This window comes from Pelobates fuscus, chromosome 2 (genome assembly GCF_036172605.1).
Source record: "Pelobates fuscus isolate aPelFus1 chromosome 2, aPelFus1.pri, whole genome shotgun sequence".
Taxonomy (NCBI): domain Eukaryota; kingdom Metazoa; phylum Chordata; class Amphibia; order Anura; family Pelobatidae; genus Pelobates; species Pelobates fuscus.
This window is the reverse complement of record NC_086318.1, coordinates 157,114,385-157,402,742: the sequence shown is the minus strand read 5'-3', so window position 1 is coordinate 157,402,742 and position 288,358 is coordinate 157,114,385. Positions and strand designations below refer to the sequence as shown.

The 288,358-nt window shown below is 41.9% G+C and overlaps 2 protein-coding genes across 6 annotated transcripts; one reads left to right on the top strand and one right to left on the bottom strand.

Moving 5' to 3' along the window:
- Positions 1 to 63,237: 63,237 nt before the first annotated feature.
- CLCN2 (chloride voltage-gated channel 2) lies at positions 63,238 to 193,005 on the top strand. Of its 3 annotated transcripts, XM_063442894.1 has the most exons (24): positions 63,238 to 63,496; positions 130,705 to 130,861; positions 138,369 to 138,500; positions 139,800 to 139,928; positions 143,823 to 143,956; positions 145,025 to 145,102; positions 146,919 to 146,997; positions 157,070 to 157,195; positions 157,285 to 157,369; positions 158,215 to 158,316; positions 160,543 to 160,627; positions 160,717 to 160,872; positions 162,877 to 162,946; positions 166,370 to 166,480; positions 166,566 to 166,779; positions 169,474 to 169,607; positions 186,653 to 186,798; positions 186,920 to 187,025; positions 187,232 to 187,302; positions 187,570 to 187,632; positions 188,218 to 188,259; positions 190,493 to 190,597; positions 191,425 to 191,511; positions 191,930 to 193,005. In XM_063442894.1, the coding sequence occupies exons 1-24, from the start codon at positions 63,446 to 63,448 to the stop codon at positions 192,116 to 192,118; spliced, it is 2,652 nt and encodes an 883-aa protein (XP_063298964.1). In that variant the 5' UTR covers positions 63,238 to 63,445; the 3' UTR covers positions 192,119 to 193,005. The 3 variants fall into 3 exon arrangements, with proteins under 3 accessions (XP_063298964.1, XP_063298965.1, XP_063298966.1); XM_063442895.1 differs by lacking the exon at positions 187,570 to 187,632; XM_063442896.1 differs by lacking the exons at positions 138,369 to 138,500; positions 139,800 to 139,928.
- Positions 193,006 to 230,514: 37,509 nt separating this feature from the next.
- On the bottom strand, positions 230,515 to 286,169 carry FAM131A (family with sequence similarity 131 member A). 3 transcript variants are annotated; one of them, XM_063442891.1, is made up of 6 exons: positions 285,738 to 286,169; positions 252,363 to 252,487; positions 243,194 to 243,287; positions 241,760 to 241,942; positions 238,611 to 238,739; positions 230,515 to 231,727 (listed from the first exon to the last, which is right to left on the bottom strand). In XM_063442891.1, exons 1-6 carry the CDS (start codon positions 285,901 to 285,903, stop codon positions 231,324 to 231,326), a joined length of 1,101 nt encoding a protein of 366 aa, XP_063298961.1. In that variant the 5' UTR covers positions 285,904 to 286,169; the 3' UTR covers positions 230,515 to 231,323. The 3 variants fall into 3 exon arrangements, with proteins under 3 accessions (XP_063298961.1, XP_063298962.1, XP_063298963.1); XM_063442892.1 differs by lacking the exon at positions 252,363 to 252,487 and having other exon boundaries at positions 285,784 to 286,169; XM_063442893.1 differs by lacking the exon at positions 252,363 to 252,487 and having other exon boundaries at positions 285,738 to 285,876.
- Positions 286,170 to 288,358: the final 2,189 nt, after the last annotated feature.

The following is a 288,358-nucleotide window of genomic DNA, read 5'->3' as shown; positions in this document are numbered from 1 at the left end:
TGCCCCGATTGCTTGAACGATCATTGTTCTTGAGAAGCATCAGTTACATAGAGGATCATGTACAACCCAATACCAGGCAAGATTAATAATACTATTATTATTATTATTGGCATGTTTACAGTGCAAACATATCCCGCAGCACTTTAACTATTATAATTGTGGGGATTGAACAACAAATGAGACAAACTTTTACAAATTTTGATAGGAACAATAGGTTGATGATGACCCTACTTGAACAAGCATACAATCTAGAGGATCATATTTAAAACAAAACCGTTAAATAAAAGCAACAACTTGGTATCAGCATATATATAGACTGTTAGAAAGTTTAATCATAGATTTAGAGTTTAAGAAGTAAAGCCGTGCACGGTCATACAACTTGTATTACTTCCAAGAAATAAGGAGGTAATCCTTGTGTGAAATTCATGGCTGGATTTACATCTTCTGCATACCTAGACTCAGGATTTCTGTGTCCACCCTCCCCGTGGCCTGTATTTTTAAAAACACCCTTAAGCCAAATTCTAAAGCGGATTGGAACAAATAACACGCAGTAATGTCTAAATGCTTTTATAGAATCGAAACCTAGATTAATCTAAGTCACTCCTAAACACATGCTTGCATCTGCAAATAGTAAACTCAAGCTGGATTAATATACAGTCAGGGAGATGTCAATGGCCTTTAGCATTTTCACATCCATACAAATGGTAGATAAATTGCTGGAGATTAGAAAAAATGGGATAGTATTCTAGTAATGACAAAAGTAGAAGAAGGAGATAACTATGTAATGCTATTCCCACTATTCATGCCAAGAGAAAAGGGCACTGCCCTCAGAGCATGGCATTTGGTTTTGAAATCCAATCAAGGTTAGAGAAAACAATCTAAATTCAAATTAAGCAATACATAAACATACCGGTGTTGGCAGAGAAAAATCACACATAAACTGGAAATAAGCAATACATATTTGTTGGTTCACTTACTTGTTTCTATGATTTTTGTGTTGCTACAAAGGGACAAACTGCCCATCAGGCGAACTGAGGAAAATACCCAGTGGACTGCAATGGTCAAAGACTGAGCACAGACTGGGGAAATCAGAGGATATCCCGACTAGCCCATTATCGTTTATTTCTATGTCTGGTGTCACTAGAGGTAGAGTGCAGATGGGCATCACTGCTGTTTCTGTTATTGTGTAACATTGCTGTAGCGAAGCAATTACAGGTTTTTATCTTGGCCCTCTAGGTTATCAATTCACAAATGAAGATCTGGACTGTGAGAAACTAAGTAGAAAAATGCCTTAAAGAAAACGCCTGGACCTAAAGGGGAAAACCCAATGCATCTAACTTTCTTATCCTTCACATTTCCTCACTATTTGTTTCCCTCTCTTGCAGCCATACACCCTTTGTTTCTTGCTCAAAACAGCTTGAATCATAGTTTGGGCTTTGTGTTCTTCCATGGCTGATGGAGCCCACAACTCAAAGACTTGCTGAAAGTAACTGTGTGATAGGTCTTGTATGTGCAGTAGCTGCCAGGTTGGTACGTAGATTATTGTTAGCTAGGAATAAACCTTCCCCAGTGGTATTATACCTCTGTAAATTAAATAAATAATTATGAAAGATTACATGCTTGAAAGTATTTAAGTACACACATCTCAAGGCATTTACACAGATGTGTTGAAGTGTGTGAAAGTGTCAGGAAACCTACCTTTGTGGTACTTGAACCTGATTGAGTTCCTGTTTCGACCAGACTTATCCTTTGACAATTCTAGATTTCCTGTGTTTGTGTATCAGGCCTGGATTGTATGATTACCCTTTCCATGTATAAGCCTCGGCTTGTTCATCGACCTGTTCCAGGCCATAATTTGGTTTGAAGGTTTGAAGTCTTAAATGGAGAGGGTAGACCCCACAGGTAAGAATATATGGGGTTTTGCTATTTTGGATTTTTTTTGCACTATATGTTTCTTGGGTTTTTAGGTTAAGAGATAAACCTTGTGGACTATATCTGTACAATAATGATATATGAGATATTGTGAAGTGCAGTACTAATTGTGGTGTTTTTTTATTTTTATTATACACTAAAGAATATTTTTGGGCGTTTGACTATCTTGCGTGGGATGCGCTTTGCACATTATTTACTGTTGGGAATTTTTGGTAACTGATTTAAATGAGTCTAAATTGAACATTTGCTGACATAAGTGGTAAATTCTAAACGACACAAACTGGTTTGAAAAAAAACATATTTTCATATTTTGAAAACCTAGTTGCAAATCCACATAGACAAGTTTCTGATGCCAAAAGGGTCCTCAATAACTCCAACAATACAAAGATTATTTATAGCCACATACATATTTTTTAATATTGTTGCTCAATAAGAGACAATCATTTGTGTCGATGTATGAGCTGCTGACAAGCATGAATGTTTTGAGTGTGTGCATGAATGATGTTGGTCAATTGAAGCTTAAAACTGACTATTTAAACCCCATCAGGCTCTTTTTTTGTCCTGGTCTGGTTTTACTCAATAACCCTTTTTTTCGTTATCACTGTTATCACCTTGTCTGCTTGTGCTTAGAAATATTCCAAAACCTCCTTTTTTAACTACTTTCATATTCATTATTTCAAACTAAATTTTCTTCATGTTCATTAATATATTCATGCCTTTCTTCTGATTGACATTGATCTATGGTTCAAGTTCTTCATGTTAGCGTCATTACAAAATGATCTACTGAAAATAAAAATGAGACAAACACATATATAATAAGCAGCCACAAGAGTTATAGATGGTGTAGGAAATAATGGGTCACATGTAACAAAGATATTTTATGTTACATAGATCTTTAAATATTAAAAAGCTGACTGGTTAATTATTGAAAAATAAAGAAATATAATTTCCCACATATATATACAGGGAGTGCAGAATTATTAGGCAAGTTGTATTTTTGAGGATTCATTTTATTATTGAACAACAACCATGTTCTCAATGAACCCCAAAAACTCATTAATACCAAAGCTGAATATTTTTGAAGTAGTTTTTAGTTTGTTTTTAGTTTTAGCTATTTTAGGGGGATATCTGTGTGTGCAGGTGACTATTACTGTGCATAATTATTAGGCAACTTAACAAAAAACAAATATATACCCATTTCAATTATTTATTTTTACCAGTGAAACCAATATAACATCTCAACATTCACAAATATACATTTCTTTTTTTTCTTTTTTTTTATTCTTTATTTTTATTGTGCATGAATAACAACCGCTTGTCAGGAGTGCCACAACAGCAACATCCAGCATTATGTACATACAGATTTGGTAACCGTTATATGGCATTTAGATGGAACATACACATTTTTATATTAATAAAGCAGGCTAGTCATACGTAGGTTCTCCGCATTAATTATAATGAGTTACGGTACATCTTCGCTTCGTAAAGGTAGATTATGTTGAACATTTCTATTGCATATCCTCGCTTATAGGAAGAAATAATAAAAGAAATAAAAAGATAAGGCCCATTAGTTGAGACATGTACAGATGTATGCCGCTTACGGTCTAATACACCGATATAATTCAGAGCATGTTATAAAAAATAATAGATAATAGAAAACTAAAATAAAAAATAAAAAATATACGCTTAGCTAAGGGAAACTAAAACTTAGGCTTAGCATACAAGGTGTATAGGCATATAAGCCAGTAAGTTTCCGTTTGTCCACATAACAATCACGCTTGTAAAATATAAAAACAGCACATGTAAAGTGAGTAATACAGGCTACGTCTAGCTGTTGTCTTTTACAGTAAGTTACGCTTACTCAGTTCAAGCTGTTAAACATTGCTAGTGTGTCTTAAGGATCAATGTAAAGATCCGCTGGGTAATGTGGACGTGTAAACATTGCTATGACATATTAAGTTAAATAAGGATTAACAGTAGTTTCCCCGTAGCTAGTGAACATAATTAGGAGCGCGTTAAGCAGCATGGGAAACAGCTATAGTATTTAAACATCCAGCTATGCGTATTGGTGTACAAATATTAAAATAAAGTAGAAGAAAAAAGAAAGAGAAGAGACAAAAGAAAGGGAAAAAACAGAGAACGAGAGTTGTCAAGTAATACTGTTTCAGTCCACTTTGCTCAGCCAATACCGGCTTTGGCAGCTTGACTGTTGGGCCAGGGATAGTAGCCGGTCGTAGTATGAACTGAAGTTGCTGCTACCCTGCCGTAGACATGGTGGTCGCCAGGCTTGGATCGTATGTCGGACTTCCAACCCAGCAGTGGGGGTGCGTGGCGTCTAGATGTCGAGTCTCCTCTCTTGCCCCGGATCTTTGTGAGAGCTGGTGCCCTCCTGCCACGAGCCTGGGGTCCATACTGGTCCAGGGTCGTCCCTTTCGGGATGGTGCGGTGAGTCTCAGTCGTCCATCTGTGTCATTGTGTTGCCGCTCTCCGCCTGTGTGGCTGGCACCTTTGGGTATAGCACCCAGTTGCTCTCTCCCCGGGAAGGCGTACCTTTTGGGATTCATAGGCATGGAGCTTAGTTTTGCCCTGAGAAGGAGGGTCCTGCTGTTGGGGGAGTTTGTGTTGGGTCTTAGGGCGACACTTCAGGTGGTCACGCTCAAGTGTGGGCTGAGGTGGGTATGCGTCCCCAGCTTGTGTGGCCTCGCGGCCTGCCTTACCGGCGTTCGATGTCAGCGCGGCCGCCTGGAAGATCAGATATGGGTGCCCGTAATGGCGTCGGCGGGTGGTTGGCCTAATCCATGAGGCCACAAGTTGTGCTGCTCGCTGGTAGGTCTCCCTTCTCTCCAACAATATCTTGCAAAAATTCAGGCAGAGCTGGTCCAGTGCTTTCAGAGAATGGGATGGGTTATGGCAGACCTTTCCCAGTTTCCCTTGTCCTCGCTGGGCGGCCATTTTGGCTAGGCCTCAGTTGTCTCGTGGGGTTGCGAGTCGTGTGTTCGGTACGGCCCGTTCACTGTTGTAGGGTGCTTGGTCCAGTCGCTTTAATGATTATGCCGGGATGTCCCTCACCGGCCAGGGGGGGGAGATCGGGGTCCTGGGGATTGCTGCGTTATCCGCTGAGTCGCGGGCGGGGAGGTCGGCCGCCTCTCCCGTGCCTGCACCCTTTGGTAGGCCGCAATCCTATCTCCGCTTCAGGTCGCCTCTCCGAGGCCGGCGATCTGGCCACCTGAGCCTTGAGGGTCTCGCTGCTACTCAGCTACGTGGTTTGCGAAGTTCGGTGGGGTAATTTTAATGTATCGTCGTGTATTTGTCGGTTTCCGCACGGAGCTCCGGTTTGGTGCGACCAGTCTGTTCGGCGTTCAGGCACCGCCCCCTCACAAATATACATTTCTGACATTCCAAAACAAAACAAAAACAAATCAGTGACCAATATAGCCACCTTTCTTTGCAAGGACACTCAAAAGCCTGCCATCCATGGATTCTGTCAGTGTTTTGATCTGTTCACCATCAACATTGCGTACAGAAGCAACCACAGCCTCCCAGACACTGTTCAGAGAGGTGTACTGTTTTCCCTCCTTGTAAATCTCACATTTGATGATGGACCACAGGTTCTCAATGGGGTTCAGATCAGGTGAACAAGGAGGCCATGTCATTAGATTTTCTTCTTTTATACCCTTTCTTGCCAGCCACGCTGTGGAGTACTTGGACGCGTGTGATGGAGCATTGTCCTGCATGAAAATCATGTTTTTCTTGAAGGATGCAGACTTCTTCCTGTACCACTGCTTGAAGAAGGTGTCTTCCAGAAACTGGCAGTAGGACTGGGAGTTGAGCTTGACTCCATCCTCAACCCGAAAAGGCCCCACAAGCTCATCTTTGATGATACCAGCCCAAACCAGTACTCCACCTCCACCTTGCTGGTGTCTGAGTCGGACTGGAGCTCTCTGCCCTTTACCAATCCAGCCACGGGCCCATCCATCTGGCCCATCAAGACTCACTCTCATTTCATCAGTCCATAAAACCTTAGAAAAATCAGTCTTGAGATATTTCTTGGCCCAGTCTTGACGTTACAGCTTGTGTGTCTTGTTCAGTGGTGGTCGTCTTTCAGCCTTTCTTACCTTGGCCATGTCTCTGAGTATTGCACACCTTGTGCTTTTGGGCACTCCAGTGATGTTGCAGCTCTGAAATATGGCCAAACTGGTGGCAAGTGGCATCTTGGCAGCTGCACGCTTGACTTTTCTCAGTTCATGGGCAGTTATTTTGCACCTTGGTTTTTCCACACGCTTCTTGCGACCCTGTTGACTATTTTGAATGAAACGCTTGATTGTTCGATGATCACGCTTCAGAAGCTTTGCAATTTTAAGAGTGCTGCATCCCTCTGTAAGATATCTCACTATTTTTGACTTTTCTGAGCCTGTCAAGTCCTTATTTTGACCCATTTTGCCAAAGGAAAGGAAGTTACCTAATAATTATGCACACCTGATATAGGGTGTTGATGTCATTAGACCACACCCCTTCTCATTACAGAGATGCACATCACCTAATATGCTTAATTGGTAGTAGGCTTTCGAGCCTATACAGCTTGGAGTAAGACAACATGCATAAAGAGGATGATGTGGTCAAAATACTCATTTGCCTAATAATTCTGCACTCCCTGTATATATATATATATATATATAAAACTGAAAATTTCTTCATACTACCGTAATTTTCTCTTCCTGGCTATTATTCATGGCAGCATATACACATGGGTTAGCTCCTCCCCTTACAGCCAATAGGACAGGATTTAAACAAATTCTTATAAAGGAGGATCCAGAGATGAGTCCCTCAGTCAGTTCCTAAGCTGCCATGAATAATAGCCAGGAAAATAAAATTACGGTAAGTATGAAGAAATTTTCAGTTTTCCAGGCTAATCATGGCAGCATATACACATGGGACTACCCATGCTCACAGGGAGGGAAACAAGAGACATAATGGATGCAAAAAGATTTAATGAAGATAAATACAAATATACAAATATACAAATTACGAGTGTCGAGAGGAGTGAACCGAATTAAGGACTTGATGACCAAAATGAGAGTCCACTGTAGCTTTAACATCCAGCTTGTAATGTTGGATGAAAGTGTTCACTGAAGACCAGGTGCCTGCTTACAAATATCATCTGGAGACGCATTTGCCACAGAAGCCCAAGATGCTGCGATAGCTCGAGTAGAGTGAGCTCTGATACCAGTAGGAACCGTCAGGGATAAGTACTTATAAGAACTTGAGATGGCCGATACCACCCATTGTCTCAACGTAGAGGTAGAGGCAGCTTCACCCCGCCTGTGGCCAATAGGCAATACAAAATGTCTGGACGATCTCTGGAAGGGGCTGGTCTTCTCCAGATAGAGAGACAATGCTCGAACCACATCCAAAGTGTGCCAAATTTCTTCTTCAGGAGAAGAGGGATTCGGATAGAAGGAGGGCAGCACAATCTCCTGGTTCAAGTGGAACATGGATACCACTTTAGGTAGAAATTCCGGGACTGGTCTGAGGACCAACCGATCCTGAAGTACCCTTGTATATGGGGTCTCGCAGGATAATGCCTGGAGTTCCCACATCCTTCGTGCAGAAGTAACAGCCACCAAAAGGAGTACTTTTCGAGTAAGTACCATCAATGAAGCCTGGTCAAGTGGTTCAAAGGGTGACCTAGTCATGGCCTTCAAGACCAGAAGTAGGTCCCATGCCGGCAAAAATAACTTAAGAGGAGACCGGATCTTCATCGCTGCTTTCAGGAAACGTATAACCAATGGTTCTAGAGCCCATCGGGTACCTGACAAAGCGGATAGAGCTGATACATGGACCTTTAGAGTGTTATAACTAAAGCCCTTATCAAGGCCAGCCTGAAAGAAACAGAGCACTGACGATAAGGCCAGGGGTTTAATCATCACCTGATGTTCTTGTGCCCAACACACAAAGGCATGCCAAATCCTATAATATGTGGAGGAAGTGGATATCTTACGTGATCTCAGGAGAGTTCTGATAACCGCGTCAGGCATGCCAGCATTCATCAGAGCTTCCCGCTCAATCTCCACGCCCTCAACTTGAGCAGTGGACCTTGGGATAGTAGATCTGCCTGGACTGGCAGTTCCCTCGGGGGTTCCCGACTCATCCGTCTCGCCATAGGGAACCAGGGCCGACGGAGCCAGAATGGGAGGATAGCGATGACCTCTACCTTCTCCTTCTGAATCTTCTTCAGAGTTGGGTATATGAGACGTATAGGAGGGAACACATAGGCCAGAGTGAACCTCCAAGGTTGGGATAGAGCATCCTGACCCCTGGCTCTGTGATCGACCAGTCTTGAGAAGAATGCTTCGACCTGTGTGTTCTGGGCAGTTGCCATGAGGTCTATCTGTAGAGTTCCCCAGATTAAAGACAGCTCCTGAAATACTTCGGGGCTTAGATGCCACTTGCTCTTGTCTATTGTCACACGACTCAGGTAATCCGCCATGGTATTCTGAACCCCTGGGAGGGGTATTGCAGAAATACCCTGAATATTCTTTTGACACCAAGACATGATGGATTGTAGTTCCCTCATCAACAGATAGCTGCGAATTCCGCCTTGATGAGAGATACAGGCTACTGCCGCCTGGTTGTCAGACTGGACTCGTACCCACCTGTTCTCCAAGATCCCCTTGAAGTGTATGAGAGCCCTGTGGATGGCATGTAATTCCAAAACATTTCCCATAAGGACCGACTCCTGTCTGGTCCATTGACCTTGAGTCATCTGGTCCTGACAGTGGGTACCCCAGCCATGAGCGCTGGAATCTGTTGTCAATAGGACCCAATTGGGTTCTAACAAAGGATATCCTCTTTCCAAATTCTCCTTTCTTAACCACCAGGCCAGGTGCATCTTTACCAACGGAGAGATCTTCAAGGGTTGATTCCAATCCATAACCCACCAGTCGAACTGGTTCAGGAATGACCTCTGAGGAACTCTGAGGTGCCACTGGGCCCACCTGACTAGTCCTATAGAAGAAGTCAGACTGCCCAGAAGTTGCGAGTATTTCCTTGCTGTCATCATACGAAGGTGTAAAATCTTGTGGATGAAGCATAAAATCCTCCGTATCCTTTCTTGTGAAAGGGAGATGGAGTTCTGGAGAGTGTCGAAATTATCCCCCAGAAATGTAATCCTCTGGGATGGAATGAGGCTGCTCTTCTGTAGATTCACCAACCAGCCGAATCGATCCAGTTCCTATAGCACAAAATTCCTTTGTAGTGCTGCCATCTGGACGTTTGGTGCTACCAATATCAGGTCGTCTAGATAATGAAACAGAGAGATTCCCTGAATCCTCAATCTTTCTATAAGAACAACCAATACATTTGAAAAGGTCCTGGGTGCTGTGCTTAGGCCAAATGGAAGTGCTCTCCTATTGCAAATCGGAGAAAACAATGATGTTCCTTGGCTATTGGGACGTGATAGTAAGCGTCCTTTAGATCTATAGATATGAGTCAATCTGCCTTTTGGATAGCTGGGGAGATGGATCTTATGGACTCCATCTTGAAGGATCTGACCAGTAGTCTCCTGTTGATTCTCCGCAGGTCTAAAATAGGTCTCCACTTGTCCTTGTCTTTTTGGACTAAGAACAGAGGTGAATAGTGACCCTGGAATCGTTCCTTTTCTGGAACTGAAACAATGACCCTTTGGGACCTGAGGTTCTGAACATAGTCTCGCAGAGCCCTGCTTCTGCCCTTGTCCTTGGGCAGACCTGTGGGTATGAAGCAGTCGCCCCTGGGTCTTCTGAGGAATTCTAACCTGTAACCTCCTTGAATTATTGCTTTGACCCAGGAATCTTGTGCCTTGAAGAGGGAAAGTCGAGCACCCACCTCCAACAGATAGTCAGAAGTTCTTGCCTCCAGTACGAAAGGAAGAATTTCTACCACGGGAAGAACGTGAAGCATATGATTGGCCTCCACGCCAATTATTATTCCGGCTGAATTCTCTACCTGGTCGGTAGCTACGTGTATCCCGAAAATACTGATCCCTAGGAGGTTGCTTCTCTGACCAAGAGGAGCCTGGTCTCCTTGTTCTTTTATCTTGGGGTAAAAAGACTTTACGCCCTTCAGTTGCTTTTTTAATGGAATCCTCTAGGCAGTGATGGCGAAACTATGGCACGCGTGCCACAGGTGGCACGCCCGGCCCTCTCTGTGGGCACGTGGCCATAGGTTCACCATCAATGCAGAGTAGGCATCTGCCTGCCCTCCGTGTCAGGAGGCAGGGGGAGGGATCTGTGATGCAGCTTCCCTGTCCTCCCGCGCGATGCTGTGTGGAGCATTGCCGAGCGTTACCATGGCAACGCTCCACACAGCATCGCACGGGACGACAGGGGAGCTGATTCAGAGATCCGTCCCCCTGCAGTGCTTACCACCACCGGACCACCAGGGATGGCTGTGCCGCCCCCCTACTTCATTAAAGGTAAGAAGGAGGGAGGGGGTACTGACACACAGCACCCCTACCCCCCAGCAGTAACCCTACCCCCAAGCACCCCTATCCCCCCAGCAGTACCCCTACCCCCCAGCACCCCTATCCCCCCAGCAGTACCCCTACCCCCCCAGAAGTACCCCTACCCCCCCCAGCAGTACCCCTTCCCCCCTGCCAGCACCCCTATCCCCCCAGCAGTACCCCTACCCCCCAGCAGTACCTCTACTACCCCCAGCAGTACCCCAACCCCCAGCAGTACCCCTTCCCCCCAGCAGCACCCCTTCCCCCCAGCAGTACCCCTACCCCCCACAACAGTACCCCTACCCCCCAGCAGTACTCCTACCCCCAGCAGTACCCCTACCCCCCACAGAACCCCTACCCCCCCACACACAGTACCCCTACCTCCCCACACACAGTAACCCTACCCCCCACAGCAGTACCCCTACCCCCCAGCAGTACCCCTACCCCCCCACAGCACCCCTACCCCCCACAGTACCTTTACCCCCCCACAGCACCCTTACCCCCGCCCAGCACCCCTACCCCCCACACAGCACCCCTCTCACACACACATTACCCCTCATACACACACACATACAGTACCCCTCTCACACACACACACACACACACAGCACCCCCCCCCCCCCCACACACACACAGCACCCCCCACACACACTGGTGATATCCAGGGCTGCTTGTGCAACACATTCAGTAGCTATCCTAAGATCACAGATAGCATCTCTGAGGTCTGTTCTCTTCATTCCTCTCTCCACATCCGTATCCAGGTCTCTCACCCAACTTTTCATGGCTCTGGATACTGCCGTAAGACAAACAGCTGGATGGCATCCTGTTCCACCCGACGAATATATCTTGGAAAGATCAGAATCCAACTTCTTATCCATTGGTTCCCGCAAAGAAGCTGAACTATCCAATGGTAGACTTGTTCTCCTGGCTACCCTAGAGATGGTAGCATCAACCTTTGGAGGGGTCGTCCATTTCTTGGAAGTTTTCTCCTCCAAAGGGTAAAGCCTGGATAGCCTACCTTGAAACGGAACCCTCTTATCAGGTTTTTCCCATTCTGCTGTAACCAATTCCTTAATGGCTCTGTGAAGAGGGAAGGAAAGCTTCTGCTTCCTAAGATCTGCAAAGTGCTTATCAGAATTTTCAGGTTTAGGCACTTCTTCCGGTAATTCAGGGGTCTTTCTTACCTTCAAGATAAGTTTATCTACCGTCTTGGCGTCTAGATATTCCGAAAGGAACTCTTCCTCATTTTCACTAGAAAAAACCTGGTCTAGAATCTGAAATTCTTCAGCAGGATCCTGGTAGTTCGAGGCTGATGATTCTGAGGAAACCTGTCTCTGTCTAGGCCTTTTCATGGACCGCTTACTTGCCTCCATGGCCTCTGAGATGCCCTGGGCCACCTCCTGTCTGATCCAAGCCCGGATATCTGGTGACTGAGTGGGCGTTAAGGATGATGGAGCGGCCAGATGTTTGCCTTCCATCGCCTTTCCATCACATCCTGCACAGGGGTCTGACTTCTGTCTCCTCTTACGTGGGGGAGATGAAACAGATTGTTCTCCATTACTAAAAGTGATACAAGGAACCGTTTTAGCAGATGGAGAATAAACTACTATAGAAAAGTAATAAATAAAATAAATGGACCCCTACTCACCTGGATTCATCCGAACAGGGTAAGGGGTTCCTACTAGGAGAGCTCATAACGGGCTACTACAATAGAAATATAAAATAATTCTCTCAGATAAAATCCCAAGGGTAAATATATATAAAATACACAAACCTGTGGCAAAAGGATAGAAACTCCTGGCACCAATTTCCAGAGTCCTAACGTGTTTCTTTCCAAGGTAAAACAACTTTAAACTGCACAAGTTTAGTTGACAATACCAACCTCCTTCGAGATCCAGGTCTCTTTAAATAGTACCTGCTGAATACTAACCTTATTCCTGGCGTTTTCAGCCATTTACCTGCAGTTTTCAGTTTTGCCCATAGTAAAGATGGCCGCAGCGACCTCGCAACCTTACCCACACTGCATTTTGGCGCCAAAAAACAATCTGAGCGCATTGCGCATACGCGAGCGTCCTCTCCGCGATCTGGGCAATCTAAGCTGGGAGGATGGAGGATGAAGTGAAGGACACCCTGACCCAAGCCAGGACGTCTCCAATAGGTCTCAGGTACCCCAGGACAGGTCCTGTTATGACTGTAAAATGGTATAGGAGACCTAGAAAGTAGTTCAAAGTATACAGAGTACTAATCTCTAAAGGGAGCTAAGGAGCTTCCTTCCTAAAGGCTGTAAGGACAGGAAAAAGACTGAGGGTCTCATCTCTGGATCCTCCTTTATAGGAATGTGTTTAAATCCTGTCCTATTGGCTGTAAGGGGAGGAGCTAACCCATGTGTATATGATGCCATGATTAGCCTGGATATGTATATATATATATATATATATATATATATGTATATATATATATATATACATATATATAAACCATATAGCATCTTTCCCTCTGTCATCTTGGTAGCATGTATTAATCTATAGATAAAGGTATATTACTGTAGCGGAACGCTGGTCTCTCACAGACTATTTCCGCTGGTAGTCCAGGTGTGGCTCAGGAACAAGTAGTAACCCCAGGATAAACATCCACAGTAACAGAATAATCCAACAGCATAGCAAGCACAATCAGCAGTAAAATCCAATAGTATCCCATCACCTTTCCCAATAACTGGACGACACACAGTATCAGGAGCAGAACTGAACTTTTATTCCACAACCCCTGCTTTTATGCCTCTCTCCCACTGCAAGGGAGACACCCACAATACTTAGTACAGTCACCAATAAGATACATGTTACCTCCCACACATCTCCTCCCATCTGCCTGTGATAGAATTATCTCAACACAAAAGACTAACTTAATTATCACAGGCAGAAAATATACAGTTTTTACACACATGCTGTAACTTTAAAAATATACATTTTCAGAATCAGCATACTTGAAATATAAACATACTCAAAAATTAGATCAATCGGTTCAGGGGTTAAAAAGTTAGGTGGAGGTCCCTTTAGGACCACAGAAGCATCGCTTTCCAAGAGAGCAGCCCCCTCCAAAAACTCATGGCAAACTCCTTTAAAGGGGCGAGTTTGCTACAATTACATTCATGCCATAGTCGTGCGCACAGGGTGTGCCGGGTGTGCCTGGGCACACCCTAATCCCCGTGGCCCGTGCTGTGTGACTGGGCCGGATCAAAGCTCTCCCTCACAGGCCCACAGGCAGGCTAGAGTTTACTCACACTAGAACCACTAGGGATCAGGGATGGCAGCAAGGATGCCCCCTCCCAGGCAAAAGGTAAGAAGGGAGGGGGGCTATTTTTCTTATCTGTCCCCCTACCCCACACACAATCCCTCAAAACAAATTCACACACACACACAGCACCTGTACACACACAGCACCTTTACACACACAGCACCCTTACATACACACACACAGCACCCTTACATACAGCACCCACACAGCACCCTCACACACAGCACACTACCAGCACCCGCACAGAGCACCCTCACACACACAGCACACTAACAGCACCCTCACACACAGCACACTACCAGCATCCTCACACACACACAGCACCCTCACACACACAGCACCCTTACACACATCACCCACGCACACACACACAGCACCCTCACATACACACACACAGCACCCTTACACTAACAGCATCCTCACACACCGCACACTAACAGCACCCTCACACAGCACACTTCACTCTTACACAGCATTCTTAAACACACAGCACCCTCACACAGCACACAGCACACTTCCAGCACCATCACACACACAGCACCCTCACACACACACAGCACCCTCACACACACACGCACAGCACACTAACAGCACCCTCATACACAGCGTGTATGTATGTGTGTGTGTTTGTATTTCTGTGTGGATATATATATATATATATATATATATACATATATATATATGTATTAAGGCCGTTTGGCCTGTATTTGTGGGAGGGGCTTAAATTAATTCACTCCCCTATAAAAGGGACACCCCTTACCTGACTCATATCGCTTGAGGTCAGCATCAGAATGATTTCCACTTCCGGGTCATCCAGACGCCATTTTACCTGATTACTCCATGAGGTTTTCTAAGCTGAGCTGTGTCAGGAATCCAGCCACAGGCTTTTCCGGCCTACCACCTTCTTTCTTCAATCCATCGCTGTGGATGGTGTCCAAGTGACTCACAAACCGTAAGTCGACCTACCCGTTACACCAGGCATCAGTCCCACGGCACCATGCACGGGTCAGGTCCTCACTTTACGTCTGCATTTTGTCTACGTCTGTTCTAAAACCATTGCATGTTCATGCATATCATTCGTTTAAACCCCCTACCGGTCTTTGGGTGTACTACAGGCTTCTTAGACATTATTGCATTTCATGTACAAACCAACGAACCACTGCATTTTCGCCTACACACTGACCCCTACCGGTCATTCGGTGTACTACAGGCTTCTCAGACATTATTGCATTTCATGTACAAACCAACGAACCACCGCATTTTTCACCTATACACTGACCCCTATCGGTCATTCGGTGTACTACAGGCTTCTCAGACATTATTGCATTTCATGTACAAACCAACGAACCACCGCATTTTTCACCTACATACTGACCCCTATCGGTGATTCGGTGTACTACAGGCTTCTTAGACGTTTTTTGCATTTTCATGTACAAATCAACAAACCACTGCATTTTCATCTACACACTGACCCCTACTGGTCTTTTGGTGTACTACAGGCGTCTTAGACATTATCGCATTTCATTTACAAATCAACGAACCACTGCATTTGCGCCTACACACCGACCCCTACCGGTCATTCGGTGTACTACAGGCTTCTCAGACATTATTGCATTTCATGTACAAACCAACAAACCACTGCATTTGCGCCTACACACTGACCCCTACCGGTCATTCGGTGTACTACAGGCTTCTCAGACATTATTGCATTTCATGTACAAACCAACGAACCACGGCATTTTCGCCTACATGCTGACTCCTACCGGTCAATTGGTATACTACAGGCTTCTCAGACTTTATTTAACTTCATAAGAAAACAAACTAACTACAGCATTTTCGCTTTTATACTGACTCCTATCTGTCAAACGGTAGGATTAACCCCTTAAGGACACATGACGTGTGACATGTCATGATTCCCTTTTATTCCAGAAGTTTGGTCCTTAAGGGGTTAAAGGGTATTTTTACCATACAATCAGCATTTCTGACCCCTACTGGTCAAAAGCACAACTGTCTTCACATGTCATGTACAAATTACCAGCCAATTAATATTTACACATCACGGCACTTTACTTTTCACATATACTGTACGTATTAAGATAAGCTTGGTCTATGCCATATTTCCTTATGCCATACGGTTTTATCCATTCAGGTTATAGTTACTACTAAAAAACCTATATGGATTGTCAGGTTCAATACCATACTACCAGGTACATACACCTGCTCATGTAGTTATCCATATCTTACCTTCCCTGGAATAGTAATAGTGTACTGGCAATTAGGGTTCTAGGGCCCAATAGGTATTACCCCCTTTTTTCTCTGCATTATGCTTCGGTTAGTGGTCCCACGAGGCCAACACCCCTCCTCACACTCGGAGGCATACACCCCTCGGGCCACTCGTAAGCTAGCCGCCTCGCATTGTATCATAGAGAGGGCCTCACCTGTCACTCCCTTCCTATTTTCTGGTTACTGTCACCGAGAGGCCAACATCCTGCCACAGCGTTCGGTGGCCACACAAAATCCCCTCGCGCCAAGCATAGATAGAGCCTCTCAAGCCACTTGGCAACTAGCAGGGCCTCACCAGACACCAAAAAACACCAAGCCTAATCGTTTCGCCTTATGGCTTAGCTAGCAAGCCAGTACAAGACCCCTGGGTACAAATTATAATTGCGATCTTTATTGTTATTTAAGTATTTCTCAAAAAGATGAAGAATCACCTCTTCCTAGCACCCCGGCTAGAATTGATACACCTTCAAGCAGAGGCGACGTTGCTAGTCCAGCAGCAATCAGATCCTGGACGATCCCACACATTACCACCGACCTAAGGAGGTGACAAATCCCCTACCCTGCCACAGCAAGGAAAGCAGAGTTATTCAAACTCCTCCATACATCAACGGATAACACGGAGGCAGGGGAAGGCCCAGCTACACCAACTCAGGTGACACCCAGGCCATGCTAGCCTCACTCAAACTCATGAGCCAAAAAAAAAGGAAATTTATGACCGACTAGCAATCTCGAGTCGGTCACCACAGCCCTCACAAGGCTTGGCCTCACGCTACTGTACAACCAGCATCAACCGAAACTCGGTTAACTGGTACAATCAATTCTTATGACACACAAGACGTTAACCCTGCACGTATGATCCCAGCACATTGGGGAAGCAAGGCATATATATGTATGATGATGTATCTGTGATGGTCAGATCCAGGGATTCCAGGTAAATCAGGAACTGACCATCCCTTGGTTGGGTTGGCATTTGGAATATGTAGAGATGTTTATTTGTGCAGGTACCCATACAGAAGGGATTTTGTCCCATTGCATATAGACTGTTGCATATATGTTCAAATGGTTCAGGGCACATGACAAACCATGTGTCCCAATACAACTTACAAATAACGTACTCACCATCTGCACACACCAATGCATTTTCAACACTCCTGACTCATCACCCTTCCAGACTTGTAGTAGATTTACTAAAGCTCTGGAGCTTCAAAGGGCTCCCATACAGGTATCATAAATACACCTTCAAGGAATATAGCATGCCCTCACTTACAGTCAGCACAACAGAACCATTGGCTGTAAACACACTCATAGCCAAGATTTGCAGAGGGGTCTTCCAATCTCCACCATTTACAGCATGACACCAAACACAAACACATTGGTATTGTCACAAGGAAATCTTCCCTTAAGCAAAGACTAACCATAGACTTATTGGCACCACACACCTCCGCTACCCCAAGTCTCAACTCCCTCATACCCTCCGAGGAGTTTCCTTACTATACAACACCATTGATCTACCTTTACAGCTATCACTCAAGCATGGCTTGAAGCTTGGTTAAGTAAGACCAATATCATCAACGCAGTAAACAGCTACCATACACATATGTATTGTACACATATATGTATTAAGGCCGTTTGGCCTGTATTTGTGGGAGGGGCTTAAATTAATTCACTCCCCTATATAAGGGACACCCCTTACCTGACTCATATCGCTTGAGGTCAGCATCAGAATGACCCTCCCACCCACTCCTCATTTTAACACTTTCTCTTTTCTTTCCATTTACTTTACTTTCTTACTCCTTGGTGGGCCCTCTTTATTTACAGGCCTACCGTATCGTCGGTCTCGGCACACCACAACCGACTTGCTCCCTTTATACTATCCTACGCTTATGCTGGAACCTTACTCCATATACGGCTATTTGCCCCTTACACAAATATATATATATATTGATACACACATATACACGCGGTGTGTGTGTTTGTGCTTTAGGTTGCACACCCTTATGCAATTGGCTGTGCATGCCTTTGATTCATGCAAGTATCAGTAATTTCATGGGTTCAAATTATCACAGAAGTTCATTCAAATTATAGCTGCTACCAGTCTCACTGTAATATTATTATTCACAATGCCACTGCATACGTCGTAATAAATCAAGTAAGTAGCCACTATAAGACAGTTTGTCAGCAGGTATGTATTCATGTTCAAATGGTTTGCCCATGTATTCTCTTGAATGGTTCAGGGCATGAGCAGCGAAAACATTTCACAAACAAAATCTGACATGAGTAGAAACAGATTCGCAATATACAAGAAATTGTACAAAATGACTTAATTCCAATATCCGTCACGTGAGAGATGCTTTATGCTGCCTCAAAACATTTATAGCAGCAATATGAGGATGGAAAAATATGGTTTACAGCCCTTTACAAGAAATTAAGCAGTAATATTCATATAATTATTAAACCAGAGAGGAAGGTCCCTTTGTAATTTTCAACTTTGATAAATATGATAAGGAAATGCTGGGGCCATAACATTTTCATCCCTTCCAACTTTCATATTGCAAATTAAAAAGTGGAAAAACAAGCTTTCTTATCTGTCTCTTCTTCTCTGCAAAGTGTTTTGTTGGGACCATAATTAAAAAAAATAAAAATCTTTTTTCTCCTAAAACAGTTTGATCACTTTTGAACTAAAATAGAATCTTTCTGAAAGACCTTTTTGACTGTGTTTTAATAACAACATTTTATACATTAGACAAGTTTGTCTTGTGTAATACATGTTCTTAGGTAAAAACTGACTTGTGACAAAATATGTCAATGAACAAAGCTTTCACTGTTACATTCTGACATTCTCCATCAGTGTCTGTGATGACACTTTATGGGAATAGGCAATATTCAATACAGCATACAATAAATTAGGCATGTGTATAGGGGAAAGTTATCGGTTCGCGTTTGGCATTCCAAAATTCAAAATAAAATGATGGAGGGGGACCTATTGTCCTCTCCCCCTGGCCCTCACCCCTGAGTGGTGGGTGGGGGCCCTAAATTATAATAAAGGGGGACCTAATGTCCTCCTCCCTGGCCCCCACCCCTTAGCGGTGGGTGGGGGCCCTAAATACCAATTAGGGGGGGAACCTAATGTCCTCCCCCCTGGCCCCCATTAGTATTAGTAAATTTGTCTGAAAGACCATTTAGTAGATAGCTCCCTAATACTGTTGGCCATTGGCCATAGAGGGCCCAAAGCAAGTGAGCAGGGCCGGATCTCCATGGGCAGACATGAGAGATCAAAGGATCTCCCCTGTCGACCTGGGCACATGGGCAACACGGTGGGGCCTCTATGCTTGTGGGGCCCCAGCGTTCCCATGCGGAAAGACGGCCCTGCTCTTGCCTATTTAACCCTAGGTTTTCCATTGTTCAAAGCTTGATTATTGAATCTCGATACCAGTTGAGCTTGTTTAAACTTGTTCTTTTTCAGCCTCAGCTCCTGGCCCTGTTAAATAACTTGTTCACGAAACTGCACCTTGTATCCTGCCTGCTGTATCCTGAAGGCCTTGCTTCTTATATCCTGCTTATAGTAAACCAACTACGCTTAAACTTAAAGGGATCACTCCAGGAAACATACGTTTCTTCGTCCAAGGCTACAAACAGCTGATGTTCTCTGCCTGCCAGTAGCTCCACATTCACGAAATGAAGTGAGAAAGCCAGCACTTAAGACCTCCTCGCATCATAACAACTTTATTCAGATTAAGTTGTTATGCTGTTTGGGGTCCTTAAAAGGCAGGCAGCTAAACAAGTTGAGCTTACATTTTGCTAATAAGCTCAATATACCTGTGGTTAGTTTCTTTTCTTTCAATTCTGTGTAGTTTTTCTGCAGGGCTGTAAAATGTTTTGCTGTTTTCAGCAGTGTAACCCCGCCTCTTTAGCCATCCCTCCTCTCACATTTCAACATCTTCCTGATTCCCAGTCTCTGAAAGAAACGTACATTTACAGCCAATGAAAATAGAGTCATGTCTTATCTAGTGCAAGGAATGCTCACAGCACAGACAGCACTGCAGCTAGTGCCCATGTGTGCTCCTCTCAATCCTTCCGTGTAGTGCAAGTAATATGTTCTCCTCCATCCCCTCTCAGCCATCCTCCCTACCCACTGTTTTCACTTTCCCTGCCAATCCCTGTCAGTCAACCTCCCTACCGACTGTTAACCTTTTCCTTGTCAGCCATCCTCCGTACTGACTGTGTTCCCCTTCCCAGACAATCCCTGTCAGCCAACCTCCAAACCCACTGTTAACCCCTTCCCTGTCAGTCAACCGCCCTACCCATAGTTAACCATTTCCCTGCCAGTCCCAGTCAGCCAATCTGCCTACCCGCTGTTAACCCCTTTCTCTTCAGGCTCTCTTAATCAACCTCAAATAGATAGAGAGAGAGAGATAACACAAAGCTCTATAGATATTTATGAGTTTGTCTGTCTCCTTATACTTATAATAAACTTATGACACTATATGATACCTAATGTGGTAAGGAAATGTATGTGTGTGTGTATGTGTCACATTCAACAACCACGTCCACAAAGCCCTGGAGGTCCGTCTGCAATGGTTATAGTGCTTGTGGCTGCTGCAACCCAGTCTACATACTCTGAACCTCGATTCACAGTGAGGAAACTCAGAGTGATTACTCCAGCATTCCAAGATGGTAGGCGCTGCATGAGAAGACTGGTCTGCAGGTCAGAGGATGAAGGAGGTGTGGCTGAGGGGCTGAGCCAGGACAATGATGCATCCAAGATGGGTCCCACAATCAGTCACATTGACCTCAGGTAACCCCTCCTACAGGTGAGACCAGGTTATGTGATTGAGCCACTCCTTTATAAGCAGAGCACACCTTTCAGTCAGTGATTGGTTGTTTTGTTGCCTGCCTCAGAACTCCTAGAGTTTGGTTCCCTGTGTTTGCTAACTTTGGCTGCTCTCTGGATTTTGCTGATTGCCACTCACCCTGACCTCTGGACTGTCTGACTCTGATTTCTGCCTCACCCTTCTTCAGATACTTTGCCTTGGATTTTCCTGTTATTTTATTAAAGCCCCCGTGCCATCACTGTGGATCGTGCTTGTAAGGGAGAGCTGTTACTGCACCTGAGTTCCAGGACTGAACATGACCCCAGTGGTTTGTTACAGTACGATGTGTTATGTAACCCCTTCCCTATCAACCAATCTCTCTATCCGGTGTTTGTAGCGGTACTTACCCTCTCCAGGGGCCGGCCGGGGTCCTCTGTTCTCGCCGCACGCGGTCCTGCTTTTGCACGAGCCGCGCGCGGCTCATCCGATGGCGATACCAGAAAGGTGGGCAGTGACCGCGAGAAGCCGAGGAGCCGAAATATGAAACGGTCTTCCATTGGCCCCTGTCATGCCACATTCCCCATACACTCACGTTTTGGGGCGTGGATATGACAGGGGCCAATCAAATTGAATACTAGGGTATTTATACTCACCTTTTCCCTTAGTACCTTGCCCTATCGTGGTTTCTGGTTCAGTTCCCTTTAGTGCTTGTATCGTTCAGTTGTGTTTTTTTGGTGCTAAACCTTGGCTTTGTTCCCGACTCTGTTTTCTCTTTATCCTTGCTTGTCTTGTTCGCCGGTTTGCTCTCCTGTGTACCAGTCCTTGGCTTGTTCTAGTTTACGCTGTCTCTCTGTCCCCTTGACCTCGGCTCGTTCTGGACTCTGTCTTTTCTTGTCCTCGTCTAGTCCGGCCATTCTAAGGTCTGGTAAGACGTATCTTGTTTTCTTGCCTCTAGACTATCTGGACTATTCTTGCGTGTTGGGGTATATTACTGTGACAGTGTTAACCCCTTCCCTAACACTCAGCCTACCTCCCTACCCACTGTTAACCCTTTCCCTGCCAGCCAATCTCCCTACCCACGGTTAACCTTGTCCTTTCCAGGGCTTGTTAATTAACCTCCCTAGATAGATGTAGAGATAGAGATATATAGATATAGATAGATAACACAACGTTCTATAGAGATTCATGAGTTTGTTTGTCTCTTTATATTTATTTATAATGTGTGTGTTTGATACGGTATGTAAGTTCTAGTGTCCAAATGCTGAGGATATTGGGCATGTGTTTGAGCAGAGTGAAGCTCCTGCATGCCCAGTAAGGCGTGTCATGACTGATTCTCTTAGACTGAAAATTACTGGAGCATGGCCATTAGTGGACAGACATTTTGGGTGTGGGAGTTTAAACTCTTATAATAGGAAGCATTTTTTTCCCCTTTTATTTTTCCTCTCCCCCCAAGCACTTGAGATAAAATTGAATCCCTCCATTGACTCTTCTACTCCAAGGCTTCATGGTTCATTCTTCGGAATTGCCACTGGGGTGATGACAATTGAGTTTTGTGTGGTCTCTTACCCGTGCTTGTTGGGAAGCATAGATTTTTTTGTTTGTTTTTTTTTGCTTTCTCTCTTTCTCTCTCCCTATGCCTCAGTATTGAGATAGAATCAAATCCCTCCATTGAACCTTCTCTCAATTTTTGGAATTGTCACCGGGGTGGTGACAATTGTCTCTTTGTTTTCTCTTACCCAAGCTTATGGGAACGCTTAGGATAGAGATGTTGAAACTTTTCAAGTACCAGATACCAGAGAATATCTCTGAGATAGGTATTTTTACCTATGATTGTTTGCTTAATGTATTTAATGTTTTTTGTCTAAATCTAAATTTCTCTAGATGTTGGATTATTTGAGGGGAGGTGGGAAGGGTGTTGAATCCAAGATAATGGTTAAGTTTGCTTTTTTAAATGCAGGGCCAGTGCAAGGATTTTTGCCGCTCTAGGCAAAAGTATAATTTGCCGCCCCATGTGACATCACAATGCCCCACCCATATGATCTGCTATATGAACTAACGCCAGTGCTGCACACAATGTGTGTTTACATTAAAAAGCCTACAGAGACAGGCTATAGACACCAGAAAAACTACATTAAGCTGCAGTGGTTCTGGGGACTATAGTGTCCCTTTAATGTAAGGTAAATTAGAGATTAGTGCCTCAAATAATACACTAGATTGCCTACTTACAACCAGATGAGGATGATGATGGGCTCTGGCTGCGGTCTGGCTCCACTGGCCTGGCGTAGAACAGGCTCTCTGGTGGCTATTTGTAACTGTGGTCACGAAGTCAATGTTCTGGGGGAACATGAAGCAGCTCCATTTTTGGGGGCCACTTGCACAGCTCAAGGTCTGGGCCCCCAGGGCCTGACGGGGGTGTTTGCCAATAAGGCCCACCCAGAAGTCCACCTACATGTTCCACCCATGAGTTTGCTCACAGTTGTTACGTGTTAGTGTAGAGGATCTAAAGTGTGTGCTTATGGAATGTAGTGTATAGGGATACCAGTTTGTGTAGGTGATGCAGTGTGTGTAGTGGATGCAGTGTGTTTTTGTGTAAGTGATAGAAAGTAGTGTGTATTTGTGTGTAAGGGATGTATTGTGTGTTTCTGGTTGTGTTTAAGGGATGCATTGTGTGAATCTGTGTTTGTATGTGTAAGGGATGCAAGGTGTGTTTCTGTATATCTAAGAAATGCAGTGTGTGTGTCTGTAATGGGTGCATTGAGTGTGTGTGTGTAAGAGATGCATTGTGTGTTTGTGTGTGTGTGTGTGTGTATGTAAGGGATGTATCGTGTGTTTCTGTGTATGTGTGCAAGGGATGCATTGTCTTTGTGTGTAAGGGTTGCATTGTGTGTGTGTGATGGATGCATTGTATGTTTCTCTGTGTGTAAGGGAAGCATGGTGTGTAGGGATGCATTGTGTGTTTCTGTGTATGTATAGGGCAGCATTGTGTGTGTAGTGTGAAAGAGAGAGTTTGTGGGGTAGGATAGGGGCTGAGTCCTACCAGCCCCTTTGTGCTTCTCTTTCCCCCCTTCCTCAGCTTCTCTCCCCTCCTGTCCCTTAGAGCTCTCCCCTCCTGTCCCTTGGTACTCTCCCCTGCCCCACTGTCTCTTAGTGACCTCCCCACCCCCTTTCCCGTAGTGCTCTCCCCTCCTGCCCCTTAGTACTCTCCCCTCCCGATCCTTAGAGCTCTTCCCTCTTGTCTCCTAGTGCTCTCTCCTATCACCCCCTCTTAGAACTCTCCCCTGCCGCAGGCCTGTCCTTTCGAGCTCTCCCTTGCGTCCCATAGAGCTCTCCCCTGCTCCTTAGTGGTCTCTCCTGTCCCTTAGTAGTCTCTTCTCCTCCTTAGTGTACTCTCCCCTTTGCCCACCCCCCACTAGTGGTCTCTCCTCACCCTCCCCTCTATAGTGGTATATCTCTTCACCTCCCCCCCTCCCTTGGTGCAAACTCTCTCCTCACCCTCTCCCTCCTCCCATAGTGGAAACTCTCTCCTCACCATCCCCTCCCATGGTGGAAACTCTCTCCTCACCCTCCCCCTCCATGGCGGTATCTCTCCTCATCCCCCCTTCCTCAGTGGTCTCTAACCCCCCGTTCTCCTCATCGCCCCTCCCCTACCCTGTGTAGCGTGGCTGAGCTCCGGTCTACGGTACAGGAGCTTCTGTTTCTTGTAGCATTTGCTTTCAGTCCGGCCGGGTACAGGAGATGCGGTGCGCTTCCTTCCTGCCGATTCCTCTTTTCTTGCGCCCGGGCCGGTGCGCCCTCATGGATGCGCTAGCCTGGGCAGTGCTGCATCCACCTGAGGAACTCTATAGAGCATTCAGGCAGCTGCAGCATGAGGGGGGGCGGCGCTCCTGGCGTTGCCCCTTCCTAAGGGGCGCCTTAAGCGACTGCCTAAGTCGCCTATAGGAAGCGCCGGTCATGTTTAAATGCACAGGGATTAAATTCCCCAAAGGAGATTTATTCTCCTCCAATTACTAAAAAAAACAGAGAATAGACACATGTGCTATACAAGAAACTAATTGAAAGAGTTTAGACAATTTCTTTAATAACTTCCCCATGATTATCACATCCTCAATACCTGACAGGAGAAAATGTGATGTTGTATTTCTCTTCTCAGGGAATATTGGTTTGTGTATAAAACATTCTGAACATGATATGGAAGAGAGATTTTTAATAGTGATATGTACGATAAATAATATTCCTTGTACATTGGTCAATACATATTCGCCAAATGATGCACCGATTAAATTCATATCCAGATTTTGGGAAAGATTGAATGAGATAAAACAGAGACACACTATCTGGATGGGTGACTTTAACTGTGTAATTGAACCAAAGATCCATAGACAGACATTGCTAAACAGACAGATAGATAAGAATGGAAATAGATAAGCTTCAAAATGTTGTTCCCATGTCCAAGGGAACTCACTCTATGATACCTGTCGTGTATTCCATACAAATAAGTGTGATTACACGTTTCTCAAAATCATATTCTGCTTATTCGAGAATCGACTATACTTTGACAGACCTAAATACCATTTAAAGAGTTAAAAATTGAGATCTGTAAGATCACATAGTCAGACCATAATATAGTCATTATGGAACTAAAGGATAATTTTACATAAAAAAAAATGACCAGAATGGAAATTTAAGGTGTTCCTATTGGAATCCTTCCAAAACAGAGAATTCTTAAAAAGTGAATTAACGTAAACCTTTATCTCCAAGAAAATAGTCCTAATGACTTCTCCCCGGCTACAATCTGGGCAGCCTTTAAGTGTGTGATCCAGGGCTGTTTTATAAAATTAGCCTCTCAAAACAAAGAACATAGAGAAAAAAAATATCTCTGGCCTCTTTATTAAATTAGAAAAATTAACACATAGTAATAAAATTAATCCTTCAAAAAATATCTCAAACCATATTGGCGACCTAAAAAAAGTATTAACGAAAGAACAATCATTGAAACCTCTAAGATCTTGGAAAGATTAAAGTCTATCCAATATTATAAGAGTAATAAAGCGGACCAGATGTTAACTAATGTGTATGTAGTGTTTGTGTAATGTCGAATTATGTGCAATTTTTGCATACTAGAAATTAAATGGATATAAGGAAATACAACAAATTAAATACAAAAAATTGGCAGAACAGCACGTTTTATATTAAGCATGTAAAAATGTTATTATTGATCTGTATGCAAAAAAAGTGGAAAAAAAATAGTTTTTTTTATGTTTTTCTATTTAAATTTGTAACAAAAATTTTGTTTAAAAAAATCATTAATGGGGGGGCGGAGCCAACAGAGCAACTGAGAGGACGCATTTCTCGGAGCTCTGTCTCTGACCTTCACAAAAACGGAGATATATGGTGGAAATCGGGCCCAAAACCTCCCCACAAACAACCCAAGCACGGGCTGAAAGACCATGGGCAGGAAATCCAAGAAGGCAAAAGCCGAAAAAAGTCCCCACGGGAGGGACATTGGCGAGATGCTTCTGCTCTCGCAACAGGCCGCATGGCCCAAAATGGCACAGCAAGATGACCTCTCCTCCTACTCTTCGGAGGATTTCGCCACCGACATCCTGGAAGGAGCATCCTACAGGCACCCACCGAACAGCAGACAGGTACCCCCAAAATCTGAGGACCCGGTCACAGCCGACCAACTCAAGGCAATGCTGGCGGAACTCCGCAAAGATTTGGCGGCAGACATGGCCTACTATAGAAAGGCCATTGAAGGCGCCACGACAAAAATCGCACAGTTAGAGGCCAGCTCAAGCACCCACGACACAAGGCTTCATGCAATCGAACAGAAAGTTACAGACCTGGTCAAATGGCAAACCGCTACCAATGACAGGCTTGATACCATAGAGGACCAAAGAAGACGCTACAACTTAAAGCTGAGGGGGATACCGGAGTCAGTAGGCCTGGATGACTTACCCCATTACATCAGGCGCCTCCTCGAAGTCCTGCTCCCACCAAAGACCGAAGACCGAAACCATGAAAATTGATGGCATGTTCAGGTTGCCGAAATCACCACGAGCACCGACAGTGGCGACGGCGGACCTCATACTGAGGTTCCAAACACTAGCTGACAAGAACTCGCTCATGACCGCACTGCGGGGAAAAAAACCCTACTGTTTGAAGGGGCATCACTGACAGCATTCCCAGATCTGACCAGGAACACGATAGCCTAGCGAAAAGCCCTACAACCCCTTCTACACCAGAGAAATCCCATACAGATGGGGCACCCCTCGTGCCTTATCATTCACTTTCAAGGGGTCTACATATAAGGCGCAAGTCAAACAGGAGCTTGAAACTCACCTGCAAGCAACAGGCATCCTTCAAGTGGCACCGGCGACCGGACAGAGCATAGCCCAACTGAACCCAGATAACATATGGGACTTTACCCCACGGTACTCCTCTAGAACCTCCCCAGGCGGATCGCCCACCTGAGGTACCACCGACAAGCCAACTTAAAGCTCTCTCCCCTGTTTCCCATTCCACCATCCACGCAGACGGAACGTCCCATGAAGCCAGAGACTCAATCTCAGCAGAACCGCCAACACCTTTTTAATATTTTCTTTAATAATTTCTTTTGTGTTTTCTAACATGCTCACATAATGACGCACTGCTTTTCCTAACGAGACCCACTTAGTGTAACCAACACTGCCACCACTATATAACCCGCAACACGGGCAGGGCAGACACATAGAGAGCAGCACCATGCTCACATCACCCTCACACTACAAAGTTTTTTTTTTCTCTAGAATTAACCTTATATTATAAAAATGTGCATAGATATGAAAGCCATAGCTGTTGTAAATGTCTGATAACATCGTGAACACGAGCTGTTGTGGCCAAGTTTGCATCATTGTTGCCTATGTGCACGCAAAAATAAAGAATTAAAAAAAAAAATCATTAATAGAAGACATTGTGTCATGACTGATTCTCTTAGAGTGTGAATTACTGGAGCATGGCCATTGGTGGACAGCCTGGCTAAAATACAGGAAGCAGGGAGAAAGCAAAGGGGGAAATGCTATGCAATCGCACGAGAAGCAGAAAATCAGATCAAAGTAAATATTAAAACTCATTTTTACACTATTTAGGGAAAAAGCATTTAGTGACAGTAGGTTTACTGTTGGAGGAAAAAAATACCTTTTTTTTTTAAAATCTATACAGTTCCTTTTAAGCCCTCTGTATTGTTACGTATACTACTGGACTGATCACCTGGCTCTGAAAGCTGTTGCTTTAATGTAGTTCTCCAGGCTTGCTCTGAGTAAGACGGACACCAGTAATTTCTCAGATATGTCGGACTCCATCTACTGTAAGTTCATCAGACCTGAGCCATTTTATTAAACATGCTCTGATTCTCCTCTGTTATATTTTATTTATTATATTGTTCCTTGATTGAAACATTGCTGCCCAACAACTCTGAAATATCTAATTTGAAGTCTAAAGATTCATCTCTTCTATTAGTGCACTACTGGACTGAACTAAGAGTTTGTTTACCGAGTAACTGTTTTAAATGAAATGCTTTCTTCTGGTTCATAGTAGTGGGAGTTATAATCCACTAAGTAATTCTGCTTATATTTACAGCAATTACGGCATCCTGTTCACGTTGGTTATAGTGGACATTTCTTAAAAATGGCAAGGGTTTATTTGTTTCAATTAATTCTAGTGATTCTAAAGTAAAATCCTTTAAGCGGTTTAACCCCAACGACGGTAGCTCTGCCTCTGAACTTCATTTCTGCATCTGAAGCTTCAAACAGCTGATGCTCTCTGCATATCAGTAGCTCCCCATTCACAAAATGGAATGAGAAAGCAGACGTGAGCCTCTTTGTACCATAACAACTTAATTCAACTGAAATTGTTATGCTGCTTAGCGTGTCCCTTTAAATCCTCTGTACTGTTACTACTGTACTGCCAATGCTCATTCCTGAACCCTCTGTGCAGTTGCTGTTACTTTAAGATGCTTCTCCGGGCTTCCAATTTTGCGATCAGTATGATGGACACCTCATTTGCTAAATGCTCATTTGTTTAAATTAATTCAATTGCTTCTAAAGTAAAAACCTTTTATTTATCCTAAAAGTTATTGTGTCCTTACTTTACTGAAAACTACAAAACAACAATCACCTTAAAAAAAAAGTGTTAGGTGAAGGCAAGATGGTAGCTCTGAGGAGCCATAACGTCAAGTAAGTATGCAACTACAATATCAATAACAATGCCAATTTAGTCTTAACTAACAAAAAAATGTTCACTAAGGAATTCTTGAAGAAGTGATTCTAATAACAAAAGAATTCGACCTATAATTAGGGAATATATATTCTGTTTCCCTCCAGGTGAACATAAAACAATAGATTAGGACCTAACTTAGCAGCAGTAAAGATGGCAACGAGACACAGCTATGCTGTTAAAGTCACCTAAAACAGTACAATGCTATATCAGGTAAAATGTGTTGCAAACTAGTAAAACTTGCATAATACATGAATGGGTGAAAATCATTTAATTCATGTAAACTACATACATTGTTAGCTTTTTGTTGTGGTAACTCTAGCTATAGCAGTTGCAGTTGGAGCCTTTGGCTGTTGTCTCTCAAGATGAAGCTCGAAGAAGAGTCAAAGTCATGATATCAGCTAATAAATGAATACATAGCCATAATCTATGAGATGTCACATGTTTACTGCTCAATGAACAAAAAAAGGTTTTGCTATGGTGATTCCCCTTTAAATATGCTTATTTTAGTCTTGTGATAACACAATATGCAATTTGCAAAGCCAACAGAGTCTAAATTCATCCTGTAAATTTGAGACATCAGGAAGTGCCCTGCATTTGAGGCTGGATTTTAGAGCACATTGAGAAGGGAAAAAACAAAACATTGATATTTGTCAATTCTAATCTGCAACCAGGATGTCAGAGATAAAATTAATAATTTAGAAATGTATGCTCAGAATCTGTGTTGTTGAGGTAATCCTGTGCTATATCAAAATGTAATATCCAAATCGAAACTAAATTTTTTCAGTTTACATTAGTCATGATCAAAAGTCTCTGAAATTTAATGATTCTGCAAAAATACAGCCATGGGAAAAACAAAGTACCCTCTCTTTCATAGCTGTGGTTTTACGTATCAGGACATAATAACAATCTGTTTCTTAGCAGGTCTTAAAATTAGGTAAATACAACCTCAGATGAACAACAACACGTGACATATTACATAACATATGTCATGATTTATGTAACAAAAATAAAGCCAACAGAGAGAAGCCATGTGTGAAAAACTAAGTAAACCATTACTGCTTCCATTGGAATTAAGAGACTAAATAGCAGAAAGGTGCTACTAATCAAATTCCCCTGATTAATTGATCAGCAGCCAGTGTGTCCACCCCTATAAAAGCCTAAGTTTGCTGTTATGGAGCATTCAGGTGTCTGTTAACACATTGCCAAGGAGGTAAGACATCCAAAATCATCTTAGAGAAGCAACTGTAGCTGCCCAACAAACTGGGAAGAGTTATAAGGCAATTTCCAAATAATTTAAAGTTCATCATTCTCCAGTAAAAAAAAAAAAGAAAGATTATTCAAAAGAGGTAACATTTCAAGACAGTTGCCAATCTTCCCAGGAGTCGACATCCCAGCACTTCACCCCAAGGTCAGATCGTGCAATGTGCAGAGAAATTGCAAAACCCCCAAGAGTTACATCTTAGGCTCTACAGGCCTCAGGAGCTTGTTAAATGTTAAAGTTCATGACAGTACAATAAGAAAAAGACTGAAAACATATGGTTTATTTGGAAGGGTTGCCAGGTGAAAGCCTCTTCTCTCTAAAAAGAAAATGGCAGGGGGCGTGGCCTGATGTCAGATGGAGTAGGTCGCAAGTCTCCAAGACTCTGCACTCCCGGCCCGAAAAGTACCTAAACACAAGCCTAACAACCGGCGAAAATGGGGAAAAACAAGCGCCCATCTGCCCTAGCACCTTCAATGGCAGCATCTCCGCGCATACACACCGGTCCGATAGATGATTTTATCACACTCCCGGAGGGTCTGCGAGACACGTGCCTCACCTCCAATATGGCACCGACCTTTCCTGAGACCGAGAACAACGCGGAATCCATGCCCGGCTCCGCTACAGACGGCGCTCTGTAACAGATCTCGGTAGAACTCATAAGGATATCAGTTAACATGCTGACCAGAAGATAATAGTATCGGAACTCAAAACGGCAATCAGGGAGGAGGTTGCCGCGGTCAGAGCAGACCTGCACAAACTGGAAGTCAGAGTGGAGGAAAGGAGGCAGAAGCACAGCACACCGCTCAGCACCTGCAGACAGCGGATAAAGCTACAAAGCGACAAGGAGACATCCTCTAAGAACTAAGAAGGCAGGTAGAGGACCCTGATAATCGCGGTAGGCGGAATAATATTAGAATTCGCGGCCTACCAGAAGTTGAAGGGGAAAACCTCCAAACCACTCTGACGACCCTATTCTGGCAAATACTAGGTGATAGAGCACCAGAGGACATAGCCCTGGAAAGGGCCCACCGGGCGTTTAGGCCACCACGCAGTGACAGCTCTCCTAGAGATGTGATCTGCTGCCTGCTATAGTTTAATCTAAAAGAGCAGATCATGCGCGCAGCCCGTCCATTGCCACACATTGCATACATGGGAGCGCAGGTCACCCTATACCAAGTAGGCACTTGTTCTGGCGATTTATTCACTTTGATCTCGTGAGTGCAATATTGTATAAGCGCATTATCTCTCACTTTGCTGTATCACACTATGTTTCTTTTTCTGTTCCTGTTCTAGATTATGCACAGCCGTATCTCATTCCTTTTGTGTCTATATATATGTTGTAAAAGGTCGGGAACTGGGCCACGACCTTGAGAGGCTGTTTTAACTACATGAGATAAGTATAAGTATATTCAGATACTACTGTTACTTATTTGGAGGTATCATATACATATATACTGTTTGTATTTTTCTGCATTTTTACCCAGTTTTAGTACAGGGATATCCCCTGTGAGATGGCCACCAATGTTAATTTTCTATCAAACTTACATCAAAATAGGAAAAAAAAGTTTGAAGCATTATTCCAGGAGTGGGAAAAACCCCAGCCCTTTAAAGGGCTAGACGAGTATTTTAGAAAAAAGGAAAAATTATTGAGTATGGAAACAAAAAAATGGTGGGAGGTCGCCTTTTTAGATAATTATTTAAAGGAAGGTCTAATACCACGCGGCCTTAGACTAGACAAGACACCTGCCTTTGGGTTGGATGATCCCCTATTTTTACAAGAGTGGGATGAGATTCTTACTAACTGCTCATTCCAACTTATCCAATTAATCATTAAACATTCCAGAGAATCCCAACAAAAATTGGAAAATGAATTAATTCTCCTTGAAACCAATCCCTCTATAGACCCCGAAAGCAGAGAATATAAAGAAAGGAGGAGTCTTTACAAAACAATGTAAAAAGGTTGGATGAACGTATAACAGATACTAAGAATAAAAAATATATGAGGGATAAGGAGGACAAGAAATCTGGCATGTTTTCCACTTTAAATCGATTATCTCGGAAACAAACACGTTCTACCTTAAATAGAGGTATTAGACCCAGAGTCCCCTATAATAGGGGAAGGTCCAGAACACCAACAGGAGCACACATTGGCTCTAAAGACCCCAACCCCCTACACCAGGGAATCACTAATAGAAGGTTTAGAACACCCCCTAGGGAAAAATCCTCACGACAACTCTCTGGGAGAACATCTCCTGAAAGAAATGATGTTGTCAAACCTCGCACACAGAATACTAGAAATTACACTAACCATTGGGGTAATCATTCACAGCCCAATGAAAGGGAACAAAATTTTCAGGGACGTTTAAAAGGTCCCAAAGAAAAAACCATTATGAATTACTTCCAACCCAGGGCAAATACTTGGGAACATCCCAACAGGTTCTCCGCTCTCCAACTAGAGACTCCTTCAAAAAGGGTACGAACGGAGGACTAAGCGAGATCTCCCATAAACCCCGTAACCTCAGGGAAAAAGACAGGGAAAAAGAAAAGGGTATTTTTAATTTGACGGATATACCACTGTCCGAGGAGGAAATTAATTTACTTTCGAAGGGAATGAAATTTGCTCCCAATCAGGCTGCTAATGATTTTAATTTATACATTGACCTCAAGAAATACATACGTTCTTTGGCGGTCAAAAGACATTTTTTGTTAAATCCTTCCCATCCAGGCACCGAAGTGGGTACAAACGATAGGAGTACCATCCACCATAAATTTAAACCTAAATCACACTTCTTCCCAGTTCCCAGTAAAGGACCCTACTTGGAGACATTCGAACATATGGTTGAAAAGGAGTTTCATACCCTTACAACCAAACATAAACCACGTGACTATAACCTCACACATAGGGAAAATAGTGTTCTAAAAAACCTAATGGAAAGAGATGACATTGTCATAAAAGAGGCCGATAAAGGGGGGGGGGGTTGTTCTTATGACTACTGCCTACTATTTGGAGGAAGCCTCCAATATTCTGGGAGATAAAGAAACATATGTTATTCTCAATAGTGATCCCACCTTACTTTTCAACCAAAAGCTAAAAAAATTTCTAGAGGAAGCCAGGAATAATGACATCATATCACAAAAGAATTTTGATTTTCTGTTTAAAAAAAATCCAGTTATTCCTATTTTTTATTTTCTTCCCAAGACACACAAAAGATTACCTAACCCCCCAGGACGCCCAATAATCAGCGGTGTGAACTCACTCACGGCAAATCTGTCAGCTTTTGCGGACTCTTTCTTGCAAAAATATGCTCAAGGAGCATTGTCCTATATTAAGGACACCAAATCTTTTTTGCAAGAATTGGAGTCCATTGAGTGGCATGCTGAGTACAGTTGGGCTACGCTGGACGTGACCTCTCTCTACACGGTGATCAATCATGAACTGGGAGTGGAGGCATTAAATCATTTCATGACACAGGACACCAATTTAGCAGCTAATCTCCAGCAATTTCTTTTGAGTGCGGTTAATTTTATTTTAAAGCACAATTATTTTTATTTTAATGGTGAATTCTACTTACAAACCACGGGGACCGCCATGGGCACCAGGTTCGCCCCCAGTTATGCCAACACCTACATGAGACGTTGGGAAGATCTATACGTGTGGTCTGGTCATGACTGGAGGGAGAACCTGGTGCTCTGGCAGCGGTATATAGATGACGTTATTATTATTTGGCGAGGTTCCTCTTCTTTATTTCAGGAATTTGGTAATTTTCTTAATTCCAATACTTATAACCTGGTACTGTCCCCTGTCTGGAATAAAGATGAGATCCATTTTTTGGACCTCACCTTGTTCCTTGATAATGGAGAGATTAAAACCAAGTGCTTTTTCAAACCCACTGACGGGAACGGGTTTGTTCATCGGCGTAGCTGCCATCATAAACCCTGGCTTAGGGGCATTGCAAAAAGCCAATTCACACGCTTAAGGCACAACTGCTCCGATAGCCAGGATTTCAACATCCAATCTACACACGTCAAAAATAAATTAATAGAGAAAGGCTACAAAAAGAACACTCTAGAGAGAGACATCCGGTTAGCTAAACAGGTTAATAGAAATAAGCTACTGGGGGACAAACCTCAGATTGATATGCCTAAGGATGAGAGAAAATTTTATTTAGCTTTTTTAACTCAATTCAATACTGATCATAATAAAATTAAAAGATGTCTACAACAACATTGGCCGATCTTGTTACAGGACCCAGTGTTGGGGACTAATTTACTACAATTACCCACAGTCATTTATAAAAAGAATAGGAATTTTAAAAACATGTTAGCTCCCAGCTATGCCCTCAAATTAAGAAATCAAAAGGCCTCTGAGACATCAGGATCCTTTAGGGGATGTAACACGTGTAAGGCTTGCACCACCAGCCTTGTATCCAGAACAAACCTTTTCTGCAGTTACAGTACGGGAGAAGAGTTTAACATCAAAAGTAATATTGGTTGCCACACGGACTTTGTCGTTTATTTACTGCAGTGTCCGTGTGGCAAGCAGTATGTAGGCCGTACAAAGAGGGTTCTCAAGATAAGGTTCATGGAACATCTCAACAATATTAAAAAGAAGCTTGAGACTTACTCTGTACCTACCCACTGTAATGCTTGTCCCCATTTTTCTTTTTCCAACTTCAAGTGTGTGGGAATTGAGAGAGTATTACCTTACTGGAGGGGAGGAGATAGACTTAAGAAACTATCACAACGTGAAACCTTCTGGATACATAAACTACAGACTCTTCACCCTAAGGGACTAAATCATGACATAGATCTCATATGTTTCCTGGATTAAACTTAGTTTTTACCCTTGGGTCATCCCACGGCGGTGCCTTGATGGGAAGGATTTTCTTCCTCCCCTTTTTTTCCCCCTTTCCCCCCCCCCTTTTCTTTTTCTTTTTGTCTTCAATTTTCTTATTTTCCTTTATATAAGGGCTAAGAAATTTGTATCTCGTGAGATAAACTCACACTATCACAATTTAAGGAACAGGTTCACTGAAGTTATCTAATAGAAGGATATTACTAGATTTTTAGGATATACCATTGGGAGCACTTTGGACTATGGAGACTATGATTCAAACCTCTCCAATACACTAAATATATAGATGTATAGTAATAAATATATTTACACAATATGGGTTGACACCTAAAATGTATTTGATGATATTGTTTATATTAAGGTGTTTCCACAGATATATATACCTTTTAAATATATTTTTTTAAATATTTTTCTGATTAGCGAAATATGAATTATGAACAGCACTTATTAAATTGCCAGTCGTCTATTAACACGACATCACTAAATACTATTATCATTTTTTCTTACATGTTATTGATAATGAAACCGTAAGATGATTCACTTGGTGGACTAATTTAGTCTTATATTAATATTATATCAGAGAGTTTCATAATATTGACAATATAAACGGAATCAGATTATTTTTCTAATATATTTTATTGATAAAAGATAAACTGAGATTTTCTAGCATTGAATTGTAATGGGAGGGTATTAGATTGATACCAATCCGATTTGTAAGTTTTGTATCCTTTAAACCTAACCATTTTTGATTGTAATCACCCTTTGTCAAAAGGAGTTCGCCTGTCATAAACATGCTTTACTTTTTACTAATATCAGGATTGCTATATCCTGGGCGACCTCTAGATGGCAACATGTCTAACTGCTTTTTATTTATGAGTTGGAACGCACAGGGCAATGGAACGCGGAAGTACAAATGGATTGTCACTTCCGGTTTCCGGTTTCATCGGTTGGCGCCAGAATTGCTCGTCGGAACACCTTCTCCACACCAGAACTAATCTGATGGATATTCCACATCTGAACTGGGTCATCAATCAAGGGTAACTCCCACTGGATCCACCAATGAACTGAAGGCTTAGGCCTATTTATAGAGACTTATTGGGGGGGATAATGTTGTATGCATTTTTTGTACTGATTGATTTTATTGAATTGTATTTTGGTCCCTGAGGAAGTTCCTTTGCATAGGAACGAAACGCGTAGGACCTCTTTTTTGCTTTTATTTCATCTAAATACGGCTATAATTTTATAGCCTTTTTATTACAATAAATCTGCATATTTATCATACCTACCTCTATTGAAGTCTCATTCCATCTTTGGTCCGCTTGGAGTTCCAGTGGAGAGTGGAGACGTACAGCCACCCAAATCAATTCGGGCAGGCACTTGTTCTGGCGATTTATTCACTTTGATCTCGTGAGTGCAATATTGTATAAGCGCATTATCTCTCACTTTGCTGTATCACACTATGTTTCTTTTTCTGTTCCTGTTCTAGATTATGCACAGCCGTATCTCATTCCTTTTTGTGTCTATATATATGTTGTAAAAGGTCGGGAACTGGGCCACGACCTTGAGAGGCTGTTTTAACTACATGAGATAAGTATAAGTATATTCAGATACTACTGTTACTTATTTGGAGGTATCATATACATATATACTGTTTGTATTTTTCCACCCTATACCAAGACCTATCAATCCTTATGCTGAAAGCACGGGAAGCCTTGCGCCTGATAACGCAACTATTGAGGACCAGAGGAATACCTTATAAATAGGGCTTCCCCTTCAGCCTGCAAGCACAAAAAGACAACACGTGGCACACCATCAGATGGCCAGCTGATGCACGAGGATTTCTCAGAGCAATGCAACTCCCGGCCACAGCAGTGTCTAACTGGATCCTAGAGGCGCCACCCGAAAGAAGCGGTCCTCCTCCAAGCTCTTCCCTGTACAGTCAACCCCAGAGAACTGAGCCTTGATTCCCCAGATGCCATGGAGGACTGGCCGGTTCAGTGGAGTGATACCTAGGGAACAACAATGACTAATCCGGGGGCGGAGCCAAGCAACCAAGCAGCCCAGACGTGCCAGGCAAGAGCTCCCACGCCTGGAAACAAAAAACGGGTCGTCTTACCCAGCCATTGAGACCCACTAGCTGCAGACCACGACAATCGTGACCGGGAGGGGCTACCGCACAAACCGGTGCCTCTCTCGAACTCTGACTCAGCCTAACGGATACGCCGAGGCTTGCGGCCTACCAGAAGCTGAGCCACGGAGAGACGGCCGCTCTCCGGGCACAACAACGGTGACTGGGACCCCGACAAATCACCCCCCTCCTCCCCCCGAGGACTGGTGGGGGATATCCCGGTCCACCTACCCAGACTGAGACGACCAAGCTACAAAATACCCTGGAGTATACACATGGGCGTAGGAAGCGGGGGGGCGGGGGGGACAGATCCCCCCCAGGAAATAATGTGGGGGGGACAGGTATGGTGAAATCCCCCCCAGGTTAGGACTAGGAGGAGAGGAGTCCGAGGAGTCTAGGAGACGGTCGGAGTGCTGACACCGCTGGTAAAATTTCGGTGCATTCGGATTCGGCTTCCGAATGCACCAGTCAGTGTACCTGTTACACGAACAGGCGGAACAGCGTGATCGGCACTCCGGGGTCTCCTTCCGGTTTCAGTGTGGCACGGGCGGAATGTGCTGCGACTGCAGGAGGACGCACAGCACATGTCTGGACTCCAGTGGCAGCCTGTCAGGGAGGAACCTCCAACTTCAAGCAAAGCTGCTGGCTGGTGTGTGCACTGCTGGGACCACAGAGACACAGCCTGGGTAAGTAATGTTTATAATGTTGCTGTGTTAATTAAATAATGTGTAAATATTAGCAATACTTGTGTTAATTAATAATGTGTAAATATTAGCAATAATTGTGTTAATTAAATGTGTAAATATTAGCAATAATTGTGTTAATTAAATAATGTGTAAATATTAGCAATAATTGTGTTAAATAATGTGTAAATATTAGCAATAATTGTGTTAAATAATGTGTAAATAATAGCAATAATTGTGTTAAATAATGTGTAAATATTAGCAATAATTGTGTCAATTAATAATGTGTAAATACTAGCAATAATTGTGTTAATTAATCATATGTAAATATTAGCAATAATTGTGTTAATTAATAATGTGTAAATATTAGCAATAATTGTGTCAATTAATAATGTGTAAATACTAGCAATAATTGTGTTAATTAATCATATGTAAATATTAGCAATAATTGCGTTAATTAAATAATGTGTAAATATTAGCAATAATTGTATTAATTAATAATATGTAAATAATAGCAATAATATACTGTTTTATGTAGCATTAGCAATATTATACTGTTTTATGTAGCATGGTAATTCCTGTTGCTTCTCAAGACTGGTGGCCCCTATTCTAACAATATACAAAAAAAATTATATTATATAGCATTTTTCTCCCCTGTGACTGTAAAACACAATGCAGTTTAGCCCATATTTTGTTTTTTTTAGTAATGCTATACCGGTTAATTTTTACTGATGCCATGTGGGTTTATTTTTACTGCTGCTATATGTCGGTTTATTTTTACTACTGCTATATCGGTTAATTTTTACTGATGCCATGTGGGTTTATTTTTACTGCTGCTATATGTCGGTTTATTTTTACTACTGCTATACCGGTTAATTTTTACTACTGCTATAGCGGTTAATTTTTACTGATGCCGTGTGGGTTTATTTTTACTGCTGCTATACTAGTTTATTTTTACTGCTGCTATACCAGTTTATTTTTACTGCTGCTATACCGGTTAATTTTTACTACTGCTATACCGGTTAATTTTTACTGATGCCATGTGGGTTTATTGTTACTGCTGCTATATGTCGGTTAATTTTTACTACTGCTATACCAGTTTATTTTTACTGCTGCTATACCGGTTAATTTTTACTGATACCATGTGGGTTTATTTTTACTGCTGCTATATGTCGGTTTATTTTTACTACTGCTATACCGGTTAATTTTTACTACTGCTATACCGGTTAATTTTTACTACTGCTATACCAGTTTATTTTTACTGCTGCTATACCGGTTAATTTTTACTGATGCCATGTGGGTTTATTTTTACTGCTGCTATATGTCGGTTTATTTTTACTACTGCTATACCAGTTTATTTTTACTGCTGCTATACCGGTTAATTTTTACTGATGCCATGTGGGTTTATTTTTACTGCTGCTATATGTCGGTTTATTTTTACTACTGCTATACCGGTTTATTTTTACTACTGCTATACCGGTTTATTTTTACTACTGCTATACCGGTTAATTTTTACTGATGCCATGTGGGTTTATTTTTACTGCTGCTATACCAGTTTATTTTTACTGCTGCTATACCGGTTAATTTTTACTGATGCCATGTGGGTTTATTTTTACTGCTGCTATATGTCGGTTTATTTTTACTACTGCTATACCAGTTTATTTTTACTGCTGCTATACCGGTTAATTTTTACTGATGCCATGTGGGTTAAACTCCTAGTTTACGGAATGAGAATATACCCGGCGAGTAAAAATGCTATCCCCCCCAGATTTTTTGGGGTTCCTACGCCCATGAGTATACAGCAGATAAGCGGAGACCACGAGGCCCGATCAAAATGGCCGACAGTGGCGCTACCCACTCAGACCGACAAACTCCCAGCGACTGGGCAGCAGACTTCAACGCCAGGTTCGAGGCTGTTTGCAACCGTTTCTGGACACGCCTGGAGCAGAAACATAGACCCACACCACCAACACTGGTCCATGCTGGGCCCAGCATACACAGGGAACGACAGCTTGGCAGAGGGGAGGACTCCACAAAGCGCAAGAACAGAGTGCGGCAAACAGAGACCCAAACAGGCGCACTTCCCCACACAGGCACACACGGTATCGGAACCACAAGGGGTGAATCTTACCCAAGCCACCTGTGCCAGCGGAAACACCTGTGGAGGCCCAAGTCTGCAGCTTGATGCAATCACAGGCGGAGACACCAGCCACAGACACGACAGCGGGGAGACCGAAGAAACAGGGGGACACCCACGCCGACAAGGATTGGCACCTGCCATCCTGACCCTACGGGAAAAACCCTAGGACTCTTGAGACTCTTAACCCGTGGGAACAGAGCACTACTGTCCACAAGCCTCCATGTGAAAAGGAGCTCTGCAGACACACAGATAACTCACCCCAGTAAAGCAGTGAGAGCGGGTGGACGGCGGAGGAGACAGGCGGCAGCGAGATATGGAAAGCACGGCGACCCCGACTATCCTGCCTACCCCATGAGTGGCAGGCCTGTGCAAGCCGACACAAGGAGTCAGAGGGACAAGCCTGGAGACTCAGGCTCCCTCGCTGACGGCCACGGGAATAGGTTGAGTCAGCTATATGTGAAGGGACGCTTGTTATATAAATGCCGGTACCCGCAGTTTCTTTCCCCTCATAATATTGCTCTTCAGTTGCCATGTATATGTGTATAATTTCAATATACTATGTGTAGCCTTGTTTTATCTAGCACGTCCACAACCCTCTGACCAGCCTAACCGGTTGCATGTTAATTTAGACTCACAAATGTGCTACCATAAAGGCACTGAAGTGCTCTCTATTGTGCTCAAACTATACCATACCCTTCAGACAAACAATAGGTCAGCTACCTAGCCTGCTTTCATAAACGCTCACACTTGCATACTTACTGACACACTAGGTGCGACCATACTTTGCTATACAAATTGCGCAGTCTCACCTAAGATCCTGAAGTTATGTTCACGCTTAACGCCTCAGCACTCTCCGACACAGCCTGTATTACCCTGTTACTTTAAAAAAAAAAATTTCTCTTAAGTATGACCACTGCTGTCGGGATGCTGCAGGCACGTTTGATCTCATACAGATTGTTATTTTCTAGACATGTCTGCCTAGCTAAGTATGCTTTTAACACAAAATTTTCTATACCACTGTTTAACCTATCCATGTTTAAGCAGAAATGTACGCTGTTGTGGCATATGAATATGCTTGTACTCACCTGCACAACAAAAATAAAGAATAAAAAAAAAAAAAGACTAATCCCACCAGCCGTGAGGACAGGGGTATGTACTGCTTGGGGTACCCTTAAGTGTCTCAGCAATACCATGATTTAGTTTGATATATTGGAGGGAAAGTGGGGGGTGGATCAACAAGAGGGGAGAGGGGGAAGAAGAGGGTGGAGGAAAGAGGAAGGAAACAAAAACAGAAAAAAAGAAGGGGGGGAACACACAAAAAAAAAAGGAGTAGGGAATGTGTAAGAGATTCATCCATGCTCAAGACAGCATATGTTCGTTTGAGGGGGGAGAGACTGCAGGGGGTCTCTGCCTGGTGAATGCTCACCCACAAGTTCATGGACATCCTGGACTCTTTTGGGAGAGGAACGGGCGCATAGGCAGGGGACTACACAAGCAGTACGAGACTCTGGGATTCCACCATCCGCATACTAATGAAAATTGGCGCACTAGACCCAGGAACAAGGGTCCTGGGTTCAATCAGCCCCTACTGCTCTCATAGTTATGTAGCAATATTATTTGAAATATGAAACAGTTTTATACTGCTTTCTGCTCTCACGAAATGTATGTTGAAATGTTCATCTGATTTATGAAACTGTTCTAATCTGGCTTGTGCTGCTTACACTGAGCCTCTGGGAAACATGATGTCTTGGGCAGTGGAAGCTGGTGAGAATCGAGCATGGGAGGGCGGGTTAGGGGTGAGACTAGGCTTAATACGCCTTCAGAAACATAGTAGGTCTATGAAGCCACCTAATGACCGAGAGGGGGAAAAAAGGGGATGTGGGGAGGAAGGGCGAAAAAGAAGGGGGATAGGACAAGAAGAAAAGGATAGGGGGGCCCGGGAGGGGGGCCCTGACCGAAAACACGGCTGCCGAAGACTTGGTTGGCAAGATAAACAGGTCAAACATCAGGAGGGGGAGCTGGGGAGGGGAGGGGACGAGGGAGGGAACTCAGCGGCAGCTGCACTGAACCTGCTGGCCTGGGGGGAGGAAAAGAACGATCACGTTTAGCACACACCCTTCTGTCTAGGGACGTGACCATCCATAGGACTGCAATAGACATTACCCATTTATATTACCAACTACACTGAAACAGAATTGAGAAGATAGGGCCGGAAACTAACGAGAGCCACTACACATTAATCACTTCTCTATAACTGACCACTAAAGCGGTGGGGACCACTGCTGTTATCCACACTCCCACGGAGGCAGAGTCTATTGTAAATAAGGTTGGAGCCCAGGGTGGGACAAACAGTATAGATTACTCCCATTCCTTAGGGTAGACCAGAGGTCGTAGCCTCACGTTGTACTATAGTGCACAGTTTTGTGCTGCATCCCTACGGTGGTGGTTTGTGTTTTTTTTTTTTCCTCTCCCCCACTGCCCCTCCGTTTGCTCGCCGGTTTCCACCCCCCAGACACCCTTCCGTCCCTCGTCCCACTGCTGCCCTTGTGGTGGTCGAACAACTGCGCGGTTGAGGGTACAGACACCAATGTACCCCTGAAAGGGTTAAAAATTAAATACACGACTAGTGTAAATGGGCAGCTTATTCTTGAAATAGTCTAGTTAAACGTCAGCTTAAAAATGAACCTGTTGCCGACCATCAATGAGAATCTTTTTGACCTCGCTACCAGAAATACATGTTGTTGGTTGCTGAATAAGCAATATCGTGTTTAGCTGATGTGATCTTGTCATGTTACTTTTGCTGTAACTTCTGTCTATAAATATGTTTGCCTGAGCCTTAATACATTGGTAGTAGCCCAAATTGAAACACGTTGTCTGTGTATCACTTAAAGGCTCTCCCCGAACGTTCGAGCAAAAGTGAGGTGCATGGAATGCTTTGCCCAGCAGTAGAGATGTCGCGAACGTAAAATTTTCCGTTCGCAATTGGCGAACGCGAATTTCCGCAAATGTTCGCGAACGGGCGAACCGCCATAGACTTCAATAGGCAGGCGAATTTTAAAACCCACAGGGACTCTTTCTGGCCACAATAGTGATGGAAAAGTTGTTTCAAGGGGACTAACACCTGGACTGTGGCATGCCGGAGGGGGATCCATGGTAAAACTGACATGGAAAATTACATAGTTGATGCAGAGTCTGGTTTTAATCCATAAAGGGCATAAATCACCTAACATTCCTAAATTGTTTGGAATAACGTGCTTTAAAACATCAGGTATGATGTTGTATCGATCAGGTAGTGTAAGGGTTACGCCCGCTTCACAGTGACAGACCAAACTCCCCGTTTAACCCACCGCAAACAACCGCAAACAGTCCATTTGCACAGCCGCAAATTCCCCATTTGCACAAGGTTGGATACCAAACTAGCCATGTCCCGTTCCTTGTCCTCACTGATGTCATTGAAGGTCTCTTCATCCACCAAGCCACGTACAACACCAAGGGTCCCCGAAAGGTGACAACAAGCCCCCTGGGACGCCTGCTGTGTTTGGTCTTCCTCCTCCTCCTCAAAGCCACATTCCTCCTCTGACTCCTCTTCCTCACAATCCTCTTCCAGCGTTGCCGCAGGTCCAGAAAGCGATGCTGATAAGGCTGTTTCTGGTGGTGATGGTGACCACAACTCTTCCTCTTCACGCTCATCTACGGCCTGATCCAGCACTCTTCGCAGGGCATGCTCCAGGAAAAAAACAAATGGTATGATGTCGCTGATGGTGCCTTCGGTGCGACTGACTAGGTTTGTCACCTCCTCAAAAGGATGCATGAGCCTACAGGCATTGCGCATGAGTGTCCAGTAACGTGGCAAAAAAATTCCCAGGTCCGCAGAGGCTGTCCTAGCACCCCGGTCATACAAATAGTCGTTAACGGCTTTTTCTTGTTGGAGTAGGCGGTCAAAAACTAGGAGTGTTGAATTCCAACGTGTCGGCCGTGTAGGAACACCTGAAATGGCCACACACCTTCTTGGCCTGCTTCAGGACGTCCTGTAAGCCTGGGTACAAAGCGTTGTACGATCAGATTACACACATGTGCCATGCACGGCACATGTGTCAACTTGCCCAAATTCAATGCCGCCAACAAATTTCTTCCGTTGTCACAAACCACTTTGCCGATCTCCAGTTGGTGCGGAGTCAGCCACTGATCCACCTGTGCGTTCAGGGCGGACAGGAGTGCTGGTCTGGTGTGACTCTCTGCTTTCAGGCAAGTCAACCCCAAGACGGCGTGACACTGCCATATCCGGGATGTGGAATAGTACCTGGGGAGCTGGGAGGGTGCAGTTGATGTGGAGCAAGACGCAGCAGCAGAAGAGGACTCAGCAGAGGAGGTTATGGAAGAGGATGGAGTAGGAGGAGTAGAGGAGGTGGCAGCAAGCCTGCCTGCAAGTCGTGGCGGTGTCACCAGCTCCTCTGCAGAGCCACACATTCCATGCTTGGCAGCCGTCAGCAGGTTTACCCAATGCGCAGTGTAGGTGATATACCTGCCCTGACCATGCTTTGCAGACCAGGTATCAGTGGTCAGATGGACCCTTGCCCCAACACTGTGTGCCAGACATGCCATTACTTCCTTTTGCACAATCGAGTACAGGTTGGGGATTGCCTTTTGTGCAAAGAAATTTCGGCCGGGTACCTTCCACTGCGGTGTCCCAATAGCTACAAATTTTTGGAACGCCTCAGACTCCACCAGCTTGTATGGTAAAAGCTGGCGGGCTAAGAGTTCAGACAAGCCAGCTGTCAGATGCCTGGCAAGGGGGTGACTTTGTGACATTGGCTTCTTACGCTCAAACATGTCCTTGACAGACACCAGACTGTGGGCAGATGAGCAGGAACTGCTCAAGGCGAGAGACGGAGTGGCGGATGGTTGAGAGGGGGCAAGGAGGACAGCAGTGGTTGATGTGTCTGAAGATGCTGGACCAGGAGGAGGATGGCGGCTTTGAGTTTGTGTGCTGCTTGTACTCATGTGTTGATCCCATAGGTGTTTGTGATGTGCGATCATGTGCCTTCACAAAGCAGTTGTACCTAGGTGGGTGTTGGACTTCCCACGACTCAGTTTCTTTTGGCATAGGTTGCAAATGGCATTGCTGTTGTCAGAGGCAGACACACAAAAAAATGCCACACTGCTGAGCTCTGCAATGACAGCATTCTTCTCTTCTAGCGGGCACCCACGTGACATCCCCGGACGCATCGTCATCATCAACCGCTTCACTTGTATCTGACAACTCAGCAAAGGAAGCAGCAGCGGGTACAACATCATCATCATCACACCGTACGTCCATGTGTGTAATGCTGCCCGACTGAGACATATCCCTGTTATCTACATCCTCTGGCAATAATGGTTGCGCATCACTCATTTCTTCCAACTGATGTGTAAATAACTCCTCTGACAGATCAAGTGAAGCGGCTGTGGTGCTAGTGTTGGTGGTGGCGGCAGGCGGGCGAGTGGTAACTTCAGAGGTGCCTGAAGCTAAGCTGGAGGAGGATGGTGCGTCAAGGTTCCGAGCGGAAGCTGTAGAAGATTGGGTGTCCTGTGTTAGCCAGTCAACTATGTCCTCAGAACTTTTCGAGTTCAGGGTACGTGGCCTCTGAACACTGGGCATTATTCTAGGGCCAAAGGGAATCACAGCACCACGACCACGACGGCCCCTGTGGGGTGGCCTGCCTCTGCCTGTCATTTTTTTTTGATTAGTGGTACTATGCGTGCAAGCTACTGTGACAACAGATATGAGTGGCACTGTGCACTGGCAGAAGTTGGCAGAGCAGACACTGTAGGCCTGACACACACGCTTGCAGACAACTAACTGCTATTCAATCTATTACAGTCAAAAATTTTTTTTTTAAATGTACACTACTGTTACACTAGATATGAGTTGCACTGGTGTGACACTGTGCCCTGGCAGGCCCTGAAACTCACACACGTGTGAAGGAAACTGACTGCTATTATTTCACTGTCAAATTTCTATTTTTTTTTTTTTAATGTACACTACTGTTACACCAGATATGAGTTGCACTGGTGTGACACTGTGCCCTGGCAGGCCCTGAAACGCACACGTGTGAAGGAAACTGACTGCTATTATTTCACAGTCAAATTTACAATTTTTTTTTAATGTACACTACTGTTACACCAGATATGAGTTGCACTGGTGTGACACTGTGCCCTGGCAGGCCCTGAAACGCACACGCATGAAGGAAACTGACTGCTATTATTTCACAGTCAAAAAAGTGTTGTTGTTTTTAAATGAACACTACTGTTACACCAGATATGAGTTTCACTGGTGTGACACTGTGCCCTGGCAGGCCCTGAAACGCACACATGTGAAGGAAACTGACTGCTATTATTTCACAGTCAAATTTCTAGTTTTTTTTTAATGTACACTACTGTTACACCAGATATGAGTTGCACTGGTGTGACACTGTGCCCTGGCAGGCCCTGAAACGCAAACACATAAAGGAAACTGACTGCTATTATTTCACAGTCAAAAAAGTGTTGTTGTTTTTAAATGTACACTACTGTTACACCAGATATGAGTTGCACTGGTGTGACACTGTGCCCTGGCAGGCCCTGAAACGCACACGTGTGAAGGAAACTGACTGCTATTATTTCACAGTCAAATTTCTAGTTTTTTTTTTTTTTTAATGTACACTACTTTTACACCAGATATGAGTTGCACTGGTGTGACACTGTGCCCTGGCAGGCCCTGAAACGCACACGTGTGAAGGAAACTGACTGCTATTATTTCACAGTCAAATTTCTAGTTTTTTTTTTAAATGTACACTACTGTTACACCAGATATGACTTGCACTGGTGTGACACTGTGCCCTGGCAGGCCCTGAAACGCACACGCGTGAAGGAAACTGACTGCTATTATTTCACAGTCAAAAAAGTGTTGTTGTTTTTAAATGTACACTACTGTTACACCAGATATGAGTTGCACTGGTGTGACACTGTGCCCTGGCAGGACCTGAAACGCACACGTGTGAAGGAAACTGACTGCTATTATTTCACAGTCAAATTTCTATTTTTTTTAATGTACACTACTGTTACACCAGATATGAGTTGCACTGGTGTGACACTGTGCCCTGGCAGGCCCTGAAACGCACACGCGTGAAGGAAACTGACTGCTATTATTTCACAGTCAAAAAAGTGTTGTTGTTTTTAAATGTACACTACTGTTACACCAGATATGAGTTGCACTGGTGTGACACTGGGCAAGTGGGCACAGTATACGCTGTGAGCCTGACACACACACTGGCAGGCAGGCAACTGCAATTAGATTACACAGGGAAAAAAAAAAAGCAGACTGATGTTCTAGCCCTAAAAAGGGCTTTTTGGGGTGCTGTCCTTACAGCAGAGATCAGATGACTCCTTCAGGACTGTAGTGGACACTGAATACACTAGCCTAGCTATCGATTTCCCTATTAAATCAGCAGCAGCTACACTGTCCCTCCTTTCACTAAAAATGCAGCTTCCGAATGAATCTAAAATGGATGCTTGCCTTGCATGTGCGGTTAGGAGGCTGGTCCACCCGGATCAGAGCGTCTTTGTTCCAGGGCGGGAAGCAAAAGATAATACTATCCGCGTGCTGAATGCAATAGACGTAGCAAGCTCCCAGCGACAGCCACTGCTACTTCTCTCCGCCGATGCAGGAGATGGGTTTGGGTAATACATTCCTGTGAGGAGTACAGGCATTATACACCTGTCTGAGTGCAAGGGTCCATGTCAACAGGGCACTGATGGACCTGGTCAGCATCACCAATTGCACTAGACAGGAGTGCCCCCTTTCCCCACTCCTGTTCATCCTATCACTGAAGCTGCTCATGGAGGCAATTCGCCAGAATCCGAACATATCAGGCCTGCGCACCCAAACATCAGAGCATAAAGTTGCTGCTTATGCAGATGACATGATGTTTCTGGTGTCCAAACCACACATAACACTACCAAATATACTCAAAGAACTGGAGCTCTATGGACAAATGTCACTGGAGGGACGGGAGGCGGACGGACTAAAGCAGAACTTCCCCTTCCGTTGGTGCCCAACAGACATTAAGTATCTCAGAATCATGATACCACGGGACCTTACCCTTCTGTATTCACTGAATTTCACTCCACTGTTGCAGTCCCTGAGAAAGGAGCTAAAAAAATGGTCCGCCCAACACATATCATGCTGCGATCGCTGCAATGCAGTAAAGATGACCTTGCTACCAAAAGCATTGTACCTATTCCAGACTGTCCCCATTATGTTCCCAACGGCTGACCTCGGCGATCGTGTATTTCATATGCAAAGGACACAAACCCAGAGTAGCACTGCAACACCTGATACTATGGGGGGCTATGGGGGGGTGTGGGGCTACCTAGTCTGCTCAAATACTATCAAGCGGCACATCTGGTGAGAATTGTCGAATGTCACGGACATACTAAAATATTGGCACACATGGAAATTGAAAATTCACAAAATGAGATCCCAGGAGAAGTATGGTTGGACAGACTGGAAGCAACACCATCGACCCGCCAACACCCTCTCTCACTAACCACACCAAAGGGGCCACTATATCTGCTCACTTTGAACCCGGCCTTCCCTGAGGGATTAGATAGCAGACTCTACAGCTTCTTACACAACAAGCATCCAATCCTAATCACAGAGGTGGCTAACGCAGGACAGCTAAAAAACCTGCCGGAACTGGTGGGAGACAAAACATTATCGTTCCTAGAAAACCTTAGATACCACCAACTACGGCATTTTGTTCAATCGATAAATCCAAAGCAGAATCTCCGCAGAACCCCAACACAGTTGGAGGATCTATGCTTATGCAGGAAGTCCATCGCCAGGGGAATCTCTACGTTATACCAACTGCTACTTTTAGCAACAAGCCCACATCCACCCCCATACATTTCTAAATAGGAAGAACTGTGAGCAGGGCCGGCGCTTCCTATAAGGCGTACTAGGCAGCCGCCTAGGGCGCCATATAAGAGCGCTCAGGCGGCTGCCGCACTGCCTCACCTCCCCTTCCCTGTAGCGTGGCCGAGCTCCTCTCCGGTCCGCGACCCGGCAGGACTGACAGGAAGTGCACACTGAGTGCACTGAGTGTGCACTTCCTGTCAGTCCGGCCGGGTCGCGGACCGGAGAGGAGCTCGGCCACGCTACAGGGAAGGGGAGGTGAGGAGAAGATTACAGGGAGGGAGGGGGAGAGGAGAAGATTACAGGGAGGGAGAAGATTACAGGGAGGGGGGGGGAGAAGATTACAGGGGGGAGTGGAGAAGATTACAGGGAGGGAGGGGGAGTGGAGAAGATTGGAGAGAGGGGGGAGAAGAAGAGAAGATTACAGGGAGGGAGGGGGTAAGAAAAAGTGAAGATTACAGGGGGGGAGAAGAAGAGAAGATTACCAGGATTGGGGGAGAAGAGAAGATTATGGGGGGGGGGAAGAGAATATTACGGGGGGGAGAAGGAGAGATTACAGGGAGGGAAGGGGGGAGAAGAAGAGAAAATTACAGGGCGGAGGGGAGAAAATTACAGGGAGGGGGGAGAAGAAGAGAAGATTACAGGGAGGGAGGGGGAGAAGAAGAGTGGGGGGAGAAGAAGAGATTACAGAGATGGGGGGAGAAGAAGAGGAGAACACAGGGAGGGGGGAAAAAGTGGAGAACACAGGGAGGGAGGAATAAGAGGAGAACACAGAGAGGGGGTGAAGAAGAGGAGAACACGGGGGGAGAAGAGGAGAACACGGGGGAGAAGAAGAGGAGAACACGGGGGAGATGAGAACACAGGGGGGGTTGAGGAGAACATGGGAGGGAGAGATCACTAAAGGAGGGAGGGGGTGGTGGAGAGACCACTAGGGGAGGGGGGTGAGGAGAGACCACTAATGGAAAGTCAGGGAGAAAAGGAGACCACTAAGGGAGGTGACCCTGAGTGGTGGGTGGGGGCCCTAAATTAGAAAAAGGGGGGGCCTATTGTCCTCCTCCTGGCCCCCACCCCTGAGCGGCGGGTGGGGGCCCTAAGTTAGAATAAGGGGGGAGACCTATTGTCCTCCCCCCGGCCCCCACCCCTGAGCGGTGGGTGGGGGCCCTAAATAGCAATAAGGGGGGACCTATTGTCCTCCCCCTGGCCCCCACCCCTGAGTGGTGGGCGGTGGCCCTAAATTCGAATAGGGGGGGACCTACCTATTGTCCTAACCCCGCCGCTCAGGGGTGGGGGCCCTAAGTTAGAATAAGGGTGGGACCTATTGTCCTCCCCCCCGGTCTCCACCCCTGAGCGGCGGGTGGGGGCCCTAAATATCAATAAGGGGAGGACCTACTGTCCTCCCCCCTGGCCCCCACCACTAAGTGGTGGGTGGGGGCCCAAAATTAAAATAAGGGGGGTGACCTATTGTCCTCCCCCCTGAGCGATGGGTGAGGGCCCTAAATTAAAATAAGGGGGGGGACATATTGTCCTCCCCTGGCCCCCCCGAGCGGTGGGTGGGGGCCCTAAATAGCAATAAGAGTGGGGACCTATTGTCCTCCCCCCGGCCCCCATCCCTGAGCGGTGGGTGTGGGCCCTAAATATCAATAAGGGGGGACCTTTTGTCCTCCCCCCTGGCCCCCACCCCTGAGTGGTTGGTGGGGGCCCTAAATGAAAATATACCCCCCCCAAGGATGACCAAGGGTCCCCATACCCCTAGTCACCCCCCTCCCCAAAAAATAGCCCCTACCTACCCCCTTCACCCTAAATATAATGAGATGGTTCCCCCCCTTATTCTAACTTAGGGCCCCCACCCGCCACTCAGGGGTAGGGGCCAGGGGTGAGGACAATAGGTTCTCCCCCCTTATTGATATTTAGGGCACCCACCCACTGCTCAGGGGTGGGGGCCAGGCGGGAGGACAATAGGTACCCCCCCTTATTCTAATTTAGGGCCCCCACCCACCGCTCAGGGGGCCGGGGGGAGGACAATAGGTCTCCCCCATTAGTTTTTTGTTTAATAGACATGCCCCTACTCGCGGTATAGCAAGTAGGGGCATAATTTACTAATACGAAGTAATCTTTACTTAGTATTAGTAAATTTGTCTGAAAGACCAATTTAGGTCTTTCAGCCTTTTAGTAGATAGCTCCCTAATACCGTTTGAATTAGGGAGTTATCTGCTTATTCATTCCTGTCATTCCATTGACAGGCTAAGTAACTTACATTTTAAATGAATGTATGTTACTTGATTGTTGTAAGTGTTGCAAATGCTTACAGCTGAATCCTGGCTATGTTTGTATACTTTTTATTTAAACTTGTTTACAGTGTAACATTCTTCATTCTTCCACTGGGTAGGTATGTTAGTACTTGGGCAATACTGTGTTTCGGAACTTCGACACTTCGGAAATTCGGAACTTCGGCTATTCGGCCCTTCGACAATTCGGCAATTCAGCTATTCGGACATTCGGATGTATCCGAATGTCCGAATTGCCCGAAATTCGTCCGAATTACCATTCGGAACAAAACAAAGTACACAAGTCTACTCTCTGTAGACTTCTCTGTGCTCGAAGAGCCTCTCTATATTATTTTGGGTATCTGACTCCTTAATACTTTTATTAAGATTGTATTTTGTGAAAATCTTTCAAATAAAGATTGTTAAAAAAAAATGGCTTAGGTTTGCAAAGTTGCATCTGAACAAACTAGAGGACTTCTGTAACAATTTCCTTTGGACAGATGAGACCAAACTGGAGATGTATGGACATGATGCACAGCGCCTTGTTTGGCAAAAACCAGACATTGCATATCAGCACAAACACCTCATAACAACTGTCAAGCATACTGGTGGAGGGGTGATGATTTGGGTTTGTTTTGTAGCCACAGGATGCGGAAACCTTGCAGTCATTGATTCGACCATGAACTCCTCTGTACCAAAGTATTCTAGAGTCAAATGTGAGGCCATTTGTCAACAGCTAAAGCTTGGCCAAAATTGGGTCATGCAACAGGAGCTACAACAGAATGGCTGAAAAAGAAAAGAAGCAAGGTGTTACAATGGCCCAGTCAAAGTCCAAATCTCAACCCGATGGAAATGCTGTATTGTAGTTACACATAACAAACAGTAGGGACTACGTTTTCTTTTTAAATATTTTTGATTGAAAGAAGGTTTTCAAATTTTTACATAACAAAAAAGAAACATATTCAATTATACAAAGTAACACAATATAAAACTTAGGTAAAAAAAAAAAAGTAGAGGGGGCAGGTTATCCATCCTACATAAGACATTACGCTCAAGTTTTGAGAACATATGTTAACATTGTTTTCTTTAGTACTACTACTATATATATTTTGTGTGTTTATCTGTGTGCCTGTATGAGTGTCAATGTGTGTATATGTAAGTGTGTATCTTTGTGCCTGTGCATCAGTGTGTGTATCTGTGAATATGAATGTGTGCTTGTATATCTGCATGTGTGTCTGTGTGTGCATCTGTGCATCTATGTATTTGTATATGTGTCAACGTGCCTGTGTACCTGTGTCTTCTCTTGCATGTCTGTGCGTCTGTGTATCTGTCTGTGTGTGTTTGTGCAACTGTATGTGTGTGACTCTTAATTTGTACATGTGCGTACATTTCAGCATTCAAACGCCGACACTACATACAAATGTACTCCTGCATTTAAACATTAACACTACCTACAGACATATCCCTACATTCTAAGGTAAACACTACACACAAGTAAACCATTGCTTTCAAATGGCAACAGTACATAAAAACACACAACACAACAGACAAATACACCTTTACATGCACACACATATACTCTTTTCAAAACCATTCTTATATTCAAACAATAAAACACTGCTCAGTGCTAAATACAACCCTGCAACGATGTGCAAATGGAAGATCCCCAGCTGGCAAAGCATTGCGGTAGTTGTATGACAGATGGGGATCTACCTTTTGGCCATGCTTGCATAAAGGAGGTCCAAAGAATTCTATAATCAGAAAAAATTACTGTAAGTAAATGGTGTTGATTTTGGTCAGTGTTGCATTATCAAGTAATGCCTTAGAGCAGGGCTTCCAAAACTTTTATGGGCCAAGACCCACTTTTGGAAATGGTAATTTTTCACTTGCTTTTAATGCATATTTAAAAAATGAATACCATGGCAATCAGTATTAGAGGCATACAATTGGAACGTCATGACAATGTTTTAGATGCATAAACTTGGCACATTATTACAATAAGTTTTAGATGCATAAACTTGGCACATCAATACAAGAAGTTTTAGATGCATAAAGTTGACACACCATTGCAATCCGTTTAAGATGCATCAAATTGGCACATTGTGGAAATCGGTTTTAGATGCACAAAATTGGTACACCAGGGCAATCAGCTTTATATGCATACAATTGGCACACTATAGCAATCAGCTTTAGGCATTCAATTGGCACACCAGGGCAATCAGCTTTAGATGCATACAATTGGCACACCATGGCACTCAGCTTTAGGGGTATACAATTGGCACACCATGGCACTCAGCTTTAGATACATAACATTGGCATATCATGGCAGTTTTAGAGGCATACATTTGGTTTATCGTGGTATATTTAGAGGAATAATTTTGGTATATCATGGCAGTTTTAAAGGCAGAAACATGGCGGCATATGGCAGTTTTAGAGGCATAATTTGGCATATCATGGCAGTTTTAGAGGCATAACTCTGTGATATCATGGTAGAGGAAAAGAAAAAAATGGGATGACGAGCCAAATATTTCAGGGAACACTATTTTTAATGGGGGGTAATCCCTAGCGGCAAACACTGAAACTGAATAATGAAGTGTATCCCAGAAGAGAATTAGTCAATAACTATGAATTAGTATTCAGGTAGTATAGCTAGTTAACCTGATATATATTCGCAAGAAAACATAATAAAAAAAATCGAGATCAAAAACAATAAAGTTTTATTTGTTATAGGTTCAATAATATCAATTGATGCAATTTTTTTGTCAAAGTGGTGATGGTGAGCAAATATAACTAGAGTTGCTCTAAGAGATATGTGAGATACCAGTGTCTCACATATCTCTATTGGTCCATATTACAATATACAATGATGGCACTATGCAAAGAGTTTATAGAAAGAAGATCAAATATATGCAAACATGCTAGTGAATACATGCATATTTATATAGAATTATAAGAGTCCTGAAAGATATACGTTGACTAGTCCAAAGATTTAATAAACTCTATTATAAATAATCTTTAGCAAAAATATTACAATTATTCATATGGTAACTTTCTATTAATTCAATATGCAAAGGATTACAACATGTTTAGAATTATCACCAAAAAGGTTTTTTTAAGCTAGGGTTCTTACCATAATCGCCAGTCTCCTCCCCAATGGGCAGAGACTGAAAGGAATTAATGACATCAGCAAACAGGATTGAAGTCTACACCAATCAGGCTTCAACGTACCCTTTTTAAACCCAACATTCCTTGCAGCAGGTTCCCCTCTGATGAGCCAGCTTGGGCGAAACGCGTACGTTGGGGGCGTTAGGCTGCATCCTTTACTCACATATGATCTACCAAGATACTTAGAGATTCATGTTATCATAGGATGCTGCTGTTGAAGCTAGACCGCGTTTATTTTTAACCACTTGTTTGTTGTCACAGTTTGTATTTCTACAGTTTTTTGATTATGTTTCACTTTTAAATGAGATTGCTCTAACCTTATTGCTAACGTAGGCAAGATATGAGTGAGAGGGGGATTTAGATTAAGTGCCCCTGAAGCACACGGGGTGATTTTGCAGCATATATGAGTTAGTCAGGGCTTATTGGTTTAAAGAATTAGATTTACACGTTACAATCATGTTATTTAAAGCTCCTGAGAGTTACAATGATAAAGCTTTCCCCCTTCATAATCCATTCTTTCGGATTTGATCACCATTGGGTTAATGATCATATGTAAAACTGAATTCAATAGCTTTACAACCTGTTAGCACACTAAGAGAGATATTCTGTTTAGTTCGCAAACCTCACAACCTTTACTTTAGCTGGGCAAACTTGTTATGAAGAAATCTATTCCATGAACTGCAATGCACGCAATGCCTACGAAAAAGGATTCCATAGTGGTTAAAAATTCTTGAAAGGCTTCGGTAGATGTTTAGCCTCCCGTTAGCATCTCCAGTCATCAATAAACCAGGAAATAGAAGCTGCAGATATCATAGCTACATAGCTGAAAAGAGACATGCGTCCATCAAGTTTAGCCTTTCTCATTTCTGCTGTTTTGCTGATGTTCAAAAAGAAGGCAAAAACCCTGTTTGAAACGCTTCCAGTTTTGCAACAAACTAGGAAGAAATTCCTTCTTGACCCCAGAATGGCAGTCAGACCTCTCCTTGGATCAAGAAGCTATTACCCCACTAAATTAAAATTATATCCCTGAATATTATGTTTTTGCAAGTATTTATCCAATTGCTGTTTAACCCCTTAAAGATCAAACTTCTGGAATAAAAGGGAATCATGACATGTCAGACATGTCATGTGTCCTTAAGGGGTTAAACATCTGCAGAGACTCTGAGAAAAACACCTCTTCAGGAAGAGAATTCCACATCCTTATTGTTCTTAATGTGAAAAAAAAACAAAAAAAAACCCTTTCCTTTGCCTTAGATTAAATCTCCTTTCTTCCAGTCTAAATGTGTGACCTATTTATGAATAGATTTCCAGATAATGGTTTGTGTTAGTACTTTTTCTAGTGCCATAATATCCTTCTTTAGAACAGGTATCATCATGGCAGACACAACATTTTTTAATTTCTAATAGACATGTATCATTAGTCCTTAACTTGTCAATAGAACTGCCCCAACTGATCCCGTGGGCTAATCTGCACTGATAATGACACATAAGCTGTGGTGCATAAAAAAAAACCTCAATAGGCAGCCAGTGTCTGAAATATAGATGGAATGTTCTATGGTGAAACTATACCTAGATGACATGCCACCTGCCGAGAAATTATGTCTTAGGTGAAATATTTAAGCTCAAGTTTTGTAGTGGATGCTGTGAGAATGACTCATTTTGTTTTTCAAGTAATACAATGGAAAATAATGCAAACAGGTAGGCATAGAAACAAGCTGAGATCTAAGATTCTTGCAAAATCGATAAAAAAAAAAGAACAAAAACAATATATATATATATAAAAAAAAACTTTAGTTAACATAGAGAGGAGAATAAGAAAGTCCAGACAAGTTTCTTCTTTGGTCCCTCTTAGGAAATCACTGTGTAAGACCCTACAGTAGCACTCCCTCTGTCCTTTTACAGTCCGAAAAAAGAGTGATATAAATAAATGTTGAAAAAACATTAACCTAACGTAACATTATTAAATTATATAAAATAAATAGTCTACTTTGTATTGTAAACTCACAAGCACGCTTTACCACAAAACATTAAAGCTTGCAAAGCAAACAGTAATAGATAATAATAAATGTGTAAAAATTAGAAGGAGCTATATATGGCTTCACTTCCAAGTATGAAATTAGCTCAAATAAAGTGTCAAAATGGAGGATAAAAAGGAAGGTGCTGGGGGCATGGTTTGGCTCTTGAGGAAGATGACTGTGGTTTATGTCTTGGAGACGGATTTTCCAGCAGACAGGGCACCCAAGCTTACGAATCATATCTACACATAGGGATATTATAGTAATAACCCAAAGGGAATGTCCAGGGGTACAGCCATTTTAATCCATAGAAACTTACCCTGTGTTAATGGGTCCACTATGATGGACTGGGAGGCTGGTATGTGTTTGTGATACATTTGCAAATGTCTATGCCCCTAATAGAAGAGAAGGCCAATTTCATTGGTCTGCACTGTGGGTACTATCACGATTTACCTTCGCTCCCTCGCTGCTCCGACGGATCTTTGCCTATGTAGCCCAAAATTCTTTGCACCGTCCATTTAAAAAAAAAAAAAAAAAAGAGAGAATCGGGGCACATCCGGATCATGCATTTCTCAGCAATCGTGCTGCCGTAGAGACCAACATTTATACAAAATACAGGTTAAGGATCAGCGCAGACACAATACAGTTGTGAACAATGTCAGACACACACACAGTCAGACATGCAGACACACAGACATAGTTAAACACACACACAGTCAGACACACACGTACACCTATCCCAAACTTCTCTTTTCTTCTTTACACAGTAAGCAGCAAAATACATCCTCTGCCCCAACCCTCTACTTACCCCACTTATGCAGTCCTACCTCCATGCCATAGCTTGCAATTTCATGTGTGGATGCGCAGTGTGGAAGCCAGAGGGTGGTGATAAAAAGAAATGCCATATCTCCACCCCGTCACCCACATAGATCTGCCAACAAGCCCTCTGCAGCTCCATAGTAATACTGTGAGAAAGTGATATCTATACCCCACGAGGGAGCTGTGCAGGCTACAATTTGAGCTAAAGGACCATAATACTGCCTGGCAATGTAATCTGATGGGAGAGGATAAATCTATCTCCGCAGCTAGACCACTAAGCACTACAGGGCCCCATACTGACCCGAGCTGAACTGCCTGAGTCCACCCAGATGGCGGCCCTGTGGGCACTTAGTCGACAGCATTCACAATTGGGTTTGACTTTTCTGTAGGATGGCACGAAAGGACTCTTGGAACCATAGGCACTAAAGCAAGTTGTTGGGATTATGGTGTTTAACATGTCTGTTTAAGTTAATTTATGGGAACTCTCATTTGTCATAGGTACCACACATGAGCAGAAAGCAACACTTTCTACCATAGTAATTTAGGCAAATAATCCTACATAAAGGTGCGCGCAACAGGTGTTTGTAGCCACACCTTATTAAGGGCCAGGGCCAGATTAAGAGCCGAGTGGGCCTGGTGCTGACAATTATGATGGGCTAATTACAAAATCTTATTGACCAAAAACACTGAAACAGTCCTACCTCCCAATCGTCATGTATCTGATGGAGATGGTGCTGGAGGGAAACTCATAGGATGCAGCTATGAGAAACCACATACCCTATGCTAATCTCTCACTTTAATCTTTCAAGTAAATCAATACCCTCTAACTGCAGTGTCCAGTGAAGCAGGAAGTCTTTGGATGGGGTAAAAGGGTGTGCCACTGATGTGAATCATGTGACCAGAAATGCTGAAAGGGGTGAACATACCCAAAAGGGGGCATGTCTGTGTCCCCGTGTCTCCAAGTCCCTTAGTGTCTGTGTCCCCATGTCTCCCAGTGTCCTTTTTCACTAGGACACTAGGGGACATTCAGAGACATCGGGACACTGGGAGACACGGGGACACTGAGATACTTGGGAACACTGGGAGACCTTGGGACACTGAGACACTTGGGGACACTGGGTGGCTTTGAGACACGAGGGGACACTGGGAGACATATGTCACTGTGATACAAAGGGGACACTGTGATATATAGGGGACACTGGAGACTTGATAAAGACCTGGGTACAGGTCAAAATGTTGCGGTGTCCAATAAACCTGCTTAAATCTATCACAGTGAGTGCCTGAGATATATTTTTCTTTTATACTAGGGGACATTGAGACATGGGGGCACTGGGAGACTAGGGGACACTGAGACAATACGGACACTGAGAGACACCAGGGACACTGGGAGACATTGGGCACTGAGACACTGTGATACATAGGGGACACTGAAGACTTGATAAAGACCTGAATATAGGTTGAAACATTGCGGTGTCCAGTGGCGTACATACCGGGGTCGCGGCTGCGACCGGGCCCAGACCACCAGGGGGCCCGGTCGCCCCACGACCTGGTATGTACGCCAGTGTGGCCAGCCTCTTCTCTTGGGGGGCCCAGGAGCTGGCCACCTCAGGGCCCCTCAAGGCTGGCCCTGGTGTCACCGGGCTGGCGGGTGCGCGAGTGAGCACTCTCCTCTGCCCAGCTCCCTCGCACACCGCACTTATGCCGGAATATGACATAATTTTCTAGCTCCGGCATCAGTAAGCGGCATGCGGGCAGAGAGCGCTCAGGAAAGAGTGCTCCCTCGCGCGCCCACCAGCTAGCCAGCACGGTGACCAGCCGCCCAGCAGCACCACTGAACCCCAGGGAATCCCATTCGCTCTCCCAAAGGTAAGAAGGCTGGGGGATTAAATTTTAAAGAAACGTGTGTGTGTGTGTGTTAGTGTGTGTGTGTGTGTGTGTGTGTTAGTTTTTGTGTCAGTGTGTGTGTTACTGTGTGAGTGTCAGTGAGTGTGTTAGTTTTTGTGTGTCTGCTAGTGAGTGTCAGTGTGTGTGTCAGTGTGTGTGTGTGTGTGTGTGTTAGTGAGTGTGTGTCAGTGAGAGTGTATGTTTTGTAAGTGAGTGTGTATGTGTGTCTGTCTGTCAGTGAGTGTGTCAGTGAGAGTGTATATGTATGTCTGTCTGTCAGTGAGTGTGTATGTATGTATGTCGCTGAGTGTGTCTCTGTCAGTAAATGTGTGTGTCTATTAGCTAGTGTGTATGCGTCTGTTCGTGAGAGTGTGTGTGTGTTTAAAACCCCTTCAGCACTTACCTTTCTCCAGCGCCGGACTTCCTTGGCATTGGGGATCCCCCTGCCCCAATCTGCCTCTCAGCTCCGAATGCGCTGCAAGAGCCGCTCGCGCATTCAAACCACCCATAGGAAAGCATTACTTAATGCTTTCCTCTGGACGTCCAGCATCTTCTCACTGTGATTTTCACAGTGAGAATCGCGGAAGTGCCTCTAGCGGCTGTCAGTGAGACATTTTGCTATGTTTTCAGCTGCAGGGTTAAAACTAGAGGGACCTGGCACCCAGACCACTTCATTGAGCTGTTGTGATCTGGGTGTCTGTAGTGGTCCTTTAAGTGTGTGTGTATCTGCATGCAGGGCCGGTGCTTGGATTTTTAGGTACATAGGCGAAGATGCATTTTTCCACCCCCCCCAAAAAAACATCTTCACCTATGTGCCTCTTAACCAGCCCCTCTCCCCTCCCCGACCATTAGTGGTCTCCTCCCTTCCCTGTCCCTTAGTGTTCTTCTCCCCTCCCCCCTCTTTTCCCTGTCTCTTGGTGTTTCTCTCCCATTCCCTCCCTGTCGCTTGGTGCACCCTACACCCCTTTAGTGGTCACTCTCCCCTTCCTGGTGTGCCTCCTACCTCTACTGTTGCATTGCCGAGCGGAGCAGATCCCCTAAAGGAGCTTCAGTTTTCTGTACCCGGAAAGACTGACAGGGAGTGCTCTCTCTGTGAGCACCTCCTGTCAGTCTGGCCAGGTACAGGAAACAGAAGCTTCTGTACCGCGCTCCGCTCCGCTACACTCTGTACACACTGACAGTCACACACTCAATGACCAACACACAGACGTCACTGACAGACACAGACTCATTGATCTGACACACACTCATTCATTGACACTGACAGACCCACACTGATTGACACTCATTGACAGACACACTGATAGTCACACACAGACTCAATGACAAACATACTCTCACTGATTTGACAGACACACACTCATACACTGACAGACATACTCATCATACACTGACAGAAACACTCATACACTCACATGCACACACACTAATACGATAACTCACACACACACTGTCACTCACAGACACACACGCTGTCACTCACAGACACACACACTGTCACTCACAGACACACACACTGTCACTCACAGACACACACACTGTCACTCACAGACACACACTCTGTCACTCACAGACACACACGCTGTCACTCACAGACACACACGCTGTCACTCACAGACGCAAACACTCTGTCACTCACAGACACACACACTGTCACTCACAGACACACACACTGTCACTCACAGACACACACTCTGTCACTCACAGATGCACACACTCTGTCACTCACAGACACACACGCTGTCACTCACAGACACACACGCTGTCACTCACAGACACACACGCTGTCACTCACAGACACACACGCTGTCACTCACAGACACACACGCTGTCACTCACAGACACACACGCTGTCACTCACAGACGCACACTCTGTCACTCACAGACGCACACACACGGTCACTCACAGACACACACTCTGTCACTCACAGACACACACTCTGTCACTCACAGATGCACACACTCTGTCACTCACAGACACACACACACTGTCACTCACAGATGCACACTCTGTCACTCACAGACGCACACACTGTCACTCACAGACATAGACACTCATACACAGACACATCACATACATTCACTAAGGATTTTAGAAATACACATTTTCCACCCAACCTTCCTTACCTGGAGAGCTGGTGTGGATGATGAATCATTCCCTGGGGGCTGGGGTCCAGTGGGGCTGCTGGGCGGCGTGCGGCAGTGCTGTGATCAGGCGCGGCGAGGGAGCTCTAATCTCACCGCTCTGCTCCCTCGCGCGCTGTCTACTGATGCCGCGGGAGCCGGAATATAACGTCATATTCCGGGTGCCGCGGTATCAGCAGACATCAGGCGCGAGTGAGCAGAGCGGTGAGATTAGAGCTCCCTCGCCGCGCCTGATCACAGCACTGCCGCGCCGGGGTCCAGATAGTGGCCGGCAGTAGGGAGAGCTTCCCTCCTGCCGGTCACTGAAATATTGCGCCCCCAGAGCCCATGCGCCCTAAGGCGGCCGCCTGTGCCGCCTTATGGACGCGCCGGCCCTGTTTGCATGTACTGGCGTACATACCCGTGACCTGGTGCCCGCCATCATGTGTTCCGACCGCGGGGGGGGGGGGTAGGGGGGGGAGGAGATGCCCACGGATCAATTTTCGGACCTGGGCGCCATGGTTCGTGTGTACGCCACTGGCGGTGTCCAATAAACCTGCTTAGATCTATCACAGTGAGAGCCTGAGATTATTTATTTTATACTAGGGGACACTGACACTGGGAGACATGAGAAAACTGGGAGACATTGGAACACTAAGACACTAGGAGAATAGGGGACTTTGGGAGACTAGGAAACGCTGTAACTTCCTATCCCTGCCTATCTTCACACACAGCGCCACCTATCCCGGTGCCAGTATTGCATCTAATCTCAGTTTATACTGAGACTGACATTTGTTATGCCGGTATTACTGCAATACCGGCACCGGCTAGGCAGCCTCAAATATCTGAGAAATACATCAGAGAAATACCTGGCAACCCTAAAAGTAGTGTGTAAAAAAAAAAAATCAATGGGCCTTTTCCATGGGCTTGGGCCTGGAGCTCCATCAGCCCCTGTGTTAATCCGGCTCTGCTCAGGGCTGAACTGTGCTCAAAGTCCACATTTAAAGAGGCACTCCAGATCACTAGAGTACTTCTGCTTGCTGGAGTGCTTTATGTTAGAAGAGTGTGTTCTCTTTTTTCATTTTACAAAAGTGCAGATTTCAATAGATATTGACACTTTTACAAATTAACCTGGTTACACCCTGCTGCCTGTCAGTCAGACAGCAAGTCTTGTTACTTCCTGTTTGTTTAGCTCAGTGGAGCTAAACTTAAGAGACAGGCAACTGAGCATTGTACCCACTGCAAAGACTCATTGAGCTGCCTTGGGAACTCTGTTATTGGTTAGCTACAGAAAGTCCGAGTGGGGCTCCAAGGGGAGGTTAAGTAAAATGCATAATTAAATGCAAGCTTGTTTCAGAGGGTATATCACCTAAACAGTGAATTTTGTTTTATTTGGGCAGTGCCAGTGGGAAGTCCTTTTAGGTTCTTACCAGCAAGTTAGTGTCTAATTTTGTTAATTCATGTTTTAATCTAATGGAAGACAAACAAAAAATAATATTTATAAAAAGATGACTTCTACACCATGTTCCTGCTTCAGTAAACATATGGTATTTTCTGCCCATTTTGTATTTTTTTTTTTTGAATTAAAAAAAACAACCTTTCATTTTAATTAATAAAATAATAATAAAGAATGTGTGTTATGCACTATGAGGAATAGGCTGCCATCTGAGTATTGCTCTATATTGATCTAATCCCTGTGAGTAGTACTTACTGTACCTGATCACCTACCTACAGACAGAGCAGGGCCGGATACTGCAGGCAAGCATTCTAGACGTCATCCTACCTACACCCAGAGCCAGCACTGACTGACCGAGCCTGGCCGGCTCCTATACAGTGTGTGGCCCGGGGACTAGAAAGTGACTGTAACTACACCGAGGCGAGGACTGCTGAGTGAGAGCGGCCAGGCGGGGAGAGGAGTGACCCGGGCGGAGAGAGGGAGGGAGCAGGCTGAATGTGAGGAAGAGGGCGGAGAGCTCAGATACAGACGTGGGACAGAGAGAGAGAGCGGCTCTGAATGAGAAGGAGCTGGGACGGACACCTTGGAGGTGTGAGGCGGAGTGCAGGGGGAGAGCTGGACAGACAGCCACCAACATAGAGCCCAGCACCCCCATACAGGAACCATGCCCACCAACGGGATGGAGAGGAGAGCCCTCAAATATGAGCAGACCCTGGTGAGTGAGACAAACACTGCACATATACTGTACATATACTACATGTATGGTCCCAGACACTGCAACGATACTGTACACATACTACATGTATGGTCCCAGACACTGCACATATACTGTACACATACTACATGTATGGTCCCAGACACTGCAACGATACTGTACACATACTACATGTATGGTCCCAGACACTGCACATATACTGTACACATACTACATGTATGGTCCCAGACACTGCACATATACTGTACACATACTACATGTATGGTCCCAGACACTGCACATATACTGTACACATACTACATGTATGGTCACAGACACTGCACATATACTGTACATATACTTCATGTATGGTCCCAGACACTGCACATTTACTGTACATATACTGCATGTATGGTCCCAGACACTGCACATATACTGTACATATACTACATGTATGGTCCCAGACACTGCACATATACTGTACACATACTACATGTATGGTCCCAGACACTGCACATATACTGTACACATACTACATGTATGGTCCCAGACACTGCACATATACTGTACACATACTACATGTATGGTCCCAGACACTGCACATATACTGTACATATACTTCATGTATGGTCCCAGACACTGCACATATACTGTACACATACTACATGTATGGTCACAGACACTGCACATATACTGTACATATACTGCATGTATGGTCCTAAACACTGCATATATACTGTACATATACTGCATGTATGGTCCCAGACACTGCACATTTACTGTACATATACTGCATGTATGGTCCCAGACACTGCACATATACTGTACATATACTGCATGTATGGTCCCAGACACTGCACATATACTGTACACATACTACATGTATGGTCCCAGACACTGCACATATACTGTACACATACTACATGTATGGTCCCAAACACTGTACATATACTAAATGTATGGTCCCAAACACTGCATATATACTGCATGTATGGTCCCAAACACTGCACATATACTGTACACGTACTACATGTATGGTCCAAAACACTGCACATATACTGTACACGTACTACATGTATGGTCCCAAACACTGTACATATACTAAATGTATGGTCCCAAACACTGCATATATACTGTACATATTCTGCATGTATGGTCCCAAACACTGCATATATACTGCATGTATGGTCCCAAACACTGCACATATACTGTACACGTACTACATGTATGGTCCCAAACACTGCACATATACTGTACACGTACTACATGTATGGTCCCAAACACTGCACATATACTGCATGTATGGTCCCAAACTCGTCACATAAACTGCATGTATGGTCCCAAACACGTCATATAAACTGTACACATACTGCATGTATAGTCCCAGACACTGCACATATACTGTACAGATACTGCATGTATGGTCCCAAACACTGCATATATACTGTACATATACTGCATGTATGGCCCCAAACACTGCACATAAACTGCATGTATGGTCCCAAACACTGTATGTATAGTGCATGTATGGTCCCAAACACGTCATATATACTGTACACATACTGCATGTATAGTCCCAAACACTGCATATATACTGTACATATACTGCATGTATGGCCCCAAACACTGCACATAAACTGCATGTATGGTCCCAAACACTGTATGTATACTGTATGTATGGTCCCAAAGACTGCATATATACTGTACATATACTGCATGTATGGTCCCAAACACTGCACATATACTGTACATATACTGAATGTATGGTCCCAAACACTGCACATATGCGGCATGTATGGTCCCAAACACTGCACATATGCGGCATGTATGGTCCCAAACACTGCACATATACGGCATGTATGGTCCCAAACACTGCACATATAAGGCATGTATGGTCCCAAACACTGCACATATATTGCATATAGGCTAACACTGTAAATATATTGCAAGTATGGTCTCTAACACCACACATATACTACATGCAGGCTTACACTGACATATACTGCATGTATGGTCCCAAACACTGTATGTATGTTCCCAAAGACTGCATATATACTGTACATATACTGCATGTATGGTCCCAAACACTGCATATATATTGCACATATACTGCATGAATGGACCACAAACGCTGCATATATACTGTACATATACTGCATGTATGGTCCCAAACACTGCACATATACTGCATGTATGGTCCCAAACACTGCACATATACTGCATGTATGGTCCCAAACACTGCACATATAAGGCATGTATGGTCCCAAACACTGCACATATATTGCATATAGGCTAACACTGTAAGTATATTGCAAGTATGGTCTCTAACACCACACATATACTACATGCAGGCTTACACTGACATATACTGAATGTATGGTCTTAGACTGTACATGCACTGTATGTGTTGTCCAAAACACTGCACATACACTGCAAATACTGTCCAAAATGCTGCCATACAATGCCTCAAACACTTCAGTGCATGTACCGTCTCCAACACTGAACCTATGCATCCTTCACTGTCCCACACACTGCACCTATACTCCAATGATAGCCGCAAACGCTTGCGCTTTACTTGCATGCATACACAACACTGCTCCACGCTATACTATATATACTGGGCTCAAATTTCCACTCGCTGCTAACAATTCGTTAGTAAAAAATAATTTCTGGTTGGTATGCCAATGACCCTCCAGGCTTCTAAATTTCAACCTGGTTATTAGCATAGGATTGACAATATTAATCCCTGAGATATATATAGATGTGTGTGTATATATATATATATACACACACACACACACACACACCTGTTGAAGTTTCTGCTAGATTATATTTTTTGTGACTCTGGGAGTAGGACAAGGACTTTGCACTGCCACAGCTACAAGCAAGATAACTGTACAACATTTCTTGGATAACATTTGTAGACATACACCATAAATACACCTTTTATATATATATATATATATATATATATATGGGAATATAATTATGTGCAAATATATTATCAGAAAAGTAACATCTTGTCAGTTTTTGTAATTATGGATAAGTTTGTACTTAGCGTTAGGAATGTAGGTTTTCTCATATTGTTGAAAATCCTAAACTATGTAGAAATGTAAACACACTAATTTTCACGTACATACGCATATATAAACCGTTGTGCACTGGTATTATCATTTCAGTAATAGTCTATTCAACCCATGCCATTGCAGTCTCTAATAAATAACATGTACACCGTGTTGGTTGTGTAGAAATGAAATGCATTGCCAGGGTTCAATAAACATGAACTTTCATTTCGCATTTTCATGTTAACATAAAAGTCACGTTTTAGAAGGTTTGTAGATCAGTGGGCAGGAAATCCAATTTGGTACCTTCAAATTATGTACTCATACTATATTTAATCAGGCATCATTTAGTTAGTTGGCATATGCTTGTTTCATTCATTGTTTTTACTTCTGAATAAACGGGGGGAACGTTAGGGAGAGGGGATGCTAGTGAATGCTTCATTTAGGATAGTGGATAAAACCCTTGGGTTGAGAATGCTCTCTACATTACCTACACAATACATGGCTATGATCATAAAAGAGATGAGTCAGAGCAGTGGATTGTGGGGAAAAATAATGGATTATGTTTGTCTTTGTTGGAAAAAGAACGGAATTTTTTTTTTATAATCAGAAATATCCAGAATTTAGTATGCTGTTGTGTAAGGGAATGGAGTGAACATTTGGTTCAGTGTCACACATTTTACTGAGGGGTGAGTATGCAGTACATTTAAAAAGTTCATGTATTGACAGCAGTGTCCACATTATGCAACATTAGTGCAAGTTCAATATAAAAAAAACAGAAACAAAAAATACAACCTTGTGACAAAACATTGCCATGTTCAATTTCTCCACTTCTGAAAACCCTCTGCCCAACCCCCCTTTGTATCCAGTACCCAAATATTCTAGCTATCCAAGAGTCGAATAAATCTGCAAAGGGTTGAAACTAGTCACAAGCAAAAGTAATCTATACATTATATCTTCTTGTAACTACCCATTGTAAATACCAATTGGTAAATTTAAACGTTTTCTGGAGTTTTCTTTTCACTCCTTCCCCAATTAAATAATATCTGGTGACTAATTCTTAGAATAGGTTTGGTTTTTGTTTTGTATTGGCCTTTTATTTTGTGTGCTAATGATGTAAACTGATCCATGCGGTATGGGTGGTAGTATAAAGGAATACTGCCATCAAAATATTTGTAATATCTTAATATACTCTTTGTTATACCGTCTCATTATTTCTTTTTATATATTTCGAAGTAATTTCTTTTGAAATGTTTGAATAAATCACTTGCCTACCTTTCCTACTCCTGCTGTCAGGTAGCCAGCCATCTTCATAGACAGAGTGTCAGTTCTCTAATCCAATGCTCACTATTTTTTGCAACTGGTTGTCGCTTTTCAAAATGTGTTTTTTCTGCCTTCAGCATTTTCTTGCAGATGGTTTTGAAAAGAAACAAGACAGCTCCAAAATACTGAGCACTCGGTCAGGTAATTTTCAATCTGACCAAAGATACAAAAAGATGCATCCCCACATTTATGGTTGTTATCAGAGTCTACCTGAACCTCTAAACACGTACCCTTCATAGGATAAATATGGGATGGGAGGCAGCACCGTAACATGGCTGTGCAATGCTAAAGCAAATACAAATACACCAAATGTTGTGCTTCGCTCAAACCTCCACTACTCTTGGGCGGCAGCTATGGCTACAATATACATAACCCAAATGCACAGAACATTTAAAGCTCCCAGGGCAGTGTGATCGCCTTAGTACATAGCGTATCTGGCGATAACTATCCAGAAAAGATTTAAATAATGGGACCAGTCATTGTCTCCTAAGTGAGAAAGAAATGTATTTGTAAAACTGAATTTTTTTTTTTGGAAGAATAAGTGTAGCATTGTCAGGATAGGAAATTTTGTTTTCTGAGAATAAAGAATTCAGAATACAGACAATCAAACTGATGAAGTGCTACTAGTAGACGCTCTAAGACAAATTATATGGAAGTAAATTAAGTAGCAAAACTCTCACTCATGTGACTGCTCTCCAATAAAACACTCATATGTACAATGTGAAGATAATCTGAGGTGTGCTTGTGAATAATGCTTATCAGCTTTTCAAATGTGTAACCGTCTCAGGATAATGCCATATAAAAAAGAAACATATAAAAAAATAATAGTTTAGGTTGTAACAAATAAATCCAACAAATACATGAAAAAGTGCCAAGCAAAATGTGACAATGTTCTATTTCTGAAGATATCTCATGAATATATGACCGCTCAATTGCAATAAAGGTATGAAGGTAATATAGGACAAGCTCAGTCTTAAATGTATTGTGGTAGGATTGGTACCTTACTAGAGCAAGAACCATGACTTGGCTCAAGATATATCGTATAATCACAGAGGTTTATATATCGGTATAGACCACCCCCTCCTTCAGATTTGCTGAGACCGGACCTCCCCATGACTGGGATATTCACAGACTTGTGACCCAGGAATGAATCGACCAAGTGTAGTAGATGGTAGGATTACAATAACATTTATTGTAACATAAAAGTTAAAACAAACAAAAGAAAAGTAATAAAAAAGCAGTGGGATGAACGGCTTGTAGTTTATAGCTTGGCCTCGTGGCTAATTCATATCAACTTTGCCTCTTACTAAGTGTTTCTTCCAGTCAAGATGAATAACTACATCACTTGGTCCTAAATTAATTAATTCATTAGGACCAAGAAACATAGTAATTAATTTCGACTGGAAAAAATCTCTGTCATTATATGATAAATCTGGAACCAAGTCAGAACTCTTTGCTCTAGTAAGTTACTATTCCTACCACAGTACATGGAAGACCAGACTTGTCCTATATTACCTTCTTGCCATTATTGCAATTGAGTGTTATTTGTTGGATTTATTTGTTACAATATTAACTATTATTGTTTTATATATATATATATATATATATATATATATATATATATATATATATATAATTTTTTTTTTTTTTTTTTTTTTTTTTTTTTTAAACCATCATCCTGAGATGATTACAGATTGAAAAGCTGATAAGCATTATTCTCAAGACGTGTAGACAATTTCCCACACCGGAAAGTTCTTGTGTATTTTAGGATGTGTATGAGTATTATGCTTCACTGCATTAAAGGAAGACTATAGTGTTAGGAATACAAGGCTGTTTTATTTAGTTTTAGGAATACAAGGCTGTTTTATTTAGTTTTTTTTCCCCATATGATACAAAATGTTTGTGATGTGCAGGGTGTACAGTGACGATATGTTTTTTGGGATATGTACAGGTAAATATTTGAAATGGGTTAGCTCCCAACAGAGATCCTGGTAAGTGGTGGACGGGGGACTAGTTTTAGGTTCTAGGGATAAATCACTGAATTCTGATTTAGTAGGTTTGGAAAACCATCGCTCTGCCATATCAACTTATGAGGTCAAGGACATGTGAAAGGAACTTTTTGGACAAGAAATATGTTGTCTGTTAATGCTGTAAGTTTCACAATATTATTATGAATTCTGGTCAATGTAATGCCATGTCTTTATACAGGATCCTAATTAGCAAAGCGAGTGCTAAGTTGTGTAGCGGTAGGGATAAAAAAGCAGCCCTGGAGTGCCACCTGCCCAGTCATCAGCAGTCCAGAGTCCAAACCATTGGTTGTAAAATTGTGATTTCTAATCAAGTTGAAAAAATGAACATCAAAGAATTTGTATTTGAAGACTGTGGTATTGTGAGGCCAGGACACAAGGTCAAATGCCTTCTGTAGTAGAGGCTGAGAAGCATGGTTTGTAAAGCTGCACCCATATATATTGTGTCAATACAAATTTAATAATGGATTTATTTCTGCCACAGACAAAGCCAAGCTATTGTGGGTCAAAATTATTTGTAGTTTGACAATTATCTCTGTTACTTTGTCATTATTCATCAGTGTGATAGATCTATTAAAACTTCCAGGTCTTTAGCCTGTTTGGGGATCAACATGGTTAAATCATTGATTAAAGTGATTAGCAAAACGTTATCAAAATAGATATCAGGGGAGTGACCAGATGACCCTCCTTAGGTTTATAGAAATCTGGATTGAACCCGTTGGGCCTGGGAACCTTACCCGATTTGGAAGATAAGATGAACCCCTTTGCCTTGTGTTCTGAAATAGTGTCATACACGGTCTCACGTTGTTCATGTGTGAGTCAATGTATATCAGCTCCCCTCAAAAGATCAATCCCCACCTGCTGAAGCATACAGATGTGAGAGATCTTCTCGGAACATAATATGGGTTTAACCCCTTCAGGACCGGCCTGTTTTTGCGATGTTTGTACGTTAAGGACCAGAGCAGTTTTAACACTTTTGTGGTGTTTGTGTTTAGCTGTAATTTTCCGCTCTCTCATTTACGGTTCCCATACAAGTTATATATTGTTTTTTTCACGACAAGAAGGGCTTTCTTTACATACCAGTATTTATATTATGTCATATATTGTATTTAAAAAAAATAATGAAATATGGTGAAAAAAAAAAAAAAAAAACATGTTTTTGGACTTTTACTTGAAAAATCTTTTACTTATCTACAAAAGCTAATGAAAAAAACTGCTAAATAGATTCAAAATTTTGTCCCGAGTTTAAAAACACCCAGTGTTTACATGCTTTATTGCTTTTTTTTGCAAGTTATAGGCCTATAAATACAAGTAGGAAATTGCTGTTTCAATATATATATATTTTAAATGTATCAATAGTGACATTGTTACACCGTTATCTGTCATAAATCCCCGAAACACACCTAACATGTACATATTTTTTAAAGTAGACAACCCAGGGTATTTAAAATGGGGTATGTCCAGTCTTTTTTAGTAGCCACCTAGTCACAAACACTGGCCAAAGTTAGCATTTATATTTGTTTGTGTGTTAAAAATGCAAAAACCGCTAACTTTGGCCGGTGTTTGTGACTAAGTGGCTACTAAAAAAGGCTGAACATACCCCATTTGCAATACCTTGGGTTGTCTTCTTTTGTAAATGGTATGCCATCATGGGGCTAATTCTCATTCCTTGGCTACCATACGCTGTCAAAGGCAACCTAACCAATCTGACAAATTTCAATAAAAAAAAAAAAGTAAAATCAAGCCTTATATTTGACCCTGTAACTTTCACAAACACTATAAAACCTCTACATGTGGGGTACTGTTATACTCAGGAGACTTCGCTGAACACAAATATTAGTGTATCAGAACAGTAAAATATATCACAGCAATAATATCCTCAGTGAAAGAGCTGTTTGTGTGTGAAAAATGCAAAAAACTTCACTTTCACTGACAATATCATCGCTGTGATATGTTTTACTGTTTTGAAACACTAATATTTGTGTTCAGCGAAGTCTCCCGAGTAAAACAGTACCCCCATGTACAGGATTTAGGGTGTCATAGAAAGTTACAGGGTTAAGCACAGTGCTAGCAAATTAAATTATCTGGACTTTTGGCCTGGGTTGGCAGGCAGGTCCCTCAAATTGCAATCATTAAAATTACTTAATTAGGTAAAAATATTACATAAATATGCACGTAGAATTTTAATATATATACATATTTATATATTTGACGTCTACATGTATATTTATGAAATTATTAATGTAATTTTGTATGTGGACATATGTATATTTTGTATTATTTTTATTTATTTATTTATACATAGATATATATATCATTACATTCTAAGTGTATTTTGATATAAATATATATATATCAATATCAAAATACTGTTAGAATAAAATTGAATATATATATATAATTTTTTTTTAATTATTAAAAATTATTTTTATTTTTTGTTATTTATTTTTATTAACATATTATTTGTATTTTATAATAATATATATATACCATATATATAGTTATTATATATATTGTATATATTCGTGTGTAATTTAAATATAAGTGTATTTTTATATTAATATACGTATATATAAATATAAAAATACACTTAGTGTGACATTATATATATGATATATATACATATATTATATATATAGATATAATACATGTATATATATCATATATATATACACATATTATTATTTTTTTTACACTGATTGTTTTTTTTTTCACTTTATTTTTTTATTTTACACTTGCAGGGAGACTGCCTGTCAGCACAGACAGTCCCCCTGCAGGCAGATACAAAGACCCCTATTGCGGTCATGTGATCGAGTGATCACATGGCCGTGGGGTCCTGATCTGCCGAGGGGGGACTGCCCGGGCAGACAGGCAGTCCCCCTGGACCGGGAGGAGAGCTGATCGCCGCCGTGGGACCGACGGCGATCAGGTAAGTAGCCCAAAACCGTTATGACGGTTCAGGACCGTCAGCGGTCCAAACGCACGTTTTGCCGCTGACGGTCCTGAACCGTCAGCGGTCCTGAAGGGGTTAAGTTTGTTTAAGTTTATCAATGTAGTATCCTTTAACACTTTGTTTGGCTATATGCTTCAATATCTTTCTGGATCTGTTCCACTTCCTGGAAAAATGTATCTTCATGAATTCCAATTGGGATTTGCCCCATTCTAAGCTAGTGTCTGAGTAGTTTGTCTTGTTATTTGACGAGAAGTCAATATATCTTACATGGTGGTGTGTGAGAGAGTTGTTCAAATGATCATACAAGGCAATAATCTCTATTTTGTTTTTGACACATAAAAAATATATTTTTAAACACGATGTTAAACTTTTGCCAGAAAGGGAGAGGGTCACATATATTGTGGGTTCTCATCAGTATAGTTTGCCCACGCTGTTTCTAACATTGCTGTGACTGGTTCTCTGTTATAGAGATAAGCAAGATATGTATGTTGCACACTTTCATGGAAAGGGCGTTTGTGTATGTTTGGCGTTGTTAAAGTTAATGCCCCTAACCTCAGATGTGGATGCGGAAACAATGCAAAGAGACCTGTTCAGAGCATCACCCTTAATGATGATAGTGATAGCTGATAGAACATACAATGATTTCTATTAAAGTTGCAAAAAATACACAATTAAAGGGACACTATAGTCACCTGAACAACTTTAGCTCAATGAAGTAGTTTTGATGTATAGAACATGCCCCTGCAACCTCACTGCTCAATCCTCTGCCATTTAGGAGTTAAATCCCTTTGTTTATGAACCATAGTCACACCTCCCTGCATGTGACTTGCACAGCCTTCCATAAACACTTCCTGTAAAGAGAGCCCTATTTAGGCTTTCTGTATTGCAAGTTCTGTTTATTTAAGATTTTCTTATCCCCTGCTATGTTAATAGCTTGCTAGACCCTGCAAGAGCCTCCTGTATGTGATTAAAGTTCAATTGAGAGATTGAGATACAATTATTTAAGGTAAATTGCATCTGTTTGAAAGTGAAACCAGTTTTATTTTTCATGCAGGCTCTGTCATTCATAGCCAGGGGAGGTGTGGCTAGGGCTGCATAAACAGAAACAAAGTGATTTAACTCCTAAATGACAGTGAATTGAGCAGTGAAATTGCAGGGGAATGATCTATACACTAAAACTGCTTTATTTAGCTAAAGTAATTTAGGTGACTATAGTGTTCCTTTAACCCCTTAAGGACCAAGCTTCAGGAATAAAAGGGAATCATGACATGTCACACATGTCATGTGTCCTTAAGGGGTTAACTAAATTGGGGACATAAATATTCACATTAAGTAAGATATGAGGACATGGAAACTATGTATCTGCCCTCGAGGTCAAGTACCTGGGAATGAATTGCGGTACACTAGTAGTATCAGACATAACTGAACCTATGCCTTTTGTTGTGAAACGTGTGTTAGGATAATGTAATTCTTTCTCCAGCAGTGCTTCAGCAGATGAGAGTATTACGTAGGAGGGCTAGTATTACGTAGGAGGCTAGATTTACATATTTAGTGCTGAAACTTGTGTGTCACTTTTAGATTTTGCATTTCGTTTGAAAGCTCTCTTTTTCCTGGTAAATTGTACTGGAAAGTTTTGAAAACATGAGAATCTTGGACGGAACGCACAGTTCATGTTGTTTTTTTATAGGCCTTAATTATCCCTCTTCACCTGTGTAATTCAGTGGATGAAAGATAACTTGTCCTGGCCTTTCTTTAGATGTTTGAGGCTGAGCCTGTGTGCCCTCTGAATCAGAATTGGGCAGTCACAATCATACAAAGCGCTTCAAGCAACCACAAATGTAATAATGGCTTTAAGTTCTGCAGTTTGATTCTGGGAGACAAGTATAAGTTTTTGTTTTTTCTTTAGATTGTGTTTCAACCTGTTGCTGTGAAGGCAGGTGTCTACATAATGGCCTTTGTTTTTTACCACTTTTTTTATTAATGTCCGTGATTTTGGTTAAAGCGCCATCAATGAGAGCTTTAATATCGGTAGATTTGGCATAACATTTCCACCATAATCATGCTGAGAGTTTGGCTGCAATATTGGGGATTTGGTCCAGTTGTGTCATAGGTAAGGAAGGAGTGTATAACTCGGAATCTATGTGTATGGGGCTAGATTGTCCTCTGATTTAAGTCTTTGCTTGGTTTAGATATTATTATTTTTTAAAATTTTTATTAACCTTGGGATTTGGTTTGTTCAAGTTCACTTAGTGTTAATATATGTATTTATTTTATATGGGGAGTATGAAGATTGTTTACTGACAAAAACAAGAACAGAACATTGATAGCAGGGTATAGCGGAGTATATCTGACATGTGATTAGCATTCAGTCATTGAAAGGAAAGGAGGCCACATGTGCGAATTAGGCCATCCCTAAGTGCGGCGTTAACTTGCCAAATAATTAAGGCCATAAATTACAGGTGGTCAGTGTAGGAGATTCTCCTGTCTTTTATATTGTATGTTCTAAAAGCCTTTATACAATCTACATTCTATGAAGAATGTCCCATTCCAATGTCAATGAAGTGCTGCTGTTAGTAGTGAAGTCCCTAAAGATTACTTACAGGGTTCAGAAGCAAAAGAATGTGCAAAGTTGAGAGCTTATAACTTATTAACTGTGCAGTTTACAAAGGCTCTTGTCACGCTATAGGGCTCCCTTCTGGATAGAACTTTCTCCTATATATGCCAGTTGTCATTGCAGTTTTAGAAATGCACACATTGCAGTTTTGTGTTGAACTTGTCAGGCACTTTGCTATGTGCCGGCCCTGAGATGGGGCAGATCTATTGTTCTGTGGCTAGTTTTTTTAAATGCTGCAATACGAAGGGAGTGTACCTTTCTATGTTTTGTTTTCCCATTTTAAATCTCTGCAGCACAACAGTTCCCCTGTGAATACAGCCGATGCAGTGGAAGTACCAATTGACTTGGTGACCACCATAATCCGTAGGGCCATCATGGTGCCATGACTCTTTTCAGTCTGTCTAGTACAGGTATAGGCAACCTTTGGCACTCCAGATGTTGTGGACTACATCCCCCATAATGCTCTTACAACCATAATGCTGACAAAGCATGATGGGAGGTGTAGTCCAAAACATCTGGAGTGCCGAAGCTTGCCTATGCCTGGGAAAACAAAATACTGTTTACATCGTCCAGATAACTGCACTTACTGATATCCCCATTATATTGTTATGTATGTCTGCCTTATTTTTCCCAATCTCCTTTACAAAATGCAGACCCAAAGATGAAATTTTTCAAGTGGCTCTGTCACCCCCTCCCAAAAAACACGATGATCTCATAAATAGAAAATCTTTATGCCAAAATACCAGAGTATTGCAGTATGCAATGATACCTTTGTTTATTGGACTAACATAATATTTAAAAGACTTTGTCTTTTAAATATTATGTTAGTCCAATAAAAAAGGTATCATTGCATACTGCATACTCTGGTATTTTGGCATCTTGTCTACGGGACTAATATGGCTAATCCAATCTACACTAAAATCTTTAGGAAATGCTTGCAGACTATGTGGGAATCTCACTGAAATATAAGTGGTATCAGGGCCAGATTAAGAGCTCATTGGGCCTGGTACTGACAATTATGATGGCCTAATTTAAAATCTTATCGACAGAAAACACTAAAACAGTCATACCTCCCAATCGTCATGTATCTGGTGGAGATGCATGTCTCGCATTCTGCCTATGCCAATGTCTCGCATTCATCTTTCAAGTAAATCCATACCCCCTAACAGCAGTATCTGGTGAAGCAGGATTTCGGTGGGCAGGGTAAAAGTGTGTTCCACCGACACAAATCACGTAACCAAACATGCCCCCAAAAATCTGCCCGAAGAATTAGGTCAACCTGGAGTGAATACATTAGATACAAAGGTGTATAAATATAAAGATATATAGATATACAGGTGAGCGTGCCACTATCACAAATATGTGGGTTACAATTACCACTTGGTCAGCAGAGATGACATGTAAAAAGACACATAAACATTCATAGTGATGTATTTAGGGAGCATGTAGTTGACTGCCATGGAGAGCATTGTGACGGCTGCCCTGGGCTGCATGGAGGCAGCAGGCTGGGGCAGCGAGTGAGGGAGCAGTGATCTTTCTGCAGCTCCTCTCTCCTCCCTCGCGCAGTGTGTTGATGCTGGGAGCCGGAATATGACGCCATTCTGGCCCCGGGATCACTGCAGACAGTGCGAGGGAGCAGAGAGGAACTGCAGAAAGATCACTGCTCCCTCGCACACAGGAATAGCAGCCCCACTGGACCCCAGGAAAAGTCCACTAAGCTCTCCCAAAGGTAGGGAAGCTGGGTGGATTAGAATTAAATATATAAATTTGTGAGGGTTAGAAAAGTGTATATGTATGTGTGTGTATGTCTGTGTCTCTGTCAGAGAGTGTAACAGACCGATTGTAATAGTTTTATTTAAAAACTAAAGGGCAGGCATTAGGATGCTAGAGTAGGACCTGCCGAATATGGGGTACATTGACGTTGTGGCAGGCTTATCCAATATATGATCATATAATGTAACTAAACCCCCACTACTTTTTGCCTAGGTGAGGTGTTTTTAAATAAACCTATTACAATCTGTGAGATTTTAAATCATTGTTTAGTGAAAAAGTGAGTGCGCTGGATTCTGTATGTTGTATATATTGGCCCCAGCAGCACCCTATAATGTATGCATGTTCAGGTGAGTGCAGACCTCTTGTTTTTTTTTTATTTATATATATATATAAACACAATTTGAAATAGGAGGTAGATTCCAATAATTCAGTAACACTCCTGGCAGAATTGACAAACTTTTTAATTAGGTTATGTATGATACATATTATTTGCTTTTTAATATTTTCATGTTTTTAATGTATTACTATAAATATACTCTTTATGTTCCTTATTTGCTGTGTATTTTTCCCCCGTGAAGGGATTATGGACATATAGTTTAGTACTCATGAGTGTTTTCATTCACAAAAAGTTAGGAATTGATCTATTTGTACAGACTCTTGCAAACTGCAGCTTCTATTACCTAGGAGCATAGGTAGAATTGAGTATCTGTATTAAAGACCAATAAGGAGGTATGTAAACTTCTCTATCTATGGGACTGTACCCATAGCCTTGTTGCAGCATAACAACTACAAATAGCCATATTGCTCTTGGTGCTGTTTTAAGTATATTTCCTGGCAACTTCGTTATGACTTGGAATGCAGACCTGAATCCAGACCTGCACTGGCTAATGCGTCGGTCCATGCTCCATGCCACCAGATATGTCCAGGAGCTACCGAAGCAACTTGATATATTATGGCTAGCTTCTTCAGTGATCTTGCTCAACCATGAACCAAATATTGCATTAAGTGCTCTTTTCACCTTGTACCCAAACCCTAGACAAGACTAAGTGCATGGAGAAGACAATACTGGTTTATTTAACACACAGTATATTTATTCAGTACACGGTGTTACATGAAGACATGACAAAACCAGTGAGAGGACCTTGTGTTAACCAATCGGAGTGCTGGGCAAATACCCACCTGTGGTGCCAGTGTCTCTGGGCTAAGCTGAGCAAATGGCTAAGGGAAAGGGAGCACATCATGTATATACAAGGAATGGGGGGGAAACAATATAAAGGGGAGCTTTATGTACAGGAGAACAGTTCCCTCAAACCATATACATCACTGGATAGGGTATACCCTGAGCTACCTTTGGTGTAAAGCACAAACATTGCGGTCATCAGAGGTCAGAGCGGCAAGCTCCAGAGCATTTGCGTCACAACTTTACTGGCGAGGTTTGGTGCTTCGCGGCTGGGTAGTGCTATCCTCAGAACCATGGTAAAGCTCTGGGGTATTATTTACCATATGTACCAGGAGGCTCTGCAGGGGAAGCATGCACTTGAGGTAGGCCACACTGACTAGAGTTACCCAATCAGAGAACCATGAGATGGAGAATTTTTTAAACTGTAAAACAAGCACACAATTGACTATTTCAGTCTTGCCACATCAAATACAGTAATCCTTTGCAAACTGCACCAGTTCCACACACTGTTAATGCTCTGTTGTCCAACTTGGGTTGTGCTCCACAGAGTTAACCCTTAAAGTCCCAATATCCACTTGGTGGTTTTTCACTGTGTCCTTGGTGATTAACCTGTTAGCGACCCATGCCCAGAGGTTTGTACTGAGATGATCTGGATGGTTTAACCGGGAGAGTGATTTCTGTCACAAGAGGTCCATAGTTTTTGGGTAAAAGGCTAGCCTGCAATGTTCTGCTACAGTAACTTTGTTAATAAGCATAGATTCCTTGACTTTCTTACTGAAACAGGTGACCCCCCTCAAATAGGTAACTTGAAATGTCATTCTGTATGTTCGTTCTTGCTTCTGTTACATTAACATAACTGCTAATGGTCTCAGATCTGTCAGAACACAAGGATTATGTTCTCAATCAGACCTGCATTAGTAAAGTAAACTCAGGGGTATCAGCCTATGCTCAGAGCACCTCAGAAGCACTGTGTGCCTAGTTTGCCCTGAGTGGGGCAAGCACGACAGTTTGACAACTTTAATAATGTCTGCCTGCTGCCAGTCTACTCCTCCGAGGAACTTCCATTCACTAAGCTAAGCCCTGCTAAGCTTTCAGGTGAGATCAGCCTGATATGTAACAAGCTAAGGTTCTCTCTTCAGTGGCACAATTTAACTGAAACCTGTATGAGTATGGAGCTGGGACTCACCGAAAGGGTAGGTAATTTGAGCTGTTGTCCTTTCTGTTGTTTTTGACTAATTCGCAAATGTCTAGGTTCTCCCTAAATCAGAGAGGTAATCCAGACATGAACCTGCTCAGTGTACATAGGGTGAATTGGCTATACCTCACTGTTGAGGTTTAGTGAATGCCAAAACTATTGTCTGTGATTGTTGTATCCCTTGTGCAGTGGGATCCTGCCAGCATTATGGATGTGTACTATTCTTGTGGATGCGATCAGTCAGATTTGGTTCTCTCTGTAATGGCACAAGCTATGGCAAGCTATTTAAGCTAGTGTTCATTTTCATTGTTCTCATAAACAATTGTTTACTTTTTACCCTGGGAGGACGCCAGGGCACTTCTGGTTTTACTATAGCTGGTTGTAGTGGTTATGGTGCTTGGAGTGTTACTTCTAGTAAATAACTGCCCACATACAAGGATCTCCTTCACTCCTTAATCAAGACTAGAAGTGGTTCAGATAAACAAAAACAAAAAACAAAAAATGTCAGTCTAAAATAAGAAATTAATAAGCAACTCCAGAAGAAAGCATGAAGCGTGATGTATTTTGTTCTGTGGGAGGCTAGTATTGTGTTGGTGTTGGTGGTTTTTTTTTTGTATTTTTGAGAGGGGACACACACACCTTCCAGTTGTAATATGCTCAGTTGGGCCCCCCCCTCAGTTATAGTAAAATCTATTTCACTTACCTGTTAATCCATGCCGGGCAACAATTGTAAGGAGAAGATTTTCACATCTGTTGTCAGCATGCAGTGCATTTTTTTGTTGGTTTTTTTTTCTGCATAGAATTGACCTGTAGGCTGCCAGTGTTACATGTACTGGGGGACAACGAGCCCCTAGCACACAATTACACATATCTCAGTTTGTGCAGTGTTTCAAGCTGAAACTCTGCCCGTACTGACTATTCATACTGATATTGACTCATACTGCTGGTTAGAGTAACCCTTTCATTTAATAATGAAAACATTTTTTTTAAACTTTTAGAATTAAATAGGTTTTCAGCAACACCGAATCTCGCAGGCTGCTCATTTTTTATTATAGGTGAACTGATAAACATTTGACCAGTTACATTAGCAAAACTGTCACATAATTTAGCTAAGTATTTGGAAAAGATATAACAGCTTACATTATTCACTGATCATGAATTGACAATAGATTTGCAAATGTTACATCAAAATAAGGAGGGGGCTGGATAATTGTAGCCGAAATTGCAATTCCCTAGTAAATGATCCTGTATGTTTTTCATTTAAATAGCACTGTGCTGCAAGCATTTTTTGAATATTTACTATAGAAAATGTTGAATGTTCCTGTTTCTGGCTTAAATAATTCTCCCTTATTATACAAGCATTTGTCGACCCCTGCAGAATCCTGTGCCAGTAAGAATATCCAATTCAGTACTAACGTAACACAGACCGAATCTGTGTGATCTTCACTGGTGACTGTAGCAGAATGACAATGTGTTTTTGTACTGTTTGTTATTCTGACAGTTTGGCAATTTTGGGGAGATTCAAACTACATCTCCCAAATTACATTTCCTGTTTTTCTGATGCACATGAGTGATTTGATATGGAATCTGTTTAAATATGACTGGTTTTGAATAATCTTTTTTTTTTTTTCTCAATGCTTCCATAAAGCATTTGTTACCTTTTTAATATCAAGAGAGCATTTGTGTGAGCCATAGTCTAAATTAGTAGTAGTCTCATAGTCTCATAGTCTAAATCATAGAAAAATTGTCTGTGTCCTTTTGTGAACACCTGGTGTAAGCTTTGCTGGAAAGATGTACAGTTGGAAAAGAGAGAATGCCAGAAAAGTTTTAATGTTCCCAGCTGGAAATTTAGGAACAATATATTACAGAGCAATATTACATAGTGTCTTTTTTTTTTCTTTTTTTATTCCATGCTTTTTATCACTATAAACAACTTCCCCAATCTCAAACCAGGTCTTATTCCCTAAGTACATTATATACAGGTATCAGAGAGCACCTAGAGTGCCACTCACAAATATCAGGTGCAGGCCGATTACTCGCCCATCTCCCGGATCTTACTATTAAAAGTTTACACTCAGCTTGGTCTTCTATTTCAAAATTGTTACCTGCATCCACATATCATGAGATGCTTTTTAAGATTTATCATCAGGGTTACTTCTCACTAGATAAACAACACTGTTTTAAATATGAGATCCTTATCTGAGTGTCTAAAATGTGAACAAGGGGACCTATACCGCTGTTTCTATTCCTGTGTGATTCTGGAGGGCTATCCAAACGTTTTTAACTCAATATTTCAATGCTACATATCCCTTATCCCCAGAACTGGCCAAATTGAGTACCATCCCTAACTTGCCACCTTGTAACTGATAATTCTATCTTATTTTATCAGCTGTAGCCAGGAAAATTATTTTACAAAATTGGATCTGTTCAGATCCCCCACAAAGAAAGTTGCCATCTTAAAAGCCAAATTATATTTTAATAGAACTTATATTGTGTCTTACCTGTTCCCGAAGCTGATCAGGGCACTTTGAAGAGGCCATACCATTTGAATCCTCTGCAATTCCCGGAGATCTGGGTGAGTTCACACGTCGGTCAAGTAGGTGGCTGATTGCTGGTACCGTGTGGCGCTGAGCCCCTACAAGATGCAGCAAAGCCCTGTTCCCCCCTCCCCCTTTTGGACTGGTGGGGGTTATCCCAGTCTCCACTCGCTCACACAGAACACAAGCAAGAACCTCTGTTGCTCCTGCTGAACAAGCCTGGATCGCGACTTACGTACTCAAAATGGCGTCTCACTCAATTTCTGAAGGCACGCACCTAGGCACTGCCCGAGCAGCATGACTGTGATTTAGTTGAGATGTCCTTATGGCAACTAGCTGACATATTTAACCGCTTCTGGGAAACCCTGGAAGCATTGCAAGCAGCTATGTTGCAACAACCTCAGCTGAGCGCCTAGAGAGGCGAGATGCTGAGGGAGAGTGGACTCCCTCAAGTGCAAGATTCCTCTGCTATGAGCCTGCCTGGACCGAGGGCTATGGGAGTTAAACCCCACCACATTACCCACACGGACAGGAGTCAAACAGTTCTAGCGGCAGAGCAACATCTTGGCCTTCTGTTTCCCCCTTGCAAGGGAAGGACTTGGACTCTTAGAGACCCCAAGTCTGGATTGCTGATGCTGGCCTTCTTACCGGCCTGGGGCTTGAGGGACGCCCCATCTGTGCTCCCTCTTTTATAATCTTGTACCCTCTCTGTTTAATATCCTGAGTATGCCCAATGAAGGCATAGGTTAAGGAAGCATTGCCAATCCAGGCTGCATCTCAGTGCATGAACTGAGACTTTCACAAAACCAGTGGACTCCACCATGTTAACCATAGCTTAACAAGCCTGATTTACTATATTATTTGTCGTTTCTTTTGCAATAATTGCTTGGTTGGGTAATGGCTATCTCATGCATGATTTTATATGTTTGAATACGTGTAAGCCTACATCGCACCCATCTTACCATTGTTTATGATGCACTCAGCACATATAATATGTGTTTCTCACTCTTGAGTATGGGCTAGGGCATGTCAAACTCGCGGCCCATGGGCCGCATGCGGCCCACAATAAACATCTTTGCGGCCCGGCGAGCTGCGAGTACATGCTTAGTGTTAAAGCAGAGTAGGCACCTGCTTTCTCCACATTGCAGGTGCCTACTCTGCTAAAATTTACCCGGCCAGAGAGGAAGCAGGACGCTGGCGGTGCATGTGGTGCGCGCTGTCTGTAGTGATGCCGGGCGCTGTAATATGACGTCATATTCCGGCACCTGGCATCACTAAACTGCGCACAAGAGCAGTGAGGAGCAGGAAGGAGATCTCCAGATAGAAGTTTCCCACTGGACCCCAGGGATAAATACAATGATGTGAGTGTATGCAAGAATGTGTCAATGTGTATGTGTGTGTGTCTGTCAGTGAGTGTGTCTGTTTGTGTGTTTGTCAGTGTGTGTGTCTGTCAATGTGGATGTGTCTGTCAGTGTGTGTGCGTGTGTCGGTCAGTGTTGCAATGGCCGCGGCTGGACAGTGGAGTACCTGGAGGTGCACGGAGGCATGCCACGCCACATTCCGATGTGACGTCGACGTGCTCCACCTTCACAGGGTTTCAAGAAGTAGTGGGAGGTTCCGCTTTGGCATAGGGTGCGGACGGCGCCATTTGGGATATACCAGAGGCCTGACTCTGGAGTCGCATATTGGCAGTGGCAATGTGAGTGGAGTCTGCTCCACTAGAGCTAGAGGGGGGTTCTGGGATTTAATAGAGGGGGTGCTGTAGTTTAGTAGAGGGGGATGCTGTTTTTTTTTTATACTGTACTTTTCAAAATAGACCTACATTTCTATGAAAATGTAAGTTTTGTCTATTTTTGCAGCTCACATAAACCTAAACCTTGTTTATTTGGCCTGTGCTAGACTTTGAGTTTGACATGCTTGGGCTAGTGGGAAACGTACCACCTTGGGGAGTGCTCCCGAAATTCCCGGCACTCAAAGGTATCTTTCACACCTTGCGTGAACAATATGTGAACAATTTATTGTAGAATATAGAATACAATAAAAAAAAAAAAGACTAAAAGATAAATCAAAAATAGATAACAGATGGGGAACTACTATATATTCAGTAAGAATATACAAACTAAAACGGTATTATCATTCTATTGGAAACAGAATAAACGAGGAAGAGAGAGTCATTCTCTTTTCAGATTTTTTTCAAATTAGAGGTTCGTGGGTTTATTAAATCATACAATTCATCCACAGTCTGACCTTCCATTATGAATTAACAAGTTTTGTCCTTTTTGCTTTTCTGTATAAGGAATACCATTAAGTTTTTCTTCTGTTATAGTAATGTCACAATCCTGATGGATATATGATCTTCTCATGTTAATTTAAGTTTTGAACAGCCGTTATAAGACTCCTTGATTTAATAACACCTTTTTTGTCTCATCATTACAGCATTTACGGTATTTCCAGAATGATTTATACTTCGTTATTTAAAATATCACTATGGATTATTATGCTGTTTGATTTGTTATCTCTAACTAACTGAATTGATCTGTTTTGTATGGGATGCATATATCTGATCCCTGTAATATGGTCTAATAATTGTAGTTTTATTGTGTTTTTTTAGTAAAGTATTCAAGTTGAGGCTCACATTGATTTAATATCTGCATATATAAACAATCTCTCATGTATAAGGATATCTATTAATTATTGAATAACAATAAAATTAATGTATGTGATATCAATTATACACTGAAAGACCGTATCCGTTTCATGCACCCTTTTATCATGCATTAAGAATATGAAATGTATGTCACTGTATGTGTTTTTTACACCATTCTCATGTTTTTATTTATTGTATATTATAATTTTGATATATATTGTAAGAGTAAAACATTTTGGATTGTTCAACATAGGGCTAATAGCCCTTTGCACCAGAGACTGGGAGGTTTACAAGCCAAGCAAGTTGAAGGGATGCCATCCTCTGATGTAGTGATCAGCCGATCACGAAACGCGTAAGGAAGGCATCCAACACAAGCACTGAGAGACAGCCAGTTGGAATGCATTCTGAGCCACAGTGGAACGCACGTATGAAGTGGCCTAACATCTCGCAGAGATCCAGGCTTCTTCCGATCCAGCCGGCAGGAGGGGGTTACAAAAATCTTCTGGTCTGCAATATATCGACCAAATGTATGCCACACATTTGGAAGCTCCTGAGAGTGAGAGTGCAAGTTTGATTTTATTTTACTTTTAATGACAGTGTTTATCTTCAATAAATTTTAATAGATAGCACCCTGTCTCTGTCATACCGTACTGTATGGAGTTAACTTAGTGTCAAAATTGAGACATATATTGCAACATTTTGATACATGTATCGGTTTTTCCATAAAGAGAGGGATTGGACCGATACTGTATCACTCTTTTCAGCTATACCAGATTTACCTTCTACTTATACCATAGAAGGTAACTAGTTTGTACTGTAAGCTGACACATCTATTATAACCAACCACACATTTTACTTTGATTTTTGTTTTTTGTTTTGTTTTTTCCATTTATGTCCTATTAACTATATCCATATGGTTGAGTTTGGTGAGGACATATCGTTTTGGATCATACTACAGTACGAGATTTAGCGTCCATACTCTTTATTAAATTAGAGCTTAGTCTTATCCACTCCCAGCTCTGTCATTTTCACTACATATATTCTATCTCCACTGTATTCCTGTTTTAACTATTGATCTTTATCATAGTCACTCATATTTGCACTTGTATGAAACTCACCTACATGTGAGTGACTCTACTTTTTTTTTTATATATATATATTAGGATGGTGGCATGTTACAGGTTGTAGATTTGTCCAACGTACAGCTTAATTACAGTAGGAATTAAACACGTTAACTAACAGAGGCTGATCTGACAAATAGAAAAACTTAAAAAAAAAAAATTAGTTTAAAATAAAATAATAGAGGAAGAATAAAAGCTTTTCACTGCATCATGAATAGATATTTAACAGCTTAAATGCATTAGTAGGTAGCCACTGGAGTATTAACATATGGATTGGCCAAGGTACATGAGTAAATAAAGTTGAGTGAGATAACAAATAAACAAAAACATTAGGCAAACTGGTAGGTTAATACTTTAAAATATAGGCTTACATGAGCCCCAAATCACGCAATTCCCAATGCTGTAAATCTGCTTGTCTGTAATGGCCAGAGTGACACAAACCCAGTCCCATATATGCTCACACTAAATGCAGTGGCTGAAGACAGCATGCTGTCTCGGCCACAGAACGTAACGCGAGCAGGCACATATTTCTCACTGAGCTGTCCATGCTTGATGCGCAAATTTGTATCCCTGAAAAGTCTGCCAGGGCCAACCCTTCTGGAAAGCAAGCAATGTCAGAGAGGGCATCTTTCCAAGAACCGCTGTGTAGGCAAGCAGCCACTGGATGTTGCCATCATCTGGACCTTGGACATGCCACACATTAAGAAAAGGTCTGGTTTGTAGCCTAGTTCAGTGATGTGTCAGAGGAGCGCTGAGGTATCTGTGCCCCATATCACTTCGATTGGAATGGTTACTGGGTAGGAGACGTGACAGCCATTGTGTGTATGGTCAGCTTCAGAAAATAATAAGCACTGTCTTTCTTTGCTTCTTCGTGGTTTACAAAAGGAGGGATCAGTGCTTCTTGCAAGGCTTTTCAAAAGTGGTAAATTGGCCACATTCTCAACATTGACAGGCTTGTAGGCCTCAGCTGAAAAGGGCCTGAAAGACCTGCAGGTACTTCAAGATTATTCTGTCTAATCAGAGGCTAGAGTAGTAGCAAGTATAGAGCAATAAATAACACCAAAACTCTAGATAATAGCTTAATTTTGCCTTCATGTTGAGAAGCTCAACCAGCCTTCGACTTGCTCAGTTGGCTGCAAAGCCTCGCCCTCCGTGAGTGGCCATTCTTAAATATTAGTTCTTGCTATAAACTACATTTCAACATACTACAGTATTAGTCTTTTTCTCTATTACTTTTCTATTGCATGTGGCCACGGAGAATTGGATGATCAACGCAAAGATCAAGATTATACTGTAAAGATTATTGGATAGAAAGTGCATATTGGGGCAATTGCCTGTTAGAGCATTTTATTATGGGCAACCTGTTGCTTGTATTGGTTATTTTGTTTTTGTTCTTAGAGGGGCCCTGTATTTTCATTGTTTCTCACTGGGTTACTCTACTGCAGATGTTTTGCGTAGATCGTCGTTATGCAACATACAGAGTAGCTTCCAATATTGTAACAGTAGCCTGCAGTTTAATGTAGGGCAAGCAAATACATTAACCATTTTGGTGTTTTCATGACTGTGAATAAAATGTATAGTGCATCTAGGGGGTAGTGAGTCCTCTAGATGTGTAGATAGAGCATTGTGCTGCTGGGCAGGAAACTGTACCACTTGAGTGTTCAGGTGGAAAGTCAGGATTTCCTTATATCCATGCAAAAGCACAATTCCCTGAATTCTAGTTTGGGGTCTACTGATACTGGAGAAACACAACCATGGTTGGTACACAGTGGGGGTAATGGATATAAAACCAAAAACATTCTGGGGCAAAGTTCTAATTGCAGGAACATTCCATTGGATGCCTTGGTGACTTTTCTACTGTTGGAACTTTGGCCCAGAGTTATTCATTATATAGAATCCCCATTATGTCTTTACACTGATGCTTATTGGCTATACATGGATGTGTACCGTGCAGTTGTGTACTGATATTTACACAGTGCATATGCTGTCTCTAAAAAAGATGTTCTTCCCACAGTGAAGTATTTATTATTCAGACCCAGATTACATACATCCACGAATACAATGCTACATTGATGATCACACTGCTTTCATATGTAGTGTACACTTTGATATTGAAATATTTCACTTGTGGTGAATTTCTATTTAGAAGTTTGGGAACTACATTTTCAAAAGTTAAGAAACAATGCAATATTAAGTTAGATTTGATGTTGCATGTATTATGGTTACCTCCAATATATTCTCTCTGCCCACACTGTGTGTGTGGTTGGTTTTTGTTTGATGACCTTAAAGGGACACTATAGTCACCTGAACAACTTTAGCTTAATTAAGCAGTTTTGGTGTATAGAATATGCCCCTGCAGCCTCACTGCTCGATCCTCTGCCATTTAGGAGTTAAATCCCTTTGTTTATGAACCCTAGTCACACCTCCCTGCATGTGACTTGCACAGCCTTCCATAAACACTTCCTGTAAAGAGAGCCCTATTTAGGCTTTCTTTAAGTTCTGTTTAATTGAGATTTTCTTATCCCCTGCTATGTTAATAGCTTGCTAGACCCTGCAAGAGCCTCCTGTATGTGATTAAAGTTCAATTGAGAGATTGAGATACAATTATTTAAGGTAAATTACATCTGTTTGAAAGTGAAACCAGTTTTTTTTTTCATGCAGGCTCTGTCAATCATAGCCAGGGGAGGTGTGGCTAGGGCTGAATGATCAGAAACAACGTGATTTAACTCCTAAATGACAGTGAATTGAGCAGTGAAATTGCAGGGGAATGATCTATACACTAAAACTGCTTTATTTAGCTAAAGTCATTTAGGTGACTATAGTGTTCCTTTAACTGTGTCGTGCTACTGATATGCCTATTTTACCTGCCATACACGAACATTTTGCATTTCCAGTTTGTTAGGTTTAGTTGCCAGCATGCTTTATTTCAATGAAATGAAGAGATTTATTTCACATGTGGATAGAATTAATCTCATTCATTCTCTGCTATGTAGAGCCTGCTACCCACCAAATTAATATTCACTATCCCTTCTTCACTTTTATACCAAATTTCAACAGATGTGACTTTCAGTGTAACTAAGGAATCACTTGTAAACCTGCCAATGTCAGCAATTCAAGGCACATCAAGTGAAATTGTTTGCATGGACTTCAAAACCAAGTGAGAACACGTTCTAATCTAAGCCCACTGACCCCATGTTGATATATACTCCATAAATAATGAGCAGCTGATGGCACTTTGAAAAATAGAATACTCATAATCCCACATTAGAGAAATTGCACATTAGAGAAAGTGATATAGCTATTAGAGATGTCGCGAACATAAAATTTTCCTTTCGCGAATGGGGAACGCGAGTTTCCGCAAATGTTCGCGAACCGGGCGAACCGCCATAGACTTCAATAGGCAGGTGAATTTTAAAACCCACAGGGACTCTTTCTGGCCACAATAGTGATGGAAAAGTTGTTTCAAGGGGACTAACACCTGGACTGTGCCATGCCGGAAGGGGATCCATGGCAAAACTCGCATGGCAAATTACATAGTTGATGCAGAGTCTGGTTTTAATCCATAAAGGGCATTAATTACCTAACATTCCTAAATTGTTTGGAATCAGGTATGATGTCGTATCGATCAGGTAGTGTAAGGGTGACGCCCGCTTCACAGTGACAGACCAAACTCCCCGTTTAACGCACCGCAAACAACCGCAAACAGTCCATTTGCACAACCGCAAACTCCCCATTTGCACAAGGTTGGATACCAAGCTAGCCATGTCCAATTCCTTGTCCTCACTGATGTCATTGAAGGTCTCTTCCTCCACCCAGCCACGTACAACACCAAGGGTCCCCGAAAGGTTCAGGGTACGTGGCCTCTGAACACTGGGCATTATTCTAGGGCCAAAGGGAATCACAGCACCACGACCACGACGGCCCCTGCGGGGTGGCCTGCCTCTGCCTGGCATTTATTTTTTCGATTAGTGGTACTATGCGTGCAAGCTACTGTGACAACAGATATGAGTGGCACTGTGCACTGGCAGAAGTTGGCAGAGTAGACGCTGTAGGCCTGACACACACGCTTTCAGACAACTAATTGCTATTCAATCTATTACAGTCAAACATTTTTTTTTTAAATGTACACTACTGTTACACCAGATATGAGTTGCACTGGTGTGACACTGTGCCCTGGCAGCAGGGGCGGACTGACCGGTTGGGCACTTCGGACATGGTCCGAGGGCCCGGCCGGGAGGGGGGCCCGCCGCCAGGGCCGCCATCAGGGGGCCCGGCGGCAGGGCCGGATTGCCCCACCGCGGCCGCGGCATCCGTGCATGTAGGTGCCACCGGGTGGCCGGTCCGGTGGCACACTGAAGGGGCCAGCCGCGGTACATGCTGGAGCTGCCGGGCGGCAGCCTCGCCGTTTCGGCGGCACTCCTGTCCTGTCAGCAATGCTGAGGACGGAAGGAGGGAGGAGCATGTCTCCCTCTCATGCTCCTTTGCGGTTCCCACAATTCCTAGCACAGGATGTGGGAACCACAAAGGAGCATGAGAGAGAGACATGCTCCTCCCTCCTTCCGTCCTCAGCGTTAGTGACAGCCTGACAGGAGTGCCGCCGGACCGGCGCGGCTGCCACCTGGCCCGGCGGCTCCAGCATGTACCGCGGCCGGCCCCTTCTGTCTTCTGTTAGTAAATGGGAGGGGGGGAAATAAAACAGAGGGGGAATAGATAGATGCAGGGGTAGAGGGAAGAAACAGTGGGAAAATAGAGAGACAGGGGGAGGGGAGGGGAGGGGAAGGAAAGAGACAGAGGGGGGAGAGAGTGACACAGGGAAAGGAGGGAGATAGAGACAGGTGGGAAGAGTGAGACACAGGGGGAGGAAGAGAGGGAATAGAGAGATGGTGGAGGGGGGAGAAAGAGACAGAGGGGACGAGAGATGTGGGGTAGAGAGAGACACAGGGAAAGGGGGGAGAAAGAGACAGAGGGGATGAGAGATGTGGGGTAGAGAGAGACACAGGGAAAGGGGGAGAAAGAGACAGAGGGGACGAGAGATGTGGGGTAGAGAGAGACACAGGGAAAGGGGGGAGAAAGAGACAGAGGGGACGAGAGATGTGGGGTAGAGAGAGACACAGGGAAAGGGGGGAGAAAGAGACAGAGGGGACGAGAGATGTGGGGTAGAGAGCGACACAGGGAAAGGGGGGAGAAAGAGACAGAGGGGACGAGAGATGTGGGGTAGAGAGAGACACAGGGAAAGGGGGGAGAAAGAGACAGAGGGGACGAGAGATCTGGGGTAGAGAGAGACACAGGGAAAGGGGGGAGAAAGAGACAGAAGTGATGAGAGATGTGGGGTAGAGAGAGACACAGGGAAAGGGGGGAGAAAGAGACAGAGGGGATGAGAGATGTGGGGTAGAGAGAGACACAGGGAAAGGGGGGAGAAAGAGACAGGGGACGAGTGATGTGGGGTAGAGAGAGACACAGGGAAAGGGGGGAGAAAGAGACAGTGGACGAGAGATGTGGGGTAGAGAGAGAGACACAGGGAAAGGGGGGGAGAAAGAGACAGAGGGGACGAGAGATGTGGGGTAGAGAGAGACACAGGGAAAGGGGGGAGAAAGAGACAGAGGGGACAAGAGATGTGGGGTAGAGAGAGACACAGGGAAAAGGGGGAGAAAGAGACAGAGGGGACGAGAGACACAGGGAGAAAGGAGAGAGACACACAATGGGAGGGGGAGAAAGAGGCAGAGGGGGAAGAGAGACTGGGAAGGAGAGGGGAGACATGAACACAGATGAGCAATGAGGGGGAGAAATAAACATACAGAGGGACTGGGGGAGACAAAAAGGCACACAGATGGGCTGTATATATCATTGGTGGATCCCCCCCAGTCGATCTCTCTTCCCGGTCTGCAAGCACTGTGCGGGCAGCCGGCAGGGGAGGGAAGAAGAGAGGACACGGGAGCTTAGCCTGGGTCCTTCTCACGCGAGCACAGAGCGTTGCCACAGTTCCCACGGCAACGCTCCGGTTCTCGCAAGAGTGAACTCTAGCCCTGGATTCCTGGTGGTCGCAGTAGTGAGAGTGAACTCTAGCCCCATACACACACTGCCCCCACACACACACACCATACACATTCACTCACTGTCCCCATACACACCATACACATTTACACACATTGCCTCACACACACATACACAGACCCCCATACACAGCCCCCCATACTAACATTGCCACACACACCCTACACATTCACACACTACACCCCCCACACACACACACTGAACCTTTCACACACACTGCACCCCTCACACATTGCACCACTGCTCCTATACCCTACTACAGCCCCATATCCCAGCAGACCCCAGGTAAGTTTTCAAACTGTTCTTAAACGGTTTGACTACTTACTCTGGAAGGGGGTCCCGGCCCTCCTGGCACCATAACCACTACACAGAGCAGCAGTGGTTATTGTGCATGGATTATTTCTTTAAATAATCTACAAGTGCCCCTGTAGCCAGCCAGCCAGCCCACAGGCCGGCCAGCCATCCCACAGGCCAACCAGGCCACCAGTTAGCCAGCCCACAGGCCAGCAGCCAGCCACAGGCCAGTAGCAAGCCCACAGACCTACAGCAAGCCACAGGCTTACAGCCAGCAAGCCCACAGCCTGCCAGCCGCAGCCAGCAAGCCACAGCCTGCCGGCAGTAGCCATCAAGCCCACAGCCTGCCGGCAGTAGCCATCAAGCCCACAGCCTGCCGGCAGTAGCCATCAAGCCCACAGCCTGCCGGCAGTAGCCAGCAAGCCCACAGCCTGCCAGGAAGCCACAGCCTGCCAGCCACAGCCAGCAAGCCCACAGCCTTCCAGCAACAGTAATTAATTAAGGTAAGAGGAGCCAACTTGGCCTAGGTATCAGCAAGCTATGTTGTGTTGCTATATTGTAAATAGGAACCAGAGTGTTGGAGAGACCCCCCTCCAGGCCCCCATTAGACTCCATTGTAGTCTCTAATGGGGCCTGGAGTAGATTATTTCTAACACTCTCTAAAGGACACTGAGATAGCCTCTGATAGAAAGACCTCCCCTCCATGGCCAATTAGCCCTCAATTGTAGTCTCTACTGGGGCCTGGAGGCGACTGTTTCCAGCAGAGGCTATCTAATGGAAGCTGAGATGATCTCTGCTAGAAATACCCCCTTCCAAGCCTATTAGACTCCATTGTAGTCTCTAATGGGGCCTGGAGGGGATTCTTTCTAACGCACTCTCTAAAGGACACTGAGAGAGCCTCTGCTAGAAAGACCGCCCTCCATGGCCCATTAGCCCTCAATTGTAGTCTCTACTGGGGCCTCGAGGGGATTATTGCACTTTTGTTCCTAGTGTCTAAAGATTGTGTAGGGTTGTGGCTGGAGGCGGGACAAGGGTGGGGCTTGCTGCGGAGCATGGGTGGGGCCTGTAAGGGGGCCCTTGATTTATTTTGCCCGTGGGCCCTGAGGGTTCTCAGTCCGCCCCTGCCTGGCAGGCCCTGAAACGCACACGTGTGAAGGAAACTGATTGCTATTATTTCACAGTCAAATTTCTAGTTTTTTTTTTTTTTTATGTACACTACTGTTACACCAGATATGAGTTGCACTGGTGTGACACTGTGCCCTGGCAGGCCCTGAAATGCACACGTGTGAAGGAAACTGACTGCTATTATATTACAGTCAAAAAAGTTTTTGTTTTTTTTAAAATGCAAGCTATTGTGACACCCCAGATATGAGTGGTGGCACTGGGCAAGTGGGCACAGTATACGCTGTGAGCCTGACACACACGCTGGCAGGCAGGCAACTGCAATTAGATAACACAGGAAAAAAAAAAAAAGCAGACTGATGTTCTAGCCCTAAAAAGGGCTTTTGGGGGTGCTGTCCTTACAGCAGAGATCAGATGAGTCCTTCAGGACTGTAGTGGACACTGAATACACTAGCCTAGCTATCGATTTCCCTATTAAATCAACAGCAGCTACACTGTCCCTCCTCTCACTAAGAATGCAGCTTCCGGGGGGCGGGGCCTAGCTGTCATGGAGGAAAGACGCACTTCGTGTGAGCTCCCTCAATATCTCACTTTAAGCAGCTATAAACAAGCGAATTTCACCCCAGAAGGGGATGACCCAGCAATGTTCCTCCTACCTGACCGACCCGACATGCTTAATAGCGGTCAGCAACTCGACAGAGTCTTACTTACCTCTGCGTGGCAAGTGTGGCCTGGTGCTCACCGGGCGGGAGAGGCATCCGATCTCCCGATCCTGGGATGCCCAGGAACAGCTACTTCCCGGCAGGAGCTCCGTTACCCCCCTCCCCTCGGACCGGTGGGGGTTATCCCGGTCCACCACTGAGAGGCTGTCTGGAGCTAATGGACGCACAGAGCACAGCCGCCCAGGCTGACACACTCATCTGCGACTCTCCCAATATGGCGGCAGCCGCGTGTCCTCCTGGTACCAGCAAAGCATGGCAGGATATTGAGTCTAAGCTGGACAGACTCTTTAATCAATTTTGGAAGCAAATAACAAGCAGGAAGCCCCAACAAGCTCCACCACAGGCCCAACAAGCTCCACCACAGCTAAGCGAAGCAGTCCCCATTAAAATGCACCAACGCAAAAGGCGTTGAAGACGGGACCGGAGGCACAAACAGAAATGCAGAGCCTGCCCCACGTCAAGCACTCGCCTCCACCTTAAGCCACCACAATCCCGCACCGGACGTGAAGCACCACCGGGACAGATCCGACCACCCGACAAAACAAGCTTCCACCACCTCAAGCCGCGAACCCGGCACTCAGCCAGAGACTTGCCTTTGTTGTTCCAGGTATCAGGGACTCCCAGGGTCTGCACCTGGCACCCAGAAGGGATCGGATGAGCACAAGCAGTAAACAGCAGCCTGCCAAGCATGTCCCACTATAGCCGATCCTCCACACCATGCCTTTGATCACATGAACTGCTCTCTGCACATTAACTAATCGTAAAGTAGCAAGCGTTTAAACATGTCATTATTTCACCTCCTAAAGAGTTTATTGTCGTAGTTCCTTACATGCCTTTACCTTAACCGTTCATGTATTATGTTATTCACTAGTCTCATCTCATGGGGTGACTCACACTTGATTTATAACTAGTGGTGGAGCTGCTGTTATAAATACACAGTTGATAACGTGCAAGCTACACCCTAAACATGACAGCCATCTTTCACAACAATGTACTGCTATATACTCATACCCTCAGTGCAACTAGCCATGATATACGCACGTTCAGCCTAGCATGCTCAAATATAACACACTTCTGTCTAAAAAAAAAAAAAATGCAGCTTCCGAATGAATCTAAAATGGATGCTGTCCAGGAGGAGGGAGGGTCTGCTGCTGATTGGCTGGAATGTGTCTGCTGACTGTGAGGTACAGGGTCAAAGTTTACTCAATGATGACGAATAGGGGGCGGACCGAACTTCCCATATGTTCACCATCCGTGGCGAACGCGAACAAGCTATGTTTGCCGGGAACTATTCGTCAGCGAACTGTTCGGGACATCTCTAATAGCTATCTCTCTTCATCAAGGTGATTTAGAGGTCCTCTTTAACCTGCTAATCTTTCTTGTAAATAAGGAAGCACATTTATGGCCAAGTAGCCAAACTGGAAAAAATATCCAAGTCCGCTATCCTTCCAGTTTAGCTACGTATTCCTTAAATTTGAAGTTCACTTTGAATTCCTAATAATTGTCACTTTAGTGAATATCCGTTTTTGTATATTCGCATTACCCTGTATTATGTTTCTCTTGTTTCCTTGTGTTGTTTTTGCAATGGAGTTTGGTGCTCATTGACTGTTTCTAGTATCTTGCTACAGTTTTATAATTTTACACCTTGTATTATCTTCTCCAGACTGTGAGCTTCCAAATATTAACTTTTCTTATGCCAGTCTAATCCATAGTTTGTGCTTTCTAGACTATTAGAAAGGCGCTGAAGAAAATTATCTAACCATCCAAGCATAAAGTGGTTGTATAATTTAGTCTACCTAATGTAAAATATCTTGTGAACATTCTAAATTCTTGTTCACCCAGCATGTTCTGTATCATATTGTCCATAGCTTTAGCAATTTGAGGTTGTTGGTATTCTCGCCTGCACCTGAAGTAAATTGTCACCAACCGCAAACTTGATAAAGGTATCCTTAGCCAGCAGCATATTCTAAACTGACAAACTAAGATAGTACATCTCAAACCAAACAAGTTAGTGTTTGCTACAAACAATTTTACAGAGACTAAGAAAAGGGATTCTTTAATTGAAAATCATTTAAAAAAGAAAAATTAAGTAAGAAATGCACTTACAGACCAAACCTATAGTTTTCTCTTTAGCTTACAGATACATGTTTTTTTTTAATTTTCTGAATTTTCTGATCTATTTTAACTGAGGTATCTAGACACCAAGATCATCAAACCACAGAAATTCACATAATCTATTCAGAAAAGGAAAATAATTGTGTGTGTAGTTCCTAGAGGTCGGAGGTGTCCACAACGTCATCATTTTGTATTTTTAAAGGTATCAAAAGATGCTGGCTGGTTCCGTGTACAAACCCAATGGATTAAGTAATTCTCAAGCTGTTTGAGTTGATCCTTTTACGTTATAATCTGAGGGGTTTCCTCCCCCAACTGTGTCTGACTCAAGAATTGGCATTGGGCCAATTTTGGACAAGGCACTTATTGTGAGAGGGCACGTGGTGTTATGAGTGGGAAAAGAAGAAGGGGGGTGGGGTGCGTCTTTTCAGATGTTTGTTATTTTTGTCTTCGAAGCTGGAACAGCTTGTCAGCCTCTACCATTCCTTTAACACTGATTTTTGTTGCTTAATTCATACACTATTCATCAGCATCTATTTCTGTCTTCACCCTCTCACTCGTTTACTCATTGTATTTTTATCGCCCATGTAATATCAATGACATTTTAGATTATATTGATGTAGAACTAAATCCAAAACAACGTTCCAGACCACACTCCAAGGAATCCCAACAAAGTCACAGAAACCAACCATATATGGAAAATGTATTATAGTGAAAACATATATAGTGATATAACAGACCATGTTACTTATCAATCATAGTTGTAAAAGACAAGTCTATACAAAAGAACAAACAGGATAAAGTGGGAGATCAGGAAAAAAAAAACAACACTGTGGATTTTTGTTCTCCCCCCTACACCATCCTTTTATATTGTTTGTTTTGCATTGTTCATTTTGTTACTTAAAGGGAAACTATATTTACCAAAACAACTTTACTTTAATGAAGCAGTTTTGGTGTAACTACTTAGTTCTCTGCCATTTATGAGTCAAATTGCTTTGCTTATGCTGCCCTAGTCACACCATCCTGCATGTGACTTACACAGCCTTCCTAAACACTTCCTGAAAAGAGACATCTAATGTTTACATTTCCTTTATTGTAAATTATGTTGAATTTCCTATCTCCTGCTCGGTAATATATTGCTAGACCTTGCAGGAGCCTCCTGTGTGATTTAACCCCTTAAGGACACATGACATGTGTGACATGCCATGATTTCCTTTTATTCCAGAAGTTTGGTCCTTAAGGGGTTAAGTACAATTTAAAGAGCAGGGGATAAAAACTTCTGAAGTAAATCTGAGTGAAAATTATTTTTTCTTATTTTTTACATTTTTGTTATGCAGGCTGTGTGAGTCACATCTAGGAAGGTGTGGTGAGGACTGAATGGTAACTGAAGGACTGAACCGTAACACAAGTAATTTAACTCCTAAATGGCAGATGATTGAGCAGTGAGACTGCAGGGGCTTGATCTATACACTAAAATTGCTTCATTAATGTGTTTTAGTAACTATGGTGTCCCTTTAATAAAATCACACTGTAAACTTATTTATGTGATTTGCAGTCTTTTGTTGTGTGTGTTTCTGCTTGTTTAATTATAGTGTCCCCTGGCAATATCAGTGCTTGTTTTGATTTGCGTGTGTGTCTTTGTCACAACACATTCGCTGGCCTGACTGTCTGGGATCTGACTTGGCAGTGTGTGGCCTGATCTGGTAGAGTGTGCCCTGTTCTGGCAGTGCCTACTCATTGTCAAATGAGGAGGAATATTCAGTCCATGTCTGTGTTGTCTGTAGTAATGCTGCTTAAAGGACCACTCTAGGCACCCAGACCACTTCAGCTTAATGAAGTGGTCTGGGTGCCAGGTCCTTCTAGGGTTAACCCATTTTTTCATAAACATAGCAGTTTCAGTGAAACTGCTATGTTTGTGAATGGGTTAAGCCTTCCCCCTATGTCCTCTAGTGGCTGTCTCATTGACAGCCGCTAGAGGCGCTTGCGTGATTCTCACTGTGATTTTCACAGTGAGAGCACGCAAGCGTCCATAGGAAAGCATTATGAATGCTTTCCTATGTGACCGGCTGAATGCGCGCGCAGCTCTTGCCGCGCGTGCGCATTCAGCCGACGGGGAGGAGAAGAGGAGGATCGGAGGAGAAGAGCTCTCCACCCACCGCTGGAAAAAGGTAAGTTTTTACCCCTTTCCCCTTTCCAGAGCCGGGCGAGAGTGGGTCCCTGAGGGTGGGGGCACCCTCAGGGCACTCTAGTGCCAGGAAAACGAGTATGTTTTCCTGGCACTAGAGTGGTCCTTTAAGGTCTCAGTTGTGAGATGAGCACATGCCAACTATTAATATGAGCAGGGGCGTACCTAGAGTTTTTGGCACCCGGGGCAGATCCTAAATTTGCCCCCCGCTCCCAACTTTAAAATGTAAAAAAAAAAAAAAAAAAAACGCAAAATATTCTTATGCATTTAACACTGAGCAATGTTTGTGTATTTTAAACAATATTTAGCACTGAGCAGTGTTTGTGTGTTTAAATTTAAGCATGTTATGGTATGGGGTATGTGTGAGTGATTCTAGGCGTGTGTTTTATGTAGTGTTGACATTTATGTGTAGTGTGTGTAGTGGTGTGTTTATATACAATGGTGGTGTTTTAATACAGAGAGTGTTTGTTTGTAGTGTTGCTGTTTGAATGCAGGAGTGTATTTTTGTGTAGTATTGGCAAGATGCTGAAATGTATGCACATATACACACACACACTGACACATTCAGATACATAGACACACATATGCACACTGACATACAGATGCACAGACATATATGCACACTGACAGATACAGAGACACACAGCTACACAGAAACACAGCTAAACAAACTGACACACAGGTACACACATACAGGCACACACAGATACAGACACGCACACTTGCAGCTACACATACACATACAGAGGAGAGTGTGTGTGTGTGTTTTTTCTTCCTATGGGAGTCAGACATAGTGCTGCAAAGTAAACATTGCAGTTTCTCTGTAACTGCAATACATTGCAGCACTAAGTGCAATAGGGACACTGCACCTAGACCACTTCAATGAGCTGATGTGGTCTGGGTACCTATAGTGTCACTTTAACTAAACTCATTTTATTTTGGTCGTGTTGATTAAAATCTACTGGAGATTTCGTGAACTAAAACAATTCAGATTACTAAAATACGACTAAAACGGCTTTTTAGTCAAAAGACTATGACTATGACAAAAGACTAATTTTTTACACCAAAACTAACACTGGTTGTGAGTGCACACAGACAGGCATAATTTTTCTAGAGAATTGATAGTGGGCGGGCTTAAGTCACGTGTGCTGGGGGTGCCACTAATCCCAAGCACAAAAGTGTAAATATCTCTGGATGTGCAGATTTTCAAGCAGACACACTGCACATACAAACTCCTTTCTCCAGGACCATTTCTAGAAGTAGAAGGGTTCATGATGGTTGGAGTAATCCTTAAAGAAAATAGAGGGTCACTTTTTAATGCAATGTTTGTTTTAACCCCTTAAGGACACATGACATGTGTGACATGTCATGATCCACTTTTATTCCAGAAGTTTGGTCCTTAAGGGGTTAAAGCTCTATTTTAGGAAGAAACACAATGGGATTTCTTTGTCTTGCTTATTTGAAATATTTATGTCTCACTTAGAGCAGAAAATAAATTACTCAAAATATGCCTTACTTACATAGTTCATTATCTGCTAATTTTAAAATAAACCTCCCTGTTGCTGCAATGGAATCATGAAAAAGATTAACTATATTTACAATAATATCAAGCTTAAATGGAAACATTAATTATTTTTGTCAATGGTCCTATAGGGTCAGGAACGCAAACATGTATTCCTGATCCTATAGTGTTAAAACCACCATTTAGGGTGTTTGCCCCCTATGTCCCCTTAGAAGGGATTAAAACATCTCATTTGTCCAGCGCTACGCGGGTCTGCCAGCACTGGCCCCGCCCATGATCCACCACCAATAGGGAAAGCATTGAATTGACGGAAATTGGCAAGGTAGCGGGATGGGGCGGGGCCAAATTTTTGGCATCAGCAGCTCCTCATACAATTGCATTGAATCAGTGCATCTCTATGAGGAAAATGTAGTGTCTCCATGCAGAGCATGGGCTAATGCATCATCAGTAGAATCTGTTCAACCCTTGGGGCGCAGGTTCAAATCCCGGCAGGGTTGACCCAGCCCTTCATCCTTCCGAGGTAGATAAAATGAGTACCATTAAATTGGGTAATAGTAACAACCCCTGGATGTTGGGCTAAGGTAAGATTCCCAGGACATACCGTATATACTCGAGTATAAGCCGAGTTTTTCAGCACATTTTTTGTACTGAAAAACCCCAACTCGGCTTATACTCGAGTCAATAGTCTGTATTATGGCAATTTGCATTGCCATAATACAGACTGGGGCTGTCAGAGAGTTTACTTACCTCTCCTGCAGCTCCTGTCAGCTCCCTCCTCCTCCGCGCGGTCTGTGCAGCTCCCTCTGTCAGCTCCCACTGTAAGTCTCGTGAGAGCCGCGGCTCTCGCGAGACTTACACTGGGAGCTGACCGAGGTGCTGAACGGACCGGCGCAGAGGAGGAGGGAGCTGACAGGAGCTGCAAGAGAGGTAAGTAAACTCTCTGACAGCCCCCTCTTCCCCCCCCACTGAACTACCAATGCCACTAGAGAGAAGACACAACATCCAGTGGAAGAAAATAAATAAATAAATAAATAAGATCCTACACTGGAGTTGGTAGAGGTTGCAGGGTATACGGGCATAACCCATGGGGTGTAATATAGAAAAGAGAAAGGCTGAAAAAAGGGATTACAGACGGGTCCTCCCAATCATCAGTCTCAATACCCCTAAATAAAGTTGTTCATAGTAATGGCTAGGAATTGCCAGTGTAGAACATACATGAAAAATATGAAAAATAATAAATTTTTATTAGTCCCTTCTAGGGAAGATAAACACGACAAAATTTAAAATTAGAAGTGTATATACAGTGAACAAATGTGAAAGAGTAGGAACCCTCTATTAGGGGAACACCACTGTTTCCCCTAAGATACATATCAATAGCTATTTTTAGCGTCTGAAACATTGTTGCAATTATTTTTGACAACAAGGTATATTGTGAGGCCAGCTTTTGATAGAGGATTCCTACTCTTTCACATTTGTTCACTGTATATACACTTCTAATTTTAAATTTTGTCGTGTTTATCTTCCCTAGAAGGGACTAATAAAAATTTATTATTTTTCATATTTTTCATGTATGTTCTACACTGGCAATTCCTAGCCATTACTATGAACAACTTTATTTAGGGGTATTGAGACTGATGATTGGGAGGACCCGTCTGTAATCCCTTTTTTCAGCCTTTCTCTTTTCTACCAATGCCACTAGACCACCAGGGAAGGAGCCCCCCTCCCTGCTATGTATAAAGCAGGGAGGGGGGGCGAAAAAAAATAAAATTAATAAATATTACTAATACAAAATACATATTAAAATAATAAAAAAAAAATTAAATAAAATAAAATAATAAAAATCATAAAAAAATATTAAAATAATAAAAAAAAATTGCCCACACACACTGCATTCATACACATACTCATACACTCATATACACACACTGCACTCATATACACACACTGCACTCATATACACACACTGCATTCATACACACACACACTGCATTCATACACACACACACTGCATTCATACACACACACACTGCATTCATACACACACACTGCACTAATACACACACACTGCACTAATACACACACACTGCACTCACATACACTGCATTCATTCACACACTGCATTCATACACACACTGCACTCATATACACACACTGCATTCATACACACACTGCATTCAGACACTCTGCATTCATACACACACTGCATTCATACACACACTGCATTCACATACACACACACTGCATTCATACATACACACACATCACTCATACACACACGCTGCATTCATACACACACGCTGCATTCATGCACACACGCTGCACTCATACACACACGCTGCACTCATACACACGCTGCACTCATACACACACGCTGCATTCATACACACACTGTAAATAAATATTCAATTAATATAATTTTTTTAGGATCTAATTTTATTTAGAAATTTACCAGTAGCTGCTGCATTTCCCACCCTAGTCTTATACTCGAGTCAATAAGTTTTCCCAGTTTTTTGGGGTAAAATTAGGGGCCTCGGCTTATATTCGGGTCGGCTTATACTCGAGTATATACGGTACTTTAAAACCCAGAGTAATCTGAATGTACCTTTCCTGGTTAAATACTTTGCTGTTGTTGTTGTTGTTATTATTATTATACTCACCAGAACAAATACAATAAGCTGTAGTTGTTCTGGTGACTACATTGTTCCTTTAAATGTGTGCCCTCCCTAACTGTGTTCTTAGTGTGGAGAACATTTATTCACATACTGTGAGTGCCAGCATTCAGTGTAAATGTAAGCATGAACACTTGGCTTTAGAGAAAGGCAGCTACAGTATATTTAGTGTGATTTAATATTTTGGATTTATTGGGAAAGGGTCAAATATGAGATGATTTCTAAGCTAGACATAACAAAAATGAAATTCTTTTTTTTTTGTAAATTTTTATTTTTGTTGTGCTTTAGAGGAACAAATAGTCTTACAATGCCCCAACAGCAGTAGTAAGATAATCAGCATACAAAGTTTAACAGTAAAGGGCAATTGATATTACAGTACATGTTTCAATAATCATTTTTAACTAAACAATGTCATAAGAGAAACACTGCACTTGTTATGATGATATGGAACATGCTAGGCACTCAGGAAGTATAGTTACATGGCGGATAATGAGTTGGTATCTAGCTATAGCTAAGGAATCCTCAAATCCACCTGGAGTAGAAAGTTAGTGATTAATGTTTAACTACGCAAAGGTTAACTGTATTAGCTTATAGCAACAGGCTGATAGCTACCTTAGGACCCACACATGTCGCCATGTACATGGCAACTGCGGTTGAGGGGACTTCAAAAGAAAATGTCGAAACAAACGTATTTACAGTGTAGTAGGTGTAGTAGATATTCTGTCTCAGGACGTGGGTGCTGAGGTGTCCACCAACATACGGTATTTTGTCAGGGAATATCGGGCGGACTATGGCGTCTCACTTAGGGGGGGCCGACTTATCAGGGTACTGAGCAGCTGGTGAGCATGCTGGTACTCTAGTCAGTACAATGCAGTATTACTGTACCTTGGTAAATAAACAGTGGGTTAATAGCTGAGGTGTTAAGATGGGTCACTGGATATTTTACATCTTATGAAATAGCAAATAAGACAGGAGAGTTAGTATATGTAAATAACTGAAAGTCAAATTCCGCTCATGTGGGTTAAATAATACTTAGCAACAGTGGCATTATTTTCTTTAGGAGTCAGTCCGGGCACAACCCTCTGTTATATGCATGGACACAGTTCACGGACTGCCGTTGTAACGGAACTCCCCGTACTCCGACCGAGTACCTTCCATTGATGGACGCTTCCTATCTTGCGCCGAGGACCACAAGCACCGCACTGGACACCGCAACCACCGCAGACTCCACAACCGCCGTAGCTTAACTGGAGTCTCGCCGTCTTCCTTCTACCCTGGATCAGCTTCTGCCCTCCAGGACCATGTGGTGAAGACCTCTCCTCCAGGAGAGCGTATCAGGAACAAGCTCTAAAAAGAGCTAAGTGATTAAAGCTCAGGGGAGTATGCAGAGCATAGCAATCCCTTGTAGCAGATTCCCCCAATAAGAGACGGCACTCCAAATTGAGGGTGAAGTAGAACTGACTGTACTGGCACATACAGCCTCTTTTATTCACATTCTACAAACATAGTACTGCCCACAGGGTTTTTCAGAAGAACCAATAGAAACATTAAAACACGTACAATAAAGTAAACCACTCCCAGCAGAAATCCTCCCCTCTGCCTGTGATACAATTATCTCAACACAATAGACTAACTTAATTATCACAGGCAGGAAAATACAGTATTATAAAACATATCACAGGGACCCCAAAACATGCAATAACCCCATTAATATATCCTCGGAACCGGGGAATCTGGGTGAACCACATATCCAAAATTCACCCAGATCCGTTCAGTAGTTTGGAAGATACGGTTTAATGCAGATTCCGCAGAACATATACCGGCTGTATGAAAAATAATTACTGTTAAATGTGTCCCCTGTTCTGTAGTTTAAAACTACTGAACGATATCTTTGTGCACCAAATACCGGCGAGATGGCACTGTGTAGAAAAGTCAAACAGTGACTGTGAGTTAAAATGGCCGCCATCCATTGTTCTCACCATGTGCTTCATCCATTGTTCTCACCATGTGCCTCTGATACATGAAATGGTGGCCACCCAGTAACTCCACAGTTTGTCTGGTAGTCTATCCAGCCGAACCAACAGATGAAACACATGGGGAACAGTGCAACAAACGAAGGGAATTATAAAAAATATGGACAATAGTCATATCTGTGCACAATCTCCAGTTTTGTCACCGGGTACAAATAGTGTTTTTCAAATGCCATATATCCCAGGGCCATAGTCAGAAGGTAGGAGGCGGGCAAGCAGCCCCCTCCCAGAACACGTGGCGAGGTCTGTTCCGCCACAGCCGTGTTAGCTAATTGCCTCGCTTGGCAGTGTGGTAGCATGTGCTTGGAGGTTCTGGAGGGTGAGCCAGGAGTGAGGAGAGGCCTCTCCCAGCCCCAGTCCTTGTGTAGGGTCTGCATCTGCATGCCACAGACTCGGGAACATGTTGAGGCCGGGTCTTTCCCTTCGTGGGCGCCAGGGAAGGTCCTGGTGTTCTAGCGCTGGTGTTCCGGCGATGTGGTCGATGCTTCAGAGGTAACCTCATTGCGACCCTTCGGTACGTGTAGCTTCCCTCCACATTCCGCTCCAGCTGGTCCCAAAAGTGTTGGAAAATCAGGTCCAGTCATGAGGGTGATGACTGTGTGAGTGCAGGCATCAATGGTTGGAATGTGTCCGGCACGCTGCTGGGCCCGGCATGTTCGGAGCTCGAGCTGTAGTAGGCAGTTGAAGTCGATGGTGTTGCGTGTCTCAAATTGGTGGGGTCCGGGATAACCCCCACCAGTCCATAGGGGGAGGAACGGTGGCTCAAGCTTTGCCTTGCAGTGTGTTGAGGCAGCGGGAGAGAGCGGCCACCTCCACCGCGCCCACCATGTTTGTAGGCCTCGTGTCTGAGCAGTTGGAAGCGGTGCGAAAATTCACTTGTGTGGTATCATCGTGTAGGTCTTGGTGACCCAGATCGCCTAGCAGCCAAACTAAACTGGGCACAGCCTTTGCTCAGCGTAAATCAGCACTATGTTTGTTAAGATGCGAAAACTGCAGTAAAATGCGTCTGCTCTGCTCTGCAGTCAGGCCCCGCCCCCAACAATAATTTGAGCTTATAATGCAATCCTGTTACCTCTCCAAGGCAATGGCTGTGGATACAGTGAAATATATATGTGAGCTTTAAATTAGTAGAATATAGTAATATCTTCAAAGAACACTGCAGTGTGATCAGACTGTACTACAATCTCCCTTGCTTTGTTCTAGGGGACTGATACCTGTAAGACGTAATTTTGCTTTAACCCCTTCACTACCTGCAATGTGTATACACTGGCTTGGTTTCTGTTTGCATTGCATCAAACGTGTCCTTCAGCGATTATCTGACTATTTATTTTTGAACCTATGGTCATTTTTGTTATTTTGTCATTCATAAGTAGTGATCCTAAATCAAATTATTCAATATCTTTAATCCTCCAACATTTCTGGGGGGGAAGATTAGCAATACATCAAGTGACATCACCTTTTTATTATTGCCTTTATAGATTATGGTAATAAACACATTCTGCTAAAAAAATAACATTATAGTTCCTAAAACTACAGCACGTATACAAACAAGTGCTGCATCTAGTAGACCACTCTATAAAAAAAAAAAAAAAAGCATGCTACTACACCAATCTGGAACTTTAAATTCTGGTCTTATCCCATAAACCTTTTGCAGATGTTTATGGAATAAGTAATATGCTCTACACTGCAGTGTCACTCATCACATATGATCTCATGCATCTAATAGGAAGAATAGGGGAAACAAAGTTAACCCATGCTTAATGCATTGAAGTGCCTAGACATAATGTAAGCTTGGGGATCTGCAGCTATGAGATGATTATATTTTTGGTGAACTAATGGTAGTATGATTTGGTTATACTAGTTCTAAGAATCAGCTTTTGCAAGTGAGAGCTATGCCTCACCACTGGTATGTCTTGTTAATTTCTGTGCTACCAACCAGCCACTCAAGAATGGGATGGAATTCTTTGTCTAGACTGTATGCAGTGTTCATGCTTTTAATAAACTCGCTAAGGGTTATTGAGCAATGTGAGAATTGTCAGGAATTTAAAGTGAATTCCAGATTTAAGGCCAAAGAAGCCAAACTAGAAGCCTAGCTGACATAGCTGAAATTCACTTTGAATATCACACAGTTAGCACTTTATTGAATAATTCTAACTTTGTCACACTTTTTGGGAATGTCTCTCTAGTGTCCCTAGGAGCTGGTGTCCAGAAACGAAAGGGGGGAAGTGGTAGGAAGGGTCCCAAAATCAGGGACATCCTGATGGATCCATGATCTACCAATCAGTCATCTATACTTCTGATCTATAAGATATAAACATAAGACCAATGATATGTTTGTCCATGTAACTCCATGAAATTAGATGAAAATTATCCGTTCTCCATCCATTGTGGGTGCACACAGACACATTTATTATCATGCCCAAATAAACAGGTCTGGGTTTGATCTCTTTAAGATCCCACAGAATTCTAAACCATTAACATTTGGGAAGAAAATGTTATCTCATGAATAAAATAGGAAATTCAAAATGTTAAATCTAAACCCTATCTAAAAGGGTGTAGTTTATTTATATTCTTGTTCTCACTTGGAAACCAGCGTCTTTGAATATTAAAGAGATATTGTGGAGGAGTGCTGCAGATTTTCGTGGCAGAGAACTCACTGTGTGCACCTGTTTCAGCAAAGAAACTGATTATATTCCGGGATGTGAGTGTGATGGCTGCCACAGAGTGGTGTAATTGCTTTTTCTGGAGTAGGAAGAGATCAATGGTAATAAATAATAATTATTATTGGCATTTATATAGTGCCAACATATTCTGCAGTGCTTTACAATATTATAAAGGAGAGGGGTGATTTAACAATAAATGAGAATGGCAACATGTTACAGGAACAATAGGTTTATGAGGATCCTGCTCGAAAGCTTACAATCTAGAGAAGGTGGGGTATAAAAGCACAATAAGAAGGATAGCGTGGGGGATAGCAGCCAAGCAACAGCAAGGGAAAGTAGCAGAGTTAGAAGGTGAGAATGGAGTGTGGCCCTTTGAGAGAGGGAAAGAGAGTTTTATAAAGTTAGTTACTATGGGGGAACATATTCTGAAGAGGTGGGTTTTGAGGGACTTCTTAAATGATTGAAGACTAAGGGAGAGTCTGATTGGGGTAGGAAGGCTGTTCCAAAGGAGAGGTGCCACCCGCAAGAAAGTTGGAATTAATGGGATGAGCAGTGGATGGAGACTGGGAAGGGGCATACCAACGAATTGGTGAATAAATGTAGGGCGGGGGTAGAGTTATTTAGATCTTTATAGGCAAGGGTTAGTATTTTGAATTTTATTCTATATCCAATGCAAGGATTGCCAGAGCGGCAAGGTTGATAAAGTTTGTTAAATATTCTATGCTGAGGACCACTGGAACTACAGCTGTCCTGTTCTACCACCCTGTTCACCAAGCCACGTTGTGTAGGAACTGTGGTATTTTGCTGCTTTTGCATACTACTGGAAGACAAGTGTCTGACTTATATAGTCGTGAGGACAGTAAGAATCAGTAGTGGGCAAACAACAGATATATGACTATCTATTCTGACTGTTAAAGAATCTCAGACCAGTTGTGACTGCTTTTCTACTGCATTAGTATTCCACCATCTAACTGCGAACCATGTTTTGCTCTGTTTTTTTTTTCCTTTTTCAAAAACTTTTTTCATCGTAGTATTTCTCTATGTTGAAAATTCTCTTAGTTCATGTGTTCAAAACATTCTACTTTACAATTCACAGACTCAGACATGGCATTTCTCATTGGCACAAAATGGCTACAGTGGTTTATCCACTGACAATCCTTTATAAAATGGGAGACAATTGCCAGAACATGTGATGGGCATGCCTAATTCATCCATAATAAGGTCTGGTACATGCTTAATCCCTATTCAAACACTTAATTTAGAGGAATGCAAATATCTATTCCTGACACTATAATGTTAAACTAACTATTTTGGTCCTGTGTCCACCTTAGATTGCATAGGAAAGCCTCCATAGCTCCATTAATCTTGATGGAATTAGCCAATCCAAAGCCTTTCCCATAGGAAAGCATTGGGAGGCTATTTGGAATGCAGGGCAAAATGCTGCTCTGGTTTCTATAATGTCCCTTTCACTCAGCTTCACCTTTATGTAGCCCCAAAATATGCCTGTTTACTTAGAGCCTTGGAAAAAAAAAAAAAAAGAACCCTCACTCTTAATTTACTGATAGTTCTTTAAAGATACTTAAAATTGTTAAATACTTAACATTGTAAACATGTCCAGTTTTGTATTGATTTTTCTATTTGCCTCACACAACCGCTTATATTACAAGTGAAAATGTTTGTGTTACCTTGTGGGTTTTTTTGTGTGTTAATATTCCTTTTCTTATTGCATCAAATTATTTCAAGCAAAATGTAAATAAAATAACACAAGCTCACATATAATAGACATTTTAATTTTATATACACAAGGAAATTTTACGAGCTCTTCAGATCTTTGTTTTTCTTCTGCATTGTGCATGCTAAACATGTGATCAATTCTACATTAATAGGACATGGAGTTGTTAGAGATGTTTTGCTGCTATCAACTAAGGTTAATGCTACAAACCCAGAGTTCTTTTGGCTCACACAGCTGTCCGTTCCTTTGCTGCGGCCAGCTACTGTTTTTATTTCATGTTAGTTTTCTCTGTTGTGTGTAAAGGAAGAGGTTGGGTTCTCCCACAAACCTTCTGTTTAATCTTGTTCTTCACTCCAACGCCCCTATATCGAATAAGGTTAACACTCCCTAAGTAATGAAGTGGTTAAATAATCAGTGTTCTATTTTGGAATATTGTCCAATGCCAGCCCTTATCGCAGTGTCTGTAATTCTTAATAATCTGCAGTATTTGAGCATTTTCCTTACTTACGGAAGATTTATTTAAGCTAAAATAGAACTAAAAAGGCTTTATTTCTGTTTTTAAGGTTACAATCAGTCTTATAGTTGAATTTTGGTTGGTTGTAAAAAAAAATGATAAAACAGTTTAAAACAAACAATAAAAACCTACAACCTTAAGGTCTGTGTCTTTCCATTGATTTTGAAAGGGTGGGGAAGGTACCAGGCTCAGTTTTACACTGACACCTTTGAAGAACAATATCTTATTGTCAAATCATGTGCTTATCACTTTTGTATGTGCATAGAGTGACCTCACTAATAATGCAGTATGACACTTTGCGACCAGCCCTATTTTTGACTTGGGCTGTGACCGTTCTCTCTATGTTTGACAACCTAGAAACCAGCCCAAGATATAGCCCTTTGCGTGATATGGAGAAGCAGAAAGTCCTGCAATGATTAAAAAAAATGTGTGCACATTTAAGGGAACATTTTACGTAGATAAATGTCTATATTGTATGGAGTATGCATGAATACTAGGAGAAATACACAGAACTTTGTTTACTTGTGTGTTCTTACAATGTTATGCTTATTTTTATTTATATGTACTTTGTATCAACATCTGTATCTGGTATGGTGTACGAATGTTGGCTTAATTTGCTTTATCAAAAAATTTTCATTTTATGTTAATTTGCTTTATGTATATATGCCTTAGGGTTGCGTGTATTATAAGTGTTTTGTACGCTTGAGGAAATAAACTGTAAATATATGTTCCCAGTTACACTTCTCTCTTATCCTTTCCATTTGCTTGCTTTGACTCTTGCAATGGCATTTTACATTTTTTATTTTTCATTGTGGTCACCAGGAGAACTTGGAGCATATTACTATTACAAATTTTAAGTCATAATGTTAAACTGTGTAATTTATGAAACAAAACCATTTATATTGTATTTTAGAAGACACAGAAGACTTTGTTTCATATCATACATGTATATTGAATTTATTATGTAGTATGAAAAAAATATATAACAATGTTGCCTATAATACTTTTATAAATGGCAAGTCTTGTGGGGTGTTCCTAGCATGCAGTAGTTAGTAACTACAAAAAGTGGTGCAAGGAAGAACAACCGGTGAACTGGCTTCAGGGTCATGTGTGCCCAAGGATCATTTATGTAGGTGTAACATGAGTGCCCATGATGACCCCTGTCCAGCACCAAAGCACCTGGGGATGTGAGCATCAGAACTGGACCATAGAGCAATGGAAGAAGGTTGCCTGTTCTGTTGAATCATGTTTTTTATTTTAGAACAGGTGGATTGCTGGGTGCATGTGCATAGTTTACATGTGAAAAAGATGGCAGTTGGATGCACTATGGGAAGAAGGCAGGCTGGCAGAGGCCGTGTTATGTTCTGGGCAATGTTATGCTGGAAAACCTTGAGTCCTGGCATTCATGTGGATGTTGAAACATACAACCTACCTAGAGATTGTTGTAGACAACATGCACCCCTTCATATCAGTGTTTTTCCTAATGTCAGTGGCCTCTTTCAGCGTCATAATGCACCCTGCTAGCTGCAAAAAAATATTTAGGAATGGTTTGAGGAACATGGCATTGTGTCCAAGGTGTTACCAAATTCCAAGTTCCAAATTACACAGATCTCAATTCAATTCTGGAAAAACAAATCAAATTCATGGGGGCCCCACTTTGAAACTTGCAGGACTTGTGATGGATCTGCTGCTAATGTTTTGGTGCCAGATATAACAGGACACATTCAGAGGTCTTGTGGAGTCCATACCTCGATACATCAGAGCAGTTGTGGCAGCACAAGGGGGACCTACAAGATATTACTCAGAGGCAGGTGGCTTTAATGTTGTGGCTGATCAGTATGTGTGTATATTACATACTATATGAACAACACATGATATATTACATTGTGTCATCATTTATTTAACAATAATAAAGCCAAAACGGAGAAGCCAAGCGTGAAAAACTAAGTGCACCTTTACTACTTCCATAGGAATTAAGGAGGTAAGTAGCAGACAGGTGCTGCTAATCAAATGCCCTTGATTGGTTGATCATCAGCAAGTGTGACTCCCTCTATAAAAGCTGAAGTTTTAGCAGTTTGCTGTTCTGGAGCATTCAGGTGTGTGTTAACACAATGCTAAGAATGAAAGATATCTAAAATGATCTTAGAGAAGCAATTGTAGCTGCCCATCAGACTGGTAAGGGCTACTAGGCATTTTCCAAACAATTTAAAGTCCATCATTTTACAGTGAGAAAGATTAGTAAAAAGTGGAAAACATTCAAGACAGTTCCAATCTTCCCAGGAGTGGATGTTCTAGTAAATTCTACGCCGTGTAGTGCTCAGAGAAATTGCAAAAAACAACCCAAGAGTTATATCTCAGATTCTGCAGGACTCGGTTAGCATGTTAAATGTAAAAGTTCATGACAGTACAATGAGAAAAAGGCTGAACAAGTATGGGTTGTTTGGAAGGTTTGCCAGGAGAAAGCCTCTTCTCTCTAAAAAGAACATGGCCACATGGCTTAGGTTTGCAAAGTTGCATATGAACAAACCACAAGACTTCTGGAACAATGTCCTTTGGACAGAAAAGACCAGCGTGGAGATGTTTGGCCATAATGCACATTGTCACATTTGGTGAAAACCAAAAACCAGGACAGAGCAAAAACACCTCATATCAACTGTTAAGCACCGTGGTGGAGGGGTGATGATTTGGATTTGTTTTTTTCAGCAACAGGACCTGGGAACCTTGCAGCCATTAAATCAACCATGAATTCCCCTGTATACCAAAGTATTATAGAGTCAAATGTGAGGCCACCTGTCCAACAGCTAAAGATTGGCCAAATTGTGTCATGCAACAGGATAAAGAAAGGAATCAAGGTATTGTAATGGCCCAGTCATGGTCCAGACCTCAACCCGATCGAAATGCAGTGGAGGGACCTTAAGAGAGCTGTGCATCAGCAAACCAACAAACCTCAATGAAGAGAAGAAACCTTGGAAAGAAGGGTGGGCTAAAATTCCTACACAATGATGTAAGAGACTGATAAAGTCATACATAAAACAATTGCTTCAAGTTATTGCTGCTAAAGGTGGTTCTACAAGATATTGAATCATAAGATGTACTTAGTTTTTCACACAGTTGTGGCTTTATTTTTGTTAAATCATGACAGTGTGTAATATGTCATGTGTAGTTACCTAATTTAAGACTTGCTAAGGAACAGATGATTGCTATTGCGTCCTGATATGTAAAACCATAGAATTCAAAAAGGGTGTACCTTGTTTTTCCTATGACTGTATATATGTATAAATAAATCCCACATGTTTAGAGTATTGCTAGATATTTATTTTTCAACTAGCAATACTCTAAACAATATGTGATTTGCTTATACTTAATAAAAGGTAGATGGATGCAGGAAACTTCTCATAGATCACCGTGACACACATGCCAATTTTACCCCCACTCCACAATCACTTTTTGAGTCATGTATTGCATACTCTACTGGCTCTTAAAGGTTAATAAATGAATTGCTTGGAAGGGATTACAATTTTACACACATCAAAATATGCTGAGATAGTATGGCTGAACATGTTAAAGTATGTATGTGTTTTCTTTTTGGTTGCAGATTGGTTTATTGCATAGTGATTGTTGTATATTCGTGCTTCAAAGATAAACTCGTATCTGCTTGCGGTATACACAGCAACAGCACATTCTAACAAATTCACAATAAGTTTGCAAAAACGTGTGAGGCTTGACACCATAAAGGGTACTTTAATGAGCAAAAATGTATGTACATGATTCAGAGTGCACACTTTTATGGTTTGGAGAGCACACAGCATAAGGCATATCTCTGTGGAATAAGGCTTATCAGGACAGGAAAAACCAAAAGCGAGAAGATTTTTTGTTAAGGAAGATTGCCACAAGAGGGAGCACTTGCACTGCTGACACAAATTATGATTTAGCTGATTTGTATGGCCTTAAACTAACACAGATATGTTATGCAAGTCCTGTTTTATCATTATTTTCCATTGATTTCCAATAATAATAAGCGGCTGCATTTAGTGTGCTGGATATTGACTGTCATTGTAATGGCAAAGAGAAATTTAATTTGAAAGAAATTTATAAAATTACATTATATGATCATATATTGCATAAGACTGCCACAATGTCAATGTACCCCATCTCTGGCAGGTCCTACTCTAGCAGCCTAATGTCTGCTCTTATGAGATTAACCCATTTACTTGGGGAAACAATTCCATCTGGGGCCCTCTGCAGTACAAGGCTAAATAGGGCCCTGGGATGAGGCACCTGTGACAGGGAGGGGTGCACAACCAAGGAGTTGCCTAGACTCCCAAATATATAAATGAAACCAAGAGGGCTGCACTCGAACATGCTTACATTATAGAGTGCTGCTTGGGCCAATATCTACAACATACAAAATACACAATCCAGCTGTTTTTGCTCAATAAAGCAATAGTTCGAATTTATCATTAAGACTCCAGAGTGCTCACTACTGGGATTATATACAGTTTGGTTGGAGACCGGGAGCATCGAGTGCTGGGACATGGGAGTTATATATATATATATATATATATATAAAAAAGTAGTTATGGTAGGCTGCACTCACGGGTTCTTTAAGACGTAGCTTTTATTTTTAGTATTTAAGAGCAAATCAACGTTTCAGTCCCTCTTGTGGATTATCCTGATGAATTATCCTGATGAAAGTCCACAAGAGGGACTGAAACGTTGATTTGCTCTTAAATACTAAAAATAAAAGCTACGTCTTGAAGAACCTGTGAGTGCAGCCTACCATAACTACTTTTTGGATATTGGAGCCTCGGCGATGCACCCGGTCATACAATGAGTGCAAGGTATAGTTGTTTATATATATACTGAACAAACTTATAAATGCAACACTTTTGTTTTTGCCCCCATTTTTCATGAGCTGAACTCAAAGACCTAAGACTTTTTTCTATGTACACAAAATGCATATTTCTCTCAAATATTGTCCACAAATCTGTCTAAATCTGTGTTAGTGAGCACTTTCTCTTTACTGAGATATCCATCCACCTCACAGGTGTGGCATATCAAGATGCTGATTAGACACCATGATTGTTGCACAGGTGTGCCCAGTGGCGTACACACACTCCATGGGGCCCCGGTGTGAAACTGATCCGTGGGCTCCCCCCTACCGTGAACCTCTCCCCCCTGACTGTGGGCCCCTCCCCCCGACACATACATACAGACACAAACACATACACACACCCCCAACAGACACATACATACATACATACATACACACATGCAGACACATACATACAGAGACACACACGCAGACACATACATGCAGAGACACAGACACACACACACATACACACATACAGAGACACAAATACATACACACATACAGAGACACAAATACATACAGATACACACATACAGAAACAGACACACACACAGAGACACAGACACACAATCATACACACATACAGAGACAGACACAAACATACACACACAGACATACAGATACACACACACACACACACACACACAGAGACAAAGACACAGACATACATACATACACACACAGAGACACAGACATACATATGGATACACACACACACAGAGACACAAACATACATACAGATACACACACACATACAGACACACATACAAAGACACAGATAGACATACATACATACAGAGACACAGACATACATGCACACATACACAGACATACATACACACATACAGAGACACAGACATACATACACACATACAGAGACACAGACATACATACATACAGAGAAACAAATACACAGAATGTTTCCTACTATGTGTGGGTCCAGTGGTGGCTCAGCCTGATGGGAGTCAGAGTTCCCACTCTGACTCCCTTCTCCTTTCGGTTTCCTCCCGCGCGGGCTCTGAGTATGCTGGGAGGAGTGACGTGCGGTCACTTCCTCCCAGCGTGTGATGATCTCATCACAGGGGGCCCGGTTGAGCACTTAAAGCGCTCAGCGCAGACCGGGCCCCCTTACAATCCATGTCCATCGGGTGGCCCTGACAGCATGGGCCACCCGATGGACCCCTTAACATGCGGCCCCAGCGGTTTGCCGCACGGGCCGGGGCCGCAAAGCGTGGCAGCTGCTACCCTGTCGCGGGGGGCAGCTGCGACCCCTGCGACCACGGTACGTACGCCACTGGGTGTGCCTTAGGCTGGCCACAATAAAAGGCCACTCTAAAATGTGCAGGTTTACTGTATTGAAAGCTGGGGGGGTTGCTAATTGTCATGCTGCAACATGAGGTGATGGTCGTGGATGAATGGCACAACAATAAGCCTCAGGATCTCTTCACGGTATCTCTGTGCATTCAAAATGCCATCAATAAAATGCACATGTGTTCGTTGTCCATAATGTACGCCTGCCTATACCATAACCCCACCGCCATCATGGGTTACTCGATCCACAACGTTTACATCAGCAAACCGCTCACCCACACAACGCCATACATGCTGTCTGCCATCTGCCATGTACAGTGAAAACCGGGATTCATTCATGAAGAGAACACCTCTCCAAAGTGCCAGACACCATTAAATGTGAGCATTTGCCCACTGAAGTCGGTTACCATGATGAACTGCAGTCAGGTTGAGACCCCGATGAGGACGATGAGCATGCAGATGAGCTTCCTTGTGACGGTTTCTGACAGCTTGTGCAGAAATTCTTTGGTTAGGCAAACTAATTGTTGCAGCAGCTGTCCGGGTGGCTGGTTTAGATGACCTTGGAGGTGAAGATGCTGGATCCTGGTCCTGGGCTGGTGTGGTTACATGTGGTCTGCGGTTGTGAGGCCGGTTGGATGTACTTCCAAATTCTCTGAAACGCCTTTGGGGACTGCTTATGGTAGAGAAATGAACATTCAATTCACGGGCAACAGCTCTGGTGGACATTCCTGCAGTCAGCATGCCAATTGCATGCTCCCTCAAAACTTGCGACATCTGTGGCATTGTGCTGTGTGATAAAACTGCACATTTTAGAGTGGCCTTTTATTGTGGCCAGCTTAAAGGAAAACTCCAGTGCCAGGAAAACGATACGTTTTCCTGGCACTGGAGGGTCCCTCTCCCTCCCACCCACCAATCCCCAGTTACTGAAGGGGTGAAAACCCCTTCAGTCACTTACCCGAGGCAGCGGCGATGTCCCTCGCCGCTGTCTCCTCCTCCGCGCCGCTCCTCCTACTGGCTCCGTCGGCCGGCGGGCGAGACTGATCCCGCCCACCGGCCGAGGAGACCTAATGCGCATGCGCGGCAATTCCGCGCATGCGCATTAGGTCTCCCCATAGGAAAGCATTGAAAACTATTTTCAATGCTTTCCTATGGGGATTTGAGCGACGCTGGAGGTCCTCACACAGTGTGAGGACGTCCAGCGACGCTCTAGCACAGGTTGTATGTATGTGTGTGTGTGTGTGTGTGTGTGTATGTATGTATATATCTGTGTGTGTATATATATATGTATATATATATGTATGTATATATACACACACATACATACCATGTTCCAAATTATTATGCAAATTATATTTCTCATTTACCTAAATAATTGATGTAAATAACAGTCAGCATAATTCTCATGTTATCAACTATTAAGAGTACAATTCAAATTTTATTTAACAAACTTCCTAATGATAACAGTATTTTTTTTTTTTAAACATAAAAACTTACAATGCACTGTTCCAAATTATTACGCACAGTAAGTTTCGAAACTTTTTATAGGTTGTAAAGAACTGAACATTTTCATTTTTTGTGTTTGCAGCATATTTACTGAAATCAAAAGCTATTTCAATCAAACTTATCACAACATTTTAACTTTTTAAACATTTTAACAGGTCACATTACATTTTAACATAGGACCCCTTATTTGATAGCAGCTTCACAAGTCTTGCATTCGTTGAACTTGAGGTCTTGGACAGTTTCTGCTTGAATTTGTTTGCAAGATGTCAGAATAGCCTCCCAGAGCTGCTGTTTGGATGTAACTGCCTCCCACCATCTTAGATCTTTTGCTTGAGGATTCTCCAAAGGTTCTCAATAGGATTGAGGTCAGGGGAGGATGGAGGCCACACCATGACTTTCTCTCCTTTTATCCCCATAGCAGCCCTTGATGCAGAGGTATTCTTTGCAGCATGAGATGGAGCATTGTCATGCATGAAGATGATTTTATTATGGAAAGCATAGTTCTTCCTACTGTACCAGGGAAGAAAGTGGTCAGTCAGAAACTCCATATACTTTGCAGAGGTCATCTTTACACCTTTGGGGACCCTAAAGGGGCCGACCAGCTCTCTTCCCATGATTCCGTCCCAAAACATGACTCCACCACCGCCTTGCTGACGTCGCAGCCTTGTTGGAACAGGGTGGCCGTCCACCAACCATCCACTACTCCATCCATCTGGACCATCCAGGGTTGCACGGCACTCATGATTGAACAGGACTGTCTGAAAATTAGTCTTCATGTATTTTTCTGCCCAATGCAGCCATTTCTGCTTGTGAGCATTGGTTAGTGGCAGCCGAATAGAAGGTTTATGCACAGTTGCAAGACTCTGGAGGACTCTACACCTTAATGCCAGTGGGACTCCAGAGGCACCAGCAGCTTCAAATATCTGTTTGCTGCTATGTAATGGTATTTTAGCAGTTGCTCTCTTGATCCGATGCATGGATCTGGCAGAAATCTTCCTCAATGTGCATTTATCTGCATGAACCTGTCTGTGCTCTGAATCAGCCACAAATCTCTTAATAGTGCGATGATCACGCTTACGTTTTCGTGAAATATCTAATGTTTTCATACCTCGTCCAAGGCATTGAACTATTTCACTCTTTTCGGCAGCAGAGAGATCCTTTTTCTTCCCCTTATTGCATGAAAATGGTGCTCTGCTTAATAGTGTGGAACACCCTCCTTTAGTAGTTTTTCCTTAAATTGGGCTCACCTGGCAATCTAATTATCACAGGTGTCCGAGATTGTTTTCAGTGATCAAAAGAGCCCTGAAACACAATGCCATCCATGAGTTAAACTGAAAAACAAAATATTTAATCTTTGTGACACTTAAATAGAATTTGCATAATCATTTGGAACAGGGTGTTATATATATATATATATATATATATATATATATATATTTTATTTATTAGAAACATTCACAACAAAGTTTATTTACCGATCTCCGTATTATAGCGAAATAAAATCTACTTGGGCAGTAATAGCTAATCTGCAAAAATTATTTGACTTGGCTGTTTTAGGATAAGAAATACCCTTCAAATTGTCATGCTTTAACAGCACTATATGCGTTGAAGCTGACCCCTTTAATTGTATGTGCATTTGTTACTTTTTCAGCACTAATTTTCACTTGTATAAATCCATTTGTAAAAAAGTTTAACAATTTTCTCACTCTGTTTTTTCATACTAGACGCTTCTCAGCTGCCAGTATGCCATTTCTTTTTCAGATTTGGTTTGCAGAGTGAATACATTATTCTGTATAAGAATCACTGCTTTAGAAGTATCACTCAATACATTACAGATGTGAATGAATGAAAAAAATATATAGCCCTGTACACAAATTCTGCCTCTTCATGCCAGCAACTTTTACATCAATATCAAGTAGAATGCCATATTTTCCTTGTCTTGACAGAGATATCCGCACTGATTGTCATAATATAGTATCTTTCACCACCTTTGTGCTGCCCTGGGTTAATGCACAATAGTTGTGGAAAGGCAAAAATACAATCAAGTTTAACACACTGAAGGGTTATCCAATTTAAAGTAAAATTTCTAATAACATGGATGTGTAATAGTATGTGTAATACAGAATGCAGGTACAGACACTCCTCACTTACCGACCGGGTTCCGTTCTTACGACCCGGTCGTAAAACAAATTGGTCGGTACGTGAAGATGCAGAGCATGCGCACCACTGCAGGTCTATGTTCAGGGAAATTTCCCCGAACATAGACAAGCGCAGCAGAACAGGGAATCACTCAAATCTATTTTTGGGGAACGTTCCCAGAAAACATAGATTAAAGGGATTCCCTGCTCTGATTCACTTGCCTATGTTTGGGGAAATTTACCCGAACGTAGACTGTAACGGATCACCTGGCACCCCGACTGGGTACCTCCGTTAATGGATGCTCCTAGTGCTTCCTGAGGACTCCAAGCACTCTGGCAGACACCACAATCACCGAATCCGAGAAACCTTTTAAATTCTCCCAAGCATATGAATGCTGTAGACCATTGAATAGGAACCATACGAATAGGCTTGTACTCCTAGCAGTCAACTGGAACAGCATGCAATAAATCCTTCCCCCCAATAATGAGACGACACATCACTTTGAGGGTAAAACAGGAACTCTGGACTGTCTCATCCAGCCTGGCTTTTATTACAATAATACACATACAGGCCACACCCAGGGGAGGCATAAAATAACCAATCACATACATGGTTCAGCCCACACATCCCCTCCCCTCAGATAACATTAAACCCAATTATCCGGTACACTTTTTCAGCCAAGTTCTGGATGTACCCCAAAACCCGGGGGTACACCTTTAAATCCAGCATCGCTGGATAGCCCGGGGGACAACATATCCAAAATTCAAGTAATTCGGATGAATGGTTCGGGAGATATGGGGTTTCAAAGATTTGACCGACCGCATGGGTAAAGTATCCGAAAACAGTTCCATGCATTTTGGCCCTGCGGTCGGTCACAAACAAGGGAATGAAAACAGACGAATTGCCTGTGTTATAGAGCCTGGAGAGGGTTTGAATGAATTCCCTTGTTTGTGGGGTTCTTTCTACCGAACGGCGGGTCATTCGGTAGTTTCCATACGAATTTCTGGAAGTATGGAGGTCTCAGCGGTGTTTGCCTAGTCAAGTGTCCGATTTTAGTTCCAGACACTCGACGGCAAAACACCGCTGTTCGGTAGTTTAAGATGGCCGCCGCCACGTGTTTGTTTCCCGAATGGCGGCCACCCAGAGGACACAGAACACATTACCTGGATTGCCAATTACCCGTTTGCAACATTGTTGCAAACTGTAATTGGAGGCACACTTATTCCTGGGTGGTCTGGTTGTTCGGTAGTTTCACTCAATATAATAAATGGAGTGATTCTACCGAACAATCAGAAGAATGCTGCATACATATCCCAGGTTAAACTTAATACACATATAATATTACAGGCAGTACACTAGAATATGTATCACAGTCTTAAAGGGACAGTAGTCCCAAAAGTCCCAATATGTCCATAGATGCTGTTAAAAGGGCCAGTAGCAGCAATATACAGTACAATATGCCCCAAATAACCCAGGGGCCATAGTCAGTAGGTAGGAGGCTAGCAAACAGGCTTCTCCAGGGCCCAGTGGCGAGGTTGGTTTCGCCACATTTCTCCCCTTTTCCAAACAGACTAACAGGGTACCTGACCTCTTGCCGGTCAGTGCCCTTGTTAGTCCAGCAGCCCACCCACAAAACAGAAACAGCAGTACAGTCCACCCACAATGAATGGTTACTACACCTGAGTAATGGAAAAACTTGTCCAGGTCCAGGTGCCTCACCCCGGCTGTGTGGGGGACTGGTAGGCTGTTTTGGTGGGTTGCTGAGTGGGCAGAGACCAGCGGTACTCTGCCCTGGTGCCAGCACTACTACAGGAGTAGTCTGGTTGGAGCCTGGTTGCTGGAGACCGACTGTCTCCCCTTTAGCTGCGCAGCTCTGCTGCTGGAGACCGACTGTCTCCCCTTGAGTTACACCGCTCTGCTGCTGGAGACCGACTGTCTCCCCTTGAGTTACACAGCTCTGCTGCTGGAGACCGACTGTCTCCCCTTTAGTTACACAGCTCTGCTGCTGGAGACAGACTGTCTCCCTTTTGGCTAAACAGCCCTGTTGTGGGGGGGCAGGACCGACCGTCCCTACCCCCTGTGCTGGAAGTGCAGAGACCACGGTCCCATCTGCACAGGTGTGGGGCTTACAGTCTCCCCCTGGTACATTAAGCTGCTGCTGGGGAGAGGTGGTAACCAGCTCCTCTCCCATTAGAACACTCTGCCCATTGATGATCCGCCGCTGGGGAGAGGTGGTAACAATCTCCTCTCCCATTAGAACACTCTGCCCATTGATGATCTGCCGCTGGGGAGAGGAGGTAACAATCTCCTCTCCCATGCCTACTTTCAGTCTTTGTGGAGGGAGACCGACTGTCTCTCCTCCCAATTCAGTGTCCTGCTGCTGGGGAACGGAGACTGGGCTCTCTATTCCCAAAAAATCACGCTGCTGCTGGGGGGTAGGACCAACTACCTCTGCCCCCTGTAACTCAGCCTGCCGCTGGGGAGGGAGGACGCTGCTCTCCTCTCCCTGCACTTCACACTGCCTTCCCGGCATATCACTCTGCTGCTGGGGGGTAGGACCAACTACCTCTGTCCCCTGTAACTCAGCCTGCCGCTGGGGAATGGAGACTGGGCTCCCAATTCCCTGCAATTCACACTGCCGCTGGGGAATGGAGACTGGGCTCCCAATTCCCAACAAATCACACTGCCGCTGGGGAGGGAGGACGGCCCCTTCAGCTCCCTGTAACTTGGGCGCAGAGACCACGGTCCCATCTGCGCTGGTGAGGGGTTTACTGTCTCCCCTTGGTGGGTTAGGTTGTCGGTGGGGAGAGGGGGTAACAAACTCCTCTCCCTTACACACCTTCAACCGCTGGGGAGAGGGGATAACAGGCTCCTCTCCCTGCACCGTAGACTGCCGCTGGGGAGCAAGAACGGCACTTTCAGCTCCCTGTAACGCACACTGCCGCTGGGGATCTGGGCCGACTGCACAGCATCCCTGTAGGGCCGGTAGAGAGACCGCAGTCCCATCTCCACCTGCCATCTGTGGGTCTTCCCAGGACCAATCCGTGAGGCCCCTCAACATTTGTGAGTAAGGGCCACCTGCTTCCCCACCTGGCAACTCTGGCTGCTGCTGGGGATCTGGGCCGGCTGCCCAGCATCCCGGTGGAGAGACCTTGGTCCCATCTCTACCTGCCTGTTGTGGTTCCTCACAGGACCAGTCTATGAGGACCCCCACTTCGGGTTCCTCCCGCCGCCTCAGGGAAAGACGGCTAACCTCCTCGGATGCAGCCTCTACTCGGCTGCTGTAACGCTCCTGCTGCTGAGCATACTTCCTCTCTTTCGCCAACCGGAATTCTCGGTCCAGCCTTGTGTTTCGCTCAGCCATGACCTGGTTCCAGATCACCCGGCGTGTCTCCATGGGTATATCATCCCCATACTCGGCCACTCGCTGCCTCACCTCGGCCAGCCAATCATCTCCAGAGCCAGAACCTTCCATACTTGTCTGCTCCCAGGGGCGCTGCACGACTGCTAGCGTTGCCCTCAATTTGTAAATCCAAACAGTGTCTCTGAGCTGCTTTACCTCACACTAGGACACCATCCCACCGCTGCCACCAATGTAACGGATCACCTGGCACCCCGACTGGGTACCTCCGTTAATGGATGCTCCTAGTGCTTCCTGAGGACTCCAAGCACTCTGGCAGACACCACAATCACCGAATCCGAGAAACCTTTTCAATTCTCCCAAGCATATGAATGCTGTAGACCATTGAATAGGAACCATACGAATAGGCTTGTACTCCTAGCAGTCAACTGGAACAGCATGCAATAAATCCTTCCCCCCCAATAATGAGACGACACATCACTTTGAGGGTAAAACAGGAACTCTGGACTGTCTCATCCAGCCTGGCTTTTATTACAATAATACACATACAGGCCACACCCAGGGGAGGCATAAAATAACCAATCACATACATGGTTCAGCCCACACATCCCCTCCCCTCAGATAACATTAAACCCAATTATCCGGTACACTTTTTCAGCCAAGTTCTGGATGTACCCCAAATCCCGGGGGTACACCTTTAAATCCAGCATCGCTGGATAGCCCTTATTCAGGGGGACAACATATCCAAAATTCAAGTAATTCGGATGAATGGTTCGGGAGATATGGGGTTTCAAAGATTTGACCGACCGCATGGGTAAAGTATCCGAAAACAGTTCCATGCATTTTGGCCCTGCAGTCGGTCACAAACAAGGGAATGAAAACAGACGAATTGCCTGTGTTATAGAGCCTGGAGAGGGTTTGAATTAATTCCCTTGTTTGTGGGGTTCTTTCTACCGAACGGCGGGTCATTCGGTAGTTTCCATACGAATTTCTGGAAGTATGGAGGTCTCAGCGGTGTTTGCCTAGTCAAGTGTCCGATTTTAGTTCCAGACACTCGACGGCAAAACACCGCTGTTCGGTAGTTAAGGATGGCCGCCGCCACGTGTTTGTTTCCCGAATGGCGGCCACCCAGAGGACACAGAACACATTACCTGGATTGCCAATTACCCGTTTGCAACATTGTTGCAAACTGTAATTGGAGGCACACTTATTCCTGGGTGGTCTGGTTGTTCGGTAGTTTCACTCAATATAATAAATGGAGTGATTCTACCGAACAATCAGAAGAATGCTGCATACATATCCCAGGTTAAACTTAATACACATATAATATTACAGGCAGTACACTAGAATATGTATCACAGTCTTAAAGGGACAGTAGTCCCAAAAGTCCCAATATGTCCATAGATGCTGTTAAAAGGGCCAGTAGCAGCAATATACAGTACAATATGCCCCAAATAACCCAGGGGCCATAGTCAGTAGGTAGGAGGCTAGCAAACAGGCTTCTCCAGGGCCCAGTGGCGAGGTTGGTTTCGCCACATAGACATACGCACCAGAGCAGGGAATCCCTCTAATCTATGTTCGGGGAAAATTCCCCGAACATATACCAGCTCTCTAACGTGGGGATACCTTGAATCCCCATGCTAGAGAGCTGGTCGTAAGTCCGAGCCGCCAATGAGCACAAGATTGGGTCAGAGCATCTCCAAAACGATAAGTCTTGTATGGTGTTCCCAGTATGTAGTGTTTAGTACCTACCAACAGTGGTGCAAGAAAGCAAAGACAACTGGAAACCGGCTTCAGGATCATGGCCTCAAAATGGTGAAGTATGTTGGGATGCCTTGATATCCAAATTCCCTAAATCTCAATCCAATTGGGCATCTGTGGGATTTGCTGGAATAACAAATTCCATCTATGGAGGCTCCATCCCGCAGCCTGCAGGAGATAAAATCTGCTGCCAATGTTCCCGATACCACAAGCCATGCTCAGAGGTCTTCTGGAGTCCATGCCTCGATGCATCAGAGCTGTTTTGGCAGCACGAGGGGAACGTACATGATATTAGGCAGGTGGTTTTAATGGCTGATCAGTGCACATGCAGTATTAATACTCACCATGTGTCTTCCTGGCTATCTTCATCTTTCAGTCTATAGCCGCTGTCTCCCAGAAGCTCAGCTCACACTGCTCTATGGCTGATTTTGTAGTGAGAGGCAGAGGTCAGTTCAGGAGCACACTGTGTGAAAAGGTGGGCAGGGAAAACTGTAGAACAGGGTGAAAATTACCTCACGACGGAGTCGAAAGCAAAAATGAACATGCGAAGGTCGGTTCATGCTGTGAATTGTCATTTCCCTGCATTGCACACTATGATATCTCTATTAAAATTGCAGGAACGTCATGTAAAGTTAGACCTCTAAAGACAACTATAGACATGTGTATGTAAACATTGTAAATAAATAGAGAAAAATTTAGGGAATGTAGTTATGGACACTGGGGTGCGTGTAGAGCCACAGCCTCAGGCCACCCTGTGTTAGCAGCAGCTATAAGCCTTACAATTCGGAAGCAGGAGCCAGGAAACGGTTTGGTGTATCAGTTAAACACGGCTCAGCATTCAGCAGAGTTAATTCTTTCCTTTACTCCTAGGTTACAGATGTGACTCAGTCACTTGCATTGTCTCTGTCGCCCACCTACATACCCATATTGCATAAGTTTCATTATCTTTCTAATTCCCCTTCGTGTTGTGTGCGTCACACCAGAGAAAGGTACAGAACAAGGGGTTTATTACTAAACAATGAGTTGTAGGGAGGTGGCAATTATTTTCCAAAATGTTAGTTTTCTAAACTTTGTTGGGTTAACATAAAAAATAAGCAGTTAATGACAAAAAGGCTGAGCTAAAAAAAATTGCAGATTTGGAGATATAACCTACTTTGCCTAAAAGTTTCAGTTCCTACATTTTCCAGTCTAGCGGTTTTATTGCTTACGATTTTGATTTAAATGTTATAAGTTAAGTTTCAAATCAATACAACTGATTGTTTAGTGAATAAGCCCCTCAAAGTCCTCAAAGCTAGATAATATTTTTTTGTAAGTACAGTACCTACTTCTTCCTCTCTTTCCCATACATAGTTACTTCTTAGAATAATTAAAATCAGCTCTTCTACGAAGTTGGGTAATACAGCTTGATTGACCGTCCCACTGGGGGAGCAGGAGCTCTTGTAAGCATTAGAAGGGCCTCTCTTAACACCTTCCAACTCCCCATTCCACACTTCCTAACTTAGCAATATGTTTTCCTCACAACATACTATGTTTGTATTTGCTTATACAGTATATCTCCAGTACCCTCTCTGAGAAGCAACATTGTATGTTAAAATTAGTGATATTGCAATACTGTTTAGGGATTGATATATCTTTTTACAGCTATATATTTGCAGATATCAGGCATGATTTATTTGAGTTCCTAGGTGCTTTGTTTTTAACCAGTTTTTTTCAAATCAAGTGTATTATTATTTTCTTGTTCAAGACGTTGTCTTGGGGTGGCCTGAAGGGGATCAGCCTGTTTGGATACGGGGTGGTCGTACCTTCATTCTCTATTCTATTCTGTGCTTTATGCAGGGTTATGCCCTTTTGCCACCCCTTTAACCCTTTCTCTTCTGTACTCCCTATTAGGTTGTTTACCTAGGAAGTACTTTTTTCTATATGTTAAAATTATGTTGCTCCTGTAGTTTTTGAACTCCCATTAATCTTTGTTTGCAAGTTGTGATTTTTTGTTTGGGTACAGTTCATTGGAGTTGTAGTCGGAGATCTGGTATTTGGATAAGAAAAGACTGCATAGATAATTATGGCAAATCAATAAATTCAAATGCAAGTCACCTAAGACCTAGAGAGCATAGAGAAGCATTGGGAGTGGGATCTGTTACATGGATGGTCATTGCGTGCTCTACCACTTACACGCATCATAGAGAAGCATTTACTCTATTAAAAGAACACTATAGTCACCTAAATTACTTTAGCTAAATAAAGCAGTTTTAGTGTATAGATCATTCCCCTGCAATTTCACTGCTCAATTCACTGTCATTTAGGAGTTAAATCACTTTGTTTCTGTTTATGCAGCCCTAGCCACACATCCTCTGGCTATGATTGACAGAGCCTGCATGAAAAAAAAAATGGTTTCACTTTCAAACAGATGTAATTTACCTTAAATAATTGTATCTCAATCTTTAAATTGAACTTTAATCACATACAGGAGGCTCTTGCAGGGTCTAGCAAGCTATTAACATAGCAGGGGATAAGAAAATCTTAATAAGGCTCTCTTTACAGGAAGTGTTTATGGAAGGCTGTGCAAGTCACATGCAGGGAGGTGTGACTAGGGATTTAACTCATAAATGGCAGAGGATTGAGCAGTGAGGCTGCAGGGGCATGTTCTATAAACCAAAACTGCTTCATTAAGCTAAAGTTGTTGTATAGGTGACTATAGTGTCCCTTTAATGAGAAGCATTCACAACCTTTGGTATTATCAGGCTGTGTATAGTGACAATAAATGTTAGAACTTTTTGAAGATCTTAATGAGTAAACAAGTCTATGTGCCATTAGAGGTAGTTACATAGTTACATAGCTGAAAAGAGACTTGCCTCCACTAATTTCAGCCTTCCTCAGATATGATTTTGCTGTTGATCCAAAAGAAGGCAAAAAACCCAGTCTGAAGCGCTTCCAATTTTGCAACAAACTAGGTAGGTTTATGGCCAAATGTAAACATTGCCAGACTGCAGGCAAAATAGTGGATTTTTTTTTTAAACAAATGTAACATATTAAATTGTTTCCTATCTGAATATTTGATATGAAATTAAAGCTTTGTTTCTCCTGAACAAAATTATATATAATAAGTGTGGCGTAGTTAATATGAAAGAGGTAAATTATGGTTGAACAGATTTATAGCGCAAATTCCAGGTTTTGTTTTGATCAGAACTTGTACAATTGCCTCCATCCTTAAGGGGTTAAGACTTGCCATTGGGGGGCGGGGCCGGACCGCCGAGCTGGCAGGTCGCATGCGAGACCAGCTCCTGCAACCTAAAACCAGAAACCGCTATATTTACACAAATTTTGGCTCAAAACCTGCCGGCAACGGTGGTCCTCGCCAGGCAGAGAGCCTTGGATCCAGGGTGAGGCTGGCCCAACAGGCTACAGTTCCCTGGAGGAGGAATCCTACCCGCCTTTCTCAAGGACTACTCCGGAGGCGAGCGGGGCGGACGGGCGCTGCCCTGCCGCTTACCGTTCGGGGCTGAGAGTCGGACCCGCGGGGATACCGGCCCCGTTCCCCCCCCCCCCCTCTGGACCGGGGGGGGGGTGATCCCGGTCTACACCCTCGAGACCCGATCGTCGACAAGTGCAACAGACGAAGCAGCAGGACCGCTAAGATCCACGCTCCAGGCAGTGTCACCAAAATGGCGGAGGCCATGCGGGATGGTGTTGAGACCGGAACCCTCACACGCTGCTTATCCATAGCAGCAGTATGCAGAGCGGACTGCACACATCGCAGGTACAGTCCCATAACGCAACCATCCACCTGCAAGCTCCCTTGAACCCTAGAAAACCAACCACCTTAACTGAGACAGGACCCTCAGACACCCCCCACAAGGTCCCGGTATACCCTCATTCCTCCAGACAGGGAAACAAATCGCCCCACAGGGACTTCTGTGCCCCGCAACCACCGCTGCACTACGGGGCTTACCTGACACGTGGAGAAGCTAAAATTAATCATCCACACCCCTGTTGTCGGAGAGATCCTCACAGGCGGATGGGGCACAGCGGAGGACTTGACAAGCATTCAGCAACCAGCAACAGACCGGGCACCCTGACACCAAACATCAACAGCTGCAGGGGACATCTCTCATTCATCTAAAGAGGGACTTTTTACGACTGACACTATCTTGCCTCCAACCATCTTTCCTACTGGAACTCTGTACCATCACCACATGAGATCCGCTGCCTGGGGATATCCTCCATCAATATGCTCGCCTATGGACCACACTGTACACATGAGCACACAGCTTGTTAACCTAACCAGCCGTTTTCTAGATGACTGTCATTTATTGGACTCATAAAGTATGGTTGATTACTGTTTCACTAACTTGACAAACACACTTAATTTCTCTTATCAATGCAACTTAACTAGCGACAGACACAATGCTTGACACGTGACCTACCTGTCTACTCACTGTAGGATTTGACTGGTTGGACAGCCTGCTATTGCTCGGAATACTTATACCACACTCGAACACGATAAAGCGCGACTAAACCTAGGGCCCGAGGCTAAAGCGACGACATTCAATACACCTACTAACCCTACGCTACTGTTGACAAACGACAGAAGAATCCCTTATGACGAACCAGCATGTACCCAGCTTGATTTAGTTACTCTCACTATATGTAAACGTGTGCATGCCTTCTAAATGCTACATAGCAGCTTACTCGCTACCACTTTGTTTAAAATATGTTTTAATAAATGATTTAAGCATCTATAGGACCTTAGCGTCTGTCTACACGGTGAAATAAGCTCTCGGTTTTGCTTCTTATAAATATATCTAGTATAAATGTCAATTTATACAAGATAAGCAGCTGTACACTTAAATATAAAAATGTGCTGAAGCAGCGAAATGAAGCCAGCGATAACTCATGATGATCAATACCCTATGTAATCTGTTTCATTATGTTTTATGCCTGTTCTTGCACTCGTTATTGTGACGGTGCGGGACGACTTGATCACTTATGCACAATAAAAATAAAGAATTAAAAAAAAAAAAAAAAGACTTGCCAATTGAGCGGTATGTGAGGTATAGGGGGACGTGTACAATATCCACCTTGGTTGTTTAACAGGCCTCATACCTTGTTATGGGGCCTCTCTAATGGCTTGGCAGCAAATGTGATTCCAGTCGCTGCTCACTGTTTAGTATATATCCTCCCACCTTCTGCATGACAGGTCATATTGACCCCCTCAGCTTGAAAAAGACCTTCTTTGGTCGAAACGTTGCTGCTGGACATTTTGGTCCAATACATTTGTCTATTTAAAGCCTTGGAGTGCCTCGACCTTTCTTCTTTGACTACAAACTATATTGACCCCCTTAGGCTTATTTTTTTCTGTTTTTTATTCCTTTTTTACCATAGTGGCTGGATAGCAGCCGCTGGCCAGCTGCCACATAATTTACCTTTTTGCCACTGATTTTTTTTTTTTTTTTTTTTTTTAAAACTGCCCGTTGACTGCTAGTGTTACAAGTGAATAGTTTGGTTTTTAATAACTGGGTCCAGATGTTACAAATCCAGACTATGTCAAGCGTACAGTCCGGATTTGAAACTTGAAAGCTGGACCAAAATCACGCTCGTTTGGAGCCTGCTCTGCAAAATCCAGACTTTGGTAAATAGCATGAACAATGTCTGTTTTTGCAGTCTGAATAGCCCTGCACAGTATTCAGTACAGGGCCATTCGCATTTTAGAGAATGACCAGTAACTATCTGTTCCTTTAAGTTTACTTATTTTTTATTTTTTTTTTCGGAATCAAACAAATTAGCAAAACTATATTTTGAACAAATCTAAGAGTGCATCAAAATCATCATATGCAAATGTTTCCTTAAAAACCTTGCTGAAATATATATATATATATATATATATATATATATAAATGTTTTTATTTTTTTTATTTTTCCTCTCTAGGTTATTTGTTGGTATTTTATTGTAGGGTTTTTTTTTTTTTTCTCTTTATGGTTATATGACTGTATGCTCTGTGTGTCCTCTTCCAGATGTATGGTCGGTATACACAGGACCTTGGATTGTTTCCTTAAAAACCTTGCTGAAATATATATATATATATATATATATATATATATATATATATAAAAATGTTTTTATTTTTTTTTATTTTTCCTCTCTAGGTTATTTGTTGGTATTTTATTGTAGGGTTTTTTTTTTTTCTCTCTTTATGGTTATATGACTGTATGCTCTGTGTGTCCTCTTCCAGATGTATGGTCGGTATACACAGGACCTTGGATTGTTTGCTAAAGAAGAGGCAGCCCGAATACGTCAACAGAAAGAGCTTGGCAAACCAACTGGAGAAGACAAACCACGAGGAGCAGAGCTGAGAGAATATGATGAAAGTCGCTGTGCCAAGTGCAGAAGTATGTAGGAAAGTCAGCCAAAATCTTTATGTTGATCATAGAGATTGGTTATCTTGATTCAACAAAGGGTGTCTGGAAAGTTGAAAATGGGTAGTTTAAGGGAGGTACATTAGTGTACGGGATCTTCATCAGAATATTTTGAGGGCAGTTTGAATTTTGTGTTAAGTACAGGAGAAGATTATATGTGTAAGCCTACACGAGTTTCTAGAAAATAGAGGGATGTTTTGCATAAGCATTTGATGTTTGTAGGCATTAAATATAGAGTTAGTATATGAACAGAGGGTAGTGGAACTGATTGTGTCTTCTAGAGTTGTATAGACAGTAGAGAAGGTCTAAAGGTATAGGTTATACTCTAAAATATGGTTTATCACATTAAATTTTTCTATTTACCAAAATATACAGAGTCTTGGGATACTGGGTTTTTATTTGGTGCATTGGGTTTGGAATTGCTAGCCATTTTTGTTTTGGACATTCATTTTACATTTCAGCATAGCTTGAATTTTAGTTTGATGTTTGCAGCAATATGTTATGTTTTCTTTTCTGAAGTAATTACCGATTATTGGTAAGTTCAGATCACGTTTATACCCACATCTTGTCTGCCCAATATTTTCACTTTTAGAAATAATGTGTGCTATGTATTGCATATTTAAGTGTATCCATATGCAGTATATGATGTTTCAAACTAGGGTCTGATTGCAGTGTATGCTATTTGCCCCAATAGTTATGATTAGATTGCAGAGTGTCCATTTTGTGTCATTGTCTTAGGTGTTGCATTGAAATTGATGGTTAGGGATGAACAGAGCTTTGATAATATTAGGGACAGATATTACTTAGTTTGATAACTAGTGATGACAATAGAGATGGTGCAAAGGTTCTGTGTTTAAATAGGATATATTATTGGTACGTTTATGAGATACTTCTATGCATGGCTAAATCTGGCTGGGTTTTGTACCTTTATTATCTTACAAACTTATACTATTTTAGTTATATGTTTTACTATGCCCAGTACTCTGCATTCTAAGTCTGCTCTACATATTCTTGCATCATCAGTCGATTGGGCCACATTCACTTGTGCTTTCTTTTTCTGTGCATGTTATGGCTTTATGTTAAGTCACACCAATGTATTCCTGCTTTTGGGTCTGTTGCATGTGTTCCCAACTTATTACCGTATTTTTCTGTAAATAAGACGCCCCCATGTATAAGACGACCCCTATTTTTTGAGCCCAAAATTAGGAAATAAATATTTTTATTTTTTTTAAATTCTTTATTTTTGGCAGTGCAGCAGTAAGCACATCATTTGGTAATCGCATGGTGAAAATACATCAGCATCAGATAATATACAGTAATGGTTTGTACAAAGTATTGAAGTATTCTGCACTGTTATTTTATGGGTAAAGTAGTATAAAGCAAACATTATGAACACGTTAGTAACATATCTCGGTTAGCGCGGCAGTTAGATACATTCCTTCTATTTGTCGGGTCCACTGAGACTATAGCTGCATACAGCGCTTTAACTGTTGCAGCGATAACTCAACTTAGTTAATAAAAAGGTAAAGAAAAAACATCAAGGTAGTAACGGGCATATATAAGTATCATACGTTTTGGATAAAAATATGTGTTAGTGTGAACAGACTAGGTGTCCGACCGTGGCATCCTATATGAGTGTGTAGTCAGGGTAGGGTTAAAATTGTGTGTCCTCACATAGGGGGTCTACCCCCGCGTCGCTGTTTGGAGCTTATGCTTGCCCGAAAGGGCTCATCTGAGTATCGGCGGGGGGGGGGGGGGGGAGGAAGGGCATCATTAAGGTCAGCCTCAGGGAAGTGTCGGGAACGAGCCGTAAACACAAACATCAAAAACTAAAACTATAGTCTAAATGATTGTGGGAGTCCGAAACAACGGATAGTGTGGTTTTCACTGAAGGTGGGTCAGTGGGTCAGGATACAGTCTCAAATGACTCAGGTCGGTAGACTGGCCGGTGCTTGTCTCGGAGTTTCCCTCGGGGTGAACACTTTTATGGTAGCCGGGTTGATTTTGGACAGACCTGATCTTTGTGCGGGTGCGGCCTGGATTATACCCGTGGAAGTTAGAAGTGCAGCCAGTTCTTGGTAGCTCTGTGCTTTGTGCGAGATCCCATTGTAAGTAAACAATATCGCTCTCGGGTTCCCCCATCGGTAGGGCAGTTCTCTTGCGCGGAGGTGGAGCAGTAACGGCTGCATTGTTTTCCGCCAGGTAAGCGTGTTTTTGGTAATGTCCTGGAAGAACGACAGGTTGTTGCCCTCAAACGAGAAGGGAGTCTTTCCCCTCAGTGCAGACAGGAGTGCTGCTTTGTCCGACATACCGTGAAAACGCAGGATGAGGTCTGCTGTAGCGGTTGCTGGAGCTCGGGTCGGCTTCGGCAGTCGGAACATTCCGTCAAGCCTCAGGGACTTTGCCTGTTTCGGCGGGAGCAGAGCACCCAAGAGTCGCCTGATGTAGTGGGGTAGCTCAGTGAGGCTGATTGAGTCGGGTACTCCCCTTACTTTTAGGTTGTGTCGCCTCCTTTGGTCCTCCATGACATCCAAGCGGTCTGCTGTAACCTGTTGCTGTTTCGCCAGGTCAGCCATCTGCTTTTCCACCTTTGTCAATCTGGAGTCCTGGTCGCTCGCATTAGTCTCCAGCTGGGTGATTTTTGTCTTTGCCCCTTCTATGGCCGCTTTATAGCAGGCCATGTCGGCAGAAAGGTCCTTTCGCAGCTCAGCCAGCATCTCCTTAAGTTGGCTCACTGTGACCGGGTCTCCGGGTGTTTTGGACCCCGTGTTGCGGCTTGGCATCGGCCCGAAGGACGCTGCCTCCATGAGGTCCGTGTCAAAGTCGCCTGATGAGTACGATGCAATATCCTCCTCCAGCGCCATCTTGGACCATGCGGCCTGTTGTGTGTTCCGCATCATTTCGCCAATATCCCGTCCGGGAGGGCTTTTGTCGGCCTTTGTCTTTTTGGACTTTCTGCCCATGTTCCACCTTGCTTCCGTGGTCAGGTTTACGGGTATTTTACCGGTAATTTTCCCCGTTTAGAGTCAGTGTAAGTTATTTGGAGTCGGAGCTCACAGAGATGCGTCCGCTCCGTTGCGCTGCTGGCTCCGCCCCCGGAAATATTTTTAACATCAAATAGAACAACTTTGATATTTTAGAGGTGACTTCTGAGGAGAACACACTTCTGATTCTCATGCCTCCCCTGTGCTACGGTACTCTGACGTTAAAGGAGCACTATAGTGCCAGGAAAACAAACGTGTTTTCCTGGCACTATAGGGTCATTAGGTCCCCCCCACACTCAGGGCCCTCCTCCTGCTGGGCTGAAGGGGATGAAACCCCTTCAGCCACTTACCTTTCTCCAGTGCCGTACTCACTCGGCACTGGTGACCTCTCCTCCGCCTGCCAACGTCAGATCTGAATGCGCATGCGCGGCAAGAGCCCCGTACGCATTCAAACTGCCCATAGAAAACCATTACTCAATGTTTTCCTATGGACGTCCAGCGTCTTCTCACTGTGATTTTCACAGTGAGAATTGCGGAAGCGCCTCTAGCGGCTGTCAGTGAGACAGCCACTAGAGGCTGGATTAAAGGACCACTATAGTGCCAGGAAAACAAACTCGTTTTCCTGGCACTATAGTGTTAATAGGTCCTCCCCGCCCTCATGGCCCCCCTCCTGCCGGGCTCTAGGGGGAGGAGGGGGTTAAATCACTTACCTTTCTCCAGTGCCTCCTCCTTCGGACGTCATCAGGTGAATGCGCATGCGCGGCAAGTGCCGCGCGTGCATTCAGTCAGTCCATAGGAAAATATTCTCAATGCTTTCCTATGGACGCTGGCGTCTTCTCACTGTGAAAATCACAGTGAGAAGCGCAGAAGCACCTCTAGCGGCTGTCAATGAGACATCCACCAGAGGCTGGATTAACCCATATGTAAACATAGCAGTTTCTCTGAAACTGCTATGTTTACAGCAGGCAGGGTTAACTCTAGATGGACCTGGCACCCAGACCACTTCATTAAGGTGAAGTGGTCTGGGTGCCTATAGTGGTCTTTTAACCATCAGTGAAACATGTCTCGCTGAAACTGCTATGTTTTCAGCTGCAGGGTTAAAACTATAGGGACATGGCACCCAGACCACTTAATTGAGCTGAAGTGGTCTGGGTGCCTATAGTGGTCCTTTAATGGCTCCATAGTGCATGGTGGGAGACTACAGCTCCCTCAATACAGCAGGTGATGTGAGGGCATTAGTATTCCATCTGCTCCCTGATCTCCATTTCCTCCCCCTGAATATAAATCAGATAGCAAGACCTACCTGAGGTGGAGCATACCTTAATGTGGCTGCTCCTTTTATGGTGTGGCATGTCTCTGCAGCTCCGTTGGGGGTAAGTGCTGATATGTGCTGCAGCTCCCATGCATATAGGGACCTCTTCCTCCTTGCCACAGCATTCAGAAGTGGATTAGTGGGAAGGAGGCCAGGTATGTGTGTGGGCCGTGGCACACTGAAACGCGGCAAGCGCCACCTTGGCTTTGGCCCCGCGCACAAATGTCTGTTTGATTTTAACCCCTGCAGTGACATTCCGTTCATAAAATATAGTCTTATACACAGAAAAATACGGTACTTTGTATGAGTAGCATGTGTTCTTTGTTTTAATCTGTAGACAGGGCATAAGCCAAACAAATACATTCCTTGTTTATTGAAAGTGTTCTTAGATTCCTGAAACATTACAATGATATCCTTGAAGAATACTCTATTTTCATAACTTTGTACCTCTTTTCTGTTTATTGGTGAAATATTTAGATATAGATATTTATGGCTATTGATTTTACCGTCTGCTGCGTATCATCTGATTTTATTTTTTATATTGCCTTGTAGTTCATCTGCAATCATCACCAGTTGTTACTTTGTCATTCTCCAATATGTATTTTCAAGGGTCATTTACTTATATGCTGTTTGCACAAACGCTGTATTGCATTTTCAATGATCTTTGCACGTCTTCTATTTATTTAACAAAGTTCGTTGTTGTTACCTTTTATTAGTTTGTTGTGTGCAATATCAGTGCCTCTTATGTCCTCGGTCTCCCGTGTGCTTTCAATGGCTTGTGCTTTGTCAACTGCTGAGAACTGGATGTGAAAAATTTGCTCTGCGTATAGTGTATACTCATTGACTCTTGTTATTTGCAGCCATAAACTGGTGTCCTCCCTGGCTTTTCGTCTCCAGGTCTGTTGTGTGCACATTTGTTTGCCAGTCCTTCTACCATTTCGGGGTGCATTCTTGACATTAACTTTTTAATCTACTTGCCCATCATGGCCATTGCTTTAAATAATTGCTTGCCATGTTTTTCAGTCTGTTGATACACATGCAGTGGCTCTCGCTCAGTCTGACGTACTTGCAGTGGCTCTTTCTTTCTCAGTCATGCAATGTACGTACAGTGGCTTTAACACAGTCTGTATATGTATGTACAGTGGCTTGCACTCTTTTTTAGGTGATGTTCGTACAGTTGCTTTCACAAGGTCTTTTGTTGTACGTACAGCGGTTCTTTTTTATCAGTCTTTTATTTTCATACAGTGGCTTTTGTTCAGTCAGATGTACTTGCAGTGACTCTTGCTTAGTCTGATGCACTTGCAGTGTCTCTTGCTTTCTCAATCTGTCGACATCTTTTCTCTGATAATGATTTTTGCTCAGCCTGCTGATGTACACTGGTATGTACTCTCTCTTTCTTAGTCTCTTGATACAGTGAGGGAAAAGTAGTTGATCACCTGCCGATTTTGGCCATTTGCCCACTGACAAAGAAATGATCAGTCTATAATTTTAATGGTAGGTGTATTATAACAGTGAGAGACAGAATAACAAAAAAAAAAAAATCCAGAAAAACGCAAGACAAAAAAGTTATGAATTGATTTGCATGTCAATGAGTGAAATAAGTATTTGATTCTCTATCAATCAGCAAGATTTCTGGCTCCCAGATGTCTTTTATAAAGGTAACGAGCTGAGATTAGGAGCACTCTCTTAAAGGAAGTGCTCCTAATCTCAGCTTGTTAACTGTATAAAAGACACCTGTCCACAGAAGCAATCAATTAATCAGATTCCAAACTCTCCACCTTGGCAAAGACCAAAGAGCTGTCCAAGGATGTCAGGGACAAGATTGTATACCTACACAAGGCTGGATTAGGCTACAAGACCATTGCCAAGCAGCTTGGTGAGAAGGTGACAACAGTTGGTGTGATTATTCGCAAATGGAAGAAACACAAAATAACTGTCCGTCTCCCTCGGCCTGGTGCTGCATGCAAGATATCACCTTTTGAAGTTTCAATGATCATTAGCCCATAACTAAATGGGAGGATCTTGTTAATGATCTCAAAGCAGCTGTGACCATAGTCACCAAGAAAACAATTGGTAACACACTACGCCGTGAAGGACTGAAATCCTGCAGCGCCCGCAAGGTCCCCCTGCCCAAGAAAGCACATGTACAGGCCCATCTGAAGTTTGCCAATGAACAAATGAATGATTCAGAGGAGAACTGGGTGAAAGTGTTGTGGTTAGATGAGACCAAAATCAAGCTCTTTGGCATCAACTCAACTCGCCGTGTTTGGAGGAGGAGGAATGCTGCCCTCATGAACACCATCCCCACCATCAAACATGGAGGTGGAAACATTATGCTTTGGGAGTGTTTTTCTGCAAAGGGGACAGGGCAACTGCACCGTATCAAAGGGTTGATGGACTGGGCCATGTACTGTCAAATCTTGGGTGAGAACCTAATTCCCTCATCCAGGGCATTGAAAATGGATGGGTATTCCAGCATGACAATGACCCAAAACACACATCCAATGCAACAAAGGAGTGGCTCTAGAAGAAGCACTTTAAGGTCCTGGAGTGGCCTAGCCAGTCTCCAGACCTTAATCCCATAGAAAATCTGTGGAGGGAGCTGAAATTTCGAGTTGCTAAACATCAGCCTCTAAACCTTAATGACTTGGAGAGGATCTGCAAAGAGGAGTGGGACAAAATCCCTCCTGAGATGTGTGCAAACCTGGTGGCCAATTATAAGATATGTCTGACCTCTGTGATTGCCAAGAAGAGTTTTGCCATCAAGTACTAAGTCAAAGGGGTCAAATACTTATTTCAGTGATTGACATGCAAATCAATTTTTAACTTTTTTGACATGCATTTTTCTTTTTTCTTTTTTTTTTGTTAATCTGTCTCTCACTGTTAAAATACACCTACCATTAAAATTATAGACTGATCATTTCTTTGTCAGTGGGCAAACGTTCAAAATCACCAGGGGATGAAATACTTTATTCCCTCACTGTATGTAAACAGTTGTTATTACTCAGTCTGTGATGTGTATGTAGTGGCTCTCCCTTTCTAAGCTTGATGTATCTACAATGACTCTCCTTTTCTCAATCTGTTGATGTATTTACAGTGGCTCTTGCATTCTCAACCTGATGTAATGGCAGTGGCTCACGCTTTCTCAGTCTTTGTGCACTCTCAGTGACTTTTGCTTTTTCAGTCTGCTGCGTGCACTCTCAGCGGCTTGTGCTGTCTCGTGTGGGTGAGGACTGGATATTCCTCATTCTTCTGGGCTTGCTGATGGCACTGGTGAGCTGGGCCATGGACTACGCAATTGCTGTATGCTTACAAGGTGAGATTCAATTATCCCAAATTAGGATATGGGAATAAGTTGGATTTGAGACAGTACATCATGAGCATGTTAAATATGTAAAAAGTTCTTCACACAGTAATAAACACATTGGGTCGTGGTCTCTCATACATACATATATACAAAATTAAACACATTTAGCTTAAAAACCCATCAGCCACTCACACTCTCATACTGAGCAAGCCATACTTTCTCACATTTGTGTATTCCTAACCCTATAGTGTTAAAAATACTATTTAGATGCCTCGCCCCTCCTTGCTCCTCTTAAATAGGATACATTTTCCAGCGCCACACGGGTCTTTCGACGTTGGCTCCACTCCAGATCTGCCTTCTTGGCTGAGATCACTAGAATTGATGATTACAGCCAATCCAATGCTTCCCATTGGCTGATTGGCTGAGATCGTCTGTTCTGATAATCTCAGCCAAGGGGGTAGAGCCAAACGTTGTGCAGGCCAATCCGAATCTCCTCATAGAGATGCATTGAATCAATGCATCTCTATGGAGAACGCTCCATGCAGAGGGTGGAAACGCTGAACATCAATGCTGCACTGATCCAGGAAGCGCCTTTAGTGGCCGTCTGAGTAAGTGCTGCTGAGGTGTCCCTAGGCAGAAATGCAAACACTGCCTTTTCACTGTCTCTGAAAAGGCAGTGTTTACATTGAAATGCCTGCAAGGAAATACTATACTCACAAAAACAACTACATTAAACTGTAGTTGTTCTCGTGACTATAGTGTCCCTTTCAATGCATCTAGTTAGCTGCACATGCATAATTAGCCTCTCTCTCCCACCATCCTACCTAAGCACCCATCTACCTAGCCACCTAGTCGATCTGTCTCCCACACACAAACACATACAGCAAGACATTTATTGACTCATACATGCACAGGTAACAAAATAATTTACAAATTTAAGTACATGTCCGAGTCGTTTTCATACATACAAACACACGTGCAACTGAATAATTTCTCCATCTCCTCCTCTTCTCATGTTTGTCACTAGTAGGGATGATTAAGTGATTATTCTACAGAGAGAGTTATCCAAAGGAATTGGAATTCTACATGTGCAGGCCCAATAAGCAGGGCACTGCAGGAATGGTTGACAAAATGTACAATTTCTTCTTCCTGTTTCTGCCTACACTCACCAGTTTAATATCGATTTAAAAAAAAAAATCCTCTTGTTTTTCTTTATCAATTTCTATTTCACCACTTCTCTTTTCCACACCCTCCATTTTATCTCACAAATGCTGACTGTAGTTTGTACTGGTTCTCTTTCGTACACAGCTCACAAGTGGATGTATGGAGGTCTGGAAAGTAATGTTTTTCTTCAGTATTTGGCCTGGGTCACGTATCCTGTCGTCCTAATAACTTTCTCTGCTGGGTTCACACAGATTCTTGCCCCACAGGCTGTCGGTATGTGTTTTAGTTTGTTTATGGCATCATCTTGTAGTAGTTTTTAAACTTGAAATGTAATGGGAAAAGGTGTTATCTTAACACATGTAATTCTGTGTGAAAGGGATGTTGCAATTTCCCTGTTTGGGGACATTTACACAAGCAGAGAATTCATCACTGCTGATGCCAAGATGTTGTACATCGGTTTTGGTATATCCCCAGCAGTCATTTCTTACACTTACTGGGCCATATATCTGTCTATATATGTCACAGGCATAAATCTCACTTCCCCCACGCACTTTCTTGACTGGGTTCTAAAACACCAAAAAACAAAAAGCTAGACATTATTGAAAGAGTGCACTCACAGTACTTTGTTATCATAGTTAAAGATCTACTTGTATTCCAGCAGTTAAATGCAAAAATACAGCATCAGTGTTTCAGTCTTATATCTGGACATTTCTCAAAACCTTGCCCGGAAGAAAATAAATAAATAGAGAGAGAGAGAGAGAGAGAGTCATTCTCAATAGCTTGTTTTTGAAATATTATGTTAGTCCAATAAAAAAGGTATCATTGCATATTGCAATACTCTGGTATTTCGGCATTTTGTCTACTGGACTAATACAGCTAACCCAATCTACACTATATATATATATATATATATATATATATATACACTAGGCAGACTAAATGTTTCTTGCAACTGCTTACTTGGGGGGTCCATGTTACACAGGGCAGATATTACTTTCTACTCTCCATGTCTAAATAATATTGAAAAATAGAATAAAATATACAATTTAATAGACTTTTAATTAACCTAAATATTGTGGACTGTGACTGGTACACTTTAACTCGGTTTGCTGCAACATGTAACATCTATTTATATTTAGGCCTTACTAACTCTTTAAAGATAAAAAAAAAAAGGAGTGAGTTTGTTGCCAGGCCCACATTAGGAACTACAAGTCTGTTAATAATTTCTAAGCCAATTGGGCAATGTTGTTTTTTTACAGCCCCGCTAGCTATATATGTAAAAGTAGAGTGGAACACGAGGCATAACTGTAAAATGTTACACAATGAACGCTCCTCCCTATAGCTTTAGGCAGGATAACTATTAAAATAATAATATTAAAATATTCTACCCCAATCCTTAGAAGCCCAATATGGAAGGTAGTTTCAGGGAAATCTCAGGAAATGTCTCAAACCATGCACACAAATAATATGTGTATATGCAACCATTTTAATAACTGAAATGTAAACTATTTTTATTGTGAAATATAGCATAGATTATAATAATAAGATTAATAACAAAGTATTTAACCAGCAAAGGTACATTCAGATTACTCTGGGTTTTAAAGTACATCCTGGGGTTGTTACTTAGCCCAATTTAATGGTACTCATTTTATCTACCTCGGAAGGATGAAGGGCTGAGTCAACCCTGCCGGGATTTGAACCTGCAACCCAAGGTTTAAATAGATTCTACTGATGATGCCTTAGCCCACTGAGCTATTTCACTAAAAAACTCAACAGAAATTGTTTATCTAAGTATGTACAAAACAAAAGGGCTAGTGTTGAGTATAATTTTCCATTAGTAGGTTTCATAAGAATAGTAGAGATTGAAATAAGTGGAAAAAAATCCAGAAATGTGTGTGGGATTTGGCATTCTATAGATTTCAAAGATGGGCAGATACAATGGATGCTTTGTTAAAGAAAAACAGAGACACTGTTAATGTGGATGGCAAATATAAAAATGATGGCTGGATCTGAAAACCAAGAAATGCAAATGTCAGACATTGTTTATATTACTCTGAACTCCATGCACAAATATAGTGTTGTCAGAAAAAGCAATAAAATCCACTCAAAGGTGGATTCTGGCAGGATAACCAGAAAAGCTAAAGAAGGAGACCCAAATTTGGATCCTGAATAGAAAACATCTCCATCCAAGATGACCAGATTTTCAAAAAGATCTTTGTAGTTTCTTTTATAGGAGCCATTGGCTTTTCCTTCCTAATTGGGTACTATATTTTAACATCTATGTGAGCCTGGGTAGGTGGGACTGCCTTCCAACATCTAGCAATACACATTCTCAAGACTGTACACACCCTGAAAATACGCTTTTGCATTGAAGGAGAAAGAGAGCCCTGTGTATAATTCGGGTTTAGAAGTGCAACCCATGGATTTTGGAAGAGAGTAACCTTAAATCACTGAGAGAGCCCCCTAAAAAGATTGCAAATATGTGCCCTCCTCCCTGCATTGATTACTTCAAGCAGAACCTGGTCCAGATGTAATTTTGGACGAATCTTGAAAGTTAGTTGTATCAATGGTCCAAAACTTTAAAACCCTTTTCCTGGAACAAAGTGGAAACGATGCTATGTATCATGTGGTCAAAACGTCAGTCCAGTCTTCCCCTATCAGATCCTCCCTCAAATCATCCTCCCATTTGGTTGGTCAAAGTATGAGACTGAGATGAAATGTGAGTATAAGAGAGATATCAGTCCTATCTTTAATACTTAAGTAGGCATGTGTTTTCATAGTAGGTTGTCTTCCCTCAGGTTATGTGCTTAAAAAGGAACATTATGATGATTCACCAGGTGTACCCTAGAAACCACTGCGTCCCTTTGAAGGGAATGCCAAATCTCTGTGATCCCTTTCTGGATCCACCAGGTAAAGGCCAATTGGGTACATCCTTCAGGAAGTGCAAAATTATAAAATAAGGTAGTAAGTCAACTGTACTACCTTCAGAGGAGAGGTCACAAGCGATACTGTTGCTTTTTTTTTTTTTAGAGCTTTGGAGAATGCTGAAGAGCTGGGATAGAATTAACAGGCTCTTTAGTTTTGGTGACTGGTGGTTAGGAAAACCTACAAATTTGTGTTAGTCCTTGCACAAAACAGGTTTTTGGGCCGATGAATGTCCTGTATCCCATAGGCAAGATCATGGTGTTAAAGAGTTGAGGATAGGTCTTGCTCCCAGGAAAAACAGATTGATGAATGGTAAAAGGAAATTAAACATAATATTTTTTTCAGTACCATTTAGAGTTTTAAAATAAATTAACTGAGTTTGTGTTGGCATTCTTTCAAGCAGACTGACTGTTTCAAGCAAACATTGGGGATATTATATTGCCATGTATTAACAGTTAATACATGCATGTTCTCGGGCTAACTTAAACTTGTATTAAACAAACAAACAAACAAAAAAGAAATGTTGCCTACCCCTGGTCTGTACCATCCTAATAATCTATTGCTTAAAGGGATGCTATAAGCACCAAAACAACAAGCAGTTTGAATGTATAGACCATGCCCCTGCAGTCTCACTGCTCAAATATCTGCCATTTAGGAGTTAAATCACCTTTGTTTCTGTTTATGCAGCTCTAGCCACACTTCCTCTGGCTGTGACCTACACTTTTATTTTCAATCAGATGTTCACTTCCTAGAGGTTTTTATCTCATCCTTGGTAAATTGAACTTAATCACACATAGGAGGAACCTTCAGGGTCTTGAAGGTCTATTAACAGAGCCAAATATAATAAATTCTAGGTTAAACAGACTGTGCAATACAAGAACCTGAAATATATAGGTTCATTTTCAGGAAGTGCTTAGGAAAGCTGTACAAGGCACATGCAGGGAGGTGTCACTACGGCTGTTGTTTTGGTGCCAAAAGAGTCCCTTTATTCGATAGATTGTTAGAACATAGAGCATCATTGGTCCTCAATTGGTTAATATAAAACAATGCCATCTTGGGTGTTCTTGAGACATTCAGATTTCACACACCCCTTTCTGGCATTATACTCGTATATCACATTGTCCACCAAGGTGCATCATATATGTATGTATCTATATTTCAGTTTTGTTTAGTGTCCTATATTGTGTTCACTCCCTCTTTATCTATGTATTTCATTATAGTTTTCCCTCTGATCTTTCCAAGGTTCTGGTATACCAGAGATGAAAACTATCCTTCGTGGGGTGGTCTTAAAAGAATATCTCACTCTCAAAACATTCATTGCCAAAGTCATTGGGCTGACGTGTGCCCTTGGCAGTGGGATGCCATTAGGCAAGGAGGTAAAAGGTTATTTCACCATGGTATCAATATAGTACAGTTAGTAATTTCATTAGACTTTTATTTTCTGCACATTGTATCACCCACCAGTGTCTTGTATGTACATGTATCAGTCACTAACACTGTATCCATCACATTCACCATACCTTGGAATAATATTTTTTTTTTTGAGACAGTAATCCAAATTTGAGTTTATAGATCTACATCACAGAGTGTAAATATATATTTAAGTAAAATATGAATATCACTTCCAATGAAAGGTGAAAAAAAAAAAAGAAAAATACAAAATTACAAACCCATTTGTCAACAACTATGCAACATCTACCTTACCACAGATGTTTTTTTTTTTTTGTTTGTTTTTTTTTATAACTTGCTTTCTGCCTTGTGCAACCCAATCATGTAGAACAAAGTTTCCACTAACCATTTTTACCATGTCCACCAATGACCGCTATGGGAATGACTAAACTTGACAAAATACCTTGTTTGTTTATTTAATTATTGAATTTAATTTTGGGATTTACTATAAAGACTTTTGCCTTGTCCATACTTTGTTTTATGATATTTTTTGATTGAGTTAAAATTTAAATTAAATTGAATTTTTCGATTTAATTTGTATGGATCAGTTTTTTCAATTATGACAATCTGGTAGAAAAACCTTTCAAAGTATTTATCTACAGAAGTCACCATAAATGTTTACTGCCATTTTAGTAGATACATCATTTGAAATGTTTTTCTAACAGATTGCCATCATTTGAAAAACCTATCCAAAAATATTAAATCGAGGCCATTGTTGATATGACTATTTCATGAAGATTTTATTTTTCTGAAATATTCAAAAGTGCTATTGCTATGACATGATTCCTTTATGAAATAATCCCTGCAGTGTTTGTTTATTAATGTGAAATGCATATTCTATGTAGATTATACTGAGTTGTATAGATGTTATGCAGTAGTTATGTAGTTATGTTGATCATTTTAAGACTAGCAAGTCTTATTTTATTTTATTTTTTTAATAGATGATGTTTTTTATTTATTTATTTCTATATTTTTATTTCATGTTTTCATGGCAGGGCCCATTTGTTCACATTGCCAGTTTGTGTGCTGCTCTTCTAAGCAAGATCATGTCTCTGTTTGGAGGAATATATGAGGTAAGTGCATTGAGAATCTAGAACGTAAGCTCATTGAGCAACAATTACATGTCTGTTAGTCCACCCATTGTACAGCACTATCCAATCTGATGGTGCTATATACATAATATAAAAATAATAATATTTGCACGGCCCTCACTGGTAATGTAGACATCTCTGTTATATGCAGCTTTCCAACAATCTCGCTTTGGGGATCCTGCCCAGCTTTAGTTCCCTGGAAACTGTCCCAGGCCGCAAGGCGCAAGTGCATAATTAGGTGTTCTGGTGCTGTGCAGCATGCGCTAGGACCATGTAGGGAGTGCTCCTGAAGGCTGTGGGCTGCCCAAGTAGCCTCTCAGTGGGTGGGCCTGTCCATTATGGACATCTCAAGTGGTGTCGGCTGCTTCCGGTTGCTCAGGGCTGTGCCCACCATGTCCTGATTTTCCTGTTGGATGGTATGCATGAATGCCTTTAATAGTCTCTCCTTCCTGCCTTGGAAATGCAATGGTTCATAATGAATATGGCCTGCTAAAGTCGTTATGGTGCCAGACTCTAGCCACCCCCACCAGTAGGACATCAAACCATTTGAGTATGGTTTACCACTTAACGTGGCTCCTCCTCTATTACCCTGGCTTTTGCCTATTACCAGGATACTATGCCAGGGGACGCCTGTTTGAGTGTCTTAGTGTCTTTTTCTATCTCTCTTTCACCCTAACTCATGCTCTCTGTCTTGTCCTTGGTGCAGTTCTGACTTGTTTAAATTACCAAAATGCTGGAGAGGTAGTGCTTCCCATTGATGATTCTGTTTGGAGTACTGAGATGCTGTCTATCTATCATAGTGTTGGATTATATTACATAGCAAATTCAAAGACTGATTTCTTCTTAATTGGACATTGTTAATGTCACATGAGTCGTACCCCAACACACAGGAAAGAGGAAACCCACCAAAGGTGGATCCAAAAGGCGCATTACCGAGCATTAGAATGGCTGGACTTAACGTATTAATACAACAAGAAACAGAGTCAAGATAAATCAAGGACAGGAAAAACGAGTCAAATACAAAGCCGGGGTCAGGATACCAGAAATCACGAGTCAAATACGAAGCCGGGGTCAGGATACCAGAAATCAGAAGTCAAATACAAAGCCAAGGTCAAACACAGGAAATCACAAGGGAATCACCAGAAGCACTAAACAAGGAACCAAACCGAAACCACGATAGGGCAAAGAATGGAGGCAAAAACAAGCCTTAAATAGGCTCAAAAGAGTTCACATTAGGTTCACATTAGTCCACGTCATCTCTACAAGCCCAAACATTGGGTCGCCTAGATGATGAGGTAATGATGTCATGGCTATTTCTTTTATTTTTAGGGGTTGCAGTTCGTCCCGCGAACCAGCAGAGGGAGCCGTTCACGGAACAGAAGGTAAGTATAATATTCGGGCCACATGGAGCATTCGGGCCATGCGGCCCGAGGACTGAGGCCATGCAGCCACGTAGTGCGTTCTACCCACGTGGCTGGAGGAGCGGCGCAGGTCCGGGTAAAGGTAAGTTTGTGACAGTTGCACAGCCAAGCTCAATGTCATGTAGAACAATGTCACAAAGCATTGTTCTTCCTGGTGTAAGACAATCTTACATAACAGGCCTGTTTCACCTAATGGTATGTTTTGTATATTTTGTTGTATGAATGTGGTAAACTGCTTCACATTTATTTTACGTTACTTTGAATTCAATCCTGACACTAAACATGTCTCCCTGTGTAGTTCACAGTGAAGTGCTTATCTCTGTAGAGTAGTGTTGTTTTACAATATATTTAACTACTCCATATTTTATCTTCTTTAGAACGAGTCTCGTAACATTGAGATGTTGGCTGCTGCCTGCGCTGTAGGTGTTGGATGTTGTTTTGCTGCTCCTATTGGAGGTAAGATGCTTCTGGTTGCTATTATGGGTGGAAAGTAATAGGAGTATGTGATTAGTCTACAAGTGACTGTTAATAATGTGTAAGGCTGCTGTTGGGGCTGCTTGTGCACATGTTGGGCCTTCCAAATGTATCCTTGGTCAGTAATTTTTGACAATTTTCAAGTCCTCAAAAAACAAGTATGGAAGCACCTTAGATCTGCCACCCCTTTTTTTTAGTAATTCTCATCAACTCACTCTTAACCAACAATCCCTAGACTGACATGTTTGTGCCTAAAATTGTATCCTAAGGTGTTTTATTAACATAATAATATCCTGACAATGGCTTTTTAAAGAGACACTATAGTAACCAGAACAACTATAGTTTATTGTATTTGTTCTAGTGAGTATAATCATTCCCTTTGGGCATTTTGCAGTAAACACTGTTTTCAGAGAAAATGCAGTGTTTACATTACAGCCTAGGGATAACTCAACTGGCCACTCCTCAGATGGCTGCTAGAGGTGCTTCCTATGACAGCACAGTGTGCATCACAACATTCACTGTCTCCACCCTCTACATTCAGACAATGAACTTTACTCATAGCAGTGGCGGATCCAGAGCCTGATCTCGGGAGGGGCACTTGTAGAATATTTAAATAAATAATCCAGACACAATAACCACTACAGCTCAGTGTAGTGGTTATAGTGCCAATAATGCCAAGACCCCCTCCCAGAGTAAGTAGTCAAACTGTTTAAGAACTGTTTGACAACTTACCTGAGGTCCTCTGGGGAATGGGGCTGTAGTAGGGCAGAGGAGCAGTGGTATGTGTGAGTGGTGCAATGTGTGAGGGGTGCAGTGTGTGTGTGTGTGTGAGGGGGACAGTGTATTAGCAGTGTGTGTGTGTGTGAAGGTTGCAGTGTGTACGTGAGGGCGGCAGTATATGTCAGGGGTGCAGTGTGTGTGTGGGTCAGTATGTGTGTGTGACAGTTACAGTGTGTGTGTGGGGCAATGTATGTGTGGGGGGGCAGTGTGTGTATGTGGGGCAGTGTGTGTATGTGGGGGCAATGTGTTTATGGGGGGCAGGGGCAATGTGTGTGTATGGGGGGCAGGGGCAATGTGTGTGTATGGGGGGCAGGGGCAATGTGTGTATATGGGGGGCAGGGGCAATGTGTGTGTATATGGGGGGCAGGGGCAATGTGTGTGTGTGTATGGCGGGCAGGGGCAATGTGTGTGTGTGTGTATGGGGGCAGGGGCAATGTGTGTGTGTGTATGGGGCAGGGGCAATGTGTGTGTGTGTGTGTATGGGGCAGGGGCAATGTGTGTGTGTATGGGGGGCAGGGGCAATGTGTGTGTATATAGGGGGCAGGGGCAATGTGTGTGTGTGTATGGGGGCAGGGGCAATGTGTGTATATGGGGGGCAGGGGCAATGTGTGTGTGTATGGGGGGCAGGGGCAATGTGTGTGTGTATGGGGGGCAGGGGCAATGTGTGTGTGTGTATGGGGGGCAGGGGCTATGTGTGTGTGTGTATGGGGGGCAGGGGTAATGTGTGTGTGTATGGGGGGCAGGGGCAATGTGTGTGTGTGTGTGGGGGCAGGGGCAATGTGTGTGTATGGGGGCTGGGGCAATGTGTGTGTATGGGGGCAGGGGCAATGTGTGTGTGTATGGGGGCAGGGGCAATGTGTGTGTGTGTGTATGGGGGGCAGAGGCAATGTGTGTGTGTGTGTGTGTATGGGGGGCAGGGGCAATGTGTGTGTGTGTGTGTATGGGGGGCAGGGGCAATATACAACTTTTATCCGTGGTTGACTTAAAGCCCTCTGCAATAGCTTGGGAAATCCAGAGTTTAAAGTTGTGCTGTTGGAAACTTCTATTGGAAGCATACGCTATTATCAATAAGCAGTCTCTACAAAGGTTCTTTCCCTGAGGTGCAGAAGACGAACAATTCAAGCATCTGTTGGTTTTATCCCTTGCTTTTCTTGGAGGGGAATCCAGTGTTTTTGCTGGGGCTGAAATAAAAGCCATCTATGAACATATATTACAGGCTTATTCTGGCACTCTTTATAACACCTCCAATTAGAAAAAAGTAATTGGCTCACCTATGTTTTCCAGAGAGGGATTTTGCATAGGCAGAGGGAGAATCCATACTATAATGTAAGATCAATAGAGTATGTAAAAGACTAAAAACCATAATCTATCAAATGCATAAGCAAACACTGAAAGGCAAAGAAAAAACTGTAAGAATAATAAAAGCATACCTTCAGGCATGGAAAACAAATCCAAGCAGCCAGAAGAACAGGAGATCACCATCTTCAATGCTCTCAAATAAGGAGATTGAAGTAGTGTACTGAGGACACCATCAGATGCTCTAGCAGGCACACAGTGAACCCCAGCCCACACTGAATATAAAAAGAGCCAGGAAAATGGCGGTTCCGCTAATGCGCCGACCGCTGGAACACACGCCATGTGTTTCAAGCCGTTCACATCATACCTCCCCCCTAAGGGAGGAGCTACCCATAAGTGATGCCATGATTAGCCAGGAATAATTAATTCTAAAAATTATAGACATTATAAAAAAATAAAAAGATCAAACTCAATGTTTAACCAAAGAAAAGAAAAAGTTACCTTTTAGTTGCTCCAATGGCCATTGGAGGGAATGCCCGTCTGCCAACGTCAAGGCAGACCCCCCCTAAGCGGGTCCTAACACTGACCCTTCAGCCTGCTTCCTTGAGCTTCTGGCAAAGATATCTCTAATGAGACAGAGAGGGGTATTTTTTTTATATACACCCCTATATACTTATAAAGCCTTAATAGGGAACACATGGGATGGTATTTTGTATTTGTACAAACTCAATGTTTAGTCCATATGGTGTTAAAGTGTTCAATCTATAAACCCACTTCATTTCCCCTTTACCAATATCCTGGCTATGGTTTCCACCTCTCCAAGATTACCTTACATTTTGTATAACCAGGAATGTTAAACCACTAGGAACAATCAGGGATATTAGCAGAGAAGTTTAAACAAAATAATTATCCAAATAACCTTGTTTCTAAAGCTAGGGAAGAATGCAAGAAATACAGTCAAGATAACCTAATAGACAGAACTAAAGTAGTAAAAAAATTGTAGTGAGGTTATACCATTTGTGTTCAATTTTAATGAGAATTTTAGGGAAATTAAATATATAATTAACAAGCATTGGCACCTTTTAAAAAAAGATTGGGAATTACAGGCAAAATTATTGGATAAACCTTTTATTACTTTCAAAGGGGCTCCAAATTTAAAAAGTATTTTAACACACATTCAACCTTCAGATAAACTTACAAGTAATAGTGATAAAAAAAATTGTAATGGAGAGAATTTTTTTTCCTTCTATAACAAATGTATAGGTTGCAGGTGTAGTAAAAACAGGACCTTGAGGAGTGTAAATAAATTCAAAACGCAATACGATGATCACAATTTTCGTATAATTTTTTTTTGTTTTATCAGGAATGTAATTTATTTATTAATTTGCCCATGTGGGTTACAGTATATTGGATAGACTATATGTCCATTACACCAGAGGATTGCTGAGCACGTTAATAACATTAAGAAAGGCTATGAACAACATAGTGTCTCAGCACACTTTAAAAAGTATCAAGCCCTGAACAATGAAGTATTTGAAAATTATTTCGTCTGGTATTGTCTGAAATGGAGAAAAAAAAGAAAGAAAAAAAAAAAAGTATCATAATATGGATCGTAGTGGTTTAACATTCCTGGGTATACAAAATGTAAAGAAATCTTGGAGAGGTGGTAACCATATCCAGGATATTGGTAAAGGGGAAATTAAGTGGGTTTATAGATTGAACACTTTAACACCATATGGATTAAATATTGAGTTTGATCTTTTGAATTTTTTATAATGTCTATAATTTTTTTGAATAAATTAATTATCTCTTCTTTTTTATATTTTACTTTTTAATTCACCTTTAGGAATGGTATATTGAAATTAATTGGTTTGTATATGTCTATTTTTTATGTGTTAATTTTTTTTAAACTTTATGTGTTGAATCTTAACTGTTTCTTTAATTGATTTTCCCTTATTTACCCTAAGGACTGATTTTACCTTAGGGAGGAGACTAATATATGCATAATAATATGGGTTTGGAAGATATAACCAATCAAATGTTTAGAATATCAGACATTTAAAGTGGAGCACATCCACTTGGCTGCTTTAAATAATGATGGACACTGGCCGAGGGGTTTGATCTGAGGAACCCAGGAGTGGCGAAACGCATCATCACGCTGTATGTAGTTACGCAATCACTCAATTACGTCACATTGAGGACGTCACTAACTCCTCCGTCTACTGGTACGAATGCAATAGCCCAGGAATCCAGAAGTGCCGGCAACTGGTATTACCGAGGACTTCATCTGTGGGACTTGTGAGACGAAGACGTGCCTTGTTGATTTTAAACGAAAAAAGATTGGTCAATTGGATCTCGACTGTCCATTGTGTTTCTGCAACTAAGGCTGGATATTGGATATATATCTAAAGCGCATATAGCCTGAGCAATTTCTTACCTGCTCTATGTTTGTGAGTGCTATATACATATCTGGCTCTTCTTATATTTGGTGTTTATACAGTATTACACTATATGTTTTTATGTCTTTCTCTTACATGTTGAACTCCATATATTGCAAGTATAACATCATTTTTTATATATACAGTGTGTAAATTGACACAATAAGCACTTTAAACAATTTTGCAGATAAATGTGAATGGAAATTGCACTTTAGATTTACAGTTTATGTTGCACAAGTTGATGTGATTTTTGCACAATATTGTACAAGCAATTCTTTTGCTTTTAAGCACTTTAATTAAAATTGAAATGCAAAACAATCTGTTAGCACAATGTTAAAGGCACAGCACACTTTATTTATTTTATTGTGTTACTGGGCATGCCTCTCTGCTAGTCGAATGTATCCAACCCCCTATCCCCTCATTATTTACACATTCGGATCAGTCCACTAATGACAGAAACGGGGCACCTGGAGGAGCGGCTCGGTGCTGAGGGGGGGAGGGGGGGAGAAGCTCTATAGCCACTCACCCAGCGCTGCGGCCCAAGACAGGGAGAGCCCACCAGGAAATATCCCAGTGGGTGTCCCCAGCAGGCCGGCGCCCTAGGCGAATGCCTAGTTCTCCTAACTGTGGCGCGGGCCCAAAGTGTGGAGCATAAGAGAGTAAATATGAAAATAAAAATCATATTTACCTGCTTGTTTTAGCCTGTGGCGTGAGTCAACTGTCTCATTCAAAGCCAAAGTTTACTTTCAGCAGCCCCTCCTTCTAGGATGAGATCATCAGGATTCCATTCCTTTTCATAGAGACTGATGAAAACCATTTAATCCAGTTCATGCCATATGTGATGACCTTCAAAATAAAATGTGTCTGTAATTGCTGTCTCAAAGGCACTAGATGGGTGTTTTTAGACAAATTGTCCAAGTAAAGGGGTGCTATATGCCCCACAATTACTACATTAAGATGTAGTGTTTTGGTGCTTAGAGTGTCCCTTTAAATTCTTAAGTGTAATTGCTGGGAAAATGAGAAGTAATTTCCTGGTCTTTTCATGGCATTCACATATTAATTTCGCAATCAGTGAAGTTGTGTATACAACAAGTGAGTTATTGAATGTGTTTGCTTACAGCTATGGCCCCTTGCAGTGTTTGTTTGCTTTTATTGTTGTCGTTTTTTTCCTTTTTATTAAGAACATGAGGACAAATGTGGAAAAGTGCTGGCTGCAATATAAAAAAACAAATGTAAACACAAGGCCATATTACATTGTTGATGATTACTCTAGGAATGTAATATGTTTGACCTCTGATGATCCTTATTGTTCATTGTATTGTATTTTTTTTTAAACATTTGTAATTGCATTTGGAGATCCTTCTTTTTTTGTTTTATACATTATAAAAATGACAATAAACTTTAAAATTGCAAAAAGAAAAAGGTATGTTGAGAGCAGTGGCGGATCCAGAGCCTGATCTCGGGAGGGGCACTTGTAGATTATTTAAATAAATAATCCAGACACAATAACCACTACAGCTCAGTGTAGTGGTTATAGTGCCAATAATGCCAAGACCCCCTCCCAGAGTAAGTAGTCAAACTGTTTAAGAACTGTTTGACAACTTACCTGAGGTCCTCTGGGGAATGGGGCTGTAGTAGGGCAGAGGAGCAGTGGTATGTGTGAGTGGTGCAATGTGTGAGGGGTGCAGTGTGTGTGTGTGTGTGTGAGGGGGACAGTGTATTAGCAGTGTGTGTGTGTGAAGGTTGCAGTGTGTACGTGAGCGCGGCAGTATATGTCAGGGGTGCAGTGTGTGTGTGGGTCAGTATGTGTGTGTGACAGTTACAGTGTGTGTGTGGGGCAATGTATGTGTGTGGGGGCAGTGTGTTTATGGGGGGCAGTGTGTGTATGTGGGGGCAATGTGTTTATGGGGGGCAGGGGCAATGTGTGTATATGGGGGGCAGGGGCAATGTGTGTGTATATGGGGGGCAGGGGCAATGTGTGTGTATATGGGGGGCAGGGGCAATGTGTGTGTATATGGGGGGCAGGGGCAATGTGTGTGTATATGGGGGGCAGGGGCAATGTGTGTGTATATGGGGGGCAGGGGCAATGTGTGTGTATATGGGGGGCAGGGGCAATGTGTGTGTGTGTGTGTATGGGGGCAGGGGCAATGTGTGTGTGTGTGTGTGTATGGGGCAGGGGCAATGTGTGTGTGTGTGTATGGGGCAGGGGCAATGTGTGTGTGTATGGGGGGCAGGGGCAATGTGTGTGTATATGGGGGGCAGGGGCAATGTGTGTGTATATGGGGGGCAGGGGCAATGTGTGTGTGTGTATGGGGGGCAGGGGCAATGTGTGTGTATATGGGGGGCAGGGGCAATGTGTGTGTGTATGGGGGCAGGGGCAATGTGTGTGTGTGTATGGGGGGCAGGGGCAATGTGTGTGTGTGTGTGTGTATGGGGGGCAGGAGCAATGTGTGTGTGTGTGTGTGTGTATGGGGGGCAGGGGCAATGTGTGTGTGTGTGTGTGTGTGTGTGTATGGGGGCAGGGGCAATGTGTGTGTAGAAGAAGGATAGGGGGGGGCTTTTTTTTTTTTTTTAATGTGTGTGTGTTTTTTTTTTTTAACATTTAATTAAAATTAATATATAATTTATGTCCCCCCTCCCTTCTTACCTTTACTGGGAGGAGGGGGGACATCTTTCTTTCCCTGGTGGTCCCAGTGGTAGGAGTGAACTCTAGCCCTCGCTCCAGGGCTAGAGTTCACTCTCGCGAGATTTGGAGCGTTGCCGTGGTAACCGTGGCAACGCTCCAAATCTCGCGAGAGGAGGACCCGGAGGAGCTGCTGGTAACAGCTCCCGGGTCTTCTCTCCCTCCCCTGCCGGTCGGCTGTCAGTAATGTGCCTGCAGACCGGGGAGGGAGATCACTGATCTCCCTCCCCGGTCTGCAGGCACAATGCAGGGCTGGCACTTGGGCAATGCCAGCCCTGCATTAGCCGGCAGGGGAGAATCTCGGGGGGGGCAATTGCCCCGTTGCCCCCCCCCTGGATCCGCCACTGGTTGAGAGTCAAGTCAAGTAACCATCAACTCTAATCACTATAAAGAATTCCACAGAAGATGGAATTTGAATATGCGGTTTTGTTTTGTTGGGATTTGTTTAGAAATGAGAACACAAGGGATACATGCTGTCCCAAACTTTATTCATATTGATCTTAGGACCTTTGATCCAACACAAGCTTGGAAAATGTCCTAGACAAATTTATTGGATAAACATAACCAGTATAAGCTTATCTAATAAACTTACTTTGAACCTTTCCCAACTTGTGCCCAGTCCTTAGTGTTGTTGGATCTGCTAGTGAAGGGTACTCTGGTCTGGAAGCACTTTGGAAGTCCTCTGTACATATGCCTCATCATTGCTTGTTATCGTATCTTGGGACTTTTGATGGCTTCTGTAAAAATAAATCATATTAATAGACACTGCACTACAGCCAGTCAGTACAAGATGGCTACATATAGAGCTGATTTAACAACTGAAAACAAAGATTACACATAACAGTCTGACCGCTACATGGAATGTCTTGCTTATAATGCCTTAGAAACTCCATGCATCTCTGCAGTCATTTAGTGGGTTATTGCACTCTATAAAGGAATCCTAAAATATTTTATTTATTTAATGACAACTAAGAAATGTGTTATGCTGGAGTGCATTATTGATTTTATAAAATAATCCGCAAAAAATAAACACAGCAAAAGATTGGAAATGGACAAGTGGCATTACCAGTATAATATATAACAAGATTCCGATTAATGTCAGAATTCAGAAAATTGTCAGTACTTAAAGAGGCACTGTCATGCTGAACTTTACTTTCTAGATAACTAACTTAAGGGCCCCCATCTGCCACTCATGGGTGTGGGCCAGGGGGGACGGGACAGTAGGTCCTCCCCCCTATTGTATTTTAGGGTCCTCACCTGCCATGCATGGGTGGGGGCCGGTGGGGGGGATGGACAATAGGTCCCCCCTATTGTAACTTAAGGGCCCCCACCCACCACAATTGGTGCACGAGTGGGGGCTCGGGGGGGACACTTTGGTCCCCCCTGTCAATTCTTTTTATAGAGAAAACTAGAGCAGACAGGAAGATATGAAGAACAGATCCTGAGAGAGGGAGAGAAGATGAAGCGATTGGGGAAAGGTAAGTTCGGCATGACAGTGCCGCTTTAATGTCATAAAGTGAATGAGATTCCCTTGTAACAAACAGCACATTTCTGTTTTTGTAGTAATGCTGATTTTATCTATGCATTCTGCTAGCAAAAGCAGTATGGTAGTACATGTATAAAAACATGTTGATGTACTTCCAGTACTAGTTTACCAAACCACAATACTCTGCTTCAATTTCTCTTTTAGAAATTAATATTTGAAAGTGTAACATGTTTAAAGCTTGACAGTCAGTTAAATCCACATTAAATTTAGTGATTTTTTAAAATTTTATTTCTAAATTATTTTTTTTAAATTGTATCCCCTATCTTGGGTAAATATAGTGTTTATCCACTGTATATTTAGAGTTTAGAGAGTTGGATTGATTTGAATTTGATATGGAGTAGAAAAATGCAGATGTGCACTCAGCAGCCTGTCCCCAAATGAAGCTGGCACCATGTACGGTGCAATTCCATGCGCATCATTTGTATGCAAAAGGGGCAAAAGTCTGTGAATGCATTCTTTGAAAAGGCATCCATTTTCTTAAAAATGTATTTATTTAAATGTTTTTGGTTTTTAATTAATATATATTTAGCAAGTTTATATGAAATATGCTTGATATGTAATGTAAAAACCCCAACAACAAAAAAAATGTGTACTATGGTCGTTGCTGCTGCCCAGGAGTAATGGGAGTTTGAGCGCGGGACTTGTTTCTTTGTATTTATATGTAATGTATTGTGAATGATATTGCAGCACACATTTAAAACATGAAAGAGAATAGGTTTCAAAGAGAGGCCAAGTATTGAGTGATGAAGTCCTCTTGAAGCAAGAAAACTATCTAGTAAACCAGAAGATTTATTCACTAAACTTCGAATTGAAGCAAATTGAAATCACAGGATCAAACGTTCGGTACGAGTTGCCCTTTTGAAAACATTCTCTGCAATAGCTTACAGTTTATTTATTTTTGACAAGATTTTGATACTCTGATTTCAATTTCTTACAATATTATAGTTTAGTGAATTAGTCCCTTGTTCATGCCAGGACGTGGAGAGAAATCGTGAAGAGCATAAAGCAAGCCAGAGTAGGCAGGATTTATGACTCACAAGCATGACTGGTCCACTGACTTATTTTCAAAGGTTTCAATCTTCATTTCACAACATAACATAATACTAGCACTTGTGTGTCCGAATTTATACTGCTTTAATCTCCTGGTTCAGGGAGATGGGATAATAAACCCAGATTTCGTTTTTAATTAATTTTTTTGTTGTTGTTAATGTTTATTCAATACATTGTATGGCATGTAGGTCAACCATTTTATCGTATGCTTAATGTTAATAACACTACTTTATGTTAATGTGTCTAATTTTTTAATTTTAGGAGTCTTGTTCAGTATTGAGGTCACTTCTACATTTTTTGCCGTGAGAAATTACTGGCGTGGTTTTTTTGCTGCCACTTTCAGTGCTTTCATATTCAGAGTTCTCGCCGTGTGGAACAAAGATGAGGGTATATATGGCTTCAGACCATGTTTCTAGTTCATATTAATGTCTTTACATTAACTGTATTTGTACTAATTATTCTCTGTACTCTCTTAGAGACAATCACAGCACTATTTAAAACCAGATTCCGTCTCGACTTTCCTTTTGACCTACAGGAACTCCCAGCATTTGCTGTGATTGGGTGTGTATCGTGTGATATGTCCGTTATTTGTGTCACTGTTACAAAGACACAAACAACTTGATTTAGAATCTGTAAATCTGTCAACTTTCTGTAAAGAGCTACTCCAAGCACTATGACCACTTCAGTGATTTGAAGTGGTCATAGCACCAGGAGTCTGTATGTGCAGAATTTTACATGTAGTGAAATTTACACATACTGAATTTAATCTCTTTGGTGCCAGAGGTGTAACTTCACCTCCAACAGCATCAACAACAGTTCTGGGCTAGCTGATGAAAATTCTGAGTAAATATTGTATGCACAGTGTGCCCTTCATTCCCTGAGAGCAGTCATTGGGCACTATCGGCAAATTAATGGCTACTTGATCGACTTCTGGCTTTATTAGGGGAGGGTATCACCAGTGCAAAAAGAAATCTCAGATCCCGACAGTTACCAAATGGTTTGCTCCATCACCGAGGAACCCGTGCCAAGGTACTCCTGGCATTATAACAATTACAGCTGGGTGTAGTGGTTATGATGCATTGACTAACCCTTTAAGGCACTGCCCAATCATTGTCACCCAGTCATACTCCCCTTAAAATAATAGAATACATTTCGGTAACTTTAATGTGGATATGGTTATGAGATAGGATATGTGCACTTCTCCTTCTTGTGCAGGATAGGAAATAGAAAGTTGTTTTGACACTGAACCAGTTTACATGCCAATTTAAGCATTAGAAACATCATAATAATATAAAATGTAGGCTTAAATATACTTTTCCCTGTCTATCCTACCATCTCTCTGTTTCTCCATTGTTTTTGTTTCTCTTCCACTCCTCTCTTGACACTCTTCCATTCCTTTCATTCAGGATCGCCAGTGGTTTTGGGGGTGCTTTGTTTGTTTATCTAAATCGCAAGATTGTAGAGTGTATGAGAAAACAGAAGACAATCAACAAATTTCTAATGAAAAAGTGAGTATCAGAAGGGTGGTCAGACAGTAACTCTTAACCAATGTTTCATTTGGTAGTAGTTCCTGTGTCCAAAATTTACCCAATTCCCTTAGTAAAGTAGTAGCTATCACTATATAACCTTTCCTTTAGTAAATAAGGAATAGCAGGACACTGTCACTGAAAGTAAATCCAGCTGATATGTTAAAAAGAGTTACTTTAAACAAATAACAAAATCTGTGTACTTTTAACAACCATGAGAACCAGGCAGTGTTTACATTGCCGCCTAGTGACAACTCTAGTGGACCTTTCCTCAAACGGCCACTAGAGGTGCTTTCTAGTCCAGTGCTGACTCAATATGCAACGTTCCCTATAGTCACATTGAATTAATTCAACTCTATGAAGAGATGCTGACTGGAAGCACACTATTTTTCTGCACATGCACAGTAGCCTCTGGATTGGTGGCTAAGATCATCAAGTTTGATAATCTCAACCATGGAGGTGAAGCCAGGTAGGGTCAGCCATGGCATGACCAGCGAGGGAGAAAAGGTGAGTAAAATCACCTTTCCTATGCAATGCAAGGGATCTTAACCCCTTAAGGACCAAACTTCTGGAATAAAAGGGAATCATGACATGTCACACATGTCATGTGTCCTTAAGGGGTTAAAGGACCACTATAGTGCCAGAAAAACAAACTCGTTTTCCTGCCTCTATATGGTCTTTGGGTCCCCCCCACCCTCTGGGTCCCCCTCCCGCTGGGCTGAAGGGGGAGGAAGGGGTTAAATTCTGCCACTGGGGACTCTACTCTCTCTTCCGACGTCATCTGCTGAATGTGCATGCCCGGCAAGAGCTGCGCTCGCATTCAGTCAGTCCATAGGAAAGCATTTCTCAATGCTTTCCTATGGACGCTCGCGTCTTCTCACTGTGAAAATCACAGTGAGAAGCGCCTCTAGCGGCTATCAATGAGACAGCCACTAGAGGCTGGATTAACCCTAATGTAAACATAGCAGTTTCTCTGAAACTGCTAGGTTTACAGCAGGCAGGGTTAACCCTAGGTGGACCTGGCACCCAGACCACTTCATTAAGCTGAAGTGGTCTGGGTGCCTATAGTGGCCCTTTAAATAGTTTAACACTATAGTCAGGAATATATGTTTGTGTTTATGACACTATAGTATTCCTTGAAGTGTAGTCCTACTTGAAGGTCAAAATGCCATCCAAACTATTTTTTATTTTATTTTCATTTAATGATTTAGTTTATTTGAAAAGTTGCGTATTTAAAAGGGTAGTGAATAGGTGCTTTGGGGGCCAGCATATTACTGAAGTGGTCTCTGTTTACAATAGATTGAGAACTGGTTCCCTAAAGTCAGTTTGTCCTCAGAGAACCTTAAAAACATGTTGCATAGTTAGGCACGGAATGCTGTTACTGTGTGCCGCATGACATGGTTACACTATATCAACTGAACAGGGCTGCTGTAGTCGTATCAAATGCTTGTACGTTTATACAGTTATACTGCAAAGCCACACATGCAGAGCTGCTCCAATACACCTTCCCTTTATGGTCTGAACCAACTAGATGAATCATTGCATTACTCCATTGATCTCTGTTGTAAATCGTATATTTTACACTGACACATTGACCTTCTTATTTATTCTGCCTTACTGTGACTAAGCTAACACATTTTGTCTCCCTGTTGTTACTGCACCTGGACATTTATGTGATGGCAGTAAGGGAAATAATTTATACTTCTGCATCCGGAACTTGTGCATCACAGGAAAGCATCCTAGAGGAACTCTCTCCAGAATCCTTCAAAGGCCACCTGCCATAGATGCTGTGCACTGCTATTTGGAGGAAGTGGTGGGGATGGGGGGAGGCCATGAATTGTGACATCTGTGCAAGATTGTGTAATTGTGCATAGTTATCTTTATAGATCTATTGATTTACTGTATAGTGTATGATAAACTAAGTGGTTTGCATGTCAATTTTACAATCAAGTCAAGTTCACCACTTGTTTATGTAATAAATATTTGTATTACCTAATTTACTAATTTAACATAGATTTTCTGCTTTATTCAAACTTTGTTAATGTTGAGTAAAGCGCTGCGTTTATAAGAAACCAATCAAAAGAGACTTGTTAATTGTTGTGTTCTTATTGCTTGTTGGTCCAGCGATGTCCTCTGCTGTCTGATAGCCCAATTCTACCATTGTTCAGAAATAAATTGTTTGTCTCTGATTCCTAATTACATCCCTAGGCGTCTCTTGTTTCCTGCTTTGGTAACGCTGCTTGTAGCAACTTTGACATTTCCTCCGGGATTTGGACAATTCATGGCTGGCCAGGTTAGTGGTTATCTGATGTGGTGGATAGAGATATCTACAAGTAGAGGCCTTTGATGATAAACTATCTAACTCTTCTCATGTATCCTCAGCTAACACAGAAGGAGACCTTAGTAACCCTGTTTGATAATTGCACGTGGGCTCAGCAGGGCATCTCCGAGGACTTTATGTTCAAGGACTTCTCCAGTGCTTGGAAACACCCCAAGACTAATGTCTTTGTCACTCTGGTGATATTCATTGTAATGAAGGTCAGTAAGTATGAACTACTTGTGACAGTGTGCTGACTTCAGAAGCTTGTGTAAGTGTGGCACACAAGCAGGAAAATTAAAAAGGTTATAAGTGGGCAAGTGACCCATGTTCCAACGAACACCACTTTTCCAATTGTGCCACACCAATATTTTTAAAGTTAAAAGGGACACTCTTAGCACCAGAACCTCTGCATCTTAATGTAGTGATTTTAGTGCATAGATGATGACCCTTTTCGTTGGCAATATGAAACTTTGCTGTTTATGAGAGACTGCAATACAGGTGGTCTTCGTTTTGCGACCTACCTGTTTTACGACGGCTTGCACTTACGACCAACTCTCTCTTGGGGTGGTAAGTGTGAGCTGTTGTGGGAATTAGGGGGATTTCCTGATCTGCTGCGTTCGTCTATGTTCGGGGAAGTTTCCATGAGCATAGACAAGCGCACCAGAGCAGGGGATCCCTTAACTCCTCACTTACAGACCAATTCGTTCTACGACCGTGTCGTAGGCACGGAATCTGGTCGGTAAGTGAGGAGTACCTGTATTTATATTTGGCCAAGAATGCACATCCTTATTTTAAAACCTTTGGGTTTTTTTTGTCTACCTTCTTGTGCAAATGCCTTTATGAATGTAACCGACTGCTTAACCCCAAATTTGGCACCAGTCAGCTCTGCCTCACTCAGTGCTTTCCACACTCTTGGCATACCACTGACCGCCTACTGAAAGTTCTGTTACGTGCAATGTGTGTCCAGTGATAGGCTGAAGTCACTTGACACTTTTGACGTATCTTCAGTTGTCAGGGCAAACGTTCCTGTACTAGTGAAGGAGACCGGTGCTTTTTGATGCTTATTGGGATAGCTACAGGAAAAGAAAAAGAGGGAGCACAGTGACTCAAGCTCTCATCTTAATCTCAATTGAGGTTTTTTATGGGAAGTCACCCAAGAGTTTTATTTTTATATTTTTTATAGTATGTGTTTTTTTGTTTTTTCTAACACCATCAACTTTTATATGTTAAAAGTTAGGTTGTTTCTTTAAAGGACCACTATAGTGCCAGGAAAACATACTCGTTTTCCTGGCACTGTAGTGCCCTGATGGTGCCCCCACCCTCAGGGCCCCCCTCCCGCAGGGCTCTAGGGGGTGGAAGGGGTTAAACTTACCTCTTTCTCCAGCGCCGGGCGAGGGCCTCTCCTCCTCCTCGGCTGAATGCGCATGCGCGGAAGGAGCCACGCGCGCATTCAGCCAGTCTCCTAGGAAAGCATTCACAATGCTTTCCTATGGACGCTGGCGTCTTCTCACTGTGAAAATCACAGTGAGAGGCGCCTCTAGTGGCTGTCAATGAGACAGCCACTAGAGGCTGGATTAACCCATTTATAAACATAGCAGTTTCTATCATGTTTCAGAATTCATACTGCATTTCTGCAATGGACACGAGTTTTGAAAACAGATTTTTGTTTGTTTTTTCTTTTTCTTTATATAATTTACCAAAAGCATGAGTTATGATCCAAAATGATCAGTGACTGGAAACCGGTCATGGACTGCCGTTTCAACATTGTAGGTCTTATCAGTATGGAGGTTGGTTTGTTCTGGAAGATTGTGGGGAGACCAAAAACGATAATACTCTTCACACTACATATATAAAAATTACTGTTATGCATGTTTATATACCAATAGGTTTTGGTTTGTTATTTATGTTTTGCAGTCTGTTAACTATTTGTATTATGATGTTGTTAATGCTTTTTATTGCTTAGGGTTGTAAATGTTCTTCATAAAAAATAAATACTAACTGTAATGAAATGCTGTTATGTAAAATCTAGATTGGCAATAGGTTTCATGTGATGTACTCACACGTAATGATAAATAGGTCTTTACTGTGAACCTTGTATTTTTTTTTTTTTAAAGAAAATCTTTTCACTTTCCCTTCTATGTGCTCCCATCCCCTCATTATAAATGTCCTTCCCCAAACCCTTATAGTTTATCTGCTGATTTATTTTTTTTCTTCTCTTGTAGTTCTGGATGTCTGCTTTAGCCACTACAATCCCAGTGCCATGCGGGGCGTTCATGCCAGTCTTTGTGATTGGTGAGTTACTGTTGCTATTACATAGCAAAAATCTGCTTCTTTTTTATAATCTACCCCATCAGGGCAATGTCCTGCATATGTCACAATCTACACATCACTTTTGCAATCCATCTAAGCAAACTAAAGCTATATGTCCGAAGGGTATTAATGCCCTCATTTGGAGCTCTTTTCACACTCCTCTTGCTTTGTGTTTTTCTATTCTTTGTTTTTATCTATTAAACTGCTTTGCGTTTTTGGACCATAGACACTGATACATTGAATGTTGTTCTGGCAAGCTCTAAATAATGTGGTATTTTTACACTTTACAAACAGATGGTTGTACATATGCATGATAAATTGACGTTTATGTCAAGAAGTTCTAAAAAAAAAAATATTTGCTAGATGTGCGTTGGCAGAACATTTAATTTTACTCTTCGTTTGGTTGAGAGAGCTTTTATTTATTCGCTGACAAAAGTGCCTCTTAAAGTAACTTTAAATTTTAATAGCTTTCTTTTTTTTTCTCTGCACTGTTATTTAAGGTCCTTGTACGTATGTAATTTAAAAATAATGTTCTGAATTCATATTGAAGACAAAGAGCCCTGGTTAGTTCATATTGTTTTCATAACTTTGACGTTTTTAGTTCTCCAATAAATGTCTTCAACTTCGCCCTGATCTGATCTGGAACTGTGAAAGTCTAAATACATTTCTCTATTCTTTTGACGTTAACTTTCCTCTGTTTGATAGCAAGTACTTCTTCATCCTAGCTACGTCCACAGCAATATCACTGCACCCATGCCTTCTTATCAGTGGGAAATAATGTTCAAGAGATTTGATAGATTTACTTTTATATTGTCCAACCTTGAAATAACCTACTGAGTTGTCATAAGTATAAATGTATCAACATTTTGTCTGGATCCTTCTCATTTAAGTAACGGTAGTGTCACCAGTGGATGGATCAGGATCACGTATATGGTACAGGTGTGATGCTCAGGTTAAGCATTATGGGAGAACAGTTTTATAAGCAAATATGCACAATTTATATTTTAAAGATTGTGGTGTTTTTTTTAAATAAATTTTGACATATTAATATGGGTTGCATTATTGACTTTAACATCACATTATATGACTTTAATATAGCATAGCGGAGCTCCAATATTTAGCATAAATATCTCCGTTGTTTAGTCCTTGTAGCTGAGGAAGCAATCCAATATACAAGACAAAATCCCTCCAGTAACTGGACGACACACAGTTCTGGGAGTCAACAAATTTTTATTCAGCCGCAGTTGGCTTTTATGCAACTCCCCATGCAAGGGTTTTTTAAAATCATATTCCAGGGGTTTTTCCCCTGATGGACCTGAGTGGGGACAAGGGACAAGTAAACAGTTCACAGACTCCTTCTCTATTCCTAGGAGATAATTGAGCAAGAACAACCCTTTAATTAAATTATCTCCCAGGTACATAAAATATACAATATTTCTAAACAGCATAAAACACATTTTAATATTTCAGAACCACACGAAAGTTAATTCACCGAATAACTGGGATCTCAGTGCCAACTTTGCCAAAATATCACTCAGATCCGTCTGGTGGTTTAGGACGCCCCCAAAACAGTTCCAAAGAAATTTAGGCTTCGACCGGTCTTCTTTCGGGAGTTCTTTCACGAATGCCGACGAAGGCTTCCCCTGGCTACTAGCATACGAATGTTCCCCCTGTTCAGTAGTTTAGGTCTCCCGAACGCCTGAATCCTACTAGTTCGGGAAGCTGAATGGGCAGCAGTATCAGTTTACTGGGTGTTCGCTGAGTAGTGAAGCCGAAATTAGTTCCAGGTCGTTGACGACCATGTACTGCTGCCCACGTTTGAGAGACTAAATGGCCGCCATTTGTTTACACACATGCGTTCGATAATACGAACAGCGGCCACACAGGGGAAACACTTTCTTTAACAAGCAATTTGAGGTTAACAGGGGTGGTCGGTTGTGAAATGATGCAAACCCAGGGACTACACAGATGGCGGTTCGGTAAACGAACAGGGGGTAAGGACAGCCGAACAAAGGGGATGAAAAAGGGAATTATAACATTTATTCTGCTACAGTTCCCTTATAACATATCAACATCTATAGGTGTGCCGTTTTTCAGGCTTTTAGTGGAATCACAATTGGTTTCTAAACAAGTCTTAATGTTCCTACATTTGTCAAGCCTTTTTCTACCTCTACATTAAAACAAGAGCTAGTGAACTATCCTCATTTTAAATTTTATCAGGAGTCTGGTTTAATCATTTTATCTCATTCACCTTGTGACCCATCTTTAATAACAGCATGGCCAAAGCACCTTTTGAATGTCTTCCTTCTTTGTAAGTTTGCCTCCTTTGCAATTCTAAGCTTGTTGATGGGCATCTTACACTAACATAGATGATGTGAGGCAACAATTGGGGATAACACAGATCTATAGAGACACCCAGGTAGTTTGTCACAAAGTAAGGGTGAGGACTGCTCGATCTAAAGTTCTAAATATATCCTAATAAAAGCATCTGCTTTTGGAACAACACCATTGAATAAACATTGAAAATCAGTAATGACCTGTGTTAACATTGTTTTTATTATGTGATTCACATTGGTCAATATGACCAAATTTCAGTCAGCTTGGCAATTCTCATATTTACTTAACCCAATTCCAATCCGAATTAGGTCAGCCTAAATGAATCTGCACTGGATTGGTGTCAATCAGTCCTTTTTTTTTTTTTTTATACCACAATCCTATATAAACTTTAGAATTCTGACATTTGCAAAGCACCAATTAAAATAAAATATTGGGCCGAATACATACAGTAGGATCATGCACTTCTCAAATTATCGTCCGCTTGCAAAAGTAATTGTAAGTACTATTTGCCACTGACATTGTTTGATTAAAAAAATTCTAGCTCATTCTGAGACAGTGTTCAGCCATCTGAGGTCTGAAGTAAATGTAATAAATTAGCAAACATAATATTAAACATCCTGTAAAAAGGGACAGTTCCATTTTAAAGGAACATAAAAGGTCCCAATGTCTGCAATGTGAGCTTAGAGGATTATGCAATATTAACTGAAAGCAAATGGATACACCAAGAAAAAAATAAAAGTTGTTTGTTAGCCATGTCCCTTGTTTGTGACATTACCATTTAACTTCAAATACAAAGTACGTAATTATTCTATTTGATTGTTAATTTACTGGTAGTGGCACATGAAAATGAAATCTCAATTTGTTTCAAACTATTCATTTTACAAATTATTATTTTCCATTTCTCCACTCTTTATAGAGTACTTATGCAATAGTTGAAAAGTGCATTAGACTGAGTTATTGTCTTAGTGTACTTTTTTCCCTCATTGTGCTCCTCACTCCTTACATTTTGTATGTCCTCTGGTCTCAGTATCTTGTTTCTGTTTATACCACTTGCTTGTATCACTGCAGGTGCTGCTTTTGGACGGCTGGTTGGGGAAAGCATGGCTGCCTGGTTTCCTGACGGTATTCATACTGATGGAAGCACATACAGGATTGTGCCTGGAGGCTATGCAGTGGTTGGTAAGGAGTTCGGTAATGTCTGCAGGATTCCACATTTCTCATGTTCACTCTAATCTACCATTCATTGTTTTTACCCATTCATCAGGTGCCGCAGCTCTCTCTGGTGCTGTGACACACACAGTGTCTACGGCTGTGATCGTATTCGAACTCACAGGGCAGATCTCTCACATTCTTCCGGTGATGATCGCTGTCATCTTGGCTAATGCCGTGGCTCAGAGTCTACAGCCTTCTCTCTATGACAGTATTATCCGAATAAAAAAGCTACCATACTTGCCAGAACTAGGCTGGGGGCATCAGGAGTAAGTATACCTTGTCAGAAAAGTAATATTATTACTGGGTGACTGAACACGACAGTATGGCTCTGAGGTACAGCAGTGAGAAGTGGTTATCCATGAAAAAAAAGAAAAAATATTAAAGTTTTTACTTGAAGCAAGTGCGTCTGCTCTTCAGTTTTTAAAGAGCATTAAATGTATTATTTGGAAATACCAACAGAAGTACATGTTCATAGAGGTTAGCCAAGAGCAAATATTTAGTTATGGTAGAACTACACCTTCCATAATGCTCTGCCAAAACATTAAAGGGACACTTGCCACCAGAACAATTAGAGCTAAATGTAGTGGCACTTGTGTGTATAGCATGTCCCTACAGGCATTTTGATGTAAACACTGCCTTTTAAGAGAAAAGGCAGTGTTTACATTACTGTGTAGTAACACCTTCAGTGGCAGTTACTCAGACAGCCACTAGGTGCTTCCTGGGTCAGTGCTTCGCATGGAGGCACTTAATGTTCCCCACTATGAGGAGATGTTAATTGGCGCAGCATTTTGTCGAGCATGCGCAATAACCTCCAAATGTTTTCCTTTGGAATAAAGACACTAGAATAAAGGCAAGTTTTACCATTTTTGAAAGTGTACCAAGAGGGGCTGGGGACCTAAACTGATTTTTTAACACCATAGACATATTGTGTACCTTTAAGGCTAAAAATGTAAGTGTGAAAGGTGAGGCTTTTTAGGTTAATTGACAAACTTAGCCAAAGTGGTCTGACAGTACTGTTTTTAACATAATAGGAGGTGTTTAGTAAACTTCTATTGATGTCAGCTGGATAGACAGGGACAACATTCTATTGCCCATAAAATCTACAAAATTATATAATGTTTAAAGAAAGTCAATGTATGGATTCATAATTGTTGCTGAATATCACAATAGTGCACACTCAAAAAAACATGATCAACCAATTCCCAAAACATCCTTCTAATATTCTGATGCTGCATAACCGCAAGAGATTCCTATACAAATAGTACATATCATGAGCTCTACATTCACACAATAAATGTAATTGTGTAAACTGGATGTGCTTTGAAAAAAAAAGTGTTAAAACATTACAGACCTGGACTAAAGTCAGTAATTTTTGTGACTGAGAATTTGTGTAAAAAGACATGTTGTAACAATATAAATAACCACTTTAGAGGGTGTGAATATAATTTACTTTGATATGTTTTCTTTTGGTAATAGACATTAAACTGTAATGGCTTAGAACAAACTCTTTTATTAGTGCTAACGTTTCAAAATATAATTTTGTATATAAGCACAATAGGAAGTTAAAAGAAAAATATCTCACACAACTTTACACCAACAAGGTCAAACACATGTTAGAGCATACCAATATGGACTTGTTTATAGAAAAAATCTTCAACTCATTTATATGCTTTGAAAAGAAATAGACCTTTCACAGTTTTCTATTAAAACACAATATACACATTGTTTACAAAATTGCACATTTACGAATATAAAAGTGCTTATATACATCTAAAGAACTATGAGAGCACTGTTGCTTCCAATGAACCCCCGGGAAAATAAAATGTTCTCTTGGACAGCAACGCAGTTCCAGATCCCACTGGTACCACAGCTGTAACAGTTTCTTATCATTCCTGAGATTGTAGCTCAATAGAAGTGATTGTTGCTGTTAACATCTACAGGATTCACCCAACTGTATTTTCTCTAGGAGATCTGCATAGACACCCCCACCCTCCATGGTCTTATATACCCCCAAATTTCGTTTTTAATTTAAAATCAATATACACCGCATTTAAACAATGAATACCAGAGACCCTTCTTTTTTTACATACACATTATATATTAAATATATCCCAGTGCAAACAGCTACTTTGGCAGTCCGGGGTCACTAAATCATTTGATACCTGGGTCTCCCTGGTTTGAACAGGGATTTAACCCTGCTTACACCAAAATGTTAGGATGTTCCATGCTGTCATAATCTTGTTAAAGCCCACTCGGTGTAGGATGGCATGGAACGTCCTAAGGTCCTTAAGGAGTTAAGAGTACCAATGTTTGGCCCTTGATATTTTCCCCACTGACATCGCAGTTAAATATACTACATTTTGCAGTTGGCAATTAATAAAATGTTTAATAGCAAAACATATATAATGGAACAACGTGCTTTAAAATTAAGGAAAAAAATACAGAATTGTCATATTTTACAATACAAACTGCAGCAAGTAAATAGGGATTAATTGACACATAATATGCTTACATATTTCATTCACATAGTAGAAGCACAACTTTTTCTGGGCTTCACGCGTTTAGATGCTACAGAACCGTCTTATATTGTTCATGTCAATACAACTTCATATACAATAGTTTCATTTCAGTTCTAATACAATTGCCAGTCTGATTAGTGTATTGTGAGTGAAAATATAGCATCATCACTTTGTTTTTTACATTGTAAATGTATTGCTTACTATTGGTTTTTTAAAAAATATTTTTCTCTTATTATTTCATGTCCCTGGTTCTTATGTTACAATTTAATTATACATTTACCTCTGCGTTGGCTTCACTATATTTTAAATTAGTCTCTGCACCTCATGCATGTTTTGTTCGATTTGTCACAGAATTTTGAAAGGGCACAGCATATATCTTTTTTTAATCACATATGCTTTTTGTAATTTGAAAATTCTTATCTGCTTATGTTTTGTATCCAGAAAGTATAATGTGCGAGTTGAAGACATAATGCTGAGGAACATCCCTTTTGTGACTTTGAATTCCAAATATCGTGATCTTCAAGAGCTCTTATCTAATTGCCGAATGAAGGATCTGGCCCTGGTGGAGACTGCAGGTAAAACTACAATAGATGTGAAGTAAAGGAATTCACAGTGCATACTGGTAGTGCTAGCTTAGACTTCGTTAAAGACACCTTAACTATAACCACTTCAGCCATATGGAGTGAGTATGGTGCTAGGGATCTGTCCCTAGATATGTGCTTAGTAAATATCACCATTTCTGTGATTTTTCATTAAACTTAATCTCCAATTCCTAGACACCACCTCACCCTTTTAATAGATGTCCTTTATGGTTTATTCTGGGCACACCAATCTTGAAAATGGTGTGACTTTTCTTACATACGTTTCCTATTGGCTCCTTAGCACCAAAACCATTTACTTGGAATGCCCCTTTAAAATGCTGCTACAGATGTAAGTGCAGGCATTAGATAGTATAATGCAAATATGAAACTGTCAGGGGCAATCCTCATTAGATGTCACTGGTCTTTAGACTGTCATACCCAATGTATAAGTCAGATGAAAAATGTGATTAAATTAGTATGGGAGGCAATTCGTTCCAGAGCTTTTTTTTTATAGTTAACAGTAGCACGCCATCAGTCTCAATGTAGGGAAAGACATCATGCACATTAATACATATTAGAATGTTGGATGGCTTGCCATCAAAATTATGTGAGAAAATGCATATTGACTGGCAGCATGACAGATAGTTAGAAATAGGCACTTAGACTTATTTTGACTCTGCACATCTGTATGTGCTTAATTATCCCCTTCTCCAATGCACAAGTACACTGCTGTGCTATATGCCAGAATCGGTGCTGTTTTTTTATTCCGATAATAGATAATCGGTATGAGGAATAATTTTGCTGTTAGTCTGACGACGATGGTAAGGTGTGATATCTGCATGGGTGTTTGGTTATGTTTCTTTTTAAACCAGAGTGGAGGTCTGGCATCTAGCTAGTTAAAAAGAAAGCCATCATGCAATATTGCACATCCAGGCTACGGGTCATGGAGAATGAAACCACTGCATTGATCTGTGTTCATCGTGCTCTGGATCGCTAACTATCGGTGACATGCTAGACAGTTATCACATGATAAAGCCTTCCAATTGTATTTGTCTAGAGAATATTTCAGTTGGGATTCTCTGTGAACCCTGCGGTGTTAATAATGCATCACTTTTCAAATAATCGATAATATGAATACACAATATGAGAAGAAAGGACATTCTGTATACCCATTGTACAACACTGGAGAATATGTCTGCATTCTACAAATAAAACCATGTATAAATTCATACAAATAATGATATATTCTTTAAAATGGGCATAATTTTACCACATGTTCCTCTTTAAAACTCTCTCATTAATGTGATTTTTTTTTTTTTTTTTTTTTTTTTTTATGCATTACTGTCTACTGTTAATAATTTCACCCTCCTAAGGGTAATTTCTACATGGCTATCTTTTATTTATTAACTTATTTTCTAAGTCTGGTGACCACCAGAATGTTTTGTTCAACTCTCTGGAATTCCTTGTACCTCGTCAACACTTAAAGAGCAATGCAGTATGCCCCAAAATTCTCTCTTGGTGTTGGATAGTGGAACAAGTTTTACTGAGTTGAACTCTTAAAGTCCCAACAAATGAACTGGAGTAAACGCAAGAGATGTGGGTTGAACAAATTGCAATTGAACAATTAGCACTGCATTACAAAATCCAGGGTGCCCCGCCTCAATGACTGAGATGATCAATCTTGAGGATCTCAGCCAATCCAATGCATTCCTTTGGAAAGCATTGAGAGGCTGTTGCACATGCGCGGCAAAACATGCGCAGCACTTGACTAGGAAGCACCTCTGGTTGCCGTCTGAGAAACAGCCACTAGAGGTGCTCCAAGGCAGCACTGTAAACACTGTATTTTCTCTGAAAAGGCAATGTTTATAATCCTCAGCCTACAGGGACATGTTATAGACACTAGAACTACTACATTAAGCTGCAAGGGTTTTGGTGACAATGATATCCCTTTAAGGTTATACTTATACTGATATACATGACAGAACACATGGACACGTGTGAAAGAATTTACCTTGATTCCAAGGTTCAAGCTTATACGTGTCAAGTCCAAGTGCCCTTTAAACAATTTGAGTTCCCCTAAATATAACAAAGATCAAATTGGATCTATATCACAAGTTTCAAATGTCTGTGTTCAATTTATGGAGTTACCATGAAATGTATGTCAGTGTCACAAGAAGCCATACATTTTAAATAAATGGTGAGACATCCAGGTAGGCTGAAGAGGCCGAAAGGATAAAAAAACAAAACATTTGTATGCAAGATTTTGATTGGCTGCTTGGAGTTCTAAGCCAATCAGGCTACAGAAAAAAATGCAAGTCCCCGTCAGTGACCTATAAACGTACAAATGATAAAGAAGGTAATTGTAGCCCTCTTACTGGCGGTGGTTTGCATAATTTTTACATGTATACTTGGGTTTCTCGTAATGTGTGATTTTATGGGGAAAATAAAAAGAGTCTTTTAAAATAAGCATTAAAGTCTTGACAATATTATGTTTTCCATGAGCAGTTTCAATAGGCTAAGCTCCGAATCATTTGGTGACATATTCTGATTATTAATAATAAATTATTATTGAAATAACTGCTTGATTAAAGCTCTGTGGTAAATCATATCGGCACATATATGACACTGTCTCACGCACATTGTGGTCATGACACTGTCAATCTGCAGGATCATTCTTATTTCTCTTTCACCCATCCAGTTTTCTTGTTCCCATGGTAACTGAGAATGCCCGGTCTCCACAGCAACGCGAATAAGAGTTGTATACTTTTGGTGCTCCGCTCTCTGTGCAGCATAGCAATTCGAGGGTGGGGGTGGGGAGAATTTAGTACTTGCATGCCAAAGGATCGTCGATGCAAGTCCTTAGAAATAATAATAATATTGGAACTTTTTAATAGGAATATAAGATGTGTAAACAATAACTAATTATATTACTGTCATCACACTGTATGTCAGCCGCCATGTTATAAGGGCTAAGCAAAATGTTCTATGACACAGACTTCTATCCTTGGGAATTAAATGCTTGTGAACTACATTTCCCATCAAAAGGAAGAAAAAAAAACAAAAAGGGATGTCTTAGATAAAGACCGCCCAGAGGGTAAATACCCAGTCCAATCTCAACAGTAGTGTAGTTGCCAAAAAATAAAAAAGCCTTTATTGAAATCTATTAAAAACCTGGGTTATCAGTGATGGACAGAATAATATAGGGAGAAATATGTATGGTAGGAACAGGGCTAGTCAAGAGCCTAATAGCCAAAAGGAACCCTCACAAAAAACGGAGAGGGGTAGAAGGCAATATGTACCCCCATACATCACTCAGGTAACAAAGCAGTAGGAGAGAACAGGGAAAGGGAGAAACACACACTCCCAACCAAACAGTAGTGCTATGCTAATACCCTATCTCCTATAAAACACCTTCGTGGGTGTTCTAATCTAAATGCTGTCATAACATCTGAAGCCCCAGGTTACACACACATGCTAGAAAAACATAAATGAAAAGGTGCTCAGAGCAAAGTGCTCAAAGAGTATTAAAAACACAGAAGAACCCGACGTACGTTTCGGCGTGACCACACGCCGTCCTACATTTCCCATCATGCTCAGCCAGCCTTCTTTACCTCAGCCTCATGAATACTGCTTTAAGACTTGATTATTGAATAAGCCATAAAGAGTAAAAATAATAGTAAATCAAACCAATGTTTTCTTCAAATATGTTATCAGGACATGAATAATGAATGTGGATAAGCTCAGTATTATTTTTTTTGTTTTATATAGTAGTGGCCATACTTAATGCAGACTTTGATAGACTAAATTACCATAGGGGATATTGATATTGATTAATTCTGAGATCAGTTGGTAACATGTTTGGAATAAGCCAAGTCCATGAACATGGCTCTGGATAAATTTTATCCAGAATTACATTTTATTTAAGAATTTTAATTCTTAAGCGCTGTATGGTTGGTGAACTGCGTTGATGGTTAATAATGCAAACTGCACCAGAATGTTCAGCATTGGCAATGCAACAGTCAGATTAATTATTCACAGCTATGGCAAATAAATCTGAAAACAGAATTTGAGATTATGTTGGTTTTTTAGATTAATAATCCCAAACAAGAAGGCATTTTATGCTGTGTTTTTCAGCGCCTCACACTGTGAAGCTGAGATACAGCTGTAACACTGCATTAATGGTCTACATTTCTCAGGAATACCTACAGCTGTGCAACACCTAATGGTGTGTTGTAAATAATGCAGGCTAATTGATTAAATGATTTGCTGGGTGCAGTTTAACAGTGTACCAGAAAATGCATCAACAGCAGTTCACTGGATTAAGCAAGAGCTCTTTTCTCAAAGTTCACGATACAGGCTGTGCTTTGTGTGCAGTTTTTATTTAATTTTTAGAATGCTAGGAAATGTAATATATGATTTAAAACCTAGCAATGCACACACTTCAGGGTTTACACAGGTTTAGAACCATTTTAACTTCCATTCCTGTATTACGTATTGGTGTGTAGGCAGCCCTCTGTATCTTTGGAATAATGCATTTTGAGAGCTTTCACATCGGTAGTTTTCCTTCAATGTAAAGGGTAATTCAATAACCCTACACGCATGTTTTTTGTTCCACACACTGCAGGGGATCTGAAAATGTTGCAATAAACTAACTTTGAACAGCATGAATATACCGTGATCATAACATTCTTAATCCCTATATTTGAATATACATACATATTGCTGTAAAACTGTATTTGGGCCACCAGGGACCATATAGGGAAGATGGTAATTGCTCTAATAGGGCTATTCACTATATTCCAGATTTTAGCAAACCAAGGCCTTGATTTGATAAGCTTTCCGAGGACTCCTAAGTTGCAGCCTACTCGGACTGGGAGTGGGGCAGACGGCCGCTGCCCTTCTCTCTTGCTCATCTGCTACACACTGGCCCCTCAACTTAATCTATTGCTGGTGCAGTTGGGGATTATTCCAGTCCCCACTGGGTCCGCTAAGCCTGTTCCACGAATATTGGATGGAGGAACCCTGCAAGCCACGCAGCTCGCCAGATATGGCTGCCGCATTGAAACCGCAGCATAACCAGCAGAGCCTGACAGACCAAGATTGAAGAGAAACCTTCGACAAAAGATTTAAGGCAATCTGTCAGGCCTTTTGGGACCATCTCGCCAAGCGACAACCCTCACTTACCCCTCAGACATCCTTGGAAGCAGTACCGGTTTCCTGTTCCTCTTCTGGACTGGGCGCCCAAATGGAGTTATCTCCAACCCGCAGTCCATATACCCGCTGGGAAGCCTGCATTACGGAAAACTTGCGGGCCCACGATCCAGCCGCTCGAAGCAAGAGGATACATGGACTAAGGGCACTGGCTCCCTTCACTGCCCAGAGCTGCAGCTAGAGGGCACTTAGAGCTACTGACCACCTGCCTGCTGCACATAAAACACTACACCACATGCCCTGTGCGGAGCAGACAAGACACATGACACGGAGATGGACTCTCTACTATGGCCCGCCCGTGGTGTGGGTTGATCTCAGCTGACTATATCTGCTCCTGTACCTTGCCTGTTGCCGGAAAAAAACTTAATGACACGCTCCTCTCTGATATTTGCTGGTTTGCCTAACACTCCACTAAATGCCATCACCCAGTGGCACCATTGTTCACCACCCTGTCAGTATATATCTTAATAATGTCTACTGCTCATGTAACTACTTACTGACTAGGAGGCTTTCTTATTTTAAGATAATCTTTACTATACTTTGGCATTTAAATGACCTGTTTAACAGCTTGTTATGCCTTTATACATATATATGTATTAAAAAAAAAAAAGAGGGGGCAGCATTTTTGACACATTAACTCTTGATCATAATATTGATGTCATGTTTTTATATGCCTGTACTCAGGGCTGCCATCAGAAATTTTAGGGCCCCTGACACAGCTCAAGATCTGGGCCCCCAGGGCCAGCCCCGAGTCCGCCCACAAGGATGAAGTGTGTGTGTGTGTGTGTGTATAGTGGATGCGGTATGTGTGTCATGGATGTAGAATGTGTATAGTGGATGCGGTATGTGTGTCATGGATACAGTGTGTATAGTGGATGCAGATTGTACGTTTTGTGTAATGTATGTAATGTTTGTATGCATGCATTAGATGCAGAGTGTGTGTGTAGTGAATGCAGGTGTGTGTATAGTGAATGCAGAGTGTGTGTTTTTGTAGTGGATGTAGTGTGTTTGTAGTGAATGTAGTGTGTTTGTAGTGAGTGAAACGTGTGTATAGTGAATGTAGTGTGTGTGTGTGTGTGTGTGTGTAGTGCAAAGTGTGTTTAGTGAATGTAGTGTGTGTGTAGTACAAAGTGTGTTTAGTGAATGTAGTGCGTGTGTAGTGCAGAGTGTGTTTAGTGAATGTAGTGAGTGCAGAGTGTATAGTGAATGTAGTGCAGAGTGTGTTTAGTGAATGTAGTGTGTGTGTGTGTGTAGAGCAAAATGTGTATAGTGAATGTAGTGTTTGTAGTGAGTGCAGAGTGTTTTAGTGAATGTAGTGTATGTGTAGTGCAGAGTGTGTTTAGTGAATGTAGTGCAGAGTGTGTTAGTGAATGTAGTGTGTGTGTAGTGCAGAGTGTGTTTAGTGAATGTAGTGTGTGTGTAGTGCAGAGTGTGTTGAGTGAATGTAGTGTGTGTAGTGCAGAGTGTGTTGAGTGAATGTAGTGTGTGTGTGTTTAGTGCAGAGTGTGCTTGTAAGGATTCAGTGTGTGTGTGTAAAATAGGGGGGAAGGGGAGTATTATTTTATTTATTTATTTGTGTATATTTCAATTTTATTCCCCCCTCCCTGGTTCTTACCGTGCTAGGGAGGGGGGAGATCGCATTTCCTGTTGATCCAGTGGCATGGTGGAGGGAGCCAGCCGCGGTACATTGAAGAGGGGGCCTCTCTATGACAAGCGTTCAGCGTCGACATGCAGAGCATGGAGATGTTGAATGTCAGTGCTGCACATTTTGCAACACTGACACAGGAAGCGCCTAGGTGTTCCTAGGCAGCAATGTAAACACTGCATTTTCTCTGAAAAGGCAGTCTTTGCAGCAAAAACCCTGCAGTGGTAGACTATACTCACCAGAACAACTACATTAAGCTGTATAATATAAATTAGGCTGTAGTTGTTCTGGTAACTATAGTGTCCCTTTATGTTTGTGCGTGCAAAGGGGTAGGGACTGCAGAGGGTGCCGAAAGGAAGGGGCTGTAAAGGGTGTGAGTGGAAGGGGCTGCAGAGGGTACAGGGGGGAATAGAGGCTGTAGTGGGTGCAGAGGAGGGACATGATGTAGTGGGTGCAAAGGGTAATAGGAGCTGCAGTGGGAGCAGTTGGGTAGCCCACTAGCCACTACCAAAAGCGAAACCCTACCATTGCGCACAGTGCAGGGGGCAGGAGCTGCAGTGGGAGCAGGGGGGTAGGGGATGCAGTGGGAGCAGGGGGGTAGGGGATGCAGTGGGAGCAGGGGGGTAGGGGATGCAGTGGGAGCAGGCGGTAGGGGATGCAGTGGGAGCAGGCGGTAGGGGATGCAGTGGGAGCAGGCGGTAGGGGATGAAGTGGGAGCAGGGGGTAGGGGATGCAGTGGGAGCAGGGGGGAAGGGGATGCAGTGGGAGCATGGGGGTAGGGGTGATAGGGGATGCAGTGGGAGCAGGGGGTAGGGGGTGCAGTGGGAGCAGGGGGTAGGGGATGCAGTGGGAGCAAGGGGGTAGGGGATGCAGTGGGAGCAGGGGGTAGGGGATGCAGTGGAAGCAGGGGGTAGGGGATGCAGTGGAAGCAGGGGGGGTAGGAGATGCAGGGGGTAGGGGGATAGGGGATGCAGTGGGAGCAAAGGGTAGGGGATGCAGTGGGAGCAAGGGGGTAGGGGATGTAGTGGGAGCAAGGGGGGTAGGGGATGCAGTGGGAGCAGGCGGTAGGGGATGCAGTGGGAGCAGGCGGTAGGGGATGCAGTGGGAGCAGGCGGTAGGGGATGCAGTGGGAGCAGGCAGTAGGGTATGCAGTGGGAGCAGGGGGTAGGGTATGCAGTGGGAGCAGGGGGGAAGGGGATGCAGTGGGAGCATGGGGGTAGGGGTGATAGGGGATGCAGTGGGAGCAGGGGGTAGGGGGTGCAGTGGGAGCAGGGGGTAGGGGATGCAGTGGGAGCAAGGGGGTAGGGGATGCAGGGGGTAGGGGGATAGGGGATGCAGTGGGAGCAAAGGGTAGGGGATGCAGTGGGAGCAAGGGGGTAGGGGATGTAGTGGGAGCAAGGGGGGTAGGGGATGCAGTGGGAGCAGGCGGTAGGGGATGCAGTGGGAGCAGGCGGTAGGGGATGCAGTGGGAGCAGGCGGTAGGGGATGCAGTGGGAGCAGGCGGTAGGGGATGCAGTGGGAGCAGGCAGTAGGGTATGCAGTGGGAGCAGGGGGTAGGGTATGCAGTGGGAGCAGGGGGGAAGGGGATGCAGTGGGAGCATGGGGGTAGGGGTGATAGGGGATGCAGTTGGAGCAAGGGGGGTAGGGGATGCAGTGGGAGCAAGGGGGGTAGGGGATGCAGTGGGAGCAGGCGGTAGGGGATGCAGTGGGAGCAGGCGGTAGGGGATGCAGTGGGAGCAGGCGGTAGGGGATGCAGTGGGAGCAGGGGGGAAGGGGATGCAGTGGGAGCATGGGGGTAGGGGATGCAGTGGGAGCAGGGAGGTAGGGGATGCAGTGGGAGCAAGGGGGGTAGGGGATGCAGTGGGAGCAAGGGGGTAGGGGTGATAGGGGATGCAGTTGGAGCAAGGGGGGTAGGGGATGCAGTGGGAGCAAGGGGGGTAGGGGATGCAGTGGGAGCAGGGGGTAGGGGATGCAGTGGGAGCAGGGGGGGTAGGGGATGCAGTGGGAGCAGGGGGTAGGGGATGCAGTGGAAGCAGGGGGTAGGGGATGCAGTGGAAGCAGGGGGGGTAGGAGATGCAGGGGGTAGGGGGATAGGGGATGCAGTGGGAGCAAAGGGTAGGGGATGCAGTGGGAGCAAGGGGGTAGGGGATGTAGTGGGAGCAAGGGGGGTAGGGGATGCAGTGGGAGCAGGCGGTAGGGGATGCAGTGGGAGCAGGCGGTAGGGGATGCAGTGGGAGCAGGCGGTAGGGGATGCAGTGGGAGCAGGCAGTAGGGTATGCAGTGGGAGCAGGGGGTAGGGTATGCAGTGGGAGCAGGGGGGAAGGGGATGCAGTGGGAGCATGGGGGTAGGGGTGATAGGGGATGCAGTTGGAGCAAGGGGGGTAGGGGATGCAGTGGGAGCAAGGGGGGTAGGGGATGCAGTGGGAGCAGGCGGTAGGGGATGCAGTGGGAGCAGGCGGTAGGGGATGCAGTGGGAGCAGGCGGTAGGGGATGCAGTGGGAGCAGGGGGGAAGGGGATGCAGTGGGAGCATGGGGGTAGGGGATGCAGTGGGAGCAGGGAGGTAGGGGATGCAGTGGGAGCAAGGGGGGGTAGGGGATGCAGTGGGAGCAAGGGGGGTAGGGGATGCAGTGGGAGCAGGGGGTAGGGGATGCAGTGGGAGCAGGGGGGTAGGGGATGCAGTGGGAGCAGGGGGGTAGGGGGATAGGGGATGCAGTGGAAGCAGGGGGGTAGGGGATGCAGTGGAAGCAGGGGGGTAGGGGATGCAGTGGGAGCAGGGGGGGTAGGAGATGCAGGGGGTAGGGGGATAGGGGATGCAGTGGGAGCAGAGGGTAGGGGATGCAGTGGGAGCAAGGGGGTAGGGGATGCAGTGGGAGCAAGGGGGGTAGGGGATGCAGTGGGAGCAAGGGGGGTAGGATATGCAGTGGGAGCAGGGGGGTAGGGGGGATAGGGTATGCAGTGGGATCAGGGGGGTAGGGGATACAGTGGGAGCAAGGGGGGTAGGGGGTGCAGTGGGAGCAAGGGGGGGTAGGGGATGCAGTGGGAGCAGGGGGGTAGGGAATGCAGTGGGAGCAAGGGGGGTAGGAGATGCAGTGGGAGCAAGGGGGGTAGGAGATGCAGTGGGAGCAGGGGGGTAGGGGGGATAGGGGTTGCAGGGGGGTAGGGGGGTAGGGGATGCAGTGGGAGCAGGGGGGTAGGGGATGCAGTGGGAGCAAGGGGGTAGGGCATACAGTGGGAGCAAGGGGGGGTTGGGGATGCAGTGGTAGCAAGGGGGGGTAGGGGATGCAGTGGGAGCAGGGGGGTAGGGGATGCAGTGGGAGCAAGGGGGTAGGGGATGCAGTGGAAGCAAGGGGGTAGGGGATGCAGTGGGAGCAGGGGGGTAGAGGGGTAGGGGATGCAGTGGGAGCAAGGGGGGGTAGGGGCTCCCAAAACCCTGCCAAACCTTACCTCTCTGGTGGTCCTCTTCTGAAGGAACCTCACAATGCTGACACGCTGCCTGTAAGTCTGTTCAGGGCAGCTCCGCATAGCTCACTCTGCACTGTGACTGGTGATGTAACTTCCTGCAGAACCAGCCGCAGGGAGCTGCCCTGAGCAGTTACAGGCAGCTCAGTGAGGCTCTGTTTGGAGACAGGCACACTGAGGGGCAGCCTAGTGGGGTCTTTGGGAGGGCCCTATAGCTGTCCCTCAGTGTGCCCTGCACGGAGGAGATGATTAGTAGCAGCAGGGGCCCGTGGACGGCTGTGCGGGCCCCTTGCTGAGTGCAGGCTGGCTGGGGAGATTGTTTAACTCCCCAGCTCAGCCATTACTTACTGAAGCAGTATGTGGGGCTCGGGCCCCCCAGGACCGCCGGGCCCATGACAACTGTTATGGTTGTCATGCCCTGATGGCGGCCCTGCCTGTACTATTATCACTGCTGAAAAAATAAAGAATTATAAAAGTAAAAAATATGACTTATGAAAGTATGCCATACACAAATTTTTAGATTTGTAGGGATCAATGGGGGATGTCTATTACAAAGACAAATATATGGTGTAAAGCATCTTTATGTATGTTTGGGTTTATCCTTTACTTTTTCGTTAGCTGTATACACGTGATCACCAGTTCTGATTGTGCATCTTTAATGTACTTAAAGACAGCTAAGCCATTTTCAATGAGTATAAACATTTGGTTGAAAATACACCCTGTTCCAAATTATTATGCAAATTATATTTTTCTCATTTACCTAAATAATTGATGTAAATAACAGTCAGCATAATTCTCATGTTATCAACTATTAAGAGTAAAATTCAAATTATTGAACAAGCCTCCTAATGATAACAGTATTTTGATTAAACTTAAAAAACGTACAATGCACTGTTCCAAATTATTACGCACAGTAAGTTTAAAAACACTTTATAGGTTGTAAAGAACTGACAATTGTCATTTGTTGTGTTTGCAGCATATTTACTGAAATCAAAAGCTATTTCAATCAAACTTATAACAACATTCTAACTTTTTAAACATTTTAACAGGTCACGTTATCATTTTAACATAGGTTAAAGTCTTGCATCCATAAGTCTTGCATCCATTGAACCTGTGAGTTTTTGGACAGTTTTTGCTTGAATTTGTTTGCAAGATGTCAGAATAGCCTCCCAGAGCTGCTGTTTGGATGTAAACTGCCTGCCACCCGCATAGATCTTTTGCTTGAGGATGCTCCAAAGGTTCTCAATAGGATTGAGGTCAGGGGAGGATGGAGGCCACACCATGACTTTCTCTCCTTTTATCCCCATAGCAGCCATTGATGCAGAGGTATTCTTTGCAGCATGAGATGGTGCAATGTCATGCATGAAGATGCTTTTATTACGGAAAGCATAGTTCTTCCTTCTGTACCAGGGAAGAAAGTGGTCAGTCAGAAACTCCACATACTTTGCAGAGGTCATCTTTATACCTTCAGGGACCCTAAAGGGGCCGACCAGCTCTCTTCCCATGATTCCGGCCCAAAACATGACTCCACCACCGCCTTGCTGACATCGCAGCCTTGTTGGAACATGGTGGCCGTCCACCAACCATCCACTACTCCATCCATCTGGACCATTCAGGGTTGCACGGCACTCATGATTGAACAGGACTGTCTGAAAATTAGTCTTCATGTATTTTTCTGCCCAATGCAGCCGTTTCTGCTTGTGAGCATTGGTTAGTGGTGGCCGGATAGAAGGTTTATGCACAGTTGCTAGACTCTGGAGGGCTCTACACCTTGATGTCCGTGGGACTCCAGAGGCACCAGCAGCTTCAAATCCAATGCATGGATCTGGCAGAAATCTTCCTCAATGAGCCTTTATATGCACGAACCCGTCTGTGCTCTGAATCTGCCACAAATCTTTTAATAGTGCGGTGATCACGCTTAGGTTTTCGTGAAATATCTAATGTTTTCATACCTCTTCCAAGGCATTGAACTATTTCACTATTTTCGGCAGCAGAGAGATCTTTTTTCTTCCCCATATTGCATGAAAATGGTGCTCTGCTTAATAATGTGGAACACCCTCCTTTAGTAGTTTTTCCTTAAATTGGGCCCACCTGGCAATCTAATTATCACAGGTGTCCGAGATTGTTTTCAGTGATCAAAAGAGCCCTGAGACACAATGCCATCCATAAATTAAACTGAAAAACGAAATATTTAATCTTTGTGACACTTAAATAGAATTTGCATAATAATTTGCAACAGGGTGTAGAAACTCTAATGTCCAGATTGTCTTAGAGGCAGGTTGTCTGTAAGAAAAAAAAAAAAATTTTTGCATTTCTCTGAAACAAGTTTATCAAATTCTTCAATTTTATAGAATAGTTGAGATCAATATTCCACTCCAATACTGGCATTAGGTTCTGCATCTCATGATATAGTGTATTTAATCACATAGTTATACTGTAGAAATGAGTCATCGGTTACAGCAGCCACGGGTACAGTGTATAATGTTCAGTACAGGTCTCTTCAGACTAAATAAAAATGCCAAATTCACAGTGGACTCAGTCACTGTGATTGTTATAAAGTACTCGACACTCCACACCAGAGTACAAAAAATAAAGTTTAATGAGTGTTCATTAGTATGTATATACATACACATATTGCACAGGGAAGGTGAATGGTGTAAACATGCATGTTTTTGTTTGAATTTGACAATTTTTATTGTTTTCAGTTTATAAGGGGGTACAGAAGAGAAAGGGGGAGGGGAACAAGCAATATTATTACGTTTTCAACATTCTCAAGGTTTAGGGAGGGTACAGAAGAGAAGGGGGAAGGGAAGTAGGGGAGCCCTATATTTCCACCAATGTGTTACCCTCTTAGTTTTCTTCTGTTTGTTCCTGTGTTTGGTAGTGGGAGAGAGGTATGTTCAGCGAGGTTATGAGTTAGAACGATTATCCATCTCTCTTCCCTATGTTTGTGTCTTGGTATATGTTTGAATACATTCAACCCGTGGCTTGTAAATGTTTGTGTAGCCTTGTTGTGGTCCATTCGGAGGCTGTGGTGTTCCATGAGTGGTATTGCGGGGAGTGCGTTTGGCAATTTGAGATTTGGGTCCTGGGGGGTGGGGGGCGGTTTTGTGTTATGTCATGGCAATGTGGATAGGAGGGAGATGGGTCATGGAAGCAGTGGTTGGAGAGTTAGTGGTGGTTTGATTGTATTGCGTGAGCTACCTTGTTGGGTAGGGCTCGTCTTTGAGAAGAAGGGTGGACGAGGCGTTTCGTGCCTCTAGACGATGAGGCATACTTCAGTAGTTTGGTTCGTGTTTTGCGTGTCCTATGGGGCCGGTCTATTTTGGTCCCATAACTTCCAGGTTTCGGACCATTGGGGGCCGTTTAAACATGCATGTTTTAAATTAAATTCTTAAATTATGAAATACATAATACATAATGGAATCCTCATTAAACAAGGGAAACCTTTTAAATTACTGCATAAAATCACTAGTTTCTAGATCACCGGGATTAGCAGAACTATGTATAAGGTTGGACAATTTAACCTCACAAAATAAAATATCCCTCTGTAGGGAAACACTTAAAGAATAACTGAGGTTGAAAGGGCAATTAATGATATACTGATAAGTAGGACGAATGAAATGTTGCACTTTATCAAAAGAAAATTATATTATAAGGGTAATAGACCCAACAAACTTGTATCTAATCAAATCAAAAAAGAAAAGCCAAATACATTTATTTCAAAGATTCAACATAAAGATCAAATAGTTATGATACCTGAGAAAATAGGCCACGTATTTGAGAAATACTATAAAATTCTATACAATCTCCCAACAACATCAACTATAAATATGTAGAAGAATTCTTGGGAAAATATAATATACCAACAATCTCCCAAGAACAATTGAATGCATTAAATACCCCTATCAGAAACGAGGAGATTGAAAGAGTAATCGGAAAGTTCCAAATAAATAAAGCTCCTCGTCCGGACGGATTTTCAAATAAATTATATAAAATTCTCAAGGACAATATTAAAACACAACTCCTTAAAGTCTTTAATTGCTTTTGAAGAAATAATCATATTCCATTGGAGATGTTACAATCCAATCTAGTCCCTATTTTAAAACAAATAAAAAATAACCTAGAAGTTTGTAATTATCAGCCAACAGCACTACAAAATGCCGATATCAAATTATATTCTGCAATTCTGGAGGCCAAAATAAATACGATTATTAAGGATATTACACAACCAGATCAGGTTGGATTTGTACAGGGTAGGTCTGAAACACATAAAATACGGCGTCTAATCGATATAATGGATGCTGCTCAGGGACAAAAGGCTCCATTTCTAGCCCTGTCATTAGATGCTTACAAAGCATTTGACAGGGTTAGATGGAGCTACTTACAAACCTCGCTAAAATCATTTGGAGTAGACAGACTTATTTTGGATGCTATCATGGCATTGTATACAAACCCGACAGCAAGGGTGGTGGGCAATAGGTCCAGCTCTGGGTGGTTTCATTTGGAAAATGGTGCCAGACAGGGCTGCCCACTGTCCCCACTACTTTATTTAAGATCTGTAGAACCACTTGCAATAGCAGTAAGGGAAAATAGAGATATAAAAGGATTTGAATTTTATTAGATCCATTAAAAGTTAAATTTGTACGCGGATGACATGTTTCTAACACTTCAAGAACCAGTGAACTCTATGAAAGTTCTAATGTCCATTATACGACAATTTTCAGTAATTTCAGGATATAAACTTAACCTTGAGAAATCCATTGCGCTTGAGAGATATATACCAGAGATTGACAAAAAAATATCTCGATAGACAATACGGCTTCAAGTGGGCCCCAAATTCATTAAACTACCTTGGTATTCAATTGAGTACAGATGTCTCTTCTAAAATTATGGAATTAAATGTTCTACCTTTATTAAAACACACTAATAAAAATTTGATGGAATGGAAAAATAAGACAATCTCGTGGTGGGGTAGGGTAAACATATTGAAGGTTTATATCTTGCCCAGAAGGATCCACCTCTTTAGATCAATCTCCCTTATTATACCAATAAGCCGGCAACAAATGATACAGGCAGTATTTAAGAAATTTGTATGGCAAGGTAAAAAGCGCCAAGAATAAATATTAAAACTATGATGTTAAAACCAACGCAAGGAGAAATGGGTATGCCAATTAATGAACAGATATATATGGCTAGTAGAATCGCACATGAGGTCCAAATGCAAATTGAAACCTCAAATAAAGAAAATTGGTATAAAATCGAACAGTCACTATCAAATGGTAAAAATCCTAGCTCATTGTTCAGGAAAACAGAGCTGATGAGTGGGACAAAAGAAGAAAAAAAAAAAAAAACAATAAAAAACAATATCATCTAAAGTTATACTAGATTTAGTCCAAAATTGGAAAAAGGTTGAAGACAGACTGGGTTTGAAAGATAAAGTTACTACTCAAAATAAAATGGAAATTCTCCAAATTAATATTAAAAAAATACAGTTAGACACCTGAAAGAATTGGGTATTGAGAGAATAGAGGATAGTGTTATGAATAATGAAATTATAGCTTTCAACTAATTACAACATAAATATAATCTACCTGATATAGATATTTTTTACTTTTTAAGAGTGAAAGGATATATAAACAAAAATCTATAAAAGGGGGATAACGATCAAACAAATAGATTAATGAACCTGCTAAAGAAAAAAAGATGATTAAAATAACTTCTTACTCAATGTAGAAAATTACTAGAAGATGTGGAAGAGATGAGCACTAAAATCTGTAGAAAAATGGCAACAAGATCTAAAAATATCAATAGACATGAAAGACTTTATTCTTTAAACTGTTAATAAAATAATACACTGTTTGAATATAATGGAAACACATTATAAAGTTATGAATAGGTGGTATAGAGTGCCCTCGACACTGGCTAAAATATATCCAATGGTATCAGATATATGTTGGAGATGTGGGACTCAGGATTTCCCTCATGTGTGGTGGTCTTGTGGACCTTTATATCTTGTATATTTTTTGGGAGATGATAGAGAAAAAAATACTATTCTATTGTGAGGTGAATCTCACCCTTAGTCCAAAGATTTTCCTGTTGCATATTAAATTGAACAGATTGATAAAGAATAAGCAGGACTTTATAATCCTATTTTAATGGCTGCAAAATGTACAATTACCAGACACTGGAAAACATCAGATATTCCTCATTGGTCAGAAGAAGAGTTGCAACTGCTCTATCAAATAAAAATGGAGATAGGAAACTGGACCAATCAGAAGCGTATGAATTATTGGGAAAGTATTTGGAAAAATTGAAGCCCGAGCAAAACAAAAATACAATATGGATATGAAAGTCAAGGTTAGGAAATTAGAAAGCGACAACTCCCCTATCGACAGCAATGGGTAACGGGAGGGATGGGTTTATATTCTACATTCAATATAATGTTCACAAGAGAAGATGTTTATGTACAAAATATGTAGAAGTAAAATAGGTTGACAATGTTTATTGTACGACATATATATGAATACTATGGTGGAATATGTTTGGAATTTGAAAGAAAAAAATGAAAAGAGAGCCAAAAAAAAAAAAAATCACTAGTTTCCGTTTGATTGTATGAGGATTCAGCTACACATACATTGTCTTACATGTTTAGTACCGGGGAAAGATCATATTATGTACAGGAAAAAAAGGATCTGAATATTTCCATTCCTGTCTATGTAGAGTCTATGATATTGCTTGGCTCCATTGAACGATCTCAGTTGGTGTCTCTGCTCCGATTCCAACTCAGCACCAAGCGGCGCCTGCAGCAGCTTCGAGATGGAGGGAACGACCTGAAGAAGGAGTCTGAGAGCACTGTGAGATTTCAGGTCAGTTCTCTAGTCTAGGTGCATCTTCTCAGACAGATGTCGCACATGTGAGAGTTTATATGTGATTTATTGTCTTTAACTTTTCAAGAGTTGCCATTCTCCTTTCTTTGTTTTTCTTCAGATAGCAACAGAACAAACCACATTTTCACCTTCGCGGGGTGAGAGTTGTAAGCCTCTAAAGCCAGCATTAAAAAGAACTACAAGTAGCCTAAGTGAACAACCAGGAGGTAATTTACCCTGATAAATGAAGAGGACAGTATTATCCAATATTTAGAGGAAGATGACAATGTTATCCAATATTTAGAGGAATAGGACCATGTTATCTAATATTTAGATGAAGAGGACAGGATATCCAATATTTAAATGAAGAGGGCAGGATTATCCACTATTTAAAATGAAAGGGCTACATTTTATTTTCCTCCTTTCTCTCTAGATGATGCAGAAAACTCTGTAGCTGCTTTAAAAAGCATTTTCTGTGCTAAAGACTTCAGTGAACCACTGGAGGTAAGAACCTGCAACCAATGTGCAAATGTCATTGTATTTCCCTCTTGACTTGTTCTGCATTCATTACCTGACTACCTGTAAAGATTTCCTTTCATTACATTATACCTTTTTGTTTACCTGTAATTCATGTTATTCGTTTTTTTTCCCCACAACTTACTAACCTACTAATATTCCTGCTGTCTACTGTGACACCCTCTTTTGCACATTGTTACTAATCATTTAGCCACCGTCATGTTTTTTTTCCCTATGTTGTTGCTAACAATAAAGTCTCCTGTGAATTCCGAGTCTCCCACAAAGTTAAAATTAAAACGGCGGCCACGATGTTTGGGGGTAAGTGTTGCGAAACTGCTCGTGCTTCAGGAGGAATTTCATTGTCTATAAAAGCATATATTTTATTACTCTCAAATAACCATATATGCTTATTCACGTATATTAGCCAAACCTCAAACAGCCACTATTTTGCACGGGTATTTATTTTTACAAAATGACTAGTCGCATACTTGAATAATGTAGATATAAATATAATATATAATGTCTTCATATAAGGCATATTATCTGCTAGCCCTTTGACAACCATCTCTAAGTAGCTGTTTTCACATTGTACCCTGAATGCACTGCAAAATATTCAAATTAGTGCACAAATAATTGTTACTGTTAGGCTTCCTGCAAACATAAACAGTAGTGTTTCCCTTTTGAAGCTCATTTGCGTGGCTTTAGCTTTGTTTATAGACAGGGGGTAAAGAAAACCAGCTTTAAATAGAGAATTATTTCTACTTTACATGCAAGTATATGTAATTGTAAGGCACAGGGAAGTCCGTATACAAGACTTTTCGTGGTGACAACCTATAATATACACAGGTACATAAGTAAGATCCATGTATATTAACACAGGAAAAAAATACTGCTATTTTGCAGGGTGAAGATATGGAGGAGATAGACACTATGACACAATCACAGGTGAGTGGCTCAATGAAGTGGAACTAAAGGAGGATCCCACTCCTAATATATGTACTGTGAGGGAGAAAAAAAATAGGGGGGGGGGGGGGTTTGTGTGTGTCATTATGTCTGTCAGTGTATGTACCTGTGTGTGTGTGTGTCTGTCAGTCATCATGCAGAATCCAACACAGGTCCCAAAGATTAATAGGTTGTTGTTGTTTTTGTTTTTTAACATCTGACTTATGCAACAGTAATGGGGATTTATTAACAGTTTACACTCATACATGGTAAAAGCATGCCACGACACCAATGTACCCCATTTTTTGGCAGATCCTATTCTAACAACCTAATGTATTTTAGCATTATGGTTACAATAATTAAAGGGACACTATAGTCACCAGAACAACTACAGCTTATTGCATTTGTTCTGGTGAGTAGAAAAATTTCCTTCAGACTTTTTGCTGTAAACACTTTTTCTCTTTCTCTTTCTCTTTCTCTTTTCAGAGAAAATGCAGTGTTTACATTGCAGCCTAGTAATAACTCCACTGGCCACTCCTCATATGGCTACTAGAGATGCTTCCTTGGGCAGTCCTGCCTAGTGTGCATCACAACATTCAGTGTTTCCACCCTCTGCAGACATTGAACTTTCCTCATAGAGGTGCATTGATTCAATTCATCTCTATGAGGAGATGCTGATTGGCCAGGGCTGTGTTAGATTGGCCAGGGCTATGTTAGTGCTGGCTTTGCCCCTGATCTGCCTCCTTCACAGTCTCAGCCAGTCCTAGGGTGAAGCATTGTGATTGGCTCAGACCACCACTTCTGATGGTGTCAGAGATCAGAGGCAGCAGCTGTAGACTGGAATAAAAGTAAGATTTTTCTATATTTAGGGAGGCAAGTGGGGGGGGGGGGGCAGATGGTGGTTTTAACACTATTCCATTAAATATCTGAATTAGCAGTATCAGCAATTAAACATTAATCAAATACATCCTCAAAGACAACAAAAATAGAATGTATAACCCCTATTCCAGGATTAAAAGTTTTTTTTTATTAAATATATATATTTAATTAAAACTTGCATTTCTACTCAAAACATTTAAGGCAAAATACCTATTTAATATATTATGAAATAAATAACAATGTAAATAATGAAAATAAAATGTAATACGTATAAATGTATGTTATTTAATCTCTGGTTTCTCTCCAGTCTAGAAGGATCTTTGTGTGTAGTTACGTATCAAAGTATGTCTATTTGTGTTTGTTTTTACATGCTCCGGTAGTGTGGACGCATGATGAACAGTATTAGAATTCTTTTTTTTTGTTCTTTAAGTTGCTCTATGATTGAAACTTTCTAACATCTTTTATTAGACTTTTAGGCAGTTTTGTATAAGGTTTTCTGGCCAGGCTGGTGCCACCATAGGATGGCACAGGCAGATTTGTGGTGCATTGACCCACGGGACGCAATGTTCTAATAGGGCTGGGGGGGTAACAGAGCTCCATCTCCTATTGGTCACTGTCCATAGTGTGGCCTAATTAATTACAGTGGAGGATCTTCTTTATTCTCTAATCCATCTGACAAGGAGCTGTTAACTTTGACTGGAGGAGGCAGGGGATGAGTAACGAGCAGCTTCCTGTCAGAACAGGTAGAGAAGATCAGTGAGTCCATGTTACAGAGAGGGGTAACACTCACAAAAGGAGAGAAGGAAAAAATACATGGAGCGGTAGATACACAAGGGGTGTGTAAGGGATACAAAATTGTGGTTATAAGGCAAAACAGGTAGATATACACTAAAGGAGGGTAAGATATTTAAATTGGGGGGCTTGAGAGACACATTGAAGTTATAAAAGCAGAAATATGAAAAATAAAAGGGAATACGATACACAAAAAGAAGAAAGGAGACACGAAGAGGGGGAAAAGGGATTTAACCCCTTAAGGACACATGACATGTGTGACATGTCATGATTCCCTTTTATTCCAGAAGTTTGGTCCTTAGGGGGTTTAAAGAGAAATGGCAAGCACACATTTTAAGGGGAGGATAAAATCTAAATCCTTACACAAGCCTTGCTTTCTGGATATGTAACTTCATAAGGTTTTATTCTGTGTGGTTTACACTTCCATGGCAGCAGCTCCCCTACTTGTGTACCTAATAGAGGTTTGGGTGGTGGGTTATACATAGCATGTTATCTTAAGGGCTCTGCAACGTGTTGGGCAGGTGTATGTTTGCTTAAATATGTTTCATATTATGCTCCACATCAGGTTCTGGAATGGGAGGAACTTCAACTGGATGAGCCAATCAACTTTAACAACTGCCAGATAGACCCTGCTCCTTTCCAGTTGGTGGAGAGAACCTCCTTACATAAGGTACAATATTGAAAAACATCATGCAAGTTTATTCTTCCCTTTCACCATGTCTGGTTTTGCTTTGCTCTTTTCTGTATGTAATCAATTGCAGTTTTCATCCCACCTCCCATTTATCTTTCTCCGTTTCTGTCACGAGAAGTATACCCATACACTCAGGAAATGGGAGGCCCAACAGAATAAATGGAGATAGATATATTACCAGGCCTTAGCGTGGCCGCAATTAACATTATAAACAAGAGAGAGACAAAGTCAAATAACTAGCTGTGGTCAGGAATACAGATAGTCGGAAAGCGTATAACAAGACGAATTAGGAGAACAGAAATATTCAAAATTCCTATAAACGAGGTCAATACCAGAATGTACATAGTACATGATTACTGTGTTTCTTGAGTGTTTCTTGAGTTTTCTAAGATAGAAACCTTGATAGGACACTGAACCAACATCAAAACAGGTTTAAATAGGGTTACTTAGACTCTGATTGGTCCACATCACCCCAGAGACCCCAAAAAGGGCAGAAATGAGGTCGCCTAGGTGAAATAAACAATTCCAATTCAGAAGGGAAGTTCTACTAACGGTATTTAGGATGTGTACTTAGAGCAGGCAGCATCGGAATTGTTAGATGGAAGCATATACCGAACGGCGCATTGGACATACGCAACCTGCAAGAAACGCTGAACCGCCAGCATCGATCAGCTAAGTATCATTGCACTTTCATCTCTTCAACTTAATTTTTATTGCTCGTTTCTCCTTTCCAGTTTCCCTTTTGTCCTTAATATACAATATTTTTATAAAACATTTCCTCACATTTCTCTCCCTTCTTTCTTCAGGCACACAATGTCTTTTCATTACTTGGGATGGATCATGCATATGTAACGAGCATAGGACGCCTCATTGGAATGGTGACCCTGAGAGAGGTAAAGATCCCTTTATTAGTGGTTTGGACAGGGAGAGAATCTGAATGAAAAGAAATACATTATGCAGACACAAGGTCGTAACCCAGAGTTGAGGGGAGACCTTACTTATATATAATATAGAGATGTAGTTGGTATATTTTGAAGGTTTAGTGGGGACTAGTTATCTGACCTCCGAGAAGACCAATACAGAGGTTTGTGCTTCTCGCATATCTAATTTGGAAATGGCTAAAAAAAAAAAGGTGTGGGCACATGGTGGGGAAGCTCCAGGGCCTATCTTTATTACTGTGATTCAGACCTGTTCCACTATTCACTGGCACTTCATCTTGTTGTTACCATCTTGTTATATAAATAAAGCAGTATGTGTGCATGACTTAGGTAAATATATTCCGGAACATGTAAATGTGTTTTTTATTTTCAGCTCCGTAAAGCCATTGAAGGTTCCGTGACTGCTAAGGGGGCAAAAGTACGCCCACCACTCGCAAGCTTCAGAGATAGCGTTACAAGCAGCAGTGAGACAGAGACCACTAATATTACCAAACTGTGGGAGAGGAGCCGTCGGCACCTTCTTCCACGTGAATCAAGCCCATCTGACAGCGATGACAAATGACATGGACTCCCTCACTATCCCATCACCACCACTATCTTAAGTCCATTTATCACCTCTTCCCTAGCAGGGAGATGATTGTATTCTGACACCTACATGTAGATGTTCATCAGACTGAAAACCCGAAAATAACAACCGGGTATCTGTCTTCCATCCCCCCACAGGGGAGCTGCAGAAAGTGGGTTTCAAAGACATGGACTTCCTCTACAAAGCCATCCAGTTGCATTTTAAAAGAGTGAGTCCAGTAATTGATGATTACAAGAACTGTGTACAAGATGGGAATTACTACTACATGGGCTGTATGAACTGACAGGAGCTGGCCTCCCACAAATAATTTAATGCACTCCCTACAGCCTCACTCCTGCCATAGGGAGAATGCATAACACTGCCACTAATTTTATTTTTTATTAATAAAGAGTTTTAATATAGTATATGATCAAAGCTTAGTTCAGCCTCTGCCTTCCTGGCTAGCCGAAGATGCAGGAGTCCTACTACCTCCAACACAAATATCAACATACATCTTTATCTTTACAGAGAAACAAATAAGTATTCTGCACACTGTCACATACGTGACTCTTCCAAGACATTGTTTTCGGCTGTTCTATGCAGAATAGTGTCCTTCACCCAGCACTAAAGGGATCCTCACCTTTGTAATAACTTGGGATGTCAAAGACAAGTTACCTTTCAACATTTCAATGCCACAGACAAAAAATATTTCGAAGTCGAAATGCCTGATGGCATATATGTCACCTTACCAGTGTTAAAAAATAAAAAATGCACATGCCAACTAATTTAAACCTTCAGATGCTGGTGGACCAATAATGCATTTGAGATAATAAAATTATGAATTAGTAAATATGTATATTTTAATTAAACTGAATGGAAAATGGTGTGGATACTTGTCATTTGTAAACACTTTTGTTACACTTCGTTTCGTGAATACATGCTGTACAGCTGTTCTGGAATTCAAAATTAATTTTATTCATTATGGTTAAAAACCTTCTTGCTTCTTAACCTGTGAACCAGAACTGTAACACTAGTCGGGCTCCAGAAGCCGTGGGCATAACTAATATTTATTTGCCAAAACAGGTGATTTTAAGTAGATTTAAATCTCTTTTTATTTCATTTATTTATTTATTTTGCTTGCTTGTTTGTTTTGTATTTTGCATTTAAGATTAAGCAGTGTTACTTATTAGTGGCCTTAATCTCTGTGTAAGGATTTTATGACCACTTCATTTTTTTTGTAAATTTTTATTTTTGTATATGCAGTATATACATGTCCTAATATAACATGAGACACCATTGTGAAAGAAAAGATATGAAACATCAGTAAACCATATAATACTGTGGTGGCATCTACATATGCTTGGGTTTGTTAGTTATTTTTGTATGTTGACAACCGAATAATTGAGTATTTTAGAAATTGTTCAAACCGCAGTGACCAACGTGGTCCACAATAGTGCTACTTCATCTGATGTAATCAAGACTGTGTGAAAGCTTGCAATAATGCCTTGAAAGATATAAAAGTAAACACATATCAAATTGAGATAAAGTTAGCAAGGGGTATGTTTGGCAACATTGGCAGCTGTAAACATGAAGTTAACAGGTTCCTGAAGCTATGTTTAACAATTAACCAATGCCCTGCTTAAATGCTATGCAACGGAGTGAAAACAGAGAAGCTGTAACAATTTGTTGAGAGTCTCCTGCTGATGCACTACAGTATGTAAGAAGAGGCGACTACCACACAGCCTCCAGGTTGTAAGGTGAGCCATGACACAGTTCCATCCAGTCCAGACTTTCCAGCCTCTGGATTTGTGCCTGAGATAGGGTTGAGGTCACTCTCGCCTGTCACAGGAATGACTGTGAGATAGAACCTTTTAATGCTAGCTGACTTAAATATTGCGGTCATCACTGCCCTCTGTACCATGAGGTAAGGTTTAGAAATGATTCTGGAACTTCGGGGTGATATGCTTCAAGTATATTCCTACATTGCATACATTATTTTCATTTATATTTCAATCTAAACGATGCTTAAATCACCACCTGGTCAAGCATTCACAGGTAGCAAAAACTTGTAGTTTGCTAATTCTGGGGAAAATGTGCAACATTGCCTTACTTGAAGTACAAAATTAAAATCCTAGTTAGTGAGGGTCAGCCTTAAAAAATACACTCAAAACCGCAAAGACTATATTAATGAAGTGTTTTTTTGTGCATAGTTGCTGTCCCTTTACCCTTTATAATATAAAACTTTGCCATTTCTTTAAACCAATATTTGTCATCAGCACTGGATTTATTGCTTCACAATGCGGAGCATTAGATCAGATTGTCAGAACAAAGGCTGGCATTCATGTGTCATAGTTTCCCAACACATCTCTATGAGAATCACTCTACTGAACCAAGATCATCAAGGGTGCTGTGCTGAGCCTGTCCTGGCTCTGGTTTATAGGCAAGTTAGAGGATTTGTATTTCTTTTGTTTTTTGATCAACTTGTAAATGGAACCCATATCCTAAACTAATACAGGAAAACTAAATGGTTAAAAATAAACATTCATTTAAAATTTGACAGTGTACATTGAGGGAGATATTTGCACTTTAGCTCGGTTTCTCTTGTACTGCTAAAACAGATGAACAGATTGCCTTCTTATTAAAGTATTCGTGCTGGAAAGGAATATCTGAGGTTGAATAAAAAGAGATATTATGTTTGTAGTGGCTATGTGATTAAAGATCCCATTAGTCATTTTGGAAGTAGCTTTTTAAGAAGTAAACAAAGTCCTATTATGTACACACAGCAATGGAAAAAAATAAGAAACCACAAGATTTCTTTCTTAAATCAGCATCTCTACATGTAAGCCAGCCATTCCATTGTCCGTTTAATTAAAACATAGGCACATCTCATTCTACTTAATGATATATTAATTAGGTGATTACGCAAACCAAATCTTATTTAGTGAAGAAGAGTATAAAATCCACTGCAGTGGTCAGCACTATATTATTGCTATAGAACCAGCTGCATGGCAAAAACAGTGCTAGTAATACCTGAAAAGTAATTTGAATCATCTACAAACTATTTACCTTGCCAAAAATAAAAGTTTTGAATTAGGGAAAGAAGGGTTCAGTTCTGGTTTTACTGGCAGGGGGATACAGTGAGCATCAGGTTCATTTCATCCTTACAATTTCAAACATGGAGGTTCAAGAACAAGGTCAAGCAGCAAACATTGGGGACAACAAAGCTACAGACCAGCATAGGGTGAAAATGACTCTCTACTGATCAGTCTAACTCATTTGAATGTCACTCAAGGGTGACATTGGGCAACCTATCAATATAATGGTATAAGGCAGCTGGGGTGACATGCACAATGAGGACAGTTCGAACCATGCTCCTTGTGGCAGTGCTGAAGTCATGCAAAGCTAGAAAAAAAAGCTCTCATCAAGGAGAAACAAAGAAGAGCCATGCTGAGGTTTGCAAAAGACCATAAGGATTGAACTGTAGATGACTGGAGTAAGGTTAATCCAATTTACAGCTTTGCCAAAATGTTAGACAGAGACCTAGTGAGCCTACACACAATTTGGTGGAGGATCGGTTATGATCTGTGGGTGCTTCAGCAAGACTGTAATTGGTCGGATGCATCTTTGTGACGCATGAATGAAGCCATGACAATGTTTCTTCCACACAGCCAGGTTGATCAAGTTGTGAATGGAGGACCACCAGCTCAAGACCATGTCATGGTCAGGCCAATCTTCAGAACTGAACTAAATTGAAAACCTCTGGAATGTGATTAAGAGGAAAATGGATCATCATAAGCTAACAAACAAAGCTGAGCTGGTTGACTTTTTGCTCCAGGAGTGGACTAAAGTCACCCAACTGTAATAATAAAAAATTGGGGGACAGCATGCAAAGATGCATGAAAGCTGTGATGGAAAAATCAGTCAGTGCATGTGCACTTGTATAAAGTTTAAAAGTGCAGACTGCATTTTAGCATCGAGGATAATATAAGTTATGGGCACCATGCAAAACTCTTGTACAGGCTGTAATGGTAACCTACACTGCCCTACATAGTAATGATTCCTGGTTTATTCAGGCAACTGTACTTACAGTAACCTGTATTCCCTGTAATGGGAATTGGGTTTTTTATGGGTTTTTTTTTTTTTTGCCCACCTAAATAAGAAAGCCCCCAAACAGTCTCTGTCATTTGAATGAATAAAAACAATGAACAGAGCTTTATGGCAAAATGCCTGCCATGACATCCACAGTAGGATTTACAACCTGTTCAGTTACATTACCTCGCAATGTTCTATCCTCTAAACCCACACACTTTCACTTCCTATTTCTCTTATTTATTAAAATGCTTTCTGACATATTATTTTATTCTGCCTTTTATTTTGGGAGGTTTTACCTGTAGTACACACATTGCAAATATTTTTTTTTTTTTAAATCCTTTTAGATAATTTTATCAGGAGTCTAGCAAGTCAAACATGTGACTGTGGATGTCAGAAAATATGGAAATGCAGAGAAAATATGAACTGTGCCAAAACCTTTCTGAACCTCTTGCATTCACATCTTATCACAGCTGGCAGAAATACAATTATAAATGGACATTTAATCTAATAATAGTGTACAATTATTTTGTGCTAAACATGGTCAGCAGACTCCTTGAAATGCACTGACATTGTACCCTAGGTGTCTATAAGAATCTCATATTGATGAAATCACAAATAACACTTTTTTTTTTTATCCATTGGATAACCATTTTTGGAAGATACATATAAAAAATTGATAATTTTACTGATTAATTTATACTTACAGGGTTATTCACTAAACACCAGATTTTGTCATAATGGACATAATCCAGTGAAAATTACCAAATTATATTTACTAAGGCTAAATACGGCAATTGCCCGGATGCATTCAGTGAGCAGAATAAAATCGTTGCTATCCCATCCAAATCCTATACAAAGTGTAGGTTTGAAAAATTCACAAAGCACCGATTTTACACTGAATAGGGGCCAAATGCATCCAGTGGGATGAACATTCTCAAACTATCGTTAACCGACTTTCATGCAAGCAAATGATAAAATTAAGCACTAGCAGCCAGCAGGCGAATAGTTAAAAACACTTGGCGGCGAGAGTGTTAAATATGTGGCGGTTGACCAGCACCATATTGCCATAAGGGGTGTATTTCCCCATCCTAAGCCTTCACCAACCGTGCAGCAGGTGGGGGGCAGATCTACTAAACTAGGAGACACAATATAAAACTAATGTCATCTTGACACAACTTATTGAGCATCGGTGTGTTAAAATATCTTCAAAACAAAACTGTGCTGTTTTTCATTTAATGATAGCAAAGAATCAGCCATGAATACTTTTAGAAGGCTATTTATTTTCACACAGACAAACACACATCCATTTATAATGTTATATCTACACCATATCATTTATATAACAACAAAGTAAGTGCAGCTTAGTCTGTTCCCTCAACTGGCAGGTGACCTTAACAAACAATCGTAGCATCCCGTTGTGCAACTGCAGCACCAGCCTTACTTAAACTTGAACTTTGTTCCCTGGAAATTTGTCATGGATATTAAAGTTTCAGATAAAATGAATTAAAGCTGGGTGGGTTCCTTTGCTTTGAATTGCTCTATAACCATCAATTCTAATGATATGACTAATTTCCACCCACTGTATACGTGCCAAGTTATGTAACAATCATAAGTTACATTTCATTACATACAGCTAGCAATTCTTTTTTGACACAGCACCAAAGTAGAAAATCGTTTTCGTGCTTACTGTTGTTTTCTTATCATGGATATTTTATATTGCAGTGTCACCTATGGATTTAACCTGTCTCTCAACAGTCAGGACAGGAATTAATTAACACTATTTAGGATTATTGATTGCCCAGTCTCTTTGGAAAGTCCATTTTGTTTGGAGAGAATATAATTTGGCCATGGAAAATAGCCAGGAAAAGAAAATTATGTTAAGTATAAAAAATATATTATCTTTTATTCACTAACCGCATCACATATGTGTAATACCCAAGAGAGCCACAAATCCCCTGTAAACACTATTTATTAGCTGAAGCTACAGCTAGAAGGACAGTTATGACAAATTTAGAGGCTAGATTGTTACCAACATCCAGTTTGTAGTTTTTAATGAATATCATCAGAAATGATTAGGTTTCTGTCCTACATATATTCTCCATTAGTACCTCCTCCAGAGAGACCCCTGATGCTCGTAGTAGAACAGGCTTTTGCAATGGTCAAGGTTATCCAACTTCTGAAAGTTGCTGTGGAAGCAGGATCTTTTCTTTTGGATCCCAAGGGCAAAATCAATCATTTGAAGACTTCTTAAAAAATGTAGTCCTCTGCATGGTAACTTGAAGGTATCCTTTAATATCATCTTTACTTTTCCTTCATCTGGAGAGAAATATGAACTTCTCACCCACTGGAGAGGAAGAAGAGGAATTTTCTGTTATTTGGTTGACTAGGTTGAAAAAAAAGAGTCCATTAAGTTCATTGAGTTCAGTGAAGTCCATTATTTTATGCAGTTGGTCCACAAGAAGGCAACCCCCCCCCCCCCCTTCCCCACCCCAATTGTAGCCATTTCCAATTATGGGAAGAAAAAAAAAGGGTAAAACTCATTCTTGACTCCATGATGGCAATCAAATTTCTCTTTGGCTCAACGACCTGTTTTCATAGATATCAATTATATAATTAAATATTCTGTTTATGCAGAAAAACACCCAAGCCTCTTTTAAATGGATCTGTAGAATCTTATTAATCTCTTTAAGCAGAGAATTCAACATCTTTATTTTACTTACTGTACAGAACCCTTTTCTCTACTGAAAGCGAAAATGCTTTTCTTCTGGTCTCAGCGCGTGACCTCTTGTCATCTGTATATTCCTGATAATGGACAGATTAGCACATAGTGGATGCTACTGGCCCTATATATGTTTGTATAGTGCTATTATATCCTCTCTGAGATGACTTAAATAATAAAAAGTCTTTCCTCATAACTAATGTTTTCCATCTCCCTTACTTGTTTTGTAACTCGCCTCTGCACTTTTTCTACTGGTGCTCAAAATTGCACCGCATGTTGAAGGATATGGAATGTTAGATATGGAATTTTAGATATGGAATTCTGAGATTACCTTAGGAAGGAACTTTGTAGAAAGACGCACAATAACACCATATTGTTACAAGCCTAATTGGAAGAAGACTGTTTGGTAGATCCTCTTCACTAAGAACATATTCAGAGAACATATTTCAGAAACTCTTCTGGCTGAAGCAATCAACAACAAAAAGATTGTCTTTAGAGTCGATCCATAACCCTGGATCTCTTTAAGCAGTTCAAAAGCAGCTTCTGTATGGGCGTCCAGGCCCCAAAGTTTCCAAATATATTCATATAGCTTTAAAAATGTTAATAAATTCCTGTCATAACAGCAGAGCGAGGCAAGGCCAATCCATAATGAAGCTGTCATGGCTAGCCAGGAAAAATTTTATTGATATGATATATATCTCTTGATTTAAGTCAGATTTCGTAAAGACTATGGTGGGAAAAAAAATGCCTCTTTTTGATATGATGTACTGTAGGCAAATACACATAAAATACACATATTTTTCATAAATAAAATGGATTATTTCATGTCTGGTCAGTGATTTTGTAGGAAAAAATTTGCTAACTTAGCAGATTTTTATGCATATATATATATATATATTTATAGTGTAGATTGTATTAGACGTATATATGTCACAATAAGCTTCTATGACTAGTGCCGGTCTAGAAAAATAATAATAACTAATTTAATTAAAACAATTAATATTAATGCTTGGAGTGGTGGTGTAAGCAAACATCTCTATTGACTAAGCCCTAAATGTAAAATTCGTCTGAGGTGAACATCACCTGCCAAATTACTGGTGACTGATTTGTGAAAAAAAAAAACGACCCAGAACATTCATTAAAATAGTCTCTGTTTACTTTAATGCAGATTCTGTTTATTTAACTGAACTGCATTAGAACTTGGCAGGAAATCCATGAAGTTCAAGTCCTTCCTGAAATCAGTCAGACCTGTATGACTCCATAAGCTTAGCATTTAACATGGCAAATCTACACTATTGACATCAGCTGACAAATTCAAGGAAATTCTCATGATTCATTAATAGTTGAATTGTTGAATAGAAAATAGACAACTGTCAACCAATGAGCAGGCTGAAGCCAATAAAAGGTTCAGTAAAGAGACCCCATTTTGCAATATGGAGGAGTACTCATGTATAGTCATTTGTGCATCAAGATGTCACTACCACTATTAACTCACCAGGAAAAAAACTTTGCAAGGAGGCAAGAGTCTCGTGTTTTTTATTGTGGTTTGTGTGTATACTTTTTTCTTGTCGAGCAAAGGTTTTTGACATATGCAGTTTATATCCCAGCTGCAACGGACCGTTTTGCACACAAGAGGTTAAAAAACGTTTAGGCGTTATTCCCCTTTCCGAGGCACAGACAGCTACTGCAAGCACCAGTCTCCTGAACTGCAAACTACATGAATCCTCCAACTCCCGAACAGGAAACACACGAACACTGGAAACAGCTGAACAGGAAAAGCATACAATCAGCTTACACTCCTGCCAATCAGCATACAATCCAATTCCCCCAATAACGAGACGACACTTCGTTTTGAGGGTCAAGCAGAACTGACTGTACTGGCACATACAGCCTCTTTTATTCCCAATCCACAAACATAGTACTGCCCACAGGGTTTTACAGAACAACCAATCAATACATACAGACACTCCCACACAAAATCCTCCCCTCTGCCTGTGATATGATTACTGAACACAATGGGTAATATAATTATCACAGACAGAGAAATACAGTTTTACAAAACATATCACAGGGACCCCAAAACATGCAATAACCCCATATATCCTCAGAACCGGGGGATCTGGGTGAACCACATATCCAAAATTCACCCAGATCTGTTCAGTAGTTTGGAAGATACAGTTTAATGCAGATTCCGCAGAACATATACAGATTACATAAAAAATAATTACTGTATAATGTGTCCCCTGTTGTATAGTTTAAAACTACTGCACGATGTCTTTGTGCACCAAATACTGGCGAGATGGTACCGTGTAGAAAAGTCACAACAGTGTCTGTGAGTTAAAATGGCCGCCATCCATTGTTCTCACCATGTGCTTCATCCATTGTTCTCACCATGTGCCTCTGATACATGAAATGATGGCCACCCAGTAACTCCACAGTATGTCTCCAGATGGTTCTCAAAGGGCCAGTAGCAGCATAATACAATACAACATGCCAAAATCAGTTCCTAGAAGGGCAATACATCCCAGGGCCATAGTCACAGGGCAGGAGGCTGGCAAGCAGTCCTCTCCACGTACAAGTGGCGGGGCTGGTTCCGCCACACCAGCCACAGTTTCACTCATCACATAGAACGAGTGAAGCTTCTAAGTATTGTGACCGAAAGCAAGGAATTGTGCTGGAGGGAATCTATATACCTCCCCAGATTTTGCAAGGTTCCTACTTTGTGTAATTAGCCCCAGGGAAATGTGTAATGTTATAATGAATGTTGCACTTTAAATATGTGTATATTTGGGCCCTGGGGTGGAGTACTTGGAGAGTAGGGTGGGCCAGTGCTCCACTCCACATTTTGGAAGTTGCTTGGAACCTACAGGTGAGAAGTCCAGTTCCAGAGTTTGAATCCTAATTTAACTCACCTGAAAAGGATTGCCAATTACCGGTGCTATTAAGTACTCCCCTGCCAAGGAAGGAGGGAGATTGTGTTTGGTTTCTGTGAGTGGAAACAGAGAGCTGAAAACCCTGAAACAGTAAGGTTGTTTATGCTTATGTTTATGTTGGGAAATGGACAAGCCATCCAACCCAGTTAGCTGATTATTTCGTTTAGTTAGTGCTCAGAAGAGCAAGGCTTTTGTTTTATATATTTTTGTTACCTTTATACCTTACTGTGCATTTATTTTGGAACCTCAATAAAAGAGCAAGTTAATTTACCTCATCCAGCGTGTGAAGTGTCTCTAAAGCCTGAAAAGACTGTGTGTAACACCCCAATCCCAGAACAAGGTACGAAGGGAAAGGAGTACTTTTGTCACATATGGTGGAGGATGCGGGCAGCACACGGCAAAGTCTGTAAGTAGGGAGAAAGAGACTGCTGAGAAAATGGAGGATGTCATGAAAGCTTTGCTCCAGTCCACTGCTGTACAGCAAGAGACAAACAGGAGGACTGCAGAGACTAATGCAATACAGCAAGAGAGCATTTCAATACTGCAGCAGCTTGTACTGGCTCAAAAGGAAAATACAGATGCTTTATTCAAGCAAGTTGAAGCAACACAGGCAGCAGCTCATCAATTGCTCAGAGAGGAGCAGCAGCATGCCACATGTGTCATACAGCAGGAGATCCAGAGTCTATCACAAAGGCTGGCCAGGGATGCCACAGAATCACCACAATGTCCAAAGGTGATCAGAGTGAGTCACTACTTGCAAAAGATGGTATCCACAGATGATGTAGAGGCCTACCTGATGGCATTTGAGCGAACCGCTGAGCGAGAAGGTTGGCCTGAAGTGGAATGGGCAAGTCTGCTAGCACCATTTCTTACTGGTGAATCCCAGAAAGCATACTATGATCTGGAACTAGCGGAAGCCAGTGACTACAAGAAGCTGAAAGCAGAAATACTGGCACGCCTGGGGGTGACAACAGCCGTCCGTGCCCAGAGATTTCATTCGTGGACTTACAGCCTGGATAAAGCGATTCGTTCACAGATGTTTGACTTGATACACCTTGCCAGAAAATGGTTGCAGCCAGAGATCAACTCACCCAGCCGCATTGTGGAGCAACTAGTGATGGAAAGATTCCTAAGAGGCTTACCTATTGGACTTCGTCGGTGGGTCAGTCAGAGCAATCCCCAAACAGCAGACCAATTGGTTGAATTGGTTGAACGGTATATAGCAGCGGGAGAACTGCTTCAACCTCCTGGCCAAGAGACCCAAGAATCTGAAAACCTACAGCCCCAACAAATCTGGTAAGACTGTTCCAGGGAAAAGGGGGTCTTTTGATGAGAGAACAGGGTTTTATTACCCAAGAGACATTGTTAAAAGAGAAAAAGACTTTGGGAGGTGGGAAGAGCCTACAAATGAATCAAAAAGTACTAATTATGGTATAAAATGCTTTAAATGCAGAAACTTTGGACATATTGCAAAAGACTGTCCTAAAAATGTTGAACCAATGGAATGTAATTTTGGTAATAATTGGGAAGGAATTGCACTTTATTCACAGGTTGTATGTTCTGTGGAAAAAAATGGTTATTTGAATAGTCACCCTGGGTGTACCGTGAATGTGGAGGGAAAAAATATACAGGCATTGCTAGATTCAGGGAGTATGGTTACCCTTCTAGACCAATCCTTATTACAGGATACTCATATTGTTAACTCTGGAAAAGTTTATATTGCTTGTGTGCACGGGGATATACATAACTACCCTACTGCAGATATACTTGTTAAAACCCAGTGTGGTACTGTAAACTGCAGAGTGGGGCTGGTACCAAAACTGGCACATGAGATGATTATTGGAAGGGATTTTCCCCATTTTCTAGACCTATGGGCATGTTTTGAAAACCCATCAGGTGAACAGAATGATGAATTTCCTTTTGCAAATACTCTGGCAGATGAGAGAGATCATGATGATGAGCCTAACAATATGCAGCATTCCCCTATAAAAACATTAGTTGGTGAAAACCCAGAACAAACTAATGCGGGACCTTCTAGAAGCTCTGAAACAGATATAGAGTTAGCTGATTTAGAGGTTAGGCCTGGTAACTTCAGAAGTGCACAGTGGTCTGACCCAACATTATTGGTAGCCAGGAATAATATTTCTATAAGGAATGGATCCCCTGTCAATCCAGGGAATTCTCTTACTTACCCTTATTTTGAAGTGGATAATGATCTGTTGTACAGAGTTGAGGAAAAAAGAGTCCGTTATTACAAAGCAGCTGTTAGTACCACAAGCCTATTGGCGCACTGTGTTAAACCTTGCACATAGCCATGTTTTGGGGGGGTCACCTAGGGGTTGACAAAACAAGAGAGCGTGTTTTGAGTAGATTTTATTGGCCTGGAGTAATCGCAGCTATCAAGAACTACTGTTCGTCATGCCCTGAATGTCAGGTCACTGCGCCCTTTACGGCTTACCGTAGCCCTTTAGTACCCTTGCCTGTTATTGAAGTGCCTTTTGAACGTATTGCTGTGGATTTTGTGGGTCTTCTGGTAAAATCCAGTAGGGGGCATCAGTATATATTAGTAGTACTAGACTATGCTACCCGTTACCCTGAGGCAATACCTATGCGCACAACCTCAGCAAAGTCCATTGCTAAAGAGTTAATGATGATGTTTAGCCGGGTTGGGATTCCCAAGGAGATCCTATCAGATCAGGGTACTCCATTCATGTCCAAGGTTACAAAGGAACTCTGCAAGCTCCTTCACATTAGACACCTCAAAACCTCTGTTTATCACCCACAAACCGATGGTCTGGTTGAGCGATTTAATAAAACGTTAAAAGCTATGCTGCGCAAAGTAACTGATAAAGATGGGAAAAACTGGGACTTTCTATTGCCCTATTTAATGTTTGCCATTAGAGAAGTACCCCAAGCTTCTACGGGTTTCTCACCTTTTGAATTATTATATGGCAGACACCCCAGGGGATTACTTGACATAGCAAAGGAAACTTGGGAACAAGAAGCAAACCCACATCGCAGTGTAATAGAACACATAACTCAGATGCAGGAACGTATTGAAGCCATTATGCCAATAGTCAGAGAACACATGCAAAAGGCTCAACAAAATCAGCAGAATAGCTATAATAAGAATGCTAGAATTCGAGTATTTCAACCAGGAGACAGAGTATTAGTCCTGGTTCCCACAGTAGAGAACAAATTCCTGGCAACTTGGCATGGGCCATATGAGATTATTGAAAGAGTAGGAGAGGTAAATTATAAAGTAAGGCAACCAGGTAGAAGAAAGGAAGTGCAAATATACCATGTCAATTTGCTAAAACCATGGAAAGAAAGGGAAGTTCTGGTTACTACAGAGGCTTCAACCTTCCCTGATAAGTGTAATATTGACCCCGAAGTAAATATCTCAGAGACCCTGTCAATACACCAGACAAGGGAAGTTAAGGAGTTTATTAGATCAAATAAAGAGGTATTCTCCCCAGTCCCAGGAAGGACTAGTGTGATTAAACATGACATTTTGACAGAACCAGGAAAAAGGGTCAATCTCAAACCATACAGAATACCCGAGGCTCGCAGAGAAGCTATCAGAGCAGAGGTTAAGAAAATGTTAGATCTTGGAGTCATTGAGGAGTCACAAAGTGACTGGAGCAGTCCAATTGTGCTGGTACCAAAGCCTGATAATACAGTACGGTTTTGTAATGATTATCGCAAACTGAATGCTATTTCTAAGTCTGATGCATACCCCATGCCTAGAGTTGATGAGCTAGTAGAACGACTTGGGAGAGCTCGGTACCTCACTACACTAGATTTAACCAAAGGTTATTGGCAAGTACCACTCACAGAGCGAGCAAAAGAAAAGACCGCATTTTCTACTCCTGATGGCCTATTTCAGTACAGAGTTTTGCCTTTTGGCTTGCATGGTGCCCCTGCCACATTCCAAAGAATGATGGACAGAATACTAAAGCCGCATGTGCGCTATGCAGCTGCATACTTGGATGATGTTGTAGTACACAGTGAGGATTGGGAATGTCACCTTCCAAAAGTACAGGCTGTCCTTAACTCAATACAAAATGCTGGCTTAACTGCTAACCCCAATAAGTGTACAATTGGCCTAGAGGAAGCAAAATATTTGGGCTACTCTATTGGTAGGGGACTAGTGAAACCCCAAGTTGCTAAAATTGAAGCCATACGAAATTGGCCGAGACCACTGACTAAGAAATAGGTGAGAACATTTCTTGGCCTCATTGGCTATTACAGGAGATTTATATCCAATTTTGCTACAATTGGAAGCCCATTAACTGACCTTACTAAAGTTAATGCTCCAGTAGTGGTAAAATGGTCCCCAGAGACTGAACAAGCATTCAGAAAGCTTAAAGAAGCCATTTGTGCCCAACCAGTGTTGGTAACACCTGATTTTTCTAAAGAATTTATTTTACAGACAGATGCCTCTGATGTAGGACTAGGTGCTGTTCTCTCTCAGGAAATTCAGGGTGAGGAGCACCCCATATTATATTTAAGCAGGAAGCTTAATCCCCAAGAAAGAAACTATTCCATTGTTGAGAAGGAGTGTCTGGCTATAAAGTGGGCAGTAGACACACTTAAATACTATCTCTTGGGACGAAAATTCAGACTAGTGACAGACCATGCACCCCTTACTTGGATGAGCCAAAACAGGGAGAAAAATAGTAGAGTAACCCGCTGGTTCCTTAGCTTGCAACCCTATAATTTCTCCATAGAGCATAGGGCTGGGAGTAAACAGGGAAATGCAGATGGTCTTTCGCGGATGCACTCGCTAATGTCCATGGTCGCTCGACCCAATAGGTCTGAGCTGGGGGGGAGGATGTGTGACCGAAAGCAAGGAATTGTGCTGGAGGGAATCTATATACCTCCCCAGATTTTGCAAGGTTCCTACTTTGTGTAATTAGCCCCAGGGAAATGTGTAATGTTATAATGAATGTTGCACTTTAAATATGTGTATATTTGGGCCCTGGGGTGGAGTACTTGGAGAGTAGGGTGGGCCAGTGCTCCACTCCACATTTTGGAAGTTGCTTGGAACCCACAGGTGAGAAGTCCAGTTCCAGAGTTTGAATCCTAATTTAACTCACCTGAAAAGGATTGCCAATTACCGGTGCTATTAAGTACTCCCCTGCCAAGGAAGGAGGGAGATTGTGTTTGGTTTCTGTGAGTGGAAACAGAGAGCTGAAAACCCTGAAACAGTAAGGTTGTTTATGCTTATGTTTATGTTGGGAAATGGACAAGCCATCCAACCCAGTTAGCTGATTATTTTGTTTAGTTAGTGCTCAGAAGAGCAAGGCTTTTGTTTTTATATATTTTTGTTACCTTTATACCTTACTGTGCATTTATTTTGGAACCTCAATAAAAGAGCAAGTTAATTTACCTCACCCAACGTGTGAAGTGTCTCTAAAGCCTGAAAAGACTGTGTGTAACACCCCAATCCCAGGACAAGGTACCAAGGGAAAGGAGTACTTTTGTCACAGTATCTATTGGCAGCCATAGCCATCCTACTCACAGTCCGGTTCACTGTTTTGTGATCTAAGCTCCGTGTAGCAATGAAACTGATATAAAAACAAAACAAACTGATATAAAAACTTACAGGGTGGTTCACTAAACTCAGAATTGTGGGAAATTCTGAAATAATTATATGTAAAATGCAAAAATTGAACAATTGTTTAGGTGAGCTGTGCTTCAAAATTGGTTACTTTGGCCTTAAATTTGAAATTCACTTTAAATTCACTTTGAATTCCCCACAATTCTCAATGTAGTGAATAGCCCTATCAATGCTTAGCACACAAAATCTATGAGAAATTATTTACTCTCACTGGAAGGGTATTATTAGTTGCCACAAAGGTCATAAATATTTTTTTTTAAATGTGAGGCCAAATAGTCAGACTGTAAAAATTCTAGACTATATTCAGTTTGGTCATCTTGGTCTAAAATGTAAAGTTTTACTCCAACCACCATGACCACCCGAGTGATTTAAAGTGGTCATGGTGGTTTGCTATGAAACACTGCACATAAAGAGTTGAACCCCTTTGTGTTTTACTCTTTGGTCTCCCTAACAGCCATGCCAACCCTTGGTCCTTGGCGTTGGTGGCCTTATGGCAAGTCTAACCATGGAAAGTCTGCTTTAGTGCTTTAAGGAACATTATAGGGTCAGGAACGCAAACATGTATTCCTGACCCTATATTGTTAAAAACACCATCTGGCTCCTCTGGCCCTGCCTTAACCCCCTTAATATAGTAAAATCATACTTTTATTGCAGCCTCCCATAGGAAATCATTGGATTGGCTGAGATTGTCAAGGAGGCAGATCATGGGCAGAACCAGCACAAGCCAAACACAACCCTGGCCAATCAGCAGCTCCTCTCTATGAGGAAAATTCGGTGTCTCCATGCAGAGGGTGGAGACACTGAATGTGACTGCTGCTCACTGTGCAGCACTGCCACAGAAAGCACATCTAGCAGGATGTGGCAGTGGATATATTCTTATGCTGTAATGAAAACATTGCATTTTCTACTGCAAAAAGCCTGAAGGTAATGATTCTACTCGCCAAAACAAATACAATAAGCTGTAGTTGTTCTGGTGACTATAGTATCCCTTTAATGCTGCTTGAAGTAACCCTTTACATTCCCTTATAATTCACAGTGAATTCCCAACACTCCATGCTACTAACTTGGCATAGGTTGCTTTCTCCCAGTGTAGACTATTGGGCCACATGATGGATACATCAAATGTCATAGTCTCACCTCTTTTGTGAAATGTTTCTTCATACAAACAGCTGTGAGGGAAGTATGGACAGTAGGCTGTTTCTGAGTAGGATATAATGACTATACTTCCAGTTGCTAAATGGGGCTCGCTGTGCAGGAACTCGAGCTCTCTGTATCACCTCGTTAGCCTGCAGGGCATGATGTTTATATGGTGAATGTGTTTGTTAGAAAATAAAGCATCTGGTGTTGATGACATTTGTATGTTGTGTGTATTGATGGATGCACACATGTAAAGCTCCTGCCGTTTTCGGGATTATAGCACAAATAAACGGACTGCAACGTGAAAATAAAGACACCTCAGGACCCACAATGACCCACAGGTAGAAGCAAAGGAGCCAAAGCCAAAGCAGAAAGGGAGTCCTTCTTCCTAGCAAGACCCGCCGGTAAGAAACCGCGGGAAGCTAGTAGCCCCATCCAAGATGGCGGCGGGAATCGCTCCCACGAGGGAACCCTCTCACCTGCAGCTTCCATAGGCTCCCTAGCGGAGGAACAGCCTCTCACAGGAGCCTTAAATTAGACTGATGCTCTCAGAATTAGCAGATACCTTCCAGGCAAACAAGAAGAAGCAATTGCAGGGCCTGGCAGCAGAGTTGAGGAAGGACATAGCAGAAATAGGACAGCGCACGGCTCAAGTGGAGCAGAAACTAGATGAATGTGCGGACGCACACAACTGCCTGGCCGACAAAGTGCAAGAGTATGAAGCAAACCTACACACGCTAAAAATAAAAGTGGCAGACCTGGAGGACCGGTCCAGGAGAAATAACATCCGGATAAGGGGCATACCTGAAACAGTGCTACCAACTGGCCTACATGACTACCTCCAAGACATGTTCCAGGCGCTCGCTCCGGAGATACATCCAGACCAACTGGTTGTCGACAGGATGCACCGCCTTAGACGATCACAACACCTCCCGCCAACAGCAGTGAGGGATGTCATAGCACGCATTCATTTTTTCCACGTGAAGGAAAAGATTGTAAAGGCAAGTAGGTCAGCAGGCATGCCGGATCCATATGGGCACATTGAAATCTTTTCCGACCTATCAGCAGAAACTCTGCAATACAGAAAAAGCTTGGCCCAGATCACCGCCACCCTGCGAGAGCAGAACATAGCCTACAGATGGGGATACCCCGCCAAGCTGCTTATCCACCGTGAAGGAAAGATGCAATTTCGGGTGAGTTGAAACAACACCCTACCACAGCCCGCAGCGTCGCAAGAGACTGGTCCACCACTTGAACGTTATAGGGTAATCCACCTCCTAAGCAGGCAAGTCCCTAATACCCTCTACGCAGCATGCCAGAGACTTATGACACCCAGAGAACAGGTTTTATGTTCACCACGGTTATAATTTATGTTCTCACAGGGGTTTTATGTAAAAATATATATACTATGTTAATAGTATTATACGTTGAAAGTTAAGGGCCAGATAGTTTGCTGCCAGGGCCGCGGAAGTACAAGCCCAGACCATTAAGGGTCACAAGCTACAGCAACACAGAATTAAACCCTCTAAGGGCACTCGCCCCTACTGAGTTGCATTGCTACTTCCTAACGCTAAGGCCACTAATGAGTAACCGGAGTATAGCTGGGCTCATACCCCAACCCCACACAGTATGTGGACGGGACTCCCCCGGCACATCTCAGCTCCCTATGGAGACGTTTTTTGGGGCATACTGCCTGTTTGTTATAACCCCCCAAGGTTCTACTACCCTTCGCTGTCCCCCCCCCCCCCCGGTACCCACTAAGCATCAAAAAAAGCCAACCTACATTTTACAGCCACCTCGCCACAATGACTACCATACTGGATGTCTCTGAGAGACGGAGACACGTACGGTTTAGAGACCATTTGACACAAAACCATGAAATTAGTCTCCTATAATGTGAAAGGATTAAACACCCCGGGTAAACGTAGACTATTACTCAAAGATCTCACTAAACACGGAGTTGACATAGCGTGTATCCAGGAAACTCACTTTAGAAAAGACCACACCCCAGCTATCTATATGAAAAAATATCCCACACAATTCCACTCTCTGGCCGCCACGAAATCCAAAGAGGTGTCAATCCTAATCCACAAAGAGGTCGCAGTCACGATACAACAACACTATATAGATTTGAAAGGTAGATATATCATACTGGTAGTGTCATTGCCTTAACCCCGGTATCCTCTTACTTCCGGGTTCCACGGAGCTTAGCCACACCCCCTTATGACGCGGTCTCCTTACTTAATGCGACCGCACCAGCTGATAGACGCTGGATTATTGAACTACGTACCGCACTCACGAACCGGCTACAAACTTCTCTGTGAAAGCCATCTGTTACCGGACCGGACTGGAAGACTACTCACGTCCCCTTCACCTCTCCTCATCCTCGACTAAAGCCTGAACTCTCTACACACATATCATTGGATATAACCGCCTCTGAGGAGAACTTGGGAACCTGTTTTCTATTTACCAGAAGCTAAGTAACATTAAACCTCTGTGATAAGAGTTACATATCTAAAGCCTTTATTGCCTGTTACCAAAGTCTTAATACTTGCAAATGTTGCTCCGCAAACTAGATAAAATTAAACAGGGCAATGTAATCTTATGCGGGGACTTCAACTGCATACAATCACCCACTTTAGACACGACTGCCACCCTCACGGGCAATAGCAAGAAAAAGATGGTATCCACCAGCAAACACTTCACCAAGCTGATAGACCAATACGATCTATATGATGCTTGGAGGACACTCCACCCAAGCGATAGGGATTATTCCTTCCACTCAAGGGTCCACAACACATACACACGCATAGACACGTTCTTCCTAGACAGACCACTTTTAGCACAACTGACAGGGTGTTCTATAGGGGACATAACGTGGTCAAACCACGGAGCGATATACCTAGACCTACTTGATGCATACCAATTTAAGGGAAGGGGAACGTGGCGATTGAACGACTCATTGCTACTAAATATGGAATTTGCACAAGAAATTAAAGAGGCCCTCCAGGCCTACTTCGCTACCAATAAAGGAGGTGAGGTCTCAGATACCACGGTTTGGGCAGCACACAAGGCAGTTCTGAGGGGACTGTTCATTAGAAGGGCCTCCTTCCTGAAAAGGCACCACCAAACCAACCTCCTAGACTGCCAAAAACAACTAGCCATAATCTCCAAACAAAACAAACAACAACCTACACCAATACTAGCAACACAATTACAAACATGACACACAAGACTAACAGAACTAAACGCAGAGAAAACTAAAACCTTGCTCTTCAAACTTAAAGCCAACGTCTACCATAATAGCGGTAAAGCCAGTAAATATCTAGCCAATAGACTACGAGACAGATACGCCAATACTAAAATAGCACACATCATAGGGGAAGATGGCACACTGCACCAGACACCAGCAGACATCAGCAGGGAATTCGCAAATTTCTACTCCAAACTATACAACCTGCAATTATCAGGTGCCACATACACAGCGAATCACACAGAAATAGATAACTACCTAAGGCAGACCAACCTCCCCCAATTATCCCAGGACCAAAAAACATCGCTAACCAAACCGATAGACCTACAGGAAGTCCTAAAGGTGATAGCGGGTTTACCGAAGGGAAAATCACCAGGGGCAGATGGTCTCACCAATGACTACTACAAACTGTATGCTAACGAACTCGCCCCACACCTCCTTCGAGTGTACCAAACAGCCACGAACACTGGGAACTTGCCACCAGAAATGCTTCTGGACACTATTGTCACCCTCCCGAAACCGGGAAAATCCCCTGATAAATGCCAAAACTACCGACCCATATCGCTACTGAATACCGATGCTGAAATATACACAAAGATTATAGCTAACAGACTTCATAGAAGACGATCAGACGGGGTTTGTGATGGGCAGACAGAGGCTAGACAGTACACGGAAACTAACACTACTACTAGAGCACTTGCGAGAAACTAGGGAGGGAGGAATGCTCCTGGCACTAGACGCGGAAAAGGCGTTTGACCGCCTCAGCTGGTCATTTCTAAACCGAACCCTGAGAGCATAAGGATTCCCTACTCCACTGATAAACCAAATCTTTGCACTATATTCGCCCCGGCAGCACAAGTCCTCCAATCAGGGTTCAAATCGGATCCCTTTAACATTTCCAACGGGACGAGGCAGGGCTGCCAGCTCTCGCCTCTCCTGTATGTGTTAGCACTAGAACCCCTTTTTCGCACTATTCGGGCCCACCCCCAAATAGAAGGCATTACAATAAAGAATACCGAATACAAAATCAGCGCCTTTCGCGGACGACATATTACTCTACATAACGCGACCCCTAGACTCCCTACCACACATCATGCAGGCAATACAGACGTACGGCCACCTATCATACTATTGCCTGAATGCGGCAAAAACACAAGCCCTGGGGATACATCTTCCCGCACAAATAATTCGGACATTACGCACCAAATACAATTTTGAATGGAGGAAAAACTACATAACATACTTGGGGCTCCACATTACCAGACAGACTAAAGACCTAATACCAGGGAATTACATCAGGGTGTGGAATGACTGTAAAACGATCCTTAAAACTTGGGGTCCCCTCTTCCTCACATGGACAGAACAGATAATTGCACTAAAAATGTCCATACACCCTAGATTACAATATATCTTTAGGACGCTGCCCATGAATGTCCCTCAAACATACTTTAAAACGATTCAGAAGGATATTGGCACATTCATATGGGCCAGAAAGAGCCCAAGAGTGGCGCAGAAGCTGCTGAAGGCACCGCTGATAGCAGGTGGACTGGCGGTACCGGACGTACAGGCTTACCACCATGCTTCCATACTGGCATCGGCGATGCCGCACCTCATAGACCAACCCCCTCCTCAATGGGTGACGCTAGAAAAACACCTGATGGAACCATATGAGATCCCCCATGTGCTATGGCTCCCCAAAACACTTAGACCGCCACTGATCGATACCCCAGCACAAATCATGCTACTCCTGAGAGTTTGGGACACGCACAGACACAAGCTCAGCTCTAGCTCCCAAATCTCACAGGCCACACCGCTAGGAGCCCTCACATACTGTATTCCCACATTTCATGCAACACCATGGCAGGAGAGAGGCATCACGACCCTAACCCAAGTTCACGTGGGAGGTAAGCTCATGGACTTCAACACGCTGCAAAAAACACATGACATACCGCCAACCTCACACTTCTCATACAGGCAATTATCATCATTCCTCCATACACATAGCTCCAAAGGCCTCATGCAGAACAGCCCAAGCCTGCCTGCTTACACTTTATGGGAAGACTTATGCATAAAACGTAGACTCCCTAGAGCTCCCTAGACTACTTTCCACTATCAATAGCTACTCCAGCGACACAATGGGAAAGAGAGCTGGGCACAAACCTCACCAAACGGCAATGGGACAAATTAGTGAGCTCCCCTAGAAAATTGGTTAAGTCTCAGACACTCATTGAACAACATATGAAGATAGTGTACTGGTGGTATTTGGTCCCAGAAAAACTAAACAGGCTCTATCCATCCAGCTCACCAGAATGCTGGAGATGCACCAAACATACCGGAACTACTTTACATGTCTGGTGGCAGTGCTCACGGACTCAGCCCTTTTGGAGGGCCATACAGGAAATGCTCAAAGAAATCACGATCTCTGAACCACAATATGACCCAAGCACGTACCTTTTACTAGTACTACCTCAAATGACCCCACAACATATGAAGAAGCTGGTTTACCACCTCCTGCTTACGTCCCAACGCGTAATCGCAAGGGCATGGAAATCCTGCCATACTCCTTCCATAGAAGCAGTCCTAGCAGAGGTGGATAAACAACAAATTTATGAAAAACACTTCCATAACATATGCCCCCCCAATAATACGACACTGTCTACATGGGAGAGCTGGGAGAGCTGGGATACATGGAGACAAAAGCACCCCCCAGATAGCCATGTGCCCCATTACTCAAGGGATAACTGAAGGGATGTAGGACATTCGAAAAGGGACGGTATAGAAGAGTAGAGGTCTAGACAAATTGTACACAGCAAAGTGAGGTAACAAAAAAGCTAAAAATGTATTCCATGACGGTTTCCCTGAGGGGAAGACAAATGCTTGTAAAACCAATTGTAACTAAGTAAATACTGAATTGATGCTCCCCCCCCCCCTTCTTTCCTTCTGTTCCCCCTCCTCATCCCTCTGTGTTGACAATTCATAATGAAAACAATAAAAATTGTCAAATAAAAAAAAAAAGGACTTCCTGGGGGGTAGGGTTGTCAACCTGGTCTCAGGATGTCATAGAGAATAGGACTTACGCATATGGGGATTTATCGGTGGTGCTTAGGGCTAGGGACCCAAGGCTCAACAAAAAGCTGTCCATACCCAAATTTTTCCTGGGGTTCAGGATCTACCGAGACGTGTAATGCTCGGTTTATCCGGAAAAACGGGAGGAGTTGGATGTCTACTTGCTAGGACCTGGGGCACAAGTACAGTGGTTCTGCCTTTTATGACTACCACTGTTCCTTCTCCGCGAAGGTGGCTGCAGCTCTGGCTCAGTTTAACTACAGTGTAAACTGGAGCCTGTTGGACACGGCTATTCTGCAGGCATTTAACAGGACTCAGGTCCCTGGCTTGTGCGATTTGTGCCTCCACGGCTCACTCCACTAACCTGTGCCCTAATTCGGCTGAGGCCAAGCATGGCCCCGTTGTCCCTAGCTCGAGGTCTACCAAGGGTTTGAAGGATAAACATGGCAGGGACATTGTGTTTTTGGGCATGGCCCAAGTCTGTAATAATTTTAATGCATTGAATTGTGGGTATAGTTCCTGTCGCTTGCTGCACATGTGTTCTCACTGTTTCCGGGCCCACGCCAGGATCATGTGCCCCAATAAACTGTTTTCCAGGCCATACCTCACTTGCATCAATGTCCTATTATTTACTGATTTGTTCCACCTTCACCCCTCACGTTATGTGGTTGATTTTCTCACCACCGGGTAGTCCGGGGGATTTCACACGGGTATCATCCACTTGCCTACCGGTACGCTTGAATGCGGCAGTTTGCGCACGGCTATGGCTTGCCTTGAGTTGGTGGATGATTTGATCATATGTGAGGTGGAACAGGGTTTTGTGTTAGGGACTTTTGGTTCTCCCCCCTCTTTTTCTTCATGGAGGACCAGCTCCATTGGGATTGTCATGGGTAAGACATTACTTAAACACAGACTGATCGTTGACTTGTCGGCACCACATTCCTCCATGGTCCCCAGTTTAAATTCACTCATTCCCTCCACGAATTCTCATTTAATACTCCACGATTGACGAGGCCATCGTGGCCATCCTGGCTGCTGGGACAGGGGCTTGGCTCAGCAAAACCGACATTGTCAATGCGTTCAAATTGCTCCCCATTCACCCCTCGCTATGGCATCTGCACGGCATTAAGTGGCGGGGTTTGTATTACTTCTTCTCCCGGCTTACATTTGGCTCAAAGAGCAGCCCTAAATGATTTGATCTCTTTGCTGAAACTTTGTGTTGGTTGCTGCTTAATGTGTGCAGATGTCCAACGGTGATTCACTATTTGGATGACTTTCTCACCGTAGAAACAACTCTCTGCCGCCCTCCAGTCTGTCATGTGTATTGGCTCTCTTTGAATCCTTAGGAATTCCGGTCTCCCCTAAAAAGACGGAAGGCACGGATACGGTTATCCGTTTTCTGGGGATTCGACTAGATTCAGGCAAGTTTTCCCCGGGACAAAATTGAGCACACCCTTGTCTGCATTGAATTGTGCTTGCAACTGGGCTCTTGCAACCGAAGGGAACTTCAGTCCCTGCTGGGGTCGCTGAATTTTGCCATGAGGATCATTCCCCAGGGTAGATCTTTCATTTCACAGTTACTTGCTTTAATTTCGCACCTCCACTGTGATGACTTATGCACCTCGATAGGCACACATTCGACGGCCGATTTACGCATGTGGCACACTTTCCTCATTTCTTGGAATGGGCACGCCATGTCCCCCCCCTATCTCCGACTCCTCGCCCACACTCTGGACTGATGCGGCCACTAACACTGGATTCGCTGCCATATGGGAAGACAGATGGCTCTGGGGCCCATGGGCTAGTGAGGCTAGTTCCCTGCCTGGTTTCTCTACTACATCAGCCTTGTGTACCCCATTGTGGCTGCTGCTATTGCCTGGGGTATTGACTGGACGGGTCACTCCGTCAGATGCTTTTCCGACAACCTTGCCACTTGCCACATCGTCAATACAGGCCGCTCCTCCTCCTGAGTAATCATGATGCTTTTGTGGAGACTCACATGAGTAGCGGCCACCAGACACTTTTTCCTCACTTGTGTTTACGTCCCGGGGGTCACGAATGTTGCTGCTGACCACTTGTCTCGTTTTTGTTTCCCGGCATTCCTCCAGACTCTTCCAACCGCTTCCAGTATGGCTACCCCTGCCCCTCCTTTCCAGGCCATGCTCCTGGATTCACTTCACTGTTGGCCCGAGAACGCACTCTTTCCCATATGGCAGTTTCAGTCAGCTCCCGGAATACCTACGACAGGCTTTATGCGTTTTTACCAGGTTCATGGCGGAGTTTTGGGTTCGGGACACTTTTTGCTTTGGAGACCTTGTTGGGGTTCACTTACTTTTGCCACTTTAAGTTAAAGTTATCTTTTAACACTATCAGATTGTATTTAACAGGCATACAACACCACATGTTATTACAACACCCCAACAAAACCAGTTTCCTTTCATCTTACCAGATAAGAACACTGTTGAAGGGAATCCAACAGACTCAAACATACCTACCCCCCAAAAGTTTACCCTTCAACAACAAACTCTTTGAGTCTTTATCCGACCTATTAGATACAGCCCCATTCGAAAACACAACCAACATGGTAATTAAAACAGCCATCTATCTTGGGTTTTACAGATTCCTACGTCCAGGGGAATTTACCTCCAGCAGTATAACCAACGCAGACTACCTTAAATTGGCAGATATTCACAAATCCAGAGACCATTACATTCTGTCTCTTCGCCATTCCAAAACCAGCCAAAGGGGGCACACTGTTGATATACCCCTTTTCCCTAACTCCAACAAATGGTGTCCTGTTAAGGTGTTGGATTCATACTTTGATACCTTTCAAAAACAACCACATCAACCACTATTAGAACTACACGGTTCCACGCTTACCACTGCCAAATTCATGCACTTTTTCCGTTTGCTCTTTTCCAGACTGGGCCTAAACACTATTCATTACTCGGGCCATTCCTTCCGCATAGGGGCAGAATCAACTGCTTCCTCCAACCCTATTCCAGCTCACATAATCAAAACAATGGGACGCTGGAAATCTTCTGCCTTCACCTTATACATTCCAAACCCAATTAATGAGTTAGGACAGGCTTGTATGGTACACTTCCTTTAGCCCTCTTTATTACAGGCCTACTGCCTTGTCGGTTCAGGCACACCACAACCAATGGGTGTCACTATCTTTTGTTATATATAAGTATCGTGTTTTCTCACCATTACAGCAAATATTGCACTGACCACAAATAAATATATCTTTCAATTAGCCGTCCATCACTGTTCTTTTTTTTTTTTTTAAAGTTCTACAAAATTTTCTGTAAAGTATATAATGATATACTCCCATGAAACTTTAGCATTTAAAGGTGACATTTCAATCAGACAATACATGAACAATTAAACATGTGCGCTGCAGGGTTGAGATGGTTAATTTGGCGCCGTGCTTTGCAAGCAGCTATTTTTAGTATCTGCACAGTCAGCGCTCTGATTGGAGCGCTTGTCCGTGAGGACAATTTTCTGTGGCAAGTCTGGTTTGTAAGCCATTCTATGGGAGCTGCTTGGCGCCAACTGAATCAAACAGTTAAGTGGGCGCCATCAAGTCTAAATCCTTAGTATTTGGGACTTGTATGCCCCACACTGCTTTTTTAATCTATATATTTTTGTTCAAAATAAAAATAAAAACTTGATTATTAAAAAAAGTCTAATTCACTCAGCTGCTGCCCTGCCCTTTCTACCCATTTATTATTTTGTCGTGGTCTTTTATTGGGGTTATGGTCATTTGCCTATTCAAAAGGGGGAGACGGGATGATTATATGGTATTGGTTATTGATATGTCTCTGGTTGATTTCTAAAGACCGGAGATTTTTGGTTGCAAGTTATGTTGTTTTGAAATTGAGTAAAGTTATTGTTACAATGTGTTTGTAAACTTAATAAAAAGACCATGGCCTTTTCCTGCACATATCTGTGCCGGTGTGTTTTTTTATTAGTTATATTTATGTGGTTGTGTTGTATATTGTGATAGATTCTAACCCCTGCAGTGCATAAGGGCTTTGCAAAATCCAGGGTTTCCCAGGTATCCAAAGGCCATCTCTTCTGCTTAAGCTGACATAATGAGGACATTTCACTTCTTCATTTTCAATTCAAAATATTTGCACCAGGTATATAAAGAATAGTAGACTGCATAGACTGGGTGCAGCTCTTTTGGTCCTGTCAAATCACTGTTAAGCCTTCTTTCTGCTTCCTTATTTGTGTAATGTGTCAGTATGTGAATGTAGATGGATTTTGCATAAGGTTTGTGATGAAGATATATATGTTAATGATGCAAGTGTGTGTATTTTATCCTTCATTATCTCCTCAGTCCTACATACATACCATATCCTATCAACCATCCTTTGTATTCCCCCAGTTGTTCTGCCTCCACTACCTCACTGTCACTTCCTCTCTCTCCATCTCTTCCCCACTTATGTCTCCCTCCCATGTTTCTGTCCAAGTGCACCATCCTGCCCCATCTCTCCATCATCCTGTTTTTTTTTTCATTAGCAATAAGCTGTTCCCCATGATAATTTGGGTTCTTGTGCCTGTGCGACCATCATGACCATACTAGAATATCATAGAAGGATTTGGAGTTAGACTTGTGCAGGAAAACAAAAATGTAAAAGAAATAAATTTTTACATGTTATTTCAGTTTCATCCATATGCCATTTCGGTTCGGAAATTTTTTGTTAATGCAATCATTTTTGGAAAAACTATTTGGCCGAACTAAAAAGAAGCAAAAAATGTCAAATAGTGTACTGCAAACTATAAATATTACGTATATATTTTGCTGTACACTGATAGGCAGTGGTGTATTCTGGATTTGTGCTGCCCTAGGCACGACTAAATTTGTGCACCCCCCAACCTAAATTTGCCCCACCACTTTTTTGACTGACAGACGCACGCCCTCATTGACACATGCACTGACATACACTCACTGACAGATAAACATACATACAGTCATTGACACACACATTGTTTAAACAACCCACACTTTCACTGACACACCCACTCACTGACAGGCACACACTCTCAGATACACATACACTCACGTACACTCACTGACATAAACATCCTCACTGATTTGACACACTCTGACACATTCACTCACTCATAGACACACACTGACAGCTACACACATATTCACTGACACACATACTCACTGACACTCACTGCTGGCAGGCTCCTGCTGGCTGGGCTGCTGGCAGGCTCCTGGCTGGGTGGACAAGGTAGGCGCTCATGGAGGCGGCGAGGGAACTCTTCCTGTTCTGCTCCCTTCAGGGCCGCCACCAGAAATTTTGGGGCCCCTAACTCAGCTCAGGGTCTGGGCCCCCTGGGGCCCGCCTCCAAATACCGCCCACTGGGTCCACACACAGACACAAACGCACACACTGATACAAAATGACACAGATACATACTAACAGACACACATACTGAAACAGACATACACGCATACAGGCATACATACTGACACACACATACTGAGACATACACACAGGCATACATAGTGACAGACAGACACATACTAACATACATACAGACACACATGCAAGAGGACATAAAGACACATCCATACATACAGACACCGACATACATACATACATACACACACACACACATTCATACATACAGACACTGACATCCATACACACATACATTCATAATGGCATACAGACATACACAGACATACATTCATAATGGCATACAGACATACATACAGACTGACATACATGCATATATACAGACATACTGACAGACATACATGCATACAGAAATCCATACACACAGACCTACGTTCATAATGATATGCAGACATACATTCATACAGACATACATATATAATGACATACATGTATACATACATAGACATACATGCATACAGACATACATGTATGCATACAGACATGCATGCAGTCAGACAGACATAGACATACACACAGACATCCATACACACATACATACAGACCTACGTTCATAATGATATGCAGACATACATTCATACAGACATACATATATACATATATAATGACATACAGACATACATATATACATACATAGACATACATGCATGTATGCATACAGACATACACACGTAGACAAACATGCATGCAGTCAGACAGACATAGACATACACACAGACATACACACAGACATACATGCATACAGACATACATACATACAGAAAGACATACATACATAGACATACACACATACATACATACATACACACAGACATGCATGCATACAGACATACATAGACATACGGACAGACATACATGCATGCAGACAGACATACATGCATGCAGACAGACATACATACACACACAGACAGACATACATACACATACATGCATCCAGACACACAGACATACATGCATACAGACAGACATACACGCATACAGACAGACAGACATAGACATACAGACAGCCATGCATAGACATACATGCATACAGACATACACATACAGACAGACATACGCATACAGACACACATATAGACATAGACATACACACAGATATACAGACATACATACATACATAGACATACATGCATACAGACATACATAAATAGACATACATGCATGCATACAGACAGACATACATACATAGACATACATGCATACAGACACACATATAGACATAGACATACACACAGATATACAGACAGACATACATACATAGACATACATGCATACAGACATACATAAATAGACATACATGCATGCATACAGTCAGACATACACAGACAGACAGACATACATACATACAGACACACACAGACAGACATACATACATACATACATGCATGCACACACACAGCTCATTTTCCAACCACCCTCCTGTCTCTTACCTTTTCTTTGCAGGAGGGTGGCTGGGGATGATGGGAGTCGGCGCTGCTCCCTCTTCACTGCCTGGCTCTCCCTCTTCACGGCTGGGCGCGCGCGCTCCTCCCGCGCGGAGTGAGCTGGGAGGAAGTGACCACTTCCTCCCAGCAGCACTCTCGTCTGCTTTTTTTTTTTTTTTTAAAGGGGCCCGGTCGCGCTATACAACGGCCACAGCGCTGACCGGGCCCCTGAAGGAGGGGGCCCATCGGGTGGCCCTAAGTGTGTGGGCCACCCGATGGGCCCCACACGTGAGGCCCGGGCGGCCGGGCCCCCCAGGGCCGCCGGGCCCGTGACAACTGTTATGGTTGTCACCCCCTGATGGCGGCCCTGGCTCCCTTGTGCACCGCTGGGGCCGGAGTGACGTCATATTCCGCCTCCCAGCATGATAGAAGGGCGCGCAAGGGAGCAGGAAGAACTCAGAGGACTGCGCTCACTTGCCGCCTGCCACACGCTGAGTGTCTGAATGCATTGGGGGCCCTAAGGTTGCCAGCTGGCCATCTCTTGGGCCACCCAGAATGAGGCAAACACAGCATTTGCCTGGGCACTTAGGGCGGCATTCTTTGCCACCCCCCTGAAAGTGTCGCCCTAGGCAAATGCCTTGTTTGCCTCGCAGCAATTACAACCCTGCTGATAGGCACATTTTCCAGCCATTTGGCTCACAGATCAAGTGAGAAGTAACTAATAAAGGGAAAAAAGAGTAGTAAAAAATATTAAATTAAAAAATAAAATATATATATATGTTGGCTTTTTTTCACTGCTCCTCTTTTCTTCCATCTACTGTTTACTTCATACTTGATCTGTGAATAAAATCACATTCATTGGCTGTCCCCTAACCATTAATCATACCTTTTCCTGCCTCAGGAGCATTGCGCATTCCGTGGGTTTTTTGGTTTTGGTTTTTTTTTTGTGAATTGTCCATATAGCATTTTTGAGTTCAGGATATCAGATGATCCACAAGTGGCCCAAAATTTAGACGAATCACAGTTAGTTTGAAACCAATTGTACAAGTCTATTGGGAGTGTGTAGTGAGAATAATTCTATCCCCTATCATTACAAAAAGAGGGTTCCGGGCAACTAAAAGAATCGGGGAGCCATTTAGTGGCACCTGTGAGGTGCTCATGTGCCGCACTGTGAGGCAGCCAAGTGGGAGCGTAAGTGTTATTACAGAATCTCAGCTTTTAGCTACATTTGTTCCTTTGAGTCGTGATGTTCTCGTGTTCCACAACATTGTGTGGAACTTATCAAAGCAGAAAGAAAAACAACCCACAGTGCAGTAGGAAAGTACATTGTGATAAAAATAAAAATCCTAGAAAAGTGGTAATTTTCTAGATATGTGGTAAAAGGATTAGAAATCACACAAAATTACTTAAACAATAAGCTTTCAGTAGAAATCCCAGGAGACATCACCCTGAGATAATAGGTCTAACTAAAAACCATGTCTTGCCTTTAGTTACAATGCCCAATGTGTGGTAGAAAGCAACATTACTAACACTACTGCTTGACGCCCTGTGGGAACCGTGCCACTTGTCAAAAGTAACCAAGGGCACAATGTCGAAGATTGATCAGCTTTATCTTGCTATAATAAGGTAAAATTCAGACTGCAATGCTGCATTGGGCGCTGTCCAGGATGCAGCGTATTGCTTACAATTTACACACAGTCTCTAGAGTTACGTAGCTCTTAGACTGTCAAAATATAGTTTAAACTAGCCCTGTGAGAAAGTACATAATACTTCCATTGGGAAATGAATCCAAAGTTCTTCTGTAGAGTTCGGGGTCTATTCACTAAATATTGACTTGAAAAACGACTCCAATTTGGCCATCGTCACAGCTGAGCGAAGCAGACATGAATTTTGCAGTTTAGTTATTTTAAATTTCTCATATATCTCGTAAGTGAATAAATCCTTTATTGTACCAGATTCACGGGGGATTATTTACTGAGCTCTGAATTCATTACAGTAAATTTGGAGAAATCACTTGGGTCATTTCAGAGGTATCATTTTGGAGGTAGTACACAAAATTTACTATCATCCAAAATGTGTTAAGCCATCTGTGAATTGAGTCTAATGAGCTCTGAATAGGAACCCATCCAATTTTAACTGACTCTCCTCAATCTGGCAGAGTGGTGTGCTGGTACATGTTTGCACAGGTTGCACACTGCGATGGCCAGATCTACTTTCTAAGCGTAAAATTGCCATTTATTAAAAACTAAAAACAATCATCTCAAATACTACATGCTACTTAAAAATAAACAATACAGCCTTCCAAAACTAGGATACATGATAGGTTGGACTTTAACTTTAGAAATGTATTTGTTATCTTTATGTGTTAGTGTGGCTAGTTGGGTTATTTACCAGTCATTTATTACAATAGGGAATGAATAAAGCAATGTGATTAGCTGGACTGGCCTAGCCAATCATATGAAAGGACCACTCGTGGAACCATAACAAGGGTTCCTGGCACTGGCTTACCATTAGAAGTTAAACTGTTCACAAATGGTTTAACACCAAAGTCTGTGCCGGCACCAAGTTTCTCTGATCCCTGTCATTCCGTTTGCTGAAAAGCTCCAAAACTGAAGATTATTGCTGCAGTATGCAGCGTTGCCGTCGATTGACTGAGAGCGGTCAGCTGATGCTCTCAGCCAATCAGTGGTTTCCCATTCACAACATAGCTTGGGTAACATATGCATTTTTCTCAAGCCATTTTTGTGCATCGGGTGACACCGATTGGCTATAAGCATCAGCTGACTGCTCTCAATCTGTGGCACCCCTACCAAGGCCAGCCATAATCTTCCTTTTTAAAGTTTTTCAGCAAACAAAGAGAGAGGAGGAAGAGATCTGGTGCTGGAATACAGATTTTGAGGTGAAACTCTTCATTTTGATTTAGTTGTTATGGAGCCTAAACTGTTCCTTTAATTGAGGCAATGTATATCCACTACATTAACGTGAAACATGTAATGTTTAATCCAACCATTGAACAAAGTAGATTCCTTTTTAGTGTTTTTTGTTTATTTATTTTTGTGGTGGGTGTACATGTTTATTTAGTAAATGATTTCCATGAGCAGTCGACGAGACACATATTTTACTGGCCAAATATGCTCAATGCATATTGAGCAACACGATCAGGGTGGATGGAGCCAATCCTGGCTTTTTTTTCCATTATGATTTATACTTCTATAATATGACTGTTGAAAGGCTGGATTAATACCGTTACTATATAGCTGTCCTCCATAATGACTTCTTATAGAGAGGGACTGAAACCACTGTCACAGGGAAGAAAATCAGGTGTTTAGTTTTTCCGATAAAGATGTAGAATGACACAACGAAGCAGTTTTGTTGACTGCCATTAGCTAATTCATATGCATTCTGTATTATGCTACAGTTTACAGAATGTAATCAACTGCAACACGGTGAACATATCTTGGCCATGTATTTCTGCTTATATGAAGCAAGCAGACCACAACTAATTAGTGCAGGTCAAGTAATTGGAGCTTTTGCTTTTGTCATATCCACAGAGAGTGAGGAATTATCTAGATGTGCTTCGTTAAGATCGGCATTTCGACAGAATATTGCTTGTTGGCACGTGTTCACCAAGCACCTCGATCCTTTAAGGATACATGGCGTGCCCATTCCATTTTAGTCCACTTACCTCAACGAGTGTTGTCATTGCTTGCAAGTCATGCCATTAATTCTCTATTCATTAGCGGTATGTAGGTTTTCTGTACATCCAATTTGTTTTGTTTTCTAGTGCACTTTTATGGTTTTTGTGACCCAGTAGTGACTTTTCAATTCTATGGACAACAGGGTTTATGCATGAAATAGTGAATTGAAACTACTTTGCAAAATTTGAACAAAACAGCCATTTTAAAAAAACTAGATAAAATAACAAAAATACATAAAAAAACAGTGTATTGGTTGTGGCCTAAATTGGGGGAATTTATATTTCTAACTCACTATATAGTGAATAAAACCGGAAGTCTGTAACATGTTAAGCACAAATTACGTAAAGTACACTAAACAGGATAATGTGATAAAGAACGTTTATATATTGCAATAACCTACAAGATTTGTACAAAGTAAATTGGGGTAAATTCAAACCCTAAATTAATAATGTAAAAAGCTATCATAATAGATGCAGGGTTATTCACTAAATTCAGAATTGTTTTATGAAAGGTCAAATTAGCTAAATTGGAAACATTCTTTCGACAATGGTCCAGTTCAACTACTTTTGATCAGGCAGTGTTTGGAGCCTAAAGTTAGTCTCCCTGGTCTTCCTTGCTTCACACCCCGCATATAAGCAGGGAAAACCATAGAGACTAACTGCTGATGTTAAACTACTGTCTGAGGTTCACGTATATGGTGGAAGGATCCTGTCACATACTAAAGGTAAGGAGGAGTGTTTCTCATTTTATTTTTACATATACTTAATTTAAAAACAAACCAATTTCGGGGGTGGGGCCTGACTGCAGAGCTGGAAAGAAGCAAGCCTTAACAGCTCCAGCTATCTGAGACAGAAAAAGTTGAATTTCACAACTAAAACGGCGATTACTCGACGCAAACAGGCCACAAACGGAGATGTGACATCCAGGGGCACAGAATGATGCCACACAAGCAACAGCCAAAGCAGCAAACACCTGGACCCATGGTGAGGCCTACCACCAGTATAGGCGCAGGAGGGACGTCCGCCCTCACACTGCTGCAACTCGCCGAAAATCAGCACGAGAGCCCCTGTTCCCCCCCCCCCCCTTGGATCGGTGGGGGTTATCCCGGTCTACCCCCATAAGTCCTCCCTGTACAGCTATGATCAAGCAACAACGCAGCAAAACCCCAAACAAACTCTCCATGTGGCTCACAAAATGGCCGACGGCTGCCCCACCGATGACACAAGCAATGCGGAGCATGAGACGGAGCTCCGGCTAAACAAAATATTCCAAGCCTTCTGGCAGAAACTAGAGGCCCGCATGAACCCCTCTCCGCCAGAGACTTTGTCCACGAACCTACCACACTGCTTGCCCCAAAGGGACAAGCGGCGGGACACCATGACCCACTTTAATAACACCATCATGGCAGACAAGCATCCACAAGGGGCCACCTCTGGAGCACGCTCCCGGAACCGGCCTAACAAAAAGACCTCCTCATCCTCAAGCCTGGGAGCAGCAGGAGCCCCGGCGGGGCGAGGCTGACCCGAGTCGGCCGGAGGGGCGGACAAGCGCAAGGCCCAAACGTGCGGCAGAACACGGCAGGCCCTCCCAGAGTTCGGGAAAACCGCAAAAGTGCCACGAGGCGCGCCAGGCAAAAGAACCCACAGGAAGGATCTCAAGCTTCTCCCGGAGCGCACTCCCGCCCGGCACAGTAACACGAGCAGCATCGAGGTATCCAACGAGCCGACACGCCGACACACTCTGGGTTCAGAGGTCCCAGGGAATAGCCTCACAGAAACCACCAAACCAGCATTGCTCACCCCGCTTGCCTGGCTGTCTTCGGAGAACAAGTCTCTCAAAGCTGGACTCAGAAGCACCCCAGCATGGAATTGGCTGACCATGGGGCAGAGCATTGCAAATGTCCTTGACTGGCATCATACCACTACCTCTAGCGTTACTTGATGAGTATATTTCTGATGTTCTCTGTGGTTATATTCTCCCTTGAAGGGTACATTTATGACATACCCGGGGGCCCATTGGGGGGCTTTATCACAATGTGTGACGCTCACTGTACCAACGACTTTCTATTTACAGCCTGTTGATAACTCAATGTAGTTTATGCAAATAGTATAAAATCGTTTAGACATAACTGCCCAGTTTTCTATGTTGTAGACAACCCAATGTAGTCAATGCATAACTGTTTAGACAAAGCTGACTAGCTTACTACACTGTCGATAACCTATTGCAGTTAATGTAAATAGTTTATAATTGATTAGACACATGTGCCTAGCTTACTATGTTTCTTTTAAAACAAAAATGTGCAAACCCTTCATGCCACTGTTTAGCCTATGTCTAAATATAAGAGCACGCTGTTGTGGCGTCTGTCTATGCTTTGTAATCACCTGCACGTCAAAAATAAAGAATACAAAAAAAAAATCAATTTCCTTTCAAAACTTGATAAAAGTATTATTATATTAAAAATAGTTTTGAGGTGACAGTTCTCCTTTAAACAAATACCCTTATCAGACTACATTTACATTCCTTGAGTTTTCAACGATACCCAAACATCTATAGGTGTAACATCTGAGGTATATATTAACCTCAATAGTTTGCTGCTGGTAGCATAGGGATAGTTTAGCCTAAATTCTGGTTTTCATTTCACCATAATTCATTGTTTAGTAAAAAAGCAAATACCTTGTTGCTTGGACACCTCTGGTTCCCACACACACGGGTAATAGACAGATATAGGCATTTCTATATTAGACGAAGTAATGAATGTAATAGACTAGAACTGTAAATCTTGTGTGGAACAGAACTTCTATAAGCAGTGTGTGGTAAGCAGTGCTGAATAATATGACAGTATACACTGATCAGCCACAACATTAAATATGGTAGAGGTGCCCCTCGTGCTGGCAAAACAACTTAGATGAATTAAGGCATGGACTCCAGAACTTGTCTGAAATTGTCCTGTCGTATCTGGCACCAAGCGATTAGCATCAAATCTTTAAAGTCCTGCAAGTTGCATGGTGGGCCCTCCATGTTCCAGCACATCCCACACATGTTCAATCCGATTGAGATCCAGAGAGTTTGCATACTCTGTCGTGTTCCTCAAACCATTCCTGAACATTTTTTTGCAGTGTACTTTATCCTGCTGTAAGAGGCCACTGCCATTAGGGAACACCATTGCCATGAAGGGCTGTACGTGGTCTGCAATAATCTCTAGGTAGGTGGTAACATCATAATGAAAGCCAGTACCCAAGATTTCAGAGCAGAACATTACACAGCCTCCACTAGCTTGCTTTCGCCTCATAGTGCATGCTGCTGCCTGGATCCTGCATCACCAGGAAAATGATGCACACATACCTGATCTAAAAGAAAACATGATTAACCAGCCCAGGCAATCTTCTTCCACTGCTTCATGGTCCAGTTCTGATGCTCACACCCCCATTGAAGATGCTTTTGGCGGTGGACAGGGGTCATCTTGTGCACTCTGACTGATCTGCAGCTAAGCAGCCCAATAAGTAGCAAACCGCGATGCATTGTGTGTTCTCACACCTTTCTATCATAGCTAGCAAGCTTTTCAGCAATTTGATCTACAGTAGCTCTCCTGTGTGATTGGACTAGACTGGCTAGCCTTCGCCTCCCCTACATTAATATAAATTTGGAGCCCATGGCCTCAACGCTGGTTCACCGGTTGTCCTTTGTTGCACCACTTTTGGTAGATACTAAGCACTGCATACCGGGAACACCACACAAGATTTGCCATTCTGGAGATGCTCTGACCCAGGTGTCTAGCCATCAGTTTTGGTCTTGTCAAAGTCACTAAGATCTTTTCGCTTGCCCATTTTTCCTGCTTCCAACACATATAATTCAAGAACTAACTGTTCACTTTCTGCCTAATAAATCTCACCCCGTAACCCCGTAACAGGTGCCATTGCAATGACTTAGTCAATAATATTCACTTTACATGCCAGTGGTCGTAATGTTCTGGATGATCAGTGTATATGTGTGTCTGTCAGTGTTGATCTATGTTTGCATGGAAGAGAGAGTCAGAGTCAGAGAGTGTGTATATGTATCACAGTAGAGAAGTATATTTAGTAGAGAAGTATATTTCTAGAGGAAAGCCTGATTTATGGTTTTGCTAGGAACCCCAAAAAATTTTCTGGCAGTGTAAAATAATTTTTTTTGTGTTTGTTTTTTTATTTTTTATTATAACCATGGGAGTGTAATATAACTTCTCTCTGACAATTCATTTTCACTTTCAGCCCTTTCTATACAGGCATTAAATTAATGATCTATTTGCATCTCACAATGAAACCAACTTATGTACCTGCATCATATTGATAACCTACCATCATATTGGGTGGGTGCATATTGGTTGAACAGAAACTCCAGAACAAAGAATTAATAATTAACGCACCTTTGTATCAATATGCAAATTAAACATGTATTCATATTTTATGTACTCTTTCATTATTAATGTGGTAATAATTGCCTTTTCTGAAGCGAAGACCTGAGCCGTCAGCATAACATTGCAGTGCATAAATAAAAAGGTCACACTGCCAACGGTGACATTTGCCCCAACCAGATACATACCTCCAGAATATCTGAGATGTGTAAAATGTGGACGAGAATAGCATTGGCAAAGAGTAAAAACCTGTCTGTGTCCTGATAATCAGTTTGCGTCTGGTATTCATAAGTAGTCATACACACAAATATTTCTATATTATGCAAAGCTGGCCTTTACGCTTCACATCAGTGTGTGTTCATGTTCTGCAAAGTAATGATTTAAAAGACTAGATTAATACTACTCAAATCTCCTAAGAAAATAAGACAAAATGTGTTTTTTTCTGCCTGAATCCATTTGAGTTAATTGAAACCACTCGATCTTGTTGACATATTTGTGTTTGAACATGAAAATGCTGGAGTTCTGGTACAGGTAGTACTTGGCATGTTTTGTAGAACCACTGGCCTAGAGGAGGATATAATCAGTTGGTCAGATACTTTGACAGACACAAGAAATTGAGTTACAAACGTTTGATGTTACCGCACGAGACCTTTCAAGAGCAGCAAACAGACATGTACAAAACGCTAGAAAAGAAGGGTCTCCCCCGCACACAGCATGCTCCCCCCCCCAAGAGCCCGCAGAAAGGAGGGGCCCCACAGTATCACCGGAGCTCCGTAAGTCATTTTTAAGTCCTGAGGTTGCACCAATGTCATAGAATCCATAATAACCCCCACTGTCCCAAACATCTGATACTGCTGTGGTACAGCAGAAGAAGGAACTTCAAATTGCAAACAAGTCCAGAACATGACAGGGTCAACAGTTGCACCACTGTCAGCCCTAGTAGGGGCCCGACCACCAGTGCAAGAATCAGGAAATTGGAGGTGGCATTGTGTGGGGTGCAAGACATGCACACAACAGCTTAGAGCCCCCCACCTAGCCAGCATGGTGACAGAGGGCAAGATTCATGCAAAATAGACCAAATGCATCAAATATAGAAAACAGGCAAAGATAGTTTATGAGCGACTGAGATGTATAAAATGAAGAAGGGAATGTGAAAAAGGAAAAAAAAATAGGGGTTGACATAAAATGAGTGAGAATGAAAAGGCATGTTTATAATATATTAAAGAAAAAAAAAGAGGTTGAATAAGTTTTCTTAAGATTGTAAAAGACAAATTATGCATTTGTTGGGTGATTTAATGCCCTCTGGTTGTTTTAGGATTTCTTTGGGTCATGGCAAATAAAAAATAAATTAACAAAGAAAGAAAATAAATGAAATAAGAAAACGGGAACATTGGGATGATAATAGTGGCAATCTGAGCACAGTTCAGGGTTGATCTTCTTCATCTTCATCCAAAGATACCACACCTGAAGACACTACGTCTGAGCCCTTTCTGCACAAACTGAGGCCCCCGGATCCCCGACCTATAGCAGGGAAGGTTATGAGCTCGTCCTCACTGGGACTTAGACAGGACTCAGAGAAGGACATTGAATATGAAGAGTCCTCGCATTCCATATCATGGAGACGATCATAGGGACCATGAACTTGCTGGGGCTTGGTCAGCAATGACTCCTCAGTCACCTGAGTAGGAGATGCCAAGAGAAGTGGCTCCTCATCCAAGCTGCATAGGCTGGAACACAGAGTCTCAGGGGACAAGGTGTGTGAGGAGTCACTGTCACAACAGCACACACGTGACGATACTGAATCCTTCTGCACAGGGCCCAGAAAATCTGCAATATGGTAGACAACAGCATTAAGTCATACACTCATCAGGGGTCAGAGTGGTCAATTTCTCATTGTAAGAAGTTTATATAAATAAACACAAACATTGTGAAGAAGAAAGCTCTGCATGAAAAGCTTAAGTATACACATGTGCATTGACAAACATACATATGTACATTATTATTTTAATTTATAAAGTGCAATTCCACAGTGCTTTACAATAGGTAAATTAACAGAAAAGTATTTGCAACATGATGAGTTGAACGCACAGGAACAGAAGGTGTTGAGGGCCCTGTTTAAATGAGCTTACATATATATGCTTTCACATTATACACACACATACATTTTTTTACATAATATAGAATGCAGGTTTTTTATCCCTTTAATATATATATATATATATATATATATATATATATATACACACACATACATATATATTTACATATATACAGAGATCAAAGATCTCCCTCACCAGCCCAATGCTCCCTTCTGTTGCAGAAGGGTGGCCAAGGAAACTCTACCATGCACCTCCACCAGGTGCAGACAGATTATCCTTCCCGCAAGCTTTGAAAATACCATGGCAACATCATGATGCTACACAGTGCCAGAACTCGCAAGAAAAGCATACTTAGTCTGCACCTGGTATTGGTACAAGCTAGAGTCCTTTACCACCAGACCATCATGGATTATCATGTCACCCTTTCCTGGACAAAAAAGTGGGGTGGGGGAATAAACTTAAAATAAAATACATTTAAATAAAAACAATAATAACAGAAAAATATTAAATTGCTCATCTATCACACCCACATAATAATGCCCTATCCCCACCCACCTTGGCACCACGCGATCTCATCCTCCGATGCTCCTCGATGACAGACAAGCTGGGACTCATGGCCGCTTTTCGGGGAAAAACCCCATATGACTTTGACACAAGCCAAATATTCCTTTTTCAGGATCTAAGCAGAGACACACTCTTATGGCGCAAATCAATGCAGCCACTCACCGCACAGCTGCGGAACGCAGGGATCACCTATAGATGGGCAACACCAAAAGCCCTCTGGGTCTCTAAGGAAGGACAAAACTATAAGGCCTCAGATCCCAAGGAGGGCCCAGCCCTGTTAGCCACATTGGGCCTAGCTGACCAACCTGAAGCTGCCGCCACCCGCCCTCGAACTACGCCCATGGAGGACACAGACGTCCCCACACCCAGAGGGAAACGAGGCAACGCGACCTGACCACAAGACTACTGCCACAAAGTTCTGTTTTAACTTCGGGACACTTTATGTTATGTTATCTTATGTTACTGATTTCTTTTACTTAGCCCTCATATACCGATAGCAGGGCATATTTCACACAAGTTAATTGCCTTACCTTACCCACCAAGCCGGTAGGAAATGATTGCCACACCCAGAGATTGGGTCTCTGTGCTCTGGTGCATGATATTGCACCCCTCCCCCCCCCACCCCCTGGGCCCCAAGGTACAGGGGTGCTTCACTCCATGGAGCCTCCCTATGTGAGCCCATTACTGGTCTGCCCTCACACGCCTTTGCAACCTGCAAATCACATAGTCGGACCACAACCGCTCACACAGGCCACACTTCACCCAGACTATATAGACTAGCTGTGCCTCACACATAACAAATGTCACAGACAATAGCATATCACCCAGCCCATGCACACCTCACACCTACTTACAAGACATAAGGCAGCGCAAACCTCAGCGACTCACTCCTAGACACAGAGGGCCGACTGCTCTCAAAACTGTGGGGGTCCAACCTTAACAGGCTATTACAGGGACGCCAGGTATAACCACTGAAGAAAACCCAGAATGCACCCCTGTCCACCTAGCTTTGACAAAACCTGGCCCCAACAGCGCTGCAGACGACCTCGGAGGGTTATAAACCCTTAATGCCAACCTACTACAACTCGTTAAGACCTATCTGACCTTTACCTATATATAAAAAGGTGCAACATGTATGGACATATACCATATTTAAATGTTGATTGTTGAATATTTTAACACGGCTGTTGTGGCCATACCAAACACTTGTATTCTTTATTGCAATGAAAAATAAAGATTTATAAAAAATAAAATAAAATAAAAATCCCCATATAACTTGCAACTTAATGGTATTAAAATATGCAATTTGCACATTAAAATAAATAAATACGGTAATAATAATACCCTATCCCATCCCACAACTTCACATACACATTATACACACATCATCCACTATACACACACACATGCTGCATTCCCTTAACACACTGGATTCCATATACACACACATTTACTATATTCCCTAAATACACATATTACATACACATACACACACTGTATTCTCTGAGCAAACACATTACATCCCCTGCACACACAAACAATACATTCTCTACATACATACACTATATTCCCTAAACAAACACCACATCCCCGACTACATCCACTAAAATATATACACATTTGCTACAACCCCTATACGCACACTACATTCTCTATAAACATAGCTTTACTGCAATTAAATTTCCTATTTTAATATATATGGGTGTGTCTTATATTCTGAAAAATATCCACATTCAAAAGCAGACATCCACACACATACATGTACATTCACAAACACACTACACATATACATGCATTCACACACACACACACACTTATCCATATGTAGGCATGCCCAGATATAATTACTGGAAGGGGCATATGTAACAGAAGGTGTGAAACTGTATATGGGGTATACAGTTAGCTGATTTATCATACGTTACTGAATTTATTAAAGCTAATATTTCGTTAGATACGTGTAGTATGTAACCTTTGAATTTGACAATAAAACAAAGAATAACAATGGTGATATTTTAATTTGGAAGCCCAGCTGTGTGTGTGCAGGACCCATTCTAGCACTGAAACAAGGCTGAGTGCATGTAGCAATCATTCCAGCGCTGTAGAAAGGCTGCATGTATGGAATTATCTTTTCAAGGCGCGACATTCTGAAGTGCAGCTGTGTGTCTAATAACCTCTTTAAAACTGCCGCATGCTAAAGAGGACTTGTATACTTCCATGAGAACAGTACAGATATTTTAGCTAGTAGTGGATCTTTCATATCTGAAAAAAAAAGTACTGTACATCACTACAGTGTATCGTAAATTTGAAACACTAGAGAAATCCCAACCCTAATGTTGGTAACAGGGATCATGTGAGAAGATTCAGAACTCGATGGGTTTGCTTCAATATATCTGCTTTTAGTATCAGAAACATTTTGACACCAAGACACGTGGTGTTTAGCAGTGATACTGGTGTAAACCTTTAAAAAAAATCGAGATTAAAAAGTTAAGATCTATACTGGGTGAAGCCCAGGAGGAAGCTCGGGTTTGGACCCCTGTCTTGTTTAGGACCACAACCCAGTGGTTCTTTCTAATCTTTAAATGTCACAGGCAATAAGGCAATGGAACTGCATTGTTCCTGCATGTTATTAACCCCTGAAACCAAAATACGGGGCCTGGGGATTCCCAATCAACCTTTTCTCTAGATTTCATATGGGTCCTAGGTACCATTACAATATATACATTTAGTTATTTTTCATTTCAAGTCCTACACAATTAGATAGTCCTGAAAGTTGATTGTCACTGCATACCTGGAGGGCCCATTGCACACTTGATATAGCTGAATTTTCATTTGCCAATTGCTAGTGTGTGAATGGGAATTTTGAGCCTTACGTAATGAATTTTCTATGGATGCTAGGTAATAGATAGCCATCGTTCAGAGTCTTTACGAAAGTGAAAACGAGCCTAATTCTGAACATGCTCTGAGCTTTTTTAATATGGAGGCAGTTAACCATTGGAATATCAGCACAATCTGCTCAAATGTTAGTTTAGTGAATAAACCACAAAATTAGCAAATTTATATATGGAATCACATTTCTAACCAAAAGGCTGATTTGGAAGAATATGTAACCATAGCAACCAGCAACCATAGTTCGTGTTAGAATTAGCAATCAATAAGGTTTCACGAACTTGCTACTTGCAATCCATGGGGCGTCTGAGCCAAATTAGAAATACATTGAAATGATACTTAGGCGTAATAACAATATTCTCTATAAATACATAATGTGAAAAATAGAAACATTCGGTGTTGAAGTGTAGGTGGGTGTTCATGGTAAATAATAATGACAATCCATAACAATACTAAGAATCACAGCTGTAAACATCACAAGGTTCCAAACCAGGAACTAGACTCAATTGTTACTCATTACATTGTCTTGCTCCTCATTCTTGAAATACCTTAGCTTCTTCCTACCACCCTTACTTCTAACCCGTCTTACCTTCTATAATCTATCAAATATATTTTCCCTCTCCTCCTCCATTCCTTCCATAACTTTCTTTGTTCACCCTAGTCTCCTTCTATTTCTTTACTCTCCTCTGAAGCATCAGAGATTCAGCTACGTCTCCCTTTCACAGTCCCTTTTGTTGTGCAAAGGTTCCAGACATTTATTAAAGGGACACTATAGTCACCAGAACAACTACAGCTTATTGAATTTGTTCTGGTGAGTAGAATCATTACCTTCAGGCTTTTTTCTGTAAACACGGTATTTTAAGAGAAAATGCAGTGTTTACATTACAGCCTAGTGATAACTTCACTGGCCACTCCTCAGATGGCTGTTAGAGATCCTTCCTGGGTTATAGCTGCCTAAAATGCATCCAAACATTCAGTGTCTCCTCCCTCTGCATGCAGACACTGAACTTTCCTCATAGAGGTTTATTGATTCAATTCATCTCTATGAGGAGATGCTGATTGGCCAGTGTGACGGACCGCTGGCACTCCGACTGAGTACCTCCGCCAATCGATGCTCCTAGTGCTTGCTGAGTACTCCGAGCACTCCAACCGACACCATCAGCACTGCGGACTCCACTTCCAGCGATGCAGCTGCACCGGGGTCTCGCCATCTCTCACCCACCCTGGATCCACGACCAGGATCCAGCTCCCAGTGGGTGAACCTCTCCTAAATCCAGAGAGCGTAGCAGGAACAAATCAAGCTCTTACAAGAGCTTACTCTGGGGAGTAAGTGATTATAGCAATCCCCAGAGTGTAGGTATCCCTTCCCCCAAGCATGAGCCAAGGCTTCAAGAAAGGTGCAAGTAGGTCTGGTTTATTGAGGACTACCTGCCTGGTATTTATGCAAGTGTCCACCAGGTGGACACTCCCCTAGGGGACCTGATGGAACAATGGGACACATATTGGATATTAGCCAATCACAGACAATACAAACAAAACACTCCCACAGTGACATCACAATCCCTCCTCTCTATTCTGGAGATAATTGGGAAGTAATCAAATTATCTCCCAGGACAGAGGCAAGACTCCATTAACCACATGGTTACAAAAAGACATAAAATTACACAATGTTACAATTACTACATAAAACATATACATGCAACATATCCCCAGATAGCTTAGATCTGAGCGCACATTATTACCGAATGGCGCGAAGATCACATACATACAGTTCAATCGCCATGGAGCCAAAGTCTTTTCCATAGTCTTTCGTTACACGAATAGGCTCCATGGCATAGCTATCTTGGGTAGCACTACTCACATACTGAAAGTCCCGAACGCCCCGGCAGAAATACACAAATAAACCTTTCTGCAGGGTAAAATACAGCTATCAGCACAGGGGCCATAGTCGGAAGTCAGGAGGCTAGCCAGTAGTCCCCTCCAGGAACAAGTGGCGAAGGGCACTTCATCACAGCCAGGGCTGTGTTTGAATCATGCTGGCTCTGCCCTTGATCTGCCTACTTGTCAGTCTCAGCCAATCCTATGGGGAAGCATTGTGATTGGATCAGGCTACCACTTCTGATGATGTCAGCAGACTGCTTGTTTTTCTGTCTAACAGCATGCAGAGTTACAGCTTCAAGCTTGAATACAGAAAGATGTTGCTATATTTATGGAGGCATGAGTGGCCCAGGGGGGCTAGATGGTGGTTTTAACACTATAGGGTTGTTTTGGATCAAAGAAAACTTTGATTATTTGTCTATCTACACCTTCCAAATTGATTGATTGAATGCGTGCACGCTTTCCCTAGACCGGAGACAAAGTTTCTGATCAGTGAAATACTAAGGAATGCTTTATTCCCCAGAGGGGGGTCTCCTTCTTAAAGCAAAAATACGTCACAGTTTAAACATACAATATCAATTCAACAATTGGTTAACATTCAAAAAGGGTCCCACCCTACAGGATGTGATGTCTTCATTACAGAGCTCTTCCCCCCATATTCCAGCTCTGGCTTGGATACATGAAGAAAGGGGAAGTGAGTAGTTTCTTTGTTACTTTAACAGTGATTCTCCATTTTGTTGCACGTGGAATTGGCACAAAGGAAGTGGGGGAGGAGTTAGCAAAGGAGGCTACCTATTAACACAAGAATGTGTAACAAGAAACTTGCAGAGGAAATAATGACTGAACCATAAAGGGGGAAGGGAATATTTACTCTAGCAGCCAGTTTTAACATAGTGAACACAGAATAAATAGACATTAGTAAATAGCTATTTTGGTTTAATTCTTCTGTCCACAACAGGGTCAGGAATACATGTTTGTGTTCCTGACCCTTTAATGATCCTTTAAGCGTCATTCTTTCCAGTTTACTTACTTTCCAGGAACAATTTATTTCCCACCCCAAATCTATTTGACCTAACCAATTTATCTTATTTTTACTTTATACCCAGCATTCAATGTCCTTGTCTAAAGTGTGGTTTTTTTTTTAGAACCAGCTTCCCATTCCAAGGCCTCTTTTAGCATGCAAAGCTTCCTGACGTTTTTGGAAACTTTCCTAGCCCAGTTTAATATCTTGCTCTCCTTCCTCAGGAGTCTACTTGCATGTCACATATATGTCCCACATTTACCTGTGGGCTGGGATGGATCCATTGGTGGCAACATATCTTCATCATACGAATCATCTGTCGAATCATCACCCTCAACTGAAGACCAGGCACGGAGCTTTGCTTCTGCAATAGCAAACTGCTCAGCTACACCTGAAACAATGAGTTAGAACGAAAGGCAGTTGTTACGTGAACTTGTCAAGAGTTCAAGAAAAGTATAGCAGAGACCAGAAACCGAATAAAGGAAAGAAATAAGCACGGTGTGGATTGTTATGTGTTATGGAAAGGAAACTTAAACCAGTATTAATAAAATACAGAAACACAGAAACAAATGTTTGGAGAAAGGCCATAGTTTTTACTGTAAGGAATTTAAAAACATATTTAATTTAAAAAAAATGATTTACAATACAAATTTATAACTTATCATATAACTTGTAACATATCCCTGGCATTTAACACCCAGGGGAAAGAAAACACAGCATTGCGGATTTTTAATAGCCAGTATAACACCATCTATAATTTTTACCCCCCATTTATCTAGGCAGGCAAATTAACATTCCGAATAAAGACCACAACATAATTAAAGTTAATTTGCATAAAGGATGGGAAAGAGGGAAGCTGCATAAACTTTATATTTATTTTTGTTGGCGGTCTGTGAGATTTATCCTCTTATATAGCGCGGATGCCCACACAAAAACAGCGCAAGGCAAAGTTCCTTGGCTCCCACCCAATAGGGAAGCGCTATGGCAGAGCGAGAGAAACTGCTCAGCCTAGGATGTGACAGCGCAGCCAGGGAGCAGCACAAAATAACACAGGAGCAGAGACCGAGGAGTGAACTATTGATCTCTCTGTTCCTTCCAAACACATACAGACAAGGGACTATACGTAAACTTTGCAATCATATGGAATGATGGGAAATATGTAAGAAACGCAAGGCCTGGAAACAACAGAAAACTTCAATGTGGAAATACTGACCATAGACCAAATACAAGAGTAGGACACTGAATAGTACAGGTAAGGGACATGCAGAACAATACGAGGAATGAAAAAAAGCCATAGACAGACAGAGAGAACTAAGACATATTAGAGAAACACACAATAGACAGGTAGGGTTATTCAGTAGTTACTGAATCGGCAAATGTTGGTAATTGATCAGAACTTTCCACTATTAGTCCAAAATAGCCCATATGAGAAAAAAATTCTACAATACAATTTCCAACTGAGATAACAACCAAACATTTCACATTTCTCAGTAAGCACAAATTTGGTGTTAACTGTGTAACAAATGTTGGTTCCTTCTCTCCACTTCTATGTTTGCTTTTTCCCACTTTGATTCTGTTCCGAGTGAGAGAGTTTTGGTTTCCTTTGGAGAGATATTTATGGAACATTTAATTACAGAGAACTAACAAAGGAATTGCTAGTTTTAGTAATGAATACTTGAACTGAAAAAGAAATCTCCAGCCCAGTAATATAGCATCTTGGCTGCATGTCTCTAAAATGTGTCATTCAATTCTTCACAATTCCCAGCTTAGCAGACAACGCAAACAATAAATTCTAAAAGAGTGGGGGTGCAAATGTCATGGACAATACATTTATCATCAAAATGTCAAAAAGAGAAGTGTTGAGAAAAAACTGGGATAAAAGAGCAGCTAAAGAGATGGCAATAGCCAAGAAAACCAAGAATAAAAGGATTGGCAAATAGAGAACTATTAAGCAAAGGTGAATGGAGCAATCACGACTGGCATTGAGAGTATGACTCTAAGAACAGCAAACAGTGGAACACATAAGCACAGTTATATTAGTTACAATAAGTTTAACAGACAGAAGGGGAATCAGCAGCAGCATTGTGTGATAGAACAAAACCTGTAGAACTAATGTAGATCTTCTGGTAGATGCAATGGAATGAGTTGCTATCATGTTTGCAGGGGCGTACCTGGAGCATTTGGCATACCCCCTGCCCCATCCCCCCAATTTTGAAATGTAAAAAACACTCACACATTTTTAAAAAAAAAATGTATTTAGCATTGAGCAGTGTTTGCATTTTTTTTATGTATTTAGCATTGAGCAGTGTTTGTGTGTTTGAATGTAAGCATGTTTTTGTATGAAGTATGTGTGAGTGAATGTAGGGGTGTGTTTGCATGCAGTGTTGGCATGTGAATGCAGGCGTGCATTTTTGTGTAATGTGTTTTTTGAATATGTGGTGCGTTTTTATGTAGTGTTGATATTTTGATGCAGGGGTGTATTAGTGAGTAGTGTTGGCGAAATGCTGAGATGTATGCACATATACACAAATGTACACACACTGGCAGACATGCAGATACATAGACACACAGATGGACACACTGGCACATACAGATACACAGACACATAGGTATACACATGCAGATACATAGAAACACAGGCATGCACAGATACAGACAAACACTGACACACATACAGATAGAGACCCACAGATACAAACACAAATATAGATATAAACACACACACTTACAGACACACATTGACACACATGTACAGAGACACATAGGCACAGACACACATACAGATACACTGGCACACAGATACAAACACAGACACACAGATACACCGACACACATACAGATACACATATACAGACACACATACAGATAAACAGGCACACAGTTATAAGTGTGTGTGTGTTTATTGTATGCAGTGTGTTTGTGTAGTGTATGCAGTGTGTGTGTGTATGTGTGTGTGTGTGTGTATGCAGTGTGTGTGTGTGTAAATTGTGTATGCTGTGTGTGTGTATAGTGTGTATAGTGAGCAGTGTGTATTGTTTGTGTGTGTCACTCCCCTACTCCTGGACTCTTACCAGTTTCCAGGGAGGGGGGACGGGGACAGTATGGTTGTCCAGTGAAGAGGGGCCCAGGAGTCTCCACATCTAGCAGCAGCATGTCCTCTGTTCTCACGATCCGAGAGAGCCTTGCCGCGGGTTGCCATAGCAATGCGTGGCAACACTCTCGCGGATCGCGAGAACAGAGGACATGCTGCTGCTGGATGTGGAGACTCCTGCAAGCGGCATGAAAATTCACCCCTGGCACTCCCCTAGTGAGTGGCAACCGGGGCGGAGCGCCCTCTCTGCCCCCCCCCTCCCCCTTAGTATGCCACTGCATGTTTGCATTTGTTTTCTGTTTTGGTCACCTTTGCCTCACCTGCTGCAAACCTTGCCTCCTGCTCGCCCTCGCTCAGATGTGAGTATGAGTTGAAGTGAGTTTCCAGAGCAGCCGGAGAATCGCTGGGTTTACTCCAACCCTTCCACTCAATCAGGTGTGCCACACGACCTTGAGCCATTGCTGTTGGCTTGGTTACATGGTCCTTCACCACCTGGGATATTCCTGGGAGTACAAAAGAAACAAGTAAGGGAAACAAGATTGGAGCCATCACTCACATGTGCTGTCTATATGTCATTATTTGGGTTGAACTGCCCAGTCCTTTTAGCATGTGTTTATGTGTAATGTAGCTTGCGTGTTGCTGATATTATTACATTTATCAAAACAAACCTCTATAATTGCATTTTTTTTTACATATATGTTTTGTTGGACTGTTAACGGATAATAGCTTTGATACATGTGCAGGTCTGTATAAATGGTATAATAGAATACAAAAGAGAAGAAATTAACCAATTGGTCAGTGAGATGGCAATCTCTGTGCACTCGGGTTCAGGCCCGCATTCCTAAAATAGATATGGAAGAAGCAAAAAAGATCTGGCACTCACAAAATCCCAAAACAGCAATTATTTTAATGAGAACCCCCTGGCAATGTTTGAGTCCCAATGAGGCTTTTCTCAAGCATGAGCCTCAAGGCTCGAGAAATTAACTTACTGGGACTGAAATGCTGCTGGTGGGTTCCGAACAAAAAAAATAGCTGTTTTGGGAATTTGTGAGCGCCAGATCTTTTCGCTTCTTTCATATATAAATTATAGAAACATATATGGCCACTTAAGATTCAGACTGTATGGGGTGCGATGCCAGGAACATTATTTTTGAGTCATGGTTCTTAAAACAATCAGGGCCAGGTACACATGATGCAGAGCTGGTATTACAAAAGGTAGAGGGCCTGTAAGCAATTTGGATAATTTGAATGTAGACAGGGGTGTAACCTGATAATCAACATATATTAACTTAGAAGACATGAAACCCCTTTAACGAGAAACCTGATTTCTCAATCCATTCCCAGGTCTTGCTCAGTGTTTCCGCACACCCTCTAAAAGTGCCTCCTGGATGTGCTTCAGTTACACTTCCAAATCTATCAAGCATCGTCAATTAACAATACCATCACAAAATAGAATTTCACACCAATCAGTTCAGCATGAAGTGGTTTAATGTAAAATATTTAGTGTTGTCTTCAGAATGTGCAGTTAATGCATCATTACCATTACACAAGAATTCTATAAATAAAGCACCAATACAGCTCTTTCCTGTTCTGTTAATTTGCTGGCCAGAATTTTTGTTTTGAAGCCCTGCTGGTACTTCTTTCATTGTCAGACAGTTTCTATATTGTGCTGTATGTGTGTCTATCGGCTGTAAAGATATAAGCTTCTACAATTCTTGTACATCAAAGCATGTGTGCGAAAGCAATGGCCTCACCGTGCAGAGAGGAGCGAGCAAGGGCCGTGATCTCATGGATGGTGAGTGCTCGTCGAGACTTGGGCAACATCTCACTTGTGTCTTCAACATTTAACTATCACAAAAGAAACAAATTGGGCATCAAAAGAGAGTTGTGGCCTTCATATATGATCCTGATGAATGAAGCAGTGACAGACGCATAATTAAACAAGTACAGAATGGTATGCAGGGTAACAAGTGACAGAGACAAAAAGGAGTAAAGATGAGCAGCGGAAGGTTGCCATGACGGAAAGCTATAATAAAATATGAAACGTGCAGAGTCGTGCAGAGCGACACAGTGACAAGGACAGTAAAGAGATGTGGTAGCCAGGTATCATCACACAGAAAGACACAGTGACAGAAGGAAGCTGCAGCAGCCTGGTATGAACCCTTAAGGAGACATTGTAACAGAAGCAGCAATGAGTTGTGATAACAGATATCAGCCCTAGAGACACACACAGAAGGGAGCTACAAGAGCTGGACATGAGAGCAATCACATACAGTGGAAGATATAGAAGGAAGCTGAGAGAGAAGGGTATGTACACAGTTACACAGTGAAAGAGACAGAAGAGGGTGCAATACTAAGGAATGAGCACAGTAGGAGCTACGAACGCAGGATATTATCCCATATGGTTGTACATTGACAGTGGCAGACGGGATCTGTGACAAATATTACCAAGAATTACTTAAATTTACAGACAATACACAAGGATTTTCTCATAACTCTATGTATTATGCATAATTATACACAGTACACACAGCACCCAGACACAAGCAGTCACCAGTTTAAGACATTTCTGATTTTGGATTAAGTGGGTACAACCTGAAAAATGCATATTAGAGCAGTGTAAACATATTGAAACATAGTTAAAATATAAAAAGCTAAAAAGCAAGAACATTATAGCAATGCTGAAATACCAAAGAAACGCATTAACTCTGTCACTACTAGACTGAGGTTCAGGTTAGGGGGAGATTAAGGTTAAGGGTGGGTGTAGGAAGGACTAGGGGGCTTTAAGCATCAGCTTAAAGCCCTCTAGTCCTTCCTACACCCACGGCAGACTTTGGGTTTAGGGGCACCTCCCTCCAAGATGCTGTGGACCGTAAGTCCCATGGTTCTCAGCAAGGTTAAGCCTAATCATAATGAGGCACAATAAGTACCATAAGCACTACAGCTTATTGTAGTGGTTATCGTGCAAAGAGTCTTTGGGTGCAGTCCATCTGATTTTTGTCAAACCACTTTTAAAGTTTGTCAAAAATCTTTCCTGACACTTAAAGTCTGGCCTCTCTCCTACTGCACCCGGTCACACAAAAAAAGTTTCCTTTCCATTTATCCATCCATTTTATCCATCCATAGTTGTCTAACCTTGGAAGACAATGAGAGGCTGCAAGCACTGGGAGAACCCTGGTTATTCAAATCACTGGGCTGTTCAGTCCTGGTTTTGTTAATCACTCAAAAAACATTCAACAGAAAACAGGATGAGTGTACCTAAAAATACCTTAAGCCATAAGAACTACAATGAGCTGATGAGCTGTAGTGGTGTTCTCTGTGCCTTTGTTAAGTCTGCCCTACCCCTAAAAACCCTCTAGCTTTTACCCATAAGCTCCTATAACCGTAACCAGCCTTAAACCTAGTACTGAGAGGGTTCTCAGCTACATTAAAGCACTGGGTACAGCATTGTTACCAAAGAGCAAACAAACCCTGTAGACTGTAAGCTCATTTGAGCAGGGTCCCCATCAACCAATTGCTCCTGTAACATTTTGTAATTGTCTAATTTATTGTAAAATGTCCCCCTTTTATAACACTGTAAAGCGCTACAGAATAAGTTGGTGCTATATAAATACCAATAATACCAATAATAATTTTTAACAGAACTATAATGGTAACACTGTTGTCCAGATATTATGCACTGATGTAATGACATAGACTTTTTAAATCAACATTTTTAAAGAAGATCCTACTGTATCACTGAGTGAACCTGCCACAAATAACTTCTATCTGTGGAACCCAAAACATATTTAAAACCCAAAATGGTTTAAAACCTATAGAAAAAAAATTATGAACATACCAATTCCCTGTTATACATTTCTATGTTTTCCGAGAAATATGAAAATAACGTTTTGCCCAGGCTGATTATTTAAGTAAATAATGAAATCATTGCAAGATCCCTCGTTATTCTTTTTAATTATAATGTACTCAAAATTGCAGAAACCCATATGTGTGTAAACAACCCCCACATTTTGATTTTAGAACCATTATCTGCCATGCACAAGAATGTCCCCTGCCACTGTCTCACAAATTTGTTTATAACTGCAGCATTTTGTAAATCTTGTTCAAACTATTCCGAATCTCTCAGTGATTGATGTCACACAAGATAAATCTTATGCCCTCTCCTCTGCCAATACAAGCACTTGTACCCACCTCCATTGCAATGGAGCCTAACTATGGCGCTGACTGGATATAAATGCTTCCAAGTACTGAACTACACACCCTATAAGCCAATGATAGGTACGGGTCTATTGTCTATGCTTGACTGCTATTGACAATAATGGGAGTATTCTTATTGGCTGCACCAAATACTGATTTGATTTGATAAGAACTGCTGAAGTTGCAAAGTATTGTTCTTTTTTCATAAAATCCAGAAACTTCACATTTCTATTTTTTTACACTATTTTTTTGTAACAATAAACACGTCCCATTTGGAGTGCATTCGTTATTGTCTTTATGCACATACAAGAGGCACGTGCTATTTGCGTGCTGTCCTTGTATGCCTTTCTTAAACGGTTTAATTTTTTTTATGAAATCGAGAGAAAAAGACATAAAAGTCACTGTATAAAAATGTTGCAGAAACAAAGGATGTGCTTTCCAAGTTATGATTTCCCTAAACGTTTCTTGACACACTGTAAAGGCAGTCCAAGCGAATTATGTCCTGACATAAGGAACATTTATTACAGATGTTTGATATGAATCAGATGAGCAAATGCCTGCGTATGGCGCTGTTGTCCTGGGAATCAAAGCTGACTTTTACTTGACCATATGTCCCTTGATTGGGTCAGTTTGATTCTGTTGCAATGTCCACACTTGCATACTAAGCTCGCTTTGATCTCAGAGGAGTGGTATGTCTCTGGCTGGCTTGTAGTTTACATCACAGCAGGGATCATTCCATTACCATTTGTTAAGAAGATAGCCATCTGTCCAGATTTCCTGTGCAAATTACTTTTTTTGTGTGGTTATTTTGCACCATATGTATTTCACCATGCAACCGCCTGGTTGCTAACTCTATAACGCAAGTATACAAACCTAAAGTTTTCAGAAAAAGCAAGTCAAATAAAAAAAGTAAAATAACTTAAATTCTACAAGTCTACAAGTAGTTAAACTCACACTTTGCAGCATATATTAGTGTAATACGATAAGCATTGCAGTTATTAATAAGACTGATCTGTGGAAGTGGATAGAAGATTTTTTAAGCGTTTCTGTAACCATAATACCAATTATGATTATTTCAAGATTTAATCTTTAGGAAATACTCATATTGACACTGCTGGTATTTCTTAATGGGCTACTTTATCTGAAGGTCAAGCATGAAGATGAAATCATTTGACAAAAGGCAGAAATTCCGCTGTCAACTTATGTCTCCTCGCATGTCTCGTGAGTTGGTCTATGGTGGAACCTGAGGGATCCGCCAATGACTTCTGTGCTGTGCTCTCATACATGCGCATGGAAGGAAATAAGGAAGTGCTTGGGATCCTTGGGATCCTGGGGTATGAAGTCTAAGGAGATGAAGAATAAAAAAAGAGGGAGGCACCATGGAAGGAAACCTTCAGGTAGGTATTGCTACCTTCAACTGCACTTCTCAGCTGCTGCACACCGAGTGGAGATGCCAACTAAACGGGTCTTTGCTAAATATTTACGACCCCCAAAATGAAACAGCTACCTTCAATTCCTCAAACTTTACTGATAGGAGACAGTCATTGTACTTACACTTATTTTGCATTCTTTTTCCTCCTTGCTTTCTGCTTATACCTCTTTTATTTACTGATAGTAATTCTAAAAGATGAGATCTTTCACAACCCCACCCAGGGCCGGTGCAAGGCTGTTTGTGTTCTGGGAGAACGGAAAGCAGCTCAATTTTTTTAAAGGCCCTTTACACAGCTCATGGTCTGGGCCCCAGGTTCCACCTTCATGTTCCACCAAATAGTTTGTTCACAGGAGTAGGGGATGTCCTGATATGTGGTGTAAGGAATGCATTGTGTGAATCTGTGTTTGTATGTGTAAGGGCTGCAATGTGTGTTTCTGTGTATGTACGGGATGCAGTGTGTGCGTCTGTAAGGGGTGCATTGAGTGTGTGTAAGGAATGCATTGTGTGTTTCTGTGTGTGTGTAAGGGATGCATTGTATGTAAGGGTTGAATTGCTTGTGTGTGTGTGTCTGTGTGTGTAATGCATTGTGTGTTTTTCTGTGTGCAAGGGGTGCATTGTGTGTGTGTGATGGACGTCAATCTCTCCCTCCTCCCTTGTCACTCTCTTCTCCCCCTCTCCCTCCCTCGTCACTCTCTTCTCTCCCCCCCCCCTCGTCACTCTCTTCTCCCCTCCCCACTCTCATTCCCCCTCCTAACCCCGTCAATTCCACTCCCTGTCAATTACTTCCCCCCCACCTTGTCAATTTATTTCCCCCCCTTTCAATTCATTCCCCCCACCCTGCCTGTCCATTTATTCCCCCCTCCCTGTCCATTTATTCTCCCTGTCCATTTATTCCCCCCTCCCTGTCCATTTATTTCTCCCCCCTCCCTGTCCATTTATTTCTCCCCCCCTCCCTGTCCATTAATTTCTCCCCCCCTCCCTCTCCATTTATTTCTCCCCCCCTCCCTCTCTATTTATTTCTCCTCCCCCTCCCTCTCCATTTATTTCCCCCCTCCCTCCCTCTCCATTTATTCCCCCCCCTCTCCATTTATTTCTCCTGCCCCCCTCCCTCCCTCTCCATTTATTTCTCCTGCCCCCCCTCCCTCCCTCTCCATTTATTTCCCCCCCTCCATTTATTTCTCCCCTCCTCCCTCCCTCTCCATTTATTTCTCCCCCCTCCCTCCCTCTCCATTTATTTCTCCCCCCCCCCTCCGTTTATACCCCCCCCTCCATTTATTCCCCCCTCCCCTACCTATGTTGTAGCGTGGCCGAGCTCTGTACTGTCCGCGGGTACAGGGAGCTTTTGTTTCCTGTACCCGGCCGGACTAAAAGGAAGTGAACACTCAGTGTTCACTTCCTGTTAGTCCGTCCGGGTACAGGAGACAAATGCTCCCTGTACCGGCAGATCATATAGGGCTCGGCCACGCTACAGTGAGGGAGTGACAGGAGGGAGCGCTGAGCGCTTCCCTCCTGTCAGCTCCTCTCTTCATGCTGCGCCCGGGCGGTGCGCCCTCATGGACGCACCAGCCCGGGCGAAGCTGCTGCCGCTTGAGGCTCTCTACAGAGCGCTCGGGCGGCTGCAGAATTAGGGGGGCCGGCGCTCCTGGCGGCGCCCCCTCCCAAGGGGCGCCCTAGGCGGCTGCCTAGTCCGCCTTAATGGTAGCGCCGGCCCTGAATGGTAGAAACAATTTAGACAAAATTATTACAACTTAGAAAGGTCTCAGTAGAATACAATCCTATTAGACTACAGGGTCTATCACAGAAATTGCTTGTGTCAATTACAATTGCTCCCATAAGAATATTGTAAGAAATTAAATATTCTTAAACCCTTTAAACCTGCGACACATTTTGCATCTACAGTTTTATTATAATACAAATGATAATTCTTTAAAAATGAAATTAGTCTTGTTAAATAAATGACACACAAACCTAATCCTCAGTATTTCTTATCAACAGCTGACTAAACATTAAATACAAAAATATGGAACATATATGTGATGCTACAGCTCAGTGTAGTGGTAATGTTGCCTAGAGTCTCTGAGTGCTGTACCATAGTTTTACGTCAAACAATTCAGGGGTGGAATAATAAAAAAAATAAAAAAAACAAGAGATCTCTCTGCAGCACCCAGAGACTGCCCCCTCTTCAGCTGCATTGATAATGTGAAATGAATATATTTGCATTATCAGTGTCACTTATGTCCATTTATGCACTGAGTCAACTAACCACCAGCAATCTCAGCCAATCACTACTTTCCATGCTAGATGGAATACACATTGATAATGCAGAAGTGTTCATTTCAAGAGGTGGAGCACTCTGGGTATTGAGAAGAGCACTAGGTAATCTCTAACTGCTCCTAAATGTTTGCTATGGCAATAGGGGCAGCACCAATATTAGCAACAGCACCTGTCTATATGACCTTAACCATGTGTTTCTTGAAACTGGTGGTGAATATCACACCTCTAGTTTTGAAGAGTTTTGATTTATTAATCAATATCTACCTAGTCCAGTTTGGTGTTATTTAAGGACTTGCCAAGACAGCGTACTTCAGTCACAACATGTTAATATGATTTAAGTCCAGATTTTGATTAGACTATTCCAAACGTAAAATGCCATGCTTTCTGTAATCATGGATAAGAAACCTTGCGTTAAACTGAGTTTTTGTCCCAGAAGTTCCCAATAAGGACATAAAATAAGAAATAAAGCTTGATTGTTGACTCAACTCTACAGAGACTGTGAGAAGGTTTGTGGGTAAAAGAAAGTTTAGGGTTTTTCAGATAAAAAGTCATGCTATTTGAAGAAAACAATAGTTCCTCCTAAGATAAGGATCCACACACTGACGTAGCTATTACTCGTTAATTTTAATGAAATGATTCTGATTCTTACACATGCAGAGTTATCTTGCAATTCTAACTTAACTTGAATTATTCATATACAAATGCTAGAAAACTTCCAGAACAGATTATTAAGGTCAACATGGACTGATTGATCTGAGAAGAACTAACTGTGAATTCTACTGAACAAGAGTCTGAAAACAGTCCCCAATACTCGATGCAACCTCTTCTCCGGAAGTTGATTCATGTTGGAGGAAAGCTAGATTTGGTACAATTGGGAAACATGGAAAAGAGAGAGTATGAATCAGAGAATCCATAACACTGACATACCCAAGAAGGAAGAATGGGGAGTCCAAATTTCAGGCCATTAAAACAGCATGCGGAACATTGGGAGAGAAAATGAACCCCTCACTGAACATTTCGAATAACAGTAGATGATAATTATAATGAGGAAAAGAGATACGGCCTGTAGAAAAAAACCCACCTCAAACATTAGTCATAGGCAGTGTGAATGCAAGCATATAACCCGGGGCAAAGCACTAAGGAAAGATGCTTTTTTAGACGCATATCCTAATGCTCAAAGCTGCATAGACTTTTGGCTGTTTCATACGATTACTGGAGACGTAATTAGTGCTGCATACAGAGAACTCTGTCAGAGAGAAAGAGTTAAGAGAAAACCGGTCTGCAGTGCAATGCTAGAAAGAGGCTGCAAGACTGCATGCTGTGAAATGCTCTGCAAGGGGTAAGAAGGCTAGGGAACGTGCACCGCAATTGTCAATCATGCATAATGTCTACTTATAAAAGATAATACGCTCTCCTATCTAGACCTTCCCTCCTACACACTCGCTTTGAGATCCAACTGCAATAAGGTGAATTTCTATGGAAACCTCATCATAATCTCCCAGGATACAGAACGAGAAAACATCAGGTGGGAAACAGAGAAAGTAAATACGGGGGAGAGAAAGAAAGGAAAATGCAATAAAAGACAAATGAGGTTTAATAGAGATGTGTTTACTGCATCATTTCATTTCACCGCAACGATTGTGTTGTTTGCCAAGCAAAGATCCAAAATAAAGCTTTGTGTGTCTTGCGCTGAGACAGACCTGTGATAAGTGAGAAAGCATTCTTCTTCCAGATCTACATAGAAGGGTGGTACTTTTTCCTCCCTACGTCTAATTTTGTTTTGTTTTTAAGCCGGCATCTTAACAGGCAAGCTTACATAATCCCATCAAATCTGAAACATTTCCTGCCACACTTTTTAGAAAGAGTCCTTTTTGCCTTTTTGATAACTAAATTGCATGCTAGATAACTTTGATAACTAGAAGGGCCCTCGAGATATTTATTCAATATATATTACATGAATTAATGTTAACAAAGGTACTATGGGAAATTATGCTACTGACAGGTTCTGGAGACATCATAAACCATGAAAGGTCAGCTCGTTTGCATATCTCCAGAACCCCTGAGATAGCATTACATACATTACGCAATTATTACGTTATAGATTGGTTTATTTCTATTGTCTTTTGTTCTTCAACAGTTGGAATGTTAGAGATGTTCCCTGTCATTCCAGTTGATGTAGAATGCAACACACAGACAGGCTCACTCACAATCACAGTTGCTTTCTTCATATTGCTGCATTTGGGAACTATGTTCGAGGATGCCTGAAATTGATGGGAACACGATGAAACAATATGTATAGTTTATACATATTTTTATAATATATAAATAGCAACTGACTTTAGTGTTTCCCAGGAATCTAATATGTCTCAGGTAAGTGGTTTGCTATGGTACTACTGGGTTTTTGTTTAGATGCAAGTGGTTTTGTAAGAATACATGAATCTGATTTTCATTTTCTGTTGCACTGTTAGTTTGATTTGTGTAACTTGAGTGGCTGAAATGTGCTTATAAAATAACATATTACCAGTCACTGAAACCATAAGACCAGTATAAAAGGTTATGGTAATAAAAGGTCAACTCTCCACGTTAATGCTATATATGTAATTTGGGTTCCTGAATTTGGCAGCAATAGGTAAAGCTGACAAATTCAATTCATATTTTTCATACATAATGTAACTGTACAATTTAAACGAATAGCATTACTAAACCAACACAGCTTTGTTATAGCTCACACTGCAGATGAATACAGAACCCAGACAAGGAGAAAAAATGTATATGAGTATTTTTTTCACAATTCAATTGTATAAAGTAATTTTTCATTATTTTTTATTTTTTTATATATAATATGCCACTGTCATGAATACAATTTAGGAACAACTTATTTATGGCCGATTTGCATAGCAATGCATTCCAACCGCATTCCGGGCAGAGCATTCTATAAGGGAGGGAAAACGGAATCTAACGTAGCAAGCTAAGCAGGCAGGGGCAGAAGCCTTGGATAACAGCAATGGAAGACTCGTCACCTCCAGGAACTCTTGACTCTCCGTTGGGACTCGCAGAATAAACCTTCGTACAACAGGCAGCCTTCTCTGATGGTAAAGAGCAGCACTGCACCTCCCCTCGCGCCACTCCACACGCAGGGCTTCCACTGTTGGGAGACGCAGTGATTACAGAGGACTAGAAGTATAGGCAGAGGACAGGACACCCAGTGGAATGGGCATAGTGAAGACTTGTTAAAGTGTAGCTATTAAAATAAATAAATGATGTGCCTACAATACTTCAATGTGCCTACGGTGCTTCTGTTTCCAAATATGCCTTTTTGGTTCTTGTGGAAAATGTGTAGTGGTCCAGTGTTTTAAAGTATGCTGTATGTGTACCAGAGCAAGACATTAGGCAGATAACATCTACAGGGATCTTACACAACTATTGACTTATTTCAAGGGATAGGAAGACATTATGATCTACACTAGATGCATCAGAATTTTGATAAGTATTCATAGTGGAATCCAATTGTGAGACAAATGACCAACAGCCCAATTAGTAAAGTCCTTGAGATTTTGCCAATCTTTTAAATTCTCTTTGGAGTAAAAACACTACACGATTACTTTGTTATCGTGATGAATATTATTAGAAATGGTCAGACCTTAAACAGATTTTGCTGATATTGGGATCACTCGTTGAATTTAGAGACACAAAGAAAGAATTGGGCAAAAGAAAAGGAGGTTTATGATGCAACAGAAAGCTGAAGTGACACTGAATTCTTCTCCAAAGACAAAAGAAAACTAAATAAGACAACTTTGGAAAACAATGACATTCTGTACAAAGGTTTTGACAATATAACTGAACTACATTCATGGGAAAGACCTGCAGAGCGGTTCTACTGGTGAAGAGTTGGGTTTGCTGCCATCGATTTTGACACTTTTGCTTCCTCTGAGATTAAAGGAATAATTCAGTTTTCAATTCTCCTAAAATATGTTAATAACTTGAATTGGGTTATATTTCTAGAACTACAAAGCTATTAGTCCACAATGCTATTCTGTTCTAGACACAACGAATAGCATGCAACAGTGCTCAGGTCTATTCCTTGTGTTAGGACAAACAGAATGCAGAACAGTCAAAATGATAGAGCAGTCTCTTGAAGTGCTGCAATGAAAGTCGTATCACAGGGAAAAGAAGAAACAGTTAGAACAGCAGGCAAGCAATGTAGCAGTTTGGCACTCTGTCAGAAGTAATGTACAGGAGGTGGGATGCCCTCCTTTTGGTCCCCATTTACATAGGTAACAGGAACTGTGCCACTACTATCACAGAAAATTAACAGATTATTCAGTCCACATAGCAAACATGGTCATCACATTGTTCAAGAAGAAACCAATGCTCTTATGCATCTACTCTGGCTCTTGATCACTGGAACACAATGAGAACTAGTTTTCCACCTCTAAAACGTTGCGGATATATGGACCTAAACTGCTTAAAGTTGATGGGCTCTGGCAGGTTATTAACTTTTTCACCACACAGCTTGAGAAACTAGCCAACTCAATCTTGCTCCACAGTCAGCTAGAACATATAAATCTTTATATTCAACTTATATAATCACCCCTTCAAACCTTCATTGGCTTACAAAAACAAAACAAAAAATAATTGATTCATGAACAGTTCTAAAAATGTTATAAGGCACCATCAATATGCTTTCGGATTTCCTATTACAAAGATATAATAGGTTGATTACTAAGAAAACAGAATTTATTCCCTTCAACGTCAGCAACTGTTGACGTTCCAAACGGTATGAACTACATCTCCCATGATGCTTTGTCAGTAGTTTACATCACCTGGAATGGCAGGGACTAGCGTCTGCTGCCTGACATCACTGCGGTGGCTATAGATTTTTTTAATTGTTCTATGCTTCAATGCAATAAACAAAAAAATGTTTTGAATCTTGCACAAAACACGACCTTTGGATTATATTCCATTTGCTTAACAATAATTGCCACGAGTATCCTTTTACAATGAAAAATGTGTGTGTTATAACATAATAATTAAACTGCTAAGGTGCACTTTAGGTCTCACACACCTAACACAGTGATTATGTGCACTGGCGTTTACTGGCATGATTGAATTAAAGCTCTTACCTTTGTTTGGGGACAATATCTATCAGTCGTCTGTTTGTTTTTCCTTTGTATCCACGCTCTAATTATTCCCTAAACCTCTCCATACATAACCAGATTGCCATCATTACCTGTTTTTCTTTTATTTGATCCGCTTCATAGGATACCAGTAAAGGTGAGAGAAAACTAAAATATTATTCTTTGTTCTGCACTCCAATTAACAGAGACTCTTACAAAATCCCAAAAAAAAGAGTCTTGAAAATGTGAAGATATTTTTCTAAAATAAACAAAGTGGCCAATTCAAACAACACCTTCCAAAACAGAACCGAATGATAAATGGTCACTAGGTTAAGATCCAATTAGATCAGACACAGCATAAATGAGATAGGATAGCTGTCTGCAACAAAGTTAAATCCTAGGTTAACAGGTTTTGTTATTGTGTATTGAGGGGCTAGTAAAAATGTCATATATTATCCTGGAAATAATGAACATAAATGACAGTTAATACATATAAATATATCATTTTAACTAGCCACCTAAAAATCCACATTTGACTACACGTGACATTAATAATCGTATAATGGCAAGAATACAGTTACAGCGAGTTGTAGGCCAGTAACTATAGCATTACCTGGAATAATTAATTCCATTGGCTTTTAGTGGATAGAAAAGAGTCACATCATCTAATTCCACAACCCAATAATCATTAGTAGCACTTGATAACACTGTTTGCAATCGTTCTGAAAGGTTTGATAACACTACATATAAAACCACCACTGATGTGTGCAAACATTTTATATAAACCATCAGTCATAGCTGATAGCCCAGCACACAATCAATAACGTCTGGTAACAGTGCACACAATCAATGTCATTTGGTTAACAGTACAAACAAACCATCAGTTAAGTCAGTGAAGATCTACCTTATTATAACAAGCTTTTGTCTTTGTTGAAAAATACTTTTAAAAAAAATCATTTTTTATTTTACATTTTTATGTGACCCTTCTCATTTTTGCCAAGAGCCCGGGGCACTACTTCTTAATTCAGGAAGAAGGTTCTTGAGTGATGCTCCAATTAACTAGAGGAGCGTACATTCCGTTATTCGAGAGAAGATGTGCGGCAAGTGCAGAACTGTGACAGGAATCTGCTGTGGATGAAGTAAAGTGCAGGTGATAAAGTGCCACTTTACCTCATGTTTACATATAATAGATGCACTGAAAAACAATCTGAGCTTCATGTTTGCAATATACATTGCAGTTTATATGTATTTACACGGTGACACACGTTTTGTTTTGGCTATGTACTAGAGAACTTTGGGTTTTAACTGTTAATAAGAGAACAAAGTTCAGACTGCAAACTTTAACAAGACAACAGTCATGAGAACCACTACAGGTTAATAGATAAAACTGTTGCATTGCCAGTAGTGGCGTACAGTGCCTTGCAAAAGTATTCACCCCCCCTTGACTTTTTACCTATTTTGTTACATTACAGCCTTAAGTCCAATGTTTTATTATCTGAATTTTATGTGATGGATCAGAACACAATAGTCTAAGTTAGTGAAGTGAAATGAGAAAAATATATACATAAAACTATTTTTTAGAAATAAAAAACAGAAAATTGGCATGTGCGTATGTATTCACCCCCTTTGTTATGAAGCCCATAAAAAGCTCTGGTGCAACCAATTACCTTCAGAAGTCCCATAATTAGTGAAATAATGTCCACCTGTGTGCAATCTAAGTGTCACATGATCTGTCATTACATATACACACCTTTTTTGAAAGGTCCCAGAGGCTGCAACACCTAAGCAAGAGGCACCACTAACCAAACACTGCCATGAAGACCAAGGAACTCCCCAAACAAGTAAGGGACAATGTTGTTGCGAAGTACAGGTCAGGGTTAGGTTATAAAAAAATATCCAAATCTTTGATGATCCCCAGGAGCACCATCAAATCTATCATAACCAAATTGAAAAAAACATGGCACAACAGCAAACCTGCCAAGAGACGGCCGCTCACCAAAACTCACGGACCGGGCAAGGAGGGCATTAATCAGAGAGGCAGCACAGAGACCTATGGTAAACCTGGAGGAACTGCAGAGTTCCACAGCAGAGACTGAAGTATCTGTACATAGGAAGTCAATAAGCCGTACGCTCCATAAAGTTGGGCTTTATGGCAGAGTGGCCAGAAGAAAGCCATTACTTTCAGCAAAAAACAAAATGGCACCTTTTGAGTTTGTGAAAAGGCATGTGGGAGACTCCCAAAATGTATGGAGGAAGGTGCTCTGGTCTGATGAGACTAAAATTTAACTTTTCGGCCATCAAAGAAAACGCTATGTCTGGCGCAAACCCACCACATCGCATCACCCAAAGAACACCATCCCCACAGGGAAACATGGTGGTGGCAGCATCATACTGCTGTGGGGATGTTTTTAAGCAGCCGTGACTGGGAAACTGGTCAGAGTTGAGGGAAAGATGGATGGTGCTAAATACAGGGATATTCTTGAGCAAAACCTGTACCCCTCTGTGCGTAATTTGAGGCTAGGACGGAGGTTCACCTTCCAGCAGGACAATGACCCCAAACACACTGCTAAAGCAACACTTGAGTGGTTTAAGGGGAAACATGTAAATGTATTGGAATGGCCTAGTCAAAGCCCAGACCTAAATCCAATAGAAAATCTGTGGTCAGACTTAAAGATTGCTGTTCACAAGCGCAAACCATCCAACTTGAAGGAGCTGGAGCAGTTTTGCAAGGAGGAATGGGCAAAAATCCCAGTGGTAAGATGTGGCAAGCTTATAGATACTTATCCAAAGCGACTTGGAGCTGTGATTGCCGCAAAAGGAGGCTCTACAAAGTATTGACTTTAGGGGAGTGAATAGTTATGCACAGTGACTTTTTCTGTTATTTTGTCCTATTTGTTGTTTGCTTCACAATAAAAAAAAATTTTAAAAAAATTATTCAAAGTTGTGGGCATGTTCAGTAAATTAAATGATGCAAATCCTCAAACAATCCATGTTAATTCCAGGTTGCGAGGCAACAAAACACGAAAAATGCCAAGGGGGCTGAATACTTTTGCAAGGCCCTGTATATTCAGAGATGATGGTTAGAGAGAAAAAGAAGTAATAGATGAAAACATTTGACAGATTTAATACATAGCTCCAAAGCTTCTGTGAATATTAGATGTAAAACTGCGGCAAAAAATTGATAAACCTCCCCCATAATGTTTTATTACGTATGTGATCACTGTATTGTACAGCCATCAGACGGCCACTAGATGTGCTTCCTGTCTCAGTGCTGCGCAGTGTGCAGCACTGGCGTTCAGCTTCTCGACACTTAACATGGAGATGATGAACTCTATAGAGATGCATTGATTCAATCCATCTCAATGAGGAGATGCTGATTGGTGCATCATAGCATTTTAACGCGCATGCGCAATTGCCTCCCAGTGCATTGGATTGCCTGATATCATCAAGATTGATGATCCCAGCCATGAAGAGCAAGACGGGGCCAGCCGCGGGAAACTTGCTGGAGTGGGAGAAAACGTGAGTAAAATTACCTTATTATTGTGATCGGAGGGGGGGACGGTTACCTAAATAGTTAAACACAATAAATTCCTGACATTATAGTGTTACTTTAGTTTGAGGATATTTACATCCATAAACACTGAGCTAAGCATTATTTTACACAAAGAACCTCCATTTTTAGTGAGAAATAAATAATTTGACAATAGTCTGGTCAGGAGTGTGTTCTCGCACCATTAGTTCAGTAATAACAAGTCTAGATGTGATCCTAAATGTGGAATTTAAACATTTGGAAGTTGTTACTGCTGTCTCCCAACATGTAATCAAGTGTCAATGCCCATAAAACAGAATGTAAGAAACCTGAAAATAGTACAATACAGTGATCACATACGTAATAAAACATTATGGGGGAGGTTTAGCAATTTTCCCCCGCAGTTTTACATCTAATATTCACAGAAGCTTTGGAGCAATGTATTAAATTAAAACAATTCAATGATGCTTAGTCATCTAGGTAAAATTTAACCTTATCAAAAATAAGTTTTTAGCTTTAAAACAAATATTATTTTAGTTGTCAGCTGTTTGTATATATCCTATAGGTTGTAAGCTCGTTTAACCCCTTAAGGACACATGACATGTGTGGCATGTCATGATTCCCTTTTATTCTAGAAGTTTGGTCCTTAAGGACCAAACTTCTGGAATAAAAGGGAATCATGACATCTCACACGTCATGTGTCCTTAAGGGGTTAAGCAGGGTCCTCTTCAACCTATCATTCCTGTAAGTTTTCTTGTAATTGTCCTATTTGTAGTTAAATTCATAATATTGTAAAGCGCTACGGAATCTGTTGGCACTATATAAATGGCAATAATAATAATAATATATACTTGTATATTAAAGGACATAGTGCTCTTACGTAATACATGAAAATGTTCTGTACTCCCATATCCTGTGTGCGAGGTGATTCATACTGGAGTGTGCTTCAAGAAAAAACAAAAACAGTGCCCAGAGACTCTATACATTATAATAAAGCTACGTTCCTGGTACAAGAAGGGACCACACTAAAATGTATCTATACTGCCACAGTGATCTCCACACATACACAACACACTTAAACAAATCTGTCATGGACATAATGACAACCATATATTGGAAATCCTTTAAAGATTAGAGAAAACATGTGGCATGCTGCTACTGCAGGTACCATACAAGGTGCTACAGATGTTGGCGACTTGGCGTGCCAGCTACAGCCACCTACACCTGACAGTGTCAGTTACATGCCCATGATAGTATCACAGTCTGTGCAATGTCATCAGTGTCCAGCTGATCCCATTGTGAAACTGAAACACAAAGAAAGATAAGTAGATGGGAATGCAGACCAAGGACATACAGACCAGAAACCTATTAATTAGCATTAATGACAAAAAGTGAGGAAACGATATGGGTTAGCACCTAGTCAACTGTTACAGCTCAAAGAGGAGATTAAGCATAATACAGACCCTATGGAGCTAAGAGGATTTCCATCCCAGAAAAGGGCAAATGGGATCTGGCTTATTACAACCAGACAAGGCCTGACAATGGTGAATACAGCACACTAGTCCCAAAAGAACATCCTCCAAACCCCAATGAGTGGGGTGATTAGAAACCATATTATTGGGACGGGTCATATTTTGCTGCTCTACAACACATTCTACCATGTGCAGAGAAACATAGAAACATAGAAAAATAGAATGTGACGGCAGATAAGAACCATTCGGCCCATCTAGTCTGCCCAATTTTCTAAATACTTTCATTAGTCCCTGGCCTTATCTTATAGTTAGGATAGCCTTATGCCTATCCCACGCATGCTTAAACTCCTTTACTGTGTTAACCTCTACCACTTCAGATGGAAGGTTATTCCATGCATCCACTACCCTCTCAGTAAAGTAATACTTCTTGGTTTTATTTTGAAACCTTTGCCCCTCTAATTTAAGACTATGTCCTCTTGTTGTGGTAGTTTTTCTTCTTTTAAATATAGTCTCCTCCTTTACTGTGTTGATTCCCTTTATGTATTTAAATGGTTCTATCATATCCCCCCCTGTCTCGTCTTTCCTCCAAGCTATACATGTTAAGATCCTTTAACCTTTCCTGGTAAGTTTTATCCTTCAATCCATGAACCAGTTTAGTAGCCCTTCTTTGAACTCTCTCTAAGGTATCAATATCCTTCTGAAGATATGGTCTCCAGTACTGTGTACAGTACTCCAAGTGAGGTCTCACCAGTGTTCTGTACAATGGCATGAGCAATTCCCTCTTTCTACTGCTAATACCTCTCCCTATACAACCAAGCATTCTGCTAGCATTTCCTGCTGCTCTATTACATTGTCTACCTACCTTAAAGTCATCAGAAATAATCACCCCTAAATCCCTTTCCTCAGATGTTGAGATTAGGAGTCTATCAAATATTCAGTACTCTGCCTTTGGGCTTTTACGTCCAAGATGCATTATCTTGCACTTATCCACATTAAATGTCAGTTGCCACAACTCTGACCATTTTTCTAGTTTACCTAAATCATTTGCCATTTGGCTTATCCCTCCTGGAACATCAACCCTGTTACATATCTTAGTATCATCCGCAAAAATACACACCTTACCATCAAGACCTTCTGCAATATCACTAATAAAAATATTAAAGAGAATGGGTCCAAGTACAGATCCCTGAGGTACCCCACTGTTGACAAGCCCAAGCTTCGAATATACTCCATTGACTACAACCCTCTGTTGCCTGTCACTCAGCCACTGCCTTACCCATTCAACAATATTGGAATCCAAACTCGAAGATTGTAGTTTATTGATAAGCCTTCTAAGTGCAGCAGTGTCAAAAGCCTTACTGAAATCTAGGTAAGCAATGTCTACTGCACCACCCTGATCTATAATTTTAGTTACCCAATCAAAAAAATCAATAAGATTAGTTTGGCATGATCTCCCTGAAGTAAACCCATGTTGTCTCTGATCTTGAAATCCATGTGTTCCTATCCTTTAACATGGTTTCCATCACTTTCCCCACTACTGAAGTAAGGCTTACTGGCCTATAGTTGCCCGACTCCTCCCTATTACCTTTCTTGTGAATGGGCACAACATTCGCTAACTTCCAATCTTCTGGGACTACTCCGTTAACAATGATTGCTTAAATAAATCTGTTAATGGTTTTGCTAGTACACCACTAAGCTCTTTTAATAGCTTTGGGTGTATTCCATCAGGTCCCATTGACTTATTTGTCTTTACTTTTGACAGTTGAAATAGAACCTCTTCCTCTGTAAACTCATGTGTAATAAATGACTCATTTATCGTTTTTCTTAACTGAGCCCCTTTCCTTCATTTTCATCTGTAAATACCGAACAAAAATATTCATTGAGGCAGTCAGCTAGACCTTTATCCTCATCTACATACCTTCCTTCTTTTGTTTTTAATCTAACTAATCCTTGTTTTACTTTTCTTTTCTCATTTATGTATCTAAAAAAAGTTTTGTCCCCCTTTTTTACTGACTGTGCTATTTTCTCTTCTGTGTGTGATTTGGAAGCTCTTATAACTTGCATAGCCTCTTTCTGCCTAATCTTATAGGCCATTCTGTCTTCCCATAGTGTATAGTGTATAGTGTATAGACCAGTGTATAGTGTGTACACTAATTGATGTGGAATAACAGAGCAGATAAATAAATAAAGTGGTGTGAATGGCTCTAAAAAAATGCATAATGTCGGTTTTAGCAGCACACATTATCTATATACAATGCTATCCATACATTATACCAGGGATGCACAAAATCTATATGTTGTAGAACTACAACTCCCATGGTGCTTTGTATGCCTTTAGAATGCTTTTAGAATGACAAAGTATCATGGAAATTGTAGTTTTAAAATATCTGGGGATTTACCTTTTGGCCAACCCTGCACTATACTATCAAACACATAATTTAGCTTCATCCTATTTTTCATATACATAAAAAAAAGTAATAACACAAATGTATATATATATATATATATATATATATATATTTATTTATTTAATTGGTTTCTTGGATATATGTGTGTATATTCATTACTGGTGAATCACCACCCAAGTAGCTAAATAAGTGTAACACTGACAGGATTCTCAAAGAATAATCAGAATTGTGTGCACCGTTGGTTATTAATGTGAGTAAGCTGCAGGTGGTTACTGAAGGCTTGAAGGACATTTATAGACCTGAAAGGTTATTCCAATTCATGATGTCATTGCAAGAACAAATAAACACGCTGCCATATCAAGCCTGGTGTCTGTTTTTTTATTTAATTTTTTTAAATTTTCTGTGACGTGAATATTTATACCGTTGCAAAAGCAAGGAAAAATAATAAAATGTTTCATAATGCAACTCTATCAAACAGCCACTGCATGTCACATATTGTAAATAAGCAGACGGTATGGTGTGTACACCTGGCAATCTATCTTCATGTCTGGGTACATTGCAAACAGCTAGTTAGGTCTGACAGCATTGTGCAACTGATCTGCAGCAGTGAAAGCTCCATGACCATAAATCATCATTAATGTCTAGCAGCAGCATACAGGAACATCCAGGACATTTGGATAGCTTGCAATTTGTTTAATATTTACTGAAACAGTATCCACAAGTTATGCCAGAACAGAGTGCACAAACCCATCATTTGGTAAATAAAATATTCCTACCACCAGTATAACACTAAAGCAGGGAAGCCTTTTAGGTTGACTGAGCATCATGAGAAATGCTTAAATCACAAACTAATTATACAAAGAGAGGGGGTTGACGTGCCACTGTCTACCCCCACCTCCCAAATACTGACATGGGGCCCCCAGTCGGCTAACCACCTTCCATTAAAATTAAAAACCCTACCTACCATCCTCACCCCAATATTTAGCAGATATGCCTCTATCTGCCATGTGGTGCTGGCCAGCTGCCACATATTAACCATCACACCGACGAGAGGTTTTTTTTTTTTTTACTATTTGTCTGCAGGCTGTTAGTGCTGCCGATGGGCAAATAGAACTATCATTCACTTGCAAAAAAAACATGTAAACGATAATTTGAGAAAGTTTGGTTTCGAATTTAATTAAAACCGGTGCTTTGTGAATATTTAGAATGCAAAAGCACTGATTTTAATCCGGACCCCGAATGCATCTGATCGATTGCTGCATATTTGCGAACCTCCGTCCTAGCCTCAAATCACGCACACAGGCAATCTTCGGCACTCAAGATGTTGTGAACTACATAGCACCTTATTCTTTTCCAGCATTGAGGCTACAAGAGCATTATTGAAGATGTAGTTCACAATATCTGCAGTGGTGAAGGGTGCCTACCCCTGATTTAGTAAATAACGAGTGTCGTGTTCACTGAGTGACCTGGAACTTATTCTTTCACATAATGTGTGGTACAATGAGAGTTTTTCTAATAAATCAAGCTTCTTTGCCAACTTCACTCCTTACCCGTCCTGTGCGATAGAGGTTTATTTAGTAAATTCAATGGTCAACTAAACCCTATAATATCTCTATACTGTCTGTTTTATGTCTATAATATGTCCGTAATGTCTGTTATATGTCTATAATATGTCTATACTGTCTGTTATACATCTATAATATGTATTTTATACATCTATAATATGTCTATACTCTCTGTTATTCAAGTACCTAGTATTGTGCTTGGCTGCAGTTGTGTGGAGAGCACCGCAAAGCAGCAGTCTTGAGTGGTCAACTGTTAGTCAGGGCTACAACAACCCTTAAAGGAGCAATATAGTGTTTGGAATTCAAAAATATATTCCTGAAACTATAGTGTTGGGCTAGTTGCTTAGATCACTGGACCCCCTCTCTGTGGAGTAAAAAGGTTGTTTTATTCACCTTTTCTCCATCGCCATGCTATTCTTGCCTTGGCTGGCCAACCACCATGGCTGAGATCATCAATCTTGATGATCTCAGCCTATCCAATGATTTCCCAAAGGAAAGCATTGGGAGGCTTTTGCTTATGCACGGCAATACACCATGTTGTGCCAATCAGCATCTCTTCACCACTCAATATCGCCTAGTTTCTCATCACTGACTGTCTCCAATTTGAATCAATGCATCTCTATGGGAAGCGTTCAGTATCTCTGTGCATAGCGTGGAGATGCTGACTGTATGTGCTGCACACAGTTCAGCACTGAACTAAGAAGTACATCTGAATGACTGCCACTAGAGCTGTCCCAGGCAGCAATGTAAACACTGCCTTTTCTCTAAAAAAAACAGTGTTTACATTGCTGAGCCTGCATGGACATACTACAGACAACACTAAAATCCAAACCAAAAAAATAAGTGTGCTGTTTTGGTTTGGATTTTAATGTTGGGTGTTAGGAGCTGATACACTTATAGGTGCTGCTTTACTAAATAAGGTTAAATATCATTATAAGCGCCTTTTTTTCACTTGTTTTTTTGTTGTTCTACAGACAACACTACATTAAACCTTAGTGGTTCTGGTGACTATAGTGTCCCTTTTAAACACAGCTAGAGCGAGGGGTCCAATCAACATATTTAGGGGAGATGAACTTAGTAACAGGTTTTGCAGAGCCACCTACAAACCGAGTTAACATACCGTAGTCGAAATCTTAGATGTTTTATATATTTATTACTTTTGTTTCATTTACAGAATTTAAATTTTGTTTCCAATTTAGCTGTGGCCAACCCATCCAATGTAACTGTTGGTCAACAAAAATAAGTGGTGATCTTGTCTTACTTCTAGACAGAATATAGACATTTAGAAAGTCAACAAATACACTGAATGACTTGTAGCCTTCTAAGGTTCAAATGGGCAAACTGGTCATTGCTGTATCTATTATTATAACCATCATCTTCCATCTTTCCTTCAAATGTTTACTTATCTTTATTTTCCAACACGTGAAGACACTTGGAGATATGTTGCTGTTTGCACTGTTGCATTGAGGTTTTGTGGTTTACAGTTCTTGGCTATTATTTTATTTAGCTTTTATCAGACTCTGCTGAGATGATGTATTCAAACAATAAATCACCTCCATTTATTTGGTCTGCTGTGGACAAATGTGGAACCTCTGCATCATCACACATAAAAAGGAGCTGATATGAGAGCAGACAGTGTTATTTTGTTATTATGAGAATCTGCCCAGAAGCAAATTGATGCAATGGATGAGGAACATAATGCCAAGATAGTCTGGCTAACTCAATAAATGGATGCCAAAGGCTCACTGAAATGAAGAGCACAATAGTTGGACCATAGGAAATAGTTGACACAGGTGACCACGCAAGCTACAAAATACATAAATAAATAAAATGCTGCTTTTTGTTTCAAACAGCTTCCCAAGAATGTCTCATCGCCAGAGGTAGAATATATAATGGAACTTCTCCTGGCATGACGCAGCTGCAGCAATTGGAGGTATTTGGAAAAGAGCTCTCTAGAGGTAGGGTAAGCAATGGAGGTAGAGGGAACCAATGAAGGGAAGCAGAAAGGGTGGAACTTTAAAAAAAAAGCAGCAGAAAGAAAGGAAAGCAAGAAAGGATGAACGGGGAAAGGAGGGAGGGCTAAATAATAGGGGGAGGGGTCATCTATAATAAACAGGGTAAAAAAGAGACAGATTAAATAAATAACAGAGATTGCTGCCACTAAAGGGCAATAAAGACAGGAGAGATGTTATAAATAGAGAATGGAAACAGCTGTAATAAAAAGGGTGAAATGGGCCAGATGGCGTGAAGGTGGAAAGGTAGACTGCTGTGAAGGGGGTAATATCAAAACAGATGCTACAAGCAAGGGGCCATTGGAAAGAGTTGGACTAGCTGTGTTACAGGGAGGTTAATGGTAATTTGACACTAGACACTTCCAGGAAATCCCTAGATTTCTGCAATCTCTGTAGCATCCTGTGTAAGTGGGTAAATTATTTTGGTCAGTTACTGCTCTCCTATTGATACATATTGTTCTGTTTGTATAACTAACGCAAAAACTTACTGCACCTTGCCTCTAATGGAATTTAATCTGTGGCATGCTATGTATACCTCTTTCCAGTGTATCAATAAAATAAACATAAATACAAATGGTAAGAATATTAATACATCAGCTTTCCTGGACACTGGAGATTTATATAATTCCTCGTGTGTTTTCAGATTATCCTTCTGACTGCAGCACAAGAGCTGTTGGCTGAATACATTGGAGAAAATGTGACAAGTTATCAAAAAACTCTCTCACTGCAGCATGCACCCGCCCTCATGTAAAATGATGCATGCCATTGCTTCAGATCAGCTGTGTGCTCAGATGAAGCTCATATCCAAAGATTTGTTTTATAGTTTCAAAAACACTTTAATAGCGCATAATGCAGTAATATGAGCAAGAGGGTAGTGGATGCCTGGAATAGCCTTCCAGCTGAAGTGGTAGAGGTTAACGCAGTAAAGGAGTTTAAGCATGCGTGGGATAGACATAAGGCTATCCTAGTTATAAGATAAGGCCAGGGACTAATGAAAGTATTTAGAAAATTTGGCAGACTAGATGGGCCAAATGGTTCTTATCTGCCGTCACATTCTATGTTTCTATGTAGACTGAAACATGTACCTGGGAAAGAGCTAACCTGGGCAATCACACAATGTTTTTTTTTTAATTTCAGAAAACATTCTAACATTTTATATGGACAAAGAGGGACACTTTAATTTTACGGGTGTGAGTGGCAGTGTGGTCATGTGGGGAGCAAGGGGGAGCTGTTCTGACAAATTTTAAGTGACTTACTAATAACAATTTATGCAACTAAAATGTCATTTAGAACAAGAGCAAAATTTATAATTTGCACAGACCGATTTCTGAATAAATTTATTGTAAATTAAAGACACATTACTATGAGTATTATTGCTGTGGAGCAGTGTTAATTTGGGTGACAAATTTCAATTTAATTTTAGTCATAGTTTTTTTTACTAAATAGGAATTTTAGTTTTAGTCGTATTTTAGTCATCTGAATTGTTTTAGTTTTAGTCTAGTTTTAGTCGTCTAAATCTCCAGTAGATTTTAGTCGACTGTCTATCTCAGGCATGACCTGTGCCACAAGCAGTTCTGGAACTGGGAGACAATGCTCCTTCTCCCAATGCCGCCATCAAGGCCTTAATGCTGGGCATTAAGGCTATTTTTCATGCAGATATAGCACTGGTTAGAGAGAACGTTTCTGCCACCAATTGAATGGTGGCAGTGGAGAAAGGTATGGGGGGCACCAGACTAGCACAAACAGCCACTGATGCTGCACTGGGATCGCTGCAAAAGCAATGTACAGAGCAGCAAGTGCAAGTAGCCAACTTGGAGGACAGGGCTAAGGCACGCAACCTGAATATTCTCGGAGTGCCCAAGTCAGTCTCTGGTACTTAACTCCCCACTACTGCTAGAGGCTTATAGCTACTTTACTGCCACCGAAGCAAGCAAAACACCTGGTGATTGACTCAGATTGCGTGGTTTTCATGGGGGTTGCAAGGTTTTTTTTTTTTTTTTTAATTCTTTATTTTTATTGTGCAAAAGCTTGACAGACATGCACATTTTGCCATGGCAACAAGTACAGGCTTTTCACATGGCATTATACTGTGGCATACAAAGGAACTGCACATTTTTATGTAACTAACAGATTAATACAGGTTGTGTCAGAGAATGGTATGGCTTTAGGCTTGATGAACAGTAGTGTAGGCTGACATTAACTTTGTCATATGGAAACAAATGGTATAACATGCTAAACTCTGATTAACGTTTGCGTGTGGGAGCCACTGGGTACTTATTTTCATACTATGTCGAGGTAACATATTTTCACACAGGAGTAATTGCTAGGCATGGTGTTAGCTGGTTATGAGCAGTAGGTGACATGCTAATTTAGTTGACTGGCGTGTACGCATATTGTAGCCAAATACAATATGAAAATAAAATAATAATTAAAGCACAGTGTCCACTGCCACTAGATGCAGTCCTGAGCTGGTTGCATTAACGGTGTGGCTGCTGCAAGCTGAAAGTTAAACAAGAATAAAAATACTACCAGAAAAATAACCCTGGGGTAACATGTCCATCAGGGAGCATATAGAGAAAGAATGAGCCATTGGGGATTATTGCCTGTCCCCATGCAGCAATTGGGGGTAAGCTTAACATTGGGGGGTTAGATGACACTGCCTGGGACTGCTTAACCGATGCCTGCTGATGGCAGGTTGTTACCCCCAGGGAGCGTAAATCCACCACTATGCAAGTGAGGTCCGCATCGGTTCCAAGCGCCCTTGTGCTCTTGTTCTGCGCTGTCTGACATGCCATCCAGCCTTGTAACCGGGTCTTGTCCTCTGGACCCCCTCAGTGCTCTGGGTTTGCGTTGCCATGTGTCCTTTCTCCAACTGAGTGGTTTGCGCGTTGGTGATTTGCTCCCAACTGAGCGATGTGCAGAAAGGCTGCGGCAAGGTTGTGATGTGGGTGGTCGGTGTTGGCGTGCAGCTGTACGGCTTGGCGTCGGGAGAGTCCGCCGGCGGGCCCGTCGACAAGATGGGCGCGACTCCTTGTGGGTGCTGGGTCGGTAAGTTGCCGTTTTGGCCTCCTTCCCCTTCATAGCAGGTAGATCAGGGTGGGTGGCTTTGTGCTCCATACGTTGCCAGAATTCCTGGCATATTCGATCAAATCGAGCCTCAAAGTGCTCTCTCCAGATCTGGGCCGTGGGGCATGCATGAGGCTGTAGTAGTTGTTGCTCGGCAGCCATTTTGGGCCCAAACTGCAGCCTCCACTTCGACAGACCATCCTTTTGTGGTGAGTTTGTGGAATTCCCCAGTGGGGACCGGGATGACCCCCACCGGTCCAGAGGGGGGGGACGCGGGATACCAGAAGAGCTGCTGCTTGTAGCGGACCCTAGGGCGGGAGATCGGCCGCCTCTCCCAATCCCTAGGCCGCGTTCCTTGCTAGGCCGCATTTATGGAGCGTGGTGTTTCTCGGCTGAGGTTCACAATACAGGTTTCCACATGCCCCCACGCGATCCAGCAGTGAGTTATCTGTGAGCAGGTCTGCTAAATTCCAGATTTTGGCCAGTAATAGCCAATATTGAGCTTGTTTGTGTCAGAGCTCACTGTATACACGTCTTGCTAGCTCGGCTGTCAGGCCCCGCCCCCCTTATCTACTTTTTTAAATTAGTTTTTTAAGGGGCATTTCACTGCCCAAATGTAAAAAAGAAAAAATGATTGTTTAGTAGACATACCCCAATAAAATTATGCATGCATTTAATTATGCTTATTTCATTGAGGTATATATCAACAGTTTGCAAAAGCTGCAGATATCTTGTCTGCAGCCTTTGCAAGCCCTCCTCGTTTTCCCCAGCCCAGACTATATATCTATTTTATAATAATGCCTTGCAGTATATATTAGGACTTCAGTGTGAAGATATTATTGAGTGAGTATTATGTGCAATCATGTAAAATGCTGGGTAAAGTACTCTATAGAAGACAATCAGGTCATTGCAGTTGGAGCAGAAGATTGTGACCTTTCCGCTGGAGGTCATCTTAACAAAGTTCAAAAGCCTGATGAAGCAAGCAGTATTATAATGCAATTGGTTATATACACTAAATTGGGAATTGTGGAGAGTTGATAAGTAGTTGCACATTTTAGGCCAAAATAGTTGAGATGGTAAAGTAAGGAGTTGGATACTTTTTCCATTTCACATGCTTTGCTCTAAAATATGCAATTCCCAAGTTTGGTAGGACAGCCCAGGTTTGAGGGTCCTGTCCAGGATTTTTCCCTAGTGTCTCGTTTTTGTGGTCACCTGGGAACTGTCTCCATGTGCTTTGCATGGTCAATTGGTCATCATTAGACACACTCATGCTATGCTATCAGTAATAAGACCATGCAAAGCGCACAGAAACAGTGCTCCCAGCAATACAATCATTCCCTCTACCCCCCCATCCCAGCTACGGCCTTCACTTCTTCCCGTCCTGGTGCCGCTGGACAGCCAGGTGTTCCTGTTTGGTGGGGGAGTTGATGCATATTGTCATGGGGCTTCTCCTAGGTCACTCGCCAGGTGCTACATATACTCCAAGCTCCCACCACCTTTGATTTTTGAAATCAATCACCATGCTATTATGTATGGTAAGGCCACTTTAATACTGACTATGCTGTAATGTGGCTATGGTCTTATTAATACTCACTTTTACCATTGTGTGATGTGTTGGTGGTGGGTCGGGATACACATGTTTATCGTTAGATGGCACTTGATGCCTTGCAGGTATATTTAAAACTGTTTAACTGTTTGCATCTATTTCTGTAAATTTTTTTTTTTTTTTTTTTTTTTAATAAGCATTTGGGTTACTGAAATGACTCCTTATACTTCCTGGTTCCACATCATACTGCACTACCATTCATGGGCACACATTACCACAGCCACGTAAAGGCCGGGCTAATCTGGTTTGGTCTTCCTTTGTACCAAGTGAGATTGCCCTTAGGGTGATACCTTTTTTTTTTTTTTACTGTTTATTGCCAATATAGGCATTTCCGTGGTTGACTATAGAGTTTTCCCACACAGGTCTGGGATGTATGACTTCTCAGATTGAATCAGGGACACTATTTTCCTGGGGTGGGCTTTGGGGCAGATGAGCCCCAGCGTTTGAATCAGTGCCAATCCTTTTTCCTCATACCTGGTTACCATTACAGTCTTACAAACGAGCAGTAGTTCTGAGACTATTGAATTTGGCTAAATCGATAATCCCAATATTTTGAAGACACTCTTGTACGCCACCACTGGCTAGATGGGTTTTGGAATGATACAAGTTGGACCTTGACAATGCTAACTTTGTGTTATGATGACATGTACATTGAAGGGCTTTACAGCATTGGATGCTTTATTACAGAAATTTTGAGCAGATTATTAATTGATTGGGTCTTGATTCTTACTTATATTGTTCAGTTATGATGTACTAATTGTTGGGCCTAGTGAAGTTGTCCAGTGGTCTCCTTGTGGTGAATGATCTCTTCCTCAGAAGCTCACTTTAGGGGAATGTTCTCATTTGGTGGTCGAAACAGCATGAATAATTTGTGAAAAATGCCAGAGCAAAGTAGTGTACCTCTCTTTAAATTAATGATGTAATATAGGGTGTACTGACAAGGTTCTCTTATTTTATGTAAAACTGTTTATGTAAGATGCTCTGTTCATTTTATGATCATTTCTGCTTGAAAGCACTGGTTCTAGTAAAAGCTAGCACTGCCGTGGACACTAATATACTTTTCTCAGCATCTTTTTAAACATAACACAGATCACTACTTTTTTAATTTCTTTTTTCTGTTTATTAGTTTCCGTGTTTAATTGAAAGGAAAATTACAACTAGCAGTTTTAATAAATATCTTGTGTTCTATAAGATCCTCAAAGTTAGAATGTTTCAAATACGGTTGCTGTTTCATTATGGTTGACTGACTCGGATTTAAAATGTTCAATAAAGTCAGCTAAGAAACATAAGACGCATGTGTCAGCATTTTATTTAAGTTTTTGTTTGTTAGTGTGTTTTACTTCAGGTAGTTTTTATTTAAAATATTTTGAGGCATTTTGGAGGTTAGGGAATCCATGGATTGCAGTTAATGTTTAAAATATTGTTTTAATGGGATGCTGAGTTTGTAGGCAGCATTGTCCATTTCATTATTTTAAAATTATTCTAAATTCTTAAAAGAGACAAGTTTGTCAAAAATTGGCAGTCTCAAATTTTGTTCTCCCTGATTCTCTCATATGACTTTGACAACTGAATTTAATTTCCTACTTGCATATTTGCCTTCCAGCCATTAATCCCTTACTGTAATTTGCTGTCAAATCTATATTATCGCATTTTTGATTTGTTGTAGATTTTCAGTATTGATTTGATTGGCAGGTAATTTCTTCCAAGATAATGCCGCACACAGTTACCTCAAATAAGGGTGGCAACTCAGGTAGCCTAATGGGAACTTGTTCATTAGTGATTCATTAGATAGAAGGTATGAATTATCTTGGTATAAAAATTTACATTTTCTAACAGGTTGTATAACCTGCGTAAGTACTTGCAAGTTGTAGTTTTATAGGATGCATGTCAGGCAATTATTTGAGATTATGACCTATGCAAATTTACAGTTAATACAATATAATTGCTGGAATGTTTAGGTGAGAGGGGGTTTGCATGTCAGGCAATTATTTGAGATTATGACCTATGCCAATTTACAGTTAATACAATATAATTGCTGGAATGTTTAGGTGAGAGGGGGGCTTGCTCAATTTTGTGGCTAAACATGGCGACAGCAAAGGTTAACAGACTTGAATCCCTATTTCAATTTCTTTTGTAAATACCGGTTCATTTAATATATACCGAAACCACTGACTTTATGAACTGTTACATTTATGATGAGAGTAAGAACAGAATTAAGTAGGACAATAAGTAAATATTTGATTAGAGATATCAATATTCACACGTGGGGAGAGTAGCCTTCATGAAGGAAAACAGAAAGTTCTGGACATCAGGGACGTCGTTAGTAGCAAAAGAATCACTGACACATAAACCCCAAGCAGATCCTTAATAGTGTACAGTTAGGGATATGAACAGGAAAATAAGGGAGGGCTATGTATTGAAGATAAGGGTAAGATTTGTGAGAAGAAAGTGTGAGATGGCAAGGACAGGGGAAAATATTCTCAAATATTCTTTAAAGTCTGAGAATTTTATCTAATAAAATCACACCTTATTATAAATATTGTCAGACTGGTGGGAGTGAAACAAAAGGCCTTTACACGCATCCACTTATTGCCCCCAAACACTTTTTGTGAAGCACAGTACTTGTGACAGAATCTAGGGAGCAGTTTTTCAAGTACATCTCTGCTGATATTTATATAGCCCACATGAATAAGATTGGGTTAGGCATACTATGTGAACATTAAAGCATGTTTTGAAGGAGTACTGGGGTTTGCGGAATGCAGTGTGTGTGTTTGTGTGTGTGTTTGTTTAGTGGATGCAGTGTGTGTGTTGTGGATGCAGTTTGTGTGTGTGAGTATGGAAGCAGTGTGTGTCTGTGTTAGATAGAGGAAAAAGTGTTTTTTTAAAGGATTACTATAGGGTCAGGAACACAAACATGTATTCCTGACCCTAAAGTGTTAAAACCACCATCTAGCCCCCCTGGGCCGCTCAAGCCTCCATAAATATAACAAAATCTTACTGTATTCAAGCCAGAGGCTGCTGGCTCTGTCATGTCTGCCTCAGAAAAAACAAGCAGTCTGCTGACATCATCAGAAGTGGTAGCCTGATCCAATCACAGTGCTTCCCCATAGGATTGGCTGAGACTGACAAAGAGGCAGATCAGGGGCAGAGCCAGCAGGATTCAAACACAGCCCTGGCCAATCAGCATCTCCTCATACAGATGAATTGAATCAATGAATCTCTATGAGGAAAGTTCAGGGTCTGCATGCAGAGGGAGGAGACACTGAATGTTTGGATGCATTTTAGGCAGCCATGACCCAGGAAGGATCTCTAACAGCTATCTTAGGAGTGGCCAGTGAAGTTATCACTAGGCTGTAATGTAAACACTGCATTTTCTCTGAAAAGACAGTGTTTACAGCAAAAAAGCCTGAAGGTAATGATTCTTCTCACCAGAACAAATTCAATAAGCTGTAGTTGTTCTGGTGACTATAGTGTCCCTTTAATTGTTGGTATTCATTTTATTCCTTCTTCTTTGCCTCTAACCTGTGGTCAGGTAGAGAGGAAATTACACTCACTGGTGGTCCGGTGACACTGTGCAGGCTGCTGTGTAGTGAAGAGGGGATCCTGCACACACCATCTTCAGCTTCCAGCAGCTACTCTCTCCAACTCTCATGAGCCTAGTCTGAATGTCACTCAGAGCATTGCCATGGTAACCCGTGGCAACGCTCTGACAGCCAGGTAGCTCCCAATAGTTAGAGAGAGCTTCGTGAAGCTGAAGACGGTGTGTGCTGGGCCCCCTCTTCACTACATAGGCAACTGGGGGCCCACAGCGTCATATGTATGTAGCAATACCCACTATATATGTATGTGCACATAGGGAATGTGGGCCCGGGCGCCTAGGCTCCGAAGGACTACCAGGTCGTGACAACCGCGATGGTTGTCACGCCCTGATGGCGGCCCTGTAGCACACTAATAATCATTCACCTTACATTAATATCAGCTCTGGATAACAGCACTGCAAACTAATAATCAATTCTGTATGACAATTAATAATAATCATCAATGTTTGATGATACTGGGCTCTAATCCTTTTCAATATCTTATGCACTAATCCCAGCTGTGCCAAATGTCAAGTCACACCAAACAACAAAGGATTTATAAAATAGCATTTTAAATGCAAAGGTCTTCAGAACGTTATCTTAACTCAGTTATCCAGTTTTGTATTAAACTTTGTAGAAACTATTCCTAAACACCCCATGCATTAAAGGACCACTCTAGTGCCAGGAAAGCATACTCGTTTTCCTGGCACTAGAGTGCCCTGAGGGTGCCCCCACCCTCAGGGACCCCCTCCCACCCGGCTCTGGAAATGGGAAAAGGGGTAAAACTTACCTTTTTCCAGCACTGGGCGGGGAGCTCTCCTCCTCCTCTCCGCCTCCGTTCCTCCCCGTCGGCTGAATGCGCACGCGCGGCAAGAGCTGCGCGCGCATTCAGCCGGTCACATAGGAAAGCATTCATAATGCTTTCCTATGGACGCTTGCGTGCTCTCACTGTGATTTTCACAGTGAGAATCACGCAAGCGCCTCTAGCGGCTGTCAGTGAGACAGCCACTAGAGGAAAAAGGGGAAGGCTTAACTAATTGATAAACATAGCAGTTTCTCTGAAACTGCTATGTTTATAAAAAAATTAGTTAACCCTAGCTGGACCTGGCACCCATACCACTTCATTAAGCTGAAGTGGTCTGGGTGCCTAGAGTGGTCCTTTAAGTTCCACCAAATTAAAAGAATCCTCCAAGTACTATAAGCACTACAGCATGCTCAAGTGATTATGATGCCAGAAGTACACTGGCGTCTCAGCCATTGTAAGTACACAAATTGCTTCCTGACAGTTTGATAACTTAGGTGGGGTCCACTCGACACCAGCCACATCCTCTATGAAAGTCAGATGTTCTCTGCATTAAGATAAGCCAGGCAGTGCAGGGCTTAACTCATTGGTAGAGAGTGATCAGCTGACACTCTCACCCAATCAGCTGGCCCTAAAACTGAGAAGGACTAATGAAAATTCCATGCAGGAGCTTCCAACTCTACATGGAGGAAGACTACTTACCAATGAAGACTATTTACCAATGAAGACTACTCACCAATGAAGACTACTCACCAATGAAGACTACTCACCAATGAAGACTACTCGCCAATGAAGACTACTCGCCAATGAAGACTACTCGCCAATGAAGACGACTTACCAATGAAGACTACTTACCAATGAAGACTTCTTACCAATGAAGACGACTTACCAATGAAGACTTCTTACCAATGAAGACTACTTACCAATGAGTCCACCGAGCATGTCTGCCATTACACTGAGCCCCAGCTAAATTGTCAAACCTTTAGCAAACGTTTTGACTAATGCACACCTGACATAACCAGTACAGCATGCTTCAATTATTATGGTGCCTGGAGTGTTCTTTTAATAAATCAGGTGCAGTTATTTATTTTGTTGCAGGTTACCACTATTTACGGTCACATAATCACTTAGAGCTAAACTTTTTTTTTTTTTACTTAAAAGCATGAACCCCTATTATCATCTCATTAGTGGACCTCACAGTTTCATAACATTGGAACCCTTACAATAACTGAAATCTCCATATCATAACACTGCATTGTAATTCAGATTGTTCACCAAGACCATCTGATGAGACAGCACTGCATTATACTCTAACCCTACAAAATAGCACTGAAACTGAGCATCTAATAACAGTGAAAAGCAAGTGCCAGCTGTGTCAGATATTGTGCAAACTAATACCTAGCTGTTAGCTAACATTGCAAACACCAGACAACAATGCAAACTAATGTCAGCTATATCTGAATATAATATTCACAATTATTGAAAAGCACTGCATTCTAACTGACGTGACATTCTGATAAGAACTCTGTAGCTCGGTCTGATAACACTGCATATTATTAAAGGGACATTCCAGCGCTGATCCGTCCACCCATATCAATGAACTGCAGAATTCTCTTTAATTCTTTATCTGGATATTATTTTTATTTTATAAGCAAGGATACTAATCTGTAAATGTCGCAATTATACAGATATTCACAGAGATTAAATCTGCCTCCTGTATACATGCAGTCATGAAAGTGGGTTTCCTTGGTCAATAACCAGCTTCCCATTCAATTCATAGATGGACATGGTGTGCCAGTACAAGTACGTATGCCTAGTAAACATTCATAGATGTGCTTATATGGCTGTTAATGGGATTTAATTTTCTTAAAATAATTCATTCAAATTATCAGTTAAAATGTCAATGGAGGATGCAAGCAGTAGTTGATACACAGTGATGTCCGGAGTAAATGGACATTATTGTGCAGTTCTACGTTACACAGAAAATCATGTGTGCAGTGTTTAAATTAGAGGGACAAAGGTTTAAAAATAATATCAGGAAGTATTACTTTACTGAGAGGGTAGTGGATGCATGGAATAGCCTTCCAGCTGAAGTGGTAGAGGTTAACACAGTAAAGGAGTTTAAGCATGCGTGGGATAGGCATAAGGCTATACTAACTATAAGATAAGGCCAGGGACTAATGAAAGTATTTAGAAATTTGGCAGACTAGATGGGCCGAATGGTTCTTATCTGCCGTCACATTCTTTGTTTCTATGTGCTGGATATGAACCTATAACAGTGATTTTCTTCAGTGAAATGGTGTATAGAGATAGAGAATGTGTATAACAGGTGTGCCCAGGTACATACAAATACAGCTCTCAATTGTCTTCAAATCTCTATCCATTTGAAATATCTCATTAAACTGTCAAAGACGAGTAATTTATCTTAGTAAATGATGCTTATCATTAGATATGGTTTTACTTTATTTCTGAACTTTGTATTGCAAGTGTTCCTCTAGTAGTTTAAAAAGTAAAACAGCTACACTTTTAGCTTGTTTGATAAATAGAATTAACCCGTATGATAGTTCAGCTTTCGATAAATATTCTCCTTTAATTATAAAAAAAATCCCTTATGTAAATGGTAATGAAATGTGCTGCACACGCCAATGCTGGTTTGGGCAATAGAAATATTTGTACACAAAACCCATGCAGCATCCAGGAAATATTCCCCAATGCTGACATCGAGTGCTGACCTCATAGTCCATTCACATAAACTCAGTTATGAATAGTTATTTGTGCCTCGGAGGCAAAATGATTACAATTTCCTTTCAAGACTGATGACAATGTTTAGGGAAGGACTAACAAGGAAAGACTATATATGCTGTCCCCGTATTTGTGTACAGTGGGAGTGGGTGTTTGTTTGTGATGGGAGTTAAACTGTGATGGGATCAGTGTGGATATATTTGCCTATCATTTTAATGACAAACATATGGTAATATTTGATATTGTTCCGTTATATAATTTAAAAAATTATTGTGCTGTCAACAGTTTAACACACATGGGATTATTTTAAATTTTAAATTATGGAGAATGGACGAGGGAACTAACAATGTAAAAATGTATTATTTATACCAAAAAGCTGAGCTGGAAAAATAGCTGAGTTTCAGAATTTTTCCAATTTAGCTTTTTTTTTTTGCTGAAAAAAACATTCCCTTGTCAATTCTCTGCAATACCCTGCTTAGTAAATAACCCAGCAGTCAGTGAAACTCATTTTCAGTGGTTGGCAGCTCTGCCTCCATCTGTGCCTGCTAGCAGTTCACATGTATACCCAGTTGTGTGTTATAACATTGCATATGAATGTCTATTACATCTGACAACCATAACCTCTGTCATTGTCCAGCAACATTGCATGTTTGCTTGTAACTCTGTCTGATGACACTGCACATTAACCCTGCTGCATAGTACAACCGCACTGCATTAAAAGCTGCCTGTTAGTTGTGTCTCCTGCTATAAGCCAGCAATGTGTTTATGTCCCTCTTTCAAGTTAAGCTAATATATTTAGCAAAATGCAACTAATACTTAACTAGATTCAGCCTTAGTGGAATATGCTTAAAATGACTTGATGTTGATAGAATCCTTATGCTTGTTCTTAAATTGGATACCTTATGGTTTCCTGGCACAGAATCATGAGAATGTATTCCAAAAACTGCAGGAGGGACAAGGATTGTCAGGATTGTAACAATGATTTGTAAATTATGCCTTAACTAATCTATTACCCAGCAGCATATATGCCCATGTAACCCACATCATGCAATTCTTTTCCCTATTTTTTTTAGCGCATCCCTCATAAAATATTATGTGTATTTGTGAACAGCTGAAATCACCTGAACGGTACGTACCTGCTTATAGCTTGGTCCCACTGATGTGATATAAACCATGCAAGAAAAATCTGCCGAATTGTAAACACATGCAACACCCAGGATACCACAAGTACCCTCCTCCTTGTGGTACCTCAGAGAACAAGGGCCTGTGTAAGGAAGGAAAGACTGGGTCCCATGAGACGAACACTAGTGTAGAAGCCCTAATAAATAAAAAGTATAATGAAAAATATGAAGATGGAAAAAAAGATGTCACATTGAATAAAGAGATATCAAAGCGTAGAGAGAGTAGCCATAACTGAAGAGAGAAGACCTCAAGGCGAAAATAAGAATCACTTATCGAAAAGTTGGAAAAGGCCTCTGCAGGAAAAGAAAAAACTGGAGCCAAAGGTGGTCACTCTACTGACCAGCAGAAGAGGAGAGTGTGGACCCATAATAAACAATAAGAAGACAGGAAGGTACCATGGAGGACTGGTGAGTGGTCTTTCCATAAAATGCAATATGAGAATCAAAAAATATAGTTGTTTAACAAAGTATGCAAATATGACACCAATACATGGGGGGTATGAGAGGCCACTAGCTACCGGGTTAAACAAATTGATATTAAAGGGACACTATAGTCACCTGAACAACTTTAGCTAATGAAGCACTTTTGGTGTATAGAACATGCCCCTGCAGCCTCACTACTCAATCCTCTGCCATTTAGGAGTTAAATCCCTTTGTTTATGAACCCTAGTCACACCTCCCTGCATGTGACTTGCACAGCCTTCCATAAACACTTCCTGTAAAGAGAGCCTTATTTAGGCTTTCTTTATTGCAAGTTCTGTTTAATTAAGATTTGCGTATCCCCTGCTATGTTAATAGCTTGCTAGACCCTGCAAGAGCCTCCTGTATGTGATTAAAGTTCAGTTTAGAGATTGAGATACAATTATTTAAGGTAAATTACATCTGTTTGAAAGTGAAACCAGTTTTTTGTTTTTTTTCATGCAGGCTCTGTCAATCATAGCCAGGGTAGGTGTGGCTAGGGCTGCATAAACAGAAACAAAGCGATTTAACTCCTAAATGACAGTGAATTGAGCAGTGAAATTGCAGGGGAAGGATCTATACACTAAAACTGCTTTATTTAGATAAAGTAATTTAGGTTACTATAGTGTTCCTTTAAGATACTGATGGTGAGCAGGTAAAAAGAGAAGAATCACAAAGTTAACAAGGATTTTGCCTCCAAAAGAGAGAAAAAAGGTCACTGCTAGGAAAGAGAGACTCTAATACTGTGAATGGGCAGATAAGGCCTCAGGAGTAGACTGCAGGGTGAAAATGACCCAGCTGCTACCACGAGGGCTGATAGGATTAAATGACGAGATGGAAGAGAACAGTGTTCTTTTATAGATCTGTGTGTGTTTGTGTGTGACACGGTGTAACTGGACAGGACTTTACAAAGTAGCTCATTAAAAACTCCTTGTTAGAGCACACACAGCATTGACCTTATAATGGCACAGCTGGCCAGGTCTTATTTCAGAGCAAACCACATCTTGCCATAGCATGCAGAGCATCAATCTTTTCCTGAGTCACCCCACAACTGCAGTTGCCTCTTTGACTCCGCTTGCAGAGTATTATCCTAAAATAATGGACAATAGTAGAAGGTATAAAGATTTATATTCTGTGACCCTTGACACTATCATGTCTGTAATGCAGGTACAAAAGACCAAACACGAATATGATCAACAAATATTGTCTGTTTTTTTTACCCTACTGCCGTTAATGCCCCTTTCTAGTCCACAACGTGCTTTCTACCATTATAGACTTTAACATCTTTGCTGTCTGTGGTTAAGAAACAAAGTTTAACTATTGCTTGAAGGCTGTTTTGAATCCTGAAGGCTTTCATGAGTGGCCTTAGACTGGGAGCTTGCTGCATATTACAGACTGTATGCCGGCAGATGTTCATTTAAAAGGTAGACTCCTATTAGGGATGGCAGCTGTGTATTTGTTTTAAGATGACCCTGTTCAACTTTAATCTAATGCATGCATTAAACTATATGCCACTCATGTCAATACGTTGAGCCAATATACCCCCTGATTCAGGCTAGATTTGCTGAGCACCAACTCATACCAACTAGTCCTGCATAATATATACCCTGCTCCCATGGAACAGTCACAAATGTTCCAAAAAGACATAACTAGCTCGTCTCTAAACTTACATATTATTACCTCAACGTTACCTGAATTATGTACTGTTTTTACATCCAATAACTAAGTTAGTACTCTACTGTAACAATTCAATATACCAGAGCCATACTACCTCCATATCACTAGCCATACTATCTCCATATCACTAGCCCTACTATCTCCATATCACTAACCATACTATCTCCATATCACTAGCCATAATATCTCCATATCACTAGCCCTACTATCTCCATATCACTAGCCATACTACCTCCATATCACTAGCCATAATATCTCCATATCACTAGCCATACTATCTCCATATCACTAGCCCTACTATCTCCATATCACTAGCCATACTATCTTCATATCAGTAGCCATACTACCTCCATATCACTAGCCATATCTCCATATCACTAGCCATACTATCTTCATATCACTAGCCATACTATCTCCATATCACTAGCCATAATATCTCCATATCACTAGCCATACTATATCCATACCACTAGCCATACTATATCCATACCACTAGCCATACCATCTTCTATATCACTAGCCATACTATCTCCATATCACTAGCCATAATATCCCCATATCACTAGCTATACTATCTCTATATCACTAGCCATACTATCTTCATATCAGTAGCCATACTACCTCCATATCACTAGCCATAATATCTCCATATCACTAGCCATACTATCTTCATATCACTAGCCATACTATCTCCATATCACTAGCCATAATATCTCCATATCACTAGCCATACTATATCCATACCACTAGCCATACCATCTTCTATATCATTAGCCATACTATCTCCATATCACTAGCCATAATATCCCCATATCACTAGCTATACTATCTCCATATCACTAGCCATACTATCTTCATATCACTAGCAATACTATCTCTATATCACTAGCAATACTATCTCTATATCACTAGCCATACTATCTCTATATCACTAGCCATGCAATACAGTTTAACCCTGTAAGACATCTAGCCAACAGCTCTACCAGACACATTCCAAACTACTTGTCTTATAAATGCCAAGCTTGGACCCCATACTTCCAATCCCACCACAACCTGTGACAATGTACAGCACAACAATTGCAAGTGTTTATAATGAATGCTTCCCTGCTCCAGTTGCTATCATCAGTGCCTAATGTTAAATACTACTAACATACGTGCCACTTACAGCTGAATTCCAGCCATGTCCATTATCTTGTTGCCATTAATAATACTTCAATAAGAATGGTCACATCAATTCTACCCAGGAAGTTCAGATGTATACACTGCAGCCATATTATCAACGTGTTAACTCCTACCATATTTATCAACATCTCCGAACAAGAGTATCCTCAGGTACCCAACATTAAAGAGCTTTGAAAATCCCCCCCTGTATGAAAACACGAAGATTATGAATGACTCCCTGTGAGCTGTACACACTGTATACCACCATAGGCATTGCTTTATTTCTGCTATTGCCATTAGTTGCAGAGCATTAATATCACATATGCCAATGGCTGAAAAGCAGTAATCTAACGCTGACAGCATTCATCAAGTATTAACCTATTGGTGATAAAGTCCACACTACAGGAATCTGACATTTCTCCTCAGGACCAACAGAATGTTAACCCATTCTTAGTTAGCGCCTTGTAGAATTGACAGCATCATAAAAGAGCAAACATAGCATTAACCCCAGTCATCGCCCTTTGTTAAGCATACAGAATATTTTCCACATCCTGGCAGAACCTGCTGAGCATTCACCTGAACTTCACAAACATCACAAAGCCATCAAACACAGAGAGGAGAGCACAGATTCACAAACTTGGCAGAGCATCAGCCCATTCTGCAAAGCATTAGCCCCCAACTGTGGTACACTACGAGCCCAACTGAGCCTGAGCAGTGGACATCATCTCATGCATTGCAGGGGGTAAGGGCTGGCTGGGTGTTTTGGTCCGGAGGTGAACAGAGATAAGCTAGTACTACCACACTGGCACACTGCATACAGAAACCTATACCTGGTACATGGAATGCTCTCATAATGACACACTGTATGCAAAATCCCAACACTGGTACATAGTATGTTCTCACACTGACACACACTGCATGCAAATACCCAGCATTGGTACATGGTGTGCTCTCACACTAACATATCACAGGCACAATAAAAACAATGGTACATAATACATCATCACACTGCTCTTACACTGTACATGGTAAACTATGACACTGGATAAACAGATCCAGCACTGTACATGGTATACTATGACACTGGATAAACAGACCCAGCACTGTACATGGTATACTATTACATTGGATGGACAGAACCAGCACTGTACATGGTATACTATTACATTGGATAGACAGACTCAGCACTGTACGTGGTATACTATTACATTGGATGGACAGAACCAGCACTGTACATGGTATACTATTACATTGGATAGACAGACTCAGCACTGTACGTGGTATACTATTACATTGGATGGACAGACCCAGCACTGTACATGGTATACTATTACATTGGATAGACAGACTCAGCACTGTACGCGGTATACTATTACATTGGATAGACAGACTCAGCACTGTACATGGTATACTATTACATTGGATAGACAGATTCAGCACTGTACATGGTATACTATCACACTGGTGCATGGTATACTATCACACTGGATAAACAGATTCAGCACTGTACATGGTATACTATCACACTGGATGGACAGACCAAGCACTTGCACATGGTATACTAGCACACTTGATGGACAGATGCAGCACTGTACATGGTATACTATTACACTGGAACATGGTATACTATCACACTGGATAGATAAACAAAGCACCGGTACATGGTATACAATCACACTTTTACATGGTATACTAGCACACTGGATGGACAGACGCAGCACTGATGAATGGTATACTGTCTCACTGTGCATGGTATACTATCACACTGTGCATAGCATACTGTCACACAACAGACTCAGCACTGATGAATAGTATACTGTCACACTGTACATGGTATATTATCACACTGTGCATGGTATACTATCACACTGGGCATGGTATACTGTCACACTGGGCATGGTATACTATCACACTGGATGGACAGACGCAGCACTGATGAATGGTATACTGTCTCACTGTGCATGGTATACTATCACACTGTGCATGGTGTACTGTCACACAACAAACTCAGCACTGATGAATGGTATACTATCACACTGTACATGGAATACTGTCACACTGTGCATGGTATACTATCACACTGTGCATGGTATACTGTCACACTGCATGGTATACTATCACACTGTGCATGGAATACTGTCACACTGTGCATGGTATACTATCACACTGTGCATGGTATACTGTCACACTGTACATGGTATACTCTCACACTGTACATGGTATACTGTCACACTGTACATGGTATACAATCACACTGTAAATAGTATACTATCACACTGGTGCATGGTATAATATCATACTGGATGGACAGACCCAGCACTGTATATCGTATACTATCACACTGTGCATGGTATACTATCACACTGTACATGGTATATTATCACACTGTGCATGATATACTGTCACACTGTACATGGTATATTATCACACTGTATATGGTATACTGTCACACTGTACATGATATACTCTCACACTGTGCATGGCATACTCTCCCATTGTACATGGTACACTCTCACACTGTACATGGTATATTATCACACTGTACATGGTATACTCTCACACTGTGCATGGTATACTGTCACACTGTATATGGTATACTGTCACACTGTACATGGTATACTCTCACACTGTGCATGGCATACTCTCCCATTGTACATGGTATACTCTCACACTGTACATGGTATATTATCACACTGTACATGGTATACTCTCACACTGTGCATGGTATACTGTCACACTGTATATGGTATACTGTCACACTGTACATGGTATACTCTCACACTGTGCATGGTATACTGTCACACTGTATATGGTATACTGTCACACTGTACATGGTATACTCTCACACTGTACTTGGTATACTTTCACACTGTACATGGTATACTCTCACACTGTACATGGTATATTATCATACTGTACATGGTATATTCTCACAATGTGCATGGTATACTATCACACTGTATATGGTATACTATCGCACTGTGCATGGTATACTATCACACGGTATATGGTATACTATCACACTGTATATGGTATACTGTCACACTGTACATGGTATACTATCACACTGTACATGGTATATTATCACACTATACATGGTATACTCACATAATGTGCATGGTATACTATCACACTGTATATGGTATACTATCGCACTGTGCATGGTATACTATCACACGGTATATGGTATACTATCACACTGTATTTGGTATACTGTCACACTGTACATGGTATACTCTCACACTGTACATGGTATACTGTCACACTGTACATGGTATACTCTCACACTGTACATGGTATATTATCACACTGTACATGGTATACTCTCACAATGTGCATGGTATACTATCACACTGTATATGGTATACTATCGCACTGTGCATGGTATACTATCACAAGGTATATGGTATACTATCACACTGTATATGGTATACTGTCACACTGTGCATGGTATATTATCACACTGTACATGGTATACTATCACACTGTATTTGGTATACTGTCACACTGTACATGGTATACTCTCACACTGTACATGGTATACTGTCACACTGTACATGGTATACTCTCACACTGTACATGGTATATTATCACACTGTACATGGTATACTCTCACAATGTGCATGGTATACTATCACACTGTATATGGTATACTATCGCACTGTGCATGGTATACTATCACAAGGTATATGGTATACTATCACACTGTATATGGTATACTGTCACACTGTGCATGGTATATTATCACACTGTACATGGTATACTATCACACCGTATATGGTATACTGTCACACTGTACATGGTATACTATCACACTGTACATGGTATATTATCACACTGTACATGGTATACTCTCACACTGTACATGGTATACTATCACACTGGATGCAGAGACCCATCACAGGTACCCACTATGCTGTCACATTGCATGTAATGCTGCATATGTCTGCTGTCACACTGCATGTTGTGCACATGTCTAGCCGCACACCCAGACCATCCATCCCTCCATCCTCCTCTCACCGGTCCCGCTGCTCCGGCTCCCGATACAGCCCATAGTAATCCTCACCAGTCCGGGCACATCCCGAGGCCGGGGTTCCCGCGGCGGAGAGGGGCTCCCCGATATGGGAGGGAGGAGGGGGGCTTGTTTGGGGGTTCTGGACCGATCCCAGCTATGAGAGCCCCGCATACAGGGTACTCCTGCTTTATAAAGGAGCGGGGCGCGATGTGGAGGGAATCCCCGCCTGTGGTGGCTGGAAGCGGGGTGCTTTTACTGCCGGAGACGGTGTGTGGGGAGGCAGGCTGGGAGGGGCAGTCCCGGATTCTGCCCCTTGCTCTGGGTTTTGTTCCCCGGAGCTGCAGCTGCTGATGAGCAGAGACTGTGACGTCACCACCCCTTCCCCGACTACAGCATCAACAGCAACACCCTGCTGTTGCCTTATTGCAAGGGAGGGAGAGGGGTGTGGGAGGGAGAGGGCACAGGGGGGCATGGGGGAGATGCTGGAGGTAGGAGAGAGAGAGCTGGGACTGCTGGGAGATCAGACCCTGGGTTCTGTGATGAATGGATAATGGAATAAAATAGAGGGGGGAAACAGACCTAAAGGAATAGAATCATCTCAACTGAGCAGAAAATACAAATACAATGCCAAAGAATAAATATATATATATAGGAGATATAGAGCTGGACCCCAGCACTAGATATTACACTTGTTGAACAAAAACACATAAAGCAATGCAGTTGCATATGCTATCAATCACATCCTATTTAATACGCCAGCAGTGGCCCCAGTGCGCAGGTCCATTGAAGTGGCTGCTTTGTGAATGTAATCACCACATGGTTCCTTTTAGTAGGTAAATCTTAAGAAAGATCTTCAAGTGCTGGACCATTTCCAAGGTTTGGCAGGCATTAGATTAATATATAGTCTGTGTATAGACTCACAGACCCATGACCAATTTTAGAAGAAGCAGATATTACTATATGGCAGGTTCGTGGTTACCAGCTACTTCTTAGAAACAACAGCATCACTGATATAATGTTACAGGCTGCTACCAAAATATTCATCATTTTTATTTATTGAGAGCGGATGTGATTTCCCCCCCCCCTAGTATTTGTGTACACTTGCCAATTTTCTTGATTTTCACACCAGCATTTTGTTTTATTATATCTTGTACGAATTCAATGCTACTTGAGCCTACGAGATACTTTGCTATATTGCACTTTTTTTTTTTTTTTTTTTCACACAGGTGTACTACTGATGACTAACAGATTTAGTTGATATTACCTAAGTCAGTGGTACTCATGGAACTTGGAATGATGAAATGATGTTGGTGACTATGCCGGGAACTGTATAAGTGACCATGAGATATGAACAATTATGATAGGTGGTGTTTAATCTACTTTGAGCTACTTAGTGTAAGTCCCCTTTTCACTTGTATGTCATACTTAACCCCTTAAGGACCAAACTTCTGGAGTAAAAAGGAGTCATGACATGTCACACGTGTCATGTGTCCTTAAGGGGTTAAAATGCTTTCTTGAGTACACATTCAATTAGGAATAGCTTTAAATTGTTAGAAGGTTTACCCCCAATCTTTTTTAAAACGCATATTTAGGGATCTGAAGTCTGGATTCCCCACTAAACACTTTTTCTGGGACACTAAGCACCATTACAACTTTAGCTTAATGAAGCAGTTTTGGTGGATAGATCATGCCCCTGCAGCCTCACTGCTCAATTCTTTGCCATTTAGGAGTTAAATCACATTTGTTTCTGTTTATGGAGACCTAGTCACACCTCCCCTGGCCATGATTCACACAGCCTGCATGGACACATGTTTTCATTTTCTATCAGTACAGTATGTTCACTTTAGAAGTTTGTATTTCCTGCTCTGTTCATTTAGCAGTTTGAATGCAAGCGCATGATTTATACACCAAAATCACTCAATTGAGCTAAAGTTGTTTTGGGGTGCAATAAGTTCCTTAAGTAAACTAATTACAACATTTTAATTAATGTAACCAAGCTGTTACTGTGGTTGAGGTCTTGTTTTCGGTTTTTACAAATCAGCAGTTTTTTGCCTAACTTTGCATTTTATTATTGATTTGTGTTTACTATAAAGCAACATTTAGTGAATTAACCCATATTGCAGGGGTAGGCAACCTTCAGCTTTCCAGATGTTGTGGACTACATCCCCCATAATGCTCTTACATCCATAATGCTAGCAAAGCATCATGGGAGGTGTGGTCCAAAACATCTGGAGTGCCAAAGGTTGCCTATGCCTGCCCTATTGTATTGTTTATTTGGAAAATAACTAAGTTACTAAATAAGAATATGTCAGATAAGATATTTCAGTGGGTATGGTTATAGTACCTCAGAATAACTGGTTTGATTCCCAGCAAAGTCAACTCTTCCTTCCAAGGTCAATAAAATGTTTGCCATTAAGATGGGCAAACATAAAATGTAGAATGCAAGACATGTACTCTATCATTTAATGATTGGCTAGTAAGCAGAATAATAAATATTTTTTAGCACATACAGGATCGAGTGTTCATGTTCCCTGAGCATCAGAGACTTAATTAGGAGAACACTTTGTAAACCAAGAGAAAGTATTTTAGAAGGATAGCAGGTGGCTAATAGCTGTTGAGCATTAAG

Bases quoted from the DNA above. Each gene is read 5' to 3' on its own strand.
- CLCN2 (XM_063442894.1), top strand. From the start codon at position 63,446: ATGCCCACCAACGGGATGGAGAGGAGAGCCCTCAAATATGAGCAGACC. The intron at 130,862-138,368 runs GTATGTAGGAAA...TTGCTTTTTCAG, and splicing joins TCGCTGTGCCAAGTGCAGAA to TCTGCTGCGTGCACTCTCAG. The intron at 158,317-160,542 runs GTGAGTATCAGA...TTACATCCCTAG, and splicing joins AACAAATTTCTAATGAAAAA to GCGTCTCTTGTTTCCTGCTT.
- FAM131A (XM_063442891.1), bottom strand. From the start codon at position 285,903: ATGCGGGGCTCTCATAGCTGGGATCGGTCCAGAACCCCCAAACAAGCC. The intron at 252,488-285,737 runs GTGAGAGGAGGA...GTCTCCCAACAG, and splicing joins GAGCCGGAGCAGCGGGACCG to TGGAAGCCCTGCGTGTGGAG. The intron at 231,728-238,610 runs GTAAATGTGGGA...ACCATATTGCAG, and splicing joins GGATCCATCCCAGCCCACAG to ATTTTCTGGGCCCTGTGCAG.